At 39.3% G+C, this 253,511-nt stretch overlaps 1 protein-coding gene and 1 non-coding gene across 2 annotated transcripts; both read left to right on the top strand.

The window, feature by feature from the left end:
- Nucleotides 1-10,829: 10,829 nt before the first annotated feature.
- On the top strand, nt 10,830-252,519 carry ERI3 (ERI1 exoribonuclease family member 3). The gene is made up of 8 exons (XM_039323100.1): nt 10,830-10,964; nt 22,354-22,625; nt 46,343-46,459; nt 57,990-58,049; nt 60,314-60,405; nt 94,483-94,555; nt 163,252-163,351; nt 250,954-252,519. The coding sequence occupies exons 2-8, from the start codon at nt 22,377-22,379 to the stop codon at nt 251,034-251,036; spliced, it is 774 nt and encodes a 257-aa protein (XP_039179034.1). The 5' UTR covers nt 10,830-10,964; nt 22,354-22,376; the 3' UTR covers nt 251,037-252,519.
- Nucleotides 133,839-134,002, top strand: LOC120299040. The gene has a single exon (XR_005554306.1). It is a non-coding gene; the product is annotated as a U1 spliceosomal RNA (small nuclear RNA).
- Nucleotides 252,520-253,511: the final 992 nt, after the last annotated feature.

The following is a 253,511-nucleotide window of genomic DNA, read 5'->3' as shown; positions in this document are numbered from 1 at the left end:
GAAGCTTTAATTACTTTTAGAAGTTAAAAAAGCATCATGCTAAAAATTCAGTAACTTTCCTAACCACATATTTCCCAAATGTTGTTTGTCTATAACTTCCTGAACTTTTAATAACCATCCATGCCTTAATCGCTATGCCAAACTGGCTATCTTTTACTTTTGTGTTATTAAGGGGTTACAAATTTTTCCTGCTGAAAATAATGATATTATTCCCAATATCATTTGACAGAATAAATTGGGAAGTAATTGGTATACAATAACAGGAAAAGTGAGTTGTGAAACATAGTCAAAAATGTCCGTAATGTTTAAACCAAACACAACAGAGCCATAGTTATAAGAGGCAACATGAATATAAAATGTTCACTGTGAATATTAATATTTCCCTAAATATATATCCAAGTTGGTTAATTGGTCCCACTGGCAATGTTAGGAACTGAAGGATTTGGGCTGGCACTTTATTAACTTGTTAAATAAAACATAGTACAATACAAGATTATTCCTTATGGGTATTAAGAAACATTGTCACAATATTTGTACTTCGCAGTAATTACTATGCTGGCATCGAGTCTGTTATCAAGATGGTTATATAACACTTCTGCCTAATGCTGTTTTACAGCTCTCTGTTTAACTGTACATGGGATAGCTTTTCATTTGGATAGGAGACATATGAAAGACGACAATGAGCCAATGATTTTTTTTCTGTTGTAGTCTTTTCCCAGATTCTTAAGCTGAAACATGTTAGTTGGGGAATTCTGGGAGCTGAATTCCATGCATTTTAAAGTGCTGATGTTGAGAAAACCTGGTACAGAGGTAAAGTTGCTAAGAGTTTAACAAATACTTGTGCAACCCAAAATATAAATTACAGTAAGCTGTTTAACAAGTCTCTTTAGTTCTTTAAGATAGTGTACAATGTGGTTAATAATTTAAGATTTAAGGATAGTTCAGGGGTTGTGCCTATGTATAACCTCGTGATACTGAAAGTCCTGAATTCAGTGGTTCATCAACATCAGCCAAATTATTTTTTCTATCCAAAACCAAAAAATAGCTCAAGTTTTAAATCAGAATTTGCTTGGTAAAGCTAACTCAAACTTTAATCTGTATGAGGCAGAAGTACTTCTGTTCAATCATATGGTAAATCAGGAAACAGGATATAAACTCTGTTCAGTGAACTATTTACCATTTGAGTGCATTTCTGGATTTAGTTTAAGCTTAGGAATACTGTATGTTTGCATAGTTATCATGTCAGATAGAATTGTTGTGAAGCTGTCAGATCTGATTATGAATATCTTCAAACACATAAATGTCAAAAAGTTATAATTGATGCAAATTGTATCATTTTTGTGAAGATGATGCCATACAGTGTCTTAGTTATTCCGCATCTGGTCTACCATAACATATCTTATATAGAATGGTTTTTAAAAATGTTTGGAAACAACTTGTACAGACTGTTTTAGATTGAACTGTTCAATGGGATTGGTAATATGAAGTGTGACCTCCATGTTTCCTAACCACAGAAGAAGCCCCGATTTTGGCCCCATTAGTATTATATGCACAATTTTTATCATTTCTGCTTAATTTAATTCCATAACATCAGTTACAGCAATGTATATTGTCTACTTTAAAGTATTTTTAAAATGGAAGAATTTGCTGTTACCCATTAGAGCAGGGGTGTCAAACTCAATTTCATTGAAGGCCGCATCAGAATTGCGGTTGCCCTCGGGCTAGGTGGGTGTGACCAGGGTGGGTGTGGCCTACTGGGTGGGCATGAATGGAGTGGGTGTGGCCTACTAGGTGGGCGTGGCCAGCTCTACATCATTCACGTCAAGGGTGCCTGTGGGGGCCTGGGCAGGAGTGGGACAGATCTGAGGGTCTCTGGCAGAAAGGGGTGGACCAGGACAGAGCCTATCAAGCCAGATATGTGAAGTAGGCGAGGGCCATTTGCTGGCCACTTCCAGGCGATGGTGCATTTCTTCATTCCTCACAAAGGGTGACACCTCCCCAGCATGCACCCAGGGGGTGGGGCCGACGTGGCAGGGGCTGGTTCCTCGCTGTTCCCAGATGGCCTTGTGGAGCTAAGACTGAATGCGTTTCAGCATAGATGGCCACCACAAAATTGGACATTGGCTCCTGGCTGGCCTGGGCCAAGGCCAAGGCAGTGGGGGCCATTCCCTCACTGTTTCCAGAATGGCTTCGCGGGCCACATGAAACCACTTCGCGGGCCGCATTCGGCTCCCGGGCCTTGTGTTTGACATGTCTGCATTAGAGTTTCCGTTTCATCCTATAAGCTGAAAAATGTATAACTAGGAAATTTTGGATGGACAGTTCTTATTATTATGGAATAAAGGGCATTGTTAAGCCATTTCAGTTTTCCCTTACCAGACTTTTTGTGGAAAGATGGAAGAAAGAAGTAAGGGAAATTATGGAAAGTATGTTTGTGCGGGACAAATTGTAAGTAATATCTGAACTCCTAGTAAGATTTTATGAATGAGACTGAATTATTGCATAGTAAACCTTTGCCAGGAAATGGCCCTAGTCTGCTCTCATACATTTAAATCTGTAACTCCTTTTTAATTTGGCCTTAAATTCTGATCACACATGCTTTATAGATTCAATATAACAGCTTTTTTTCCCTTCCTCCTACTCTTTCCTGCTTGATGTATAATTTTGTTTGATAAAAAGATCAGAAGATCACCAAAACTTGGTCACAATTTTATATATATTAAAATGGTGTCAGTAACACAATTGCCTAACAGTAGATTTCAAAATCTGTGGCAATATATATTGTCTAAACCAGTGTTGGCGAACCTATGGCACGGGTGCCAGAGGCGGCACTCAGAGCCCTCTCTGTGGGCACGCACGCCGTCGCCCCAGTCCTAGGCCTTCAGCTGGGTTTTATAAAACCTTTTTGCTTTAGGTCTCTGCTGCTGTGTGCAAAAAAAAAAAAAAGGTTCAGTCAATTTCAACTTCTTGCGGGGAAAAAAAAAAGATCTTGCAAAGTTGGAATTGATTGATTGAACTTTTTAGTCCCACCCAGTCTGCTGTTACCACCGCAGCCATGCCCACCCAGTGGGCCACACCCACCCAATTGGCCCCACCCACCCAATGGGCCACACCCACCCAGCAGCCGACGATGCATAAGTGGGTTTTGGGTTGCAGTTTGGGCACTCGGTCTCTAAAAGGTTTGCCATCACTGGTCTAAACATTAAAAAAACAGAAAAATGAAGTAGTTATGAAAGAAATTTCACGGGGAGCATAATGTTAACTTAAAGTTTGCTGCACTGCCAAGAAAGGTAATTGAAAAAATCATACAGAAATTCCATACTTTCTGTGCTGCCATAGAGATATTAACTTTATTAGCTACAGTATGCACATATAGATTAAAGCCATTGTTTCACCTCTTACCTGGTTTGTCTAGCAAAAAGAATGGGGACAGTGACAGCAATTTTACCGTCTGCATCTCATCATTTTTCCTTATTTTTCCTCATATAGTCTCAATAATTTATGAACAGACTCTAATATATGCAACAAGAGTAAGTCAATGTTTTCCACCTATAATTTCAATATGTTGCTTGTGCACTTCCAGTATGAAGATGGGATGGATCCGGAGCAAATGACTAAGGAACAGGGATATTGTCAAGTTTGAGATGATTCTAGCTAATGTATCCTAGCATCAGCATAGTTCATTTTGACAAACAGGAAAGCTTAAATAAATGTTATGGGGTGTTAGCTTCTGCTATAGGCATAATCTCAAATTCTTGGGCCTTAGTATTAATGTACAAGGGAGCTGCTATATCAGAGATTTTTAGAACCAGTTTAGGATAGTAGCTGTTATGTCCTGAGCCTGTGCAAGCAGGCTCGGGGCATTGCAAACGGTTCCGGCAGGTGCAAGCTGCCCGGGACCAGACAGGCTGTCGCCAGTACTTGTGCGCATGCGCAAGTGCTGGCGCTCCAAAAGTTGCAGATTTACCCGGGGATGGCCTATATAAGAGGCCAGGAGTTTTGGGCGTTGTCGGCGTCTTCTAACTGTAAGCTGAACACATGAATAAAGAAGTTTCCTGAGAACTACAACTGCTTCTCGTGTCTTGCCATTTCGCGAAGGACTCAACACTGGCGACGAGGGTGGGATTGCCTTACATCAACACAAGGGTGTAAGCTTACCCGAGTGAGTCCTGAGCGGCAGGAACGGCGTTGACTCGGCAGCTACCCGCCAATCCAGCGTGCATTCGGGGGTAGGCTGGCTGATAGACCCTTCCTGATACAAAAATGGCAAAGATTGGAAGGCTTTCGGAATTCGACGTCTCACATCCAGAGAGGTGGGAGTCCTACGCAGCCAGGGTGGAAAACTACCTCAAAGTGAACCAAGTGAGGGACAGATTCGTATGCGGGCTAAGGCATCGTGATTTACAACAGAGACTTTTTGCTAAGGAGGACTTGTCTTTTCAAGATGCCTTGAGAGAGGTCACCGCAGAGGAAGCAGCGGACGGCGCCATCAAGAACATGCGGCCGATCAGGAACAGTCCAGATGCTGCATCCGTGCACCAGGAAGAAGTCCAAAGAAACTCTGAGGAGGATCCGGACGAGGAAGTCGACCGTCTTCACCCCACAAAGGAAGGGAAACAAAAAGGAAGCTCTTCAGCTCTCCCCAAGTGCATCGGCTGTGGAGGTCGCCACAGGAGAACCGACTGCAAGTTCCGCTCCGCTATCTGCAGGGCGTGCGGAAAACAAGGACACATTGCAGCTGTGTGCCTGGGCCGTCTGAAGATACAACCTCAGGAAGAATTGCGCCTGAAAGGTACCAGAGTCCCCAGCCAGAATAGGGTGGGGTTTTGCGCTTCGCGAAGAAGCATCTATAGGACAGGCACACACAAGCCAATTAAGAAAAAGCTGTCACTTAAGGTGAAGCTACAAGGGGTTCCATTAGCTATGGAACTGGATACGGGGTCTGCCCTTTCAATCATTTCCATGCAAACGTTTAGGAAGATTTGTTCCGGTAGTGGAACTCAGGCCAAGCTGAGGCCTTCTGACATTGTGTTAACAGACTTTCAAAACTCCAGAGTGTGTGTTAAGGGGGAGGCCACCCTTAACGTACAGTATAAGGATTTTGAAGGTCCACTAGACCTATTAGTAGTAGGGGGTGAACGAACGAGTCTCATAGGACTCGATTGGTTTGAGGCCTTGGGAATACACGTCACAGGGCTCAACAGCCTACAAACACTCGACCTACAGGAAGTCTGCAAAGAATTTGCAGATGTTTTCAGCCCCCAGCTGGGCACATTCAAAGGACCCCCTGTGTCCTTAAAGCTAGACCCCACTGTCACTCCTATTAGAATTGAAGCAAGAAGGGTCCCTTTTGCTTTAAAGAATAAAATTGACACTGAGTTGGATAAACTGATCCAACAAGGAATTCTGGAACCTGTTGACTCCAGTCCCTGGGAAACCCCCATTGTCACGCCTCTCAAGGCAAATGGGGACATTCGCATCTGTGCTGATTACAAATGCACTCTGAATAAGGCATTGCAGCAACATGCCTATCCTGTTCCTGTGGTCAGTCATATTCTGGCCTCCCTCAAGGGGGGGGCGTGTTTTTGCAAAGCTTGACCTAGCTCAAGCATATCAACAGCTGCCTGTTGATGATGATGCTGCTATAGCTCAGACTATTGTGACCCACAGAGGGGCTTTCAAGGTAAAGAGACTTCAATTTGGAGTAAATGTCGCTCCTGGGATTTTCCAAAGCGTAATGGAAAACACACTACGGGGTATACCAGGGGTTTGCCCCTATTTTGATGATGTCTTAATTGCAGGAGACTCCACACACATTCTAGCTGAAAGGCTAAGGGCTGTCCTGTTAAGGTTCAGGAAAACGGGACTCAAACTCAAGAAGGACAAATGTAAAATTGGGGTGCCTTCCACAGAGTTTCTGGGGTTCAAAATTGATGCTGCTGGGATTCACCCTGCTGAATCCAAACTAAAAGCCATTATGCAAGCCCCTAGGCCAAAGTCTAAGGCCGAACTACAGGCTTTCCTGGGCCTTCTGAATTTCTACAATTCCTTTCTCCCACATAAGGCTAGTGTAGCTGAGCCTCTTCACAGGCTATTAGATAAACAGGCAGTGTGGCAGTGGTCACAAACACATGAGGCAAGTTTCAATGAGGTCAAGGCCTTGCTCACTCCTAACAGTGTACTTGCATACTTCAATGAGTCCCTTCCTGTGTGCATTGCTTGTGATGCTTCCCCTTATGGGATAGGAGCTGTACTGAGCCACCTCAGGTCTGATGGAACTCAGGTTCCTGTTGCATATTACTCCAGGACATTGTCTTCAGCTGAGCGCAACTATGCTCAAATAGACAGGGAGGCCTTAGCTGTTGTTGCTGGAATTAAAAAATTCCATGATTTTTTATATGGTAGGCATTTCCCGGTCTTCACTGACCATAAGCCTTTGCTGGGACTGTTTACCACACGTAAACAAACCCCCCAAATCATCTCCCCCAGGATGCTCAGGTGGTCTATCTTTTTGTCTGCATATGATTTTTCCCTACTTCACAAGCCTGGGAAGGAAATGGACCATGCTGATGGCCTCAGTAGATTACCCCTGCCGGTAATAGAAGCTGACCCTGCGCCAGCTATCAATATTCTCTCTATCCAAGCCTTGCCCGAGTCTCCCCTGAATGCCAGGGATGTAGCCACTGAATCGGGCACAGATCACACACTTTCACGTGTCCTTTCTTGGGTTTTGTCTGGATGGCCTGAGCACTGTCCTAGTCCTGAGTTTCAGAGTTTCTGGTCTAAAAGGAACGAGTTGTCCACCTCTCAGGGTTGTCTGCTTTGGGGAAGCAGAGTTGTCATTCCCTCCTCAATGAGGACTAGGGTCTTAGGTTCCCTCCACGAGGGTCATCCTGGCATTGTACGAATGAAGGCTCTTGCGCGCAGCCACTTGTGGTGGCCTGGCCTAGACAAAGACATTGAAGCTAAGGTGCATGCATGCCACCTTTCTCAACGCTCGCGCCCTGAAATGCCATAAGCTCCTGTGCATAGATGGGAGGAAACACAATCTCCATGGTCTAGGGTGCACATTGACTACGCTGGGCCCTTTCAGGGTCAATTCTTCTTGGTCCTCGTTGACAGCCATTCGAAATGGCTTGAGGTTGTACCTGTCTCATCCACCACCGCTGCAAAGACTATTCAGGTACTGAGGGGGATTTTTGCTGCACACGGGCTCCCAGACGTCATTGTGTCTGACAACGGCCCTCAATTCACTTCCTCCGAATTCCAAGCTTTCTTGCAGGCTAACATGATTCATCATGCCACCTCTGCATCTTTCCACCCGTCCACCAACAGTATGGCTGAATGCATGGTGCGCATCACCAAGGACACCTTGAAGAAACTCACCTACGGAGACTGGCATCACAGGTTGGCTGACTTCCTCCTTTCTTATCGCACCACACCGTCCACTTCTACAGGGAGAAGCCCAGCTGAACTTCGTTGGGGGCGCAAACTGACTACCAAGCTTGACCGGTTGCATCCGGACAGACTGCCTCCTTCTGTCTCACACCCCAGGGCACCTAGGCAACTACTTGTGGGTGCCCCGGTTTGGACTCGTAATTACGGGCCTGGTCATACATGGGTCCCCGCATCTATATCCAGGGTCACAGGTCCTCTATCCTACGAGGTATCCCTGGACAACGGTCGTGTCCTGCGTCGGCACATTGACCAACTTCGCCCTAGACGGGACCTTCCCGATGAGACTCCTGGGTCTTTTCCAGGGGGGGAGGGGGAGCCCTTTGGGCAAAGGGAGGGGCATGGAATGATGCCCATTATCAATGGGGAAGCCACAATCAGCCCATTTCAAGATTCCGCGAGTGCTCCAAACAGGAATTCAAGGAGCCCAACTAGATACCAGGCATCAACGCCTACTCCAGCCAGGGAGTTACCCCGGGGGCATAATCACTACTCACCCGCATCACTCAGTACTCCAGTCAGGGAGAATACCCGGGAGCATCCCAATAAACCATTCCCCGCAAGAGAGCTGGCACACACTCCTTCGAGTTGGCCCGACACTACCCCTGTCCCTAGAAGGGGGCAAACACACAGGGAGGTGGTCGAGGAACCAAATCCCGACTACAACACCTCTGACTCCACTCAGAGGACAACTGAGTTTTGGGACAGCACTGAAACCCACACAAGCCCGGACACAGAACCGGATTCAGGGGACAGACAGCCTCCTGACAGGTCTTGGACGGACCTAGGAGGTTCTACAGAAACACCCAACAGTGACAGTCACTTAGAGAGCCTACAGCTAGGCGGGACAACCAGGTCACATAGTGAAAGAAGCCCTGGCCTGACGAGCCCGGTGGGCAAGCAAGCAGGCCAGGCATTGGAGCACAGTCTTTGGGAATCACCAAGGCAAAACAAGGGGGACAGGCACGCATCACCCCTCAATCAGAGGGTACTTGGCAAGCACCCTGAACTTAGGAGGTCACAGAGAGCAAGGAAATCTCCTAAGTATTTGGAGGATTTTGTAACCCTCTTGGCCAAACAGAGCTAGTAGAAAAATAGAGCATTGAAGCTGATGGAAGACCAGGAATACCTGGTATTGGGGAGTATGGCACTACACTACAGAAATGAGTTATGTGTTATTATGGTATAAGGAATAGTTTTAGCCCGGGGGGAAAGGGTGTTATGTCCTGAGCCTGTGCAAGCAGGCTCGGGGCATTGCAAACGGTTCCGGCAGGTGCAAGCTGCCCGGGACCAGACAGGCTGTCGCCAGTACTTGCGCGCATGCGCAAGTGCTGGCGCGCCAAAAGTTGCAGATTTACCCGGGGATGGCCTATATAAGAGGCCAGGAGTTTTGGGCGTTGTCGGCGTCTTCTAACTGTAAGCTGAATACATGAATAAAGAAGTTTCCTGAGAACTACAACTGCTTCTCGTGTCTTGCCATTTCGCGAAGGACTCAACAGTAGCTAAGATGCTGGGCTAAAAACTAGGCAAGTATGAATTCTAATCTATCCTGAGATATAAACACCAGCTGATTTTGGGTTAGTCACACTTTCTTAGACAAACAAACCTTACAGGGCTCTTGTGAGAAAAATACTCAGGAGCATTAGGTAAGTATGCTGCCGTAAACTGATCTCAGGTGGAGTGAAAATTTAATAAACGAAACAGACTTTACAACCCATGGCATCTTCACTATTCCTATGGGTTTATATCACTATATAAAGAAGGGAAGGAAGTTGAATTCCTATCTTGCTAAAAATACATTAGAATAACATTGTTATTACCAAATGTTGCTTTCTGTTTTTGGGAGCAAACAAAAGGGGAAAAAGACTGAATCTTAACAAGTATCACTCAGATACAATAATATAGCCAAAGATACCAGGTACCTTACTTCATTTCAAAGTAAATAAACTATCCATTATGATATAAACAAAAGGTCTTTTGTAACGTTGTAAGTAAAGTAATTATTACTATATAATGAAGGCCTCCATTTAAAGAAGATCACTATTATGTGTCAAAATAAATGCTATAATAAAAAAATTTCAGAACCTAAGATCTTTTCAAAGGTTGTATTGTGCTGCATTTACTCTGTACAGCAGTATCTTCCACACTAAAGAAACAAGGGGTCGTTCCCTGCTTTTGTTCTTTTTCCATACCTGAACTTCTACCTGATAAAGCAATACTGCACTTTATTTCTTTGAACTGCTGTCTTCTTCCACAATTACGAATTTCTCTTGGTTTTCAAAATGCCTGTTTGTGAGCCATTCTGAGTCATGTACTGAACCAGTTAGTCAATAAAACACACTGAGTTGCCTAAACTTGGACTTCACAGGGAACACCTGTAATACATAGAACAGAATATTAATCTTTGAGAGCAAATAGCACCAGCAAATAGACTAGATTTAACCTCAGGTTAGACATCATGCAGCTGAAGTAAGACTGTGGAAAATAGATTTGGCTGCAATTTAAATCTAGTACTTTATTTCTCCTCTACCTCATCTTTGCCTGAAGCTTATTATAAAGGTTAATTACAAATATTTTATATTAAATTAATAAGGACATGTAAATATTATAATTATATGCTACATTCACTGATATGTGACAGCCAGTTTGATGTAGTGGTTAAAGATCTGGCCTAGAAACTAAGAGACTGTAAATTCTTGAACTGTATTAGGCATGAAACTTGGCTGAGAGACTTTGGATCAGTCATTCCCTCAGTCAACTCACCTTACAGAGCTGTTAAGGGAAAATAGGGCACAGCAGTATTAAGATATGTTCACTGTCTTGAAATATATATATGAAAAAGGATAAATATAGAATAATAATATGTCACATCCAGTATTCAGTGCATGAACAGAAGGGTTTTTTTTTGTCTCCTGCTCCTTCCTTCCTGTGTGCTCCAAATATAATTGTGAAGATCTTCTGAACTTCTAAAGCAGGTTGGAAAGCTCACAGGAACAGGATAATGAAAGAGAAAGATGGAATGAAAATACGTCTTCTGCATAATCTGACATCTTCAAATGAATGAGGCATTTTACTATGACACAGGTTATTTTTGCATATGTATGTGTGTGCATGTGTGTATATTTCACACGTCCAGCAACTTTATTAATTAAAATACTCAGAATTAAAAGCAAAATATTGTCAAGATTAAATTTGACAACGAATGATAATATTCGTGAAGTTAACGCGGTTTTTGTGCGATAACGCTAATCCGAGCTGCTTCCTTCCTGAACTAACTCGTCAGAGAACGGAGAAGTCCAAGCAGTTACCTGCGGAATCTCTCCCCGCCTTCCTCCCCCAGGATTCAAAACTACGTATCCCACACTGCCAAAGAAGTAAGAGGCGCGCGGCAATATTTTTTGTGCGCATGTCCACTACTAAGAAGTCCGCCCTCTAGGGCGGGAACCTCAGTTGGGGTTGGTTGAGATTGCTGTCGTTTATATTGAGTTCGAGGGTCAGAGGGCGCGAAGGTGAGTGGCTGCTGTTGGGGACTCGTGGTGCTGAGGGATGGGGGTGACCGGGGCTGTCCTGGGGGCGGGGGTATGGGGGTTTATTGACTGGTGAATGTCTGAGGGGCAAGGATGGGAAGGGCCTGCCGGTTGGGACTCTGACGGCCTAAGTGGGCCCTGAGGCCAAGATTGGGGGGCGCGGTGTAGGATGCATTGGGGGATGGAGCTCGGCCCGCGGTGACGGATTTTACGAATCCCCGCCGATTCTGGGATGTGGAATTGCCAGCTTCCCTGCTGGTGCTGGTTGGGTCGGACGGGGAGGTTTCAGAAGCTCAGCTAACAGGATCAAAAGAAGCGATGATTTGGGAGGTGGAGGTACAAGGGAAGACTCGATAAGGCCTGGCTGGCAAGTTGCGTTGGGGATCTGGGTGCCGGATTAGTCGGTGTGATTTACGGAGCAAAAAGAGAAATAAATATTAGGGGAAAGAAGGGCTATGCTTTGTGGGAAAGAATGAATGTACTTGTTCCGAGGTTTTGTTAATGCCAAAAGTCTTTATGTTGTATTGCTACGTGAATTTATCAGTTTTAGGGGCAAGATTGTTTTCCACTCCCTGTGCTTTGCTCCTGAAGCTAGCAAAGTTATCTAAAATTCAGACTGGGAGAATAAAAGGACAAATAATTGAAAGGCAGTTGTTCAGATTGATTGGTAAGGGCTGAGTTTAGACTTCAACCAGAAGTGATACAGATGTTTTTTTTTTGTTTGTTTGTTATGACTGGGGTAAACATGTTAAAAATCAAAAGTCTTGTCAGAGTGAAGTCTAGAACTCAAAAATGATAGGCACAACAGAGATTGGTAGTTTATTAGACTTGTTTTTCTGCAAGTTGGTGGAAAAATACTATGATAATGGTTTCTCTTTTAAATAATAGCTTATTTTCTGCTACAATAAACTGAGTATTTGGGGCTGTAAATTGGAAAAATAACAAGAATAAATATGTGGATAGATGCTCTTTGAAAGGAAGTATATTTCTGGAGAAATGCATTGATGAAGGTACTGTCACTGAGTAGGCAATCCTAAAGTCTTTATTAGGCAGTACATCTCATTACCAGTAGGATCTCCTTGACAATATTGTATTCACAGGATGCACTCTTTAAAGACCTGGAAACAGAAATCTGGTTAAAATATATCTGTTACTATACTGATTGACAAATGTGAGCTTGCATTGTGTTAAATATGCCAAACTAAACATTTAATAAATACAAGATTTTTAAATATAAACCGATTCCTCTGCAAATAATTGCCTGTCCACCACTTAAAAGAAGACTTAAGGGGGAAAAAAAAGTTCATTTGATAACTTTCTAGGCCAGTGATGGCGAACCTTTTAGAGACCGAGTGCCCAAAAACTGGCCCCGTCCCTGCTCCACCCCCCGCCCTGCTTGTCCGCAGGGCCACTCACCTCCTCCAGGGCCCGCCTCAGATTGCCTAGGCCGCCCAGCAGCGCTGCAGCACCAATGGCGGCCATGCCCTCTGCCTGCGCCCTGCAGCATCAATTGTGCATGATGGGGCATGAGGTAGAGTCTTGTCCACACTGCCTAGCTGCCATGTCCTTGGCTGCTCTGCTCTGTGTGGGTCATACTTGGGGGCAACTCTCCTCCAGGGGGCTGCTGGTGAGGGGGTCATGGGGGGAGGCGAGCTGTGGCAACAGTGTGCCCACAGAGAGGGCTCTGAGTGCCGCCTCTGGCATGCGTGCCTTAGGTTTGCCACCACTGACATAGGTCATCTGATTAGCCATCATGCATTTTTCTTGTATCATGTCATGATCATTGTTTCCCACTGATAAGTTCTTGCTACACAAATATCTTTACTACGTCAAATCTTCCTTTTCTGATGAACATTGAATTTAGGTTATATATTAAATTCACATAAGGGTTTATCTCATCATAAGCCATGAGCACACTGGGTTATGTTAGTTGACAGACATTGCAGTAACATATTGTGGCTTGCTGTTTTTGCAATCACATATTTTGAGGATCCATTCATTGTAGCTTATTTATGAATAAGCCATTATGGCTTGTTCAAATGAAGTTAAAATCTTGGCCAGTATAATTTATAATCATTACCATTTTAAATGATTGTAGATATAGTATATTCTAGAGAAAATTGACTGAATCTTTCTACCAAAACATGTTAAAAATACCTTAGGGGTCTTTAATATATTTATTTAGCTAATATATTTATATACCACTATCATTATGGTATGTGCTATACTTGATGAAGAATCTAACTATAGCACCTGATCATTCAGGGCTTCAATATTTTATTCTTCTGTCATTTAAAATCCAAACAGAAGAAAAGATATAATAGTTGATACTTGGACTATATGCAATTCTCCCCTAAATAGTTATCATTCATGTATTTTTTCTTCATCCATTTTGATTGTTTGATTTGGATTATTCTTGAAACATTTTGCAGCTACTTCACAAACTTCAATATATCTAATCAAGAAGCATGCCTTTCTATCTAGCAAGATGTGAGTTTTATATCATTGCAAGACTTTTTTTCACTTAAAATATCAACTATAACCTTCAACCATGTTTCTTTAGATTTAAGTATCAGTATGAAATTTTGCTTCCTCATTTGCCAAGAAGAACTTCTTTACAGCACCTTCTATTAGCATTTGGTTAGATTTAGATGAGGTAATCACATATTGTATATTCATTCAACATTTGGCAGTTGCTTTGCCTGGAATTTTGCCTGTAAGCTTAACATTGCTTTGTCTGGAATTTGTCCTGGTCTGAAGTGGCTTCTTAATGACAACTGATAAATCTTCTGTATTTTAGTGAGATGTGTCATACAAAGTAGCTGTCATTTCTTGTTAATATTAACAGGAATTTCAAAGTGTATTGTATTGAAATTGTATTTCTCTTCCAGTGCTGTTTAACTAAAAAAAATGCTATCTACTCTACATTTGCACATCAAGAAGGGCCATGGTTTAGGGAGCTACTTTATATGGATTACAATGTAACTAGTCTGTCACTCCTAAAAAGGAATTGGGATAGTTTACAATTATACAAATATGTCTTTAGTATTATTTAAAAATAAAAAATGGCATACACTTTACATGCTATATAAAAAGCAATTGAACAGAAATATGTAACAGCTAGTTACTGAATATAAAACATTGTCATGAATTAAAGTTTGATATGAATATTAATGACAACTTGGGGAATTAAATCTTAGATATATTAGGAAACAATATTTTTAAAATCATATTTGTGTAACTACTCATCTCAAATGAATGTGACTCTGAGCAGCATACAAATGTGCAGAGATATTTTCATTCCATATTTTGTAATGTACTTGCTTTGGATTATAGTGGTTGATATTCATCATTGGATGAAAGTTGTCAATATTTGGGTGTTGCTATTGTAGGAGTCTAGTAACTATAAGCATAGAGCTTTAATAATAATGACATTAATTTATCAAACGCATGCTGTCTGATTCACAGTGATTTGGGATGGCTCAAAACAATCACATAAAGGAATTACTGTAATTATCATAATATGGTGGAAAACGGGAACAAACTATTTTGGGGTGGATGCATATATTTTTAATACAAGTACTATAATAGTCTTTTTCAAATCCATAATATAGTTTTTTAATTTATTTATAGTAGTTAAATTAATAAGACCACCTTTCCAATTATCATGACTCTGGCTAGCTAACAATAGTTAAAAACCTAGAAACATAATAAATAGATAATCAGTAGCCAAGATAAACCATGAACAAAAATCTATGCAATATCTTCTAACATCTGTTCCGTATATAATGGTTCTGTAGCCATATTGGCTTGGAGTTTTGGAAGTTGCATTCCCAGTACAATTAAAAAATAAGCTACCTAAAAACTATGGTGGTCTAGATGGATATAACTGATTTGTTCTTCAACATCGAGTATATATACAACCTTACTGCACTTAACATTTGCTTATTGTTAATCACTAAAATAATTTCATTCTTTAGTCTTTAGTCAAATCATTGTTAAAAGTTATGAATAATGGATTTATTGTTAAGAGTTTCCTAGGATGCTCACATTTATTTATTTATTTATTTATTTATGAGACTTATATACCACTTTAAGTGCAAGCATGGTGTTATACTACAATAGTTGTCCTTTTTCAGCATTTTATTTTTCCTAAAATAGTCCAAATTACAGTTTTGGTAAGTAATTTTAAAGATGAAACTATTATGAGTATTGAGATAATGAAGATAATTAAGTCCCACCTGTTGGATGTAGGTTCCCTTACATATTAGCATATTTGCTAATATCAGATGGTGATAAATTGTTTTTTATCCTTTTTCCACAGATACGGTCCCTGCCCTTTTTCTTCTTCCTTCTAAAATCTAAACCATTCTTTCTTATTTTATCTAAATACTATAATTACCAGAATGTTGGTTACTTGTTCACAGAATAAGCAGTATTTGTACAACCTTAAGGTCTGAAAAGGATTCTGAAGTCAAAGAGATTATTCTAAAATTGGCTTGACTCTTGCATGTCATGGATTATAAAGGAAGCTAAATTATTCCATCAGCTTTCTAGGATTGTATAATTTAAATTGCCCATTTCATGTGAGAATTCTATCCCATCTTCTATAAAAACTGAAGGTTTATTTTGATCTCACTATTTTGAATGAATCAGTATCAATTTTTCTGAGTAGTATCCCAAATTCCAGAATTGCTAGAATAAATTGATCAAGTTCTTCTTGGTTTTGGCTCTTGGTCATTTTAATACAGTAGATAATTTTTACTAAAGGCTAAATAAGAAAGTATTATCCATTTATTGGGCTTGGCTTTTAAGAACATTATAGTATTTTATTTTGCTGTGCTGGACAGGAAGAATTATTTGTTGTGTTTTCATTCCTTTGAAAAAATGCTGTGACTTCAGGCTTAATTCATTGACCTGTATGATTTTATCCATACGAAAAAGAAGTATAATTCTTACGGTCCAGACAGGATGCCTTTATACCCTTTTGGTCGATGCATTAGAGGTGGATCTACTCTTGATATTATGACCATAATTGATCATAGCCATGCATGTTAGAATATTGATTTGTTTATATCTTGAAAATCTGATTTTAGTTGTATTGATTGGTGACTGGGCCATAATGGATACAAAAACAATTATCTGGCATATCCTAATTTTTATTAGAGTCTACTCTTTCCCCTGCATTATATTTTATCCCCGCGACTGTAGAATGATGTCAGGAAATAAAATTGCAATTAATTTATCTGCTTTTTATTGAAAATCAGCTATTGAAATTATCTGTCTCATTTACATACATGTACAGATTTGATTTGTTTTATTATAAAATTTACCTATAAAATTCAAATATTAGTATTATATACAAAGATCCCATAAAGCTGGAATTCATAAGCTTTTTTGTCTCCATGCACACATTAGTTGCAAATCTGAGTATCGTTAAGTGTTCATAGGTCAGTGATAGCGAACCTTTTAGAGACCGAGTGCCCAAACTGCAACCCAAAACCCACTTATGCATCGTCAAGTGCCAGGTGGGTGTGGCCCATTGGGTGGGCGTGGCCCATTGGGTGGGCGTGGCTACAGTGGTAATGGCAGACTGGGTGGGACTAAAAAGTTCAATCAATCAATTCCAACTTTGCAAGATCTTTTTTTCCCCCGAGAAGTTGAAATTGACTGATTGAACCTTTTTTTTTTTTTTGCACGTGGCGGCGGAGGCCTAAAGCGAAAACCCAGCTGAAGGCCTAGGAGTGGGGCGACGGTGCGCATGCCCACAGAGAGGGCTCTGAGTGCCGCCTCTGGCACCCATGCCTTAGGTTTGCCACTACTGATCTAGGCTGTATTGTAAAGTGCTTGTAGGTTTAGCTGAGTATGTGTAAATCCAGGGTTATACCCAAACCAGAATAAATTTTGTTCAATAAACAGTGATACAGAACTTTGTATCATATGTGAATGATTTTTTTTTATTCCTAAAATTAATCTGATTTTGAGAGGGTAGGAGAAAGGAATAAGGTTCTTGTATAGTACTACTTCAGAACAAGTGTACTTCCACAAATTTTAAATAAAAGGCTACGATTTCAAATACACTTGTCTATATTGCTTCATTCTCCGGGCCAAGGGTTGAGTGGAAAATGTTTCACCTCATCCAAGAAGCTTCTTCAGTTCTGACTGTATATTGGATATTGTTCATTTAACCAGAATCTCTTCATCTATTCATATAATTTTGATAAATCTTAAACCTATTGCAGGTCACAATACTCCGTGACTACAGATAAGTCTAAAAGGTTCACAAACTTTCTCCTACTATTATAGAGAGCTTGGGCCAAAACAGAGTTCCTCTCTCTCTCCAAGCATTTTCTACAAAAAAAGTGAAGTAGTCAGCTGTATGTCCCTGCATTATATTTATTTTAATAGGTTAGAAAATGGTAAGAGAAATAAAATGTATATTTGATTGTGATCTCATGTGGGTCATACCTGAATTTGTTAAAGGTTCTTGTCAAACCCAGCTCAAGAATGACATAAAACAATCTAGCCAAAATTCAGTTATTTATTCACACCGTATAAACAGAATCTTGCCAGACTAAAGCTATACCACTCTCACCCTAATTCTGGGAGTTGAAGTCCACATGCCTTAAAATTGTCAAGGTTGAGAAACACTGCCCTAATAGTTATACTGAGAGATTTTAGGAAATGGCTATCCTAAATCTCTTCCTCTATCTCCAATCCAGCTCCAGGCTCTGTTGTCTCTTGTTTTGCCCCCACCTTGGAATGTGCTTCCTCCTTCCTGGGAGACTGCCACTTCACTGTAGGCCATCACACCATCTCCCACTTTGTATACGCATTTCATCAAACTGATACAGCCCTGAAAAGTAACAATGGATTTTCAAGGAAAAAAACCAAGAAAATCCAGTTGCCTTTTGAAAAGCACCTTTGGTACAGACACGACCTGAATGTTTGAGAATCACCATTGACAGTCCATTCTTAGAAAAAGTAATAATGGTGCAGTATTTTCATCATCTGTACCCTATCTGTCTGATTATGGTTTGACTAGACTTCCAAAGTCTTGGAAGTTATTTTGTAGCCCTTTCTAGTCTTAGGAATATCAAGAATGGTGGTGGATTGGATGCCACAAGATCTCTAGTAAATGGTGGAACACTTGGGTGTAAATGCATCTTAATATCACTCAAATCCAAATTTATAATTTAACAAAATACAATGAAGTAAAAGGTTGCAAACTTTTATTCTAATTAGAAAGCATAGATGGCTTGCTAATAGTATTTTCTACCTAAGGTGGCTGAAGAAAAGATAGATGCAATTTTGGATTGCATCAACTGAACTACATTTTCAAATAATTTGAAGTAATAGTTTCAAGAGACCTGGTGGCTCAGTGGTTAGAATGCAGTACTGCAGGCTACTTCTGCTGACTCTTGGCTGCCAGCAGTTTGGCAGTTCGAGTCTCACCGGCTCAAAGTTGGCTCAGCCTTCCATCCTTTCGAGGTCGGTAAAATGAGGACCCAGATTGTTGGGGACAATATGCTGACTCTGCAAACTGCTTAGAGAGGGCTGTAAAGTGCTATTGCTATTTTATTCTTCAACGATCAGACCCTAATCTTGAATACTGCATCCAGTTTTGCACTCCACAGTTGAAGATGACTCAGACAAACTAGAACAGCTTCAGAGAAAAGCAACAAGGATGATTAAGGGAATAGAAACTAAATTCCATGAAGGAATTGGATATACTTAGCCTTGAGAGAGGAAAATTGAGAATGTTTACAATAAACATATAAGGGTATCACAAAGAAGGAAGTCAGGCCTTGTTCTCTATAACCTCAGAATACAGGACATGATGTAATGGATTTAAATCAGCGGCTCTCAACCTGTGGGTCGCGACCCCATTTGGGTTCGAATGACCATTTCATAGGGGTTGCCAAACAAGGTTGTCCGCCATTTTCCCCCCCATTTTCCCCCCTTTTCTTTAGCTGTGCTACTCCCTCTTATTCTATTGGCTTTTGAAAGCCAATAGAATAGACTCTATTCAAGAGACTCTATTCTATTGGCATTCGAAAGCCAATAGAATCTATTGGCTTTCGAAAGCCAATAGAATAGACTCTCTTGAACAGAGTCTAATTCTATTGGCTTTCAAAAGCCAATAGGAATTGTCCAGGCTTTCTCTGCTCTGCTGAGACTGCCAAAAGCCCCAGTCTGCAAACAGTGCTGCAAGGAAAGCTTCCCTCCCTGCTGAGCAACTACTAAGAGTAAGTAAAAGAGGGCCAGGGGTGGGAGGTGGGAGGCTGGTGAGTGCAGGGAGGGTTTCTGGCGCGTGTGGGGCCTGGTGGGTGCCTTGCCTGCCTGGGCTGGGCCAGCTGGTGGCCCAGCCGGTGGTCGCCCTGCGCCATTGCTGCCGCTTGCCATGGCCGCTCAGGAGCGCCTGGGCCTGTCTGCCACCGCCCCAAACGGGCGATGGCCAGGGTAAGGCTAGCGGGGCAGCGGTGGGCGCAGGGAGGGTTTCTGGCGCGCGTGGGGCCCGGTGGGTGCCTTACCTGCCTGGGCTGGGCCAGCTGGTGGCCCAGCTGGTGGTCGCCCTGCGCCGTTGCTGCCCCTTGCCAGCTAGGCTTCGGCCGGCACAGGGGGCAGCACCACGCATGCGTGGTGCTCCCGGGCAGGGAAAGTCCTCGACTTACGACCGGTTGGGTAGTCCTCGACTTACGACCGGTTGGGGGGGGTCGCAGCATTAAAAAGGTTGAGAACCATTGATTTAAATTATAAAACGCTGTATCAAGTTAAATTCTAGTAATGATTTCAATAAGAGCAATTTTACAGTAGAACCAATTATACAAAAGGTATACATCCTTCACTGGATGGTATTCAAGCAGAAGATGGGCATCATCTGTCATAGAACCTTTAATTTGGTTTCTGGCATAGGACGGGATTGGACTTGATGGTCTGAAAGATTTGAACTTAATGACTCTCTGTGAATGTTGTTATTTGCAGAGCATTATCTTGCACCAGAAAGCATGTACATAACATGATTTAAACATGTATTTTACAATTATTACCAGTTCAGTCATATAGTCATTAATGCAACTTTTTCAAACCCTGATTCCAGTGTTGTTGTATTATAATCTAGCCAGCTGAAGAGGATATGATTTGTCCCAAAACTTGTGGGGAGGGGTCCAATTGTATCTAAAACTAAAAAATCATTGTCTTAAGCTTGCTCGTGCAATTTGTTACGGATGGCTTGAGCAATGCCAGGCACATAAAGCCATAAGGTAAATGTTCTGGTCCTATTTTATAAATCATTGCTGTGGAGGCAGTACATGTGTGCTACTATTTACTAGACTGATTTGTATGATTTAGGGATTGTATTAATCACATTTACATTGGAACTACTATTTTGAAATGTGGTTCAAATTGACAGCAATGATCAGGGTGTCTTTTTATTTTCAATCCCACTGTCTCCCTAAAGAGTTCAGTGTAGCGTTCTTGATCCATTCTGTGTTGTATCCTCCTGGGAAATTTAGACTGGGAGAAAGTGATTTCATGTCTGGGTGGAGTTTTTAAACTGGATTTCCCTGGTTTATGTACAATGCTCCTTCCATTATAGCACATTGGTCCTAATAATTAATTCTGAACTTTATCAACCATTGTATTACCATAGTATTTAGTAGTCTGGTTTACTGATAGTTACCAATCTCGGTGGATGTCCTCCTGATACCCAGTATATTCTGGTTGGGGTGGAGGTTAACACTGGCCTTAAAGAAGATTTGTTTCCAGCACGCATTTGGGAGGGACATGTGTAATATACAATCTGCCATCATTTTGTTTCCATTTTCTCTTTGTCTTCCTCTTCTTCCTCCCCTCCCTCTCCCCTCCCCCTTCTTCCTTTCCCCCTCCCCATCCTCTCCTTCTTGGGAGTGCCCGTTAGTTAATGTTGACTCCTGGCAACTGCCTGGAGTAGTTCTGCAGTTTTCTTGGCAAAATTTTGGAACTGATTCACCATTGTCTCCTTCCTAGCTTGAGGGAGACTGAGTGGTGCAAGGTTACCCAGCTGGCCTCATGCCTAAGGAAGGACTAGAACTTTTCCAGCTTTTAGCCTGATACTTTAACCAGTACACTAAACTGGCTCTCATGTCTCTTTTAGTAATTTGATTATTACTCAAATAGTCCTCAACGTACAACTATGTTGGAGCCTCCCCATTATGCTTGCAAATGGTGATGACCATTAAGCTATATGGCCTCGCTTATTGACTCTTATCCCCTGATTTCCCTGATGCAGTCGTTAAACAACTTTGCAGGTTGTTAAGCAGAGCATGTGTGCCTTAGGTTGGGGGAGGTCCTGGGAGGCTTAGTGTAGACTCACTCCCATCAGTCCCGTATTTCTCAAGGTCTCCCCATCCCCTGAGATACCCCATACTTTGCTTTCCAACTGTCCCCATAGCTCTTGAGTCTGCTTCCCCTCCCCAGGTCCCTACAGGCCTCCCCACCGTCACTGTCCCTGCAAGGCTTAGGCCTCCTCCCTACCAATCACGTATCACTTGTTTACCTTTTGAAGATCTCTAGCTCTAGACCAGGGGTGTCAAACTGTCGGCCCATGGGTTGGTTTCATCATACCGAAGCCGCGCCCACTTCATTACCGGCAATGCAAAAAGAGTTGTGATACGTTGCGTCACATGATGAGGTGAGTTTGACACCCATGCTCTAGACTGCTGAACTGAGTACGTTAATTAAGTAGAATGGATTGCTTTGTCACACGGTTGTGTGGTGCAATTATGGAAATGGCTGCCATTTTTTAAAGGATCACAATTCAAGGTAGCTGCTTGGAAAATGGTGGTCATTTCCAGAATCATGGCACACAGCCACATAATGAAATGATCCATTCTGCTTCCCTAATCCAAACTCTGGAGATTTTCAAAAGATAAGTGAGGCAGAGGAGGGTATGGAGCCTGGTGGGCTGGGAAGCAGGCTCTAGGTCTGCAGGGATCTGGTGGGGCAGGATGGTAGGGGAAATATGCAGTGGGGGGGGTTTGGCACAGTGCCCCTGTGATTGGTTGTAAGTATGAAAAACTGCGTGGCTGTAACAGCAGCTATAACTTTGGGACCAGGTCAAAAGTTGTTCTTAGGAAATCTGCTATAACTTTGAAGAGCTGCTGAGTGACTAAGAGGACTACATGCAGCTGTATTTTTGTTACTTCGTTAGCTGTCTTGGATTCTATTGATGCAGAAATGGTAGAAGTGCTTTAAATAAGTGATTTGATTAATAGAAGCTAATTTCCAGCTTTTGTTCAAATAAATAAATGGAGGTAGTATTTCCTAAATAACATTAAAATGAAGAAGTCTGTATTTGTAGAGTGATTCCAGGTTTTTTTTTCTTTTGAAGTTCCAGATGCTACCAGGTGTTCAATGATCGTACTTCTCGGTTCAACAGCAGCAAGGCTTCACCTCAGATTGTTCCCAAGATTGAGGACTCCTCTGCTCTCCTTTCTGTTATTTAGTGTTTTCCAGAGGTACAGCTCCACTAAAACCGGGAAACTGGCTTCTCACGGCTTTGCTTCCATGGCAGCAATGTCATCCTTTCCCCCACAGAGGTATCATTACTTCCTAGTGTTGGATTTTGAGGCCACGTGTGACAAGCCCCAGATCCACCCTCAGGTAATTATTTGGCTTCAACTTGTTTCTCCTTTCATGAAGGGAGTGGTGGGATAGAAAGGCTTTTGCATTCTGTTCTGTATTACTTCCCATATCTTCTGAAGGATGGAGATCATTCTCACTATATAAATGGATACGGTATTTATTTATTTATTTGTTTATTTATTTATGAGACTTATATACCGCTTTAAGTGCAAGCACTCTCTAAGCGGTGTACACCAGTAAGCAATGTATATATATATTTACATTGCCCCCAACAATCTGGGTCCTCATTTTACCTACCCTGGAAGGATGGAAGGCTGAGTCAACCTTGAGCCGGTGAGATTTGAACCGCTGACCTGCTGAACACAGTCAGCTAAAGTGGCCTGCAGTACTGCACTCTAACTGCTGCGCCACCTCGGCTCATTTGAGAGATCAACATGATTCCAGAGAAAGCGATGTTGCTTTTTGTTTCTTACAGCTCCTCCTTATGTTTTCTCTTGCAAATTGATAATCCACTTTATAATTTCAAGTTGTATGAGGAGTACGAGGGCAACATGAAGGATTTCCTCTTCCACACTGTGATTTTCTGAAAATGAATTTGGCGTTTTTTCCATTTTCTATCTAATTTTCAGTGGTAATAAACTTTGCAAATGACATAATATGAGGTGTGACCATGCATTCTTATTTACTGGATTCAGCAGAGCAGTTAGAATAACGACATCCCTAAGTATTCCCTTGTTTTCATTAGTTGCACTTAGATGTTAAATTACAAGCCTAAAGATTTTTGTATTGCTTTAAAATTAAGTTCCAGATGTTCCCACTTGCAGGATAAACTAAGATTGTACTACTGTTTCTACCAAATCTCGCACTCAAACGGGCAGGGCATGTCTTTTTGAAAATCTGTTAAACTACATAATTTGATCTATTTTTCTCTACTGCAAGGTTCCAGTTTTCTACTACTAAAAATAATGATTCTTCATATACAATGTAACATTGTTTAGGTTTAGCTGATTTTCCATATCTGTTCTCATTAAACATGTTTTATTTACCAAGCTTGAGGTAAGAATTTTGGCAAGGATGTTGGGAGGTGGAATGGGAAGGAATATTTACTATTATATTTGGAGGCAATATAAGGGCCTAAAATAATATGATAACACTTTTCCTATTGATTACTATAAAAGTGAGAGACAAAAATCCACCCTGTACCATCCATGTTCTTGTTTTTAACCTTTAATTGTTGTTAATCTTAATTTTAGTACTTTTAATGTTTTTCATATGTACTGTATACTTTTATACCATTGTATGCCACCCAGAGTCACTCGTAACAGTGAGATGGGCACCATATAAATTTAATATATAAAATAACTAAAAATAACAGTGAATAATGTGTATGCATCTTCCAGTTTTTCTACAGCAAAGCAAATCAGTATTTTAAAAAATCAAAGAGAACATTTTTTTGTATCTTGCATTAGACCTGCTTAATTTTATTATTTTGAATCGCTGTGAGGACTTCTAGTTTCACCTCTTAAGATTTTGAATTGGAAAACATTGTTAAATAAAATTAGTCTTTCAGGTGATGACTATTTGCAGTTCTGGGTTTAAGTGGAGCTGTGATTTGGGCATTGATTTTACCTTGCATTTTACCACCTTGTACCAATATTCTTAGTCAGTGTGTCACTTTTGACTGAAAAATTTCTTTTTAATGTGCATAAAAAATTGAATTATTTTTGAAGTATTTTTAAACTTCATGAAAGCCTTTGCCTGAAACATTGCTATGTTCCAATGGGACAGTAGTGTCTGCATTGTGAAGGAAGGAGCTCAGATGTCTTTTCATTTTGTGATAGTTTCATCCAGTTTTAGAAGTCAGTCATGGTCCATAACCTTGTTACAATTGGAGGGAACAAGAGATAAAAGGCCTATGGTTTTCATTAATTTATTTCCAATAGCTGCAGAAAAACTGAAAGATATTTCTTATTATTTTTGCTGCCAATTTCAGATCCTTTTTTCAGCTCCTCTTTCTAGTTTAGTTTGAAGAGTATCAATAATCTTGTGCTCTCCGTTATTACATTTGGATCAAAAACTAGATAAACTATTTTGAATACATGGCTGTCTCTGTAGTAGGTTATTCTATTGCAGGGGTGTCAAACTGCCGGTCCGCAGGCCAGGTGCGTCATGCGGAAGCCGCGCCCACTCCATTGCCGGCAATGGCAAAACTGTCCCGATATGTCACATGACGTTGCGAGTTTGACATGTCTGTTCTATTGAAAGCAGCTTACCTGAAAGAAAATGAAAGTTTACTTTTGTTTTTTCAAACTTTTCTGTAATCCTGAGGATTTTGGGAAAGTGCTGTTGATTGTTTAAAACTAATTTTACAGAAATATTTTAATTTTCCTTGCAAAAGCCTGTCAAAGTTATACATTGATATTACTACAGTATTGTTGGATATGGGCTTGGTCTGCATCATTTTGATGCAAACCCTGATGCACGTAGAGCTGGTTTACAGCTGGTAGTAAAATGGAGCATGAGTAGAATACAATTACAGTAGCTTTAAAGAGCTATATCCCCCAAGTCCTTTCTGTAGCATGTAACAAGATGTGCTATATATTTTGAAGGTAAGATTGCTCATTAAAGCTGGAAATTATTTGTTTAGATTTCTTCAGGAACTGTATCTATGTCATCATTGCCTGATCATGGAACTCTCTATCCAGGACAATCAGCTTATATTTGTATAAAAATGTGTAGAGGCACTAAAAATAACTTTATTCACAATATATTGCTAAATATAAGAACTTGTTAAAGATTTTTTTCTTTACTGCTGTCTTCTTTAGTGTGAACCTTAAGAGCACATTTAGAGAAAGCAGCTGATAGGTGAATGACTCAGGGCTTAACTAGCTTGTGATTTAAATGAAATAAGAAATAGAGCGCTGGATCAAACTCAGTTTGAAGAGCAAACACCTGAACTAGCTAGGTTCTGATTTGTAAATGTCGACATAGGGGTTCAGAAACACTTGTCTGTGGGAAAATCAGAATTCAAAATAGTCCTGATGTCTTTAAGAATAAAAACCAGGAGTTCTACTTAAGAATGGTATATGAGATCAGGGCCAGAGATTGAATATAAAAATGAAGATCAAACACAGTATTTATGGCATCTGAAACATTTAGTTTAGCATCATGCAGACCAGCAATAGCTATGCTGGCAGGGAATTCTGGGAACTATCTGGAGGCTTATCTATGTTGGAGAAGGTTTAAGTAGATAGAGGTTGAATGTAAATACAATAGAATGTCCTGCTGGACAATTTAACTGAAAAATAAAGTCAGTAGCACCAACTCTTAAAATTTTACTGCAAAAATAAAGTATTTTATGAGTATAAATAAATTTATTCCAAATAATCCCCCCCACCAAATTAAATCTATTCCTTAACAGAGATGGTGTGATTAGACTTGCAATGGAGATAAGAGTACTGTCTATCCAATTTGCTCTGAGTGAACTTGTAAAATGTATTTACTGATTACAGGTAGTCCTCAACTTACAACAGTTTAGTGACAATGGCACCAAAGTTACAATGGTGTATTTGTCTTTTATTTTTCTCCTTTTTGTCAGAGAATGGGCTTTTTTGGTTTGGTAATTATTGTTGAAGTTTGCCCTTGCAGAAATTCTTATTGATGCATGTTTGAGAATAATGCAGAATTAACTTAGTGTTTTGGGGAGAATGAAGGTAAAATATTTTCTGTTGCTTCCAGTCAGTGTGGCATTTGATGTATTCCATAATGTTTTTGTATGGCTGACATTCTCTGTTTTCCTTTGAGACTGAAGATTGCATTGCACATTCATTCATTCATTCATTCATTCATTCATTCATTCATTCATTCATTCATGTGCTTGATTGTTTGCTTATTTGTATGTATAGCAGGTAATCACAGTTATTCCTGGCTCCCATATTAGTGCATATGCTAATACATAAGTTTCTAAACTTGTTTCTAAATGTGTTATTTGTATCTATTTTTAGATTCTCACATAATACATTTAACATGTGAGCTCAAAAATCAGACATTCTTTGCTTCTTTCTCTTAGTTAATTGCTTCAGTTCTGGGGCAGTTTTGATTCTTATATTATGGTAACAGTCTTTCAGAACATGATCTATTCTTGATAGATACATCAACAGCTATACATCAATATCTATGTTGATGCATTTGATCATTTTTTCTGGAAAACTAGATTCCCCCTTCCTCTCACAATGTTAAGATGTTCAAAAGTGCAGATGGAAATTATCTAGTTACAGTTTAATTTATTTTTTAAAAATATGCTTTATCAAAAGTGCTGTAAGTTTGTAAAAAAAGCCTTTCATGCCATGACTAATTTTCCTTACAGATTCACTTAATAGCTTGAAATCTGAAATAATAGAAAATGTTAAGTGCAACAGCAGAAAAAATGCATTTTTCCATAGAGTTTTTTTTTCTTATGGCGGTGCTAGTTGAATTAATATTCAGTAGTATTAAGACTAATAGTTACATATAGCAAGTTTGGAGCAGTTTAATCATAAGAGACTAAAAAGAAGAAAGTACTAGCTGATATGTAATGCTTCAAGAATTTTAGAGCCATATGCTCAGAAGGTATCTAATTATCCTGACTCTACTCCGAATTAATTGATTACAGGGTCATAAACAGAGAGGGTTCTTTTATATTCAGAAAGTACATAGATTTATCTATGTATTATTACTTGTAGCAGTTGTCTTGATTCAAAAGCACTTCTTTTCTATTGTGTAGTTTGCCTAGTCTTAACCTTTCATTTAGACATTGGAATTATTTTTTATTATTATGGTTCATCGCACAGTCAGCCAGATGTTTAGACCGGATTTGGCATTTTTATCCACCTATCAAGTCCTCCCCAAGGATCTGGGATAGGCAGAAGTTGATGTTTGATGATGTTAAAGGTATCATCTCAGGATGTAAGCTATTCCAAGTAAAGTTGCCTTTTGCAGTTGAGTGATAGTGTTTTGTCATTAGCAGTGGTGTTCAAGTGGTGCTCCAGTTGTTTTGGGATTGTACCCGAGGCACTTATTTCTATTGGTACTTCCTTTGTTTTCTTTTGTCACAATCATTGTATTTCTATTTGCAGATCTGTAATTTGTTACCTTCTCCAGTTCTTTCTCTTCTCTTCTCCAGTCTTCAGGTATTGCCACTTCCTCTATCCAGTCTTGTTTTGACTTTCTTACTTATAATTGTTAAGTCTGGTGTTTATGTGACAGGTGCCTTTCTGCTTGAATTCTAAAGTTCCAAAGCACTTTAGCTTCTTCATTTTCTATTCCTTTTTCTATTTTGGGGTCCCACCAGTTTTTGCTTGCAGGCAAATAGTATTTTCTTGCAGAACTTCCAATTACAAAGGCCATTTTGAAAGCACCATAAAATTATGTCTCAGCTCTCCTGGATAAACCAGATAAGAAACACAACATGATGAGCTAATTCTACTTTATTGTACGGCTACATCAACAGAATCTTGCTAGTCTGAAGGTGCAGACTTGCCACAACCTTCTTTAACTGCCTGAACACTTGAGAGGGCCCTTCCTAATTTTTGTCCTCTGTTATTCCCATTGGGTGCTCTTGCCTCTCTTGTCTGAATATTTCCTGGGCAATATCTTGTCTCCCAAGGTCATCTACACATTCCATTCCTTTGTTATTGTTCATATATATCTCTTGAAATTCTTGTTGGCAGGCCTCTTGCCTGTGGCTACAGAATTGCTTCCAGAAACTTCATTGTGCCCTGCCCATGCACACATGTAAGTTTGTTGGCATGGTTTTAGTCTAATGAAAATTATCCATATAATGGCATTTCAGTCAGCCAATATACTGCCACACTTTATATAAATTTGCTTGGAGGTATATTACATGCTTATATACATACCTACCCATAAAGTTATTTCTTTTTGATGTAAAAGAGAAAAAAAAAAGAATGAGAAATAGTATGCCATGCAAACTAAAGACATGAGAAGAAAAAGTAACATAGCTAGAACAGTTTCTATTTTTTGTGTGTTTTTCCATACAGTACTATTTATCCTTGCAAACTTTCTTTGCTTTAGTGATATCCAGACACAGTTTCATATATTGCCTTTTCTCCTTTGAACATTTGTTTCAGGATCACCAACTGCAACCATGACTTTCTTGGTCTTGGTCTTCTTGATGCATTTATTCTTCCTTTGTGTAATTGTTTTGTGATTCAATTCTCATACATTTTCTCCTTCAGTGTAATATCTTTCATACTTGTCACTCACTTAAGTTCAGTCCACATTAGTTCAAGCTGCCACATGAAGTGGTAGCTTCGCTTTCATTAGGTGTCTTCAAGCAGAGGCTGGTTGATTATCTGTCAGCGATGGTCTAGTGATTCTTGCACTAAGAGAGGGTTGGATTAGATGGTTTCTAAAGTCCCTGTGATTCTTTTCTGATTTTATAACATATACTTCTTAAGTATCCTATCCCCACCACATTCACATTGTTTTAATGATTCCCAGGACGTATTCAGTGCCATAGATATTTTGACTTCTGCTATTTATCACGGCTTTAATTAATTGAGTTCTTTCTAAATTAAAATGGATGGATGTACTTTTTTTCTTTAGATAACTAGGACAACTATAGGTTTGTACTGCAATAGTATTCTGAATGCCTTTTCAGTACAACTGAATAATGTGTTGGTTTGAGTATAATAACACATTGTTTGTTGGTATAGTTGACCATATTTCATCATGCTAATGCAGCAGTGCTTTCCCCCCCCTTTTTTCTACAACCAGACTGTATGATCAATTTTGCAGAATATTTGAAGTTGGATTTGAGAATAGGTGGATGGCTGCTAAAGCCTGTTGTCCATTACCAATGGAGGCCAGTGAAGGACCACTGAATTCAGCCAATTCTCATTAAAATAATAATTAAAACTCCCTACGCCAGTACTGTTTACAAGCTGTCCCTTCTTTTAATTGCCTTAGAAATAAGATTTGGTGGTGATTGGGGGGGAATAGAACTGAAGCATTCCACAATTTCTGATTCTTCTATTTCCTCCCCCCAACCAACTTGGAGGCATCAACTCTCATCTGTCAAAGTGTAAATCAGCAATTAAAACACAAACAGCGAAATGCCAAAGATGACCTGGAGCACAAGGCGACTGACAAACAAGTCCGGACAAATCGGGGGATAATTTATAAGCATTGCCCTAAAATCTAATTATTTGGCAATTCGAATTTGCAGCCAGCCAGGGCTGTGCAATAAATTTAACTCGCCATAAATTATTTAGGAGCAGCCTGTGGTGTAAATCAAAAACACAAGTGTTTGTTTAAGAAACAAGGTCCTTGTGCATAAAATGACTCTTTTTTGTGTTTCACAAAGAAGAGACAAAAACTGTTAGATGCGATACCTTAAATTCTTATTTTGAAGGTGTAAAAAGTTGTTTTTAAAGCAGATAACATTGTCCTTTTTCTTATTATGAACATACTACTTTCAACAGAATTCTGCTTTATAGTGCAGTGGGAACATTTCTCTTAAATTTTCTGATGTTTTTTATTCAATAGCTATCTATGTCTGTATGTGCTTGTGTGTGTGGAGGGTGGATACACATACACATACATACCTTTATTTTGCTGTGAAGGGGATGAATAAATACTCTCAGTCCCTCCTTTTTTTCCTTACTCAAGTCGGGTATTACTATCCATCGCCCCTTATTTAAATAGATATTTGAAATTTGGAATTTTTTACTTTTTGTAATCTTATATTACAGACAATGCTGTAAATAAAGTGTTCCTCTGTGAATATCGGTATAATTTTTTTCTGTTTCCAATTCAAGAGATTTCTCTCAAAGTGGCTCATATATTGAAGGTTGTAGTTTTTCCTTTCAGTAAGGAACTCAGCCTCAATTTTGCTCCCTTCATTCATGTTTCCACTTTTCCTCATTACTGTGAAATCACTTCAGGAACCCTCCCTTTCTCCCTCCCTCAGTGGACTGAAGTAAAATAGGTGGAGTTTTAAATGCTAATATATCGGGAGCCCATGAATGTTCCCATTCCCTTGTAAAAGAAGGTGAATATTGGTTTCCCTCACAAAGTGGGAATGCAGTACATAAATGCAAAAATCTACAAAATACATAAATGCAAAAATCTACAAAAAATCTGTAGCATTTCAGTACCAATTGGTTTGTACAAATTTAATAATATAAATGGCAGGAAATACACATTGCCAGAACAATCTATTCATTCATTTGTTAATTCATTTCTTTATTCAGTTTCTGTAGCCACCCCTCTCAACCAAGTGACTCTGGGTGACTTACAGTTCTAAAACAATTAAAAATAATAAATCAAGGGAAATAGGAAATAAATTCATACAACAACCAAAATAGTTAACTAACAGTAAATCCAAGAAACACAACTCTTAAACAAAGACAACTGGACTTTCTTTTTTTTTCTTGAAGATATTTCGCTTCACATCCAAGAAGCATCCTGAGTTCTCACTGAGTGCTGGGGGATGGAAGGATTTATATTCCTATTAACTATTACCTGGATGATTGAGAATCTCCATAAATTCTCCATTTTTAAAGCCTTACAAACAGACAACAGAATGTGGCCATGCTATTCTCCAGCATGATGAGTGTAGAATCCACTGGTGGGTAATTTCAGCCTTTCTGCTTAGACAGACTAAGTCAAAACTTTAGCCACGCCTCCCTCTGGGTGTGGCTTCCCAGTTATTGACTTAGTCTCAGGCTCAGTAGGGCGCAGAAATTGTGGCTCCTTAGTTAGACTAGGTTAATTGGTTTTTTAATTGAATTTAATTCCTTTTTTCAGATTATAAATTGAACTATTTTCTTACTTTTTAAATTTGGATTCATTTGGCTAAATCTGCATTGGATACTTATTCGGGTCTTTTTGGCTTTGAGGCTAACAGGCCCATGAGAAAGCTGCAGGCCATTCTCGGGTGGGGCTTTCAGCCCGATCGAGAGGATCAGCAAGAGCGAGGACCAGCCGGCCAGCTGGCTTGCGGCTAACGGAGCCTTTCCAGAATCTGACAGACCGGAGATTTTATTCTTCGTCGAGGCCACGAGGCTCTCTCTGCAGCTAGCAGTTTCGGATCGCAGTGGAGGCTGCGCAACAAATAGAAAGTGCCTTTTACGAACGGGGGGAAGAGGGTTTTGCTTAATTTGGCGAATTTCTAGAAGCTTTTCCCTAGCAGGGGCTTCGTTTCTTCTCTTCCCCTTCCTTTCGACTGGTCGTCATTTTAAGAGTCATTGTAAGGGTGTGGCCACCATTTTGCCTGCGTGATAAGTCGCGGCTGCCATTTTGAGAAGGTCATCAGGCGCAGCCGCCATTTTCTAGGGACCTTGCTTTCCTCTGTGATCTAAGGGGAATTTTATTTCAGAACCACCTGTTCCAATTAGTCTGTAGCACTTTGCCACAAGGCCTAGACAGGCAGTTCTAGGGAACTGTCTGGCTGTCCTTTGCCATTGCTGTTGTTCGGAGCGAGGATCGGTTTTTCATCTCTGACAGCTTGGTCTGCGTGTTTGGGTTCCCCCCACTTTTGGCTATCTCCTACCCGGATTATCCAGACTGCAATGGCAGACAGTTCTTCACCCCAGGCATACCAGGGCTCTGGTATTTCCCCCGCACAAATAAATCGCAGATCAACTGATTTGGACGCGGGGGGGAAGAAAAAATGCCAAGATGAGATACTTATCCACCAAACAGACCCAAAGGCAGCCGGGCGAGAGGCCACGAGGAGACATCAGGCACTGGAGAGGGAATTTTCCAAAGCCCAAAGGCTCAGGTCAAGTGAAGCTGAAGTGGTTTCCCCCGTTCCATTGGTCACTTCTCCATTTGAGCCTCCATTTGCGCCTTCCCAGGATGCCCTCGGGCATGGTCTCCTCAGGGGGAAACTGAACAGGTTGGTCCCCCCTCACTCCTCATCCTCATCTTCTTCTATACAGCAGGTCCTGAGGCAACGTATGTCCCAAAGGAGATTGGGGCTAGTTATATGGAACAATGAGCTATGTGGTCTGAAGGCAGTTTCAGGCATTCAGGCACCATGCATTTATGCAATTTATGTCATCCTCTAGGAGTCAACAGGGATCCTTGTATCCACGGTTCTGGCATCTCTGAAACTTCCTCCCAGCTAGCTGAGGAGGGGTCAGTGGACCTAGAGATAGCCGACACGCCCATGTCTGAGGATGAGGAGGCAGCGCCTGAACGGGCGTCAACTTCGGGTCTTTTTGACTCTTATCTTTTCAGATCTCTTCGTATGAAGGCCTGTACCACTGCCAACCTCACTTCAGCACAGGAGGACAAACCTTCCACCTCCACTAGTCAAGAATCTAACCTTTACTTGCAGAGCAGATTGTGGAGATTCCTTGTCCGCTTGTCTTTTGTACTTCGGTAGAGAAACAGTGGTCATTTCTGGCCACATCACCATCTGCCAATAGTACAGAAAAGAAACTTCACAACGTTTCCTCTTTCTTTGAGTCCCTTTTAGAGGTGACTGCTGTGGACACTCCTCTAACATCTCTGTTTTTCCATTTCTGCAATTTCAGGGGATATGGCTGAGACTCTGAAGGCAGAGGACAAGAAATTTGAGTTCTCTCTTCCCCGAGCTCACCAGTCCTCAGCGTGGGCGATCAAGGCTGAGAATTCATCTTCCTCTTTCGCAAGGGCAGCAATCGTGGCTCTGCAAACTCCAGGCTATCTTTCCCCCTGACCAGGTTCGGACACATCAGACATTAGAGAAGCTAGTGGCTGTTTCAGGGCACATGGCAGACACTTCTCTTCATTCGGCCAGGTATTCCGCTATGTCTATTGCAGCCACAGTTGCCTCTCGTTGACTGTGGTGTCTGAAACAGTGGAGGACAGACTTAAAGTCCAAGTGGCATCTGTCGACGGCCAGTACAGCAAGACACAATTATTTGGTTCAGTCCTCGAGCCACACATAACTGAGGGCAAGGACAAGCGTAAGATCCTGGCCCATCCCTCCAAAGGGTCGGATAGGTGGCTAGCAGAGTTTCGCTGATAGGCTTTCTGTCCCAGCAATCCCTGGGAGTGGAGGCAGCCCTCTTGGGCCGGGCAGTTCCTGGGATTGGTCCAGAGGCTTGCGATCCTTTCCCCCCAGACAGGATCGTTACAGGCGGTCCAAGGGTCGCCAAGGAGGACTCCCACATGGGGGTCGCCTGGCACTGTTCAACGACGTCTGGGTGGTCACTACCACAGACTCTTGAGTCAGGGAGACTATAAGATACGATCTCTCTCCAGAATTTTACTCTCCTCCCCCAGATCGTTTCATACAGTGGCCAGTATCGCAAGCGCAATCAGAGCAGAGCTAGTAACCATGGCCATCTCCCATTGTTAGCAATTGAGGCCATAGAACTGGTACCACAGCATCGGAGAGGGATTTTACTCCATTCTGTTCGTGGTTCCCAAAGCCTCCGGGGGATGGAGGGCGATACTGTAATTAAGGGGTCTGAATCTCTTTCTGACCTACAGAAGGTTCAAGATGCAGACCCTAAAGGTCCACCTTGACCAGCATCCGAAAAGGAGATTTCCCTCCTTCATAGATCTTACAGAGGCATACTTACACATCCCCAAAATTCCATCATCTCAGGTTCCTGCGGTTTTATTACAAGCACCGGCATTATCTCTTCTGTCCCAGGGGTCTTGACAAGGATTTGGCAGATGCCAGTGCATGTGAAATGCTATCTGGATGATAGCCTAGTGCAGTCCAGCTCTTTCCAGTCAGCTAAGTCAGACTTGGAAATCACGATACATACGCTTCAAGTTCACAGGTTCTCAGTGGACTTCAAACGAGTCGCACGGCCCCCACAAGGCGCTTACTTCATCTAAGGACGATAATAGATTCGGATCCTTACAAAGTTTATCTTTCAAAGGAGCGTCGGATCAGCATCTGAGGTCTTGTACATCAGGCTCAGAGAGAGAAAGCAGGGCTGTCGGTCCTGCTGTCTCATCTCCTGGGAAGGATGGTTTCTTACATGGCCAGTCTTCACTCTAGAAGCCTTCGGTGGTTCCTCCTTCCCTTCCTGAAACGTAACCTCCTTGCTTCCAACAGAATGGTCTGGATTCCTCACCATACTCTATCATATCTCTTAAGGTGGGCTTCATCCGCCATGGCCAAGGGGTCCATTTCAAGGAGGCTTCCAGGCTCACCTTGACTACTGACGTCAGTCTGTTCGGTTGGGGTGCCTGTCTTCAGACTTATCTGGCTCAGGGACAGTGGTCTTGGTTAGATCTAGACCACAACATAAATTGGCTCGATCTCAGAGCCATCCACTTATCACTCCGCCGGTTTTCCTCCCTAGTGTCAGGAAAGCATGTCTTGATTCTGACCGACAAGGTTGCAGCCAAGGCTCACTTCAACAATCAGGGAGGGACACAGTCACTCAAGCAGGAGGCCTTGAATCTAGGCCTGTGAGCAGAATCCACCCTAGGTTCCATCATGGCAGAGCACATATCGGGGGAGGCAAATCAACAAGCAGATTCCCTGAGCAGGTCACAGTAGACCACTCGGGTGGCGCCTGGAACGGGTATTGTTCAGGGAAATCTCGGGTAGGTTTGGTCATCCGCATCTAGATCCCTTTGCCTCCCCGATGAATGCCCACTCCCCAGGTCCTTCACCAGATTTCCGACACGGGGGGTGGTGGAAGGAATGGACGACCTCCGGTGCAAGAGGCTGGGGGAGGGACTGCCTTAGGTTCTTTCTCCCCTTCCGTTGTTACAGGCAACTATCCGCAAACTGATTCAGGATCAGGTGGAGGTAATCTCAGTTGACCCACATTGGTCATGGCGTCCGTGGTTTGCCGATCTTGTAGATTTATCGCTCTTGCCACAGTCGAGAATTTCCCCAGACCAAGTGGCTCTCAGCCAGGGGACTCTTCAACATCTTGATCCACAGTGGTTCCAGTTGCCCTCTGGCATTTGAGCGGGAAATTTAGCTAGGCAATCCTATTCACCTGGGGTGATCTTGATGATCCAAGCCTCAAGGAACTTCGGCACGTGGTGCAACTAAGCAACAGATCAGTCAGTCTTCGGTCATCATTCCTGTCATATTGGAATATCTGCTGGAAGGTTTAAATAAGGGCTTATCATCTATCACTATCAGCAGGCAGGTTGCAGACTTGTCAATGGGTCATACCTGTGACAACTTGGTTCCTCTGTCACAACACCCGGTGGTTAGTGCATGTCTGAAAGGGGTGGTTAATGCTAGCCCACCTGCGGTGCATTGCTGTCCTTCTTGGGACTTGCCTAGAGTGTTACAAACTTTAACCTCTCCTCCGGTCAAACCTCTTAGGTCTAGTTCTCTTCATTTTCTTTCCTTGGAAGTGGCATTCCTCGTAGCTATCACTTTGGATGGGAGGATTTCAGAATTGGCCTCACTCTCAGTCAGGAGTGATTTGAGTATTTTTTTTTACGGAGAGGGTGGTCCTTGGATGGGACCCTCTCTTCCCTCCAATGGTTAATACATGGTTTCATAGGTCCTAGGATCTGGTTCTTCCAAACTTTTGTCCTACTCCTTCACATTGTCTGGAAAGACAGTGCCATAAGTTGGATGTGCGCAGGGTCTGCGACACTATGTCAAGCGAACCTCGGTTTTTTTGCAAGTCAGAAGATTAGTTCATGTCTCTCGGCCATCTGCCATGGGTCAGAGTGTCTCCTTCTCCAACCATTGGTAGGTGGATCAGAGCATGTATCGATCTGGCTTATCTTTCTCAGTCACTTCCAGTTCCTACACACATCACGGCTTGCTCGACGTGTAGCGCAGCTGCATTAGCGCCCTGGTCTACCCAGGCTTCGATCGAAGAGATCTGTAGGGCAGCGAGGTGGTCCTCCTCTTCTTAATCTGTCAAACATTACAAGATTGGTAGGTTTGCTGCGATAGACGCTGCATTTGGTAGACAGGTTCTAAAGCAAGTAGTTTCTTCTCAGAGGACACAAGCCTAGACTTTTCCCTCCCCGTAGGGACATGAGCGGCTTTGGTATGTCCCACCGGTGGATTCTACACTCATCATGCTGGAGAAGGGGCGTTGTCTTACCTAAATGCCTTTTCTCAGCATGATGGTGTAGAATCCACACCCTCCCTTTGAGGCGATCTAGGCAGGTGTCATGGATTATTGGAGCCATTGCACCAGACTTTGTCATGGATTCTTCGCCTCGTCAATAACTGGGAAGACACACCTAGAGGGAGGCGTGGCTAAAGTTTTGACTTAGTCTCTCTGAGCAGGAAGGCTGAAATTACCCATCGGTGGATTCTACATCATCACGCTGAGAAAAGGCGTTCAGGTAAGACAACGCCCCATCTCTAAAGGGAGAATATTCCACAAAGCAGGGGCTGCAGCAGAAATGGCCCTTCTTCTAGTTTCTGCCAGTTGATACTCTTTGACTGATGAGATCTACAGCATGCCCAATCTGTTGAATCAAATTGGACGGGGTAGAGACAATCCTCAGATAATCGGGTCCCCAGCTAGCTATGAAGGGCTTTAAAGGTGACAACCAGCAGCACCTTGAATTTCCCCTCAGAAAAACACTGATGTGGTTCATGTAGAAACTTATGTAGTAATGGTGTTACAGATGCCATATTCAATACCATTTATTAATTCAACTGCATTCTGCACCAGTTCGTTTCCAAATGCTCTTCAAGGCCAGCAGAGAAAATTTTAATTGTTTTCTTTTTTAAGTTAGGTATATACCACTAAATCTATTTCTATAATCTTAGAGAAGGTTCTTTATTTTGTATCAATTTCCTCTATTCATTTTGTAGTGAACTTACTTTATTATGTTTGAAGGAAACAAAAAGTACCCTAGCAATATAACAGCACACTAGTATAGAGGATAATTCTGTGCAAAATAAAATGTGCTGAATTTATTTTTTAGGATATATAGTTGAAGAATACATGAAGTTCCTTAAGTCAAGGATTGCAGAAGGGTGACTTGCTAAATTAATCCAAGAAAATATATTATTCACAATTGATATTATGGGCAGAAAACATATAAATATTTTTCTGATGGATTATCTGACAAAAACATGAAATGAACTGAAGGGCAAATTTTTTAAAAAATTGTTAAAAAAACAGAAATTTGGGTTGATGGATTGTAGGGAAGAAAATCTTTTCATGTCTATAATTTTTCACCTTTTCACCTTTTCATGTCTATAATTTTAATATTTAAATTGTCTCAAATTCTTTTTTGCTGTATTGCTGTATTTGCATCAAATGTTTTTAACTAGAATTTTCACAACACCCTCCCCTTGCGTATTTTCCTCATTAGAATGTCTACATGTGGACATTCAAGCTGTCTCCCTTATTAGAAAGTCCTCTCTTCCATCTATTTCTTCAATTTGATTGACAGTATAAATCTATTGTAGTATTTTAAAGTGGGTAGATTGTCAGTTTGCATCTATGTGCTCCAAAATTCAACTTGTTTGGCTGTGTATGTAAGTGCTTAGCATTTTATAATAGCTTCTAATGAAATTGTAGGTCTGTAATAACATTTGGAATATCTAAAACAAACCATATGCTTGTAAAAAAGTGGGAACGCATTGGCTTTAAGCCATAAATTCTGGGTAATGGAATGTTTTTTTCCTCTTTATGTTTGATAGATATTTTTGTTTCTGCAGGAATGTCAGCTCCTAATTTCATGATGTATCGTGGGTTTTAGAAAATTGAATTTAATAAAGGCATAAGATGAATGGCAGCTTTAAAGGTCCCAACACTTGTCTTTATTAGCTGGATGGACGGCGGGCTGCCCAAATGCTCCTATTCTCCAAATGGAAGCTTAAATGGAAAATACCACAGAGTGTTGTAGGTTACATTTCATTGCAAGGCTAGTTAACATTGTTAGTGAGCAACAATTCTGATTTCATAGGGCTTATATTTGTTGCAAACATTGCTGGAGATGGAAAAAAAAGTTGTTGTCTTCCAGTCTGTTCCCATGGGAGTCCTGGGACATCAACCTTTTGGGAAGGCCTTTTCTTCTCGTTTTGAAAAACTGAACAAGAAAGCCAAGAAATAATGGGGGTGAAGAAAATAAAGCATTTGATCTTTCCCCCCAAGATATTGGATTTCTTAGAAGAGAGGATGTTTTTAGTCCTGTAGTTTTCATAATCTGAGCAGTCATAAAATGCTCAGAATTTCTCATTTCACTACTTTGTTTTATCTACTAGTTTACTCTAGCCCTCTTGAGGGTGTTTTGTATGCTTCATTCTTTGTTTTCTTGTATGGATTCAATTGTTTTCCTAATGCAAAGCTGCTTGGCAACTATGACACAGCTGATATGGTAAGGAGGAGAAAGAATTGAAAGTATGCTGGCAATAGTTTAAAGACAAACTTCAAAACTGGTAAATCTTTTGTATAATCTGATGTATATTATATGAGAACTGATTGCAGACAATAGATTTATAACAAGTTTGTTGAAGACTATGTCATACAGAATTTCCCTCCCCCCCTTGCTCCTTGAGCTATATCACATGTCCCATTCAGATGTTACAAATACTACTAAATGTCATCATATGAGGGACAAAATATTTTTTGATGTTAATATCATGAATAATATTTTGTAGCAAAGCTGTCAATAAAAAGAGACATTCAGTAGAATCCTAAACCAGGACTAAGCAATAAATCTCTGTTCCCTGGTTTTCACAGTTTTACTAACCTGCTAGGCTCAACTAGCCTGAATTCTCTTATATGCACAACATAATACAGCTAGATAAGAATATATTTATTGCCAACTGCCTTATCTCATTGGAGAGTGCAGTTCTCTCTTATATAAAACTCTCTATAGCAGTTTAAATCTATTGTTTTGTTTTCCTGTATTTCCCATGTTTCAGTGGATTCTCTGATCTATGCTTTGTGACCTTCAAGGTAAGCAGTTATTGTCTATTGACATAACTGATATTTTGGCCTTGAGAAATTTGGGTCTTGCCTTCTCATTCATATAATAAATGCTAAACGCTTGAATGGATACTTTTTCTGTAAATTAGTCGTAATGTTGATAATTATATGATGTAATGTTCAACTTAATGGCTACATTTTTAATTTTGATAAGAAATGTGTTAATTGTGTGTACTGACTTAAAAGTATTCAGAAGTGAACAATTCAAAAACTGCAGCTGATTTTTTTAAAAGATAGTAAAATTAACAGGGACTACTTGATATGATCATATTATGCCAGTGTCTTGTGATCTGGATTGGTTTGCTTTTGAATTCAGTCCATCCATCCCATCCATCCATCCATCCCATCCATCTATCCTCATTGTATTACAGGTAATTCTCGAGTTACAAATGTAATGGAGCCTGCCAATTACATTCGTAACCATAGGATTCGTAGGAATGAATCACGTAACTTGAAAGTGATCACTCCCTGCTTTCGCTTATGCATTCACTAATCAAATGTGCAGGTTGTTAAATGCACAAGGTATCTCAAGGTGGGGAAGGCCATGGGGGGGGCATAGTGCTTCCAACCACCCAAGACCTCCCCCAACCCAGTGAGATATCTCATGCTTCTCCCTGCCCTCCATCCGGATCATGTGATCAAGGGAGCTATCTCCTTGCCAGCTTCTCAGCCATGTTTTCTCCTTGAGCAAAGGCTTGCTTAGGTCTGCAGGAACAAGAGATTGCGTCCCTATAGGCAAAAAGTCTTTGCTGCCAAGAACGGAAACGCATGCCCTTCCTGTCCTCTGTTCTTGGCAGCAAAGGCTTTTTGCAAAGATGGCAAAAGACTTTGCAAACGGACAGAAGCCTTCAGTGCTTCACTCCATTTGCAAAATCATCTGCTGCAGATGTCGTCCAGGATTCGATTTGCAGAGAACAGAAACCTAAAGTACCATGAGATAACGCTAGATCAGTAGCACGAGATGTCATGCTACTGATTTTGTGTGATCTTGCGGTACTTTAGGTCTCCATTCTCTGCAATCGCAAAGGCCTGAAGCACTGAAACAGGCCAAGAAACTGAAGGCTCAATAGATCTTTGCAAGGTGAATATCCACAGGCCACAGCGGGGAGGGGGGATAGACAGAGCAAATATTGCAGTGCCTCTGCGGTTCTTCGTAAGGGTGAACGACTGCCATGGTGCTGCAACATTCGTAACTTCGGGACTATGTCATAAGTACTTGGGGGAGGGGTTATGTTTAACTTTGAATGGTTGCTAAGTGAACTGTTGTAACTTGAGGATTACCTATATAGCCTTATAGGATACACAGTCATTAATTTATATTTTATTCTTAAAACTTCTCAGTATTCGTGTTTGAGTATTTTATCCTCTCTATTCATCCATGATTTTCTGCCTTTTCCTTTCTCTTGATCAGTCCACTCTTCTTTATACAGGAAGTCCTTGACTTAGAACAGTTTATTTAATGATCATTCAAAGTTACATAGCACTGGTAAAAGTGACTTAGGACTGTTTTTCACAATTATGGCTATTGCAGCGTCCCCATGGTTATGTGATAGCAATAGCAGTAGCCCTTAGACTTATATACCGCTTCACAGTGCTTTACAGCCCTCTCTAAGCAGTTTACAGAGTCAGCATATTGCCCCCAACAATCTGGGTCCTGATTTGCTTTACGGTTTTGTTACTAACTTAACAGCTGCAGTGATTCACTTAACAACTGTGGGAAGTTGGGGAAAAACTCACTTAGAAACTGTCTTGCTTAGCAACAGAATTTTTGGGCTCAACTGTAATCATAAATCGAGGACAATCTGTATTTGTTTTGTGATTCAGTCCTCATTCATTTTATCTATATCAGGTGTGGGGAACAATGACCCGTTTACGATCTCTGGACTTTGACTCCCAGAATTCCTGAGCCAGCAGGTTGTAAAAGGGCCATCGTTCCTCACCCCTGATCTATATGATAGCATAGAATGTAATCATTGAACAATAAAATCTTGATTTGTGGGGGAAGGGGTATTTGTTACCCCTGAATGTCTCAAACCTGAATTTATGTCATTTGTTTCAATTTAGGTAATTTTATATGAAACTGATGCCGTTGATATACATGTATTCACTTATTTATCTCCTGCCTTTTGATATGGAAGTCACACTAGCATATATAGCATTTCATTCTCCCATGAAATAGATAGGATAGATAAAGTGTGAGTGGTCCGCATTACCCAGTGAATATCTGTGGTGAAGAGTGAACTAGAACCTGAGCTTCCATAATGCCATCTAACTTCTTAGCTACTGTAAATTTGAATGGTATGTAAAGAAATACATTGATGGAATTTTTTAATGAATCATCTAGACCACTGGTTCTCAACCCTTTTAATGCCGCGACCCCAACTGGTCGTAAGTCGAGGACTACTCAACCGGTCGTAAATTGAGGACTACTCAACTGGTGCAGCACCGTTTGCAGAATGGGACTCTTGGCGGGCTCAGCAGGGCAGAGACAGCCTGAACAATTCCTATTGGCTTTTGAAAGCCAATAGAATTAGACTCTATTCAAGAGAGTTTATTCTACTGGCTTTCAAAAGCCAATAGAATAAAAGGGAGTAGCACAGCTAAGGAAAAGGGGAAAAAAATGGCGGACTAGTTGTTTGGCGACCCCCGTGAAATGGTCGTTCGACCCCAAATGGAGTCCCGACCCACAGGTTGAGAACCACCGATCTAGACTATTTCAGATAATAAACATATCTGAATGGAATTTTGCCCATTACAGTTGAAGATTAGTAAATGGAAGTTCTTAAATCAAGGTAGTCTTCCCACCACCTGCATAATATTTAATACGTGACCTTCGCTTTCATATTCCTACAATTTATATCTATTGAATTTATTATACATTTGCTCTAATTTAAGCAGTATACAGTAAAAATTTTTTATTGTAATCATACATTTCTAATGTTGTTCTGAAAAACAAAAGAATTGGCCCAAACTGCACCTGCCTGGCATAAAACAACTCTGCAGTTCCCAAATTTTATTCATTGTCAGTTCTTGTACCCTTTCTGTTAGAATTCCACCAAGTATCTCCCCAGGCAGATTTAATACATTTCGTAGTTTTAAAAGTTTCCCCATATAGAATGAAACAATAGCATTTTAAAACATAATTAGCGCATTTATACCTTTCCTTTTGTCAGTGGTTTTCCTTGGGCACTAAGATTTACTGTTCAATGTTTATTTCAATTTCACTCTGACATATCACTAGTGTTCCCCTATAAATGTCCAAGATATTCTTTCCCACATTCGTTAGTTTTATCTAAAATATTTTCATCATGTTTATTCTTAATTCTGTTCACTTTACTGGAGGCTTCTTATTTAGCCTTTTTTCCTACTTCCCAAACAATATTTTATTTCTATCAAAATCTCTTTTCCTTTTTAGGGATTCTGTTGATGTTGCTCCAAGCAGAATTGGTTCTTTTGGCAGCTGTAGTACACTGCTGAGTCATGCGTAATCCACAAAAATACCCAGATTCTTTTTACAAGTACTACTGATGAGCCAGGAAATGACTGCCTTGGACTTGTCCACCTATTTTTTTTCTCCCTAAGTGCTGAACCCTATATTTCTCATCTTATATTGAAGAAGACATAATAATGTTCAAGTATATCAACATCCTTTTGAACTTGGAACCAGTTTGCTGCTTTGTGTTGCCTGCAAATTTGCTGACCATCTCTTTATCCTCTTGTTGGAATCATTTATAAAAGTGTTAAAGAACTTTGGATTCAGGACAAAACTCTGATGTATCCCACTTCATGCCTTACTGTATATAGACATAGATATGTTAAGCTTCATGAATTAGGTATGGTTATTCAACCTACTGTGAATTTATCTGATAGTGAGACCATCCATCCCATATAGTTTCAATGGTCAACTTATAGCTAAAGAACATAACACAATAAGTTGCGTGTGGTTTGTTCATAATGTAGTCCTTAGTGTGAATTCAGCCATTATAATTTAGTTTTATGTGAACCTGGCTGTAGACAATAAACTATGATTTTAAAAAAGGATGGTGTCTGGACCTATTTGTTGTATAGTAGTGGTCTATATCAGTGGTAGCGAACCTATGGCACTTGTGCCAGAGGCGGCACTCAGAGCCCTCTCTGTGGGCACGAACGCTATGCCCCGGAGATGGCAACCGTCCCTCTTTAACCAGCCGCCCGCTAACTGGCCGAGGTCCCACATGACTGGATGCATCCCAGCACCCATGCGCCCGCTGGCTTCTGTGTGCAGGGGACAGTGGTGTCAGGCAGCAGCTGCCCCGGCCTCACCTTGCCCTGTAACTATGGCACCCCGCCCTGCCTCGCCTTGCCTCGCCTCACCCCACAGGATGAGCCTCCTGGCCACCGTCCCACCTGCCAGAGACCCCCTGGATCTCCCCCAACTCTGCCCGGCCCCCTCAGACGTCCCTCCCCATGAGCAACATCGAGATGATCACACCCACATTGGCCACACCCACCCAATCTGCTATGGCCACCACAGCCACGCCCATCCAGTGGGCCACATCCACCTGGCACCCGGCGATAAATAAGTGGGTTTTGGGTTGCAGTTTGGGCACTCGAGCTCTAAAAGGTTCGCCATCACTGGTTTATATTGTAGACCAGTATATGGTCAGAACCCCAAACATGAATCCATTCCTTTCTTCTGTATAGGATTTGGATTCTTAAGATGCAAATGTAGCTTGGCAGACTTTCTTTTTTAAAGCTTATTTTTTCTCCTCTTCCAGATGTTTTCAGGCAGTTTTGTTGTTGTTTTTAAACTAATTCTATTCATGTTTAAAAATTTATGAAAGCACTAATAAAAATGTCAAAGTGGTAAAAATGTTAGCTTTTGCTCTGCTTTGATTAAATTTTGCAAACTGTTTTTGAATATTAAAAAGCAATTTTTTTTATTCTCTCTTCCCTCCACAAGTGATTTGAGAGGCCGGATGCTTGGCTATCACTCAATAAGCTCATTTGCACTCTAGAGCCCCAGCATCATGTTTCTCTATTAAATAACACAGACAAATTATCCTTTAAAGACACCAAACAAATTGTCACTCCTCTTACATTAAACTCTGGAGGAGGTGGAGTGGGGAGAAAGAGACAAAGGATTTTGTTTTTATTCCTTGGGTGTTTTTTTCCACTCTAATTTCATGTGTATATTTTAATAGTAGCCAGATCCATCATAAGTAGATTTGTTTAAACTAATTCTAACAAGCCTATATAATTTTTTAAAATATTTTTGATGATTCAACTACTTGAACTTTTGATATTTCTTTTTTCCTGTATCAGGGTAATTTTATCCCCCAAAAAGAATGGTACAAAGAATATTACACTCAAATTTATTCTGAGTTTCTTTTCAAGAGTTGCAGAGTGGACATGATATCAGCATGTTTTAAGTTTTAAATATGTGCATGTTTCTCCTCTTCATCTTTCTTAGTTCAGTGTTTCTCAGAGTGTGATCTGAGGACACCTGGGGGGTCCCCAAGACCCTTTTGGAAGTCCACAAAATCAAAAGTATTTTTCATTCTATGTTAAAAAATAAGAGCATTAAAATCCTATGGAAGAATTCTGAGAAACAAAGTGGCAGTGAATGTATCAATTTTAATTTTTAATAAGGTAATCGTTGCTTATCAATTGTCTCATTTAGTGATCTTTTGAAGTTTTGATGGTGTAAAAAAAAGTCATCCTTGCTTTTGCAGTCGTTGCAATGTCGTGTGGTGACATAATTGCAATTTGCATGTTTCATAATTATCTTGCAGCAAGAGAGTAATAGAGAAGTAAAATCATAAGTCCCGGTCACAAGATGTTTCACTTAGCGACTATGGCCTTTACTTAATGATTGAAGGAGAAGTAAGGTTGTAATCTCTTGTGATAGTGTGATTTTCTGTTTAGCAACCAAGTTATTGATTCAAATGGTGTTTTTTAAATAAGGACTATTTGTACATATTGATAAATATTATCTATGCAAGCAAAAGTTATATTGAGATCTTCTGTAATTTTTAAATGTGGGAAGGGTCCTAAGAGAGAAAAGTTTAAGAAATGCTGTATTAGTTTGTAAGAGGTGGGACCTCTCAAATGTCTACAGTTTTATATAATGGATGATGCTAGATAAATTAATAATTACAGTAAGTTTAATTGCTACAATTAATACAACTTTCATTTGCATGCTTATTTTTTTTTATATCTGCATATACTGCAGCAATATTTTGGTACCTTTGCAAACCAGAGAACAGAGACTTAATAAGAATGAATGTTATGATAGAAATATATACTTTTGACTGGTGGATGATTTTGATACCTTCTTAAATTTGTTCATCTTAGAATTGATACTTGTCCATCTTCATAGGATGAATATTGAGTGAGGTTGTATAAGAGTTTTATTTTCTTCCTCTCTAGGTCTCTCCAGTATCCTCTCTTTTACCTCATATCTCTTCTGCTGGTGAATTAACATAGTTGAATACAGTATGAGATTCTTAAAATTATATATTATGGCTCAGAATCATTCAGTGAATCGCTATAGAAAAGCAGTTTAATTTATATGTGGTATCACTATTACTGTATATCTTTCCAATTGTAGTCTTTAACTCCACTGAATGTATCATATGAGGTTTTTTTAAAAGAAGTACTAAAATGTCTCATGGTATAAAGAAGGCAAAACATTCTGTTTATTAAGTGAATTTTTAGAATCCAAGCTACTACTTATCTTTGATGGTATCCCATATTATATAGGGATTCATGAATTGTGGTTTAACTTGTTAATGTTTTGCCTAGCTGTTTATTTAACTTAGGCTAATCTGTTGTATTTTTTTTTTGTAGGAGATAATTGAATTCCCCATCCTGAAGCTGAATGGCAGGACAATGGAAATTGAATCCACTTTCCACATGTATGTGCAGCCAGTGGTCCATCCTCAGCTCACACCTTTCTGCACTGAGGTAAAACTGTTTCTTCTTCTGAGAACTTAATGTTTGTTGCCTTGCAATTTCTTTAGGAGGATCTGAAATGCAGGCAGTTCTTCTGTCTGCTCATAAAAAATGGTTACGTCTCTAAACGTCTTCATTGTTTTGATTATAGTAAAAATATGTAACTGGGTATCTAGACTCCAGTATATTTTCAGTGGTTTAAACAACAATGATTTTAACAAAGTTTAAACTAAGGAATTACAAGACTGAACTTGCAGTCTCTGCAAGATTGAAATTATATGTTACACAATCAAATTCAAGTTACCATGCCCCAATATCTGCATTCAACATATTATTCCCACTTTTTCAGTTATTTTCCTGATGCTGCTTACTTCCTGTGAACAAGGCAATATTGAAGCAATAGATGTGTCGTTTTTTTTACGATCGTCTGTGAATAATTTGATAAGGGAGAACATATATATCTCATACCCCAAAATCATATTGTAAAGGAGGGACGAAAGAATAGAAATCGAGACAACCTGCATTTGTTATGGAAGCTGTATATGTGAAAGATGAAACCATCGTATCTGGCTTCCCCATTGAATTTGTCAGGAGATCAAAAAAGGGGATCACATAACTTCAGGACAGTGCAACCATCATAAATATGAACCAGTTGCCAAGGATCTGTGACCATGGGGATGCTGCAACAGTTGAAAGTGTGAAAAATGGTCATAAGTCAGTTTTTCCAGTACCGTTGTAACTTTGAATGGTCACTAAACAAATGGTTGAAAGTCAAGGACTGCCTGTATAATACAATTAGTTTAGTTCTAAAGTAAAAACACAATATTTTGTTTTCTTCTTTTTTGTACATATTTTCTTCCTGTTCTTGTAAGATTTCGGTTTCCTGGGTAAACAGCTGTTTACAGTAACCTCCCTTTCTCTGCATATGTTTCTTCAACAGGATTGGTATCACTAAATGCTAGGAAAAGGTTTTGTCTCTGTACTTCTAGTTATAGAAGTCAGCTTTATAGATCTCTTTGTTCTCCCAGAAAGACCAGGTGTGATTATCTGATGGCATGCCAGAGACAAGCGCTTATTGTAATCAGGAAACTGTCATGGATTAGAAATACGAGGGTATATTAGATAAACACCATAGGAAAATCCATTTTGTTGGCATTGTCTTGGGTATTGCTTGGTTCTCTGCTCTTCCCTGTCTTTTCTTTTTCCATTAGTATAACTGCTATGGCAAATTTACCAATTGTACTCTATTGTCTAACTTTCTTCAGTTATTTGAAAAAATATAGCTTCTTCCCCTGCAGGAGTAAGCAATGTATTTTGCTGGAGTGTACTTGAACTATAAGATTTTGTAGGGGTGCTTCTTTTATCACTCATAAGACTAAAAATCCAATGCCAATAGAGGGAGCAGGAAAGCATAGTATCTTTTCCCTATAGTGTTTCCATATCTGGAAGAATGTCAAACTTGCTTTCTTAACTGCTCTCAAAGCCAAGTGAGAAGAACTTCTGCCTTTGCATGGAACAAGAGAAACATAAATGTGAACATATGCTATTAATCTTCTATATTTTTAATGTAGCATAGGTTGAAAAGAATGAAACAATAATTGAAAAAATATTGTTTATTTATTTCAAAACCATGTTACACTATTATCCATGTTACCGTGGATAAAATATAAAAATTGTGGGAATCACTTGTCGAAATTTAAACACATACCAATGATCAATTTCTTAATTTTCCAATCTGAAAATATGGATGGGAAATCATTAAAAAGTATTAGGGATGTTGCTAAAGTAGAAAGTTGAAAAAACTATCCTGGAAGGTAGCAAATCCTTCCATACTATTTCCAAGAATATAACATAGATCAGTGGTTCTCAACCTTCCTAATGCCGCGACCCTTTAATACAGTTCCTCATGTTGTGGTGATCCCCAACCGTAAAATTATTCCAAGGTCATGTGATCACCTTTTGCAACCTTTGCAAGCAAAGTTAGTGGGGAAACCAGATTCACTGAACAACCATGTTACTAATTTAATCTCTCTCCCTCTTTTTTTCTCTCTCCCCCCTCTTTCTCTCTCTCTTCCTTTCTCTTTCCCTCTCTCCCTTTCTTTCCCTCCCTGTCTCTCTTTCTTTCTTCCTCTTTCTCCCTTTCTCTCTCCCACTTTCTCCCTCTCTTTCTCTCTCTCCCTCTCTCTCTCTCTCCCTCTCTCTATTTCTCTTTCCCTCTTTCTCTCCCTCTCTCTATTTCTCTCTCCCTCTCAAAGATCCTTAAAATCCTTAAAAGTTATGCTTGGGTGGAAGACTTTTTCTTTTACAGATGGGGCGGGTGAGCCCGACATTCGTGGGCAGGCAGGACCCTGCCAGCCGAGCCGCTGCCTCCCCATCACCCTCCACGCCAGCCAGCTCCCTTGCCAGACCTCCCAGCTGACAAGCACAAGTTTGGGGGTCGCCAGCTGATGGGCACAGGAGGTCGGCGCTGCGGCAACCTCCCAGCTGCCTGCTTCTTAGGCTGGAGCAGTTGCCAGGGCTTGCATCGTCACCGGCGGTGGGGAGTGAGTCAGCGGCCATTGGGGACCATGCTAGCGGTCCTGTGCCATTGAGGCTTGAGGCACAGAGGTGCGTGACATGGAGCGGCGCCGTGCCATGGAAGGCAGCAGGACAGGGTGGAGGCGTTACCTGCATCCTGCCAGCCAAACTCTGGAAGCCTGCCTGAAGGAAGAATTTTAGGGGGTGTTGAAAGGGAGACAGACTGAGGGCTGTATTAAGAGCATAGATGGCTGTATAAGGAGAGTGGAAGGGAGGCAGATTTGGGGTGGAGCAGAAAACATGGGGGGAAGGCGTTAGGAAATAAGCACCAAGATACATGGTGCCTTGCAAGGGATTCCCAAGTGTTCTGTAATTGTTTTTCCTCTCTCCTCTGCGAGAAAAACTTTTGCGGTGTAAATCTGAAACCAGGTGTTCCTGTGAGGTAGTGCAGGAGGTCCTTGGGAAAGGCGAGTACAAGCTTGGCGTTTCCTCTCTTCCAATCCCCTTCCTCTTCTTCACTCCCTTCCCTGGCCTGCCTGCGATCTGAACTCACGGCTTCATGGCTTTTCTTTGCTTAGCCTAGCCAAGCTTTCTTCCGCCCACCTCGTTCCTGGGAGCACTGAGGAGGTACGGTAGAAACACATGAATTGGGATTGTGGCACCCTTGGGAAGTGATCATGCTTTGAACCTTAGGAGAGGAGAAGGAGTTCCTTCCTCCTTTCCTCCCTCTCTCCCTTTCAACCCCCTGCGGGCTTGACATGAACGGGCAGAGGAGGGGTTGAGGACAACGTGCAGGGCGGCAAAGGAGACCAGTGCCCGGCGCTGTTCTACCTGGCAGCATGGGTGTTGGCTCCGTGGGCGTCCCGACCAACAGCTGAGCAGCTCCAACTTCTGGCCGCCGAATAGCTGAATCTTCCAGGAGGCAACGTGAGGCCCTGAGGGGTATCGCAAGCTCGTGGGAGGGGGGTGGGAAGGAAAACAAGATGGAAGAGAGTGAGGCTGCAACAGAGAGAGCGATGTCTCAGTTCTAAGATCATTGGAAATATGTCTTTTCCGATGGTCTTAGGCGACCCCTGTGAAAGGGTCGTTCAACCCCCAAAAGGGTCGTGACCCACAAATTGAGAACCGCTGGTATAGATAATATAAACATGTCCATTAGTGCTTCCACATTTTGACTGCAAAAGATGGTAGGAAAGATTAATTTTGTATTTGCTATTTTTATGTAGCCATTGTTTGATTGCCTGCAGTCCAGATATGGCAGCCTTGTCTATGATGACACAAAGAGTCAAACTTAAAGCAGACAATTTGAACCACTAAAAACAAGAAAAATTGCAAAGTTTTTGAAAAATTGGAATAAAACAATGAAATGGATGTCTGATATAGAAAAAGAAGCAAAAGTTAAACAAATGGAAAATATTGTAATAATAGCAGTTACAAAAGAACAAGCTTAAAGGATGAGTAATTGGAGTGCATCAGGAAAAGAAAGTTCATAGATCTTGGCTCAAACATCTATCCATTCTACATTCTCATCTTGCAAAGCATTTTACTCAAACAAGGATCAATACACTCACTATATCTGAATATTTCTAATCATAAAAGACAAAAATAAAATCAATCAATCAATAAAAGGAATAATACTACAAAAAATTTTCTCCAATCATTTATCTATTGCACTCAAGTTATTATCAGAAATCATTGCAAGTAACACGGATACCTGATTTCAAATTCATTGTACCCTTTTAGAGCAAAAGGAGAATTAAAAATTTTTTAAAGGTACACAAAATAAATATTGGTTGATAAAACAATTATTTAAATACTCAAAATTGTATAAAGCCAAACTTTGTATGCTTGACTTAATTTCAGGAAGAATATGGCTCACTACCCTTTCGTTGTATGGACAACAAGTATGGACAATTTTGTAATTAATAAGAAAATTATAAAGTTTAGTAGTAGTAGTAAAAATATGGAAAACAAAAATGATAATAAAGAAGAATTTGAAGAAAAAACTTAATATTTACATGGAATTGAAATAAGGAATCAAAATATCTGGATGTTTTTTTAAAAAACATTTTTATTGGTTCTAAGCTACAGTTAGTCCTATAGTACAACCATTCATTTAGTGACTGTTCACAGTTACAGCGGCACTGGAAATTATGGCCCATTTTCACACTTATGACAGTTACAGCATCTCCATGCCATTTAATCAAAATTCAGGTTCTTGACAGCTAGCATGTATTTATGATAGTTGCACTGCCCCAGGATCATGTGATAACCATATGTAACCTTCCCAGCCAACTTCTGACAAGCAAAGTCAATGGGGGAAAGCCAGATTTGCTTATTAACTGCATGATTCACTTAATAACTGCAATAATTTGCATAACTGTGGCAAAACTCATAAAATGGAGCAAAACCCACTTAACAACAGTCTCGCTTAGCAACAGAAATTTTGAACTCAATTGTGACTATAATTGTGACTCAGTTGTGACTATCTGTAGTAACAGAAAAAACAGAAAGCAAAAGGAACAAAAAATAAAAATACACATATTATAAAAAAGTAGCAAGTGCTTAAAATAAGTGAAAAAATACAACAAAGATAAGATACAAAGTAAAATATCTTGTTAGAACATACCTAGGCATTTTACGGCCCCGCAGCCACATCTGCCTCTCTGTCTGGCCCATGTGAGGCTTATTGGAAATTAGAAATCAAATGTAAATAAGATGTAACATGTATTCTTACCAGTAGCAACTAATCAAAACTATGTATTTTAATGCTTTTTATAATGCGATGAAATTAATACTGAGCAGTTTAGCCTATTGGTTCAGCCCTCTACAACAGTCACAGTTTCTTACATGACCCTTGGGAAAATTACTTGCTCACCCCTATGTTAGAACAATAAACAGTTACAATTCTATGTATAATTATCTATTACAAACATTATTCAAGTGCTTGTGTGTATATGTTTCTAATGCATATATGATTGATAGAAGAGAATATTTGTAGCTCAGGGCTAATCTGCAAGTTCCTTGTTACTCTCTGAGTTTAATTTCTTGCAGATGTTTCATTACCAAACTAGGTAACATCATCAGTACTAGTAGGGAATAGGGTGTAGGAGAAGACCAGGCTGAGCCCAAGGGAGGGGGTCAAACATCTCATCAGTCTCAAGTTACTTTGTGCTCACAAAAAAAAATTAAGTTCAGCCCACCTTGAATTCCTTTCACTCTTATCTACTGCCAATTTGCTTTGACTTTTAGTAGTTCATATTCTTGTAGAGAGCATCAACATACAGTAGACCTATATTCATTTGAACTGTCTCGACTCCTGATTTCGTGTGCTTAACATTAGGTTTGCTTTCATTTTATATATCAGTGGCTTGCCCTGTCAGTGTTGGTGGGCATGGTCTTGGTGCTTTCTTGACTGGGTTGTTATATTACTCTGAGCTTATTTGTCTGAGTTGATAGTTCCTTGATTGGGATATTGTTTGCTCTTTGATCATTGTTCTGATGTTAATCTTGGTGTTAATCTCTGCTCATCTGGGTGTTGATTGCTGGTGAGCAAGTGTTTTGGTCTTTTTGTTTTCTTTTTGCTGTTTTGATTGTCCCATTTGAATGGTATTAGATGTTGCTTACCTCTATGTGCCTGTTGATGGGTGATTTGTCTGAGTGTCAAATCAGACCTACATATATGACCATCATGCTGTTTTTAATTTAGTGTACTTTGTATAAATCAGTCCCATACTTCCTTATATTTATCCATATAAAGTCTACGTCTATAGGCAATCTGTTCATAGGTAACAAGTGTAATCTGATCCTCAAGCCATAAAGTAAATGGAGCCATACATTTATCTTTCTAAGGCTGCAACATCAGTCTTTTAATTATAATAAAGGCATGGACAATCCATTTACGTCCAATTGTCAATTTCCATACACTAGATATGTAATTCAGGAGAATATTATCCTCTGAAAATTTTAGCTTTTGTAACATAGTCACATTTATATAGTCCACTATTTTCTCCAAAAACTCAGTAAGTATAGAACATTGTAAAAACATATTTTAAAGGAGTATTATGTTTGTATTATATCTTCACAAAATGTTGTCCCAGACAATCCTTTTTTATACAAATGTAATGGAATCTAATAAAATTTAAATATTATTTTTTGTTTTATATTATAGGTTAAGGTCCATTGACACTCTAGGTTTAGAAGTTAAGATACTCTCCCATTGTCTATGCAATATAGGCACCTCTAATTCTTTATTCCAGTTATCTTTTACCATCTGCATATCAAATTGATTTATTGATATAGAAAATAATTGTTTGTTTAGTTTTAAAAGATTTAACCAGTTCTAGTATCTTGGGTGTCTCAGAAGCTGAAAGTGCTCCTTCTCCAAACTATGTTGTTAACAGATATTGTAGCTGTAAATATTGCCACTGAGTTGCATCTAATAGATGATAATTCATCTCTTAGCACAGCATATGTTAAAAATTCATCTTCCTCCTCTGTCAGTATTCCCACTTTCATTCAATTTTCCATATCATCATCTTTTCCCCAACCTTTAATGTTGGATTTCCCTATAAAGTCAGTTCAGAATGGGAAAGAGTGTGCCCCAGAGTTTCCCAAGCTGGAAAATTAACAGTTGTTGGCTTCCAGCATTTAGTACTTTACAGTTGATAAATTTGACGTTATAGCTCCAGATTCAGAAAACTGAATCTTTCCTCATTAACTGATAATTGCATTTTCTATAAAGACATTACTGGAACCAAAGAATCTTATAAAAATTTTCTAAACAAAAAGTTTTATTTTCTGAAAATATTTTCCAGACATTTCAAGAGAAATTCCTCTCAGAATATACATTATTCTAGGAATAATATTCATTTTGAGAGTATTCACCTTTCTCCAAAGGGTGAGGTTTAATGACTCCCATCTATCTATAACTGAAGAAACCTCTTTATATATTTTATTTATATTGCATGTTACTAACTGGATTATATATTTTGGTATGCACATACCTAAATATTTAATGAATTTGGTGCAAATATAGAATTGATATACTTTAAAAAGATGGGAACCAAATTTTCACTTAATGGCATCAGTTCTGATTTGGACCAGTTAATACAATATTTTTCTATTTTACTAAAGGCATCTATCATTTGCATCAACCCTGGAGTAGTAGTGTAAAGTTTAGAAATAACAGAAAAATATCATATGCAAATAAAGTCAGTTTATGTTCAACTAAATTATATACTATTCTGTAAATCTGCCTTCATTGTTTAATAACTGAGTCCATGGCTTCAAACAAATATCAAAAAGCAAAGCTGAAAGAAAAAATCTTGTCTGGTTCCTCTAAATCAGTGGTTCTCAACCTTTTTAATGCCGTGACCCCCCAACCGGTCGTAAGTCGAGGACTACCCAACCGGTCGTAAGTCGAGGACTTTCCCTGCCCAGGAGCGCCGCGCATGCGTGGTGCCGCCCCCCGCACCGGCCGAGGCCTAGCTGGCAAGGGGCAGTGACGCGCAGGGCGACCACCAGCTGGGCCACCAGCTGGCCCAGCCCAGGCAGGTAAGTCACCTGCCGGGCCCCACGTGCACCAACAACCCTCCCTGCACTCGCCAGCCTCCCACCTCCCACCCCTGGCCCTCTTTTACTTACTTTTAGTAGTTGCTCAGCAGGGAGGGAAGCTTTCCTTGCAGCACCGATTGCAGACTGGGGCTTTTGGCGGGCTCAGCAAGGCAGAGACAGCCTGGACAATTCCTATTGGCTTTTGAAAGCCAATAGAATTAGACTCTATTCAAGAGAGTCTATTCTATTGGCTTTCGAAAGCCAATAGATTCTATTGGCTTTCGAAAGCCAATAGATTCTATTGGCTTTCGAAAGCCAATAGAATAGAGTAGCACAGCTAAAGAAAAGGGGGGAAAATGGCGGACAGCCTTGTTTGGCAACCCCCGTGAAATGGTCGTTCGACCCCAAATGGTGTCGCGACCCACAGGTTGAGAACCGCTGCTCCAAATAATAGGAAAATAGCAGAAAATTTATCCTTGACCTTAGCTTTAGAAGATGGCGGAAACTGGAATAATATCTTGATACATTTTATGAATTTCATATGAAATCTGAACCTATTTAGTAAGCAAACATGTACTGACTATATATTTTGTTGAAAGCTTTTTCAGCATCTAACACTAAGTTTATAAATTGGTCTTCATTTTTATTCAAATCTATTAAGGCTATAACCAAACTAATATTGTTTGCCCCTTGATCATTTTTAATAACAACCAGTAACATTTGCTGTAATCTGTTTGCTAGCACTGCTGTTAATATCTTTCTATCAACATTAATAGGTGAGATTGGATGATAATTAGCACATTGGTATAATCTTTACCTGATTTTGGCATAATTGTAATAAAGTCTAATTAAATACCTCTATTTCATGCCTAATATTCCCTTATCAAGTATCCCATCATACACTTTTGGCACCAGAAGATCTATAAATGTTTTATTCTACAGGCAACCCATTCAATCCTGGTGTTTTACTAACTTGCTATTTTTACAATTATTTGTTTAACTTTTATCCAGATAGTGGGGCAAATAAAATGTCTTTGTGAATATTTTGGTGTTTTAGAAACAAACACTATTTTGTATGCTCAAGTGAAAATTAAACTTGGAATATCTGATAAAGTATTGAAGCTGAATTGATGTAATTATCAAATCTATTAATACTTAGGTTGTCCTCTCTAATATACTACACAAAAATTGTTGTTGACTGGACAAAAACTGAACTAGATACTTTAGATCACAAGACTCTAACTTCTGACAATGCATCACTTCACCCAATAAGCAAACATAGATTGTGTTTACCAAGGAAAATTGGTAGTTTTTAATTGTATGTGAACCAGATAGTGGAAGATGAAATCAGAGATCTAAATAATTATAAAAAAGCAAGCAAATATTAAGGTCTGCAAGGAAACTCTTGAATGTGATCAAATCAGAGGGAACATACAGAACTGATTGTTTATAACAGTGAATGAAAAATTGGAAAGGTAAACCTGCATAGTCAATATCAAAAAGAATGTAGTAATAAACTTGGTAATGACTTCAGATTAGATCCATCAAGAAGGAAACATAAGAACGAACATTTATAGCATAGAAACAAGCACTAGCAGCAAGTGCCATAAACCAACATTTTAAAAAACAGGAAACAGCAAATATAGATTATACAAGGAGAAATACAAATCTCTTGCCTACCTAAAAAGTGGTTGCAGCAATATTGTCCAGACATGGTTGTATGGCAAAATGATATGTTGGAATTGATGCCCAGAATATTAGTATGACTATAATTTTGAAAGAGTGCCCCAAAATTAATATGTAAATTTTTTTATGGATCTTCCAAATTCAGGCTGACATATAGAATGCAATATGTTTGACATCACAATAAGTTGAAGAAAAGTAGGCTTTACCTAAGGATGTAGAGATGCCAAATGATGGCAAAGTGGCTCAAACAGAACTGGAAAATATAGTGAATTATTTAAACTTACCATGTAAAATACATATACAGGTATCCTTGACTTACAACAGTTTATTTAATGACCATTCAAAGTTACTTACCAAGTAAAATACATATACAGGTAGTCCTTGACTTACAACAGTTTATTTAATGACCATTCAATGATTTATGATCATTTTTCTCACTTAGGAGCTTTGCAGCATCCCCATGGTCATGTGATCAAAATTCAGACACTTGGCAACTGTGGCAACTAATATTTACTATAGTTGCAGTCTCCCAGGGTTACGTGATCACCTTTTGTGATCTTGTGACAAGCAAAGTCAGTGAGGAAGCCAGAGTCATTTAATAACTGTGTTACTAACTTAACAACTACTAACTTAACAATTTGGCATTGCTACAAATATGGCAAGAAAGATCGTAAAATGGGGCAAAACTCACTTAACAAATCTCTCATTTTGCAACAGAAATTTTGAGCTCAGTTGTGGTCATAAGTCAAGGACTACCTGTATGGGCAAAACTCATTTAACAAATCTCTCATTTTGCAACAGAAATTTTGAGCTCAGTTGTGGTCATAAGTCAAGGACTACCTGTATTATGAAATAAGGCAGGGGTATCAAACTTGCAACGTCTCCTGATGTGTTGCGACGTATCGTGACTTTTTTTGCCATTGCCGGCAATGGGGTGGCGCGGTTTTGCTATGATGCATCCGTCCTGCGGCCGGCAGTTTGACACCCCTGAAATAAGGCATCAAAAGTTTTCCTATAGCAACAAAATTGTCAAAATAGTTGAAAAAAAAAAAGAATGATTTGGCCTCACAATATTTAGTTTACAAAAAAAAAAGCTTTTGTTTGAACCACATAGATATGATATTTTTAGAATTCTTAGGCTTTGGAATAAAGCTTGAATTGTCAAATTATCAGCAATTAGAAAACCTCAGTTCTATGACAAAGAAATACTGGAAGAGGACCTCAACATAATTTATCACCAGATAATCTCTGTAGCTCTGGAAAGGAGCATAGAAGAAATTTAGCCTAACTCCTTGAATTAAAGAAAATGGATTCTCCCAGTTTGGCACTGCAAACAATTGGTTTTAAGATTTTTGTATACAACAAAATAAAAAGAGATAACTTAGTGATACAGAATAAAGTAATTAATAGAAATACAATGGTTCCAGCCAATAATCTAAATGTAAGCTTTAAGTGAAAGAAATTTGCTCATTCATTTGACTTGCAGAGAAGTTCTGTTGCCATCAGCCACAATGATCAATTATATTCTGTTTGTGTTTAAGAAGTCCAGTAAACAAAATAAAAGATGGCATTTATTTTTTGGTATTCTTCCTTGTCTTTGTTATTTGTCCTTTGATGTTTTGTGTATTGTGTTTTAGCATTAGTATTCAGTATTTTAAAAAAAATCAATGAAAGCAGCAACAGCAACAAAAAAAGGAGTGGATGGGATGGAGGTGAATTATTATTTTTCTATGCCTGTTTAGTTTTTCACTAATATGTGTTTTCTGCATTTCTTTTGTTTTAGCTGACTGGAATTATTCAGGCTATGGTGGATGGGCAACCTAGTCTCCAGCAAGTGCTTGAGGTAAGCAGAATAACCTTTCGTTCCTGACCCTTGATCTTATTTCTCCCTTCCCCCCTTCTTCTTCTTGTGTATTGAACCACATAATTTGACTATGATTACAGCTTCATTAGAATAACATTTGCTGTCACATCAGTGACATGCTGTAGTGAATATTGAACCATTGATCTGTCATTTCCAGCTGTTCATGTCAAAGGTGTTTGACTCTTGCCCAAAGCCTTGAGGAGGTATGTGTAAAGGAAATTATTTTACTGGAGGCAGTCTTCAGTGTTACATTAAGAATACTATATAGAAGATAATAGATAATATACATATCAATTTAAATATTTAGCAATAAACCATTTTGTATAGAGTATCTAAACATGGGACATAATCTTCATCATGCCATTTGGTTTAAGTGGCATTCTTATAGCATTTAAAGCTTAATTAGCTGGAAGTATTTTCACAATCACTTTTGGTGTTTGGTCTCTGTGAATGGAATTCTTCAAGAGGTGAATCCTTCCCCATTATGGTGTGATGTTTTTCTCCCTTCAGGATTTGGGCCTAATAGTTCTTGATCAAAATAATTGCAACCACAGCTACGTGAGGAAATCTGATTAAAGGGTGAAGTTGCATTCCCTTGCTTCAGTGATAATATGGAATTGCTTGGTGAAGGGAAAAGAGACAGCTGGGTATCCTGAATGACATTCAGTAGTGAGCCTTCCATACACTCCATTGAGATCTGCTTCAACTAATCTTGGGAGAAGGCCTATCTTTTATCTTCTCGTTAATAGGGGAGCTAACCGTAATAGTTTATTCACCACCCACAGGATCTCATTCCTTTATCAGAGCCATGAACAAAGCCCGAGAAGACCCTGCCTCCTGTTAATTTAGTTAGTACTAATGCTGTACAGTTCAATACAGTGCAGAGACAGGACTTATGTATTTGGCCAATATGGAATGCATATATTTTTTACTGTTGCACGGTGGGCCAAAACACCACTTTATTGTGGTGGCAATTGAAAATTTAAAACTGAAGTGAAAGGTTGATGTCTCCTCCAGGATACAGAATAAAAAAATTGTACAGGTAGTCCTCGACTTATGACCACAATTGAGACCAAAATTTCTGTTGCTAAGCGAGACATTTGCTAAGCGAGACATTTGTTAAGTGTTAAGTGAGATTTGTAATCACGTGATCCCAGAACACTGCGACTATCATATTTTACTAATGGTTTGGCTAGTCTAAAGAAAAGAAGAAATAGGGGAGACATGATAGCAGTATTCCAGTATTTGAGGGACTGCCACAAAGAAGAGGGGGTCACGTTATTCAACAAAGCACCAGAGGGCAGGACAAGAAACGATGGTTGGAAACTGATCAGAGAGAGAAGCAACTTGGAATTAAGGAGAAACTTCCTGATAGTGAGGACAGTTAACCAGTGGAACAGTTTGCCTCCAGAAATTGTGGGCACTCCTTCACTGGAGATTTTTAAGAAGAGGCTAGATAGTCACTTGTCTGAGATAATATAGGTTCTCCTGCTTGAGCAGGGGGCTGGACTAGAAGACCTCCAGGGTCCCTTCCAACTCTATTCTATTCCTGTTATCCTTTTGCTATCAGTCAAACATGTTTTCAATTAGGTAGAGGTATGAAAAAGATGCTGTCTTCTTTTTTAGTATTTTATTAGTAACTTCCAACCGTATTGGTTGGAGACATGGGGAAGAGACCTTCATCCTGCAGTGGATAGATTATGGCTAAAATGATGATGATAAGTAACTTAGTTTTAACTTGTTAGTCACTATGACCATAGTTCATTAGTGATAGAAAGACTTGAATATGAAATGAATAATAAAGGAAGAATTGTTGTTAGGAAGTATTTATTTGGATTGCTTTGTTGTTGCTGTTGTGTGGCTGATTAAGCCAGCTGATTTAGAATCTGAGCATGATTTTATAAATAATTACTTGTTAAGATGTTGAAGCAGGGTCAGGACATTCAGGAAATGGCCAAGCAATATTAATTTTCAGAAGTTGTTCTGTAAGCAGAAATGTGATGCCTGATAAAATCGCCACTTCACTGGTTGCTTGATGTCCCCTATTGGAAATCTTCAAAGATCCAAACTTACCTTTATAGAAATGAGAACGGAAACAGGGTGAGATGGCAGTAAGGAGGCAGCTGCCCTGGATAAGATCACAATTTTCTTCTCTTGTGATTGTGAGGCTTATCAGTGTTTAACTGATGCATCTCTTTTCCATGACTCTGAAAGTTCATCTCCTTTCTGTCTGTTTCTTTCAGAGAGTTGATGAGTGGATGGCAAAGGAAGGCCTTTTGGATCCCACGGTCAAGTCTATTTTTGTTACCTGTGGAGATTGGGACTTGAAAGTAATGTAAGTATGGGACAGAGGATTATGTATTCATATTCTGATTATTCTTCCCCCCCGCCAGCTTTTTTTCCACACTGGAATATCTGTGCATCTCTTTATTTGGGGCTGTGTCTGAATGGTATATTACTGATGCATGCAGCCTCTTGAATTGTCAGTTCTGACTTTGCTGCATTACTCCTCTATGTACCAGCATGTAAATACATTAGAAGCACAATAATGAAGGACCTTGGCACTTGCTTTTTACTTGTATGAATATATAAATGACATAAAAGTCCAGTTTCTTCCCCATCTTTCCGTTTGATACATTTCTACTGCAAGCTTTTCTACTTTTGAAAATATTCTCTCTAACTATTCAGGATGTGTGATATAGGCAAGAACCATTTCTTTTGAGCACATTTCATATTAAGAAGATTTGATCTTTAATATCAATAAAAATTTTGTTTCACAATTTAAACCAAACATATAATTGTTCCCATGGTCAGGTTTTGGGTTAGAGGACTAGAAAGCAATTAACATTACCTTGTCTTTAAAAGGGTATTAAGTTCTGGGAAATTATAGGCTGGTTTGCTTAGTTTATTTTTCTCAGTAATATGATGAAATTGACATGGAAAAAGAAAAAAACATAAAAGAAAAGAAGCTTATGTCTTCAAGCAGGATAAATAGCTTTGTGACCCATAAGAGATGGAATAGAGCAGTTTGGGGAATGTTAATCTCCATCTTTGTTTTCTACATGCATTTTCATTTAAATGGCACAAAAGTCTTGATTCCAGATTCAGAAAATGCTATGAAAATGGCTCATTTATTCCTTCTTTCCATTTATCTTTTTATACAACAGCTTCAGAGGCTGATGATTAGGCTGATTCCTGAGCATTGCTGGTGCCAAGTAGAAAATTCATGATCTTGTGAATCCAGCTTCTCAGAAGTAAGAAATTCAGCTACCTGTTAGTGATCAGCTTGTCACTTTATTTCAGATTGGCTGTAGCAGCCTTAGCAGTATCACATCCGATTAGCTGTATGTCAGAGACTATGCCTTGGCTTGAATTAGAGAGAGTTTGTTGCCAATCTTGACTTGTCTCATTTCCCCATTTACTTTTATCCATCACTACAATGCTGAGATTCCCCCTTAACTAATTAAGTTTGCATGTGTTTAGACACATTGCCAAATAAGATTTAGCAAAGCAGAACTGAGCTACATCTCTTTTCAAATGGGATTGATGTAGAGCTCGTAGGTTACCTCTGAGATCAAAGAAACAGAGAGGGTTGTATCTACAGGATATATTGCTTATACTTCTCAGTGAACTTTGTGTCTAAAGGTAACCCACAGAGGAAGTAACCACTGCATATGCACTACACAAATTATTAAATCCTGTTTCATTTATGATAGAGAACTATGAGTTAAAATCCAGATTTGAGAGTGAGATAGCATAGGGTGCTGTGGTAAAATAAAGACAAAGGCCACGTATTAAATAAATTGCAAGAATACTTTTGTGTATATAACACTTATTAAACATCTTTTTCAAATAAGTGTAGAGAAATAAAATTGTATGCTTTTGAAAATACTTGTTTTATAGTATTTTGCTTATCATTGGCATTTGAAACAAATCACAATATATACAAGAAGGGAGGAAAATGGCTGTCTGTATTTTCAGTAATGCCTGTTAAGTCAGGAGTGTAGACAACCTGATGTATTTTTTTCAGGTAGTCACTAGAGCCACCAAAAATTATACAGCTCTTTTTCAATAGGAAAATAATTTATATACACCTTTAAGCTTAACAAACACATACAAATAAAACACATAGCCTCCTGCTAGCATTAGTGGTAATACTGGAAGGTTTGTCTTGATGGAACTGCTAACAGTTGAACTCTGCTGTGATATAATATTTTATTTATTAGAATTTTTTAGCCTCTCTTTATTTTTGGTAAACTCAAGGCAGAATACATACTTAAAATTTCTGTCTCCTGTTTTCACCATAACAACTCTATGAGTTGGGTTAGGGAGAGAGAGTGACTGGTCCAAAGACGCCCATCTGTTTCTCATGCTTAAGGAAAGATAGAATTCACAATCTCCTGGTTTCTAGCCTAGCACCTTATCCTCTACACCAAACTGGCTCTCTAATAATAACCTAATTACCCAGGGAATAAAATAATTATTTCAAAGTAAAAGATGTGAAAGATTTTGGGCAATGTTGATATATCCTATACCAATGATGCCGAACCTTTTAGAGACCGAGTGCCCAAAAACTGGTCCCGCTCCTGCTCCACCCCCTGCCCCGCCCCTGCTCTACCCCAACCCTTCTCCCCCACCCTGCCTGTCTGCAGAGCCACTCACCACCTCCAAGGCCCGCCACAGATCACCCAGGCAGCCCAGCAGTGCCATGGCGGCCGCGCCCTCTGCCTGCCCCCCACAGCATCAACTGTGCAGGATGGGGTGTGAGGGCAGAGTCTTGTCTACACTGCCTGGCTGCCATGTCCTTGGCTGCGCTGCTCCATGTGGGCCATGCTCAGGGCAACTCTCCTTCAGGGGGGCTGCTGGTGAGGGGGTCGTGGGGGAGGTGGGGGCAACGGCACGTGTGCCCACAGAGAGGGCTCCGAGTGCCGCCTCTGGCACGTGTGCCATAGGTTCGCCATCACTGTCCTATACAGAAATAACAGAATGGGCAAAATGAATCTCACTGTACCCAATGAAGAGGAAATATATTCTTGTTCTGGTGAGGGAAGAATCTGGAAGAGCAAAATCAGAACTTTTTGCCAGTCTCCAAAACATATCGAGAAGTAGTGGTTCAGTAAATTCATATCACCAAGCCAGTTGTCCTGCAGACATATTGTGAACTAACAGAAGCTTGGAAACAGTTTTGAAGGCAGGCCTCGATACAGTGCAAGGCTGCGATCCCCATGGATAACTGATGGAAACCATGTAACTAAACCATGGGTAATTGATGGAAAACAATTCTGTCCAGGAATAATATAGTTTGCTTACTATTACATAATTTTGAAACGCTTTAGAGACATCATTCTTTGTTAGGGGGTTGATAACAGTTACAAGTATTGAGGCGTTAAAAAAATACAGGCTTTGCTTTTTCCAGGTGGTGTCATAAGCTTATCTGAAATTGGCAGTGTATTGCTGGGTGTACAATTACGCCTCCCGTCTCACCGTGACTGTAAAACTAGAATCAATAATGAGGTGCTGATTTTGTATTCACTCTCTTCATTGGTGGATCAACGATTTTGGCTTCCCCTGATCAACATCGATTGGACTGGCAAAAGGGAGACAGCTCTTCCTTTCCTATTCACTACCCTTCTTTCCTTATTGAGATGCAGTATCTTTAACGAGGAAAAAGTTCCTGAGTGGAACATCACCTTTCTGAAGGCTTGTCCTGATAAAGGCATTTCACATCAATATATCTCATGTCAAATTTGGCAAATATGAGTCACTCATTCTAAAACCTTTCTCTACTAAAGAAAGAAAAGTCCTTGAACAGAAAAGAGAATGAACCATATCTCACAGCTTGACTACTTCATGACAGCAGTGGATCTAATGAGAGAGGTCCGTTCATTCTGGATATAAAATGTCCTCCATTTCCATTGGCAAAGAAATACTCTTAATTAAAGAAAAACTACCTGAAGCTACAGATAAGAGACACTATAGCTGCCAGGTTGAAATATATGATTGTTAAGCTTATGGAACCTTAAGGCTAAGAACAAATGGAAAGGGACTTGTTTTGGTGGGAACTATTTGAGAATGGAAAGCTGGTAGGCCAGGCTTTAGAGTTTGTGTAAGAAACACATCTTGGAAGCCAATTTAGTGAGGGATTTACAGCAAAGTTGGAAGTATACTCCTTGCTATAAGCAATCAGTTATATATCCCTTGTAACAGCATTGAATCATGCTTCCTTGTAGGGCGAGATGAAAGAATTGCGGCACAAAAACTTGGCTCAGTGTTACTTCCTATATTTTGTGGCAAATTCTGCCTTTTTCAAACTGTGTGATTGGGAAGAGATATATCGTATTGTGTTTTGAAAGACAGGCATCCTTTGAGAAAAGGATTTTGAGTTTTTTCTCTCTAATTGTTGCATTTATTGCATTGTGTTACTTCCCGGAGTTGTCCTAACAGAAGGCCGAACTGTAGTCCAAAAGAATCAGACCTAAAGTATAGCTTTCAGATTGAATTTTATGGAAACTGATACAGATGTCATTCCAATTATCATATCTTGTCTTAAATCAAAGTATGGTTTAATCTTTTGCTTCAGGCATTTTATTTGAATCAGCAGAGAAGCCAGCAGTTAACTATTTTGAGTAGGCTGAGGAAGCTATGATTTTGGAACTTCAACAGCTTATTCTCCGGCTTGTATGAACTTTATTATATGTCAGTTTATTAAGGTGTGATGTTATGGTTCAGACTCTCCCGTTGAAGTTTAAATTTCATCTACTTAATTCATTGTTTCATTCCATATTTTGTTCATTCTTCCTATGAGAACAACATATACATTTTCATAAAAGGGTATGCATAACAAGAAGTTGGTTGTGATTCTCCAACTTGCGTATACCACATGGGGATTTGTTCATGTGTCAGTTCAGAATATGAACCCAAGATAATTCAATAAGACATTTATGAAGATTAACAAGATCGCCAACTTCATATTTTATATATATCTTATGGCTGGAAGCATGCTGTTGGTGTATTTTCAAGCAGAGTATGATGGCAGTGTTTTTTCTTTGTCTCCAGCATCTTGTTTCTGAAAATAATTATACTTCCGTATATCATATCAAAAAGATCTGTTGCTATCTTATGTATATTTTTTAAAAAATGAGTTATAGTTGTTATTTATTTATATTTTGCCTTTATTATTTTTTACAAATATCTCAAGGCAGCAAACATATCTAGCACACCTTCCACTTCCTGTGGAGTTTGTTGAGCTGAGAGAGAGTGATTGGGCTAAAGTCATCCAGCTGGCTTTCAAACTGGTTGTTGCAACCATGCAGTGTATTGAACTTCTTTTTTTAATTATTATATTGTCTGTCAAACCAAGCATTTCTTTCTGAACCAGGTTCATTCCGTAGTTTCCTTTGTATAGAATTGTTTAGTAAGGATTTTGATTACAGTAGTAAAAACTAATACAAATTAAACTTTAAGAATAGTAAGAAAGTACAAGGAAAAAATGTGATGAAGAAAAAGAAAAGAAATATATAAAGAAGTGAGTTCCAAATTTCCTTACAAGTATAGACATATTTAGTAACTCTTCTCCTTCTATAAGATTGCAAACAGATATCTTTTCATCTCCTATCCCATCCCTTATCTATAAGCAAAACATCAACTTTTTAATCCTATCAGAACAAAGTTTCTAAAGAGTTGCTAGAACTTTGCAAATGAATGTCTTAACTTTGATGAAATAAACCAACTTTATATTCCTTCATTTTACTTCTAACAGTCTTAAACTTTAGTTCATCCAAAAATTATCATAGGATTTGATTTCTCTTCAGTATTTCTTTATCCAATCACATAGACTTCAGCAGAAGATTAACAAATGTCTTTTGTAAATCCAATAAAAAACATTTTCCAGATCATTCTCTTGATTTATCATTTGTTATTTCCCTTTAATGTTTAAAACTTCAGTCATTCTTTTGGCCTGTCATGTGTAGTTCCACTTTCAGTATCTTTTCTGTCTTGTCAGACAAAATTTGCTTCAGATCTGTCATTCCTTCATTGACATCTTTTGACATAGTTTGTCCATAGAATCAGAGTTCATTACTGATACTGCTGATATTGTAGCTACTCATTTCTAGCTCCAGTCTTCAAATATCTCATTTTATTTTATTTTTTATCAAATTTATGTAGCTGCCCATCTCACAAATACTCTGGACATCATGCAACAATGATGTTTTGTGTTACTTTGTAGGTCCCAATTAACAAACACCAAGCAGACTTGTATTTTTCTTTCTTTTACTTGGTATTCTTCAGTCCTCTCTAGTATCCAATTTCTAATATTATATAGTCTCTTATCTTTCTTATGAGCCAAGATAACCAAAATGGTTTTGGTTCTTAGATAGCCAAAACAATTCTGGTTCTCACTTGAAGTTATTTGTTTTTTTTATAGTTAATTCCAAAATCTTAACTAAAAATCAGTATTCAAAATTTAACTGGACATTTTATCCCCTTGTAACTTTATTAGATCACAATATTATTTAGCCTTTTGCTATCTATTTCAATTTATTTAAGTTCTTAAGCTTGTAATTAATTTTTCACTTGTTCAGAGTTGAAAATAAAGTTACTCACAATTTTTCAAACTTGTTATTCTGAAGGTCTCTAGTAGGTTTAAGATGGTTAATAGGGTAATTTAAAAAAGTATTTAGAAAGTGATGCTTGTGAATGTAGTGTACTTTAAAAGGCTGCACCACAATTGTAAGCAAGAAGGTTAATTCCTTTGTCTCCCAGTACTCATAATTATGGAAGATGACTGTCCTGTAGTGTATTTGTGAGGAGCAGCTATCCAGAGCGTATACGGGCAATCTCCCATCCTCTCTTTATTTAGAGAGGTTCCAAAGAACCAGCCTGTTCATTGGTCTTTGCCATGGTCATCAGCTTGGTGTTCAGTTTTCACAGAGACGTTTTCAGTTTACCATGCCGTCCCCAGACATCTAGTTCCTTCTATAGCTTCTGTGCTTGATTGAGGTAAGTTAATCTTGTATTTCTTAGAGAGTATTTGGAGGTAAAGCAGATTCTACTTGCATTTTAGCCTATCCCCATTGATTAAACATTATCAAGACCTTGACGTATAAATAAAACTGTGCAATGAAGCAGACCTGAAAGGGAAAACATTCTGAGCATTTGTGGGCACATATGGTATATCCATTGTCATTCCCTCAAATCAAACTTATTTTTTCTAGTCTCTAGAAAAAAGCTCATCTTCCTTAAGGAGCTATGTGCATGCCCATGCAGTCTAAGTCACCTCCTCATTGAATCTAGGTCAATATACAATTGCTATGCAATTTTTATTGATGTGGTAACTTTTAAAACAATATTTATTTATTTATTTTATTTATGAGACTTATATACCGCTTTAAGTACAAGCACTCTCTAAGCGGTGTACACCAGTAAGCAATGTATATATATCTATTTACATTGCCCCCAACAATCTGGGTCCTCATTTTACCTACCCCGGAAGGCTGAGTCAACCTTGAGCTGGTGAGATTTGAACCACTGACCTGCTGAACACAGTCAGCTAAAGTGGCCTGCAGTACTGCACTCTAACTGCTGCGCCACCTCGGCTCTTTTTTAGGTGAAGTTTTCTTTTTTAAAAATGTATTTTATCATAAAAGATTGGCATTAGCTTACGTGAAACTAATAACAAGATAGAATTGTGAAAGCTAGGGTTGTTAGCCCATGAGAAATAAATAAAATCTATTCTGGGGACAATATATTTATGAATATATATTTGGGGTAATAATTGCAGTGAGCTATTTTCATTCACTCCTTGTTTCCTTTTCCAAAACATCTAGCTTTCCACTAGCTTAGATGATATGATAAAAAACTCTCTTGTGTATAGTCTAAAAAGAACATGGACAATCTGCAGGAAAAACAAACTGTTTACCTGATATTTTTCTTTTCTTTTTTTTTTTTTACTTGAAAAGTTTTATACAAGTTTTTAACAATATCCCCCCTAGAATAACCCCCTCCCTCCCTCCCCCCCTCACTTCCCAGAGCTGGTTACAGGGTTACGAATAAACAAACAAATTCTAAATAAACTTATCCAACTATACAAATAACAAAATCAATAATGTGCTTTAACTAGAATACAAAACAAATTTAAGCAAATTTTAAAAAAAACCAAAAATAACAATATAAGTAATTCCAAATTAAAAACTAAAAATACCTGATATTTTTCATGCAGATGTGATCTAACCCATTTCTTTTTAAAAACTAATTGTTCCAATGCTTTATTTTGATAAGCTCTAAAAAAGCAAGTCTCATACAGGGATAAAACATACTGGAATGACGTGAATTGTTTATCGCTCTTATTGCTTGGGATTCACATTAGTGAATCTTTAGTAATAAATTATTCTGTTGCTTAATTTGATTTTACTGTTCTTAATGTTTCCTTACTCAAGTTTTATAAGAAGAGTTGGTTGTGCCATAGTAAGAATAGCTCCAGAATAACTAGGCAATCAAAAGCTATTGTTTATGGCCTAAAAGTAAAATCCACTCCAAGCCATATTTATGTTTCAACTCATCAACTTCTAGCAGTAATCCATTCACAACATTAGTCTGGGTATGAATTTGTAACAATGTATAATATTGAGTATGGTTTCCCATTGTGGTAATGGAGCCAAATCTTACTAAAAACAGTGCTGCGGACTTGTTTCATATAATGAAATTAATGGACTTTATTTATGAACAAGAATGATGTCCTGCACAACATAAAATTAGTTGCTGTTTTGTGTTCTTCAGTTACAGAATGGTTTGCCAGGATTATTTGTCAGTAACTGTAATCTCGACTTCTTACAAGCTCATGTTCATGATATCAATGACAGTACCAAGCTATCTTATTTCCCGACAGCCTCTTTTCTTTTGCCTTTGATTCTTCCCAGCATCTGGATCTTCTAGGAAAAAAATGCTTCTATATCATGAATGGGACATATTAAGCTTTAGTTTAACGATTAGTCTAGATTTTTAAAAAACTGCATTATTCTTTCTGTATGTATACAGTTTTTGCAGCATTATAGTTCAAAGAAAGTTCAGCTTTCCTAATGATCTAGCTTTCAAAGCCATATATTGTACTATGATTGGAAAGACCATAGCCCTTGTGTATGTACCATTGTTGTAGTGTACTGTTTCTGTATTTTAATATTTTTGTCTAGATTTTTTGTAATCTGTCTCCCAGCAAGCACATATCGCTTTATTTCATGGTTTATGGTCTCTGTCTGTTTGAATTTTTGACTTTAGGACAGAAGTCAAAATCTGTTATTATGTTCATTCTTCTTCACTCTTATTGCATTACAGAACATTAGTGATTGACATAATCTAGCTTATCTAATATTGAATATCATATTATTTATTGTCCTCTCACTTTTTGGCTTTTCAAGAAGAGATTTCTTAAATCTTCCATTTTCAGCCATCAGAATAATATCAATATATCTGAAGTTGTTAATATTTCTTTCAGCAATTGTAATTCTAACTTCTGTTTTCCCTAATCCAGTATTTCTTATACCTTCTTATAAATTACATAGATATGATGGCAGTGTAAAACTTTGGTGCATTCCTGTTCCAATTGCTTCATATTTCATTCTAACTTTTCCTGGCCACAATAATAATTCTTCAGTACACTGATGAGATGGTCCAGGACACCCATATTTTCCAAAGGGCTGGCCAGTTCATTGTAGTCTACATAGTCAAAAGCCTTAGTATATTCTCCATCTCCGTGTTGAGAAAAGGCGTTCAGGTAAGACAATGCCTCTTCCTAGTTATTGAGTTGCTCTAGGTCAGTGGTTCTCAACCTTTTTAATGCCGCGACCCCCAACCGGTCGTAAGTCGAGGACTACTTAACAGGTCATAAGTCAAGGACTATTCAACTGGTGCAGCACTGTTTGCAGAATGGGACTTTTGGTGGGCTCAGCAGGGCAGAGACAGCCTGGACAATTCCTATTGGCTTTTGAAAGCCAATAGAATTAGACTCTATTCAAGAGAGTCTATTCTATTGGCTTTCAAAAGCCAATAGAATAAAAGGGAGTAGCACAGCTAAGGAAAAGGGGAAAAAAATGGCGGACTGCGTTGTTTGGCGACCCCCGTGAAATGGTCGTTCGACCCCAAATGGGGTCCCGACCCACAGGTTGAGAACCACTGCTCTAGGTTGAGCTGAAGCCTGTTATTCTTCATCCAAATCCCCACAATCTCCAGACACTGAAACAGGACATTACTAGGTTGGCTCAAGGCAGTTGAGTGTCATCTGCATGCTGTTGAATAACCTCATCCAATGGATTCATGTATTGTAGATGTTAAAGAGGATTGGGGAGAATGTTGAGTTCTATGGTACCCCGTAAAGCTGCAAGCTAGATCTCTCCTCACCATCAACATGATCCTGTAAAATGGAAGAGAATCAAGTGCAAAATTGTGCTTCCCACATTTATCTTCCCAAAGCTGCCAAGGAGGAGATCTTTATCAGTGGTATCAAATATGTCTGAGAAATTAAGAAGCACAAAGATGGATCCATTATTCTTATCCTACTCCATCCTGGAGTCACCCACAAGTGCAGTCAATCCCATTTTGGTTCCATGCCTACACTTACACTTGAAATTTGACTGAAAGAGATCCAGTAAATCAGTTCCATCCATGATTCTCTGCAGCAGCAGTGTGTCTATCATCTTAACAATTTTCCTAAGAAGGAAATGTTGAAGACAGGTCGAGATTGTCTAGACCAGTAGGATCTAGCAGTGGCTTATTGAAGAATGAAACTACTGTGTCCTTATCCCAAGGATGGATTAATCAGTTTCAAAACCTATCTACATATCATATCCTGGGAAATCTCAGCCAACTAGGAGGGACATAGATCATATACATAAGGGCTGAGCTTAAAGTTCGGAAAACCCTGTTAATTTTTTTCAAGAGTTACAATATCAAACCCAGCTCAGATAATAGTGTAAGACCAAACTTTTAAGGCCATAGGATACATTATCAATGCTAGAGTACAGCTTGAAGTAAATCCAACCTGACAAATACTAGCATATTCATCACATCAGCCTATGTCATGTTTCAGCCTATGTCTTGGGCTGCTTCCTCTCCAAAATGGACCCAAAACAGAACTGCTGATTACAGTTGCAGAAAGGGAAGAAAAATACTGACCTTTTGTACCCCCCCCCTTTAGTACAACAATGATGGCTCTAATTCATGGTAAGTTGTGTTTACTCCTTGTGGTCCTCCAGCAACACTCTAGGCCAGGGCTTTTCAACCTTTTCACCCATTGTACCACTTTTAGGATATGGCAATATCCGAGTCCCACCAATTGCCTAGCAAGGTGTCAAAAACTTGATGACCCAAAAAAAAAAAAAAAAAAGGAAAAAGTGATGAAGTACAGATAGTCCTCGACTTACAACAGTTTACTTAGTGACTGTTCAAAGTTACAATGGCACTGAAAAAAGTGCCCCCAAGCAACAGCCAAGCAAGACACCTGTCTGCCCACCCGGCGGTGCTCTTCCCCCTATCCGAGGTTTTCATTGTTGTGAGCATTTCTGTTGAGGATTGGCACTGGGGGTGGGGTGGGGTGTGTTTGGTTTTTATTCCCCCCCCCGTCTGCTGGGTGGTTGCAGCAGGTTTTAGTCACTTCACATGACCCTGGGACACTGTGACCATCATAAATATGAATCAGTTGCCAAGCATCTGAATGTAAATCACAAGACCCTGGAGATGCTGCAACATTCCAGCTGATCGGTGCTTGTTCTGGACTCAGCAAAAGCACCAGAATCAGCGCCGAGCTCCAGCTGGAGCCTGGCACTGATCCTGGCATTTCCACTGAGCCTTGACAGTCCCGAAAAAGCGCTGATCTTGGCACTTCCGCTGAGCCCTGACAGCCCTGCAGCTCCAGCCATCTCTTGCTCAGGCTTGTGCGGTGCTGCCACTGGTTCAGCTCATTCCCCTTCCCCGCTACCACTTTTCTAGGATGGTCGTGTACTACCAGCCAGGTGCCAATGTACCACAGGTGGTTCCTGTACCACTGGTTGAAAAGTCTTGCTCTAGGCATCCCTTCTCCTATTTCATCTTCCTTGACTTTGTGTAAATCAAGGAAAGCCCTAAATCCCTGGAGGCACAGAGGCTGCATAGGAATGATCTGATCTAACTCCTTCTGATACCAAGCATCAATTAAAGTTTCATCCGGTCCATGCATCGTGCCATTAGGGATCATGTATCAGGAATTTGGGTGGGCCCGTGGTGGTAAACAATACTGGGGCACTCCAAAACAATCAACAATTGTTTGACCATGACAGAGAAGTGATCTTTTTTTTTTTTCAGCCCCAAATTATACTGCCATTGTGGCAGTAGGGAAAATCAAGTCTGAAGTGTGACCAAATTTATGTGTCAGGTCCTCAGCTCCCATTGTGGTCATCAACTCTTGAGCTACCTCTGATTCTGCCCAAAAAAGATGGATTAAAGTCCCCCAAGCTTCAGCCATTGAATCAAGGAGCTTGACTAGGGAGGTTGCTTGGAGCAGGGATTCTGGCATATCAGTTACAGTTCTATTCAATCCCTAGATCCAACTTAACAAATGCTGTAGGTTCTCACTCTGACCGGGGGGGGGGGTCAGGGAAAAGGGGGTTATCCAATATAACTATAGTATATATTTTGTCCCCCTGAAATTTCAGTGAAATTGTGCATAGTGAATTTCTTGGCAGAGTTAAATAATCTAGTTCCTTCTTTATCTTGTATACCAAGGGCAGATTCTCCCATTATTCCAGAATTTCTCTTCCAGTGTTATCATTTCATGAACTGTAATATTAATATCTATTTGGTATTACAAATAATTATTCAATATATTCTTCTTCCGTACCTGTGGTTGAAGCATAGACTTGGATCACTGTATTATTAAAAAACTTGCCTTGGAGTGAAATTGAGATCAACCTGTCATTTGGGGGGTTGTATCAGAGCCCTGGGTTTAACACTTTCTTGTTAATAATGATGGTTTACTTGATTTCTTCTATGTTTTTTCTATCCCCAGTACAGAGTGGTGCTCCTTTGATGTGAAGTGACCCATTCCAGTCCATTACAGTTCACTGATTCCAGGAATGTCAGTATTCAGTCTTGACATTTCTGCTCTGAAAACATCAAATCTGCCTTGGTTCATGGTTCTGACATTCCATATACAAGTAGTTTATCTTTCTTTGAAGCATCTTTTCTTTTGCATTAGGGCATATTAATAGCTAGATTCTTCAGCTATTCTAGCCATATCATAAGTATCAGAAGGGCTTTTTTTCTCATAGAACGCCCAGAACGGAGTTCCGGCACCTTTTTGGGATGGAACCTTGTAGGGTAGGCAAGGCGGGTTGTATGACATGTGTGAGTTCCGGCACGTTTTTTTTTTTTTTTAAGAAAAACACTGAGTATCAGTGTTACTCATATTCACCCTCTGCCATTCCTTTGATACCTCTGACTTGCAGGATAATCTAGTATATTACTCACATTGGGCTGAATGTGAATATCTATGGAAGGTTTTTGGCAGAATGGTGTAGATTACATTTCTTTCTCCAATGTCTAATCACTTGTCTTTGATATCCTTATCATGGTGATCCTTTGGAGAGCATGCTCCCTGAACAATGTATCTCATGGTACCCCTTCACTAGAATATGTCATACGTCCATAAAGGCTACACAGCGGATTTAAGTGCATTGATATTCCTTGGCCCCCAAGCTGCCCAACTCATTATTGACCACAAGAAACTCAGTTCCTGTGATTTCCTTGTGAGGAGCAGCTCTCCGGAATACAAGTGAGCAATACCTCAATGTCTCCTTGTCCAAAGAGAATTTCATAATCCAGAACCTGCTGCCTGGCCACAGATTTCACAATTGTGTTGTTGCTGTTTGTGGAGACGCTTGTAGCCTTTATAGACTTGTGGACCACAAAAACTTCAGTTTCTTAAACATTTTTGAATTGCAATTAATTTATAATTTAGAAGAGATTTTCTTAATGGTAGGAAATAGAGACACTTGGTGAGTTGCCTTCTTTTTGGAATTAAGACAAAAAAAAGAATCTTAAAGGATTTTAATTTAAAAGCAATAAGCTTAACAAAATTGATTCAAAAAAGTTTTAAATGGATGAAGAGGACAGTGATTTTAGAAAACAGAAGAATATTTTTTTTTTATCTGACTACCTTGGAAAATAGTAAAATTAATTAGACAAATAGATTGGATCTTCCTGCAAATGCTGATTGTTTATTATTAATGAAAATAGATAATTGATAAATCTTGAAAATAAGATAAGGGCAATACAGGCATTTTCCAGGCTGCTGCCGCCGGATTTGAGGCCAGGGAATGCTTCCGTGGCCCTTCGTGGCCTGATCTGAGCTCTGGAGGCTTTTCCAGGCTGCGGCCATCCAGATCTGAGGCTGGCAAATGCTTCCACCCCCCCCCTCCCCAGTGGCCTGATTGGGCCTGGAAAAGGCCTCTGGAGCCCGGAGAAGTGTCCTCCAGCCTCAGATCCGGGCTGCAGCAGCCTGGAAAAGGCCTCTGGAGGCATGTGGAAGCATCCCCCAGCTTCGGTTCCGTTCTCTGTTGCAGAGAACAGAGACCTAAAGTACCATGAGATCATGTGAGATCAGTAGCATGAGATAATTTGCCTAAAGTAATGTTTTGTTTGTGACAAAACCTGTTTTGGCGACTGATGTACCATTTAAACAATAGCAAAGAGATATATCTAAATTGATAATGGCAAGGGAAAAAACCCTCACGACTTAAATATGAAGTGTTATGAGCGGCAAAAAAAATTAGGATTTGATTTACTGGATTGGAAATTGTATTTTGCAGCTTATTGTTTAGTCTGGATGACAGAATGGATGTTGCTGAGAAACAAGAGACTGAATGCTTGATAAACCAGCCATCAGTAGACACATAGAGTTAAATTATATTTACACACCATTCAAAAGAGACAATACAAAAGCTAAGAAGGAAACAAAAGGACCAGAAAACATCTTCTCCAACAGTCAACCCCCAGATAAGTAGAATTAACACAAATAGATAAACAAACAAGCAAGCAGAATATCCCAATGAAGGAGCTACCAAGGAAAATACCATAACCTCATCAACACTGACAGGGCAAACCCCTGTATATAATCAGGAAGTAAACTCACATTCATTAGTAGTGATAGTGTTACCTGGCCCAGTAAATATCTACAAGCAAACAACCAAGCTCAGAGACCACCAAGGACTCCACAGTCAAAGAAGAGCAGTGGAAGATTATTTCAATATATGATTAAAATCCATTACTATATGCACAAAAATAGGAAGATTTGGCATTACCCATCATGGAGGAAAGTTTGGTGAAATTGACAGAATTTGCTGAGATGGACAAATTGACTTCATTAATTAAGAAAAGATCATTCATCAATGATTGGTAATGTTTTGTATGAGAAAGTGTTTTATGATTTTAATGATTAGAAGGGAATTCTGATGAAATTGGAGAGTATGGCTTAATTAGAATTGCATGTATAATTGCTAAGATATCACAAACTATTTCTTTGTATGTATTAATTTTTTGTGCTTTCTGTCTTTTTATTTTCTTTTTTCTATCTGGTTTTTTTCCTGCTTTTTTTCTTTTTCACACTTATCTTGGTTTTTCTCGTTTTTCTTTCTTTGAGTGTATTTCTTACTATGTTTCTGTGTTTATGTCGTTATATTTCTAATGGCATGTTGCACCAAGCAATTACCATCCTTGGATTATTCTTTGAAATAATGATGTGATGATGTCATGTCTGTGTGCATACACACGTATGCATATATGCACACACAATTATATACCGTATTTTCCAGCGTATAAGGTGAATGGGCGTATAAGACAACCCCCGACTTCGGCGCCGATTTCCATGCCTAGAAAGTCGTCTTATACGCCAGAAACTACCGTTATTTCCGGCGTATAAGACGACTCGGCGTATAAGACGACCCCCGACTTTGGCGCCGATTTCCATGCCTTAGAAAGTCGTCTTATACGCCGGAAAATACGGTAGTTACAGGTAGTCTTTCACTTGCCATCATTCATTTAGCAACTGTTCAAAGTTACGAGAGCACTGGAAAAAGATAACTGGTTCTCACAATTGCGACTGTTGCAATATCTGCACAATCATGTAATCAAAATTTGGGCACTTGGCAAATGGCATTTTATGATATGCAGCGTCCCACAATCCTGGAATTGTCATTTGCAACCTTCCTAGGAAGATTCTGACAAGCAGAGTCAATGGGGGAAGCCAGATTTCGTAATAACTGCATGATTTACTTAACAACTGTAGTGATTTGCTTAACAACTATGACAAAAAGGTCTTATCATGGAGCATGACTCACTTCACACTGCCTTGTTTAGCAATGGAAATTTATGTTCACTATAATTATTACATACATTAAATTATTAAATTGTACATTATTTAATTTATGCTGATCTTAACTATAGATTTTGCATTTTGAAAACCTTGACTGTGTTAATTTACCTCACATTTTACATCCTAAATGTCACAAAGAAATATAAGCTTATTCATTTATAAACTAAACACTTCCCTTTTCAGGTCCTGCATTTTTCGGGGCGAATATTAAATTTCGTGATTTTGCATTCCTCTGCTTTCTCTTTATTTGAGATCAGAGATTTATATGTGCAATTTAGTAAATGTCTTCCTCAGTCCCGCCCTCCTCGTGTGGTTTCCTGGAATTGGTTTTGGGTGAGATGCTTGTAACTAAGCCATTCACGTAGGGATTACCTTGCTATGGACGGCAAACTTCAGCTTGTCTAATCTTTCACACACAAAGGGTAAGAGCTTCATGTCTGTATTTGAAGGGGTTGGTGGTGCGTTAGCTGAAAACATAATGAGTTTTGACACAGTCTGAGTCACAAGAACGAAGTGGTATCTGCTGTTTGGAAATTCCAAACATGGGAACGGAGCCAGACAGGGATATTACAAGTGATAGGAAGGCTCTTGTGTGGAAATAAGCAAGTCAGAGAAATAATACCTAGACCTGACTATGTGGGATAGCTTTCCAAAGTGATTGGCAGAGGGCATTTATCTATCTTTTTTTTATAACTGAATCTGAGAAGTCATATGTAGAAAGTTGTGGTAGATTACACCATAAGTTTAACATAGCTTTACAAATAAGCCTATGATCCTATCAGTTTTTTTTAACAAATTACTTTCCTGAAATATATCTCTGTTCTTAAGACACATGATTGCCAAAGTACTGGTGCCTGTATTCTCAGTGCTCTGGTTTTGCCATTGTAACATATTGCTGTGAAAGTGGGATTATTGGAAATGATATCTTTGAGTTGAGGTGCTGGAAAACAAAAATACATTGATCTGCAAGAACAACAAACATTGTATGCAATAAAACCAGATTTCTTATTAAAGCACCAAAATTAAAATAGAATTTAAATGTTGAGGAGGCGTAATGCAAAAGGAAGAATCACTGGAGATTCATTGATGCTTGGAGAAAAAAATCACATTGAAATAAAAAACTGAAGCTTGGAAAAGATAAGGTAGATACTAACACTGATGAGAAAGAAGCAATTGCTGACAGACAGTCCTTGTAAACAGATGTCCATTGGGTCAGGAAGAGCTGGAAGTGATTGAATGACTGAACACAATAAAAATTGATGTTTGAGGTGTGGATTTAGAGCCACATAGAAGTATGCAACCTGGGATCCAATGTCTATTTTTCACCTATTTTGTGAATGTGTTTGAGATTAAGACATCCATTTGAACTATAGCTTCATGTGTCGCAGTTCCATGGGGCGCTGAACTAGGTAAACAAAACAGTGAATAAATAGTACTAGCCATGATTACTCCAAATAACGAATTATGTACAGTCTGTTTTGTTATCATTGGGCTTAATGTTTTCCAAATTATTGGGTAAAATTATTACAGTAGTTCCTCTGTGGTGCAATATGATTTTAAGCAAGCTCATAGGGGCTTCTTTAATACTGTTCCATACTCAGATGAAGACATCTTGAAAGACCAGCTGATCAGGCAAATCTAATATGGCTGTTATATGTACTTCGTGATCTTAGAGCTGGAAGGGACCTTGGAGGTCTTCTGTTCCAAACCCTGCCTAAGGCAAGAATTCTCCATCCTGGACAAATGGAGGTCTGATCTTTTCTTAAGTACTTTCTTCCAGCATAAGGAAGAATTGCTATATTAGCCTGGGGGACAATTTAAACAGATAAGGAGAGATCACTGCTTTAATTAATAAATCTGAAGTATCTCAAGTCATAGCTGGAAGACAGATGGATAGTGTCAGTTTATGGAACATTTCTGAGAGACTGGTAGCATAAGAGCATGATAACTGGGGTGTTAGGCTTTGTTCTTGAAATGCATGTGTTTGTGTTGGGTTGCTGTTGTCCCTAGTCACCGGGAAATGCTAATTCAAAAAGACATTCAGGATGGTATAATTACAGATAATGAGGCTGGAATGAGACAATAAGAATGTTGTCAGTATGCAGAGATAGTATATTTGCAGGCATTGAGATATGATCAATTTCACAGTTTTGCTGTGTTCCCCTTTAGTAACAAATATAATAATTACATTAGAATTATAGCCTGAAAGTTATTGAATGTTTGTGTGGGTATAAGTTTTACTTTAATCATTTGTCATATTAAAAAGATCAAATCTTATTTGCAGCCTACAAGATGTATGAGTTTTTGTACAGATAAAAACTTGGAAGAAAATCAGCATTTCAGTCATAGTGGTCAAACTGCAAAGCGGTACATATTTCCTGCTTCCTACCCATTGATTTAGAATATTGTAAGGGCTCTGGTTGGAGATTTTTGTTTAGCATAGTATCTTTGGATGCTTGGCAATCATTTTTTACTTCCTTGAGTGTCGTTTGCAAGTGGCCTCCAGCTGCCTGTCTCTTTGTTAATAGTGTGACAGCAATGTGACACTGTGAAAATAATTACTGTGGTGGTTACTCAGATTGCTCATTGTCTTGAGAGGAATGTCAGGAAGCATTAAAGCATGACTATAGAAAGGGCACAGAAACCAGTGTTCTCTCTTTTTCACTTGTGGAATATTAGACCTCACCTTCTTACCTTTTTGATCTCCCCAATATGGGAAATATATTGTCCAAGAAGTTTGATATCAAGCTTGCAGACATGTAAGATGTGTAGCAAATATCTTGATGGCCATTTTGTCATGTGGAAGCAAGATGGGTTGCCCAACTGAGATTATGTTTCTTCAGTTACTATTAATTTTATTTTAAGAAAGGTAATGGAGAAAAAAATCATGTACATTCATCAAAGAGTCATGAAATTGGGTGAAAACTGCAGAGAAAGGTTCAGAGGACTGGATTAGCAGTCAGCTATATAAAAAGTGCTGTGAAGGAGGAAAACAAAATAAATTTCTAATATGACTGAAGAAAATTAATAAACCTGGGCTCAGAAGCTCTTTTGGGAAAGTGATTGAGAAAGTGGTTGTGTGGCAGCTTCAGAGCAGGGCTTTTCAACCAGTGGTACGGGTAACCCCTGTGGTACATTGACACCTGGCAGGTGGTATGCGAGCACCCTAGAAAAGTAGTAGCAGGGAGGGGAATGAGCTGAATCAGTGGCAGCACTGCACAAGCCTGAGTGAGAGATGGCTGGAGCTGCAGGGCTGTCAGCCTCAGTGGAAGCGCCAGAGCCAGGCTCCAGCTGAAGCTCAGCACTGATCCTGGCACTTCTGCTGAGCCCAGAAGAAGCGCCGATCAGCTGGAATGTTGCAGCATCTCCAGGGTCTTGTGATTTACATTCAGATGCTTGGCAACTGATTCATACAGTATCCCAGGGTCATGTGAAGTGACCAAAACTGCTGCAACCACCCAGCAGACGGGGGGGGGGGAATAAAAACCAAACACCCCCACCCCACCCCACTGCCAATCCTCAACAGAAATGCTTACAACAATGAAAACCTTGGACAGGAGGAAGAGCACTGCCGGGCAGGCCGGCAGGTGTTTGCTTGGCTGTGGCTTGGGGGGAACTTTTTTCAGTGCTATTGTAACTTTGAACAGTCACTAAGCAAACTGTTGTAAGTCGAGGACTACCTGTACTTTATCACTTTTTTCCTTTTTTTTTGTCATCAAGTTTTTGACACCTTGCTAAGGTGTCAAAAACTTGATGGTACTCGGATATTGCCATATTCTAAAAGTGGTACAATGGGTGAAAAGGTTGAAAAGCCCTGCTTCAGAGGACCTTGCATGAAGTGGATCATCTGGGTCCATTTCAGATAGGATTCAGATCAGAGTAAATGGGAATAAAATGGCATTGGTCATGCTTTTGGATGATCTCTGGCATGATTGGGATGGGGTTTATGCATCTATCCTTGCCCTAATTGATCTCTTAGCACAATGGTATCATTCTGGATTGACTCAGAGGATTGGGGTGGATGACACAATGTTGTGCTGGTTCACCTTATTTCTCCAGGATTGGTTCTCCTGCGTTGGTTCTCCAGGGTCAGTTCCAATTGGTGATGATTGGGGAGGAAAATTCCCTCCCTTGGCCCTTACATTGTATGGTTCCATAGGGTTTGTTGCTGTCTCTACTCCTATTATCTATATGAGGCCACTGGGTGAGCTCATCCATCACCATGGGGTGATGTCATACATATTTTCCCCAATGCTGTGAATGTCTTATCTCAGTGTCTGGAGGCTATGAAAGTCTGGATAGGGAATAGGAGGCTTCATCTGAACCATGACAAGGTGTGAGTGGCTTTGGGTTTTTAGGACTATGCCATATTTGGTGCTGGATTAGGTGGCACTGCTTCAAAAAGACCTCATGCATAATCTGGAGATCCTCCTAGACTCATGATTCCTTCTCAAAGCGCAGTAGTGGCAGTGGTGGCTAGGAAGATCTTTGCACAGGTTCATATTATCTGCCAGTTGTGCCCAATCCTAGATTGAGGAGCTTTAGTCACAGATACTCATGCCCTGGTTACCTCCCAGTTGGACTTCTGTACTGTGTTCTATATAAGACTGCCCTTGAACAGTATTCAGGATTTTCAGCTGGTGCAAAATGTTTCTAGGAGAACACACATTACACCTTTGCTCCGCAAGCTGTATTGGTTATCAGTTTGCTTCTGGGTCCAATTCAAGGTGCTGGCTTTGACCTTTAAAGCCCTACATGGCATGGGACCAAGTTATTTAAGAGACCAACTCTTCCTGATGACCTTTATCTGCCCCACCAGATCCAGCAGAGAGGCATACTATGGGCCATATCAGCTAGGGAGCTACATTTGGTATGTATTAGACAGTGGGTCTTTTTTGATACGGTACCTGCTTTTTGGAAAATTCTTCCCCATGAGGTAAGGCTGGCTTCATCACATTTGATCTTCCGAAAGTCCCTCAAATATCTGGTTGTGCCATCAGACCTGGGGACCACAGGAGACACGTGAATTATTGAGGTGGCTCCCTTATTATTAACACCTTTTTGCCTATATTTTTTCTTTTTAGCTTTGTTTTTATAGCTTTTTAATATTTTATTATAATGTTATTGTTCACTATTTAGTAATTTAACTGCTATTTTAGTCTTGTTGTATGCAGGCTTTTTTTCTCATAGAATGCCCAGAATGGAGTTCCGGCACCTTTTTTGGATGGAACTTTGTAGGGTAGGCAAAGTGGGTTGTATGACGTGTGTGAGTTCGGGCACCTTTTTTTTTTTTTTTTAGAAAAAAAAAGCACTGGTTGTATGTCACCCAAAATCATTTGGTGACCTAGGCGGCTATATAAATTAAATAAATAAATACCATATATTCCGGTATATAAGACGATTTTCGCAAGCGTTAAAATCGGCGCCGAAGTCGGGGGTCGTCTTATACGCCGAGTCGTCTTATACGCCGGCATATACAGTACATGTTTTCCAACTGTAAGAATGTTTCTGAAATGGAACAAGATGCAAATTCAGACTAAACAGTTTTGGGAGATTTGAAGAATGAACAGGAGGCTATGGAATCTAGATAGGAATGGAGAATATTAATTTATATAGTAGGAAGCAGCCACTTGTGACCATTGGGTTCATGGTAATCAGATGTAATAACTACAGACATATTACTGATGGCTTTTTGTATGTTCTGCTGAAAACATTGTATTCTCTTTTATTGTTATTGATACCTCTGCTTTGTTGATGCTTTGTGAAATAGTTGTTTGACAAATGATAAACGTTATACACACAACTATGCATCGAGATGACTCTTATTTTGGGGAGATCAGGTCCAATCTTACAGGCAGGATTTCTTTTTTTTTCAATTTCCCTTTCACCTTTCACCAATTAAGCAAATAATTACTTGGCTCTTGTATGTGTAAATAAATAACTCTGCTTGCATGTTGAACTGAGCACAGGCAAGTTCAGTAGAAGAAAAACATTGAGGGTAGTTTAAAATACTTCCCCTTCTGCCAAATTCATGCAATATTTATCAAGGGGCCAGGAGTCAGATGCACTGACCTCTGTGGTTGCTGCAGTTAAACAGCTCCTGCAAGTCCCCCCCCCTCACCCCACTTGCATTCTAATTGCTGCACTTGTCCTTTGGCTCTGGAGGTTTCTTACTGGCAACATTCATGCTAATGGAAGATTATGCTGGGCGGGATGTTCTTTTCTTTTGCCACAGCAATAGCAAAGCTGTCTCTGGTGGTATGGATCCAAGTGCCAAAAATGTCTGCTGAGATTTCTAATGCCCGGGAGAGATTTTCAGCTTTGCTGACAGCAGCTGGTTGTATGCTGCTGCGAACATGGGACAAAGGGTCAGCTGCTGTGTTACTGATATTGTGGAGGTTTCTTCCTTAGCGCTATTGCACTGTGTTACCAAGTTGTCTTTAAAGAACTATTTGACCCTTCACTGGATGGATATTTGTTCCACTTGACTTTCTGCTTTCTCCTATCTTCTTTTGGAGATTGAAATCAATATTCACTTTTGGGAGTCAGGCTGATCTTTTGTAGAAGTCTTGACTTCCTACACAGTTGTGTTAGCTGGAAAGGGAATTGATAGATTTGGACAGGTAATAGTGAAAGATACTTTAGGTCTTCAGCTTTGTTTCCCAGAAATGAGCACTGAAAGATGAAGATTGCTTTTTAAATATCAACGATACTAAAGAAGTATAATTGGCTGGTATATATAGAAGTTCCTGGTTCATTCTTCATCATTTCCACTGAAATGCTCTACAGATGGGTGAGATATTAGCCTGTAACCTTGACAGTTTGCTATTACTTAGGGTATATGGACACCTGGCTTATTTATTAAGGACCATGTCTGCTTTATATGGATGGCACTGTTGCATTGTTGGAAATCTGGTATCCTTAAAATGTTGTGTTTCTTTTGCTTAAAAAAGTAAATCTAGTTTTACTATTATGAAGATAAGTAAACAATAAGTACCATCTCAAACCTCTGCATTTTAATAAATTGGAATTACTAATTGCTAGTGTAAGATATGAATATAGCATTTCCCTACATAGTTCTTATCCATTCTTCATGATTAGCAAAATAAGAATAAATATTTTAAAATATATAATGCATGGTTGATCATTTTAAGGAGAAATTATAGAGATAATAGATGTATTCTAAGAACTGGGAAATATTTTCACTTGATCTTGTTTCACATCAGTTATATTGTGCTTTTCTATTTAAAATAAATTCAAGTATTATTAAATGAAATAGCCTCCCCCTGAGATAATGAGCTCCCCCCCTCTAGACCTTTCAGAAGGTCATTAAGATCTCATTCTTTACTCATTGGGCCAGGATGGAAGTTGGGCCCAGTGCATGTATATTTGGAATATGAATACTACAGTGTTTTGTTTGTGTGAAGTAGTTTTATTTTTCTGTGCTTAGTTGTAGTGAGCCATCCAGAGTTATTATGTTACATAAGATGGGCAGGCAAATAAATCTTTTTAAAAGAATAAATACAGGTGGCCCTCAACTTATAACCACAAGGTGGCTATTAAGTGAGCCCTGCCCTACTTTACGACCTTTTTTGCTATGGTTGTTAAATGAATCATATGGTTGTTAAGCAAATCCAGCTTCCCCCATTGACTTTGATTGTCAGATTTTCTGGGAAGGTCGCACGTGGCGATCATGTGACCCCAGACATGCAACCATTGTAAATATATGAGAGTTGCCAAGTGCCTGAATTTTAATCACATGACCATGGGGATGCTGTGATGGTTGTAATATTGGTTTATGAAGTATATTTAAAATATTGACAATAGTGCAAGTTAATTAATTTCGATGACTGCTCATCTCAAATAAGTGACGCTGGGGACAGCAAACAATCATAAAATCAATTAAAAGCAATAACAATATGGTCCAAAAATAATTATATATATGGCAATTGAGAAAGGTTGTCATCATAGTTGTTAATGCAGTAGTTGGAACTCCCCTAGTAGCTGCAAAAGCCCTGTCTGCTTCCTTAGATTCAGTGGGGTTGAACTCCCCCCAGATGGCCCTGCAAGATTTAGCCCCCACAACCTCTATTGATTCTGCCCTAAGGGCAGAGCCCAACAAAGAATGAATATGAGTGACTTTATTAGCCAGATGCACAGTATATACCTCACAACAATCTGTAGGTGAATCTCAGTATTACTTTCTCCAAGGAGGGGCCAGCTCACTCAGTATAGGGCTGCTGAGCGACTGTCTGTGAATGCAGTAGGTCAGGAGCTGAGAAATAAGGGTAGGCTCTAATAACAGCTGTAGCTTGTGTTTGATTGCTGGTGTGCTCTCTTTAGTTTTCCCAATTCTTCCGCATACCATAGGGATTTACAAGGAACTGTGGGCATGGAGATGTTACTCAGGTGTGATTTGGTCCAAAGCCATGGTTGCTCTCCCATTCCAAGAAGCCCACCAAGGTTTTGGCTGGATCTTGTAGCAGACCTTTCAGAATAATTCCCAGGTCCCTCTGGAACCCAATCGGGTCCATCTGTCACCTGGTGGTCGTAATTTCTTAGCAAATGTGATGCTATATAAATACAAATATTTATAACATAAAAACAAAAACAAAAACAAGCAAAATTTACCTTTATCCATCTTTGAAACATTACCTCACAGAAGCAGATGTGCACTGAAATTTAATCTGTGCTTACTTTATTGTGATTTCTCCCTTTCCTCTTCCTTATGTTATATATGCCACCCAACCAAATTGCTTACTGTCCTGTTGCTAGTGGAGCATGAGACTCTTTTTACATAATCTTCTGTCTAGAGCAGTGTTTCCCAAACTTGACAATTTTAAGGCATGTGGACTTCAACTCCCAGAATTCTGGGAGTTGAAGTCCTCATGCCTTAAAATTGTCAAGTTTGGGAAACACTGGTCTAGAGCAACATACTGCAACTTTTTTTTCCTTGCCAGAGCCGCGGTAGGCGCGGCTTCCACATGACACATTTGGCTCACGGGCTGGCAGTTTGACACACCTGGTCTAGAGATATCAGGGTAACATTTGTAGGGGAAATTGTGCAATAATCTTCATTTTGTCATTATTGGCCTGACGATGCCAAGTACTGAATTTGTGCCTCAGAAATACATATAGGATGAAGACAGTGGCTTGTCCATTGCCTTTGTTACCATTGGAAAGGATTGGGAGAAGAATATGGGAGGAAAAAAATATATTCAGCTTCTCAGTAGTAAAACAGAGCAGCAATGAAGGAGAAGGAGTGTGAAATGGAATGGCTTTCCGTAGCAGCTATTATTTGCAGGGGCGGAAATGTATATTGAGGTGCCCCCTGTGATTTGGCATTCTGTTTATGTAGGAAAAAGGTTAGTGTAGAACAGTGTTTCCCAAACTTGACAATTTTAAGGCATGAGGACTTCAACTCCCTGGGAGTTGAAGTCCACATGCCTTAAAATTGTCAAGTTTGGGAAACACTGGTGTAGAAGAAAAGATTTTCTGAAGTTGAGTTTAATTGAAGGCAAATATATGTGTGCCACAATAATGTTGCAGGATCCAATCTGGATCAGGAACCAGAGGTTTAGTCTTCCAAAGTTTTGGGTTTGTGCTGGTCCTCTGGATGGGCTCCAGCACGGGTCCGAAAGCTCAGAAGACTAAACTTCTGGTCCCAGTGGCCGATCCAGGTTGGATCTTAGCTTAATTCCTGGTGAATTCATAGATATATTCCTGAATTTTATTTATTAATCAATTTTTATTTATTAATTAAATTTATATAGTGCTCGTCTCACTGAAGGAAACTCTGGGGGGCAAACAAGAATCGGATAAAAATATAAGACAGAACACTTCTTTTTAATTTTTTTTAACTTAATTTTGCAATCACATTACAGCTTTCCTAATGAATTTCCATCCAAATACTAATCAAGCCTAAACCTGCTTAACTAATTTTTGGATCAGTCAAGGTCACTTAGGGGCTCATCCACAGGAAGACTGGTAATTAGTTGTGAGAGGAGGATTCATTTTGGGGTCCTGCAGAGCAAATATTACTCTTGCTTAGTTTAGGGAATTCTGATTGTCGTTGGAAATTATGGACAACAATATTCCTGGATTACGTGTTGGGTATGTTTGCTTGAGACTAAATTGCAAAATCTACAAAGGTTTGTGAGAAAGGTTTAGCTTCTAACAGTCTTTTAGAAGCAGTACTTCATTAGCATCTCTTATCAATCAATAGAGTCCTTTGTGTCTGACACCAAAATATGACTTATATATTTGCGTCAAACATTGGGAAGCAGTTTGAGTCCTTATATCATTGAGGTATTGCTAGTTTGCAGCTGAAAAACAGAAATAGAATATTTATGTTTTGTGTCACATCCTTTTGTGCATGATGCTGACATATAACTTAGAGCCTGGCTAAACTGTAACATGTTGAGGGTAGAGATTTGGGAGATCTCTTCATGTTAGTGTGAAAGCTGACTACTCTGCTAATTTAAAAACTTCTCAGTAAGTATGTTGTTTCCTGTGGCAACCACTTGTACATGTATACCAAAGCTTTCTCTCTGATTGATTGGATGCTACTAAGATGATTTCCCAAAGTGATTAAGTCTGCTGTGGAGATATGGAAACTAGCTGCAAGTAGTCTTGACAGAGGGACTTTTGATGACCCAGCAGAATTGAGAAACTCATTTATCTATTTCACGCAGTCACACAAGATATCATACTATTAGTACATTATTAAAACTTGCAGTAAAATTTGTAAGCATTGCAGTCTTTTACCTTATATCATGTAGGAAAAGAGATGTGTGGGACTGTGACAATGCCTTTCTGGATTCTATGTAGGAGTAACAGGCCAAACAGCACAAAATAATTAATGGATCCAAGTTTGACATCAAGACTCAAAACAAAGAGAAAGCCATATCAGATACACTCCAGTACAGATCTCAAAGTAGCCTTGATAAAAAGAAATTTAACCAGCACACTTAAGTGAGAGATTTCTGAACTCACGTAAATCAAAAGGTTTCAGGGTATTTCGGGAAGTCCCAACAAACACAATGGATATTTAACATACTACAATTGTTAATTGATAAGATACTCTTATCTTATCATAATTGATAAGATAATTTATCTCACATGTAACCTATATCTGCATAAACCCCATCTTCTGTTCCCTCTGTTCCCACAGATCAATTTTGACATCTATTGCATTTGATGAAGAGCTGTAACTCACATAAAGCCAATTTGTGTTAGTCTGAAAAGATGCTACCAGACTCCGCCTTATTTTTATCTTATGTCTATATATCTTAGGTTTTTGAGTGTTATGTGATGTAAATGTTTGCTTTTTAAGTACAACTTTAGGTCCCCCCCCCAAATAGTGTGCTTACAAAAATTTATGCCATAATATACTTTGCAGTTTTAATTAAATTCAAATTATAATATAATTATATTATAATTATATATAATTGTTAATATAATTCAAATTATCTAGATCCATAATTTAGCATTTAATTCATAAACTGGTGGTTGCTAAATGCACCTAGCATTGAATATTAAGCCCGTATCTTTCCAGGTAAATAACTATCCTTTTCTATTATAATTGTCTTTGTGGTTGTGGTTGTTATCTTGTATCTCCATAATCAAAGCAATGCATAGCTTTCTCATCGGCTGTTTTCCACTTTGTACCAAAGATTCATTTTAGATTAGCAGTAACACTATGTGTATCTTGAGATGCTAAATTACACTTGAGGAACAGTAGTGTTTTATAGATACAACATGTATTTGACATAGTCATGTCTTTTAAATTTTCCAGACAGATGAGTGCTATGTGGTAGCCTTGAAGACATGCATGGCCACAATTTTGCTGTCTTGTTTATAAAATGCAACATAAATGTTGTATGATGTTGAGATGCAGGAAGAGATTGTGTCATTTCACTTCCTCATTTTTCTGTAACATTATCTTCAGGTCGTTTGTATGTAATTTAAAAGCTTTTCTGCAAGGCTTCCTTAGCTATTAGATGATTGCAGGATGGGATATTAATATTTTAAACATAAAAATATTAAAACAGGATGTAATCTTTTAAAGAACATACCTTGAATCTGGAGGCAGGCAGCTTTCTTCCTCCTATCTGTGTAGAAGATCCGTGCCAAGGCAAATATAACAATACATTTTAAATATTTTTAGAACATGACCATACTGAATTCTATTAAAGCTGAGACCAGATCTGTAAGATTGAATATTTTCTTCCAGTTTTAGAAAGGGGAAATTCTCTAAAGATACCAGCTTGGTACTATTTTTTTTTTCTGACATTCCAAACCTAACAGATGGACAATAACCATCTATGATTAGCTGGAAGACTTGCACATTAATTTTTCATACAGTAGGAGCACCTGAGTGACTGAATTCAATTACAAGCTGCCTCCCTTTCTTGTTGGCCCCCCTTTTCCCTCCCCCTGTTATTAATGTGGCACCTCCATAAAAGAAATGGAGGGACCTGTTGAAATGTGAAACTCTTATTTCTTAGCATGACCCCCTAGATAATTAGGGTTAAATTGATATGCTATCACACTGGTGACACATTTTATCTGCCTCTGTTTGTACAAGAGGATACAATGGTGGAGGAAGGACCAATTTGTGTCCTCCTTTAACTAACCAGACTGAGATAAAAGGTGTCACTAGGATGATAACGTCCTCGCCTTGCACTCTTTTATTGTTGCTCCATTTGCTCCCACCCCCCAAATCCTGTTCTTTCATTCTTTCAATACCCTCGGCCATATTTTAGCTCCATGCCATTGCATAATGATGCTCTGCTAAATGTGTGTGTGCTATCTGAAACTCTGGCTGACAGCCTTGCCCGATAACCAAATTCCTGGCCATCTATCACTTGCTGCCTCTTCTCAACTTAAGGAAAATGATAACCAAAGCATGGCTGTTTATCACTGCAAGCTGGGCTCTTCTTTTCCAGATGGAAGAAAAGAGAGATAGAAAGCCTTACCTCCAATTTTCATAACCATTCCTTTTCTACCGTTTCAGAATGGCAAAACTGCTATGTACTGCCAAGAAGACCTCCTTGACATGGTTCTGGCTTGTAATTTTGGTGCAAAAATATTTTTTCTAATTTAATAACAGCAGAAAATATATTATATTGTATTGTATTGCATTGTACTGTACTGTACTATACTTATATCTAGCTGTCTAGCTATCTAATTTATTCTGTACAAAAACAGCTTAATGCCCTTTTAAGTTAGAGATAGAGTTTTATTAAATGTCTCCTCAATTGTTATCAGAATAGTATGTATACATACACACATGCATACTCACATTGCAGCTGGGGTGTGGTGAGGGGAACTGGGTTGCGTAAGCGATGTGCTGGCGTGCATGCACATATGCACACATCTCAACTTGCGCGAGTTGGGCTGCACACACATGTGGGTGTGCGCCAGCCTACTGCTCGTTGAAGTCAAGCTGCGTGCACACTCATATACCAGCTTACCAGTCACACGATCCAGTTCCGAATAGGCCACAGCCCAGTCGGGGGCTGTGGCCTGGGGGTTGGGGACTTCTGGTATAGAACATAATTGGAAATTGCAAAATGTAAATAAGTGCAAATATATTCTGTTCTCTGAAAAATACAGACTTGATATCACGCCTTATTTAGTAGGAACCATGAAAAATCAGCTTTATCTTCGTATTGGGTAAGACTATATAATTTTTATATAACGAATATATGCCAGTGATGGACATGATAATAAATCAATGGCATTGGTTGCCTGATATCTTGTCTCCATGGTGAGATGCTAATGGGAATGTCCAACAGTATAATGTGGGCCTAATGTCACTATTAGTGTTTTCCGGTGAGACTGGTCTATCAGGGCAGCCTCGTCTACTCCAAATATGGGACGGAGCATACTGCTTCCGCTTTTGCCTTTCAGCCTCAGTGTAGGAGTATTCACAGACAGTCGCTTCTGTGACAGACTATTTATGTGTTAAATTTGAATTTTACTGACAATTTCCCCTTAATTCCCTTTAATTTTTTGTTGGTAAAATTCAAATTTAATGTCACTGTACAATACAGGAACTAGTACTATAATTCACTGATTATATAAGTAGTATCTAATAGCTTTCAATAATATTATTCTCCATAGATTTGCTTAACTGTCTTTTAAAATAATCTGATTGATGGCCATATACACATTTTGTCTTAGAAAATAAGAAGTTTTGACTCTATGTGGAAAACAGTGTTTCCTTTTCTCTCCTGAAATTTCTCAACCTTCAACTTTATTCAGTAATTGATTTCTATGGTAAAACGAGGGAGAAAGAAATCTATCCACTTTCTCCACATTTGTAAAATTCTGTCCCTTTTTAATTAGTATTTTTAATTTAAAATATTTGTAGTCTTTCTTTGTAAATATATTGTTCTACCCCCAAAGGGTTCATTTGTCTTTTCTATAAAGTACTTTTTAAAATTTCCTATATGGATTCTGAAATACGTAGTGATTGCAGTTTGGTCTAGTGGTAAGGGTTGTTGTGGGGAAAATAGGAGGAGGAAAAAATGTTTTGGGTATATTCGCTGCCTTGAGTTATTTGTAAAAATAATAAAGATGGGATACATATAAATAAATAAAAAATAAGATATATTGCCTTTGAATACTATTGACTCCTGGTTACTATCTGACAAGTTCATGCAGTTTTCTTGGCAAGATTTTTTTTTATTAAAAATTTTAAAGATTTTATACAATATATATCCCAAATCCCTCCCCCCTCCCCCCACTTCCCAGAGCTGATTACAGGGTTACAAATAAACAATCATAATCTAACTAACATTACCCAACTATACAAACAATCAAATCTATAACATACTTTAACTCCTTTTCAAAATAAATATTAACAAATTAAATACAAAAATAATAATATAATTAAACCATAAAACTAAAACTAATATAAATTCTATCATATTAAACTATTAATAATAATCTAAAATTTACTCATAAGCTAGATAATACTTTGTAGTCTCATATTTATTCTGAATATAATCTATCCATCTTCTCCAAACCGAGATATATCTTTCTTGTGAATAGTCCTTCAAATAAGCGGAAATTTTTGCCATTTCTGCTAAATTAGATACCTTGAGTATCCATTCTTTCATAGTAGGCAAAGAATCTTTCTTCCAATATTGTCTTGGCAAGATTTTTGAAAGTAGTTTGGATTGACATAGATGACTTCAGGTCAGGGATCTCCCACCTGTGGGCCGTGGCCCACTTACCAGGCCATGGCCTGTTCACTACTGGGTTGTGTGGGTGGTAGGCTGAAATGCGCACGAGTGGCGAGCACCAGCACTTGCAGCCGCACTTGCGTGAGCGGCTGTCACATGGGCCTGCCTCTCGCACAGAACCATGCCCTCTTCCCTCCCTCTCCCCATACCGGGCCGCCAACCTGGAAAGGTTGGGGAACCCTGCTTTAGATAACCATACGTTGCTAAGGCGGACAGCCTTTCTGATATTTTGATCTGAAGATTACTGTGATAATAAGAGTAAAAGTGTCCTCCAAGATAAGGACAAACTTGAATCCAGTTTATGCCAGAACTTTATTAATGTACAAAATATGCATAGAAGATAATATATTCCAATCCATTGACTTGGAATGGGAGAATATAGTGCCTGTTAGAGATACCCAAGACTGGATATTTTGTAAATGCAAAACATTTAAGGCAAAGTTGGACTGCCTTGTATTGGCTAAGATCACATTTAACATTTGGGATGAGCTTGAGGACTCCAGTAGGTGAGATGGTGATATAAATTGATAGGGCCAGTTATTTTGCTTTTGTTTTTCTGGGTGGAGGTTTTAGTTCTGTTAAGGTTATACGTGGGCTTATACCTAGAGATTTTAAGTGTTTCTTGCTACTTTTTGACAGTTTTGATTAAGAAAAGCCTAAGGACTTTATAAAGAGACCGATGGTGTGCATGTTCCTCATCTCTGTATTAAGGGGAGAAATATATCCAACTATATCAATCAACCTTGTTTTTGAAGAGAAGCACATAATTCTAAATTCAGTGAAACTAAATGTTAGTGCTTGCTTAACTGTAGAGCTGAGGTAGCGGAAATTTCAACAGGAAAGTTATCCTCCAGTTACGCTGAACTAACACTGCCTCATTGCAGCCATTTTGGAATGTTGTCTGTGGATGATTGGAATTGTACATCAACACAGTTTAAGGCTAAAAGATAAGGGATGTCACCAACTCCTCACTACCTCTGCCTTGCTCAATCTCCTCTCCCTCCTTTTTTCTGGAAAAAAATCAGTTTAAGGAGCACAGTTTACATCAAAGTCTTGGGTGCAAAGAGCATGCTTGATTTGCATATCCAATTGCTTGGATTGGAGTAATTACCATGTGTAAATGGATCTATTAATCACTTATTTAATTAATTTTTGGTCTTTCCTATGGCCACCTAATTCATACCCAATCCAGCATTCAAAGCATATCTAAAAATCTTTAGCAAAGCATTAATAAGCAATACGACCTGTTAACTACCCCATATCAATCAAGTTGATTGAGTATAAATGAATTTACATTCTAAACTAATGGCTGCAATGTCCATTCTTTTCTCCACCAGCAGCAGAAGGCTGTATATGTGAATGTGTGTTATGGGTTATGTAGCAGGTGTATTGACCTGAATCACAAAGTTCAGTACTTGTCCCCTTTTGTTTGCTTCTGAAGACAGAAATAGGAGAACTGTATTTCATACTGCAGGATGTTAAATGTTTGTGCCTTGCTTATGTATGCTTGTTCTGGCAAACTCCTGTTCTGATGATCTTAAATCTATGAGGTGTTAAGCCTGAGTAGTGTATTTAAACTTTTATCAAAACAAGGGACAATTCAAGATGAATCTTTTCCTCAGCCCCCAGCATTGCTGTGTTGAATGGCTTCTCCTTCTTCCTCAAAAACGTGGCTTTGTGTATTTACCTCCATTAACTTTAAATACCCTGTTCAGACTGATGCAAAATGTTTTGAGTGATAGCTCTGGGAAATGACATAGCCAAGTCATTTTACAACTCATTTCATTGAGTACATCTATTAGTCAATAAAGAGATTGTATGACACAAGAAAATATCTATTGCAAGCCATAAAACACATATAGAGAGTTGTCATAATATCTGTGGGGTTGTGTATCATTGTAAATGATGAATCTGGCACATGAAATGAGAGGATATTTAAAGTATATTACTCTTTAAAAACAAACAACCAAATAAATATATGTTGTAAGCACTCCCAAAGTACTTGTAATTGTTTTCAATTTGTTTGTCTTTTACTTCCTAAAAATTGAGAGAAGTGTGAGGATTTGTCTTTCATTTGGAGTTGGCACTGATGGTAAATGACGCACTATTTTACAACGCTGTTAATATAACGGGCTAGCACAAAAAAGATTTTTTGGGGGAGGGGAAATGTATGATCTGTTGGTTCCATCTGATTTAACACATTTTTCCTTTCATGGTTTTTGTAAAATATAATTTAGATTTCTGTAATTTGTATTATAACAAAATTTTAATTATTTTGTATTTTCTAACTGCAGCTGTATTTGTTTTCCAATGAAGGAATGGGGTGAGGGAGAAATAGTGCCATTAAAGAGGATTGATCATCACAGAAATATTTCTGTGCACCTAAATTCTGTGCAACTCCTTATGAAATATTTTTCTTTTTTCTTTTTCACTGTCCCTTTTACAGAATAATTAATATTTAATTTTAAATACAATAGTAAATTAATAATTAATATCTGAAGGACTACAAAGATTGTCCACCTATAATGGTAGCCAATTTGTGAATAGGCAAACACTTTGAGGCAACCATTTTCTTTGTTTAATAATTTCCTTTCAGATGTGCCTACCTTCCCAAAAAAGTTGGGAATTTCTCAACTAGAGAGTCATGTACTCCTAAGAAGACCGAGGTTTGGGCTGAATTACAGATGGTGTATTCCATTATTTCTCCTTTCTTGGGTACTTAGACTGTTGTACTTGAACCAACGTGCTCTTTTTCTTACAGGTTACCTGGACAATGCCAGTACTTAGGGCTTCCAGTTGCTGATTACTTCAAACAGTGGATTAATCTCAAAAAGGTACTTTCATTGCTGATATGTCTCTCTTGCCCTCCCCATCTCAGTCTTTGTTGTCTCTTCATTTCCATCATTTCCCTTTCCTTCTATAGTATTCTCCTTCTCTTCCTTCAAGGAGGTATTTAATAAGCGCTGCTGTTTTGCATTGAAATGAGGAGTTATTTTCTCAGAACCTGGGTGAAGCAAAGTTCCTATTGTATTTCTCCTAATAGAGTCTTACTGTACTTGATGGAATATGGTCTGCAGCTGGAAAATCTCATTGTAGCCATCCTGATATAGCACCTCTATGCATAATAACTTAGCATTCCGTAGGATAGGCTGGGTCAATTGGAGCATATCTAAATTTTTCTTCCCTAGAATTTCTAACTTTCCACTCCCTCCTCCCTGCCCCAAATATTAGCTAGCTATTTTTAGTCTTTAAAATGCTTAAGACTTTTTGTTTTATTCAATTTAACAAAACTACCACTGAATCTCTTTTCTTTTGTAATTAAGTGACTATAGTTATAGCTGCTGAGGTATGGGTGCCTCCTTCATTTTTTGGTTCACATTTTATTGTTGGATTACTCAAATATCTTACATTTTTCTATAACATTTTTCATGCACTTATATAGATTAATTTGTGACTCCATCTTTCTATTATGCAGTTAGGAAGTAAAAATTGGTAGAGGAATCAAGAAACTGCAGCACGTAGATGTGCAGCAAAATTATTTTGTTTGAATTATGGTATAAACAAATAAGATAGTTTTGCATTTTAAATTCTATTTTCATTAAAGATGAAATTGCTGATAGTACTGTTTCTCATTTTATTTGTTACATAAAAAAATCTAAGAGCTATTCTGAGCAGTTATAGAAGGAAAATTAGCATAATCTGTTTTGTCAATTCGGAGTAGGGCACAAGTGTAATGAGGGAGAAGCTGGCAGCATGTGCCTTAGTTTGACAAGGATTTTCTTCATTCCCTGCTGTCAGAGTGAATCTCCTAGTTTATCATGAAAGTATGTTGGGGATTTTGTGCCACTCAGTAACCATTAAGAATTGCCACTTGAGGTTCACTAAACTTCTGGTGAATGTATATAAATGATATAACTAATCAATATTGTTGGATGTATCAAGAAGAAGAAGAAAAAATATCCCTGTATGATAACATTTGATATGAGCTACGTAAAACTCTTTGCTATATTGTACTTCTTGCAACGTTTTGCTTTCATTTGGGCTATTGACTTTTTGTTTTAAAAGTCTGACTTTCATATAATCTAATCTTACATTCCAATGAAAGAAAATATTTTTTGTAAGAAAAATAGCTTCATGTATAGAGTTTAGGTTATAATTCACATGGGTGGGGTGGTTGTATCTTAGAATGGGGACAGCACAAAATTTCATAGTAGAGATCAGAGTAGAGATCACAGGAAAAATAACAGTTGGGGTTAACATCAGCTGTAAATCACTTGCTTTCTTATCAGATAAGATGACTCATGCTGACTTTGTTAGAAGGATGTGAAGCATATTTGCTGTGCTTAGTATAGGAAGAGTAGAATTTACTTTGTGCCAAGTCCTCACATTTTCTAGTCTCTGAACTGACTTTTGAAAAGTTTGAAAAATCACCTTCTCATGGAAAAAGTTCTCACTTTTCTTCTAGCTTCTTGTGCACCAGGCTTTCCCTTTGCTGACTTGCCTATGGTCCAAAAGACAGCCAGAAATAAAAACTTTAGTTACTAATTAGAGTAAGTAGAGCCAAAATTCCACTGAAGAATGTGTTCAGGTGGCTAAGTTTGAGAAGGACATCACATAGTCTTTTTCTCAAATTTCATTGTGATTGTGTTATGTTAAATCTTGTCTATTCTGTGAGGTGAATATTGTTTTGGATTGAATGGGTTGATTTATCAGTTCTATATTATTGGGTATTCTTCAGGTCATTTTTTAAAACAAATTTTCAAGAAGGATATGTAAGATATCTCTATATTGTTTTCACTTTCCCAAAAATACAGTGATTTTGAAAGATAATGGAGAATAGGGAGAGACTGGAGGGAAGCAAAACCATGAGCATGTGTGTGGGGAGAAAAAATGGAACATGCATGGTAGGTAGTGAATGGCAGTAAGGGAGAAGCCAAGAGAGTGTAACAGCTAGCAAAGATTAATATATTTTTCTGCTGCTGATATGGTCATCTTTCAGAATTACTAATCATAACATCATAAAAAAAACCGAATGGGATTGCAACCAGAAGTCTTAGAGATACTGTTTGGTTTAGGGAGATTGGAAGAAAATATTTAAGAAATAACAGCAGCAACTCACCATGGAATATGTCTAGGAGTGGAGAAACAAGCTTTGCTACTGTGTTTTGAAAACAGTTCTTTTGGAGACCTTTAATCATTTATAGATTTTATGCCCTGGTTCTGTATCTAGTCATTGGTAAAATAATTGGTGACTCAGAAAGGCTTGCTATTTGATTGGGAAGTACTATTCTTAGAAAAGGTCAAGGCACCTGTATTTTCATTGTTTCCTATTCTTTACACTAGAACATAGAGGAAACTGATTCATTCCTTGAGACCTTGCATGACTTGATATGCTATTGTTGCATGAGAAGCTGTCCATTTCCTCACACCTAGCTATCAGATCCAATCGTCCATCTTGAATATGCAAGAAAAGAAAGAAATTCCAGCACACAGAGGTTAATAGTAGGGCTGTGCAAAGTACTCAGAGCAACACTGTGTGAAGCACTTTGGTGAAAGTGAAACATTCCTCTTTGTAATATGGAGACAGCTGCATCCATTGATAAGCTGGGAATAGCTGTTTTGAAAGCTTTCCCGGTCATCTCCATATGTATGCACATGTACAGCCACTTTGCTTTGCTAGCAGTTTCTGCAGAATTTGGGCAAATCCACCTGCAAACACTCTGGAAGAGCCTGGAGCCACACCAAGCCTTTCAGGAATTGCTGCTGGCTTAGTACTTTGAGTTTTCACTTGCATCAGTGCACTTCACAAAGTAACCTCTTGAATGTGCTGCCCAGTCGTATTAATGGCAACTTGATACTTAGTGCAGTGAACAAAAAAACCCCAAGATTTTAGGATAAATACAATCCTTATTCATGGCTGTATATGTTGTCAGAAGTTTTATTTTTCTTTATCCTTAAATGCTTCTTCTTGTCAAATCATATTGCATTCTTGCATTTTTAATGTCACTGAACTAACGTGTATCTTTTGTAAGTCATCAGCTTAGTGAGGACTTGGACAGAGAGTTTATCAGATTTTATGCCTTGTTTAGATCAAGCTTTAGCAATGCTGACCAAAATATGGATATTTTAAGAATGTTTGTGTGTATCAGATTTTTCTTTAAACTCTGTCTATTGCCAGTTTTGAGTTAGTTGCTGAAGCCTTTTTACTGTGTCTTTACTTCTGCAATAGTCAAAGGCAGTATTTACCATTGCAATTAATAGAGGCCAAAATTGTACTTTATCATCAGAATACGCAGTACAGATTCCTCAGACAAGAGAAACTCTTTTGTCTGCAAATACTATGAGCACTGATGCTGCTGCATAAAAGATTGGTAGTAGCAGTTGCCATATAATAAAATGCAGTTCCTCAGGCTGTGTAATAAACAGCTTTGATTACAGGGAGCAAAAGGGATGTTCTCATATAAACAAAACAGCTTTATTCATCACCAGTACTATCTCCATCCATCCACTTAATATATTACTATATTATTTCTATCTATTCCCATCTCAAAGTGGTATATAAATAAAAAAATAAAAAAAACAAATACAAGAATAATGTTAAATTAAAACAATATAAAAACATTTTCATTAAATGGAGAGGTAGAAAGCCCCCCCCCCCAAAAAAAAATTACACAGGCAAGACCTACGTAAGACCTATGTATGTGAAGACAGAGATTTGTAAAAACATAATAATAGGTACCTCTTGGATTTGGGTAGGAGTTTAGTCCAAAGAGGAAGTGCTACCACTGAGAAGACTTCTCTGCAAAGCTCTGCGAGCTGTGGAACAAGCAGCAAGATCTCCATATAGCCAGACTTGTAATGGAGAGTGATAATATGTGTACTCTTTCTGTTTTTAACAAGCAAAATTGTTATTTCCACAGTTTTAACATCTCCATGGTCAGGTGCTTCATTCAACAAACTGGTCTCTGCATTTTCCACCAATTGCACCTTTGGTTCAAGGATATTCTCACATATGTGGATTAAACTAATGTAAACAACAGTAATTGGATTGTCCTTGAACTAAAAAGGATAGAAACTTTCTAAACAAAGTTCATATATTAATTGAATATATAGACAAGCCTGCTCATTTGGGCCTTCATAATAGTGAGCTTTCCTAATTTTGGAAAGTATAACTGTATTTTAAAACAGGCAGTTGTCATTTGCCATATCAAGAAACATATAACCTATAGTTTATTATAGTCTATTGGGTTTATCATTATTTCTTTGCTGCAGAACATGGATAACCTCCCCTGATTCAGATGTTACACAGAAGGACATAACATAACATCTTACCTATTTTTTTTTAATGACAGATCCTAGTGGCTTCATACGGAGCTTTCAAGCTATCTTGAGCTCGGTATTATAGGGAAGAGAAGTGGATGGGGGCAATCTTTACTAAGAATATCATGATACACAACTACAAAAAAACAGGCTTATAAAAACAGTTCTATTGTGCAGAGCAAATGGTTTCTTGATTTTTACCTAGCACTACTAATATAGTGCATGTTACAATTGAACGGTAATGCCAAATACAACTCTAGTATATATTTTAGCACAAGTAGACATTTCTAGAGTTTAGGGCACTTTTGTCTTATAATATGCCTTCTTGAATTGCATGCATATGCTCTGCATAATTTTGTTCACTGGAATATCAGAATTCAAGCTATATATCAAATGATAGCATGGAGTTGACTGGAAAGATTAGTTATGCACTGGCACACACTTTATGCGAAAAATTACCAGAAGATTGGCGCTTGCCTGGACCTCTTCATGTCTCTTTGCTGGTTCTGTTGGAATTGTTGCTTTAGGATATGAAATTGTAGCTTTGTTTGAGAACTTAGAGCTTAAACCTGAATATGCTAGCACTTTTTGAAATTAAATTTCAGACCATAAAAGAGATAGTAAAATTAGAAAATAAACAAAGAAGCACAAGAAAAAGATATATGAAGAAAGGCTAAAGATTAGGACTTTCTTGTAATACTCTGTCTTATCTGTTAAGATTCCAAACAGAAGTATATAAAATCATGGATAAATAAAACAAAAAGATCCAAGAATCAGATCTTGAGCTGACCAGTGAATTTCCAATGAAATTAAAAAGCAGCAGGTTTAACGGAAACTATTTTCACAAGGCTTATGGTTTATGTGGAGGAGTCTGCTGTCAGTTCTTCTTGGCAACAACAACGACAATAAAACCCTCTGGACAAATTAACAGAAGATAACAGTATCAACTGGCCTTTTATTAGGATGTGATGGGCATCTATCCTAATGCTTAGGACATCTCTAAACTTGAAAATTAGTGATTAGAATGGGATGACTAAGAGTACGCTGTTATATTTAGTGGAGCATCTTTATCAGACTTTAACCAGGGATACAATATAAGTTGGTTGAATTTCTGGTTTGATCAAAGCATTAAGTTTATATATTTTACTATTAGGCAAAGATAGCTTAGCTGATGCAAAATAACCTGCTCTCAAACATCTGCTCAACTATCTAGTCTGGAGATGTTCTTATAGAAATGTGATAGAGATGCTGTTTGTCTGAAATTAAAATTTGCTACAAGTTGTTCTTGTTTTCTTCCTTGCTAGATTTAGCATATTGTAGAGTTTGCATTTTTTAAAATTTATTTCTGTACATCTTGTTGCCAAGTGCAAAAGGCCCTTTTTTATTTACCTAGGCTTTTAAATTGTATTTGAATTCAGACTGTTTTAGTTTTAGGGGAATAGCTTCCTGCTGTGTAATTTGCATTGTATCTTTATTTTGATTTTACTGCATATGTTTTAATTCAGACGGTATTTTTGACCTGTTTTAGTGTAAAGCACTGTGATAACTTCGACAGCTGGTCAGTTTAAAATTTTTAATAAATAGGTAAAGAACTCTGTTCTTTCATCTTGTTGCATGAGATCAACTTGTTGGTCATGTGGTAACTGAAATGATACTGGTAACTGTCCAATTACGGATATGTATAGACAGATGCATTGATCTGATCCAGGAAAGAAGATGTGTTTCTCTTGCCTCTCCCTCCTGGAAGGCTGAATGTGGCCGGTGTGCTACCCCTTTGCCTTTAAATCTGTCACACAGCTGTCTTGAACTCTAGAAATCCTTTCACTCTCTCCCTCATCTTGTTAACATGTGTTGCCTTTGGGGTAATCAGGGAAAAAATATTATGTCCTTTTACAATTACCGGGTTTTGGAATATTAAAATGTCTCGCTGCATCGGCAGTGTTATTTTGATTGGTATTCTAACCTTTGACTAGCCCATAAAGCGAGCCGCTCTTCGAGCCAATATTGCAGGACTGAAATTTAATTCCGAAATGATTCCAGATAATAGGGAGACAGATAATATATGCATGAAGGATATTATGTTTGGACTAAATGCAGCAGGGCCAGGGCTTGGGAGTTGAATAATAGCCCAGAGTGAGTTATAATCTGTGGGACAGAAATACCTTACTGTCAGGGCCAGGAGAAGAACTCTTAAATCAAAGAGAAAGAGCTAGCGGGTAGTCACTGGAGACAAAAAGGGCATCCAGAGAGGCCTTAAAGAAACTGAAGTATACTCACTGAAGTGTACACTGCAAAGAGTTCTCCAACCTGGATGTATAAATATCATTTACAAATAAAAGTCAAATTTGTGGCAATAGAATGTGAGTTCTGAAATCAAATGTCAATGTTTGTAAATTCACTTTTTGCTTTTTCATACTTGTGTCCAGGATATATAGCAAAGACATAGTACAACTATAGAAATGGGGAGGGCAAGAGAGCTATTTAGTACCTATTTCAAATATCACTAGAATGTAGTTCAGTGAGTCAGCGCTCCTTGCATGTTTGTTGTTTAAAGAAAGAAATAGCAGCAGCTCCTTATCAATAGGGCCTTCTTATCATTTTCAAGGAGTTAACGTGGATGACATTATTCTCTCAGTGTAAAGCCATCTGTGTAATTCATTTTACCTGCCCTGGATAATTTAAATATATTGAAGCATTTAAATATATTGTAAAGGATTTGTCTGAGGACCTTTTCCTGTGAAACTCAAATATTAGAATATGTTACTTAATAGTTCTGTCTATTTGCCAGGTAGATTTAGTATGTTCTTAGAATTGGCTTGATGGTCACTGAACTATTTTTTAAAAAGTTTTAAATATTCTGAATGGGGTTTTTGGCTAATTTTATTTTTGACCTTTGTCTTACTATTATTTTAAAATACTATCTAATACTAATTTTCTTGTTAGAACTTACCGGTATTGGGTATATTAAGAAAATAGGCTTGGAATTATCATGAGATAATTCAGTAATATTTGTTTATTGAAGGGTAAAGCTAAGGCTGTACTGAATAATATTTAATCTAGCGCCAATTGACAAAATAAAACACAGTTGACGAAAGTTGTAGCTCTGGCTCACTCAGCATTGAATTGTATTTATCTGAAAGCCTATCTTTAATTTATAGCCATAAAAGTATTTTACTTTGGATATTGAAAACAAAAAGGGTTTTCTCAAATAATGCTTGCATGTTTTTTTTATACATTTCTAACTAGCATTCATCATATGGACATAACACAATGCAATGCAGCAAATGGTAGACTTCATCTACAGCTGGTCCAGACCAACTCAGCTTGTTATAGCTGTACATCACTGTCCTGGGGTGACCCATCCTGAAATGTTAGGCTATGATGCTTAAGCATTTGTGCTCATTGTTTATAATCCTTCTAGTTACCATCTGGTCTTGTCTGTGATGGTTGATGTGTGGCTGCATAGGCTAATTGCTAACATAGACCTCTGCCTGCTATTTTGCCTGAATGCTTTTGCTGCACAGTGCCACAATTAAGGGGTTTATAATATTAGATGACATTTTTGACAGTTTCTTTCTTTTAAAAAGTTTTATTTAAGACAAGGATGTATATTCTGTTATATTACAACTATATTATAAGAATGGCTGGACTGAAAGAGATGACAGCTGGAATCAGATTTGGAGATTTATTTATTGATTGGCCAAAGGCTGTAATAAAAAAAATATTTATTCAACTTGGAGGTTAAAATTCTAAGAATGTGAGATATGCAGATGATGTCAAAATAAGACTTCATAGAGCTCGTCATGAATGCAAAACTGGAAATTGAAAATCTGGGTTAATATTAAATACTAAGAAAACAAAGAAACTGTCAGTCAGCGTAATTAGTAAAGTTACAATTGAAGGGTAAATGTGGTAAATATCTTTGTCTTCCTGAGCTCAAAACCAGATTAAGATGGATAGTGTGGTGGAGAACTAAAGAAATTAATCCTAAGAAAAGGGGCAATGACAAGATCAGAAAGATAAGGAATTTCTATGACAACAAAGATCAGAGTAGAACTTAATAGAATGTATAGAATCATAGAACTAGAAGGCAATTAAGCAAGGTATTTCTTGTTTTAATGAATGAAAGAGAAAGAAGATGGGGACCTTTGAATTATGGATTTGGAGATTGTTACTAAGAGCGTCAGGTATTGCAAGAACCAATTGGCTCCAAATGAAAAAAGGCTGACTGTTCCACTGAGACAATGATGAGCATTCACTTTGAATGTGATGTGATTGGTTGATGAATCTGGAAAAAAAAGCACTACATGTGGCAAGGTTGAGGGATGTAAAAAGAAAGTTACAGATACAGACCTGTGCATGAATATAATTAAAATATAATTAGAATCATTGGAATATCCTTGGAGGAAATATATATTATTGCTTGGAATCGGTTGAGGTGGTAGGCATTTGTCCACTAACTTTATGGTAGCAACTATTGCTTTAGACAGATTGGCTAAAATATTTTCAAAATGTTAACTTTTAAAAATGTATGTGATATCTTGATATGCGTATGTATGTGTGGTGTACACACACACACACATCAAGACATCACATATATTTTTAAAAGTTAACATTTTGAAATTTTAGCCAATTCTGTCTAAAGCAATAGTTGCTACTATAAAGTTAGAAATGTAGAAAAAAATGTGAGTCTTCTTTTTTTAAATTATCATAAACTATAGAAATGCTGGGATTAAAGTTTGTAATCTGAGACAAATAAATTTTGAAAATGTGTTCTACTCCATATGCATCAAGAAGTGATTTTAATATCACAAGCTTTTTCTTTCTTTCCTTTTGTGGTATGTACATGTATTAGTTTGTGTAATCTCTAAATAAAGTAGTAGGTAGAGCAAGTTGGGTACCTAATGGTAGAGAAAGGATGCAGTTTCTAAAATGTGTACCTATATCAGTGTATCCTGAGTTTTTGAAGGTGTGGCAAAAATAAAACAAAAACCTCACCATCCTATATGATCAACTATATTAATTATGTTGCCCTTTTGAAGCTATTTAAATTATTAAATTCTGATGCTGCCAATTAGAAAAAAAGGCTATGGACTTCTGAAAAGTAAAGCTTTGTTATGAAGCTGTTGGTTTGCAAAATGGGTAACCATTATCTGACTATTGCAAGATTGGCTGTTGATCAAATAAATGTGCATATCCTGGCTGGCGTGCTAGTTGCAGCCTGATTTGGAATGAGAAGCCCTTGTGACAAGGATTTATGCATTTATCACTTCAAGCTTAAACTACTGCAACGTACCATTCTTGCTGTTGTTTTTGAGGACTACATGGAAATTACAGTTGGTTGGGAGTGCAGCTGCCTATTTACTAGGAGGTGAGACCCACTCTTGTTCTAATGTACTACGGTATACTGGCTATCAATGGGTTTTCAAATCCAGTTCAAATAGCGTGTTAACATATAAAGTCTTACATAATTTGGCTCAGGGATAACTTACAGACCTCTAAATATGGGTCCATATAATCTTTTCAAAAAGGAGAGCTTTAGACCCCTGTCCTGTGTGATTTCAGAAGTAATGTGCAGCCTTAAAGAACTTTGTAAATTGCTGTGAGAGAGCAGACTGTGGATGGTCCTTGGTTAACAACTACTTGTTCAGCAGCCGTTTGAACTTACAACTGAATGAGTGATATTTATGAGTTCTGGCTGTTGCAGTGCTCCTGTGCTCATGGGGTTGTAATAGTCAATCAGTGCTGATATGTTGAGGGTATAACCCAAAATACATATAAGACAGAAATAGATTTTTTGCATGGATGCACTGTGGTGATGAGGTGATGAAATTTATTTTAGTATAGAGTTCTAAAACTACTTCCAGTTTTGGCTTAAATGTAGAAGAACATCAGAATAGAGGATCATGGCATCTTGTAATTAAAAGTTTTGAACAGCAACATTTGAGGATATAATAATACAGGTAGGGCTTATTTATCAACCATAATTGGGACCTGCAACTCCATTGCTAAGTTACACAGTTGTTAAGTGAAACATTGTGTGACTGCATTGGACTGATGACCTTACTTCTGCTTCTGTTAAGCAAATCACTGTGATCTTTAAGCGAGACATCATATGACTGTGACTTGCAATTTCATTTATACCTTGTCCATTAACTCTGCTTGTTGGAAGCCAGCAGTAAGTTGGAAGTTGCTCCCATTTGCTTTTCAATGATCTGGGCAACAGCCATAAATGCAAGGTTTGATTGCAAAGCTGTTTTTCTTCTAATTTCAAGCTGTTTGCTAAACAAGGCAGTTGGTAAACGAGTACTAACTGTGTGTTTAAGAACAGTTATGAATCTGAAACTTCAAACTGAAAGTAAGACTCGAATTAGCTAATGGAACAAATATTGTTCTGGACTGTCACCTTCTGGGAAGGAATTTCTTGGTCTCAAAATGCGGGGGGGGGGGAAATGAGCAAATATTACGGGGGAATTTCAGAAAAGATTGCTCAGTCCTGAGAAAAAGGAAACCATAAGAGAGAATCTCCAAAATAATTTTTAGGGAATAGAAAAACTCAAGCAGGCTTTCAAGATTGTTATGCTACCCTAAAGCAATCAACAGCATTCCTGCAATTCCTGCCATGCTTGTTTTTTTTTTTTTTTTTTGTATCTTGCCTGTCTCTAAGAGTTGACATCATCATTAATTTGATATTCAATCATGGCCTACTTAAGACTTCTGTAACCAGGGTATACTTCAGATGCATAGACTTCCCTTCCCAGAATTTTCAGAAATGCCACATTGTTGGGAAATTCTGTGAGTTGAAAGCCATGCCTCTGGAGCGTATCCAGTTAGAGAGCTGCTTTAGTAGATGCTGACAATCTTGACTTCTCCCTGGCCCCATATTCACTTCAAGGAAATTGTTTCCTTTCTGATACTTTGCTGGACTTCATAAATACCTGAAATCAGCTGAGAAGCTGGAATGCTTGCAACAGTAGTGTGAAAGAGACAAACCTGACCTTACAGTTGACCCATCCTGTCCCCCAGTCAATACTAGAGCAAGAGTGAAGAAGGGATTAAAAGCAGGGCACGTCTTACAATAATCGTGCAACGTGGACTGCATTCCAGGACTGGTGAGAGTGGAGAGAAAATTATCGTATACATGGAAAAGGATGGTTGAATGGATTCAGCAAGCTGAAGAAAAAAGAGGGATGTTTCTGGAATGAATATCCGTCTCCTCATTCTAATCGCAATCTTTTTAGGACCTAACATTGAAGAGTTTGCAATCACTGAAGAGTAGCCAAGCCTTATAGGAGCTTGTTGGCAAAGATGGTATGCTGTAGAGTTAGTTATTCCTGTGCTGCGAAGTGGAGAAAATCGTTTGGTAAGATATGAGAAGATAAATCTTGCACAAGCCTCTCTTTTGTTCTCTTTACCCACTCTGTATAGCAAACGTGAAGAATTCTCACTATGCAAAATCCCTTCACATCCCTGATTCCTTTAAGGAGAGGGAGGAGGGATGAAGGTTAAATGCAGCTCATTGAGATTAAAGTATTAGCTGCCTCTTATGGCAGCACAGAGGTAAGCAGTGCATTCTTCCCCCTGCCTATCTATGCAAGCAGATGTATTTTTTATCATTGGAGTTGCAAGTTGAGAGGTCAATGTTTTGTTTAGTTTGCCTCTGACAGATAACCTCAGTTCAGCATGTATGGCAGAAAAAGCAGCTTTTTTAACTATTAGAGACCACTCTGATGTCTATCCTGTTAGGAGTTGGCCTGCATCCTTCCAGTTTCCTTGATACTGTCAGAGAAAAATAACTACCAGAGCTCTGTTGAATTCACTTTTATCTTCCACTGTTTTGGACTTTTAATATTGACATAAACCTTAAGCTCTCCATCACCCTCTTCAAACTAAAGTTCCTGATTATGTTTGTATGAGGTAAATATCCAGTGTATCCATTGTATCATCTTCTGACCCATTTCTTCTGCTGGTGCTCGTGTTATTGGGTTACTATAATTAGAAAATTGTATCTAAGTACAGTGTAACATGTGTATATAATTTTCCCATCATTATTTATTTTACTTGGCTTTATAGTTCTCCTGTATCTAGTTTATAGACACAAGCCATCATTAGAGAAATTCTGAACTAGCTAGCAGTAGGTTTTAAATGTCAGTTAAATAAGTGAAAGAGTTGGATGCTTAGGTAAGCCTTGTACGTAGAATCAATTTATAGTCTCAGGAAAATTAAAAATAAAACAATTTAAAATATAAATACAAAATCTGTAATGCATCCAAACCACCAGAATTCATAAAACGGCAATGAAATTGTTAGCCACTTAAAATTATACCTGGAATGATAAAGTACAATAAGGCAGCAGGAATATTTTTTCTGGAAATTGTGTTCTATTACTATGGCAACCACCACCAATAAGGCCCCCCCCCGTATCTGCTAGCTTCATGGGAAAAGTTTCTGTTGGAAGACTGCATTGAAAATTCTAATGCAGGAATTGGCTACCTTCATCTGCCTTTCTTGTAATTTCATGTAGTTTCTGGGGTAGAAGGAATTAAAAGGAAAGAGGGGAGGGAATGGAAATGTACTTTAAAGATGTTTCTGATGTTTTATAAACCTTGGGGTTTAACAAATGCTGTTGATAACTTTTTTATACAGGAATGGCATTATTTAATTATATATGGATCTTCTCAAAGGCAGAGAAATTATATCCTACCACGTTTTGGTTCTTAATCTACCTATTCCATATACTCTTTCGCTGCCACTACCATCATGTGGCTCTAACAAATTATCCCCAGGAAAATATGGTCCTCTATGGAAGACTTGTCCGAATGTATTAGGGTAGTACATTGGAGGTGAGCGTTCGTACAAACATACTCTTAAATTATAAAATATTGAAAAATCTAAAACAGTACTTGAATCCGAAAATAGATTGGGAGCTCATGAAGGGACTGACTCATGGGTACATTCCTATGTAAGAAATATGCACATTTTTAAATTAGAAAAGCATTGTGCCTATGAATATTTTGTACTGATGCATGATCAAATAATGCCATATCTGTATAAAAAAGTTATCAACAGATTTGCTAAACCCTAAAGTTTACAAAACTGCAGGAACATCTTTAAATGATAAATGATACCTTTACAATATAGGTATCATTTTGTACAAAAAAAATACTGCTTTGGATTACTGCTTTGCAAGCTGCACTTATTGCCAGTTGGCTTCCAGGCACAATTCAAGATGCTGTTTAGCAACTGTAAATCCCTTCTTGGCATAGGATCTGATTATTTGAGGGATAAGAGGAGAGTGGGATTGCTCCAGGTCCCTTCAACTAAATAATGTAATCTATTGGGACCAGAAAAGATGCCTTGTCTGTCTCAGTGATTTTTCTCTGGAAGAGTACCCCCAGAGATCCATATGGTTCCTATCCTATATAAGCTGTTCCACAAGTTTTTGAAAACCTATGTTTGCTCCCAGGGCTGAGTTAGGGTGGCTGACAAATCTCAGTTGATTTTCTTTTGATATGTTAGGTTTATCTATTCCAAACATACTTCTTTTTGTTATTTTAATCTTTCCTATTTTTGAGTTGTAAACTGCCCAGAATAATTAGAAATTGGATAATAATCTAATCTAATCTAATCTAATCCTTATTAGTGACTGAGGTTTTCAAAAATAGATGTACATAGAATTATGAATAGTAATCTGACATGCAAATTGCAACAACCTGAATAACTGTGGCTAGACCAGTGATGGCGAACCTATGACACACGTGTCAGTGCTGACACGCGTAGCCATTTGGGGTGACACGCGCAGGATTTCATGCGATTTTATGCAATACATCCTCGGCTCCTGCACGCCGAGGATGAAAGAAATTTTTTTTTTGTTTTCGCCACGGAAGAAAAATCCCCACGGATACCTGGCGGGTCACCAGGTTATGTGGGACTCGAACCCACTAAAACTCTCCCATTATGACTACCGCCCCCCTAGAGCAACCGTACCACTACGGCCTTGGATCCAGGAAGGATGAAAGAAATATGCTCTGTGCTGGAGGAACGGGGGGCAGGATGTGTGATCTCCCCCACCCACACTCACTCATTCACTGTGTCCCCGCCGCAAACTTCAGCCTGCGCCGCCGCTGACTGACAGGCAAGCACAGGCACAGCCCCTTTATCAGCGCAGGGGCTGCTGGTAAGGCATGCGTGCCGTGCGCACACACTTCATCAGCACGGCTGAGAGTACGTTAGGGAGGACCCCCAGGAGAGGAGCGCAGGAACAGTGCGCGCCTTTCTCCAGTCAGGCCGCAATTAGTGAGTGCCACACAGTAAGGGGGACCTGTGAGCGCCATTAGCAGCAACTATTGGGGTGCCATGGACTTGTAATTGCCCACAATAACTGAGATAAGTGAGGGGGAGGCTGTGTTAGGCTAGTTAACCCCTAATTGGCTAACAAGCTATCTATAATTCTATCTGCTGTCACTGGCCCACTGATGGAGCACCCAAAAAATAAAAAACAAAGGTTAAGTAAAGGGAGTGGTAGTAGCAGTGGCCGACCCTTTCAAGAGACGTGGAGCGAGATGTATGGTATTATAGAAAAAAATGGCAGATCATTTTGCGTTCTATGTACTGAAACGGTAGTAAGCAGAACGTGCAATATAAATAGACATTTTGAAACTAATCATTCCCAGCTCTTGGAAAAAAGTGAGGATGAAAGGAAGGAATACATTTCCAGGAAGCTATACCTTTATAAGAGCCAATCTAACTCCATCCTTAAATTTATAAAAAGCTGTACAAATTTAACATCTGCAAGTTTGAGCATTGCTCACTCCATAGCTCAGCATATAAAAGCACTTAATGAGGGAGAATTTATTAAAGAAACTCTCCTAAGATGTGCGCCACTTCTATTTTACGATATGCAGAATAAAGATGCAATTATTAAGAGAATATCTGAGTTACCACTCAGTAGAAATATCATAAAAGACCCAATAATGAGACTGAACACAAACGTACAACATCAATTAAAGAGAGACATAAGGAATTGTAAATATTTTTCCATCTGTCTTGATGAAACTACTGATGTCATGTCACATGCTCAGTTGGCCATTATTGGTCAATATTCTGATAGTCACACAATGAGAGAAGAGTTGATAAAGTTAGTATCAGTTCCAACAAGTACATCAGGAAGCGAAATATGTAAGGTTGTTATGCAAACATTCTGCATAAAGTTGTGTCAGTGACGACAGATGGTGCCCCAAACGTGGGGAAAAAAGTTGGATTTGTGAAATTGTTTACAGAAGCTATTGGACATCCGATTGTGCATTTTCATTGTATTATCCATCAGGAGGCTTTATGTGCCAAGGCAGGATTCACTGACTTAAATGACTTAATGTCAGTTGTTACAAAAATAGTTAATTTAATAGCTGCTCGCCCCCTTCACAAGCGAGAATTTTCAGCACTTTTACTGGAGGTTGATTCCACCTACAGTGGACTGCTGATGTACAATAATGTAAGATGGCTGAGCCGAGGCAAGGTTCTTGAGCGCTTTGTGGAGTGCTTTGAAGAAATTAAGGTATTTCTTGAAGATAAGGATCTGGGAAACTTTCCTCAGCTCAATGATGATAAGTGGGTCAACACCCTGATGTTTTTTACAGATCTCTCTGTTCATGTTAATGAACTGAACTTAAAGTTACAAGGTTTTGGCAAAAGTATTGATGTTATGTTTGGATACATAAAAGCTTTTGAAAGTAAAGTAAAAATTTTCAAGCGAGATGTAGAAACTAAAACGTATAAGTATTTTCCTCGAGTACAAAAGCATTTTGAGAAGGCCAGTGCAGCTGTACAAAATGAAGTGGAACTCTTGCGTATGAAGTGCCAGCATGTTTTAGACTCGTTACTTGACCAGTTTACTGATAGATTTAGTCAATTTAGAAGCCTAGAACAGACCATGAGAATAATTAAGTATCCTGATGTAGTAGTCTACAATAGTTTGGAATTAAATGGTTTCCAATGGACGCAAATAAATGATTTGGAGATGCAGCTTGCAGAATTTCAAGACAGCATCTGGGCTCAGGTGTTTGTCGACTTGAGGTCAAAGCTTGAGAATCTGGAAAGGGGCCGCTTGGAGAATCAAGATGAGTGCCACTACGAACAGGAAATTTGGAGTGCCTGGAACAGACTACCAGACACTTTTAGCACCTGAAAAATATAGCAACAGCTTTACTCACAATTTTTCCTTCTACGTACTTTTTGAGACCTTATTCTCAGCATTAAATAATATCAAAACCAACAAAAGAAACAGATTGACAGATGAGGTTAGTAGCGCTTGCTTGGGCCTGAAGTGTACAAAATACCAACCTCCAATTGAAGATTTAGCCAATGAAATTCAGCAACAAAAAAATCACTAATATGCAGGTTAGTTAAAGAATTCACCCTCCCCCTCACTTATCTCAGTTCACGGCACCCCAAACAAGTTCAATAATATCAAGGGCAACATACGAAATCGACAGATTGATGAACAAAGAAGTTACTAAGCAGGTATGTTAAATAATTTGTTTTTGGTTTATTAAATACAATTATATATTGCAATTATACATTTTTGTAGTTTAAACTATAAATTGCGCAAAATTATGATTTTTTGTCGAAGTGACACACCACGCGAGTTATGCTCGATTTTTTGCCAAATTTTGACACACCATGCCGAAAAGGTTGCCCATCACTGGGCTAGACTATTTCTGTAAAGTTATAATTGGCTTACACACCTGCAAACATGTTATTTCAGAGGAAGTGCAACTCCTTATAGCATGAAAACCCTATTCTTTTGTTTAAATAAATGTTCATAATTCTTTAAACTCCTTTTTGTTAAATTTCTTTTTTGTCTTTCACCCTCTTCATTACTCCAGTATTTCCACAATTCATTTATGTAGATACATTTATACATATATCCATCTCTTTATTTGTTTCACTGCAATAGTTTAATATTGTGGAGTTCAAATCAAGACAAGTTAGTAAAATAAATTTAGCAGTCTATCTATAAAATTAAAAAAATCATTAGAACATTGAAAAATAATAGTAAATCACATAATACATAACAAATACAATTTAAAATTGGCACAGCCAATAGCACATGTGCTTCAAATGCCTAATGGGACAAGATTATTCTGTTTGCCTTCCATTATGGGGGCCTCTTCAACCCCATAGGGGAGGTTTTTCCATGGGATTGAGGGGTGCTGCCAAGAAGTTTCTCCCTGAGGTCCCACCTTTCTTACCTGCCAGAGGAGAGAAATCTAAAGCATAGCAGGGCTAGCAGATTTAGTTAGATGGAGATGAACCTTGATCTAACTAGAACTGAGCAATTTCTGTCTGTTCACTTTTTCACTGATTTCATATGAATATAGGATCTTATACTATAATTTTAAAAAAGCAACCTGCAAAAATTTCCTGGGAGTATTTTCTAGAATTGGCTGTCCTGTTCTTTAATTCCTATACTATACAGCAATTTACCTTGGCAACTTTAAAATGTATGGGCTTCAACTCCCAGAATCCCCTTTGGTTTTATATCATGTTTGCTGAAGGAAGTGGAACTATTAAAAGTATTTTTAATATAAAAAAAGTGCTTATAAAAATCTTGCACTTCAGAAATAGGTTTCAGTGTAAAATGATTTTAAAACACACATTACAAAGACCACCTTTTAGACTAATATTTCCAATGCAGAAGACAAAGCGAATATCATATAGTATAACCTTTTTTCATATGAAATATAGTTTTATAATGTGCTCATTGCTGAGGAATGTCCCAAGGCCAGTACTGGAGCTAACATCTTTCTGAAGTGGTAGAAATTGTTAATGTAAGTAACTGAAAAACCGCACATCTTTACTCTGAAGAGGGATAATAATGATGGTGTTAAGGTTTGTTAGAAGAGTGAAAAATATGTTTCTGCTCTGTAAGGAATGTACAGTTTTAAGTACAACTCAAAACAATTAGAATCCATTTATGAACGTTCTTGCTCAAAAGGTATGTTTAGAAAACTTTTGCAATTATTTGTCAAATGTTGTCCAAATGAGTGATCTCTAAATTTGAGGTCTGGATATAACCTCTGAGACTCATTGTGATTTTCTTTATTAATATTTTAAGAATTGTTTAAGGGCACTAGTTTGATTTTGTTTCCCACTTAGCTTTCAGTTCTCTTGTGCAAATGTTTGAGATGGTAAATCTTTCAAACAAGAGGATGCCAGTTCTTCAAGGTTTTGTTATAGGACTCTGACAGGTGAGGAATTGTTCCTTTGTAAGGTAATGGGTATTGGGATTTCAAGGCTATGAAGTCTTGGTGTTTTTCTTTGCTTCCGTTTTTTGTTTCACTACTGATATTTGGTCCCAGATATCTCCAGGCCCTTGGGACCTGCCAAATTTTTCAAAGCAAAAAGCTTTCAAAGGTCATGTATTATTCTCATTGATCCCTATATTCTGTTTATAAGTAGCAGGACTGTGGCTGACAGCATGGGGCTTGTTTTTTTGCTTTTATTATTCAGACTTAGACATTTGTAAGTGGCCTTACAAATATTATATGGCAGAGCTTCTGTCCTGCAAGGAAGAGGATTATTGCCTGTTTGGACAATTAAGTTAGTCCTTACAGTCTCCAGGCATTTGGGAAGCACCTGAACAGCATCATTTGCCTGGTCTGGGATAGAGATGTATAACTAAGTATCACCTGCATAGCAGTGATCCTCTACCCTTTACAAATGACCTCACCCAACAGATTCATATAGAGTGGGGGGACAGGATATCTGAGCCCTAAATGTCTCCCTCACAATACCAATTACCGTATATGCCGGCGTATTAGGTGACCCGGCGTATAAGACGACCCCCGTCTTTATAGCCGGGCCGCATTCCTAGAACGTCGTCTTATACGCCGGAAACTACCAGTATTTCCGGCGTATAAGACGACTCGGCATATAAGACGACCCCCATCTTTGGCGCCGATTTCAGCGCTCGCGGAAGTCGTCTTATATGCCGGCATTTACGGTAAAACTGCCAATGGAGGGAGGAGTACTATTGCAGGATAGTGTTCTTGATTTCTAATCCCCAAAGGCAGTTTAGTATGATACCATGCTTATGATATTGATACCTTGCTTGATGGCATTGAAAACCATTAAGAAATCCAGAAAGGCCAGGACAGACCTAGATTAGATTATCTACTTCATCTAGTGACTTCCAAAGCTAAGCTCAATGACATTCCCTAAAAAAGGAGTTGGAGAATAGATAAAAATTGTTCCTTACTATTAGCGCAAGGATGTCCTCTTGAGAAGGATTCTCATCATTGCCACCTTCAAGGTAAGAGACATTATCAACCCATAGATTCATCCATAGGTAGCTCCCTGTGGGGCTTTAATCAACCAGGAGGAGCAAGAGTCCAGGACACATGTGGCAGAACTCACAGTAGCAAGGATCATCATATCTATTTCCTCAAGATCAACTGGCTCAGGTTTTTCCCTAGGACAGTGGTGGCGAACCTATGGCACGCGTGCCACAGATGGCATGCAGAGCCCTCTCTGTGGGCACGCGCACCATCACCCCAGTCCTAGGCCTTTAGCTGGATTTTATAAAACCTTTTTGCTTTAGGCCTCTGCCACCATCTGCAAAAAAAAAAAAAAAGTTCAATCATGATCAATTTCAACTTCTTGCGGGGGGGGGGGAAGACCTCGCAAAGTTGGAATTGATTGATTGGCTTTTTAGTCCCACCCAGTCTGCCGTTACCACTGCAGCCATGCCCACCCAATGGGCCACACCCACCCAATGGACCACACCCACCCAATGGACCACGCCCACCTGGCACCCAACGATATATAAGTGGTTGCAGTTTGGGCACTCGGTCTCTAAAAGGTTCGCCATCACTGCCCTAGGACATGCCTAAGTCATTTCCATAGCTGGAGTCCAATTCAGAGCTCAGACAAACGAATTTATTTGACAGTTGCCTAGAATAACCCTAACTCTAAACTCCCTCTGACACTCTACTGGACTCATCAGTTTCTTCTGCCTTGTGGAGGAGAGGGCTATAGAACTCTAGAGCCAAGAGGGAATGATCTATTATTGTGACAAGCTACTAATATTAACTTATCCAACTCCAGTTCCCATTGTCATTGTTCTAAAGCAAAAATAATAAATAAAATAAATCTTCCTTGTGTCCCCCCCCCCAAAAGAGTCAAACCATCGGTAATCTGGATCAGGGCTAAGGTGACTATGAACTACTAACAGCTAATCACTATCTTGAATGTCCTAAAACTGGCCAAAATCACTGAACTGAGCCACTGCATTTCTACCTTGATAGTACATGAAAACAAACAAACAATTTTTATCTACATTGAATCTGCCTGTCTGGTAAGAACTGAGAGAGAGGGCTCGCTGTGGGAATCGAGTCTTCAAGAATGTCAGTCTTGAACCCTTTCAGTGATGGGAATAGTTTATTGCCAGATAACCAGACCATCCCTTCTGTACTACAGCCAAAAATATGGCTGTTCAAAAAGTCATTTTTGAAAAGTGAGATCATGCTATTTTGAAAGGGCACATTGTGACAGAGTCACCTTGTAGGGGAGATGGGTAACATAAAATTTTAATAAATAAATAAATAGTCATTTGAAGCCTACATGGCATTGATGACCTGTACTATAGCTGTGCCTGGTTCAACAGGTGCAGCTCTTCACCTATAGTAATCCATCCACTGTTTGGATTACTGCAACCACATTTTATAGGGGCTGAAGATGGCTCAGAAATTTCAGGTAGTTTAGAATGTGTCAGTGGGGTTTTTATCTACACCAGAAGCCCCCAACCCCCGGTCCATGGACCAGTACCGGGCCACGGCATGCCAACAAGCGGTCCGCACAAACGAGCAAAGCTCTATATGTGGGATGCAGGCAGCACACAAAACCGCGCCCTCTCCGGTCCGTGGAAAAACCTCTCTCCATGGAACCGGTCCCTGGTGCCCAAAAGGTTGGGGATCTCTGATCCAGACCACATAACATTAGTCATAAAATGACAGTCATAAAAGAATCACAGAATGCTTGTCTATAGGTTGTTAGTTGGACTCCATGGAATCATTTATTGTAGTGTATTTGGTGTTCTTTTTGCTGAGGGGGAGCAAGAACTACAGGCAGGGGCAGTGTTACGCAGCATCCAAAGATACACGGGACAGAAGAGGATGTTCTGCTGTCGCTTTCTGGCTTTGGAATGCCCTTCGTTAGAAATGCTGACATGATCTGACTTTGATGCCAGCTGTATATCTGTTTTATTACTCTTGGGATTAAATTTGGGACCTTATGTTCAAGGCTTCATTCTGTGTTTTGTCATTTAAAGACCTTTTAACATTTACATTTATTATTGTATGTCTAAATTGTGTGTTTTAAATTTATTTTACAATATTTTAATAGATTATAATTCACCATGAGTCCCCTTGAATAGAGAGCAAGCTGTAAATACTTAAATACATGAAAAGAGTGTAGACTAATAAACCAAGACATGTTAATGATAAATACGAGTGTAGTTGCCACTGATATCTTGTAATTGTTACATTCGGTGTATTTGTAATAGTTACCTTTCGATAAAAGCTCTCATTTACTCTTTTGGGAGACTTGTTTCTTAGTTTGGAGATGCAGAAATGAAGAAAAATTGAGATATGTTTGTACCCAAGAAAAGGCTAAACTAGATATGAGGTCAAAAGGGACAGGCTTAGCCTGTTTTGGGAATTGCGGCTCAGAAAGATCCAGGAGACTAAGTAAAACCCTGTGATTGAATCCCAGACTGTTTGCTCTGCCTAATTATCAGAAGCCTAACATTTGTTCTGCTAGGTGCACATTATTCCTTTATTGTAGTGTAATTATGCCAGCTGCCTGTGTTTAGTGCCATAAAAAGGAATAAAGTGCCCATTGTCTGCCTAAGGAATTCCTCCTGTGGGTTTTTTAATTTTTATTGCTCCATAGTACACGGTGGGAATAGCTTTGATTGGCCATGGTCCATGTGAAATATCTTGTGAAGCGCATGGCCCTCCATCAGGCTCTCTGGCAGTGTAAGTCTTACCAGGTAGACCAGACAAGAATATGGCCAGATAAACTAAGATTGCTACATTAACAGAATTTTGCAAGTCTGAAAGTAAAATTCTTCTGTCATCACCTTTACAGTCCCTTCTGAGCTACTTGCTTCACTCATTATGCAATTGTAGGTTATGCTGTATCTTATCTGATTATTCCATAGAGAGTATTTCTTTGCCCTGTTTCCCAAGGTCCTTTCCACATCGCAAATCTCAATTTACATCCACATTGCTAACCAAGGCAGTTGTTAATTGAGTCGTGCTCAATTTTATGACCTTTCGGCTGCAGTCACTAAGCAAATCATCACAGTTATTAAGTGACTCACCTTATTGTTAAACAAATCGGGCTTCCCTCACTGATTTTCTGATTGGACTTTTCTTCCGCTTGTTATTTTTGCCGCATTAATACACTTTTCCCTACTCCTCTGCTGTCCAGGAGTTACATCTTATTAACCCTAAAATAAACTCTTACTGTGTCCTTGGATCAGATCTGTAGTATGATGCAATCTGCACAGTTTTAATAGCAATAGTTTATTGTTGTTTGTGAGTGGTAGTTTTCTCACCTGAAATTCAAGTCCTCCCAGAATCAATGTTTCCTCTGTTTGGCATGCACAACACTGTGATCCATGCACTTCATTTTTTTTTTCTTTCCTGTTATACTGTTGACTGATTTTTTTTTTTTTTTAAAATCCTTATTGTGATGGGTCAACTATTCACAAGGTGGCAGCATTGAATTAACATTTTAGTTAACTCTTTTTTGTCATGTAACGGTTGCCCAAATTTGTACAACTGAGAAGCTGTCACTAAGTAAGTGGCTATTGAAGAGTTGGAGTTTGAGAAAAAGGTTTTGCTGTAAGGATTGCTGTGGAAGCTCTAAACCAGGGCTTTTCAACCTTTTCACCCATTGTATCACTTTTAGGATATGGCAGTATCTGAGTACCACCAGTCGCCTAGCAAGGTGTGAAAAACTTGATGACCAAAAAAAAAGGGGGGGAGTGATAAAGTACAGGTAGTCCTTGACTTACAATAGTTGCTTAGTGACTATTCGAAGTTACAATGGCACTGAAAAAAGTGCCCCCCGAGCCACAGCCGAGCAAGACGCCTGCCCACCTGGCGGCACTCTTCCTCCTGTCTGAGGTTTTCATTGTTGTGAGCAATTCTGTTGAGGATTGGCAGTGGGGGGGGGAGGGTGTTTGGTTTTTATTCCCCCCGTCTGCTGGGTGGTTGCAGCAGGTTTTGGTCACTTCACATAACCCTGGGACACTGTGACTGTCATAAATATGAATCAGGTTCCAAGCATCTGAATGTAAATCACAAGACCCTGGAAATGCTGCAACATTCCAGTTGATTGGCGCTTCTTCTGGGCTCAGCGGAAGCGCCAGGATCAGCACCGAGCTCCAGTTCCAGCTTCCGCTCCAGCCATCTCTCGCTCAGGCTTGTGTGGTGCTGCCACTGGTTCAGCTCATTCCCCTCCCCTGCTACCATTTTTCTAGGATGGTCACGTACCACCTGCCAGGTGCCAATGTACCACAGGTGGTACCCATACCACTGGTTGAAAAGCCCTGCTCTAAACTACCCTAAGAATATTATGCAAGGAAAGAGCCAAAGCTTTCATCAGACCCAGCTCAAGAATGATGAAGTCCAGCCTGTTTTATTCTTTATTTTCTTATATCCAAAAGGTAGAATCTTGCCAGGCTAAATTTTTACTACTCTCATCTCAATGGATATACTCTGGGAGATTCTAGAGAGTGACTATCCTAACTTTCTTCATCTGTCTCCTATTCAGTTCCAGGCTATTGTATGTTGCTTCTTGTGTTGTTTCCCCCCCCTCCCCGGAATGTGCTTCCTCTTTCCTGAGAAACCGTTGCTTCACTGTAGTCCATCACCCCACCTTCCTCTTTGTAGATACCATCACTCATAACTTCCTTGAGAGCAGTGCTGCTAGATAGGGAATTCTCTAGACGGGTTACAGAGCCCCATCCTTTCAATTATACTTTCAGTTACCCCTGCTAAGCCAGGAGTAGGCCAGTCAATTTTAAATGCAGTCCATTAAAAAGAAAAGAAAAGTAGTTGCAGTGAAGAACAGGCACCAAACCCAGAGACTGGATTGAAGGGGGAATTCCATAGCAGAGCTGACAGGCTAATTTAGGGCTGAGCAAATCGGCCTCCCCAAAAATATCACTTCAAGCCTCCATCCTCCATGTATCATGGGTTGTCAGGATGGATGTTTTTCAAATGGGAAAAGAGAGAAACTCTACCTCCAGAATAGACACCAAAATTCATCCTACTTGTTTGAGTAGTTATACCTGCAGATTCACAAAAATACAGGCACCAGTATTGTGTCAGTATCTGTATCTGGCACTGTGAGGGTGTCCTCTGGAAATGATTAGTGGAGAATTTGGGAACAAGGATGTAACCTCAATAATTTTATCAGTGGCATTTTTTGTGCATGGCAAATCTGCTTCTGGACCAAGAATGAAGTAATTTTCATTACGGTAAAATTAGCTAACAATACATATACCAGTATTGTAAACAGTATATCTTATAATACAGTTGTGCGTGCAGTAAGATGTGCTAACATGTTTCCCAGCATACAAAATAGGAAAGCCCGGTTTAGTAAGTGAAAAGCAGGTGTTTGTAGAACAAATGAATGAGAGGGTCCAGGCTTTGAAGATATCAACATTCAATATAATTTGTTAGAACGATGCACTGTATTTAATGATGCTGGTATTAGATCAGTTTTTGGATTATAATAGCAGCTGAAGTTAATGTTCCAAGAATTCACTTGCTTCTTTAGATTTTACAAAACAGAAGAGTCCTCTTGTCCTCCTGGGAACAGGAATGTATTCAGAAAAATCCTGCTTCCTTAAATTGAAAAGAGAAGTGCAAAAAACTACATTTCAAGAGGAACTTGTATTTGAAGGACTTCACTATATGCATTTGTGAGAAAATGAAGTATTCTAAAAAATACAAATATTTACCTATAAACCACAAGTTTGAATTCAATAAATTTTATACTTGATTTTTTGCGAAACTGGAATGTTGTGGTTACTCATTTAATAAATAAGATATACCATGCGGTATTTTATCACGTAGACTGTATGATGTGCAATCAGTCTAACAACATAACTTAATTTGTTGTTCAGCAGATGATTGTCTACCCTAGGGCCTTTGCTATATTCTGCATCCATTTCTTTCTTTAAATCCCTTTTCCTATGCTGGCTTGTTTCATTTTTGTCAAGTGCTCCTTGAAGTGTCCTTCATGTATTTTTACACTGATATAGGTAGGTATGTCCACACAGAATGAATATGCTTGATCTGGTGATGCCCCTTAGCTTCTCTGTTGTGCCTCAGTGAGAAAGAATCTAAGTGGGCTGCTGATAGCAATAATTGATTAAGAGGGTAATTGCCTTGAAAATTCTGATTGATACCAGGGGAAAAATGTGTTGCTGTTTAAAGCAATATGCTATATAGAAATGAGGATAAGACAGGTCATACGGAGAATTGAGAGAAAATAATGTATGTAAAGTTTGGGAGATGAGGAACCATGATTATTAAGAAGTTATCATAGAATGTTCTTTGCTATTAATTCTTGGCTGCCAAAGTATTCAATTTTATCTTCTTCTTCTTCTCCAAATGCCTCTATTAGAAGATATTATTAGAAAATTACAGGTTCTGTTCATATAAAATTTATAAACTCTGCTGAGAAATAACTCAAAAAGTAAACAATGAATGGTTTCATCAGATTTGAGTGTGGTGTGAGAATGAGACTGAAGATATTACACCTATTATATATTATTATTCTGAGCATTTAAGAGCAAAAGCCCAAAATAAATCTCAGTGCCCATATGTATTCCATAAGGCTCATCAATGGAAAAGGCCATTCAAAATTATACTATCTCAGCGACATGCACTTCTAAATATTAGTTGCTAGGGAACATGAATAACAAGATACTAACACGCCTATGGGGTGGTACAGTGGTTAGAATGCAGTGTACTGCAGGCTACCTCTGCTGACTGCTGGCTGCCAGCAGTTCAACAGTTAAATTCTTACCGGCCCAAGGTTGACTCAGCCTTCCTTCCTTCTGAGGTCAGTAAAATGAGGGCCCAGATTGTTGGGGGCAATAAGCTGACTCTGTAAACCGCTTAGAGAGGGCTGTAAAACACTATGAAGCGGTGTATAAGTCTAAGAGCTATTACTATTTCTCATGGGAAATAGCTATACATATCTGACTAGCCACCCAAAGACCAGAAGGTTGGACTTGCTAGGCCTTTCATTTGATGCAACATAGTTTTCCTTTATGTACTTAACTCTTTGAATCTGTCTCTGCTTGTGTGGGTGGAAATCACCAACAGTCAACAAGAGGAATCCAAAAATAAAGCTAAAGAGTTAATAATGGGAAATATAGATGTTGGAAAAACAAACAAAATACGGTAACTATATTAATATATTATTTGAAAGTGACCATATTTTTCTTCCCTTGGGTTGCCTTGTTAATTGTACAGACCCCAAATAGTATGATGGACAAAGGGATATGATATAGTGATTGTGACATTTTAAAACCAACCTTTAACGGCCATCTTGTTCTGCAATTTTGTTTCCACTTTTTACACTGCAGAACTGGCTGAGAGCCCCTGCTTCTCATTGGACTACCTATCTATATGTCAGATATGTAAGCCTAAATTTATTCTAGATTAAATAGCTATGTTTAGCTATTTTCTTACATGACATTGAGAAGCATTTCTCTTTTTCTCCAACTTCTCACAAAACAAAAAGTTGACTTCTTTCTTCCCCTTGTGCTTTGTATTAGTCTGTAATGGAAGTGCAGGGGATAACAATAGTTCCTAGTAATTCTGAAGGTGTGCTAACTTGATGAAAAGTGAAAGGCCAATCACGTTTTTCCCACAAGATGTGACCGAGGATTCAGACAAATAATGGTGAAAGTCATAATAGGGTCAGCTAAAACTTGTAATTTATTATTTTGAAGTAAATATTATAATCTTATATGTATTTTTCCACATACAATATTGCTTTGCAGAACAACTATCTATAAAATAAGGAAGAACTTGAATTTGGTGGTTTCCACGTATTCACTTCACAAAGATTGTAGGTATCAGTCACTAGCACAGTAAATTTCTTGACTCTAGTCTGAAAGAAATATGGGTTTCCGTGAGCTTTTCCATAGGGCAGAGTAATTTGGTCTCTGTGGTATTTTGGATTTTATTCCAGTTTTTACCTGGACTTTTCTTGAGCTTGTGCTGAACCTCTTTGCTTTCCATTTGAGCTCTGTGGTTCTGCTGTACTATACATGAGAGAGCAGCAGGGCTGGCAACTGGAAACATATTCCAGGAATCGTGTCAGCTGTCATTACTTACATTACCTTGATTGGGAACAGGCAGTTATGTCACCGTCTATCATCACCCCTCTCATGGGAGACATTGATAGAGGAAGAGAGGAAAAAGGAGTTATAAAACATTTGTCTGGGTGTTCAACCAATCCTGATATGCTGGTAGTGGAACATCAGTCATCAAGTAGATTGAAGTGAGGATACCTTGTGTGACAGATAGCCCCATGTGATTGTGTGTGAGTGAAAAACAGGTTTCTGATACAATGGCCTGGAAGTGCTTCTGAGGAAGGCAGTAGGATTTGTTCTTATATATTATACACTAATCTAAATTAGTGTAATCCAGCATACCATTGTCTTTTATTAATGTGGGAGAAAAACAGACACTGATGATCTGATTTTCTTTAGTAGAGAAAAAGAATAGTGGCAATAGAAAAAACATACTTGTACACAGAATGGTCAAATGCACAATGTAAAAACTACCCTATTTATTTAAATCAGTATCATATAGAACCTCTACCCCACGAGTGTCTAAAATAGAACTACAAACCTATGTTGTTGATTCCAAAATATTCAGTCCAAGATATATTTTCTGTGAATATAAAAGGTGTCTGTAAATATATAATAGAGAAACCAGGAAAATAATATGTCTAAAAGTAGGACACTAGAAGCTCCCATAACTGATTCATAGATACTAGATGTGGGAAGATGGCTTTGAAAATCTGTCCTTACAGCTGCTACTCTTACTTGGTAAGATATCATTTTAGAGATCTGAGGGGAAAAAAGAAGCATTTCTGTTTTCAGCCGTGTTTCTAGTGAGTAAATGTCATCTATAAAATGTTATGAATGCTCTTCTCTGTGAAGTGAGGGAAGATAGTAAGGATATGTGGATTTAGCATGGCCTTTGGAGTAAACGGGAGGCTTGGGGAATGTGTCTCTGTTCTTTTCTTCTCTTCTCTTGGTCAACTGTGGCTGGAGATAAGAGTTTCCTATTTGAAGTTCAGAAGGAAAAAGAAATCCATTGTTAGAAGATACTTTTTTGACTTGATTATCTATCTCCACTGATATAGAGGAGGAAAAAATTATTCCAATAAAGACAGCATTAAAAAACTCTAACCTGTACGTGAGTGCTACTGTTCTTTGTATTTTAGAGTTTGAAGTAATATAGTTTTTTTTTAAAAAAAGAAGCCACCCCCACCTTTCCTAGACCTTGGAAGGTTTATGGAAGCAGCAGTATCAGAAAGGGGCAGCAATTTCTTTCCATCTTTAATATGCCATTGAAATGACTTTGTTTGTGATGTATCCTATAACAGTGATGGCAAACCTTTTAGAGACCAAGTGCCCAAAAACTGGCCCCACCCCGCTCCACCCCCTGCCCCGCCCCCACCCCACCTGCCCTCAGGGCCACTCACTGCCTCCAGGGCCCGCCACAGATCACCCAGGCAGCCCAGCAGCACCATGGTGGCCACGCCCTTTGCCCGTGCCCCGCAGCATCAACTGTGCAGGGTGGGGCATGAGGACAGTCATGTCTACTCTGCCTGGCTGCCATGTCCTTGGCTGTGCTGCTCCGCATGGGCCACGCTCGGGGGCGACTCTCCTTCAGGGGGGCTGCTGCTGAGGAGGGTGTCATGGGGGGAGGCAAGGCTGGGGCAACGGTACGTGTGCCCACAGAGAGGGCTCCGAGTAACGCCTTTGGTATGCGTGCCATAGGTTTGCCACCACTGTTCTATAATATAAGGATGGAGTAATGTAAATCCCATGTCTTTGCTTACTAAAGGAAGCTAGGCATTGGATTGACGCACAGCTTTCTGAGGGATTTAAGGTAAGACAGGATAGTTAATGGGATAAAATATGAAATATTATTAAAACATCAGTGGAACATTATATGATAGGGGTGATATTTATAGCAATTTTCAGGTTCTTCTTCTTTGGGTTAAATGTTAAAAATAAGTAAATTCCAGGAGAAATACCATGTTTCTCCAAAAATAACACTCACCCTAGTAAGCCTTAGTCTATTTTTTTGGGGTGGACCTAATATAAACCCTACCCCAAAAATAAGCCTAAGGGGGTGGGATGATCAGCACAAGCGGCAGTGAGTGCGCGGGAGCCAATGGTGTCCAGCAGCAGCTGCAGCCCATCAGCCCCTTGGCACAGTGCAGGTAAGTCCAAGCGCGGAGGCGGGGGGGGGGAAGGCAAGTGATCCAGACATGCTGCACACTTTTTGCCTAGAGGGAGACTGGAAGCTTCATCTGCTTGCGAATGGGTTGCTTAGAAACTGAGCAATTTGCTCCATCTTCAGGCGCCCCATTTACAAGCAGACAAAGCTTCCAGTCTCCATCATTTCTCTGTCTGGGGGAAAAGTGTTTGGGAGCCGATGGGGCACTTGGAAACGGAGCGCTCTGTTTCCAAATGCCCCATAGGTGCTCAAACACTTTTCTCCCAGAGGGACACTGGAAGTTTCATCTGCTTGCAAATGTGGCGTTTGGGAATGGGGCTAATTGCTCCATTCCCAAGCACCCCATTTTCAAGCAGATGAAGCTTTCAGTCTGCCTGTGGGTGAAAAGCGTTTGGCACCTATGGGGTGCTTGGGGCTGTTCCACCCTTCCCCACCTGCCTCACCTCGTGATGGCATGGTGCGGTAGGCCAGGCAGCCTCCCTGAGCAGCCACAAAAGTGGGCCAGTGGCCACGTGGGCTCCTGCTGGATGGGTCTGTTGGTGCCACTGCTATAAGGCAAGGTGTCAGGGGAAAAAAAGATATCCCCTGAAAATAAGACCTACTGCCTCTTTTCGAGGCAAAAAAAAATAAGACCATGTCTTATTTTTGGGGAAACACAGTAGATGCTTGTTTACTGGTACAATGTTTTTTGGGGGGTTTTTTGGTTTAGTTATATGGACCTCAGAGCCATCAATGGTAAATCTAAAAGAGTTTGATCAGATAATTTGCTTATGCATTCTTCTGTCCTAATTGAAGCTTCTTGGACAAATAGCAAATACTTTTTATTTGATAATAAAATATATGACATGGAGTCATAGAATACATGGATGTATTTTTAGATGTCTTCAAATATCTTCAAATTGGTTACAATATCTAATTATGAGGCACAATGGCTGGTTTGTGAACAAAACTAGCCTGACCATATAGTTTAATAATAACTCGATCATTGGGATAATATCCTAGCTACATTTCTGTTACTTTTTCTACTACTACTTCAATTTGTATCCCAGCTTTCTACTCTGAGGGCACTAAACTTCAAAAAAGTTGGTCTTCCTTCAGCATTTGTTTGATGTTCTCTTCCTTTATGATGGAATTTGGGACAAAACTGATGAGCTATTTTTATGAAGCTTTGCTGGGATTTTTCAATATGCCATCAGTTTTGGAGTATGCTCTTCTGATAGAAAAAGAGAGAGTAAAGTAACAACCTGTGTCTGTAAATTAGGGGAACGTTCTGCCTAGAACTGGTTGGGTATTCTTTCTTCTCTTGTTGTCCTTTTATTGTAATCATAAGAATCTGTATTAATCTGGTCCTTTGCTACCCAAGAGAGCAGTATAAACAAACCAGGCTTGAACTTTTGGCTCGTCTGAATTCTGCTTAGTAGCATTTCATGTACGGCTTCTAGATGACCAGTTTTGCGAAAGAAAAAGTGAACATGTCCTGAGAATTTCACATTAAAGGAAGCTGGTTGGAAGCTGCACAAGAAACCAATAAACTTGTTATGACTGATGACCTGAACTAATGCTGGGAGTGAAGAGTATTCCAAGCAAACAGCTGGCTGGCAGGAGCTACTAACAAGCCCTCTCTTTTGAGCAATGCTTTGCAATTCTTTAAAGCTCTGCTGAGCTGGCTCTCTTCAAGTTTCTGTTAAGGTAAATAGCAGTCAGGTCAGCTCTCTTTTCTTTCCTTATCTTTCCTCTTTCTTCCCTCCTTTCCCCTTTCTTGGTTCTCTTTATTATCTAAAGTTGCTCTGGCTCTCTCCCTCACTTCTGTTTCTCCTTTTGTTCTCTCTTTGTCTATTTATCACACTGTGAAGGTTGAAAGAGATGTTATTAATCTGGGGGAATGAAGGCAGGATTAGTGGTATGAATCGGATTTTGAGAGGTATAATGATAGAAAGACTCGCTCTGCTGGCGGGCTGCATGAGTTTGATAAATGGGGAGCACTCCAAACTGACTCTCGCATTCCTCCGCACTGCGCGCTTTGCCCGCTGGGGCGTGCCATGCTCTCAGATCTGCCAGCCATCCCGTGCAGCTCCTACCTGAACCAGAGCAAAAAGCCAAGGGTAAATCAGAGACAAATATCTCCCATTGCACTTAAAGAGATCATTTCTTTCAATAGCTTTTTCTAACTGAGTCCTGTCACGTTCTTGGACAGTTTTATGCATAGGTAGGATCCTTTCTAGGACTGTGGCTATGGCTATTTCGGCCCCAATCTGCCAGCATTTAGGATTGCTAGAACTTGCTGAATATATTAGTGACTATTGTGATGTAGTCTTTGTAGGCTTTCAAACCAAAATATATCTGGAAAAGTTTTGATGTCCTTGAGCTAGTTGCAGATTTAAAGGAAGAGGGAGACTAGCTTAAATCATGCAAATACTGGTTATACTAATAACATGGGTACATAAGTGTAACTTCTCCAGACACATGGGAACTAAAATGCTGAGGAGTGCGGCATTAATGGTATATAAACCATTACAGTACAATATTAATGGTATATAAAATGTCCCATTTCAGATATTGCTGTATTTCTCTGCTTGTCTTTTATGGAAATATTTTCATTATTGCCTTGCTTACATTGTTTCTGAGATACAGAATTAGAATGATCAAGGGTGAACAAAAAGCAGTTGGGAACAGGAATGATTTCCATCTTCCTGCTGGCTTTCCCCATTGAGTTTCCTTGTGAGAATCTGGCAGGAAGGATCAGAAATCTCCCTCCCTTCCCAGCAGGCAAATAAGTGGCTACTGCTGTGGGAGGAAGGGAACAAGGGATTACAAAACTGGCTGAGAAATTGTTGCAGAATGTTGAAATAAAATAAGATCACATGACAGCAGCCCAGCAACAGCCAGTACCATTGAAAGAGCCACAATTTTCCAAAATTTCATTCCCTCAGGAGTTATCGATCCCAGATTTTGGACACATTGTGTAAGTTAAACTATTTGAAATACTGTGGTTCAAAAATTGATCTCCTATGATGCCCTGTTTCTCCCAGTTAAAGGTCATGACAAAGGGAGCTTTAGTAATATATAGGGAGAAGCTTATTGGCTCCATTTACTTTATTATAATAAGTCAGAACAGTGAGTCTTGTTAGCTCTTTGAGAGGTTAGAGTTAGACATGGACACTTATAACTGCCATGTTGGGGAGCCCAGTTTTATCCTTCCTCCAACTTTTATTGCCATCATAACTGCCCCCTCCCTTTTCATTACAGTAGTATAAACTGCTGCTTATGCATCTGTGAAAAAAAGGCCTGTAGATATACTTACCTAGTGATGTTGTTTCTTTTTTAGTTAGCTAAATATCACACTCCATCAGTGATAGAGAACTGAATCCCAGGCAAATACTTTTTATTCTGAAAGGTGTGTTCATAGGAAGGGCTCTATCGCTCTTCAGAGTAGCATTATTTTGTACATGTTTGGATTTATTCCATCATATACTCATAGTACCTACAATGTAATGCAAAATCCAATGTTCTAAATCTCTCCCATGTTTTCTTTCTTCTTCTTAAATTATTGGTTCTTATAGCTGAGGAAATAAGCTTGAAATATGTGAATGATAGCTGCAGATGAAAGTAGAAACTGAACAGGATCTCAATGAATCTGGAACACTCCCACTCCTATTTGCACTAATAACCTGATAGCAATATATTTTTAAAACATATTGCAGACATTTCATCCTGCAAATAATAGAACACTCTACAGGCTCTTCTTTCTTTCTAATACATCTGATGCTGAGCATAGCAGAGAGAAAAGAAACCTATAAAAATATTTATACCAGTTATTTTGAGATGAAGGATAAGAGCTTCACTGGATAGAATTTATTCTTTAATAGGATTCCCATTCCTGACCAATGTCATCATTATTTGCACACATGAAAATATCTTGTTGGGTTGATGTAAGTAATATATATGATTACAAGCTTGAGGAAAAGAATGGTCTACTTGGTGAGTATTGCTTTAACTCCAGTAGTACCGTAAATGCCGGCGTATAAGGCGACTTCCGCGAGCGCTGAAATCGGCGCCAAAGACGGGGGTCGTCTTATACGCCGGGTCGCCTTGTACGCTGGCATTTACGGTATGTTCTTCCTTCCTGGTTACAATGCACCATCCTATATGGATTATCAAGGCAGGGCTAATGAAACATGCATGTTATTAAAATACTCTGCCTCAAGTAGGAAAAGATTTTCTGAAATAAATCAAACTTTCAGTAGCTTGACAAATACCACATCGTCATCACTGCAAATATGACTTCATCAAATTGTTGCAACCCTTTAGAGGTATGTTGTTAAAGATTGTATAGGCCAAAGGAACTTCTGCTTTTGCCTGCCTGAACTGAAGGTAAAGAGTAATTGAGCATTTACATTCTGAGTTTTTCCTATTTATAAATAGCTTCAGCATGTTCTTGATTGCATAGAGAAATACAAATATGGATTGGTCTATAGATTAATGAGAGAGAACAGAGTTTTGCAAAGCATTACTAAGTACTGCTACGGTTGGATCAGTAGATAATCTGGGTGCAAGCTGTTTTTTAGAGACACCCGTTCCTAAGAACAGCCATATCTGTCTACATACAGGAACAATACATCTGCGAACCAGCCCTCATTATGTCTTTTTACTGTGACCTCTTTTCAGAAAATGTCATGGCAACAACTTTGAAAACTTGTAGTAGTTTAGAAATGCTTTCTTAAAATGGTGGATAAAATTTATCCTTCACCATAGAACACTCACTGGGATATTTTGTGCTTGTTGATTTATTGTGAAAATTCATAATTAAACCGATCAGGGATATAGGAACAAGAATTATTTATTCACAGCCTTTTTTTAAAAAAAAATTACTACCAGATATTGCTGGTGAATTTATGTTCTATTTTTGGCATAAGACTGTCACTTGCTTGTGCCACTTGGTTAATTGCTTGGTTGAAAGAATCTCCCTCATATGGAAACCATGCTTATGTAAAATATTTTTCTGAGACATAGTTGTACCAGATAAATGTTTCAAGGTACAGAGATGGTGTGTTCTTTTATAGTGGTGTATATATACTATATGTGTGTGTGCCACCACACAAATGCTTCTGAACAATACATTTCTTATGTCAAAACTGAGGTTTGGAACTGTAAGAAAGTGATAGCACCTGGATAGATAAATAGTTAATTTGGATGTAATGGCAGAGATTAATTTGTAGCATCAGAATTGTAAGTATCATACTATTGCTTAAAGATATAAATAATAAAATGTTCATATGCATATACAGTGGTGCTTAAAAGTTTGTAATCCATTTGAATTTTCCTCAGAAAATCAGTGAACAAACAATATTTTTGATTGATTTCTTTAATTGGGTTCTCTTTAGCTAGTTTTAAAAAAATAGGTCACATTTTAGATGATACTTATGCAGAACATTTGACAATTCAAAAGGTTTCAGAAATGTTTAAGCTTCACTGAAACATTGTTTATAAGCCCAGGCTTATCAAGATATTACTGTGCTGATTTCATCAGGTTTTACCTATTTATGTACTCTCCTAGTGTTGCACCTTCAGGCTATTCTTGTTGTTTACCTTGCTTTTATGCCCTCTCTTTGTCACAGAATTCCAAATCTGAGAGGGAGGATTTTTCAATTTGTCAGTTAATTTCAGATATTTCAGGTAGCTAGCATTCAAGTTGCAGATTTATCAGCAAAAAGAATGCACATTAGTTCATACTGATAAAGGTAAGAATCAGTTACAAAATATTTGGAATAGAGAGAGGATGGGAGGTTAATTTTTTTTTTTTTTTTGTAGCTCAATAGATAGTTTCACTGATTTCTAGAACTCCTTGGAATTTAAGTAGCTTCCTAATTCCCATTGTTTTGTTGTCTAAAGTTCAAAAATGCAGCAGCATGCTCTTAAAAATTTTTGGTGAATGAGAATTAGATGAATTGAAGGCTAGTTATTTTTGGACTACGTGGGTTGAAGAGGCTTACAAAGAACATCCTGAATTTCTCAATACTATTAGGACAATGGCTCCTCCAGCTCTGATTTGAAATGGAATGCAAGAAATCAAGAGCACAATGTGGCACATGCTCTGCAAGTATGTTCCAACTTATTATCCTGCTCTTAACTTTATAAATTGGTTTAGGGCAGCTGAAATAAATGAGGAGGGAAATGATCAGTCAGATATTCCTGAAATCCCATTTTTAAGAGCTAAGTGCATGGCTGAAACTTTAAGGCAGGTAATGAGGCTGTCTCAGATTATCTCATGAGTGGAAACTGCTAGATTGATCAGGCCATGAATACAATAAGTTGATGCTCTGTTACAGCTAGAAGATATTCTTCACTCTCTCGGATATCATGAGTAATAAAATCTTGGCATCATCTCCTTCAGAGAATGCTGCATTTAGCTTTCCCAAACAATATAATTCATCCCATGTTTTCCCATGGACGAGAACCCAGGTTTGGATGTTGGAATCCTTTTTTCTTATCCTCTACATTCAACCAAGTCAACAGAAACTTTGAAGCAGAGGCATTAAGCTTGGTCTCCAAGATTCTGCTTCCTGTTTGCAGAAAAGGAAGAGATTGGTCAATATTTCTGGTGCTTCCAATGTGAATAGAGTTCTAAGCAAGGAATCAAAGGCAAATCCCTGCTGTGCATTGGTGACAGAAAACTGTAGGTTGTCTTCTTTCTGCTATGAAACACAGTTACCTGAATTGAGTGCAATACATTGATTCCCTCTTTTTCTGAGGCAATCGAGAAAATGAGTCATGACTGAAAGAGTGAAGTAGGAAATGAGGTATGGGCCCACGTATTATCTTATTAAGGGATAATGTGTAAGCTGCTCCTATTCTAATGCAACTTTGAAAATTTGATAGAGCTGTGTTCATATGAAATTCATATTCAGTTTTAAAAAACAAAACACTTTTTTGACCTTCACCGTTGCAGGGCACATCTGAAGAACAAAATTATGCACAATGTACTGATACCTAGAAAAGTGCTCCTAATTCCAATGCCATTACTCTAGTAATTTAGAACATTGACTCTGTTTTCTATCTCCCTTCTCTATCCAGAACAACTGTAACAAGAGAGTGGTTTATATGCCTGGCATTTTCTACAGTTTGTGGTAATTCAGGGCAAATTTAGGTATGGCTTCTTGAAAACTGAAATTGGCATTCTTTTGATCAAAGACATACCTGGATCATCCCATTATAAAGCAGATAATTTTGTAATGGCAGACTACAAAAATGCAAAGTCTTTTCTTTTATTCAGGCAATAGTGGAACAGAAGAGTATTCTTTATTTTTGTTTTTGTTTCTTCTCTCTTAAGTTTCCCAGTCCAGCCTAGAGCCCTGGTGGTCTCCCACCTAAATACTAACCATTGCTAACTTTGCTTAGCTTTCTTGTATTTGTCCAAGGTTAGCTGGATGTTGCCTCTTCCTATAGATATTTTATTATCGGAGGTGATTGCTTTTAATGGAGGAGAATGTGGTTGCCAAGCAGGGCCAAACTGAATCAGTCCACTGAGTGGGTCTCTATTTCCTGCTCCGTTTTTTTTTTTCAAAGATAATTTTGATTAAATTTTAAAATTTTACAAAAACAAAACAATCTTCCCCTCAACCTCCCCAACCCTCCCATTCCCTCCCCCGACCTTCCCAGAGCTGAATATAGGCTTAATTAAAATTTCATCAAAAAATCTTAAAAAAAGATATAAACCATAAATGAATCTAACATTAGTTAGAAATCTAAATACATTAATTAGAAAAATTATAAAATAATTAACAATAGTATATATATAAATAAAAACATGAATACAAAAAATAAATGTTTAGAAAGGAAAAGAATAAAAAAAAAGAAAAGGAAAGGAAAAAAGAAGAACAAAAAAAAGAAAAAAGAAAAAAACAAAACATTCCATTTTAAATATAAATTATTAAAAAACTAAGTAATATTTTTTTATATCCAACTTATGTTGTATAAAATCTATCCATTTTTTTCCATACCGCAACATACTTCTCTTGCGATTGATCCTTCAAGAAAGCCGAAATCTTTGCCATTTCCGCCAAATAAGAAACTTTAAGAAACCACTCTTGCAAAGTAGGCAAAGATTCCTTCTTCCAACATTGCCCTACTAACAACCTTGCGGCTGTAATTAAATTTAACATCAATGTAATCTCCTTAGTATCACAATCAATAACGATACCTAACAAAAACAATTGTGGGGTAAATTTTACCCTCCTTCTAAAAATTCTTTGAATATTCCACCATATCTTAATCCAAAAGGCTTTTATATTTTTACACGACCACCAGATATGATAATAAGTAGCATCCAAACATCCACATCTCCAACATTTAGGCTGTAAGTCAGGATACATACGAGACATTTTTTGTGGATCAAGGTGCCATCTGTAAAACATTTTATAAAAATTCTCCCTCAAATTCTGGGCTTGTGTAAATTTAACATTTCTCACCCAAATAGTTTCCCAAGTATCTAATAAAACTGGTTCACCAAAATTTTGTGCCCATTTAATCATACATTCTTTAACTAATTCTGCTTCTGAATCCAATTCTACTAACACCCCATAAATTCTCTTAATGTGAGTTCGTCTTTGATCTTTTACTTGTTTAAAAAAATTCTCATCTTCTCTAAGCAAACCCACATTACAATCTACCTTCCATCTATCCACAATTTGTCTATACTGAAACCATGAATATATAATATTTTCTTGTGCTAAATCTTCCAAAGATTTTAATTGCCAATTTTTACCATCCCATCTAAGTAATTGTGCATAAGAAACACTATCCATCTTAACTCCTCTCCTTATCCCCTCTATCGCATGCCATGGTATGGCCCATAATGGAATTTTAGAATCAGTTCTATAATATTTCCTCCAGACCCGAAGTAAAGAAATCCTTATAATATGAGATTTAAAAACCCTGTCAACCTTTTTATTAAAAATTAAATAGGCATGCCATCCAAAAAGTAGATCCCAACCCTCCAAGAGGAGTATTTCTACATTTGTTAAGTTAACCCAATCACTAATTAATGTTAAAACCACAGCATCATAATACAATTTCAAGTTCGGTACCTTGAGTCCACCTCTCTCACGAGTATCTTGTATAATTTTAAGTTTTACTCTTGGTTTTTTCCCTGCCCAAATAAATTTGTTGATACCTTTCTGCCATTCATTTAAATTAACTTCGTTCTTTAAAATAGGTATCAGTGCTTACCTGGCAGGGGAGACACCAAGATCACGAAGGTGGTTTTCCCAGGGTGAGGCTCATCCATTGCACTCTGGGTGTGCTGACCCCTGCGATTTCCCCAAATGCGGGAAACTCGACTGCATAATTTGTGGTAGTGGGGGACTGCGTTCGCGCTGCTCTGTTTTTTTTACCAACCTAACAGTTTTACCAACCTAACTATTATCTATTACTTTTCTTCCTTTATTTCACAGTGGACTAGTTTGTCTTCATTCTAATGAATGAAAAATGACAAAAGCAATCACCATTTTCTTATCTCCCTGTGTTTTCTTTCTCTGGCCACTCAGTGGGCTGGTGGTTACCAGATGTAAATTGTCTAGTCCTGGCCTTCCTGGCAAAAGACTACAGGCTTTTCATAGACACAGTGAAAGGCAATGAGCTCAATATCTTTTGTTGTTAATTACTGAGGTATAATAACATGATTAGCACCCTATAAAAATCACCGATATGATTACTATGGATTTAATATCACATGATATATCATTACTTTGTTATCTGGTGACAGATGTAATTGAAATATTCCTTATTTTAACTGAGGTTGTATTTCATTCAGTCACCATCGGCCCCTTTGGGGGTGAAACATAAAATAGCTAAAAAATATTAACAACAACAAAGACATTGCAGTCTTTTCTGTATCTTAAGCAGTTAGTTTTCTGTCTTTCCATTTTCTGATATAATTTGGTTCTGTGAAGAAATTCTGAGCAGAAAAGGGATGGACTTGGTTCAAATGCTGATAACTTATCACTACATGAAAAAGTAAAACAATAAACGTTCCTTCCACTATAAAAAGTTAGTGCAATATTGTGATAATTACATCCTCTCCTCCCCCAATAATTTAGGAAATCTGTAAAACATATCTTGTGGGCACTTATTTTTTATTTTATTGCTAATTTTAATCTGTATTTTAAAACGTTTATATTCTATTTTCTTCTAAAATTTGCTAGTTGCCATGGGTGTTTGCCAGAACAGAAATGCAGGGTAACCATTCAAAGAACAATAGGAATAACAACAATGCTGGTGGGGAATCCCTCCAGCTATCTCTTCAAGAGTTCAGGGTGTTTTATCTAACATTCTTAAAGTGCTTAGATTTTATTATGAAGCTTTATACAAGAAAATGAAGAAGATTCTTATTAAATCATGTGCTTTTATCACAGAGGTGCTATTTTTATTGTGAGAAACAACTATTGACACATGGTTTAAGATAACTATCTGAGGAATATTAGGAAAAGAACTGTTCTGAGATTACATAGCTGGTTGTATTAAGAATGTCAAACCTGAACTGACTTTACACTAATTGTACATGTGAACAATTTTGTTGCACTGACTACATTACTAAATGGTGCGACTCTTAGGCTTCAATTGTGGACTCAATTTCGATTTTAGAATTTCTTAATCATTAGCTTCATATTAAATGTATTAATTTTGTTTTTACTTTCATCATGTAAGGGGATGAAATGTCTTTTATGATTTGGAAGGATTTGAGATATTTTTCATGCAGCACAATTTACAACAGTCTGTCCTGGAACAATGTCCTATTCTTTGTATTTCTGTTCAACCTGAAAACAATTCAAGACTGAGTCAAAATATAAAAGCTAAGAAGACATTTGGAGTACAGAAAAAAGAATAATAATACAAAAGCACATTTCAACATTGAACTTCTACAAAGTGCACAAAAATGTTTCAAATAAAACTAACTTAGTATGCAAATTGCCTCTTTAATTACTTCTTCAAGCATAAGTAGTTTGGAGATGTTAGTCTTGATTTGTGTATAAAATTCAGTAAGGGTACAAAAAGTGCAATCCAGAGCCATATGAGGCCTGCCATATGGTCCTCCAGAGTCCTTACAATAGACGGGTCCAAAAGTTTTGATTGCATAATTATTTTGTCTATGGAAAATTAGTAAAATAGATTTCTGAAATTTTAAAAATGTTTACAGCACATATTTCACCTCTTAAATTTTCTAAAGCTTCTTTCTAAATCAGGTCATGGCCCTACTGACTTTTGATATGCTACACAAAGCATCCTGTGGCTTTTCAGCTAAAAGAACATGCATACATCTGAGCTACAGAGCCAAACAAAGCAGCATGGGATTTGTTATGAAAATTCAGCAGGACCCTGTATTAACTAGAAGGCAAATTGTTTTCCAAATTAAGATTGGACTGGATAAATTAAACAAATTAAATATAATTTGCCAGTCATTTTGGAGATACCCCATTTATTACACCAGGAGCCTTACTAGGCGAGACATTGTGATTGAGTTGCAAAATGTGGGATTGTGCAGGGAGGGATAAGACTGGCCCCTCCAGATGTTTTTGATGTTAACTCTCAACAACCTCCGAGAAGTGGTCAGGGATAGAAGAAGTTCTTGACCAAAACAGATGGCTCCATACTTCTGCTATATTGAATAAGGGAAATGATGCAAACTATAGAATTTTCTTGGAAATAGAAAGTTATTGAAATATTAAGATTATGATTGTTGGGAAACATTAGAGCATTGAACAAACTGTTTTACTTTAATCTCCCTTCTTGTCAAAGATAAGAATATTTTTTAGAACAATATCTCATTCTTTAATCCACATTTATAACAGGCTTTTATTCCAGTTTGGGTTCCATCTGGCTCATAACTGAATTTTTGTCTTAAATAAAGGGTGTGGCCCAATTCCCTGGAAAGCAAAATCAGGTGTGACAATTACTTTTGACCTTATCCATCCTGAACAGGATAGGGTGGCTCAGTGGTTGGGTCGAGCTTTAGGCTGTTAAAGGCCTATAGCTTAGCAGTTTGAGACCTGAATGCCATGAGATGGAATGAGCTCCCATCACTTGTCCCAGCTCCTGCCAATTTAGCAGTTTGACAGCTTGCAAATGCAAGTAGATGAATAGGGACCACATTTAAGGGTGTGGGAAGATAACAGCGTTCTGTGTTTCATCGTATGTTTTGTGTTGCAGCATGATGTCATGCTGACCACATGATCACAGAAATATATCCAGACAACGCTGGCTCTTTAACTTAAGAAATGTAGATGAGCGCTACCCCCTAAAATCGATCACAACTAGCAGGGTAAAACCCCAAGGGACACCTTTACCTTATATCTTTACTGATCCTGAGCTGAGGAATAGAAGTTTGGCTTTGTTCTTTTTTACATGTATTAATCCAGACATTCCTCAGGAATAGTAACTGTTCTAGAACTAAGAATCATGTTTTCCCATAATGTTTTTCATCTTCATCTGAGATAGACTTGTGTGGTGCGTGCCAGATTATGTGGTTTATTCTATTTCTTAAATAAGCTTTTTCATTTCTTATTCATTTTGCACTGTTATTCAAGACCTCTTGTCTGCAAGTGAGATTTATTTCTGACTACAGTATAGATTATTGCAAATTGCTTTTTTGCATATTTGGTTTGCTCATAGTGGCTTCCTTTAATGTAAATACTAGATTCTTCTCCATAAGAGAATTTCCAACCATATAATTGTATATTACACATGTTTCCACAAATTAATATCCTTTATTAAAATTACAGCTTCCAGAATTCTCAATCAGCATTTAAAAAGCACCAGTTTGGTAATTGTATGCTTATTAGAAACCTTTAAAAAAGCAGGAAACTCACCAGCTGATGATGATGGAACTGGGGGAGTGTTGGGAAAAAGGTTAAAACTACAAATTCTTTTGATCAAGCCTTTGTTGCTTTTTTCCCCCCAATCCTGATTTTGTTTTGCATAACTTTTTTTTTTAAAAGAATAGATCAATTTTCTCTCTCACTATCTCCCTGAAGCTGGAGAATGTGTCTGTTCCTCATCTAAGGATTGTTGTATTTTATTAATGCAGTTATTATTCCATTACTGTCATTGTGTTCTTTTATAGTAAATAGCCTAATTTAGTTGAAATGTGTAAATGTTGAGAGTTTAAGTGAAATCTTCATCATTCTGCATGGAGAGCATGCAAAGCAATTGCTCTATAAACACTATTGGTGTTTGATATGAATCAGTGCTGTAGGCAGAACTATATGGTAACACAAGGTGGGGCAATTGAGATTAAAAAATGGTAGGTTTATTAGTTTGAATACGGCTTATATATTTTTTGTGCAATAAATATATTATTATTTGTTTGTTTCACAAGTTACCCAACCCTCAGACAAGAAAGAGAGGTAGAAATAAATGTTTATATATGAAAAAGAAGGCTATTATTAAAAGAAAGCAAATATTGCAGTTACTATATGAAATCTTACCACTGAAATATCATTCTGCCATTCTATTGGGGGTTTTTTTATTCTTTATTTTTTTTAGAGCTTTTCCTACTTTACAATTATATCGTCTCTCTTTTTAAAAAACAAAAAAACCTCATTAATTAATATTTGATTATCTTCCTGCATTTTTGTAAACATTTGGCTGTTTTATTATTTGTCTTAATACCTTTGTCCTTTTGTTGAAGTTTACATCTATCTGCCTCAGCAAAACTGTGTCCTTGGCACACAACTTTGAAAGTTTTTTTTAAGTGCTTAATATGTTCAAGTCTTCCCATAACAAATTTCATTGAGAAACTGGGTTAATTGTTTTTACATTTAAATTACATAATCATGTAAAGTACCAATTATGTCAGAGCCACACAATAGCAGCTACTTTTTTTCCTCTAGGGATTATTGAAAGAAAAGAAGCAGATTTTGTAGGTTTGCATGAGAATGCAAGTAGCCCTTGCTCAACATCACTTGAAGCATGCTCTTCAAATGCCACCTACCCAGTGGTGGGATTCAAATATCTGAACAACCGGTTCTCTGTGTGGATGATGCTTCCGGAACTCCATTCTGGGCCTGGGCAACAAAAAATTAGCTACCGTTCTGGCGAACTGGTGCGAACTGGCTGAATCCCACCACTGCACCTACCAAGATATGTCTCCCCCACTGTCTCTACCCCATCTCTGCCCTTTTGTCTGCTGTGCCTGCACTCCACCACCACCACCATCCCCAGCTGAGCCTTGTCATCTTATTCCTCTTGCTACTGATAAGGAGTGCCCAGCCAAAGCCATACAAGGTTTTGCAAAAGCCAACAGCTGTTTTGCCCAGATGCACCACATCAGCAGCAGGAGGAAGAAAATGGTGAAGATTAGGTGGGGGCAATGGGAATAGGAATTGGTGGAGTGCAGGGCAGGGCAGACAAAAGGGCAGAGTGGAAGAGAGGAGTTGACAAAGAAGTGAGCATGATAGGGCAAGAGAAGTGTGTGGTCCTTGCCTAGCGACAGCATGGTAAGGGGACGTGGTGGCGCAGAGGCTTAATGATTGCTAGAACTGCCAGCCAGAAATGGTCTGCAAATGGAGGTTTGAAGCCAGCTCTGTGAGACATAGTGATCTCCCATTGCTTGATCCCAGCAGTTCGAAAGCATGCAATATTGTGAGTAGATAAATGGGTACCACTTTGGTGGGGAAAAAAACCTAGCTGTGTTCATGTGTGCAGAGAGCAGAAGCCAGCACTGGACCTGGTCGGACACGAGGCATCGCAACATAAGGTAAGGCAAGACCAGCAGAAGAGCCCCGCAACCCAAACGCTGCTAGTTAACTGGTATAAAGCTAATTCTCTCTCTCTCTCTCTCTCTCTCTCTCTCTCTCTCTCTCTCTCTCTCTCTCTCTCTCTCTCTCACACACACACACACACACACACACACACACACACAGTGCACCAAGGGTAGGCATGCAAGCACCGAACAGAATAAACTACTAATATAGGCTGTCAGGACTGCATTGTATCTAACGGGTGGGGAACCTTGGCTCTCTTATGACTTGTGGACTTCAACTGCCAGAATTCCTGAGCCAGCATGAACCCCTGATTCTAGCATGTGTAGATTTCCCTGACATTGTATGCCATATGCTAAATAAATAAAATGACAACATGGTCCTCGCTAAAGTTGGTACTATTGGAACTGCTATCGCTAAGTGGTGTGGTCAAATGACTAATTACTGCTTTGCTCAGTGACAGTCCTATTTGCAGTCATTAAGCAAGGACCATCTGTACATTGATTCTAGTAGTATGTCATTAATACTGGCATATTTATGGATTAGGTGAGTGCTCAAGGTCCCCTTTATAAGTACAGCTGTTCTTCTCCTTGTGAAACTTCTTTCCTCTCAATTGGGAATGAGATGTTGGAGACCGAGAGGTGAAAATAGTCCAGGAATTTCCAGATTATGATTTATCGGAGATATTAAGTGTTGAACTCATTTTTATCCCAACTGTAATCAGAAGCCACATGGCTTGCTGCCTTGCAGTAGTGACCCGTTGGTAACTAACAACTCTTGCTGGCTGTCTCATAGGATAGACTGGATGCAGGAATTTCCTTGAGGTCCATTTCATCACTTATGAGCAGTGAGTTAACCTCTCTTTGATCTCAGTTCACAACAACCTTTAACAAAGTTCTGCATGTGTGAGGAAATCAATACTCAAGGCATTGAATTTAACACCAGACTTCAGCTCAAGCGGAACATGAACACACACACATAGACAATATCTTATTCTGGTTACAGGGACAGATTGGTTTCAGGCTCATTTGCTCACTTGGTGGGGCTGCAGGGAAGGCAGCCATGATTTGTGCTTGTAGTGCTACATTTCCCCTCAGTCTCTCAGTTTCCTCCAACTCTTTTCATAGGTTTTTGTCTTCCTACATTCTCTCAGGGGCTCTGAATCTCTGCATATTGTTGCAACTCTAAACTAGTTATTCCAATTTACTTTCATGCCACATTATCTTTGCAAGCATATAATGAGCATCTGCTTAACACTTCTTGTCACTGTCAGTGCTGCTTGCTCATTATTTTTCTTCAAGTGGTTAGTTTTGGGCCAAATATATTTTCTGGGACTTACTGTTTTATATACTTGTGTGCCATTTGTTTGACAGTTGCTTCTCCTCTTACAGTTTATTCTCTTAATACAAATACCGACATCCAGAGTTGGGAAGAATGAAGAATTTCATTCATTTCTTCCTTAATTGACTAGCTTTGGAATGCATCTGCTTTCTTTTGTTAAAAGGTACAATCTGCTGGTGAGCTAGTCAGCAGTCTCATCCAGAATTTCTTGGCTATTGTGGATCCTTCCGGTAGGTTAGTCATATTTTTTTCATTTTTTTTTTTTTTTTGTTACATTCTCCTGCTCAGTTTCTGCATGGTAAATCTACTGGCTTTCCTTTATATAACTGTACCACCTAAATCCTGGCTTTTTCTTGACAAAAGCAGCTATGCTTCACATCAATTGATGATAGGGTGCTTATTTAAAAGAGCTGCTTTTCTCAGCATAATACAAAAAATGGTCTTTTTTCTTCTTTGTGAGAAAGTTAGTGATACCAAATTTTCACTAATACAGGGAAACTGCCATTTGGACAAAGATTAAAAAAAAGAAAGGATGTTCAATTTCATAGCCACATGCTTAATAATCCATAAATAATCCATTTATGTTATCTTCTCTACATCAGTGAATCTTGTTTCTTATTTATCTACTTCTATGCTCATGATGTTATCATTCTTTAGACTTTATCTATTTTCAGTAGTGAAGATAGAACAGACTGAAAGAAATGAAATGATCCAAAGTTAAGTCACTTCTTTATTTTGTGTAATCTTCAGGTTATTAAATTTTCTTGGTTTTTACATGTTGTCTCACTCAGGGGATCTTGAAAACTGGATGGGAACTGACTTGTGATATTACTCAGATAATTCATATTGATCTTCATGTGTACTGCATTCTCTCTCTCTCTCTCTCTCTCTCTCTCTCTCTCTCTCTCTCTCCCTCCCTCCCTCCCTCCCTCCCTCCCTTTCCCTCCCCCCCTCACCTTTCAATGAATTTGATTTTCCATACCACGCAAGAGGATTTATAGAATTGGAAGTGGCCATTTAGTCCCACCCCCTTTTAGGGCATTCATGATAGATGGCTGGCTAATTCAGCCTGAACACATCCTGTAAAGGGAATGTATGTGGTAGAGAACAGTTCTTCACCATCTTCAATATGCCACCACTTCAAGTATTTGAAAAGTATTATTATATTTCCTGCTTTCTGTCATCTTTTTTCAAGGCTAAACACTTGTATCCAGTTTCCTCAATTCCTCTGGTCAAACTTAGTTTTATTCCTCTGATTATTCTTGTGGTCTTTCTCTGGACCTCTTTTAGCTTTGCTGAAGCTTTCTTAAAATGCTGTGCCCAGAACTGGACATAATTTTCAAAGTGGCATATGGCTAAGATAAATAAAGGAATACAGTGAAACAATACTTCTGTTATTACAGTTTAAAACATTTTTTTAGTAATTGCATCACTCATACTCAACTTTTGATCAAGTATAGTTCCAAGATATCTTTCACATAGTTATCCTTTATTTGCTTTTGTTTTCCTACATGAAGATCTTAATAACAACAACAACAACAACTTTATTGTCACTTTGAATGTACACCAATCGGCATACATCAAAATGAAATTTTGTTGCGCACAGCTCTCAGAGGGTCACCACCTCCAATATACACTCCTTGTTCATGGCCCGCCATCCATTTTAGTCTCTAGGGAGCAAATAATGGCAAACAGGACAGATGGAAATGGAGCTCCATGTGGATTAGCCCTCTATGACCTTGCCTCCTTTCCTTTTTCTGATCCTGTCTCTTCCACCTTTTCCTTAAAGGGGCCTCGCTCCTTTTCACCCCTGGAGCATGCTGCTGGTGCCTCCAACTCCTCCAAAAGCCTGTCTCCCTTCCTCTGGGCCATTTTAGTTTCAAGGAATAGTCAAACTTCTCATATTGTGAGAAGGAAACAAAATCTTCTTTAATATCTGTGCCATGTATTATTTTAAATACTTTTGTTATGTTCCTATTAACTTCTTTCTAGGCTAAAGAGTCTCAATTGTTATAGCCTTTCTTCTGAGAACTGTTGGAGCTCCATAGTTTTTGCACTCTTTCCAGCTCTGTAGTATTTTTAATTCTACACAATATATGTAGTTGCACCATGGATTTATACAATGACACTATTATCTATTAAATATGTTTCGCTTTTTGAACTTGCTCTCTAAACAGGAAGTTATTCTCCGTCTTTGTCCTTTACTTAACATTTCTACAATTTGATAATTTCTAAGCTGTTGACTGCCTGACTCCATCCAACTTCTTTCTAAAAACTTTTCTATGGATTCCCAGAGTGTTCACTGGTAATTCATTTCTGTACTTGTGCCCTGTACATCTGCACAAGTACAGAAAAGACATTAACAGGCTTCAGTCACTAGTACTTATGAATCAGGGTTTTTTAAAAATAAAATAAACTAGCAGCATTTTGTGGATTAACATCTGAATAAGACACCTGTAAGATCACCATTTATACCTAACTTTTTGGAGTAATTAATATGGTTTTCACTTATTTATTAGTTCCTGGCAGCACATTTCTCTCTAACTGGATGCTTAACTACCTTTATCTTTATCTTTTTCTCTTCCACTGTGTATATAATGTAATGATGGATAAACAGATAGCTGCAGAGAAAATAGTTTTTAAAGAGATCAGTAGAAATGATAATACACTAGTGCAGCTTTTGATTTGTCTTTCTTTTGTGTGTGAGTGCGCACTTGTGTTTGTGCAGGTACACAAAGAGAGATATTTGTGAGTATTTTTCCTTCTTAAGGAAATGCTTTTAAATAAGGGATACTTCATCTACTAAAAAATACACTTGTAGCAGCTACTAAGCCCATCCATAAGCCTGCTTTGCGTTGTATTTGTGATGGGACTGACAGCGCATGGAGCAGCCTGATTATACCCAATTCCATTTTAGCAAGCCTAGCAATGTAATTTCACAGGGCGATCTGTGTTTGAATGTAATAGCAGCCTGTGCTAAGGTGTCAGAATATTAAAGGCGCTAATGGAAAAGCTCCCTGATACACAGGGGGGAGAGCATTACAGGAGACGTCGCAGATGGCTGGGCACTAAGCTAATGGGGCAGGATCCAAGGAGGGTGGTGAAGGCAGGGGAGAAAATGAGAGATGGGAGCACTATGGGAACATGGGCACCTGGTTCCTTTTTTGCATGGAAATTAAAATGTGTGTGTGTGTGTGCGTGTCTGTGTGCACTCATATGTGTTAGCCTCCACGAGTATGTTGCAAAGCATAGTTGGCTAGAGAGTCCCACATTGTAACAGTGATACTTGATAGGGCGAGGGGATAATATGCATACATGCTGATGGAGAGGGGAGGTATTTGACTAAAAATGTTGTGGAGTAGAAACAATTTCCTCAGCTGACATTTGGTCTGGAAGTGTTTTGGAAGGCAATTGTAATTTGTTTGGCATCATTTTCAGGCCTCCTTAGTCTTTCTTCAAAAGGGGGCTGGTCTGCTAGAGAATGACTTTCCTGTTGACAATGGATTGGGTTTAAATGTGTACTCAAATAAAGTTTTTGCAGTAAGGGGGGAGAATGAGGAGAGTCTTCTGGGGAGTGAGAGAACATCTGTAATGGTGTGGCTGGATGAAGCTTTGAGGGCAGAAGAGACTAGTCATTGCGGCCTGAACCCTCCCTCCAGCACAAAGGTTCTGTTGAATCCCAGCTTTCTTTGTGAATGGATAAGTTCAGCATTTATTTTTGCCAATTTTGGATCATGCTTACCAAGTGCAGAAGGAGCAACCCTAACAACAAAATCTGCATGCATATTTTTGAATTGGAGTCTGTTGCCACTCGATGCTTGTACTCTGTTAGGCTCTGTGTTGCTCCCTTCTTTTCCCCCTTTATCTTACAGGCCTGCGTTCACATACCGGTAGAAGTGTAGACGCATGTAGACATGTAATATATGTCTGTTTCCTAAGCAATAGTGGGAATATTTTTCCAGGTTTAATTTTTTTTTAAAATTATACAGCTAAAGATCACCAATCCAAATCAGATGAATTACCATAAATGTATTTGATAAGATTTTTAAAATTCCAGGATTTTGTTCACCCTTTTTCATAATTTGAAAATCTGTGAGGGTAGGAGATACACAGTAAGGAATGGAATCATGAAAAAAGAATTTGGACAAAGACAACGGAATAATAAGGAATCGGGAGCTGGGGTTATAATTGGACTAACAAGTACCCACATTTCTTTGAAATCGAATATAACAACAGTAGTAATTTTTCTATCCCCATATTTTAAAGGTTTTGTGTAGAAATCTTGGTCCTACAAAAATATTTTTTTAGATAGCCAGTGTTGTAAATTGAAAATCCGAGCTACATATTTTATAATATGAAACAGTTCCCAGGCTCAGTGCATTAATACAGATTATTAGTAAATTCTTGTACTAAAGAATTATTTAAATCTAAAGAACTACAGAGAACCATAGAGCTGCACAGAAAGCTCCATGGTATATATTTTAATATGTATATAGTCTCATGGCTGTGTCTAAATTAAGCAGTATCTCTTTTGATAGTGCTTTAAATATCCTTGCCTATATCAGGCTAGCTGCACTTTTAGAACGTTTTATAGAATCTGTTCATAGCTTTAGGCCAATAAGGTCCTTAATATTTTAATACAGAAATTTAATTGTAGGCTGTTAAAAATATATGCTCTTCTAAGGTTTTGTAATTATTTATTTTAATGGCACATATGCTAATTAATTCAGTGTCATATATATTAATGCTGGGTTTCTCTGGGAAGACAGTTAAAAGAAAAATGAAAGGCAGTGATTACCTTTATTATGGTTAAGTCTGAAATTCGATTTTTAGTGTTTTATTTACTTAGCCCAAATGGATCTTCTTCCTGATAGTATGTGCACACTTGAGGAACTCTGCATTTGTTGTGGAAGAGAAATCTTAAGTCTGATAGTCAGTGTATTGTCTCTTTGCAGCAGTCTTTTTAGAGATTCTTTAATCAGTATAGGGTTTTATTTCTGCCTGCTATCAAAGTCTTCTATTTTGGTTATTTTTTATTATGAGGATTACAATCTAAATCTGGCAAATCTAATTCTTTTCCATTCCTGTTGCCTGTTTACCATCTATCTACAATGCAGGTATTTGTTTCACATGGAACTGAACAAGTGTTCCCAGTCTGTTGCAGAAACATCTCATGCCTGCTTAGCGTGATGTGCATATGTGGAAGGAAATTAAATTACAATTGAAGTGTTTAAATAGTATTTTGCTAAGGAACGGCTTGTGTGTCCAGGAGTTCAGGGTGTTTCTAGAGACTTTCTCTCTGTGCATTTTATGAGTATAAAGTGCCACTTACTAGCAATGGAGCAGTGGGATGTGACACATGCTCATGTGCTCCGGACAGAAAGGGATGGATGGAGCTGGTGTCAGGGCAGCAATTGCTTATCATGCCTTATCTTGGAATATGAAACTGTATTGCATGACATCCACAGGCAGGCTGAATAGATATGCCAATTCATCTCCAGCCTGGGCTTTGACAAGCTAGACTGCCCTTGTTGAAAGGCATCCGTCAAATGAGAACTGCTGGCTGCTTTTTCCTTTTCTTAGACTTTCTCTCGCTCTCTTGCTCCAGCTCCCCGCCTCCCTTTCCCCTCCTTTCCTCACTTCCCCCTAAGCTTTTTCCACACAAAATTGAAAAGCTTTTGGAAATCAGAATAATACAGCCCCCCCCACACCTAATACCATTTTAAGTACCCCTCCCTTCCCCAAATAGAATTGATAAGAAGCCTAGTATATGAAGGCATGTTTAGATAACATTGAGAATATTATAGTGAGTGAAGGAGGAAAGGGTTTTTTTTTTCTTCTTCTCTTTCTCCCTCCCCCCTCCTGTGCCGGTGTCTCTAAGCCGAGAAAGGCGACAGCACCCTGGCTAATACGAGTGTTTAATATTTGATGTGTTGGGATAAAGCAGGATCACCTTCGAATTGAATTGAGTGTCAGGATGAGAATCTATTACTGAAATTTTTGTGTGATTTGACAGCAAAGCAGACGATGTTATTCTTCACTAGTTACTGCAATCTTCTTCCCTACATCACTTAAATATTTTTTTCTTTGCTTGAGTAAACACACATTATCCTTTTTTATCCCTCTCTTCCTCCCCCCCCTTTTTTTAAATCAAGCCTGCCTACTTGGGTCTGATAGAGTATATTGTTATTTCTTTATTTGTCCTATTAAATGGAATTTCTGATAGTTTAATCCTGCTTTTGTAAGTGATTTAAAAATACCTGAAAAGCCATGAATGTAGCAGCCCCTCTATCTAAATTGCTTAAAAAGGGTACACACTATGGTTATCTATGGGCACAGATAGATAGCTATATCTGCTTTTTGACTGTACACTGAGATGGGCAGACTGTGTGAGATATATTGTTTAATGTTCAAAGCTTGCTAGGCATCTATAAAGTGAAGTTGCCACAGAAATGTATGTTTAATCTTGTTACTCTAATTGCTTTTGTTGCTACACAGTCTAAGAATAATATCTTGGGCATGGAATTGTAGATTTATTGGAATTTCTGTAGGCCTGTATATTCCTCATTATCAATTTTGAATTTGCTTTGATCGTTTGAAAAATATTTTTTATATTAGCAGAACCACCCCCAGGGAGCCCAGTTTGGGCTCAACCTTCTGTGCGGAAGAAGCAGGAAAAGAAAATCTGGACTAATAGGTGGTGTCCCTTACTGATAGTCACTTGTTTTGTGTTCTAAATACTTAATTCTTCTTGTAAGAAATGGAAGACATCGACTGTTATGTTGGTGATGTAAATTGAATGGTTGTTACTTTTGTCTTGGGTGCTTGTGGCCGAGTTGTATAGGTTAGTCTTCGCAATCCGGTGCACTCTAGAAATGCTAGGCAAAACTGCTGAAGTCATTAGGTAGCATGGACCTAGTTCAGGAGTAGGCAACCTTGGCTCTTTTATGACGCGTGGACTTCAACTCCCAGAATTCCTGAGCCAGCCATGGCTGGCTCAGGAATTCTGGAAGTTGAAGTCCACGCGTCATAAAAGAGCCAAGGTTGCCTACCCCTAACCTAGTTAGTTAGGGTGATGGAAGATGTGGTTCAGTATAGTAGGAACCTGCACTAGATGTGACAAAACTGTAAAAGATTAAAGCCTTTTCCATTCACATATCTCCATAACCAAAATGCTTTTCAGATTAGTAATCATCAGATATGTTAGGTCATCAGGCTAGAAACCAGGAGACAGTGAGTTCTAGTTATGAAAGCAGCTGGGTCACTCTTTCTCAGTCCTAGGAAGGAAGCAATGGCAAACCTTGCCAATAAAATAGCATGGACTAATCCAGACAAAAGCCAGGAGGTAGAAAGCTGATGCCAAAGTATCTGTAGAAAAAACAAAAACAAAATAAAGAGTGGAAAAAAAAAGTTGTGATCCTCCCTGTATTGGTGAATTACAAGTTCTTGCAGGATTGCTGGAAATTGTAATTCAGCAGCAGCTGAAGGACCAAAATTTACCTGCCTTTATTTTAAGCTGCCTCTTATGATAATTGTAGTAATCATCCTTGTAATAGAGTTTCTATTTTCTTGAACCCACAGCACTCCATCTTGTTAGAGTTAAGTCTGGAAATAGATCTTCTAGTGCAGTGGTTCTCAACCTGTGGGTCGGGACCCCATTTGGGGTCGAACGACCATTTCACGGGGGTCGCCAAACAACGCAGTCTGCCATTTCCCCCCCTTTTCCTTAGCTGTGCTACTCCCTTTTATTCTATTGGCTTTTGAAAGCCAATAGAATAGACTCTCTTGAATAGAGTCTAATTCTATTGGCTTTCAAAAGCCAATAGGAATTGTCCAGGCTGTCTCTGCCCTGCTGAGCCCACCAAAAGTCCCATTCTGCAAACGGTGCTGCACCAGTTGAGTAGTCCTCGACTTACGACCGGTTGGGGGGTTGCGGCATTAAAAAGGTTGAGAACCACTGTTCTAGTGCCACTGTTACAGCCTTCAGATACTGGAAAAGATTTCTGGGTGGTCTGATAGAGGTGTTAAGCCAGGCATCATCCATATACTGATGATATATTCTAGAACATTGGATGCTTTCATATTTCAGCTTCCTATACAAGTTAAATAATATAGGAAAGAGGATTTTGCTCTGGGACTCCATAGAGAAATATCTGAAGTCTTAACATCTTCTTTCCACACACAATGAATGATTCGATTGTCTGACTCTCCCAATTCCCAAGCCTTGCAGATAATCCAGGAGGTTGCATGCCATTTAGAGTTCTATACCATCAGTGTATACCACCAGGTGACCAGCACTGTTTTAGTATTTTGGGACTTGAGTAAATTAAATAAGGTACTGGAAAAGAGTGAGAGAGAAAGATTGGCTATGTTTTGCAAATGGTCTTATTACAGCACATGTCTATTAGGAAAATATGTGCCAGTGCTCTATTTTATTATTGTTTTCAAACACTTTCTGTTGATAAGTTAGATGCTTATTGCTAAGATAGCTGAAATGACTACCTGATATAAAAATAATTTTGTCTGTGGAATTCTGAGAGTTAAACCCAGATCCTCTATTTTGTAACATTGCATCCTTCTGAAGTGCTTGTCTCTTCTTGTGCCTGCCCCTCTGGTGGGGTTTTTCTCTAACAGAAAGCTTGGTTTGTATTTGGTGGGCTTATGCTGCCTCCCAGAGCTGCTAAGAAAATATTGGGCAGCGCTTAAAATGTATGCAGAAGAACTTTCTTGACATCATGTAATGAATGAATACTATAGTTAACTTCCTTATCTTTGTAGAGAAAGCATAATCCGAACTTTTGAAGTTACAAATGGAGAAACTGCAGCATGTGGCTGTGAAATAATAGTAAATTTGGCTATGCCTTCTATTCTGGCTTTTGACATTAATGGTATTTAGAAATTTGTATTTGTTGGTATTTAACCAACAAAATATTCCCATAGGCTATACTTCTGCTCAACACCCAGACTTCGTTGCATTGTATGGTTATTACCAGATACATTGAGTTCATAAAATAAAAGTGCCCGATTAAAGACTTTACAGCTTTAAATCTAATACTGACAGAAAGGTTTTCATTATAAAACTAGAACTGTTAGAGACCTCTCTGAGACACAGATTCACAGACCTGTTTTCCTTTTTCTGATATTGGCAGTGGTATTAAATTAGTGCACTTCCCTTCTACATTTTTCCACCTGTTCTTTTCACTAGTAATATCTAGATTTCAAGGAATAACTTTCACAAAAGTTCAGGAATAAGCAGATAAATTGAATATGTCTTGAACATTCACAATTAAATTGTGCGATCTTTCGCAATGAAATACAGGTAGTCCTTGACTTACAAGTGTTCATTTACTGATTATTCAAAGTTACAACAGCACTGAAAAAAGTGAGTTATGATTGTTTTTCACCTTAGGACCATTGCAGGATCCCTATGGTCATATGATCAAAATTCAGATGCTTGGCAATTGATTCATATTTATGACAGTTGCAGCATCCCAGGTCATTTGATCACTTTTTCTGACCTTCTGATAAACAAAGTCAATGGGGAAGCCAGATTCGCTTAATAATTGGGTTACTAATTTAACAAGTGCAGTGATTCACTTAACAACTGGGGCAAGAAAAGTTGTAAAATGGGGCAAAACTCATTTAACATCAATCTTGCTTAGCAACAAAAATGTTAGGCATAAGTTGAGGACTACCTGTAGGTCTGTACATCTGTTATTAGTAGCAGTAGATGAAATTATGTAAGGTAAGATACTAAGACTTCTGCTTACATGTGTCCTGTTTTGATTACAGAGTACAGATTCTTCCCCTCCCCTTTACTCATGTTATCTGAAATTTCTGTTTTAGGGAATGTATAAGCAACATTCTGTCTTTCATCTATCTTACTCTTTGGATGGTCTGGGAAACCCCAGTGGCAACTACTGTGAAGCCATTTCTCTCCTGCTTTAATAGAGGCTTTAACAGTCAGAAGAAGAACTTTCCTCTTTAAAGATTAAACGTTGTGTTTAAATATTAAACAGCCATGCTCCTATCTCCTGATTGCTTGGCCACTGCCAGCAGGCGGCTCAGAATTGCCCATTTTAATTAAAAACTTTATTTTCAAATACAGTTCACTGGTCACACATCTCCGAGCGCAATTCCTGCTTTCCCTCCCTGCTTTTCTTACTGGAGTCTGGGACAGCCTCCCCTTTTCAAGTGGCATGTTTTACTTTCTGTCTCTCATTTTTAGCTCCTTGATTTCTGTCTGCCTACACCAAAGTGACAGCCTGTGCAAGGCCCTGAGTGCAAGTGGCTTTGTCAAGGGCTGATCAATGCCCCTGGCACTTTCTTCCAAAACCCTAGGAAAAACAATTAAAACCCAATCGATCTTGCAGGCAGCTGTGAATATGCATAAGGGTACACTTGACCTTCAGTGCTCAGGCCACCTTCCATGCTGCTTCTTTAACAAGTTTGGTCAGGTATGCCTGTCATGTACAATGACCTTGATAAGCATAGAAGAGTGGAAGGAAAGGGAAAACCCATTTCTGGGTTTCTGGTGCTGGTTCTGATTTAAGGACCCCTCTGTGCACTTTGGAAAGCGATCCCATAACGCTTTTAAATATATGATGGTGATTTTAAGGAATATATAGGACGGCGTTCCCTCCCCAACTGTTTTTTTTTCTTTTCTTTTTTTTGTATCTCATTGTTTTTTCTTTTGTATTTCATGTGCTAGAGATATATGAGAGCCGATCCCAATCCCCAGCCTTTCCATTTAAGGGGCTGTAGGAAACAGGACTTAATCTATATGATGCTAGTAATCTCTAAAGTCATGCTGGGTCTTGTCTAATTTTGTTTATTAAAATTTCAACAGCATTTAATGAGCTTGTTTTTCAGACCTAATAGATAAGTGGGGATGCACACACAGGTAGGCCTCTGTCCACTCTGCTTCATTCGGGCATGGTTCTGCGCAGGTAGATTAGATTTCAGTTTCATAAGAACACCATGTCATCATATGAATAAATGGTTGCACACCACAAGAGGGCAGAATTTGAGGAAATTATACGATTTAGTTCTTGTCAGGCACTTTGTCTAGCAAAGTATAGATGTATAGACTTGAGATCTGAGTGGAATGAAGCTCTTGTGGCACAACTTCTTCAGGGATATTATTTCCTTTTAGGGAAAAATAACATAGCATAGCAACATGATGTGTGGGACGAACACAAATGAACATATACAACAACAAAAATTTAGTGCACTTTACACATTATAACTTATAGGGGATAAATCTGTCAGTTGAATTTATTAAGACAAAACATAATGCCTGAAATAATATTGCATCTTTAATATGTCAGGGTTCACTCCTTACATAATGATCAGCTACTGCGATACCATCACCATCACCATCAAATGTACCTTACTTCTTATAAAACTCTGGGAATGAACTATGTTTTGACATGATATTCTTTCCCTCATGCAAATGAGGCTCCTCTATTTTTAGGCAAATTGCTTGCGTGTAGTTCTCTTCTTGGCATCTTGGAAATACAAGCTCAAGCCCTGGAGGGGACAACACTGTGTGTTGTGTGTGTGTGTGTGTGTGTGTGTGTGTTTCAAAAAAGTAGTGTGGGTTTTCCATGATGATATTGTGCCAGAATTGTTCCTCCCCACCAGCAAGTTTCTTTCTTGGCAGGATGTGGCAAAATCAGGGCAGCTCAACACAAGAGGAAGAAAACCAGAAGTTCTGCCTCCCTTGTGAGCAATAGACCAGATTCTAGCCTACAGTGATTTAAATGAGTAATAAAGATATCCGTGTGTATTTGTCAAAGGCAGAAGAAACCTCTCTATTGTGTACACAAGGATGTAATTTCAGTGAATTATGCATAGACTTAATTAGGAGTTTTAATTGCTAATCATCTCCCAATAGGATTAGCAATGTTGTCTATTAATTACCTGTGGAGCCCCTGTGTTTTGCTAAGGCGGGAGTAACAAAGCAGCATAAATGGCTACATATGTGGCAATAAATTAACTACCCCAAATCCCAGATGGAACTCTGGGGACATCTCAACAGTGTGCTGATAGGTGGGGAGGGGCCTTAAGTACACTGGCTTTGCGTGAGGCAAGGTTCCAAATCAGTAGAACTGCAGTTGATATTTGTCCAAGTCTCTTAGCTGTGTCACCATGCAGCAATTGGATTGTAAATTCTATTTCTTTGGTATATTTCCTCCTTGTTTTCCCTGGTAAAGGGTGCTTTTTTATTTTTTTATTCCCATGAACTATTTTGTGTTGTATGTGTTCAGAATGGAAATTGGTGTCTTCTTCCCACATATGCTACTGTTGTGGCAACATGAATTGCTGGAGAAAAAGGGGGTTTCTTTTGTATATCTCAGAGCTGAGGGCCCTCAAGTTGTGTTCTTTAAAATGGATCAAGCCACTCTGAATTTATTCTTGTTTAAGTAGAAAAAAATAAATATCTGATTTGGGGATAAAAACAGTTGGGTTCATAAATTGGACACTAGGATTTGCAGATCAACAACTTTTATTTCAGGGGCTTCTCTGCCATTTAATTGAGAAAATCATGTATGAGAAAATAATTGCCAGGTTGGCCAATTCCAGTAGTGGCTAGCAAGAGGACCCCAAAGCTCTGGAACCAATCCATCATGTGTCCTCTGGCATCTGACCTTCCTAGGTATGCTGTCTTCTGATTGATAAACATGTATTTTAAAACAGCTGTCTAACAAGCGTCCTCCCTTATATCCTGTGTCACCGAATGCCATAAGTTAATTATATATTGTGTGAAATTATTCTTTATTTTTATTGTAGATCAGTTTAATAAGGGGGACCCTAATTTCTAATGTTAGAAAACAAACATCTCCATCTTTTCCCCCATACTATTAGCATTCTGAGAAGTTGCTACTAACACCTTTTTTTTAAACTAAACCCCCAAATATTTTGTGCATGTTTTAAATTAATTGTACTATATGTTATTATGGTTAGTTGTACAGTCAGCTAGATGTTTAGATCAGACTTAGCATTTTTATCCATCTATAGAGTCCTTCCCAAGGACCTGGGTTAGGCAGGTATTGTTTGATGGTGTTAAAGATATCATCATAGGACAGTGATGGCGAACCTTTTAGAGACCGAGTGCCCAAACTGCAACCTAAAACCCACTTATTTATTGCCAGGTGGGCGTGGCCCACTGGGTGGTCATGGCTGTGATGGTCATGGTAGATTGGGTGGGTATTGCCAAGGTGGGCATGGTCACCTCGATGTTGCTCATGGGGAGGGATGCCTGTGGGGGTCGGGCAGGGTTGGGGGAGATCCAGGGGGTCTCTGGCAGATGGGGCAGTGGGCAGGAGGCTTGTCCTGCAGGGTGAGGCAAGGCAGGGCAGGGGTGCCCTTGTCGCAGGGCAAGGTGAGGCAGGGGCCAAGACGGCTGCTGCCTGACACCATCAGCCCCCGCACACAGAGGCCAGCAAGTGCATGGGAGCCGACAGTGTCCGTCAGCAGCCACAGCCTGCCGGCCCCTCGACCAGCATACTCTGGGGCTCTGCAGCCCACCACCAGCAGTTCAGAGAAGCCGCCTCTGAGTTGGACAGCCAACTGAGGAGGCGATGCAGTGGGTCATGCCCAGGAAAAGGAGCGCATATGAGGCCAGGAGGGATGGGATGGGGGGGAGGGAAACCAGCCATACATCTGGCCACGTGGGACCTCGGCGAGTTATCTGGCCACGTGGGACCTCGGCGAGGTAGCAGGCGGCTGGTTGAAGAGGGACAGTGGCCATCTCCGGGGCATGGCGTGCGTGCCCACAGAGAGGGCTCTGGGTGCCGCCTCTGGCACACGTGCCATAGGTTCACCACCTCTGTCATAGGATATACACTGTTTCAAGTAAATCTGCCTTTTGCAATTGACCAATGGTGATTTTGTCAATGGTGTTCAAGTGGTGCTCCAGATTTTTGGGAATTGCACCTGAGGTGCCTATCACTATGGATACTATCTTGGCTTTCTTTTGACACAGTCGTTCTACTTCTTTTTGCAGGTCTTTGTATTTTGTGATTTTCTCTAGTTCTTTGTCTTCTATTCTGCTCTCTTCAAGTATTGCAACATCCACTATCCAGATTTTTTTGTATTTCTTATAGACAGTTGTTAGGTCTGGGGTGTTATGTGGCAAGTGCTTGTCTCTTTCAATTCTAAAGTCCTAGAGCAATCTTCATTTTCTATTACTTTGTCTATTTTGGGACCCACCAGTTCTTGCTTGCAGGCAAATAGGTTTTCTTGCAGATATTGCAATACACACTTGTTGTTAGTTTGAGGTAAATTGTTGAGGTAAAATACTGTTAGCCTTTAAAGTACCAGAACACTTTCTCTATATTATTTGCCATTTTGTTTGCTGCCTACCCCATTGAAAATCATCTTGGCAGAAGTATTTGCAGTCATATTTAGATTTTGCCATTCTAAATAATGCAGTTATTTGCGCATTTGATTAATTTAACTGCTCAGTACATCCTTTCTGCTTTCAGTTTCTAATGACTGCTAAATGACATATCCAATCCCTATATTTCTTAAGATAGTGAAAAAATTCTGATAGATTAGTGAGGCACAAATTTTGCTCGTGTCTTCACCAAGGTTTTCTCTCCTACTTGTTTATCACAATGTTATCCACCTGATGTCTTCCACAAGTGTTGCATTACACTATCCATAAACCCTAGCCAGCATGACAGTTAGCTATGATAGCTAGGTATAATGGAAACTCTATTTCAACAAAATTGCAGGGGAGTACTGATGGGGGAAATTTGAAATAGGATAATTCTATATGCTTCAAAAGCATAACTGCAGTTTTCACAGATTCACTGGACATAATGCTTATAGCAAATTCTTGCTTGGTACTCTTTCACCGAACAACTTCCACACAGAATTGTAGTTATTAACTTAACCAAGTTGTGGTTAAGTAGATATGGAAAGTGATACTAACTTTCTAAAAATCACTTTTCAACACATTTCTGGAGTATCCGACCTGTGGGGGGACCTGATAGTTTGTTGTCACTTCTGTATTTACATGATTTAAAATAATACAACGGTGTGCAGCTTAGCACCATAAAACCTTGTATCTTTAGTATCACACAGTGGCACATCTTGTGTCATACTTTATGATGGAGAAGAAATAGTGCTGTCAAATGATAATTATTGCAGTGTTTGTGTCCCAAATGATTTCATCTCTCAAGAGCAGTGTTAGATCTAGAAACAGATGGCTTACCACCTGAGAATGGAGGACATTGCCGTCAGTTGTTTACTGTCACCGAATCACTTTTGTTCATGCTGTGAATGGTTGGAAACTTGGACTCTACAAGAACAAGCATTTACCATGATAGATCAGAAAGTTTTCCGAGGGGTCTTTTAGCCAGCCCCATATTATATCTGATTTCTGGAATAGAAAGATGACTTGGGTGCTGCTGGCCTCTTCTAGTTGCTGATCCCTGTTGAAAAGTATTTCTTACGGAAGAACTGAAATAAAACAACTGAAAAGATGTTTGGAGCAACAATAAGAACCATTCTCCAAATAGTTTCTGTCCATCTTTTGAATCATCGAGAGAGGTCCATGCTTAGAATCTATGCATCATTAAAGGTGGGGTGGATATAAACTAAAGGAAAATTCCTAATACATGGAATGTCCTATCCCTAGAAGTCCATTTGGCCTCTTAAATTTTGGTCATCTTTAAAGCCATTGAAATTATTTTTTCAGACAACTTTCTGAATTTTAGTAGTGATGTTAATCTTCTGTTTTTGGTTGAGATTTTTCTTGGTGGCCTAAATTTGGTAGTGTGTTTCTGTGTTTTATGTTTTGCGGCTTTTGTTATATTTTATATTTGCATATTATCTGGAAACTTAATTTATTAACAACATAATAAGTGCTCTGTGAATGTTAAAAATGGTAAATCACAGGTACAGACATGTAAGTAGAGAAATGTCAAATATAGATTATGGATTAACTGTGCAAAAAGGAAAAATAGCAAGAGTGAATGCAAGAACTACAATAAGATTTGTTTGTCAGATGGGTCTGGAAAAATGTGTAGGAGAACCGTGAGTGAAAGGATATGAAATATGACAATGCGCAAAATTTGGGAAAGGCAGTGCAAGTTTATGTAAAGCATATGTAGATCAGATTTTCAGATTCTTCATCAGGACATTAAATAGTCCACGAATGTAATTTATTGTTTTTGAAAACAGCACATGATAAACTGAGTAGGATTGAATTATTGTTTTGCATGACTCTGGAGTTGAAGGTTGTTTGCTGTACGGAGTATCAATGATTTAAGGTAGTAAAGCATATGAGGGAACAAGTTTGGTCTCCTGATTGGGAGTCTGTGAGTTCTAGTCCTGCCCTTTGGCATGAAAACTGGCTGTGTGACAATTGGCCATTCATTCTGTCTCAGCCCAACTCACCTCACAGGACTGCTGTTGTGGGGGACTAGGAGGAAGAAGAAGTATTAGGTATGTTCACCACTTCGATAAAAACACTAACATAAAAAAAAGAGAGGAGGAAGAAGTATTAGGTATGCTCACAGCTTTGATAAATAAACAAAGAAAGAAAGTATAAATGTATGACTTGTGGTCAAAACAAAAAAAAATGAATTGGGACAAGTATAAATGATGTCTCCTTGGGTGTTTAATAGATAGATGTATAAATATGTAGTGATATTAGAAACATTAGATTTTCCCTTTCTCCTTCCCTCTATTTTTTTTACTTTTTTCTTTGCTTTCATGTTGCTTCCCCCAAAGGAAATAGCAAAATGTCTCTGTCTGTGTGTGTGTGTGTGTGTGTGTGTGTGTGTGTGTGTGAGAGAGAGAGAGAGAGAGAGAGAGAGAGAGAGAGAGAGAGAGAGAGAGAGAGAGAGAGAGAGAGAGAGAGAGCGAGCAAGTCCTTTTGCCAAGATCAGGTATAGGGTAGTGTTGTTTTGTCCCTCCTAGACCCCCAACTGGCCATTCAAGTGATTGTTCTTATTAGTGGTAGCAGCACAGGACTAGTGCCCATTTATTTAGAGAGGTTTCTGACCTTATTTTATGAATTACACACTGAGTGTAGAAGCTGAGAACAGCTTTTTGGGATAGGTAATGAGGTACGGCCCTGGCACAGACTACTCCCCCTTGTAGTTTTATGGCAATCAACTCACAGAGCTAACTATAAATATAGTGGCATTTTTAAATTGATGAAATAAATCTACAGCCTTAGCAAAAATGTTGCTATATAGTTGTCCTCTTATTTTAAATGAACAGTGTCAGCAGATATGGAGAGTGAACTTCCTTCCCAGGAGGTACTTTTTAAATTAAATAATTTTCTAAAAAGAAATAGCAGACTGGAGAAAGAGAGAGAGAAATGAATTTTGTGTGTGTGTGTGTAAATGTATTTCTTTACAAATTTATTTTTCTGAATTTGCATTTGGATCCATATGAATAGATGCTGCCATGTATACTCTTTCCCATTTTATATTCAAGATCTTGAAATTGTTTGCCTTAGTTTACTGTTTGTACAATGGAGCTTGTGTTTCTAAATTGCTGAATTAGAAAAATATGAGTCAGAAAGATTAATTTTTAATGGATCACTCCTCCATGCATTCATGATCTTAAAGCTGATTACCTTGGTTCTGAGTACATAAACACTGAGGTGGAATTTGCAAGCAGTCTATGCTTACTTCTGAATAAAAAGACATAATTTGAAGCTTGTGAAAAAAAAATATCTCTGAGTAAGCATGGAGAGGGATGAAATTTGGATATGATCCCTTTGCTTTTCTCTGAGTTTAAATATGTTCTGTTCCATTTTCTTTCCCATAATGTTTTTCAAATATTCTAAATAAAATATTGTAAAGACTGAGATTAATCACAAGTAGTACGCTGAGAAGTACATATCTCTACTCCATTTTTAAATTACTGGGTTGTTGTTTTTTACTATGACGTGCTTTTCAAGCTGAGAAATTTGGATTCAATACTGCTTTATGTGCATACTTTAATATTCTTAGAATTTTTGAAAAAAGAGAAGAATGGGTAGAAAATAGTTTTTGCTTTATTCCATCAGGCCTGGTAGTGTAGTAGATAATTTGTTTCTTCTCTTGTTTTTGCTATGTGACAAAGAGAGGAAGCTTGGGAGAATCAGGAGGCAAACTTCAACTTTATTCATTGGAATCCAAAGAAGGATTATCTGGAAAACGTGGGGAAGTAGAGGGAAGAAAGGAAGAATGATCTTCACTTAGAACAGTGGTTCTCAACCTTTTTAATGCCGCGACCCCCAACCGGTCGTAAGTCGAGGACTACTCAACCGGTCGTAAGTCGGGGATGACTGAACTGATGCAGCACCGTTTGCAGAATGGGACTTTTGGCGGGCTCAGTAGGGCAGAGACAGCTTTTTGAAAGCCAATAGAATTAGCCTCTATTCAAGAGAGTGTATTCTATTGGCTTTCAAAAGCCAATAGAATAAAAGTGAGTAGCACAGCTAAGGAAAAGGGGAAAAAAATGGCGGACTGCATTGTTTGGTGACCCCCGTGAAATGGTCGTTCGACCCCAAATGGGGTCCCGACCCACAGGTTGAGAACCACTGACTTAGAAGAACTAATTGTATAAAGTAAATTGTGGCCTACTATTTTATTCTACAGACCCACTGTAAACTAAGTCTATGTGCAACTGAAATATTGACAAACGGGAACAGTAGATGAGTTTGCTTAAAACCTGGCTGCCTTAATATACTTGTCTCAAGGCATAATGAGTTTTTCTGTATAATTATTTAGATTTATGTTATAATACTGTAGCTCAGATATATTTCCAAATTTTGGATTTTAGGCACAAATGAACTTTAAAAAAGTACAGTCAGGCAAAATGACAAAAGCAACAAAATTCTATCTGCATTTGAGAAAGTCAAGCAAACAGAAAAGGAAAAATATGACTTGGTTAATGGATTCATTGCTTCTTTATAAAAAATATTATCTGAGGAGAGGACAAAAACCCTAGTTATCATTCTTGAGAGTTTAGACTTTATTGTTTTCAGCATGTTTTAGGTTTTTTTCCAATAATTCACAGAGTACACTGTAAGGTTCCTTAATGGAACAGAGCCAATGTAACTAATGGAGCAGAATGTTAAAGTGTTGGATTAGGTTTGACTATTAGTTCTGTCTAGAAGGCATTGGTGAACCACCTCCAAAAATATTGCTAGAAAACTACTACTTCATGTACTTGCCAGAAGACATTCATCAAGATTGTCTCAAAGGGGAGATGGAGAGGGAGAGAGAAAGGGGGGGGGGAGAGAGATCCTTTCACTTTCTACTCTGTTCTTGTTGTCTTCTAGTAATTTGGAAACCTCTGTGGCCAGAGATTAAATAGAACTCCATATATTTACATAATGAGAAGTGGGGGGGGGGATGAAAAGTAACCAAAGACCCAGTACACTTAAAGACTCTTGGACAATTTCCTATGTCAGTGGTGGCGAACCTATGGCACGGGTGCCAGAGGCGGCACTCGGAGCCCTCTCTGTGGGCACACGTCCCGTTGCCCCAGCCTCGCCTCCCCCTGTGACCCCTCCTCTCCAGCACCCCCTGAGGGAGAGTCGCCCCTGAGCTTGGCCCATGCGGAGCAGTGCAGCCAAGGACATGGCAGCCAGGCAGCGTAGACAAGACTCTGCCCTCATACCCCATCGTGCACAGTTGATGCTGAAGGTGCGGGCAGAGGGCGTGACTGCCATAGCGCTGGTGGGCTGCCTGGGTGATGTGCGGCAGGCCCTGGAGGCAGTGAGTGGCCCTGCGGGCAGGTGGGGCAGGGGATGTGGGGTTGAGCGGGGCTGGGGCCACTTTTTGGGCACTCGGTCTCTAAAAGGTTCGCCATCGCTATCCTATGTATTAGAAGCATAACAATCACATTGTTTGGTATGTGCGTTTGCCTTTGGGAACTAGGATCAGACCTTGGTCTTAATATAATGGCTACAGGAGCTAAAGAGTAATTTGCTACTTACAGAAAACAGCAAAAATGCCCTATGCATGATGACTGTGCAGGACCATACTTACGAGGCTTATCACATGGATAAACAGCTTACTGAACTACCCCAATTTACTGCTGTAACCCAGGCAGCCCAGAATGTTACACATGACCATCTTAGTAACAACTGGGCACGAGGGGGAGGCGGTGGGGAAGAAAGGGAAAGCACTCGTAGAGAGAATAGCTGCATGGATGTGGATTGGAAAAAGAGAAAAGGGAAATGCAAACCACCACACAAACCTGAGGGAGAGAATGGATCAAAGGAGGGGGGCAACCAGGGAGATAGGGAGGTTGCCCCACCCACCCTAGAATCCAAGGAAAAGAAGGCAAATGAGGACATACACGTAGATAAGGGGTGCAGGAAGAAACGGATCACCGGAGTACAATCTATCCAATTAGGTCTGATAACGAGATCAAGGAGCCGGGCGCAGACTCTGGCTTGCTTATAAGAGACTCTCCCACTCTCTGGCGTTTTAAGCCCTGATGATGCCAGCAGGTGACGGCAAAAGCTTGGCGTTTTTAAATTAAACTTTTATAGTTTTAACTACCTTGGTGCTCATTTTATTTTAAATATATATAAAAAAAATAAGGTGAGCACCAGGGTGATAAAACTATAAAAGTTTAATTTAATTTAAAAACGCCAAGCTTTCACCGTCACCTGCCGGCATCCTCAGGGCTTAAAACGCCAGGGAGTGAGAGAGTCTCTTATAAGCAAGCCAAAGTCTGCCCCCGGCTCCTCGATCTCGTCATCGGACCTAATTGGTTGGATTGTGCTCCGGTGACTCGTTTCTTCCTGCGCCCCTTTTTTCGCGTGTGTCCTCATTTGCCTTCTTTTCTTTGAGCTCTAAAGTAGGTGGAGCAGCCTCCTTACCTCTCTGATTGTCTCTATTCTCTCCCTCGGGTTTATCTAGTGGTTTGCATTTCTCCTTCTCCTTCTCCCAATCCACATTTGCACGACTATTCTCTCTCTGAATGTTTTCCCTTTCATCCCTAGTACCTCCCCCTTGTGCCCAACTGCTGTCAAGATGGTCACATGTACCACTCTGGGTTAACTGGGGTGTAGTAGTAAGCTGGGATGATTCAATAAGTTGTTTGTCTATGCAGCCAGTCTCGTAGATGCGGTCAAACCCAGTTAACATGCTCCCCCCCTTTCTTTCGTCTCCTGTGCTCTTTTTCCCCGCGTTATAAACAGAGGTCTCGGTCTGGGAGGAGGTGGGGTTACGATCTTTCCGAACGTCACAGCATTCCTCTTCCATCCTCCTCCTCGCTCCGTTGCCTCTCATTCTTGCATGCCTGTGACAAGGATCTTTGGAGTCGATGGGTGCTGTTGATGTGAGGTGCGGTAGGCTGATCCCGTAAGCTCCACCCTCTCGCGCGTTCCTCCATCCGGGTTCGCTCTTCTCTCCGCTCTCCAGAGTGTCCATCGGCTCGCAGTCGCTCCTAGAGCTATCCCACACCCCATACATCCCCAACTCGGTCGGCATTATAGAACGGAGGGGTCATCCCATCTTCTTCGGATCGATCGTCCTACCCCTCTCGAGCCGTAGATGAGGTGTTGATTTTAACAATCCCCCCCCCCATCTCCGTCTATATTGCTTTCTGCCGTGTCAATTGGAAAGTCCCTGGTGTTCGTAGTATGGGGATTCTGGGTTTTAGTTTTTATCGCCCTCCTGGTCTTTTGGGAACGCGTCAACATTGTGGGGGTGGTGGGGGTTCTCAGACGTTGTTCTTCATCTTCTGGGTTGTCCATGACTAGTCGGGGGGTTGGCATGTTCTCCTTGGTTTTTCCACTAGGTCTGCCGTCGAGCCGTCGGTAACGGGATGGGTAACTGGCCGCACTCCATGATCTTAATGTCAAGTGTGCAGAGCAGAGGTCAATGTGTCGATTAATGGAGTTACTATTGGAAAGCCATGCATCTTTAAGAAGGCGGCCTCCCTTTGTATTGTCAGGTGACGGCGAAAGCTTGGCGTTTTTAAATTAAATTAAACTTTTATAGTTTTATCACCCTGGTGCTCACCTTATTTTAAATATGAATATTCCCAGGGTTCATATTTTTAGTGTTATTAACCATATATATATATATATATTAGCATAGAGAATTCTTGTGTGTAGGAAACACTATTTTAAATGGCATACTGGGACAACATTGATGGTGGCGAACAACACGTATAATGTCAATTTTTACCTGTTCAAATAATAAATGTTCATGATTTTGTTGTAGTGGAGAGCAAAACCTGTCATTTTTCATGGTGAAATCTGGAAAAAAAATACCTTAGCAACACTATCCACCACAATTTTAAAGCCTTTGTACTAAGTCAGATTTTGTCACTCAAAAGAATATTGAGAATGTGAATTTGTATTTAATAGAAGTGTAATATCAGGATGAGAATACCTAAAATAAAATACTGAAAAGAGAGGTGTAGACTTTCTAAAAAATGATTCAAATATTTGGACTTCATAATGCTGAAGAATGGCTAAATCAAGTATTTTGAAGGATATTGAGTCAACATCTTGCTATATTATCATGTTAAAGGATTTCCTTTCTTTTCTAGGCATATAGCTTTGCCATGGGGAGCTGGCCAAAGAATGGGCTGTTAGATATGAACAAAGGACTGAATCTACAGCACATAGGAAGGCCTCACAGTGGGATAGGTAAGAAACAAGTCCTATTTTTCCCTGTCTATATTCCTGTTCAGTCCCTCTTTGTGTATTATGATTGGAAGATTGCTATGTGTTTGCTCTGACGCAATTTGCAAGATATGAGGCTCTCAGCCAGTGAAATTCAGTTTCCTGTGTGGTTCTCCTATTTTGGATCCCATCTTTGATGTGGGTAATCAAAAAAGAGGGAAGATGCTAAATCCAGAAGGATAAAGTTGTTTTATGAATGGAAAGGAGTTTTTTAGAATAGTAATTTTAAGCAGAGTTGGCAATCACACACATGGCCTACTTAGCGTCCTTCTTCTTTTGTACCAACCATCACCTCTTCATAAATCTTTAAATATTTGAATCTGTGTTGCATTTGAGATTTTAATAACATCTCAGGAGAGTATTTAGTTTCTTTTTCTCACCTGTTAAGATATGGAGATCCTGATGTCATGCCAGGTTACCCCTTATGTGGTCCTTATTTTCTAATCTATATTTCTGTTCAAGGGAAGGTTTGAGCACATTCATGCTTGCTTTTGAACTCAGTTGTAAGCATGCTCTTTATTCTTCTGCTGATGTTTGTGAGAGATGTTATAGACTTATGGGGATTTTAAAATATATGGAAAAATTATAGAATGACTTCTGTAGCAGATGCAACTTAGAATATGATGTGTTTCACCTATCTGCAGTATAGGAAATAAGTGTTGTGGTATGTATTTAGCAGTAGATGCATACTATATTTTCTAGTGGTCTTTGGGAAATTTGAGATATGTTAAAACTTGATAGTTTTTCCTCATTTGTGCCTGTCAAAGTATGTTCTCTCGTTGTGTTTCTTTCTCTTTTATCAGCTTCTTTCAGCTGTAAATTTATACATGGGCAACAGGAAAAAAAGTCATCTACCACTCAGGCCTGGAGGAAACAGTTTAATATTGTTTCAAGATCCTTACCACTAAACTATCAAATCAATATGAGTTAAGGGGATGAATTATTTAAAGCTCACCAGCTTTTAATTAGCAATCTCCTTCTGAACTATGGATCTGGTTGTATGCTGATGGAATATACTACTGGCTGCTTCTTTGCTTGGGTATAGGTTCATTTCAGCCATTCGTGTATGCTGGGGTTGTATAGAAGCTTTTTTACATTATTATCCAGATCTCCTTCAAACCATTTATCTCCTCTCAGGTGTTTTATAGAAGTGTTTGTAATGGCTTTTCTTACCACACTAAAGCCACAAACATTTCTACAATACATTCTGTCACTGTCTTTAATTACTTGTACATCTAGTGGACTGTCTTTAGCTTGTTTTCCCTGCTGGAAAGTTGAATACAATGATGATTATTTTCTCCAATTTTCTTGACTGTCTTTTATTTGTAAAGGATTTTGCTTCTTTATTTTACTTAGTCTAAAGGTGCTGTTTGTGGTGTGAAACACCAGCATATTATCTGTGGGTGCAACACACTGAGGTTAAATGTTTCCCTTGTGTCTGATGAGAGTTAAGCAATTAGTCTTAAACCTATAAACCAGATTTTCTTCTTTAAACAAGGATTTTCTCTTTTAATACTGTATCATTGTGAAAGAAGTGCATGCCCTTGCAAATGCAACCCAATGTGCAAAAGCATTAAACAGGTTGGGATAGGTCCCAAGAAAATCAGCATAGATTTAAAATGAGCAAATCTTCTCTGGAACTAGGAGATTCTTATCATTTTTTCCCGTTTCCCTCTCTTGTAAATAACCCTATTTGATCACCATTGCATTCTTTGTACATAAAAAATACTTCTGTTCAGCCTTCCAAAATTTTAAACTTTCCTTCAGTGTTACTTGCTATTAATAGAGTTATGTGATTTTGGCTTAGGGCAGGGGTCCCCAACCTGTGGTCTGTGGCCCACTACTGGACTATGGCCTCTTGGTCACTGGGCTGCGTGAAAGGATGGCCAGTGCATGTGTGTGTGTGCGTACACTCACCCCCCACACTTGCGCTAACGCCACCCCAAGCATCTCGCTGGCGCTAGCACCACCCTGCCCCGAGCACTCCACCAGACTAGCACCGTCCCAACCATCCCACCAGCGCTAGCGCCACCCTGCCCCGAGCAGCTCACCAGCACTAGCACCACTCCGAGCAACCCGCTGACATTAGCGCCATCTCCCGAGCATCCCATCAGACTAGCACCACCCAGGGTATCCCACCAGCACTAGCGCTGCCCCGTCCTGAGCATCCTACAGGCAAGAGCACTGCTCTGAGCGTCCCGCCAGCACTAGCGCCGCCCCACCCAAGTGTCCTGCCGGCACTAGCACTGCTCCGAGCATCCCATTGGCGCTAGTACCGCCCAGTGCTAGTGCCACCCCATCCCAAGCATCTCAGCAGCATCCCACTGGCGCTAGCGCTGCTCCATTTGCAGCCCTGTTATCCTGAAACATTATTTGATGAGAGAAGAATTTTAACAATCTTTGCTATAATTTGTTTTGAGTTTGCAAGAGGATATCGGTATACTACTGGCTGCCTATGGACAATCACTCATTCCCCTTGGTTTTTTTTTACAGTGTTTATATGTGTTTATTGATACATAGGATCAGCCTTACCATTACTCACTATGTTTGATGGGATTAGTCAGCAGTTAAACCTAAAGCACTATGCACAGTGAAACTAATAGTGTGCATTTGTGTGTGCATGTGCGTGTGCGTACACACACACACACACACACGGAATATTTGAAGGAGGGATATCAAGACTATTGGAAACTAAACTAGTCAAACAATGAATCTGAATGCTTAACTGTTCTTTTCCATAGAGCTGGTTAAGATGAGAAATAAAACTGATCAGTTTTACTAAAAATGAAAAATGAAGAAATGAGAAAATGTTCTGAATACTTCCGTATATAGAAGCTTAGTTCATGGGCAACTATCTAATCTCTACCCCGACTTGATTTTCATATTTTGATATAAGTCATTTTCGGGTATAGTTTTTGATTAGAAAATTGTGGTTGGGATGAACTTTCCAATTTTGAAGTTGTGTTGGTCTGCCCCCCCCCCAATATGTAATTACATATGTAACCATGAAACTTCCCCAACAATCTGAATGTGTTGTGTTGTAACATAAGGAAAGGAAAACAAGCCCATTAAAAAGGCCAATAATTCCTATATTGATCACATGAAAAATACTGGACATCAGTGAAACATTCTAACAATCCATTTGTTTCATAGATCTTTTGCTAAGTATGAGAAAAGGGGACTCACTAGTGATTTATATAACATCTTCCCAGTTTTGCTTAACTCTCATTCCAAAAGTACTCGCATCTTATTTTTTGCAGTATCTCTACACATCAGTCTGTAAGGCACTACTAAACAGTTTGTTTCCCAAACATTATTGAACATCTGTGTGCTTTTGATTTTTGATGAGATTCTTATTGCTGGCTTTCCTTAATTTTTCTTCAGCAATATTTTATGAGATATAAAATATTATGGCTGAGTGTCTGATATTATACTGGCATATTTTGGATGCAGTTTCTTTATATCACTTGTGTGACTGAAGAATGGCACAGATTCCCCCCCCCCCGCTTGTCTGCTAATTAGCAGAGTAAGAGTCCCTTGGGTTCTGTCCATTCTCCTTGCATAGTGGTTCAAAGATGACATTTTTGACAAATTTCAGCAGCACCTTTTCTCTTGGAAATCATCTTAAATTTTTCAGGCTTTTGGCTTTATGTGATTCCCTGGAAAGGACTTGAAATGACACCGAGTTCTTCTCCTAGCTTTTCTAAAAAAGGCCATTGGTAAAGTAGTACTGTGGTCATAGTTGCCAGTGGTGACAGCCAAGCCAATGAATTCCTGAATACCTCAACTATATTCAAGTCAGAGTGGTAGCAGATGTTCTTTTGACTACATACCTCTCTATAGAATGGGCAGAGTCTGAAGCAACTTCTAGATATCAATGCTCAATGATGTGAATTCCAGTTATTCAGCCATGCTGAGATGTGGGTGGTGGATTCAGTGTGCCTATTTTTTGCATTTTTCCTCTGTAAATCTTTCAAAACCTTTCCTCCCTAGCCATCTGTAAATTAGTACTCATAAGCTAGGCTAAGTTGCTTAGACTTTCAAGAAGGAAGCCATCACTGATTAAACAACTATTTATAGGTGGAAGAAAAAGAGTATCATGCAGGATGTTTTTTTAAGCTTGTCAAGATAATACAGGTAATCCTTGACTTACAACAGTTCATTTAATGATGTTCAAAGTTACAACGGCACTGAAAAAAGTGCAACCTTCTGACTAGCAAAGTCAATGGGAAAGCCAGATTCAATTAACAACCAGGTTACTAACTTAAGAATGTTTGTTATTCTTATTGCATAGTTGTTAAGTGCAATGATTCACTTAACATCTGTGGCAAGAAAGGTTGTAAAATGGGGCAAAATTCATTTAACAATTGTCTCACTTAGCAACATAAATTTTGGGTTCAGTTGTGATTGTAAGTCAAGGACTACCTGTACATACCCTAGCAATCATATCCAGTTTGCAAAAAAAAAAAAAAAAATAGAATATACAAGCAAATCAAGTCAACCCATGGAAATATGTAGCCAAATGACAGTCTAATTACATTGCTGATTAAGCCCAGGCAATCTCCCTTAACTCACTGTAAGCCTCATAAGACAGCCTACCTATTTGATAGGGTCAACCACCAATATGGTGTGAGATGTAGGTGATACATCTGTATCCTTCTGGCTCCCCCCCCTTTCTTTTTTCATTTACTTATTGGAAATCTAGGAAGGTTAGGGTGTTACATTGTTCCAGATCCTGGGCATTAATTAGGCCTGCAAGAAAAGAAGAGGGATTGTATGTTTTTAACAGGGAGGTTAATGGGATGCTCACAGAGTAGACAGTTTTAATGAGCTTCAACTTGCTGTGCAGTGAGTTTACTCTTGGTGTTAAAAGGGTCATCCTGCAGTAGCTTGATGTGGATTGTCTCCTGGCCCCCAGTGTCAGAGTAGAGCGTTTGTCAGAGTCCAGGCAGGGTGCATTTACTTAGTGACAAGATTCTAATTAACTCCTACCAAGCTGTCCACTCACCAACCCCATAGGGAGCTGCCAAGGTGCAGCCTCTTATCCTTACAAACGCCGCATTGTTTTGGAGAAGCATTGCTGCACATTCTTGACTGATATTGGTGCATGTGTAATTGATGGTTTTAATATGTTATCAGTTTAAAAAATAAATAATCTTAAACTGGCCAGTTAATTTTAGGAGGTGTGTAAATAAACACCTTAATAGTTTTTTAAGAGCCAAAAATATTTGAACTGAAATGTTTGATTCAGGGAATAAAGTTTCCAAGTACACTAGATGTTTTCTCTCTCTCTCTCTCTCTCTCTCTCTCTCTCTCTCTCTCTCTCTCTCTCTCTCTCTCTCTCTCTCTCTCTCTCTCTCTCTCTCTCCCCCCTCCCTCCCTCCCTCTCCCTCTCTCCCTCCCTCTCCCTCTATTTCCCCCCTCTCTCCTTCCCTCTCCCTCTATTTCCTCTATCTTTCTCTCTCTCTCTCCCTTCCCCTCCCTCCCTCCCTCCTCCCTCCCTCTCCCTCTATTTCCCCCCCCCACTCTTTACTACTATTTCTACTATGGTTGTTAAATTAACTCATGGTTATTAAACGTGATACCACATGACTTCAACTTGCAATTTTATTGCTAGTTTATTATCTTTGCTTGATGGAAGCCAGCTGAAAAGCATCACTCCATAGCTCTGCCTCCTACCTTTGTATATGGCTTGATAGTTCATTTTCTAGGAGCACCTTATTTGGAATTATCTCTCCAAAACTGATATAGGGCTTTCACAACTTGTATTAATTTTCTAGCAAATTAAAAGGAAAAATTCCCCTATGGTTTTTAAGAGCATGACTAGGGAAATCAAACTTTTTCCCTTCCTATTTGGAAGTGGATCAATCTCACAAGATGTAAATGAAATCAAATTTACAATTTTACATTTTAAAAAAGCGAGAAAAAGAAAGTATAAAATCACTTTGTGGTTTTCAGCGAGCCTAAGCAAAACAGAAATGTTTTGGGCAGTAAAATGGGCGGCATATAAATTTAATGGATGGATAGATAAATGGATGGATAGATGGATGAATAGGAAGGGAGGGAGGGAGGGACATAGATAGATAGATAGATAGATAGATAGATAGATAGATAGATAGATAGATAGAAAGATAGAATAAGTGGCTCAGATAGTGACTTTAAAGAATCACCTATAGAAAAAAAATATAAAGGAAAATATAAGGCTTTCATCATACATCAAGATGATGCTAGCATGTTTCTAAATTTAGAGGCAATTCCTTTGTAAAAAATGTGGAATAACTTAAAATATAAAACATACAAGTACTCAGCATGAAGGTAACATTGGTACCAGAGACTCAGTCTTTAAATACATATGGTTAAAAGTAATCTTATTGAATAGTTCTTGTTAAAAATTAATTTTCAAAGATAGATCTTTTCCTGAAATGTGTTTCCCTCTGTCTCAGTTATTCTAGGTCTTCTTTCCAGGTCCTTGAGTAGTCAGTTGATTAATTCTGAGGACCGTGAGGAGATAGAACAAACCTATTGCCCTTCTTAGCCTGAGTTCTCAGCTCCTACCTTTTTTGTAAAAAGAGAAACAGTTTTTTCTATCTAGCAGAAAGGAAAGGGGGAAGTTGATAATCTCCCTGCATGCATGATTGCTACCTATAGCTCAGTTGGCTATAATGTGTACTATGTGTCATTGAATATGAGATATATGGTTACCTGCCTATTCACTACACCATGGTTATTTCTATGTATAGTATAATCCAGCTTTCTTATTAGAATATGGAAAATAATCCCACTTACTTTCAAATTTCTTGCTATTTAAATAGAAAGCTCTGACTCTAGAGCTATTCTCTCACTGTTGTAGATGGCATTCTGGTGCTTTAGTGACATGATTTCTCTTGCAAGTGGCAATGGTTTTGGTGCTGATATATATATGACCTTCGGTATATAGGCCAATTTCTAGTTCTGAGGCTTTTATATGGTCATTGCTGAGAAGCACAAAATCAATCAGTTCATGTGAGATCTTGCCAGTTATTTCTTATCATTCACCAAGAGGCATGAAATATACGTGTGACAAGTGCTTGTATTGAAGGAATTGTTGCATGCTTTAGCCAAATAGCTAAAATGCCCGATTGCGTCACTCATCTGTTGTTTTTCATTGCTATATCATTATTACAGGATTATTAAAAATAGAAAATCTCATTTCTCTTTACCTTCCACTATCAAAACTTTTCCAAATTTCCAACCCAAATTTATTAAACAAGAAAATTTTGCAAATTACAAATGTTTATAACTGTTTTTCTTAGAGAATTGAATCCCCTCCTTTTTTAAGAAAACACTATAAGAATAGCATATGTTAGAGATCTATTTCTGTTGCTCAAATTTTCTCAGGGTCTAAGAGCTGGTATTCAGGTCATGAGCCTTTGCTTAGATCAGTGGTCCTTCAACTGTTTCACTCAATAACTCTTTTTCCCAGTCTCAGATAATGTCATTATCTCCACAAAAACCCCAGCCTCTATTGTTTTACACAAGAATCTCAGCAGCAGCAGTCCCAAACTGGATATTTAACTCTTAAATGCGCAGTTATAAATTGTCCCATTACCCCCAGGATACTCACAAATTATCCCCTTGGGGGTAATTACCTCCACTTTAAGAATCACTGATAAGAAGATCATGGCAACTAGTCTTCAGCTCCCTTCATGGCCCAAGTCACTCTGTCCTTGACAGCTCTAAGTGTAAAGGAATTTGGGAGGTTAAATCAAAATATTACTTGCCCAAACATTTCTCCAAGAGAGTGAGTGTCTCACAGAAACATCAGGGTGTTGTTTATATAACAGTGGTCAGTTTAGGATAATCTGTTTAGGAAAGGATTCAATCAAGCTCTACATTTTAGGTTGCAAAGTCTCACTGGTTTGGGAGGACTTCAAGCATTAACAAATGTACAGCAATTAAAGTTGTTGAGCTTCTTTCCGTTATCCTTGCTCTGCATGTAGGTTGCTTTGACAGGAACTCTCACAGCTGAATTACATTTAGTGGTTATAGGATTGAATAGGGGTGTTCTCTCATGTCTCTGGGCATTCATGTAATTTTTCCCAATTTTTTTTCCTTCCTGTGTTATATGGTTCCAGAAGGGAGGCTTTGGTTAACCATGGGATTTATAGTGGTATGAAGATCCTGTGTGAAGAATGAGATTATTCAACTCTCTAAGAATAGACCCCTTCAGAATTCTCCATAACCTAAAATATCATGGCCAAATTCATGTCTCCAGTTTCAAGGGGAAAAAAAATATGGTAAACTGCTTGTCAGACAGCTGTAAAATAATGACGAACCACAGTGTGTGGCCAAAAGGGGTCTTGCTTGTGTGTAATGCTGGATTACAGAACAAAGGAAGTTGTGATATCAAGGCAGCTCCTTCCAAATCACTGCTACAGTAGTCTGTAACTACTTTGCAATTTCTCTATTTGATCTTTTGAATATTAAGGAACATCTTTGATTAATGTCCCATCTTCTTTTTGATTTGCTGTGAATGCCCTTTGTGCTCATGTGATACTGACAAGAATGGACAGAGCTGAGGTTCTTGTCCTAAACCAGCTTTGTGAAAAGGGGACAAAAAAAAAATCTCTTACAGTTGAAAGAAAAAGGGCCAAAGGCTCCAGAGTTAAATAATTAAAAGAGACTAAAACAAAAATCAAGAGAAATGTCATTAAATGAGCAGTGTCATTTTGAATTAGTGCTGCTAAAGGTCAGGCAGCTCAAAACAGGTGGAACGGATGTTCTATGAGGGAGGCAATGTGGCCTACATTTCTGGCAAGGAGGAGTTTCTGTCCAGGACACTATAAAAAGCTTTTGGAAGTAGAGAGGTATTTACAGAAGTAGTGTTAGCCTGGGAGGGGAATGGGTTGTGGCAAGATACAGGCCGAATGTCTGTCAGGGTCCAATCAGTGACATGATTCTAATTAACTACCATGAGAGGTGTCACAGTGGGAAAGCTGGTAAGCACCGCCACGCTTTTAGAAAGAGAGAAAAGCAGTGTGACAGTCCTTTTTCTGTATGTGCTCTCTTCCCTCTGAGTGGGAGTGTGTGTAAAGCTAATTAGGATGTCTGGGCTGGCTGGGAACCTTGAGCTGGTGCTCTTGTGCTTTCAATCATTTAAGTTTTCAAAATCCCTCTGATGGGACTCAGTGGCACAGTGGATTATTGTGCGCAAAAGTGACAGAACACTCGTGCCAATGTTCAGCCCTTTTTAGTAGGGATTCAGTGCTTCCTTTTTCCTGGTAGCAGCAGGGGGTATGTTCTTTTCTTATCACTGCTCTTCTATTCCTGTGGATGTTACAATGGAGAAGGTCCTTCAACTCTTTTCCTATGGTTAGCAAACAAGTGGGGGGATGAAGAGGCAGGCAATTTGTTTGTTTGGACATTTGTGTTGACTGCTTGCCTTTGTAGTACTTTGCCACCTACACACACAGCAAGATCAGTAGGCCTAATAATATTTTGACTAAGGTAGATCAAATGGAACCAAAAAAGTTGTGTTTGGGCACCGCACATTATTCCCTACTGTAGAGAGTCTTTGCAAAATACTGGGAGTATCAGTGAGGCCGTGTACTATCTTCGGTGTAGCTCATTTCTTTAATCCTGCAGGGATGGGATGGGATGGGATGAATACTTCAGGGAGCCATCATTAAGTATAGGGTTTGAGATAAATCATAGAATTTCAAGTTCAAAGTAAATATACGGAGCCATAGTGGAATGATGCTTTCACAGTAGTTGAAATTTTCCTCTTAAATTTCAGACTGAGATTCTCAGTCATCCAACTCATGGTTGTCCCAAAGGTGCTTTTTCAAAAGCCAACTGGATTTCCTTGTTTTTCCTTGAAGACATTTCTCTCTCATCCAAGAAGCTTCTTCAATTTCTGAAGAAGAACTGAAGAAGCTTCCTGGATGAGAAGAGACACGTCTTCTCTTTGTAATTCATGTTGCTCCTAACCCAGGGGTTGGCTGGCTCAGGAATTCTGGGAGTTGAAGTCCACGAGTCATAAAAGAGCCAAGGTTGCCTACCCTTGTCCTAACCAGACTTTGGGCACTTATGTTATGGAATGGCCTTGTTTTCGTCTCTGGAGAGAATAAGGGCAAAGATGGGCTGCTAGAGAATACTAACTCTCTAGCAACCTTCAGTGAGAAACTATTGGGGGAAAAAAAGGGAGGGAGATGGCAGCCAACAGAAAGTACAGAATTTCAATTTAATAACTTTTCCTTTCTATGAATTCCATGACAGGACCCCCCTCTAAGTCTGTACAAGAATCTCTAAGAACAAAGTAATTAGGATGCCTCTGAGCTATGACCCTCAGCAGAGTCCTTGGCTTAATCTTTTTTTTCTCCCTTAAAGACATCTGTAACTACAATCTTTGTTTCTTTCCCTGCCTCCTCCCCGACCCCCCCCCTCCAACCTTGTCTGTCTCCATATCTCCTGTCAAACCTCTGCAGAGGTAAATGACAAAGAAATCAGAAAGAGAGATCAATGCGGTCCAAATTAGCACTCGGAGATAGACTGTGCTGGAGATGTCAGAGCCTGACCCCTGTTGATCCTGCAGCCTCCGCTGGTGATATTATGCAAATTGCATCCATCTGGCAAAGCTGGTTCAGAGAAGTAAGGATGCTGGGTGAGCAGAGAGGGGACCAAATAGGAGGTGCTTTGAAGGTCTGACTATTGTTGCAGTTGGATAGTGTTGGGAGAGCAGGGGTGACAGAAAATGAGAATGCATGAGATTAATTTGTCTCCAGGATGCCCTAAGAACCAAAGTCTAGGTGGGAGTTACAGAAACGTCATTTTTATTTAGCTTTTATTTTATTCTTTATTACCTGCTTTTAGTAAGAACAACAACAAAAACAATCACCATTTCACCATCACCACTGTAGTCTTGTTTAATCAATATTTACAAGTCGTCATTGCTACTGGCAGCAGTTTTGAGTAGAAAAGAAAAAAAATAGAAGTGACTTGCCCCAACTTCCCATCAGCCCCCAAAAAACATTTTGCTTCCTGATTCCAACTGAAATAAGAAAGGAGATAATAAAAACCTCAAATTATGGTGATCGCCTTATTAAGAAGTCTGAAAATACAGTCAGATTGTCTTTTAATGAGAAAAATATGGCTGTTAGTTAGTGAAGGAGGAGGGACTAGACCTTGTTTCAAGATCTGTAGTTTCTGCATCAAAAAGGAACTGGCCGCTTTATTTCAAAATCCTGCTCCTCAACCTATTAAAAATAGTTGTTAAAGGCTTTGAGTAGCCAGACAATTCTCTTTAACTTCATACTTTCGCTCCTTTTTTCTCCAGGAAAAAAGGGCTGGGTTGGAGAAAAATGAGTTTCCTTCCTTTGGGGCTGATAGTGGTGATGGTAATAGTAAGCCGTTTCTTGCTATCCGGAGTGTGTGTGAGTGTAAAGTGTGATCTTTTGAGCCCTTTTCTCTCATGAATTGCCTAATGAGCACTATTGTCATAATGGGCTGTTAAATAGTTCGCTGTCCTAAATGGGTGTAGGTTCTGTTCTGTTTGAAGTAGTATTAGAAATTACCGAACAATCATCAAAGCATTCTAGATTTTAATGTTAAATGTAACCTGTTGAAAATGAATCACATTATCCTGTGTCTGTATTTTTAGATATTTAGCAGTGTTCATGTCAATATGTATACTGTGAGATTTCCACCCAATTTTGTTCAAGGATTTGAGGCCCAGAGAAGCTTTGGTTATTCCTATCTCCCTTTATTCTCCCTGCTGTGGAACGAATAAAGGAAAAGTTGAAAACCCAGGCTCTGAGATATAGCCTTCTTTCTTCAGGATTACACATACTTTCCAAATGCATCTTTGGAATTGTAATGTATCCTAAGTGATGTACCTTTGTTATACTTTCCTTTGCCTTTCAGTTCCAGTTCTTATGAGAGGCAGTGTAGTACTGAGAATCAGAAAAAAATGTCATTAAACCGGAACATGCTTAGATGAATTAGCTTGATAACCTTGGGGCAACCTATGGATGCTACCGCAGTTCCCCCTTGTCTATATGGGAAGTCACAAGGCTTTTACAGGATTATGAAAAGATAATAAGCAAATGTGCTTATCGCTTGATGGTACTGCAATTTAGTTAAGAAAAATGGGGGAAGAAGTTATTATAATATCAAAGAAGTTGCAAGTTATTATTTATACTTAATAATTTCTATAACTATATTTTTATAGATTAAAAACCACATTTCTAAAGGTCACGTGTATGGAAAGTCATATGTCAACATAAACAAGAATTAAGTTAGCAAAAACCTATTGAGCAACACCCCATTCATTGATTATTTAAAAAAAGAGTGTTCTGTTAGGCTCATGAACAAAATTACCAATTACAGATTGGGGGGTTGAAATGTTGAACCACATCCATAGTTTTAAAAAATGGCTATTTATGAATTATTGAAATATGTGTAGCCTGGGTAAAATGGTAATGCTTGTGGGTGTGGGTGTGTGGGTGTATATGTATATATACACACAAACAGTAACTATATATATCATTTATGAAATTTGTAAAAATAAAGTATTTATAAATTCCTTCAGAATGTATGCAGAGTTTTTTATTGTTTTATTTTAACACCTACTTTTAAGGGAAACCCTCTGATATTGACCATTGTCTGTTTATGCTCAGAATAAAGTTATTATGCTAGATTGAAAACATGGAGCTGCTGTATACACACACATGGTCAAACTGAAATTTTCTTTTAATCTTTTAAACTCACTTATGCTCTCTTCGTCTGTTTGTTTGCTTCTGTTTTCTCCAAATGACCTTTGCTACCATAATCTCTGGGTGAAATTCCTAGTATGTGCTGCCCATATAAGTATTCAAGGACTACAAGAACCTTATGTGACAGGAGCTGCTTCATCCTCTCAGACCTCTGTGGAATTCTTGTTTTCTTGGAGAATCAGAATAGTTCTGCCTGTTTGTGAAGCTTTCAATCATTGGTAACATTCTGCAGCAGAACCCAAATTTAGCAACGAGAGTATTTGACCCGAGTCAATCAGTTTTTCCCAGTTATCATTAAGATCTAACAGAATCTCTGTTCAGGGTTGTGCTGACCGATATATTCCTTCCTGACTTCTCTCTCTTGAAGCCTCAACTCAGTTCCTTCTTGCTTAAAACCAAAGCGTTGTGCTAATTGGCTTTAAGACTCACTGCCCTGTGTCCTAGGTAGTCTGTGTAAAATAATGAACTTGGAGTGTTTTTAGTAGCTGATCACAACTGTATTAGTCCCCAAATGCTAACAAAAGACTGACAAGGTGGGTCAGGTAGAGTTTCTTATTGGAGTAGCTTTTGTTGAAAGGTGACACATGCTTTAAAATACCACAGAACTCTTTTGCTGGTCTGAGAAAGTTTCCCAACTTTCCAACTTATAAACCTGAAAGCAGGTAAATTTCAGTGACCTGAATAAATTCATGTAATCTGATAGCCTGAGCATAGTCATTGTGCATCTTGATTTTCTTACTAAATCTAGATACAAGCATTAACACAAGCTATTGTTTAAAATGACATATTTTAATCTCAGTTGTGTTATTTGTTTTATCACAAGGAGCTGATTTTGTGAAGTATAGGAGTGAAAAATGTATGTGATAACCTTTGCACGTAGCTACTGTTAATTCCTGAACAAAAGCAGGAGAGAGGTAGAAAAACAATCCCAACCTCTAGGTATTCATGGTCATTTTAAAATATGGCAGCAAACTTATATCTAGAAGCACATGACATCTTTCTTACTTTTTATCTGGGGTTCTCACCTATTGTGTAGTTGAAAAGCAAGAGTAAATCCATTTAACTAACCTACTTAACTAATCTGATGGAATGTCTAACAGACCCTGGGAACATGGAGAAGCCAGATCTTATGCTACATATAATGTCTGTCTATATCTTGCTTTGGAAAATTGTTTGGGCTGACTTTCATGATTCTCTTACATTATCCTGCTAGTATTAAAGATATTTAATGAAGTCAGGGTGCTATTAAGAAAGAGGAAAAAGCGTTTGTTACACCATAGGTAACTGGATCCTTTAAGCCCTTGGCATTTGACTCCTATTGTTAAATGCTAGGTCTGCTGGTAATAATTGTCATCTTTTCCAGTTTCGAATACTGAGACCTGGATAGTTTCCCCACTCTTACATGAAGCCACTCCGAGAAGATCATCCTCCAATACTGGGTCAGATACTACCATCATTCTATTCCAGTTTCCATCACGATATCATGGTTATAATTGCACTGAAGAAATAGGGTACAAGAAATATCATTTCTGTGTCCCTCTTACTCTAATGGTCATTACAATCACAACCAGTGAATTAAATAGTGAATAATGTTCAAGTTGAATAAATAGCAGTAAGTAACTTGAAAAATATATGATTTCATATATATAGCTTGATGTCATCTGGGCTGTCTACAGTTAACCAGGAAAAAGGGTTATATTGGATAGCTAAATAAAGATGTTGGCCCTGTGTGTGGCAGCCATGAAAAGGATGAATTCCACGTTAGAAATCAATAGGAAACAAAACTTCCAGTATTCTAGGCCCTTACGCAAAACTGTGGAATATCTGGATGCCATGTTTGAAAAAAGGATAAAATATAATAGAGCTAGAAAAAGTACAGAAAGTGGCAACCAAATGATGGGGGAGAGGGGCAGATACTTTCCTTAGAAGAAAATATTGGAAAATTCATACTTTTCAGCTCAGGAAAAAAAAGGTGACCAAGAGAGATATGATCTGGGTCTATAACATCATGCATGACATCTAGAAATTGGGCAGAGAAAAGTGTACCCCGTCTCTCAGAGCATGAAGGCCAAGAAGCACCCAATAAAGCTGAATGGGAGGAGATTTAAAGGAGACAAAAAAGGGACATCTTTGCATAGCCCTTAATTAACATAGTAATGGCACTTCCTTGGATGGCTTTAAAAGAGAATTTGATAAATTTATGGAAAATAAAAGGGTCAAGGTTAATTACACTTGAAGAGTAAGTGTAACCAGTTACGCACATGCACACACACATGCCTATGTACACACATTGGGAATTGTATAACACAAAAACATATATTGAGGGGGAAATGTCCAAGTTCAGTTTGCATTGCATTGATTTTTGTGTGTTTGTAATTATTTTTCTCTCTAACGTTCCTTGTTTGGGAAAACTGACTTAAATACAGACTTGTTTTCCTTTTGAGAAAACAAAAGCATTTTGTGAGACTAAATTTAGTGAGGTCCTAGACAACACGTAGAGAAAATTATTATTTTATTTATCTACTAAACACATTTTTACATACATGTTTATTACTTGGTATATGCAATATATGATTATTTTTGCAGTGCAAAAGTATAATGGAAGTACAAATGTAAAATATATTTACTTCCATAATGCTTAAAATATAGGAGAGTATGGAGAAATTCTCACCTCAAGCTTTATATTATTGAATAGTGAGTAATTTAATGCTCTTCATTGCTTGATGCTGCTTATATGCATAAAACAGTTTTCAGTAGTATAACTGTGTTCCAAGAACTGATTTTCTGGCATAGTGCATGCTTCATAAGACAGGCACTTGATTAAAATTTGCTTTTGGAGAGTTGCTTTTCTTAAGAATAGACACCACAGGATTCTCTTTTTTATGTATCACCAATTACTGACTAATCGGCTTTACTTTATTGTCTAGGATCTTCATTTCTATATATTAGACTATGTATCAGTGCAGAACTTTGTTTTTAAGCGGTATGGGGTTTTTTTTTGTGTGTGGGGGGAGAGATTGCTATTTGTTCATCTTCAATTTTAAGACAAAGTGAGAACCATTACATGTAATGGGAAAAAAGCATCCTGCTAACATTTTTCTAGTTAAAGCAAGCAGTTTGCATATGATGTGCTTTTAATACAGATGGGCAAAGTATTCTTGCTGTAGTGTCTTACTAGCCTCCTTAATGCATTTCTGGCACATTTGAATGCCTACTCCTGCATTACAACCTGCTTTTGACAGTTATGATAAAGCAGAATTGGAGACACATAGCATATACACGAATACTCATGTTTTATCAACAAAATTGACTGTGGTTAGAGAATAGTACACTAATCAGCTAGTACTAGATGAGATTCTGGCTTCAAACTGAGCCATAAGACCTTAAATGATTATAAGTGATTAATTAGCAGCTTTAATGCACTTACTTTTTTCTCCCTTACTTTTCCTAGAATTACAAGCTGGCACAATTTGTTCATATGAAAAGCAGGAATTTGTCTTAGTAGAAATGTACTCCTAATAAATAAATGTTGCCCAGTATTTTGCTAGAAAGTTTAACTCACCTTTCGAAAAGATATCCTAAATAAGAGCAGTTATTTTGATTATACGTATATTGTTATATGCCTACTTTTATGGAAATAAAATAAATACACATAAGGTTATGCTGTCAGCCTCAGGGACAAGCAACTAGGGATATTTTTTCAAGGAGTGCATTTCATTCCCATCCCAACACCTGTCAAACCCTTCCTATATATTCCTGCACTGAAAGAGATTTTAGGTTTGTAAACTTTAGGGGAGAAATGGCAAACTGAAGATGGCAGAATGAAAAGTCAGTAGAATGGCTCTTTGTAATTCCTCTCTGGACAAGGAGAGAACTTGACACTGCCCACAATTGCTCCTCATGAGGAGACTGCAAGAAGTTGTCTCTGGCAGGTTTAGAGATCTGGGACATGAGGGAATAAGATTCTTGCTGAAACCACAGTTGGCACTTTCAGAAGTACACTCAGTTCCCATTCTTACTTTTCTAATGTCTTTTGGAAATTGCTTAACTGCTTTTCAGCTATTAAGAACCTTTGGATCAATATATTTTGCAGTTCCAGGTAAGTTTCCTTCAGTCCATAGTGGAAGAGGTTTTAAATAAGGATTTAAATTTTTCACCCCACAAAATGGTGATTAGAAGTTTAATTCTGGAAAGTTGAATAGGTCTACGTGGATTTGAAATAAGGTTTTGGAATTAATTATAAGAATCATCCTTACGGGGAAATGCTTTGTTTTGATTTCTGATTTTTTAAAAAAAGAAAATGATAGGAAGATACCTTGAAGGTTGGACATTAGAAGAAACCAGAAGGAACTAGAGGAGAAGAACACTTAAATTTATAGAATGGATCAAACTATTATAACATTGGACATGTTGAAGGAAATTTTTTTTAACAAAATTTTATTAAGTTTATATAGATAAGGAAAAATAGGAACAATACAGGTATGATAAAGGGAGGGGTGGAAGAAAAGGGGGAGGGGAAGGGAATAAGGAATTAGGGTAAAATAAGGATAGATAAAATCACATATTTCAACAAACAAGCTATCATCCGGATCATAATAATGAGTAAATGTCATATTCAACCATTTTTACCGAAGCTTAGCCTATAACATATTAAAAACAATTAGTAAACAAATGCGTTGATCTATTAAGTAAACACTGCTGATAAAATCTCAAAAAATCCTAACAATCAAAAGTAACAAATGAAAATCAGTAAATCAGGCAAAATAATCATATCAAAATGTTAGTTAGAACTCGATTAAAAATCAGTCATCTATTCTAAAATATTGAATCCTTCAAGTTTTAACGTGTCTCTAACCATTGATAAAAATTTTCCCAAATTCTAAAATAAATCGAATCATCTTTTTCTTTCATTTCTAATGTTAATCTATCCATTTCTGCACACTCTAAAATTTTAGTAATTATAATCTGGTCAGATGGTAAATTATCATGCCGCGGTCCGGTACTGTTCCACGGACTGGGGGCTGGGGACCCCTGTTTTAAATAATGTCTGCACAAACAAGCAAAGCCCCATCCGCAGGACGCAGGCAGCACACAAAACCACGCACCCTCCTGTCCGTGGAAAAACCTCTCTGAGTGAAACCGGTCCCTGGTGCCCAAACGGTTGGGGACCTCTGATTTAAAGGGATTAAAATTGTTAAAAATAAAAGTAAGGAATTTAAAATAGATTTATCTGATCAAGGTTAAAAAAGATATGTTGTTATTCTGGTAATCCTTAATTGACTTTTGCTGATCAGGATTGAATGACAAGGCTTCAAGGTTTTGTTTATAGATAATAGAGGGATATGGGAAGAAAAGGTCATTTGATATATTTTAAGAAATGATGATAAATTACTAAAATTGTTTATACTGGTTGCAGTAAAGGGGGAAGTCATTTCTTTACACATATATATTCTCTTTACTATATATTTTTCTTTTCTATTGTCTTCTTTCTACCCTTTCTATTTTTTATTTTTTATTATATTTTTAGTTTGTATTAGTTTTTATCTTTTTTAATTGTAACTTTTAATAATATTACTATAAAAAGCTAGAGAGAGAAATTTTAGATTTGTCTCTACTTGTTTGTAAAGCAAGAACAGCCTAGTCCTAATGAGAAGAATATGGCTGCTAGTTAGCAGAGGGGTGGGTCCCCTACGCTAAACGAGATAGTTAAACGGCACTGATTGAAGGTGGGGGTGAAAGGGCAGCACAATTATATGCTGGAGAATCAAGGGCCCTTTTTGATTTGGAAGTTCTAAGCTCCCAGCCAATGTCAGTAGTTTAGCTGTCATTTTTTTGTGGGGGGTGGGTGGGAGGCCAAAGACAGGAAGAATAAAAACTATAAGAATAAGGAGTTACTATTATTAAAATCTGGCGAGCCCCATTCCTGTTCATGCTTTAACTGTTTCCAGGCCCATATATTTTAACATTTTTTGCAGAACTCTAGTGCAGATCAAATCTCTACTCTAGCCCAGTAATGTAGCTGTGCAGTTTTAAGCCTTAAAGAACAATCAGGGATCTTAATGATGCTCAGGCAGATTGAACAAACTTGAATTCAGCCATACAACTCTTCTCTATAATTAGATGGAATTTATCTGTGGCAAGCTTTTTGATGAAACTGTTTCAGGTTTTTTTGTCTTAACATGAATATATCTCATTTCGGCATGGTTCTGATAGTTTGGTGAGAATTGTTTTAAATAGCTAGCAGCCTATTTCACATTTTTTTACTTGCACATATGACTTTTCTTACAAATGTGCTGCTGTTTAAAAATATGGATCAATTATTTTTTCTTTGGGAAAATAGGTTAAAAGTTGAAATTTATAACACTGTCCTCTCTACCAAAACCTCACTAAAATATATATTTAGGACAAGGTCTCTGTTATTCCATCATTTTAGAATATATTTAGGTTTCCAGAGCTATGGAGAAACATGGGGAATGGTTATTTTCCCCTAAGAGATTAAACTCAATAATAACACATAGGAGTTTCCTTTCCTGATTTCCTTTTTGTTTTGCCATTTGATCTGTTGGGGCTTCTGGTTTTCTTTCTTGACAACATTCCAAAATGAGAAACAGGTTCCATTAAATCCAATAATAGATTTTTATTTTTATTTTTTTTAAATGATGTTAATATATATGTAAAATGTATTGGCATCAGCTTTACTGACTCCATGCCTGATTAGTTTGACATAATTCTCATAGACTTGCTTGGTCTATTCTAAATCAGCCTTGTTGAAGCTGTCTTCAACCATTTGGCAGCTTTGTCTAGACCAAATGCACAATGCCTCTGTATCCAAGCCAAGAAAGAAAGTGCATGTACACACAAAAGTGCCAAAGGCTATTCCCCTCTCCAAAAAGCGCATCTCCTTAATCAGATTTGTATCTCAGTCTGGGGTCTCCATTGCCTCCTGAGCCATTTAACAATCGCCTTTATTAATCTAATAGGTCTCATTTGTAAATGTTAATTTCCCCCTGAAGAAAATGTCTCTTCAAGATGAGTTGGCCATCACTGAGTTGAGCATTTCAGAGTGTGCACAAGGTCCTTCGTCAACCCTGTAGCTGAGAATGTAGACAGATGTTATTCCCGCTATGTCAGTCAGTTGCATTTCATTTTTTCCTCTAAATGAATAACTATTGGTCTTTTAGCATCACATTGGTCTGCACATCTATGTGACTATATTATTGAAAGGTATTATTAGCAGAATCATAATCTATATAGCATACATCCATATAGGGGTCCCCAACCCCCAGTCCATGGACTGGTACCGGGCCGCACCATGCCAGCAACCGGGCCGCACAAACAAGCAAAGCCCCATCTGTAGTATGCAGGCAGCACACAAAACCACATTCTCTCCAGTCCACAGGAAAACCTTTCTCCACAGAACCGGTCCCTGGTGCCCAAACAGTTGGGGACCTCTGACCTAGACAGATTTCTTGATGGGATGCAGTCTGCTTTGAGGTACTGATTTTATTCACAGCAGTTTTTTTTATTACTTCTCTTGTTCATGTATGGGTAGTCCTTGACCTCTGATCATAGTGGAGCCTGCATGTTAACTTTTAAATGAGATGACCTTAACAACCCCCGCTCCATATTTTCCCTAATGCAGTCATTAAACAATCATGCAGTTTGTTAAGTGGAGCAGGGGAGTGTAAGTCCAGATCCACTTGTCCTGGATCTCTCAAGGAGACACCCCATGCTTTTCTTCCCTCTTCTTGGGGGTCCCCATAGTCCTTGGGCTTGCTTCTCTCCCACCAGGTCCTCACAGGCCTTACTCCCCACATTTGGGTTTGGGCTTCCCCACACCCATCATGCACTTACCTTTTGAAGAACTCTGGAGCTTTCTGCAATGCTGCACAGACCATGTTAGGGAAGCAGAATGGAGTGGTCCATCTTTGGAATGTGTGGTGGCTTCTTGGAAGTGGCCGCCATTTCAGAATAACCACAAGGAATTGTAGGTACGCTGAAAATTGTTAAATTCACATGGCCAAGGGATGAATCACCTTTCTTTCTTCTTCAACATGAAGTCCAGAGATCTTCAAAAAGTAAGTGCACAATGGGTAACAGGAGAGTGGGGAGCAGGCCCAAGGCCTGTGGGGACCCAGTAGAATGAGATGAGGGGGCTGTTACAACATGCCTGTGATTGGGCGTAAGGGCAAATGACTGTGGGGGAGCTGCAGTGGCCTTAACTTTGAAACAAGATCATAAATAGCTTTTGTGAGGTCTGTTATAGTTTTGAACAATCCTTAAACAAGGACTATCTATATTTTATTGTATTATTAAACGTACATTCTGCTTTTGAGTGTGGCTTTTTTTCTTCCGTTCAGTCAGATTCATGGCATGAGAGGCAGTCCTTTGATAACCAAGTCCTAAGCTGTTTGAGGCTTTAAAAATCAATAGCAGCACCTTTAAATTGACCAATGGGCAGTAGAGCAGCCAGGACAGATATATATTTTTGTTCAAACACGTGGTTACTGTCCCTTGTAACAGCTACTTGTGTAGCTGCTGCATTTTCCCTTCTTGTAATTTCTAGACATTTGTTCATTCATTTGTTCCTACATCAATCAAATTCTCAGCAGTTCCCAACATATAATATAGTAAAGTATCCATAATAAAAATATGTAAAATAAAGTTACAATATCAAATAGTACAAAACCAAAAACGATAAGACTTTCATCAACATCAGTTTACTCACCTTAGGCCTGCTGCAGCAATTAGGTTTTTAGTAGCTTTCAGGATGCCGGCAATGTGAGTACAAATCTGGTGTCTGCTGGGAGGCAGTTCCATAGCATAAGCACAGCCACTAAAAACAGTTTCTGCAAGCCCTCAGCTCCTCTCTCTTCATGATAATGAAACCAAGAGCAAAGTCTAAAAGGATGCTATAAATGTGTGGATCACCAGCTGGAGCACTCAGCTATGTAACTACTTTGGAGTCATATGAAGTTTTATAGGCTAAAACCAGCCCTTTGTATTACATCCAGGACCAAGTGGAAGCCAATGCAGGGCCCAAGCCCTCACTATAATGTGCTTGTGGGCACCACCCAACCAAAAACTGGGCTGCTAGAGTTTCTAAGCCTAACAATAATTTAACTGTGTAGTGATGAAGGCACAAGTCACTGTTGCAGTGTCCTCCTCCTTCTCCAAATAGGGTCACCACTGCTCGATGGAGGTGGAAGAATAGCTATAAATCAAGAGGATCTTTAAAGATCTGCTCTTTCAGAAATATAGAAAAACTAATGAAGTCAGATGTTTCCTGACCAGATTCAAGTTGCAGTCACATCCTGTACCACAGTGTTTCTCAACCTTGACAATTTTAAGGCATGTGGACTTCAACTCCCAGAATTCCACAGCCAGCATTGCCTTAAAATTGTCAAGGTTGAGAAACACTTCTGTACCACTTCCAATACCAAAGGCATTAGAGCAGTGGTTCTCAACCTGTGGGTCGGGACCCCATTTGGGGTCGAACGGCCATTTCACGGGGGTCGCCAAACAAGGCTGTCCGCCATTTTTTTCCCCTTTTCTTTGGCCACGCCCCTGGCACCTGGTGATATATAAGTGGTTGGGGGTCACCACAACATGGGGAACTGTATTATGGGGTCGCGGCATTAGAAAGGTTGAGAACCACAGCATTAGAGGTTCAGTGGAGGACTTCATCTGAGGCTAAACACCTGTGAGCCCTCTTACTGTCCTTTTTGCTTCTCTGCTGGCTACCTTGATAGCAGGGGCAATTGCCAAGCTTCCTAGAAGTCTGCTACTTCTGTGATTCAGCTGGCCTGAAAAGATGATCTGTGATCTGCTTACACTGCCATTGTGTTGCAAAAAAGAAAGCAAAATGCTGAGCAAGAGAGTCCAGGTTGGTCTGGTAGGCATTATCCCTGTAAGACAACAAATCAAAGGAAAACCTCTTTTTTTTTTTCTAAACTTCTAGTTTCTCCTGTGTTGTCCACAGTCTAACATAATCTGAGCTGGTCCAATCTACACTCAGTTCCAGGAAACCAGCCTTAAATCTATTGTAACCATTATCATTTCTTCATTTTCTTGTCCTGACTTTTCCACTCATATTCTAAGTGTTATTTGAATCAAGCTCAACTTGATGACTTCAAGAACTTATCCTTGTTTTGTGTTTCAGCAATAGAAAAATTGCTTTCTTCTGGGACTTTAAAAAAACGATATAATTTAACCTACAATCCTTGGGTTTCTTTGTGGTTATCTGTCAACGGCTAATCAAGTATGATTCTGTTCAGTTTTTAGGTTTTTTTTTTAATTAAGAATAATGAATAGACTTAATGCAAAAGTCTCCAGCATCAGCTTTAGGAACTTCAGATATGTTCTTAGAAAATAAAATGGTGGATAACAGAAGCCTGATGCTTTTTGACATTTGCTCAGTTTCTCAGAAAAAGTAAATTAGGTAGTAAGAAAGCTAGAGGTTGTGGTAAGAGTTTTCTTAAGAGAGAGATATTTAATGTAAACTGGATAGTTTCTTTTGGTATCTTTATTGGATTACATTTTACAAAGTACTTTGTTGTACTTTGTGAGTATTGGAGTGCATTTCTGGGTTAAATTGCCTGACTTTGTTACATATCATTGAGCCTGACATGAGTGCTAGGACAAAAATTAAATTTATACCCCACCTTTATTTACATAATGCGCCCTCCTTCTCTTTCCCCTACAATGACAACAGTCCTGTGAGGTGGCTTGAGAGACTGTGAGAGACCGAGGCCCAAAGCCACCTAACCAGCTTCCGTGCAGATGAAAGAACTGAGGTTCTTATCCAGAACCTTAAGCTCTAGATGAAACTGGCTATCAGTTGTGATTGTATGCTGTTTAGAATTCAGTTTATAGTTGTGTGGTAGCCTTTTTAGGAGTTGGGTCTGCCCCATCATAACATCTATGAAATGTTCTTGAAATTCCATATACTATATGTCCCTTGGCTCAAAAAAGAATCACACTTTTCTGGCTTTCTTGAAAATTGATATGGACAATGCACTTTCAACACAACATCTAAATGTGCATCTGATGTGTAAATCTTTAAGACATATATCAAGTTGTAACATACTATAGTTATTCCTCAAGTTGTAGCATACTGTATTTATTCCTCAAGGATGGTGTTCAGTGAGCTAAGCTGGCATCCTGAAAGTGTGTCATACTCCATTACAAAACTTCAATGTTTAAGCAAGTTGTATTGTCAAGATATTAATGGGATGTGGGGAAATACTCAGAACAAAGTTTGGCTTCACACATAGACACTGGAAGAGAAAAGTCTCAGGTGAGGCAATGCAAGAGAAAGGTTCAGTTTTCCAGCATGATGCTTGTAGAATCCACCGGTGGGTAATCTCAGCCTTCCTGCTCAGAAGAGACTAAGTCAAATTTTAGCCACGCCTCCCTTTGGGTGTGTCTTTCCAGTTTTTTGACTTAGTCTAGCTCAGCAGGACGCAAAATTTCACGCTCCTCAGGCAGATTAGGTTGATTAAGTAATTTGTTTAATTAATTTGATTGATTCACTAATTGGATTTATTGGAATTTAACAATCTCTAAATTTTGGTGTTTGTTTCTAAATTTGGATCCAAATTGCTAAAGTTATTTGAGGATTGTTCTGGCCTCTAAGCTCTACGAGCCTACCAGGCTCCTGTGTGAGCTATTTCCAGGCCGATCGTAACCCGGGCTTTTGGCTCCGATCTAGCTGATCAGCGGGAGCGCTGAACAGCTGAATTGTGGAGAACAAGGATTTCCGCGGAACTCGGGTAATCGGAGGGACTCCCTTCCACTTAACAGTGGGTCGTTCTCAGTTGCTTTCGACACCACAAGTTTCTTTTGGAAGCAGGCTTTTTCCGGATCGCAGCGGAGGCTGCGCGACTAACAGCAAGTTATTTGTGGCAAAAGGGGGGGATTTTAGGAAGAAATCCTTATAGCCTTTCCCTTCCAGGCAGTCTGGTAGACCTTTTTGGCGCTATTGCAATTGTTAGAGGAGACTGCAAGGCGCGGCCGCCATTTTGACCGCGTGCTCAGGGCGCGGCTGCCATTTTGACTGAATGTTTTCAGGTGCTGACGCCATCTTGTAAGGACCTCATGTTCCTAGCAGTCCATTGGGGCCTGCTTTACTTTTGCCTGGGTCTGCTGTGTCAGGCCTTTACCGGGGGGAAGCATATTAATGCATTTCCAGGATACTATCTGTAGGATCAAATAGTCACGTGGTGACTCCTTATTGCATTGTCCCATCTCTACTCCCTGAGGATCAGGTTATATTCCATTTGCTAGCATTGTATACTGAGCGGGGGAGAATTTTATCTAGAATCCACCTGTTTCCATTTAGTTTGTGGCGCGGTGCCACAGGCCTAGACAGGCAGTTCTAGTGAACTGTCTGGCTTTTTGCCATTGTTGTTCAGACTGTGGGTTGTTTTCCCTCTCAGACAACCAGATCTGCGTGTTTGGGTTCCCCCCATTTACGGGTATATCCTTTGGAATATCCTGATTGCAACGGCAGACAGTTCCTCGCCCCAGGCATCATAAGATACTGGTGTTCCCCCCACACAAGCAAAACGCAGATCAACTGATTTGGAAGTGGGGGGAAAGACAAAGCATTTGGCACCTAAGGAGACCTCTAAAGCAGCTGAGCGAGAGGCCTCAAGGAGACATCAGGCACTGGAGAGGGAATTCTCCAAAGCTCAAAGTCTCATGTCCAGCGAGGCTGAAGTGGTTCCCCCCGTTTCTCTGGACCGTTCTCTGTTTGAGTCTCCATACGCGCCTTCACATGATGCCCCTAGGGCATGGTCTTCTCAGGGGGAAACTGAATAGGTTGGTCCCCCCAGCTCCTTCTCCTCTTCTTCATTCACACAACAGGCTTGTGAAGGCACGCAGGTCACAACTGAGGCTGGAGTTAGTTTAGAGGGCCAACAGGCTCTGTGGTCAGATCAATTTAATGCATTCATGCAGCATGCATTTACACAATTTATGTCTTCTTCTAGGAGTCAAAGGCTTTTACAACCACCACCTCCTCCATCCATGCCTCCTTCTCAAACGGGACATGCCACGGTTCCCGGTTCTGGTGTCTCTGAGACCTCTTCACAATTAGGCGAGGAAGGGTCAGTGGACCTAGAGGTAGCCGACATGCCCATTTCAGAGGATGAGGAAGCAGCGCCCAAACAAGCGTAAACCTCGGGTCTTTTTGATCCTTCCCTTTTCATGTCTTTACTTCTGAAAGCCTGTACTACGGCTAACCTCTCCTCATCACAGGATGACAAACCTTCCACCTCCACCAACCAGGAATCTAATGCACTGCTTGCGGAACAGGTTGTGGAGGAGAAACAGATTCCTTGTCCACATGTAGTTTGGGCTACTGTGGAGAAACAGTGGTCATCCTTGGCCACTTTTCCTGTCCCCAATAGCACAGAAAGGAAGCTCTTCAATGTTTCTTCCTCTTAGAGGTGCCATCTGTGGACACTCCACTAACCTCTTTATTTTCCACATCGGCTATTCCAGGGGATATGGCAGAGGCCATGAAGGTGGAGGACAAGAGGTGGAGGACAAGTTCTCCCTTCGCCGAGCTCATCAGGCCTCGGCATGGGCGATTAAGGCTGTGACTTCATCTTCCTTCTTTGCAAGGGCTTCAATCATGTGGCTCCGCGAACTTCAGGCACTTGTCCCCCCTGACCAGGTACGCACATATCAGACACTGGGAAAGCTAGTGGAAGCGTCAGAATACATGGCAGATGCCTCACTTCATTCAGCCAGGTACTCCGCTAAATCCATTGCAGCCACAGTTGCCTCTCGAAGATTGCTGTGGCTAAAACAGTGGCGGACTGACTTAAAGTCTAAGTGGCATCTGTTGACGGCCATGTACAGATTTATTTGGTCTGATCCTTGAACCACACATAATAGAGGGCAAAGATAAATGCAAGATTCTGGCACACCCCTCCAAAAGGTTGGATAGACGACCTCTGCAGGATTTTCATAGACAGACATTCCACTCCAGTGGTTCCTGGAAGTGGAGGCAGCCCTTTTGGCCCAGGCAGTCCTGGGAATGGCCCAGAGGCTCACGATCCTTTTCCCCTAGACAGGATCGCCAACAGGACCACCAGAACACCGGAGCCAGGGGCCAATACCAGTCCAAACGCCCTTTCCGGGGCACAGGGGGCCGTCCCTACAGACGGTCTAAGTGACGCCAGGAAGGACTGTCCCATAGACGGTGGGTTGGCGCTATTCAGTGACATTTGGGAGCTTACCACCACCGACGCTTGGGTCAAGGAGACCATAAAACGGGGTCTCGCTTTAGAATTCATCTCAAATCCTCCAGACCGCTTCATGCGGTGTCCCTTATCAAGAAACCCAGTCAAGGCAAAATTGGTAGCCACGGCCATCTCCCATCTGTTAGAAATCAGGGCAATAGAACAGGTACCACAGGAACAGGGAGGACAGGGATTTTATTTCATTCTTTTCGTGGCACCCAAAGCCTCGGGAGGTTGGAGGGCAATACTGGATCTAAAGGGTCTAAATTATTTCTTAAAATACAAAAGGTTCAAGATGCAGACCCTAAGGTCCATTCTGGCCAGCATCAGGAAAGGGGATTTCCTATCCTCCATAGACCTGTCAGAGGCTTACTTGTACATCCCAATCTTCCTGGAACACCGCAGATTCCTTCGGTTTTGTTACACGCACCGGCATTACCAGTACAGGGCTCTTCCCTTCGGTCTCTCTTCAGCTCCAAGGGTCTTCACAAAAGTTTTGGCAGTATTGGCAGCCCACCTCAGGATGATTCCAGTGCGCGTACAATGCTACCTGGACGACATTCTAGTCCAATCCAGTTTTTTCAGGTCGGCTCTGTCAGACCTGGAAATCACAATCAATACTCTTCAGGATCACGGGTTTTCCATGAATTTCAAGAAGAGTCACACCACTCCTACAAAGCGCCTCCTTCATCTAGGGGTGATAATAGATTCCAACCTTTGCAAGGTCTACCTTTCGCAGGAGCGCCGGATCGGCATCCGGAAGCTCGTACATCAGGTTCGTAGAGAGAGGTTAGTTACTCTGGTCCAGCTGCCTCAACTGCTGGGAAAGATGGTCTCTTGCATGGGGGATCATTCCGTGGGCCAGACTTCATTCCAGAAGCCTTCAATGGTTTCTCCTTCCCTTCCATAAACAAAACCTCAGTTCATCCACGAGAAGGGTGAGGGTTCCTCACCACACTCTGTCCTCTCTCCTATGGTGGGCTTCATCCGCAATGACCAAAGGGACCATTTTCAAGGAGCCCCCCAGACTCATCTTGACCACAGTGTGTTTGGTTGGGGCGCCCATCTACAGACTCATCTGGTGCAGGGTCAGTGGTCCCGGTCGGAACTAGCTCACAACATAAATTGGCTCGAGCTCAGGGCCATACACTTGGCACTCTGTCAGTTTTCCTCTGTAGTGAGGGGACAATACGTCCTCATTCTGACGGACAACGTGGCGGCCAAGGCTCACGTCAACAAGCAGGGAGGGACCCGGTCTTGGTCCCTCATGCTGGAAGCTCTGGCCCTGAGTCCAACCTGGGTTCCATCAAGGCGGAACACATATCGAGGGAGGCAAGTCAACAAGCAGATTCCCTGAGCAGGGTCACGGTCGACCACTCAGAGTGGATTCTGGATCCAGACCTGTTCAGGGAGATCTCGATCAGGTTTGGTCGTCCACAACTGCATCTCTTTGCCTCTCCAAGAAACTCTCAGCTCCCCAGGTTTTTCACCAGGTTTCCAACTCGGGGGGCGGAGGGAACGGACGCTCTCCGGTGCCAGTGGCTGGGGGGTCTGCTTTACGCCTTCCCTCCCCTTCCTTTGATACAGCAACCATTCGCAAATTGATTCAGGAACGGGCCAAGATAATCTTAGTTGCTCCACATTGCCAAGGCGTCCATGGTTTGCCGACCTTGTGGACCTGTCGCTCTTGCCACCATGGAGGATTCCTCTGGACCGAGTGGCCCTCAGCCAGGGGAATCTTCAACATCCAGATCCACAGTGGCTCCAGTTAGCCACCTGGCACTTGAGCGGGAATGTTAACTAGACAATCATATTCATCAGGGGTGATCTCAATGATTCAGGCCTCGAGATGTCCCTCAACTAATAAGATTTATGATGCCACGTGGAAGAACTTCTGCACGTGGTACATTAAGAAGCATCTCAGGCCGCTGTCGGTCACCATTCCTAACATATTAGAATATCTCTTGGAGGGAATAAATAAGGGGTTATCACCTAACACCATCCGCAGGCAGGTGGTGGCCCTATCAACGGTCCTGACTTGCGACAACCTGGTTCCTTTGGCACAACCCCCGGCAGTTAGTGCATTCCTGAAAGGGTCGGTCAATGCTAGCCTCCTCCGGTGCATCGATACCCGTCTTGGGATCTACCCAAGGTGTTGCAAGCCCTGACTTTCCCTCCTTTTGAGCCCCTCAGGTCTTGTTCACTTCATTTTCTTTCCTTAAAGGTGGCATTCTTAGTAGCTATCACTTCTGCTAGACGAATCTCGGAATTGGCTGCACTCTCAGTACGGAGTGATTTATGTACCTTCTTCGAAGATAGGGTGGTCCTTCGCTTGGACCCTTCATTCATCCCAAAGGTCAATACTTGGTTCCACAGGTCCCAGGACCTGGTTCTTCCAAATTTTTGTCCCAACCCGTCTCATCGATTAGAGCAGTGGTTCTCAACCTGTGGGTCGGGACCCCATTTGGGGTCGAACGACCATTTCACGGGAGTCGCCAAACAAGGCTGTCCGCCATTTTCCCCCCTTTTCTTTGGCCACGCCCCTGGCACCCGGTGATGTATAAGTGGTTGGGGGTCACCACAACATGGGGAACTGTATTATGGGGTCGCGGCATTAGAAAGATTGAGAACCACTGGATTAGAGAGACAGTGGCATAAGTTGGATGTACGCAGGGCTCTGCGTCTTTATATTAAGAGGACCTCGGTTTTCCGTAAATTGGAGGCTTTGTTCGTGTTCTTCAGACCATCTACCAGAAGGTCTCCTCTTCGACCATAGGTAGATGGATCAGCGCATGTATTGCTCAAGCCTATACTTCTCAGTCTCTCCCAGTTCCTACACACATTACTGCTCACTCTACGCGCAGCACAGCTGCCTCAGTGGCTTGGTCCACCCAGGCATCGATTGAAGAGATATGTTTGGCAGCGACTTGGTCCTCCCCTTCCTCCTTTGTAAGACACTATAAGATTGATCAGTTTGCAGCGACAGATGCCTTGTTTGGTAGGCGGGTTCTGCAGCAGGTAGTTTCTTCTCAGGGGACACAAGCCTAGACTTTTCCTTCCCGGTGGAGACATGAGTGGCTTTGGTATGTCCCACTGGTGGATTCTACAGGCATCATACTGAAGAAGGGGCATTGTCTTACCTGAACGCCTTTCCTCAGCATGATGATGTAGAATCCACACCCTCCCCTTAAGGCAGTCTAGGCTAGTGTCAGGTTTATTGGAGCCAATGCGTCAGACTTCGTCATGGATGCTTCGCCTCATCAAAAACTTGAAAGACACACCCAGAGGGAGGCGTGGCTAAAATTTGACTTAGTCTCTTCTGAGCAGGAAGGCTGAGATTACCCACCGGTGGATTCTACATCATCATGCTGAGAAAAGGCGTTCAGGTAAGACAACGTCCCTTCTCTGTATGTCAGGAATGACCAATGTGAAGGGAGTCAGCAATACCGCTGCTAGCCCATACAGATGTGGTAGTTAACTCCCTGCCTTCTCTTCCCAGGGGATATAAGAAGAACCATTGATTTCCTTCATTGCTTATACTGCCTGATTCTTGATAATAACAGCACAAATATAAACATATAGGAACCAGGATCAGTGGTCTTTGAAAGAGAAGATGTTAACAAATCCTATAGGCTTAAGTAGGAAGAAGCTGCAGCTACTAACTTTGGGATTTTGGGGAAGAAGTGGCACAACAGTTATGTAACTGGGAGACTCAGAAACTTTTCTAAAAAATAAATTAAAGAAGAATTTGTCTTTTTTCCCAGGTGAAAGATGTAAATCCTTGTATGTATGTTCTTTCTGAAAATCTGCTTATGAAGAATATTGCCTCATGCATAGCTTCTAGCGCCATCTTCCATTTTCTCACCAAAACATACTTAAAGTCAGGGCTAACACTTGTTTAGCTTACATGTCTCATGGTGGAGTACATGTAGTGGCTCATTCCAATTCTGTCAACAATTACTGACTGAACTATATTTCCAGGTATAAGACCTACAAATGTTCTCAAAGGGGTATACTGCATATGCAGACTACCATAGGCTTCCAGCTCCATCTCTGTTGAGCAACAATTTAATCTTGATTGAAGAAGGCGGGGAGCCAGATAAAGGGGAGCAGAATTGGAGATAAATGTTAGCTCATTTCTTAAGTAATTAGTTACCTCCTCATCCCCATGTTGTAATTGTGAACAAGCTGTAATGTTTAATTAGTGTGTAAATGAAACCCCAATTTCATAATGGCTGTGGTGACAGCGCTAAGTGAGACAGGCACAGAAGGGGCTGCATTGTTTCAGCAGGAGATGAAGCTGTCGCCCAGCAAGCCGAGCGTCACTGAGAGAAAATGGAAATGATAAACGAAGTGAGGCTAATTAGCAAAATCATACAGGGCCCACTGATGGTTCTCATCAAGGAGAGGTAATGAAGCAGGCAGGCCAATCTGAGAGGGGATTAATTGGAACCATCCCTGCTCATAGAGCACAGAGTCAGAGCCTGCCTCTGCTGAGGCTGGGCCCTTGTCCAGGGGCCCTTAGAGGAAGCAGGGAGATCAGCTTGTATGTGGATGTAAAGTGGTGAGATTCTTGGCCTACCAAATGCATAAAGACAGCCTCTTAAAGCTGAATAATTTTGCAGACATTTCTAAAACGGAAGATATTTTCATAGATTTACATTTGCTATTAAGTTGTTGATAACTATTCCAAACTGAAGCCCATCTAGGTAAAAGCATCTAGCAAACCTTGCTTGATTTTGAAAAGCTGTGTTGGATCAGATTAAAATCAGATGGCAGATCATTAGCAAGTACAGGGACTGTAGACTTAACAGGGACATGGGGGAAAAATCCTAGGAAAAAACATGACAAGTCACTTCTATGCTATTGCCAAGGTTATATGGACATATTTATGAATTTATCAGAAGTAAAACTCATCTCAAAGGAAACTGTCTTTTTTATAAATTGATATTTATGCCCTAGAAATACATAGAATTTATGTTGCAGTTAATGTACCAGCTTTAATTCAGAAAAATAAGTTACTATTTTTTTTTAGATTTTTATCCCACCTTTTTTTCCTATACAACTCAAGGAAGTGAGCATCCCAACACCTCCTTCCTCCTCCTCTTTGCTCCACCACAACAACCCTTTGAGGTGAGTTGGGCTGAGAGAGAGTGACTGGCCCAAAGTCACTCAGCCAGTTTATAATTCATCAGGCCTAGTTTTTCAGAATTAAGGCTATTATATCTATTTTACTGAAAACAATCCATTAACTATAATTATAGGTTACAGTGAGAAAAGCAGAAACAGAAAGATTTGGGCTATTAAATAAAGCATTATGGAATATTGTTGAGGAATTTAGTATAGTAGTATGATGGGAATGATAGGCTAGGTGCTTAATAATGCAGACATGCTTATCCAACTTGACCTATTACAACCCTATCAAATACAATCCATTCAGCCATCAAAAACAATGCATTTTTTGTATGGTAGTTGTCCAAATGGGAAACCAAAATCCACCACAAATCATTTCATGTTTATCTCATACCTTTCCAAAGTGGTGCCCTTCAAATGCATTGATCTACATCTTCCATCATTCTGTATCAACATGAACTTAAAGGACTTTTGGTCCAATATATGTATAAGACACCAGACCTATAAGCTTATAAGAATACAGCTTATAAGAATACTCTCCAAAAAGCAACAACTGAGATGCAGAGAATCAGAGTAATGCTTATTGCATGAGGAACCGTGGTGACAAGTGGCTAGAATGCAGTGTTGCAGACTAACTCTGCCCACAGTCTGGAGTTCAATCCTGAAGGGACTTGAGGTTGATTGAGCCTTCCATCCTTCCGAGGTCAGTAAAATGAGGACCCAGATTGTTGGGGGCAAAATGCTGACACTGTAGAGAGTAATGTAGAGCACTATGAGGCAGTATGTAAGTCTAAGTCAGCGGTTCTCAACGTTTGTGTGACGGCGACCCCCGTCACACAAATGTTATGCGCATGCGCGGTGCGCTGTGCATGGGGGTGCCGCCCCCATGCGCAGCGCGCATGCGTGGCGCCGCCCCCGGAGGGGAGAAAATGGCGGATCGCCGCCTTTGGCGACCCCCGAAAAATGGTCGATCGACCCCAAATGGGGTCGCGACCCATAGGTTGAGAACCGCTGGTCTAAGTGCTATTGCTATTTGATTTGTTTTTTTTATGCCTAAGTTTCTTAATGAACCTTTGGATGGTGCTCTGCTCTTCTGGTGTATAAGAACTTTTATTTTATTTTTGCTTCCCTTTTGTGCTTAATTTTCCATTGCTTTCATGCTACTTAAATTTATAAAGTAGCAGGAACATCAAGTGTTTTATTTGTCAGTATGAATAAAATGAACTTATCTTAGTTGATTAATGTGATTTTTTATTTTCATTTATCTTACCTTTTAGATTGATTGAGAGAGAGAGAGAGAGAGAGAGAGAGAGAGAGAGAGACCCAGCTTTGAGGCATATAACATAAAAAGCTGAAACATGCAAAGGAAGGGGAGTGGAGAGGAAAATGTGGTAAGGGAAATGTGTTCCGTGGTGGAATTAACAGGAAACAAATAAACTGATGCTCAAGCTGTTCAGTTTTTCTTTTGACTCTTTTTCCTTGAACAGTATTTGATAGTGGCTCTTGATCCTCAGGTTGATGAATGAGCTCAGGTTGTGCTGTTTCTCAGCTCTCTGGGCCCAGAACAGACTAACTGGGAGTTTTACCTGGTAGGCAAAGGTAGAGAGTTTCCCTACTGTTGTTTCTTTTCTAGCAGACCTGAGGACAGATTGGTTTCCTGCTTGCATAATTCTCTTTTGGGGAGGCAATGGATGCACCTTTCTGGTAAGTTCAGTGTTTGGCTGAGGCCAGATGGTGTGTCCATCCTGTTCTCTCGACCCCAGCCTGATGGTTACCCCTACACATCTGCACACCACTGAGATCTTTTCATGAAGCAAAAATTGCCTGCTTTTCCTAAGATAAGTGGTTATTGGTTTTTGTCAGCCCTCAAATTATGTGTATATGTATTGGAATAAGCCTTGCCTTTGTTTTACAGATTAATGTATTAATTATGCTTTCTTTCAATCTTATTCATTCACAAGCTGGGCTAAAGAGTGAGTCTTCAGTCTTTCTTACTTCTTAACTGAAAAAATGAGATTAAACCATATTTCCCCAGTACATTAGCTGTTGTAGTGAAAATCCAAGCTATAGAGCAGTGATGGAGAACCTTTTAGAGACCGAGTGCCCAAACTGCAATCCAACATTTATGTATCGCCAGGTGCTGGGTGGGTATGGCCCATTGGGTGGGCATGGCTGCAGTGGTAATGGCAGGCTGGGTGGGACTAAATAATTCAATTAATCAATTCCAACTTTGCAAGATCTTTTTTTTTCCCGCGAGAAGTTGAAATTGACTGATTGTATGCTGACTGCATACAGCGGCAGAGGCCTAAAGCGAAAAGGTTTTATAAAACCCAGCTGAAGGCCTAGGACTGGGACGACAGCATGCGTGCCCACAGAGAGGGCTCTGAGTGCCGCTTCTGGCACCCGTGCCATAGGTTCACCACCACTGCTATAGAGCAAGTTAAAACGAGGCAGAGACAGGTATGACCTAGCAGTGGAAATTGAGGGTTGTTCCAGTGTTGAATTTTATCCTTTATTATCCTCTAAGAGATGTCCTTTTTGCAGACATTGGCACATAAGCTTCATTATGTTACATTACTTATTGACATTTATGCAGGCAGAAATCCTAACTGACCTGCATACCTTCAAACTGCTTATGGCCTGAGAGCCAGCCCTGATGTCTCTGAGGATGGCATTTCATTATAGTTACACCTGCTGCTGAACGTGCCTCTAAGCAGCTTCTCTCCTCCACCCAACAACCCCCCCCCCGGGTCATTGTCTACTGATCTTTTCATTTATTTAAACAATGATATTTGTATAAAAACATTCTTGGTCTATTCCTGGATTGCTTGCAAACAGTTTCACTGGACTGAATTCATTTTTATCTTTGCTCTCGGTCATACCGTTTTTTTCTGTACTGGTTGCTTTTCCCATAAAAGGTGAAGTTTTTGTGAGTTGTGACTGATAGTGAATAGTCTAAGCAGAGTTTTACCATATGCCTGGTGCTACATTTAATTAATGTGTCCTTTTCCCCTCCCCAGCCTTCAGCACTTTCTTCTAGTGCACAATGAACAATCTCCTCTGGCCTGCAACAGCTTCAATGAGGAGATGAGAAATATTATTTATTCAGTTGTTTACAGAAGCGTTTGATCAGGAATAGTTCTTCACTGCCAGCCTGTTCTGTATTATTCATTGCAATAATCTCTGCAGATTGTGATAAACTGTAACAGTGCTGGGGCAGCGGGGCTTTGCTGATGTCGGCGCTGCACCCTGCTCTAAAATATTGGCAGCTGCAATCATAAATCTCAATTTGGAAGTGTGACTATTGTACAGGGAGTTATGGTTATACTAATGATTGCTTCTCTGTCTTATTTTTCATGTTGCAACAGAGTAATAAATTTTTAAGAATAGCCTGAACAGACTGTTAGGGAACAAAGTATGTCTTCTAGCCCTATCTCTGCTTAATGCAAGCCCTCATTCACTCTTTTTAGGAAATTAATGAAGCTAGTGGGGTAGAGGATATCCAGATCTATTTTGGGAAAGGCCCTATTTATAATTTTCCCCAATGAGTATGAAAAAAAATCCTTTGCTTTGGCATAATTCTATCTGGAGGCAGGTCTGTTGCTTTACTAATATTTGTATCTTCATCCTCGTGAAGAGAAAGAGAACGTTGAAATCTTTAGAGCAGGGGTGTCAAACTGCTGGCCCGCAGGCCGGATGTGTCATGCCGAAACAGCGCCCACCGCATTGCTGGCAATGGAAAAAAAGTCGCAATACGTCACGACATGTCACGTGACATTGCAAATTTGACACCCCTGTCTTAGAAGCACTTTGAAGAGACATACACTGTGTCTGTATGTGTGCTTTAGAAAGGGCAGATATTGTTGATTTATATGGTGGGCTTTTGGATCCCATTTCACTTGTTACAGTTTTTAATTCAATATCTCTGCAGATTTACATCTCACAGGAAAGGTGAAAATATACACAAAACAAATTCATACTTTATGTGAAAGGTAAAATTATTACTTGACTTCTTGGTTTCCTATATAACTTTTTGGCTACATCCAAGGGTATCATGATTGAATGTTTGGTTCATATGTATGCTTCTCTGGTTTTCTGGCTGAGATGTCTTTGTAACTAAGTCTCTGTAGCGGTATCCTGATTTGGACTAGAATGCTGTTTAAATCAGGATCTAGGACACAGGCATCAGTGAGCATTCCCTAAGTGCTCACCAAGATCTATGATGCATGGTAGCTGATGGATGTCTCTGCTCAGAGAGTTGACATGGTGATGTACGCAGAGCCTAGAGATATATAGATTTTTCAAAGTGGCCACTCAGAGCATAATTATAAATATCCAACCCTTTCACATGGTAAATTGCTACTTATAAGAAACAAAACTTTGTGGGCTGAAGGCCTTCCATCTCTGCCTCTTGTGATATTACTCTTGAAGAGCCACTGCTTTGCCCCATCTTTTGGGGAGTAGAGATGAAACTGTCCCCCATGGGCTGTCTTTCCCATTAGTGCATTATCCCCTGATGATAATTCTTTCTGAATGATTGCCTGATGTTCCAATGCATTGTAAAGAAAATGAAAGAATGGAGTTGGCAAGCACCAGATATAGGCTAATATATGATGCCAGAGCACTGAAAAGTGATGTAGAAAATTGTCCTTCACAAACTTCTTCTAAGTGTGAGAATATGCCAGTAGATCATTGTTAAGTGGGTGACTCAACCCAAAATGCTAATAATGAAAATAATTTCTTATTCCCTGGTTTTATATGTGGATTTTGTGCTTGTCTTTTTTTCTACCAGTTGGATCTTTCTTACGTTGTTGCTTAAATTCATGCTTTTGGTAATGCTAGAAAACAGGTAATTTAGACAATACTGTGAAGTAACTATTTTTGTGATGTTTCTAGGACTGTCACTGTGGATGAGTGGCTCAATGGGCAAGCTCTACTTTTATCAGTTTAGACTGCTGTATCAGCATCAACCAAATCTGGATAGGGGTGGTCTAGCATAAGATACACTTTCTCTGGTAATATTCTCTTAGATTACTAAAATGTTAATTTGGATATTTATAAAGAAAGAACTGATAGATTACTAATTGGAACTCGTCACGAGTTTTGAGCATATTAAAGAATATTAAAGAATACATTTTAGAAATGCTAAAAGCCTACTTATATCAAAATGGAGATTTTCTGATTTATTTATTTTTAACTTCTACTGTATTATGGACACTGAAAATTTTGATCATTGAGCAAAAGAAAAACATAATACTTTTTTTAAAAAAGAAAAGAAAAGCCAGGTTTTGTAGGAGAGGACCAGGCTGAGACCAAGGGAGGGATCAAATGCATCATAAGTCATGAGTCCCTGCATGCCTGCAAGAGATCCAGCCCACCTTGAATGCCTCTCTCATATCCTGCTTGACCATTAGTTGGTCAGATTCTTGTAGAGAGCTTAAGCTTGCAATAAATCTTTATGCTTATCTGAACTGCCTGAATTTCTTGATTTCTGCCCCCGCACTTGACAGATTTGTTTTATCAATTCTGGTTGCTGCTCCTGACATACCTGTTTCAGGGGTCTGACTGGTGAAACTGAATGTAATATTTTATTTTCTTTGCCTATAGGAAACTCTGGGAAATCTTCTTTCCTTCCCCTTAAGGATAACATTCAGATTTTCTTTCCATTTATTATTATTTTTATTATTTATTATTCTGGTTCAAAATCTTAACAGGATGGTAATGAAAATAAACCTTTTCTTCTCCTCTTTCTGTGGTATCGCCTACCTGACTCACTGTGGTTGACAGAAGCCTAATCTCTGTCTTTCTGTCTGTCTTTCTGTCTACCTATTTATAAAATTTATTGCCGGCCCATCTTACCATAGAGTCACCCTGGGCAGCTTACAGTTATACCTTAGGTAAAACAAAACTGTTAAAATCAAATTTATATTTATCTCCAGTTACTGCTATATATTGCAGTAGCAGTAAATACATGACAAATGGCATACATTTAACAACTGGTCACTTAACCATTCGAAGTTATGACAGACCCCCACCCCTCCAAAGGGATTTAAGACCTATTTTTGAAGTTAGAACTGCCGCATCTCCATCTCCATAGTCACATGATCACATTTCAGGTGCTTAACAACCAGCTCACATTCATGATCAATTGCAGTATTCCCTGGTCACAAAATGCTGGTTTCCGGCATTTTTTCTGGTTTCAAACAAACCCCCTCCCCCACTGCCCATTTGTGAGAATGGATTTGCTTAACAAAAACGTAATTGGGTTGTCATAACTGTGACATTGGTACTGAAAAACCCCAATCAAATATGCAATGAAAATGGACCAAAAGATAGAGTTGGAGCATGCTTTTAGAAAGTTCACATGAGCAAATAGTCTTTAAGATAATTTGATTCATGTAAAGTCCAGCTCTAGAGGCTCTCTCCTGGTAGTTTCATATAGATAACAGAATAACAAAATTGGAAGGGACCTTGGAAGTCTTCTAGTCCAACTCCCTGCTCAAGCAGGAAACTCTCTACCATTTCAGACAAGTGTATGTCCAGTCTCTTCTTAAAAGCCTCCAATGATGGAGCATCCACAACTTCTGGAGACAAGTTTTTCCACTGGTTAATTGTAACTGTCAGGTAATTGCTCCTTAATTCTAGGTTGGTTCTCTCCTTGGTTAGTTTCCATCCATTGCTTCTTGTTCTGCCTTCATGTCCTTTGGAGAATAGACTGATCCGCTCTTCCTCGTGGCAGCCCCTCGAATATTGGAATACTGCTATCGTGTCTTCCTTAGTCCTTCTTTTCATTGAAGTACTAGACATACCCAATTCCTACAACCATTCTTCATATGTTTTAACCTCCAGTCCCCTAATCATCTTTGTTGTTCTTCTCTGCACTCTTTTTTAGAGTCTCAACGTCTTTTTTATATTGTGGTAACCAAAACTGGATGCAGTATTTCAAGTGTGGTCTTACTGAGGCATTATAAAGTGGTATTAACACTTCATGTGATCTTGATTCTCTCCCTCTGTTAATGCAGCCTAGGACGGTGTTGCCTTTTTTGTCAGCTGCAGCACATTGCTAGCTCGTATTTAAGTGATTGTCCACTAGAACTTCAAGATCCCCCTTACAATTATTACTATGGAGCCAGGTACCACCTATTCCATACCTATGCATTTGGTTTACATTTACAGATATCACTGTAATTTTAGAAGGCATGCATACAGCTAAAAAGTTCTGTAGTATTTGGGCACTTTTGTGCAATGTGATGTCCTCCACATATGTGTATCTTCAGATTTCTTAATTTCCAGCCAGCATGGAGTAAAGTCTTGCTACCTCTTCCTATTAGCTTCTCATCAAAACCTGTTTGATCCAATGCTTTTTTGTACTATGTATTATATATTCTTAGTTGTTTTTGATTATTTATTTGATTTTATATACTGCTGAATACTTTTATGTCAATGTCTTACCTTAGTGTAACTAATTTGGGATTAATACCCATCTATTAATATTATGAAGGAGAGAAAACAGGTATGAATGAGAAATCGGAGTTGCATTAAAGTAGAAATAGGCAGCCTGATGCCTCCTGTCTGATCTGATTCTTTACTGTTGTCACTGATCCCTTCATTCTGCTTATAGCTCAATATATAATCGAGATGAAAGAGAACATTATTTAAGTTATCTATTCCGTGATCTATAATTGCAACATTGAAGAGAAGACAAATAGAACTCTATGCCACTTGCTGAAAAGTATGGTTTAAATGACAGATAATTGGGAATTGGGTTATTTCTTCTTTGATACAGGGGAATTCTGATGGCTTCAAACCAAAACCAATGTGGCTATAGAAGTTATGTCATTAAACTGGGAGCAGTAATATTTCTACTTGAAAGCAGCAGAGGGATAGATGCAAATAACGTAAAAGCTGCTGCTTTCTTCTTCCTTCTGCAGGTAGTCTTTGATCTATGACCACAGTTGGGACCAGCATTTTGATTGCTAAGTGATGTGGTTGTTAAACAAGGCATCATGTGACAAGATCCAATTTTACAAACATTTTTCCAACAGTCATTAAGTGAATCCAGCTTCTCCAATGTTGGAATTCAGCTGGGAAAAATCACAAATCACGATCACATGACCACAAGACACTGCAACCCTTGTGAATGTGAGCTGGTTGCCAAGCACCTGAATTGTAATTGTGTGACTATGGGCGTGATGATTATAATAACTTCAAGAATGGGTCATAAGTCACTTTTTTTGAGAACATTGGAACTTTGAACCATCATTGAAGGAATGATTGTTAAGGGGAGAACTACTTGTACTATTTTCAGGAAACTTTTAAAAAGTTGTATTTTCATCTTTAAGGACTGTAGATAGTTTAAATAATGATTAGATTGGATAGACTAGATTAGACTAGATTAGATTCGACTATATGAGTACATAGAAGCTTCTATATACAACGTTTAAATGTTTTAAAGACTCATTGAAAGCAAAAACAAATCATTTTAATATTCTGTTCTATTGCTTTATTTTTTCCTTCTGTGTTCTGTATCTAACAAAATGAAATTCAGTGGTGAAAAAGTAAGGTTCTACATTTAGGCAAGAAAAACCAAATGTGCAGGTATAGTATAGATGGTACCTTTCAATACAGTGTTGAGAAAGTTTCAGAATTGGGAAGATGGGAATAGCCAGCTGAAATGCTTCACTAACTTCATGGTAAGGAAACAATCTTAAACCTTTTCCTAAAACAAATAATTCTCAACATGTAAAAAACAAGAAAAAAGTTAAGGAAATGATTGGTCTATTAGTTGGAGAAAGTGGCAAGAAGGTGACAAGCAACAGGAAGAAAGCAGAGCTACTCAACTCATTTTTTGCATCCATATTTACAAAAAGCGAAAAAGCAGTCCTACCTATTAAAAGCGGTGCCATAAAAAGCAGAATAAAAACACAAATTAAGATAGGCAAGAAAATGGTAAGTGAGCATCTGTCCACCCTAGATGAGTTCAAATCACCAGGATCAGATGGATTACACCCCAAAGTTTTGAAGGAACTGGCAGACATGATCTCAGAACCACTGAACTATATTTTTCAAAGATCCTGGAGCATTGGGGAACTACCAGAGGACTAGAAAAGAGCTGATGTAGTTCCCATCTTCAAAAAAGGGAAAAAAATGGATCCAGGAAACTACAGACCTATCAGCCATACCTCAGTACCTGGGAAGATTCTGGAAAAGACAATCAAGCAATGAATCAGTGAACACCTAGAGCAAACAAAGTCATTACCAAAAGCCAACATGGGTTTGTCAAAAACAGATCATGCCAGACAAATCTTACTGCATTCTTTGACCAGATGACAAAATTAGTGGACCAGAGGAATGCTTGGATATAATTTACTTAGACTTCAGTAAGGCATTTGATAAAGTAGACCACAACCTACTACTTGATAAGATAGAAAAATGTGGGTTAGACAGCATCACCACCAGATTGATTCGTAACTGGCTGACTGGCTATACTCAGTGTGTGGTCCTCAATGGAACTGCATCTACATGGAGGGGAAGTGTGTAGTGGGGTGCCCCAGGGCTCTGTTTTGGGCCCAGTGTTCTTCAACATCTTCATCAACGATTTGGATGAGAGGATAGATGGGGAACTCATCAAATTTGCAGACGATGCCAAGCTGGAAGGAATAGCCAACACTCCAGAAAATAGGCTTAACAATACAGAAGGATCTTGACAGACTTGAACACTGGGCGCTATCTAACAAAATGAAATTCAATGGTGAAAAAGTAAGGTTCTACATTTAGGCAAGAAAAACCAAATGCACAGGTATAGTATAGGTGATACTTTGCTCAATAACTGCAACTGTGAGAGGGATCTAGTGGACAATCACTTAAATATGTGTGCTGCAGCTGCCGAAAAAGCCAACACAGTGCTAGGCTGCATTAACAGAGGGATAGAATCAAGATCACGTGAAGTGTTAATACCACTTTACAATGCCTTGGTAAGGTCACACTCGGAATACTGCATCCAGTTTTGGTTACCACAATGTAAAGAAGATGCTGAGACTCTAGAAAGAGTACAGAGAAGAGCAACAAAGATGATTAAGGTACTGGAAGCTAAAACATATAAGGAATGGTTGCTGGAATTGGATATGTCTAGTTTAATGAAGAGAAGGACGAGGGGTGACATGATAGCAGTGTTCCAATATCTCAGGGGTTGCCACGAAGAAGAGGGAGTCAAGCTATTCTCCAGAGCACCTGAAGGCAGGACAAGAAACAATGGGTGGAAACTAACCAAAGAGAGATGCAACCTAGAACTAAGGAGAAACTTCCTGATATTTAGAACAATTAACCAGTGGAACAACCTGCCTCCAGAAGCTGTGAATGCTCCAACACTGGAAGTTTTTAAGAACAGACTGGACAGCCATTTGTCTGAAATGGTATAGGGTTTCCTGCCTGAGCAGGGGGTTGGATTAGATGACCTCCAAGGTTCCTTCCAACTTTATTATTATTATGCACCTTTAAATTAAATGGAAATAAATTATATAATATTCAAGTGTTAACAAATGTACCAAGTCTCTCTTTCTGGAAGCAGTTATAGCACTCTGGTACAGGTAATACTGGGAGATATATAAAATAAGATCAAAAGTGTACACATGAGCTGTGGATTTGTCTGTTGGACCTCTGAACTGTGTTTGATATCTAGTAAGAACTCCCTAGTGCTCTATGCAAACCCTTGTTCACTTCATCTCTATTAACCTGCAAATGTCATAACAGCCTTTTTTGTTGCTCAGTTGTCTTTCTGTAGCCATTTCATCTCCCCCAAAGCTTTGTTGTGCTGTGTTCTGTGAATGAGCATTAAATAACCGGCCTCTCATGGATCTGTAATTCTGATTGCAAAACTGGCAATGCTAGTAATGAGCTTGGGAGTTACTGTGCATTGGACGCAGCCACTGCTTAAACCTCAATATCTTGGCTATTTAATTTAATGGGGCTTTTTAAATACCTCAAATGATTAAGTTTACATTGTGAGCTAATCACCTTCAAAATTTTACTTCTGAGAGATGCATCCTATTTAGGAGAAAATTGGTGACAAAACTGCCAACTCTGTTTCTTCCTTTTCATGATATTTCCATCCAGATAATTTGGGGGACTAAATTGGCTGTCCTGGCTATTCAACAGATTCCTGCATTGTATAGAAAGATTCAGTTATTCCCTAAAATATGGGCCTCGGAAACATTATAAATTAAACTGAAAGTAATATTTATAGTATGTTTTGCTATCTTAAGAACTCCAAAGTTTTTTCTGTTCTTTGATTCAGTGCTTTTTCTCTCCTTGCTGGAACTTACGTTTGCTACCTTCAGTTAATCAAAATATATTAAAAAGGGTGGAATAAAAATATAATACTGTAACAACAACAAAAATAATAATAACAACAAGGCCTCTGTCTTTAACTAGAGAATGGAGAGATACTCACCATATATCAGCAAGGAACAATCCTTGGAGGGAGCTGCCTGACAACTGGAAAAAAAGTTGCTCCAGAAGAATTTTTTATTGGTTTCCCGTAACTTTCTTCTTCTTTTTCTCTTATTTTGATAGAATCATATAATAAACATATATGATTATGTAAAGCTTAGCTGAGGGAAGGTTGGGACACTTGTCATTTCAAATCTGGAGGCATAGGGCTTAAGGACAACTGGCAATAAATTTCTTTTGGTCCCAAATAGCCACTTAAGCCATGAAAAAAAAATCAGAATTAATTTAATTGGAATATGGGTGACTGCACTAAAGGGCTACATCTTGAAAAATTGCTTCTGAATGGCAAAAGCTTACAAAGATCATTTGAGTGAGGTAGATGTTTACCTCAGAAACAGTTCGTGAGTTGGTTCATGCTCATTGCTTATTATTTATCTTCTAGAAACAGTGAGGTGTTGTGCTTGGCTCCTTAGCTCAGCATTTGTTAAGTACTGAGAAAAGTACTTTTGAGGCTTTAAAACAGGGCTCTTCAAACTTGGCCCTTTTCTGACTTGTGGACTTTAACTTCCAGAATTCCTCAGCCAGGCATGCTAGCTGAGGAATTCTGGGAGTTGAAGTCCACAAGTCAGAAAAGGGCCAAGTTTGAAGAGCCATGCTTTAAAACTACCCTTAGTATCAGTACTGAGAATATCAGTAACACCAGATTACATTTGAGATTCCAAGGAAAATGTATGTTTCTAATACTGTATGTTATTGATTGCAGCCTTTTTTACAGCTGTTTCTGAGAACTGGCTGAAGCAACTTAGACTCCACTACCTCTTTTCTACTGTGTGGCTAGTATTTGTCCATAAGCATGACATAATGAAAATGTTTGCATCCATGGCATTTTTCTTGCTGTATTTAGTTTTGTGAAATCCTGGCTACAGTGAAATCACAGAGAATAGATTTAGTATAAGCCTTGCTGCTTCTAAGCCAATTCAAGCAAAAGCTTGGCTGGGCTGCACACTTCTGACCTCTTCTGTTCTATGCTATCTTAAGTTTTCTCCCAGATTTTTATTTACTTGATCTTTTCAGAACAGTATCTGCCTCCATCTTAGAGCTTTTAGCATGCATGAAAAGAATTAGAAAACTAATCCCAATTTTGCAAAATGATCAATTGACCTTCTCTGTGTGATTATAAACTTTAACCCCAATTTGTATAAATACAAAATGCTATTTAAAAATAGAATAATAGGTTACATTTGTTGATTTTTAATATAAAATAGAAAACAGCTCTTTTCTAATTTTGGATGGAGCCTGGGCTACCAAATTAACAAATTTCATGATATGCTGACTCATGGCCATTATAGGATAGCATTTTTAAAAAACAATCCTTGATAACACCTGCCACTGAGGCTTTTAAATTATCAAACAAGATATTATGCAAATAGTGTCTGACAGCATCCTCAATTGTGAAGAGGCACATTACATTGTGAGCATTTTTTTGTGTGTGCCATGGCCCAAGGCAAAATCCTTGAGGCATTCTTTAAAAAATTATCCTTGGAATACTAAGTCCTGTCTTTGTGTAGAACGCCTTTTAACTTTGAGGTAGACTGTTACTTTTCAGAATAGGATTCCCATATTCAGTGTTTGAGAATTTCAGGTAAAGCTAGCACACTCTTGTCTGAAATGCTGGGTACTTTTTTCTTGTGCTCCACACCACTTTGAATAATATATATTAACAATCATTACTGGTTCCACTTTCTAGTGTAGACGGTCAAAGCAATACTTACTTGATTGTAGGTACAATAATAATAGCTGCATGGTTTGCAGAGTGCTCCTGCAGATCTGTTAAACCAAGAGGCCTGAAGACTTGATAACTATTTCACTTATTAAATGCATTAAAATATTCCCTTGGGGCTCCTGTAATGGATCCTAAGTGCAGAGCATACAGAGGTGTATAATGAGATGTCCACTTGCAAAGTCATCATAAGCTCAGCATCTAGTCTAGGTTTTTATAGCATGAAGACTAACCGTAAATAGAACTGTTTTAACACGCTGCAGTATAAAAACTTCCCCAGTCAATAAATCACATAATCTGTATCCCACAGTACTTTAGCCATTGGGTGAATTTACTCCCACACAGGATTCCCTATATCAGACAGGTTTAATTACTGTTTGACTCAACTTGTCCCTTTACTAGCATTTGAAAAGTCACAGGAAAATCAAATGGATTTGGATGTGCTGCAGATAATTTCATTCTGTAATGAAGGACTAGACACTATATCATTCTTGTTCTTCCCAAATGTTGGCAGTCATTAGAGCTGTAAAAGTTATTCTCCATATTTACTCTGGGTTGTTAGACTCTGATATTTTTGGCTTCCAGACTAAACATATTATTAGTTCCAAATATTTTTGCCTTTAAGTGTGCAAAAATAAGATTGCTGTATGGAAAGTATAGCTCTTTACTAATCTCTGCAAATTTGGGCTAGAAATCTAGGTCAGAATTTCAGAGCTAGAACTTCAAAGGTAGCAGAACTGCTGGTAAAATAAAAGCTGAATTATGGCTTTAAGAATGACCTTCCTGGCAGAACAAAGAGAAGTGGATGTGAGTCAAGATTGAAAAATACGATTAAATATATTTGTTCACTAGAATTAACCCCTATCCATCTATTTTCCCCAAAGGTTTATTTTCAAAGCATTCTGCATATTAATTTGTCTCCCCCAACCTGATGCTCTTCGGATTTTGGAGGTCTGTAACTCTGTAGCTGTGCTTGCTGGAAATTCTGGGGGATACTTCCCAATTTATCTGAACAATGTCAGATTAGGCATATATGAACAGAAAGCACCTTGGTCTGCCAGTCCTCCCTGCTCATCTCTGCCTAAGAATATATGATCGACATCTCTGTGGAGCATGGCCTAGTATTTGGTGAAATAATTCCCGCTTGTTTATTGCAGTAGGTCCTCTCAATTGGGTGATAAAATAAGGGCCTTGGGGGCTGCTTGTTTCTTCAGGAATGACAGGAGCCTGGGGCTTAGTGGCTGCTTGAGAAAGAGGAACCCCATTTCCCTTATTTATTTCAAATCCTTGCCTGGCCCTGACTCTCTCCTTCCCCTGGAGGGGTGTTCCGCTCCAGTCGTTGCACGAGCCAGGGATATTAGTTCTCATTACTAATTAAAGGAAGCAGGAGTAATTGACGGATAGCGGATGGCAGGGGAGCCAGCATGATTAACAGCCCCTGTCCCTGTCCTGGGGGCCCATGCTGAGCACTACCTGTTAGCTACAAATAAACAAACCTGATAAATAATAAAGAGTTTGGGGCAAGCAGCAGCACAGCATTGCTTAAATTAATAGGGATTAGAAGGAGTGTCCTGACATGCTAGCTGGGCAAGCAGTTGTTCACAGAAGCGGTTGGAGTAAACAAGAAGTAAAGCAAATTCATCACATAAGGTTCTACTGAGTTTCATTGGCCTTGCAAACATAAGTGAATCCTTCTATCTGCATTGCTTTTCTTTCTTGCCATTTGCTTTTCTTTGACTCTCTGGCAAAGCTCATTCAAGAATGAGCAGCTATGCTTTCTTTCATGTTTGCTAGTGAAATTAAAAGCAGAAGATGAGTACCATCTCCCAAGATGCTCTTATATCATTAATGGGTCCCATGCTGAATTAATTTATGATACAAAATAGTAACAGTTCCTAAGTTTAAAACAAGTTATTATTTGGTATTTAGAAACATTTCTTTTAGTCTGGGCCCCCCCCCCCCAAAGTCTGCAAGGCATACACTATATGTTTTTAGAACAAATGTATCAAGTCATGTGTTCCTTTTCAAATTATTTTAGAAATGCTTCTAAATAAGAGCAGAGTGCGAGCCATCTGGGTCTGGGAGCAACCTTGTTCCAGATGGCACGTGCTAATACAGAGAAGGTGCATTTCTGAGGTCCTAATAGACAACATAGTTTAATCAAAGGAATCAAAGTGCACCAACTCAATTTGTTTGGCTAATTCCTGGTTTGGTTAGAGTTGGATGCAAAACAAATCAAAGCATTATGTATATCTATTCACAAATAAGCCATACAGCCAAGGTGGTGCAGTAGTTAAAATGCAGTACTGCAGGCTAACTCTGCCCACAGTCAGGAGTTCGATCCTGACTGACTCAAAGATTGACTCGGCCTTCCATCCTTCCGAGGTTGGGGGCATTATGCTGACATTGGTAAACTACTCAAAGAGTGCTATAAAACACTATGGAGCAGTATGCAAGTCTAAGTGCTATTGCTAGTTGTAATTAGTAAGCCAAGAACAAATATTATAAGAGCCATGGTGGCGCAGTGGTTAGAATGCAGTATCGCAGGCTAAATCTGAATTCCACTGCCAGAAGTTCGATCCTGACTGGTTCTAGATTGGTTCAATCTTCCATCCTTCTGAGTTCGGTAAAATGAGGATCCAGTTTGTAAACAGCTTAGAGAGGGCTATAAAGCACTATGAAGCAGTATATAAGTTTGAGTGCTATTGCTATTGCTATAAACTAGAGCGCCACCACTGCCATAAAATAAATCATTGTTGACTTACTAAGAATTGTTCCATTTAATTTTGTATTTGATATTTTGTTTTGTGAGACAAAAGGCTCCGCTCAGGCTCAAATTAGATATAACCTGAATGACCAAAACCATTATGTTTAGTTCTTAAAATGTTAGTGGTAACTAAGAAAAAAAGATTGGGTGGGGCACCATGAGAAGGAAATTAACTACTTCTCTTTTCTATAGTCCCAGAGATAATCCTTGTCTACAGTAAAGTTAAAAACTAAGAATGAATGGCTAGTTCTATTTCTTGCAGTAAAGAATCAAAACTATTGTTTCTAATTTTTTTCTTAAAATGTACCTTGTAGAAGACAGAAACTGGCCACAGACATATTGTTTGTGCGTAGTCTAATGAGTAGCTGAAAATTGATCATAACTCTAAGCATAAACTGTTCACCAGTGCTGTCATCTGCATGTAGGTGGAGTCCTACGTCTCTTTTGCTGGCTACATCTACACTTGTGTTAAGAGTCTGTGAGTGTGCAAAAGTTTGCCGCTATCCCACAAAGGCTTTGGCAGAACACACCTAAGTAGCTAACAGCCTCTTCCATTTCCCAGGCGCTTGCTGTCATTTGCTGTCATTTGCTGTTTGGTCTCAGCCGGTGAATAAGGCAGCCATCGGGCATCTCTTCACCCTCAATGACATTTGAATAAAGCACTCTGCCTATTTGCAGCACAGGCCTGGTGGCTGATGCTGAGCTGGGAGATGGCAAGAAGGTTGTCAGGGAGGGGGCTGTGTTTGCTATCACATTGAGTCTATCTTATCGCTACAGTAATTTGATGATAAAAAATAATCCAAAACGGGAGAGGAAATATGTTAGTGGCATAAAGATTGAATATAGGTGGAATGTAACCCGGGGCAGCAGCTGAGATAGAAGGAAAATGTCCTTCTGTTTGACATACTGCTGTAATGCTGCCCTGTGTGTGCCCTGCTATGTTGAGCAGTATTTTATATAGAGGCGGGAGGAAAAAGCCGCACTTGGGTTAACTGATTGCCAGAGGGCATGATATCACAGAAATAAAGATAGCTCTGCACAATCTTGCTCCCTTTCTCTTTTTTTCATAACCATAAAATCTGGCATAAAGAGACAGTTGAAGGTACCTGAGCAGAGTTCAGATAAAAGGTAATTTCCTTCAAGTGCAACTCAACTCCTGGTGAGTTCCTGCCCTTGTCCACATTATTTTTGGGGACCAATACAGAAACGGTTTGACACTGTCTTCCAGAATGCTTTTTTCAGCTTTCCACTCTAAACAACAGCCTTGAGATTTTCTAGTGTTCCATCCAAAGGCTAACTAGGTCTGACCCTGCTTAAACTTTTGAGATTAGCAAAGGTCATCTAGGTTCAGTAACTTACTTAACTTGAGACCCCTCTAAATTGGAGGATGTTTAGGAGAAGGGGGAAATGAATGTGGAGCAGAAAAAGACCAAATATTCAGGTTATCAAAGCTTCCTGCATCTTATTCTCACAGCATTCCTATCATAATTGCAAAAAGCCAAATAGAACTGTCTCCTTTTTCTTGGGTATTTTTGTGCAACAAAATTGGAAGCCAAAACAATGTGGGCGATAATGCTCCTAAAAAGATGGCACCATAAAGATCAGGCATTGTATTTCTGAATCCTTTTAGGTTTCCGTCCTTTTTATGGTATAGTTGATAAAATATATCAGTTTGCCACAAAGGGCAAGATTTATGACCAGAAAAGAGTTGATGATGGCAGCTACACTAGCACTGTACCACATAAACAAAGGTAACAGTGCACATCACCTACAAGCACTTCTTATTCCCTAACAGTGTTTGTTTTTTAATTACAAAGTTATTTAATACTCTAGCTGATCCAGTTTCTCTATCTCTAGAGACTGACTTCATCATTGATACATCAGTGGACAATGTACAAACTAATCTAGTCAGGTCTTGGCCCTGCTGGGACGTTATATTGGCAGGGGGGTGAGCAAGAGAGAAGTTGATCTCTATTACTCTCATTAAGCAAATCTTTAAAAAAGATTGGAATGATATAAACCCATTTTTTCAGCACATCGTACACACATACACACATAATATAATCTGTATGTATTAATAAAATATCAAATAAGAAATTAAGTAGTTATGCCTCATTAAGATATCAGGGCTCCATCTGATTATCATTGTGTTTAATCTAATCTGCTTAGAATTTCTAAACCTTTATATTTACTTGCATCCAACAGATAAAGCTCCTTTTCCTTAATTTTTTTTTTCTTTTATGAATATCTTGCTCTGCCTCAAGGTCTCATCCTTGATAGGTTTTTAGGATTTGATACTCCTCAGAAAGATGTCTTTAGCTAAATTCTTCATAATAGCATTAGCACTTGTACTGAGAGGTATATGGAACATGACGCAAGATGTCTAAAATAGAAAATATGGGCATGAATAAGTTAAAATTACAGAAGCAGGCAAGGGAATAGTATTCTGTCATAGAAAGATGTGACTCAATGCTAAAGCTTTTCTTTTCCTCCACAGACAGGATTTTCCTCAATCAGATCCCTCCCAGTGAAACCACCTGGAAGGAATTCAGTTATGCCAGTTCCAGGGCTGTCATAATTAACACATTGGTTTGGGAAAAAGGTTATAAAAAAGATACAGTACTTATAAAGTCGTGGAAAAAGCAAAATGTCTTTCCTCCATGATTAGACTTCGGAAAAAAAGGTCATAAATTTCAGTGTTAAGGCTGCTCTTTCATTTTTGTAATCCATTCCAGTTTGGATTAAATCAGGTTTTTTTTTCATCTTATGACACTTAAACCCATTATTTAGTATGTTGTGCAAGAATTAGTTCATCTCCTTGTTAAGATACCAGGCTAGAAACCAGGAGACCGTGAGTTCTAGTCCCATATTAGGCATGAAAGCTGACTGGATGACTTTGGGCCAATCACTCTTAGACCATTGCATCAGGCTTGGGCAACAAACCAGTCAGTCAATTCTTGTAGCAACCAATGGATCAACACTTGGTTGATCTGGGGGAAAGAAAAGTGGACCCTGCACTAGTGGGAAAACGTTAGGAAGGAAAAAAAAAATCAGTACATGGTATCTTGTGAATTTTGCTCTCAAGAGGTAGAGTAGTGAAATTACTGAGCAAAAGTACACAGGATAAACCTGCTGAACAGTCCATCCAGTAGCCAATGCTTAGGTTTATGGTCTACCATGGGTTTCTCTGCCTGCCCTGATCCTGTTCACATTCTTAGTAAAGAGGAAAACCTTGTTCCTTGTTTTAGTAATTGCATTTGTTCAGTCCCTGCAACAAATAGATTAGCCAGGGTTTTATCAGAGGAGGGAGCGTGCAATGTGATAATGGTTTTCAGCAAATCCTTGGGCTGTCACAGATTAGAGCAATGGTGGCAGGGAGTATTATCAGATTCCTCCCCCCCCTTGTCTTTCTCTTCCATCGGATTTCTCAAACCAATCTATTGTAGAAAGAGCTAGTAAGATACAAGCAGAAGTCAGTTTCAATCTGATCTGCGATTGGTTTCCTGGCAGCTGATCTGTGCTGCCTTATCGATTTGCGTGCCCTCCACCTTGTTTGTCTAGAGAAGAAGGTGGGAAGGGGGGATGTACAGTGGAATTGAAGTGCGTGAGCCTTTGGTGGAACCACTTTAAACTTGATACATCCAATTGATCCGGAGGCAGGAGCACAAAGAGGCCAGTAGGGCCAATGTGAGAAGAGCAGGAGCCACCAGCCTTAATCAAAGGGGTTTAAATGGTTGTGACCTTCTGATTAAACACGAGAAATCAAGTCTGGAGGGGTAGCACACCAGGGAGTAGAAAGCACCGGGTGAACAAAACCCTCCAAACTCTCTCCCAATGTTGTGTTTGTAGCCTTGGTGAGAGATGCCTGCAGTCTACAAATTTAGAGTTTTTCACTGTTGTTTTGTGTAGTGTTTTAGGGTAGTGTAAACTTTGCACAGAAACCTTTACCATACTTGCTGTTCCAGTGCTCTAGAATTTTGCTTGAAAGTCGAAGATTTGCCGCTGTAGTGGGGAATACAGTGCTAGTTTCTAAGGATGGTAGAATATCAGAGGGCTTTGTTTGAGCTAGGAGTTATCACACTCAGCTGCGGGTTATATTTTTGAAAGGTAGGGATCAGCCCCTGAGCATGTACCACATATAAAGGGTAGCTTCTGGGGTTTTGTAAAATCTTTTTACTGCCTCTTAAAATCTGCAGCATTCACCCCACCTCCTCCTGATTTAAGATCAGAAGTGCAGCTTTCCAGTTCAGCGGATAAGATTTTCAAGCAGGCTTCACTCCTGAATTGCTTCTTTTGGAATTATGCCACTGTACCACCTGCACTCCCAGAGAATTCTCAGAATTGGAGGCTTGTTTTCCTGATCTCAGATCATCAGTCAGCAAGATGGACAGGCTGGGTAGGAAGGTGGGATATAACAAGTAATGGGCCTGAGTGTGGAAATAGTGTTAATAAAGAGTATTTCACTTTTAATTTTGACATCCAATGTAATGATCTTTTTAAGGCCCTATCATATTATCTGCATGACTAGATTATTGAGTCTTCATCGTCTCCAGTTAAATTTATGGCTGGGATGAGGCTTGGAATTTATTATCAGTCAATAGAGCTCGATCCTCTAACAAGGCGTGTAATAAGATATACATATTTAATGATCCGGAGTGGAGCAGCCTGCTAATGGGGGTCGACTCATCTATTCTTTCCCCTTCTTAAAGAATCTGACTCTGCCAGCTTCAACTGGCCTTTTTCTGCTCAGATCCCCATTTTAAAAAGCAGCTAGTGACAGCTTCCCTGCTTTCACACCCTAGATCAGTAGCTTAAAAGCTATGCGTTAACCATTCTTGGAAGAGGAAGGTATGCCCACTTAAAAGTTATTAAATTCAAATAATATAACTTCCTGAGACATGTTCTCAGACTGGACAGTCTTACATTTGAGAAAAGGCTGCTGATAGACTGAGAATCCTTTGACAAATGGTTTGATTAATTTCTCCAAATATATCTCTGATTAAATTGATTCTGCATAGTCATCTTTCACTTGAGAAAAGAAAAAAGAATAAAACGTGTAGGAAAAAAGAGAAGAAAAAGAAAAGAAATACATACATACATACATACATACATACACACACACATACATACATACATATCGTGTTTTGTGGAAAATAAGAACTGGTCTTCTTATTTTTTGCCTCCAAAAGAGACACCAGGTCTTATTTTCGGGGGGGGGGGTGTTTTTTCCACTGTCTCATCTTGCCACGGCCACACCAACAGCCCCTCCTAGCTAGCCCACTTCTTCTGCACCTGAAGGAAATGCCTCTGCAGCTGAGAATGGAGCTCCGGCCTGCATTTTGCCATCAATCCGTAGCTTGGTTCTCAGCTGCAGAGGCCTTTCCAGAAGGCCTCTGATGGCGAAATGCAGGCTGAGGGGCGCTGCAGAAGTAGGTCGGCGAGGCAGGTGTCGATTCATGGGAGGCCTTGCCGCAACAGTAAGCGGGTGTGGAATGCATGGGGTAGCTCCATCTCCTACCCCTGCCCTAGCTTGATTTTTAGGCATATGCCTCATCCCCAAACTAGGGGTTATTTTTGGGCCCACCCCAAAAAATCAAGCCAGGGCTTATTTTTGGAGTAGGCCTGAGAGAGAGAGAGAGAGAGAGAGAGAGAGAGAGAGAGAGAGAGAGAGAGAGATATGACTTCCAACCTTCATTACAAGCATAAATTAAATTATTTTTTCACCGCCTATAAATCTCTTTGCCTTTATTGAAGAAAAAGAATTATAATATTCACAGTTTTTACATCTAGTTGAAAAAACTGTTTAAACAACATACTGCTGTAATTTTTGAAGGAATTTGGTATCATATTTCAATTGAATTTCCATATGTGAGAATTTAAATACTGCAGTTTACACAGCTATCACATTCTATAGCTTTGATTCAACAATGAGAGATACGGAAGTTCATAAGTCAAAGAGTGCAGAAGAGTTGATTGTAACACCATGACTTCCTGACATTTGTTCTTAACTTTCTTTTATGCATTCATGTGTGCAATCCAAAAACAAATACACACAAGTTTACAATCAGATCCATATTTATCTCATAATTCCATGTAATATCCACTTTGGATGAATATTCATTATTGCTTGTTTATTTTTAGTGCCTATTTTTGGAACTATAGAAAAAAAATACTTTATTTTCTACTAGACTTTGATGGTAAGCCAACAATACATTAGGCCAGCATCCATAGTGCTCATCCACCCTTTCCCCTCCCCCCCTCAATTTCCTCCCTTGCTCTAGTCTAGGTGAAGAGTCAGATCACTGTTATTGGAAGTTTTACATATTTCAGATAATTTGATGTGCAGGCATTTTTTTCAAGTTAGCTATAAGTTTAAGAAGATGGGAATACACATCAAAATGGTTATGTCAAATTATGAGGATAATGGCAAAAGAAAGATTGACCATACATGGTAACCATCTGAGATTTACATACCTACTATGCTTCTTCTCTTGCTAAACCATAATAAAAGTTGATGATCACTTTATACATGTATTAGTTGCAGATCCTGCAGGTTTTACATATCTTCTATCATGCTGCTCATGCTTTCTAAGTTGTGTAAATAATTGATAGTATCAGGACAGTTGAGATATTAGTAGCCACATGTGGCATTTAAATTCCTATAAACATATGAAAAATTAAATTATAGATCAGCTTAAGTTGTCATTATTCATCTTTAAAGTATTAAATATCATTCAGCAGTGCTTGATTTATTTACTACCACTCATACCACATCTATAAAAGTTGATGTTATCTCAGAATGAGTATGTCTGTGTTCCTTGTATTTGATGGAATTTCTCAGTCTACATTGCCCACATACAGCATTTGTGCAATAAGAAGAGGCAGAACATTTAAAACCATCCTGAGTGCCTCAGCTGTTGATGAGAGACAGGTAGAGACATACAGTTCATGGGAAATAGTTAGTGGGTTACTCCAGGCCAAGAAAAATGTATGAATTTGTTCAGTCTTATGGACAAAATATTATGGAAGATTGGCCTGGCAGATCCAAATGATACCATGTCATGATTAATTTGGATGGCAACAATGTGAGAGGCCTTCTCCCTGTAAGTGAATGCCCTGCTCTGCAGGTGCCTGGATGTAAGTGTCTATACCTGAGATTGGATTGTGGAGCAAAGATACTGCAGGTGTACTCCCTACTCTGCTGCTCAGCAATTTCATTTCTGAATTTACGAAACTCATTGTGGAGCTTGGATTTTCTTTGGTTGTTAATGCTTGATAGAATTCAATCCCCATTCTCTGCAGTGGGATCTAAAGTAGCCCAGATATTCACATTGTCCTGGATAAACACAAGGTGTCTCAGGTGACATCTGACCAAATACACATTTGATCTAGTTTCTACTTCAGAGCAGTTGGCTTTTTGAAGGTGGGGGACAATGTTCTTAGTTTTTTTATCCCAGTCAGATCACTTGCTTCTAGATGTGTAGTTCATCAGTATCCCTGGTTTCTTCAACTATGGGGGAAGAATTAAAATATTCTACCCCACCCATCTGACTGATCTGTTCAGTTTTTCAGCAATACAAGTAGTCCTCAACTTATGACCACAATTGAGCCCAAAATTTCCATGTCTAAGCAAGATAGTTAAGTGAGCTTTGCCCCATTTTATGATCTTTTTTGCCACAGTTGTTAAGTGAATCGCTGTAGTTGTTATATAAATCTGGCTTCCCCATTTACTTTGCTTATCAGAAGGTTACATGACCGTGGGACATTGCGGCCATTATAAATACATGCCAGTTGCCAAATATCCGAATTCTGATCACCTGACCATGGGGATGGTGCAGTGGTTGCAAAAGTAAAAAAAATTATCGTCATTTTTTTCAGTGCCATAACTTCAAGGAGTTACTAAAAGAATGGTTGTAAGTTGAGGACTATCTGAATTTTGGACAATTTTTTGGCATTAGATGCAGTTTTCTCCCAGCAGACTTTCTCAGACAGTAGATATTCAGAGATCCCGTGGCCTCAGATACAAAGCAACATAAGAGAAGCTTGAGCAACAATGGCAGAAAATAAAGAACGAGTACAATTAAATGTGTACAAGCCAGCATTCAGACCTATGTGCAGTAATAAGGATATGAAGTTTCAGTTTTTCTCCAGTCTCATTGCATTGCTAGAATGCTGTCTAGCAGCACTGTTTAAAGTGGCTAGTACATTACCGTATTAGGGAAGGATGAATGAGGCATGCTTAGGTAAAGCTGAGTCTTCAGGCTGCTGTATTATGTTTGAAAGACATTTGGCTGAAGAAATCACTGGCGCCTGTTTTGACTTCAGTTTCATGTTGCTGAAACAAGTGGTCAATGTCATGCTGGGTTATTTGGGATTACCTAGATATGGTGGTCTCAAAGGATGTGAATGAGGGATTTGCAGCACAAGCTCCACTGCTTGTAGATTTGCCCTACTAGGTTCCTTCAGACAGCTGGGGCGGAGGAATATATGTGGCTGGATTTGAGAGCTAGTAAATGGTACTTTGAGAGAAGAGAGTATATTCTCTCCTGAAGAAGCCATCACTGGATCCAGCTTTGTTGAATAACCTCTGCCTAGTATCCAACCTTCTCTTTTTGAGAAAGTTATCGAGAACATGCTATGGTATATGCTACAAAGAATCATTTGAGGAAGTTGATTATCTGCATCCTTTTCAGTTGGAGTTCAGTCTTGGATATGGATCTGAAACTGTATTAGTAGTGGGCAATTTCTGTCAGAGCCAGATAGGGGAGTGTAATTCTCCTGGTATTATTGGATCTCTCAGTGATGTTCGGTATCAATGACCATGTTATCCTTCTAGATTACATGTGAGCTTTGGGACCTAGTTCCATTGAGCTCTTGGTGACTTATGTATGGAGTACTACGGGGCCCATTTCCTTCCCCTATATCAGGGGTGTCAAACTCAATTTCATTGAGGGCGGCATCAGCATTGCGGTTGTCCTTGGGGGCCGGGTGGGTGCAGCCTACTGGGTGGGCGTGGATGAAGTGGGTGTGGCCTACTGGGTGGGCATACCAGCTGTACATCGTTCGCGTCAAGGGTGCCTGTGAGATTCTGGGCAGGAGTGGGACAGATCTGAGGGTCTCTGGCAGAAGGGGGTGGGACTGGAGCAAGCGCCAAGATATGGTTCATTTCTTCATTCCTCACAAAGGGTGACACCTCCCCAGCATGCACCCAGGGGGCAGGGCTGACACAGCAGGGGCTGGTTCCTCGCTGTTTCTAGATGGCCTTGTGGAGTTAAGACTGAATGTGTTTCAGCATAGATGGCCACCGCAAAATTGTACATTGGCTCCCGGCCGGCCTGGGCCAGGGCCAAGGCAGCGGGGGCCATTCCCTCACCGCATCCAGCCCCTGGGCCTTGTGTTTGACATGCCCTATATTGTTTAACATTTACATGAAACTGCTGGGTGAAATCATTTGTTAGATTGGAGTGATGATGATGCTCCATTACATATCTATATACAGATAAGAGATGCAGTGGATATTCTTACCTGATGTCTGAGATAGTAAAGGACTATATGGGATAATCAATAAAATTAAAGCATTAAAACAGTAATTTAAGATTAATTTTTAAAAAAATGTAAAGCAACATTATAAAATTACAAAAAATGGAGAATTCCAAGATAGGGAGGTTAGGTTAGCAGTTGTTAATACAGGTGTGGGAAGGTTCTCATGGGGTCAACCAGCCTCATGGTTGTGTGGACTTTTGTGTCCCTCCAGGTCTCAGGTTGCATTCCCCCTGCATCCTCCCTGAAAGAGCAGGTGTGTAATTTGATAACATTCCTGGACTCTCAGTTTCTGCCTGAGGAGCAAATAGAGGCCTAGGTCAAGAGAGTCTTTACTATCTTCAACTGGGATATCTACTGTGGCCTTCATTGAAGATGAAGGCACTGATACTTGAGATAATGAGTGTCAAGAATGGAGAACTGCAGCATGTTCTATTTGGGTCTGCCTTTGAAGATTACTCAGAAACAGTAGTTAGTACAGAATGTTATAACCCACATGCTGGCCAATGACAGTCAGCCACACCCATCTTACAAAGTGATACTGTAGACCGCCCCTCCCCTTAGGAATTAGATACATGTAGGGTTGGAGGCAGGTTTTCTTTGGTGGCTTCATCATTTTGGAACACTTTACCTTCAAGATCCCATCCCACAATTGTAGCATTTAGGAGCTCAACAAAAGCAAGGCTGTACCACTGGATTTTGTAGGCTTTGTGGCATTGGGCCTGGATATGTGAGGGATTGCCTATCTCCAATCATTTTTGTCTGCCTGGTATGTCCCAGCAGAGTAGAAGCACTCCAGGTCCCATCTATTAAACATTGTCCTCTTACAGGACCAAAGAAGTGTGCCGTCGCAGTGTCTGCCCTCTGTAACAGCATCCCCTCCGAGATACACAGATGGTGTCCTCTCTCCTGGATTCCAGAAGCCCTTAAGATATAATGCTGGTCCCAGGCCTGGGGTTAATCTATTTGTGGGGGTCTCTGTGGTGGTTTTTTTGTTATGGCTATGCTTGTTTTAGTTTGGCTTTTACTGTTTATCAATTTTGTAAGCTACCTAGACTAGTGTCGGATTGGGCAGCTATAACATTTTTAAATATGTTATTATGTTGTTAAATAATAATAATGTTTGTTATCATTGATTTTTTTAAACGTGTTGTTTTAACTTACTAATAAGAGCATTCGGAGGCTGCAGTTGGTTCAGAATGCAGCCGCGAGAGCGATTGTGGGTGCACCAAGGTACACCTATCCTCCGCGAGCTGCACTGGCTTCCTGTGGGTCTCCGGACGCAATTCATGGTGTTGGTTGTCACCTTTAAAGCCCTTCATGGCTTAGGACCAGGTTACTTACAGGACGGCATACTGCCGCATAGTTCCCAGAGACCGGTGAGGTCCCACAGATTGGGCCTCCTTCAGGTCCCGTTGGCCAGACAATGTCGGCTGGCGGGTCCTCGGGGAAGGGCCTTTTCTGTGGTGGCTCCAATGTGGTGGAATCAACTTACCCCCGAGATTCGAACTACTCCCACCTTGCCAGCCTTCAAGAAAGCTATTAAAACTCTCCTGTTCCGGCAGGCCTGGGGTTGATGTCCCCGGGGGGGGCGGGATTCGATTGGGACATGCTGTGTGAATGTATTCATTTTTATTGTTATATTTGTTGTTTTAATTTTGTACGCTGCCTTGAGTCCCTAGGGATCAGGCGGCATATAAATTTTATTAATAAATAAATAATAATAAATTTTTATTATTTTTATATGAGCCAACCTGGGTCTCTGAATTTGGATGGGATAGAAATTGTGTAAATAAATAAAACAGTTACTCTTAAATTATAAAAGTTTTGGAGGCATTCATTAGAGTTCACGTAGACTGAAGGAACTCTGAGGTAGCTGCGAACTTTTAGAAGTAGTCCTAGCAGAGGGATCAATAGGCAAAATACCAGAGAAACCATTTAAAGGTACAAAACAAAAGTAGAATCTTCCTTGCAGAGATGGAAGAAACCTCCTCTTGACCACAGGAGGCTGTTGTGCATCTGTGGCTAGATAAAATAGTCCCTCACCCCTGCTATATTTTGTGTGCCTCATGCTGATTTTTCCAGCCCTTTGGGATGTTATTAAATTAGTTTTACAGGAGTTTTAATAAGCACTTTTGATTCCTTTGAAGTGAGTGGCTTTGTGGGAAGATTACAGCTCCACATCCTTCTCGCTGGGAGAGAAACAATGACAAGGGTCTGATGTTTGATCTGTCCTTCCGAAGGCAAGAGAGACAAAGGGCTGGGCTGAGGCTTGGGAGCTAATGTTTAAAAATAGGCAGGTCTCCCTCCAAGATAAAGAGAGCTGCCCTTCTGTGTGCAATCAGCGCCTCTGCCTTGCTGGACCTGCCAAAATAAAGCTGGGCTTTTTTGAAAGATTTGAGTATAACTCCACAGTTTCATTCTGAAGCCTTTCAACACAATAACTAGGCCATCTCGCCTAGCTTTAAAGCAGAGAACTTTATATTAGAGTCTTGGAAGCTCCGGAATTGCAACTCTTCCCTTTTATTCTTTTTCCTTGACATGATGTGTTATTCTCAGGGAGAAGTGGCTTTATTTAATAGATTCTCTCATTTTGACTTTGAAATCTCTCCATAATTAAGGTCCCAATCCCAGTAGCTTTGTTGGACTAGGAAGAGAACAGGGGGTTACTCAAGGCTTTTTAGTGAGATGGGATAATGATTGATAAGGGACTAGGGGACATAGTTACAGCAGATATAGAAGAGCAGTTGCTATCATGCAAGTGAGAAGTCCTTTTATCTAGCCAGTTAAGTAATGCAAAACCTACCCATCAAGTATAGAGGCTTATTGCAACTGCATAATCTGTGCCACTCCAGCAGGGGATGTTGGTGCCGAAACAGACCCATTAAGATAATTCCTTCATAAGGCCAGGCAAAATGGAGTTGCCAAAGAAACCTCTACACTGCTCATAGTTACACCTTCTATTAATCTTGAATAGGATGCAGTCAGGAATTTCATAGGCTATAGGTTATTTTCATCTTCCCTTTCCTATTCTTTTTGTGTGGGAAGCCAGCCTTCCAAATGAAGAGCCTTCAAGTCTGAGTGAAGTATAGGGTAACAAATATAATAAACAATCTACTGGAGATGAATCAGCAAATTCGTATGATTTTTTTCTTTAAAAAAACAGTTTTTCTAGAGATGTTAAGAATGATAATGATTGATGATGATGATGATGATGATATCCATGCAGTCAGGTCCGATTCTTGGCAATTCTATGGGCCAGGTCTCTCCACATATTGTACTACTTATGCCAACAATATCTGACTATAATCCAAGTGAACATGGGCTCGCAGTGAGCAAGATGTTTTCAGTATCAGCATAGGACAGTTAAATCTACAGATTCTATATTCATTATAGATTATGAACTACTGAGCACTTTCTGTGGGTCATATTGGCTCTGCACTAAAAATTAAACCTGAACATTCATTTGAAAATCTTAGCTAGGGTAGTCAAGAACCATCTGTTCAGCTAGGGTACTATAGAGCTCCACAGACAAGAATTCTTTTCTTTCTCACAATAACCACTGTTGATTTTAACAGACAAACATATACTTATCATAAATATTTTGAGGATAAGTATCTCTGGACTCGACTCTATTCCTTTATAGCAAGCAAAGATTAAGCCGCCCAGGGTCTTGGATACAAGATGGACGGCATATAAATTTCCTAGATAGACAGATAGACGATAAGACAGACAGACAGACAGATCTGACCTTTCCCTGACCCAGCGAATATATGATAGTATACCCCAAACATGGCCCCAGGGGCTTCTTACAATATATGTAATGTAGTGCTATGCATTACAGCCTATGGTTTATCTGAATAACTTTAAGTGTTTTGAAAAAATGACTTGTGGTTTGTCTTCTTACATTGCGTGATGCTGCAAACTCTTATGTGTCCCCATTTCTTTACATTACAGTAATATTGCACATGGTACATTTTGAAAAATATCTTAGAGTATATTTGTGTCTGTAGTTACATAGGAGGGTTGTGGCAGATGACGAAACAGAAACTAGGGTTTTTGTTGCTAGCAAAAAGGGAATACACTAGATCTCCTGGTGCTAACAGTCTCTTGATTGTGAATTCCTTTGAAATTATTAAAAACTAGAGGCCTCCAAAAACTCTTTTTTCTATTGTGCCAACATGAACTGCGTTCTCTTGTCTGCCTGTATCTCTGTGGTCTTTTGCACATTTCTAATTGTACCACTATGCCAGAAGCAGCAGTGTGGGAATCTAGTACCCTAGCTGGTTTGGAGCACTGAGGAAGGAGGCACTTTTAGCTTATGGGTACCAACACTCTTCTACCATGCCTTTTGTGTGTGCAAATCTGTATTCTGAGAATACCCAGCAGAGCAAAACTGGTAAATGATGGGCAAAATCAAACCAGCTCTTATAGCTCAGGAATCTAAATTGACTAAATCTTAGGAATGAGCAAATTGTGATATTTGCCAAATTTAAAAAAACATACAACTTGTACAAATCTTGTTTTTGTTTTACTTCATTAGATATATTTGAAAAAAAAACATGTTATCAACATTGAAACTTTTGAACAACAGTGAAAGAGTGATCTTTAAGCATTTCCTATAAAATGAACGGGGCTTGCTTAATCATAACTGATACACCTTGGAAGAGCTGCAATGTATTTCAGTAGAGACTGCATAGAAAAACACTGTTGATATTGCTCAGAGGGAAGAGCGAACTGGGCTTTGTACATAAATACAAGGCTCCAAGTGAAATATAGGGAACATGGTTTTTTTTGTTGAACTTTGAGCATGGCAAATCCTTGAATATTTTTTTAAAAAATATTTTACCTGTAGAACAGGCTTTCCCAGCCTTCCGCGTTATATATTTCCTACAATTCCTTATCTTTCAATGAACATTAATATATGGAATTTTTCCCTACTTGTATATGGATCAAAGTTGATGAGCACTCTGGATGAGTTCCTTGGTTAGAATAAATTGGACACACACTGCAGTTCTGATCTGGATTGGGATGAAGTTAATGGATATTTATTCTGCAAAGAAAATTCAAATTTGCAGTAATGGAAGCATCCTTTCTCACAGTGCAAGTATTACAATATGTCCTTATCTAATATAGAATTATAGCCATTAAAGTCCTATTATTGTACTGGGGCCTCAAACTGGATCAAAACACCCATATCTGCAAATTGACAGTAGATTTTTTTTTGAATTAATTAAAGGTTAAGATTGAGTACAATTAAATGTGGTTCAAACCAGTATTAGCCTAGGATAAGATTTGTTTATTGACATCTTTAGCATGTGGCTATAGAATGTGGTCTTAGAAGAACAATTCCAGCCTGCTTTCTTTTTGTCATTCTATTTTTAAGCAGTTTGATTCTATTTCCCAAATAAAGGAAGAATTATGAAAGCAAGGCATGTAATTGAGCATATATAGCTTCTGTGGCCCCCAGATAGAATTAACATTACCAAATGATATGTACGTCATGACAGTATGACAGCTGAAAAGGGGAAGCCTTCATTCTTTGGGACCTGAATTTCAGACTAGATCTTTTTTGCCAATATGGGGACATTTGAAAATAACTCAAGGCAAGATTCCCAGTCAGTCTTAGTTGGTATAACTGTGAAAAATATTTTCTTAAAGGAGCGATCACATAAGAAATTGATTTCTGATTCTGGTTTGACAGAGCCCTTGTTAATTGGAGAGCTCTGGGGAAACAGGACAAATGCTGTCATCCTAAAAGGAGTTTTGTTCCTTTGCTCAGATATGTGTTACAGGTAGTACTCAACTTACAACAGTTTGTTTAGTGACCGTTCAAAGTTACAATGGCACTGAAAAATGTGACTTATGACCATTTTTCACATTTACGACCGTTGCAGCATCCCTGTGATCATGAAATCAAAATTCAGATGCATGGCAACTGGTTCATATTTATGACGGTTGCAGTGTCCACGGGATCATGTTGTCACCTTTTGCGACCTTCTCACAAGCAAAGTCAGGGGGGAAGCCAGATTCACTTAACAACAGGGTTACTGTTACTATCAACTGCAATGATTCACTTAATGCCTGTGGTGAGGAAAGTCATAAAATGGGGCTAAACTTACTTAACAAATGTCTCACTTAACAACAGAAAATTGAGGCTCAGTTGTGGTTGTAAGTTGAGGACTACCTATAGTGGTCTGAACCCTCCTGTTGCCTGCACAAGCTGTGTAATTAGACTCCTGCCTTACAAGGGATGAAAGTTCTAGAAGACATAGATACATGCTGTACCATTTAGTAGTCTTAGAAAGCCTCTATGAAGCAGTCCATAAAAAAACTAATTAAATAAATATATCAGTATCCAAAATTGCTGGTTGAATAAATTTTAAGATCAACCAAAAAATGGCAGAAACTGATATTCCCCAAAGAGATTTCATGTTGAAACAAGCTATAGATGTGTTTTTGTGATCCAGGTTTTATATTTGAGATGTTGAAGTGAAACACTCTTCAAATATAAATTTAATTCCAGAAAAATTAAGATATCAAGGGCTTAAGGAGAGAAAGCCCCCACTGTTGTACTGGCCTAAGCTCTCCTGTTCATACCAGGTTTTCATTGCTTTTATTCATTGAGGTTGCAACCTTTTAAGCTGAGAGAAGACAATATAAACTCTTAGATATGAGGCCTGTTTGTTTAGTCTAACTCCTTGGAAAATAATGATAATGAAAATAATAGGTGGCCATCTTGAGAATTCAGTATCAAAAACAAAAAGCTGGGGATCAGAGGTATTTGAGCAAGAGAGGGAGGAAATTTTAAAAATGGAATATGTTTAGTAAGACAGAGCTAATTAACTTGCTTGATCACGCTTTTAGAAAAATATTATCAACATAGAATAACCTAGAATTTGATAATGATGGTTAAAATTGTTTTCTTTCTCTCGGAAATTGATTTGTCTCATAAAGCAAATATATTTGTTCAATTTTTATCTGCTCAGAGCTATTTCAGCTCTGGCCTGGTGAAATGGTAATTCAGCAGTGTTTCCAAGTGTGCTGCAAAAACGAGCATCACCAATGCTGTGGTCCATCCCTTGTATCATAGATTGTTTTAAGGCCTGAAGGCATAGCTTCCAAACAGGAACTTTGGGGCTCCATGTACCACTCTAAGTACAGCTGTTTTTGAGGGAACATTTCCTCCAACTGCCCAAGGAAATTCTAATGGTGGAGAATGAGTCAGATTTTGCACAACATGCTGTCGGTGTCTGTCTGTCATTTGGTGGAATTTTTATGAGTGGTGAGCATAATACAGGACTGTATGAATAGGATTGTCTAGCTGATGGTGATGTATTGTTTTTCATTACCACCTCTCAAGTCCTCTCTGCTCCACATGTGGAAATCCTATTTATTCTCTAATTTGTAAAAATTCCCTCCTTATCTGATACCAATCAGGGAGGGGTAATTGCCTCTCAGGGCCAGTGGCTAGGGGCCTGATGAAGAGATATTTGTGCTGGCACTGTCTGTCCAGGCGCTGTGGCCTGCTGCACCACGCGCTGGGCCACAATTAATAATGATTTGCAAATGGCAGACAAGCAATAACGCAGAAAGATGTCCAGCCAGCCTCCTACCCGCCCCTTAATTTCCTCTGGTAATATAAATGGCATGGGGACGAAAATCCAGCACTATAAATTCTGAAATTAGTTATTCACCATAATAAATGGATCCCTTATCAGCTCCCTCCCTCCCTCCTCTTCCCAACCTACTTTTTCTCTCATCAACCCCCTCCTTGTCCTGCCAAGCCACAGACTTCATTTAAGCCCTAATATGCAAATGCTGTAATTTAACGGGATGGTGAAGTTGATTTTCGTGTTAACTTAATTATTGTGATTTATGAAACTCTGATCCACAAGATGCCACAGCATCATTGTCCCTCTTCTCGCGGCCTGCCTGTCATCTTGGTAACCCAATCCTCACATCTTACCTTTCTTTTTGGTCCTTTTTTCCCTTTATTCTGTTTCTTTTAAAGCATCCTTTTCTAAGTTTAGTGTTTTATTAGCCAGCTTTAAGTGGGCATAAGTCCTCGGCACAAACAGGCATTGGGGCGGACAGCCTTTCGTCCTGCCGTGTTTAATCGTGCTTGGATAATGGATGTCTAATTGACTCATTTGAATGCTTTTGCCTACAGGAGTGCATAGCATTAAATGTTTGATTGCCTTAATTTCCAAACACATCATTATCCCCTTCTTACCCGCTCTTAATAAACACTTTATGAGGATTTTTTTTTTTTGCACAAAGTAGAGGGGAAAAATATCTCCACTCCTTGTACTTCTGTGAAGTGATAAACTCTAATTAAGTCTAATATTTAAAAATATGGTAATGGTGACTTGTTTGAATAAGTGGACTGCATTTCCATAATTTCATTATTACGTAAAACACGCTAATTATTTGAAGTGTGCTTATTACTAAAAGAGAAATCTCCCACTAATAAAGATGAAATTGCCTTTTCTTCCTTATTGCCAAGCCGGCTGCTATCCTTCAATATCAGCCTGGTCCTTATCCCATGGATTGGGAGGGGTGGAGGTTCAGCTTCAGCCTTGCTTATGTGTGTCTGTGGCACTGTAATGGCATTTTGCCTGATTTCTGCTTTTACAAAAATATTGGTAATAAGCAAAAAAGGGGGGTAACCAAAAGTTTCAGCTTTTGTATTAAAAGAGCTTCCAGACACCTCTGATGGATGGGAGACTATACTTATAATCAGTTGTTGATAGTATATCAACTTGGAGTTTTATCAGTATATCCATTGGCAGCAAACTGAAACTTTGTTTGAAACAATTGGCCATGAAACAGGATGCAACATTTCAAAACACAGAAGAGAAGGATGGAAACATACAATATCTAGTATGTTAATATCTGACTTATGGAGATGCCATGTTTGCAAGACATGCCATGTCTGGTGATGGTTATAATTAGTACAGGAAATACCATCTGTCATTTCCTATACTAATTGTAATACTGGTCTCCCATCCAAACACTAACCTGGTCTTTCCCGGTTTAGTTTTTTCAAGATCAACAAGGACAGCTAGGTGCTCCCATCTTTGTGTCCATTAAGGTAAAATTGAGATTAAATGTTCAACAATTGAACATTTTCCCAGCGTCACTTTTAATCTGTAGTAATAGATCTTCAAAAATTTCTGTAAGCAGCTTGTCTGATTCTTGTAGTGCTCTTTGAGAATACAAAACTGATTTTTTTTGTTATTGTTAAAATCTCAAGAATTAAGAGAGACCATAACTCAGCAGTTCTCAACCTATGGGTCGCGACCCCATTTGGGGTCGATCGACCATTTCTCGGGGGTCGCCAAACAAGGCGATCCGCCATTTTTCCCCCTCAGGGGGCGCCGCCCGCATGCGGGCCGTGCATGGGGGCACCGCCGCACATCTGCGCCGTGCATGGGGGTGCCGCCACGCATCCGCGCATGCGCAGCACGTTTGTGTGACGGGGGTCGCCGTCACACAAACATTGAGAACCACTGCCATAACTGATAGTATTTCATTATACCTCCATTCCACCATGCAGCAGTATGCATGTTTTGTGCCGGTTAGTGTTGTTGTAGAGAATTTCCATCTGTCTTCCTAGACACAAGTATTCAAAGCAGGGCTCAGTAAAATTCAAAACAAAACTCAGTATACATTTTTTTTAACTAATTGGGTTATATCATGGCTACCTAATCTCCACTGAGAAAAATGTTTCATAGTGGTAGCATAGCGTAAAAACTTTGTTTCAAATAGTGGCTGAGAATAATGAAGGTTTCTTTCTCCATGAGAATATAACTTAATATGTCTAAACAAAGGACAGGTAAATTTCTTGGCCTGGAAGCAATAAGTCCTCATTTGCTCATTCACTCCCCTCCTCACACAAATACACAACATACACACCCCTCAATCTTGAGCAGGAAGATGGAAGCTTACCATCTCTCCTTACCATCTAGCAACTAGTTTGCAGGTCACCGTTTCCCACGATGGGGAAGCAACAATTATAAATATATTTACTGGAGAGCTGGTTGAGGTATTATATACCTGGAGGTATTATATAACTTGAAGACTTACTCTTTACTTAGAAGAAGGCAGGGAGAAGGAATCCACTTGTTGTGCATGTGCTTGTGGGTTACCTCTCCAGTAACTTCTTACCAGAAATACTTACCTTATGGGAGTCCTACAGTGGTGGTAAAAAAAAGAACACAAATATTAAGGAAATGATGCAGTAACTAGGCACCTTTATGGCTAAACCACAATTCGCAGGTGTCTTCATTAACATAAGAAAAACGGTCAGTGATTGGTGGATTAGTAGGCTGGATTTTTTTCTTTAACATTATTCTTTTGGGTGTGGTGGACCACAAAATATATAAATATAATTTGCTAAAAATTCTCTCAAAGGTATTCAAGTACGAGATTCTGCTATTTTTCTTTTAGATGGTGGCCAGAGGAAAAAGAATAGGCTAATGAGGATTGCTGCTGTCACTCCTAGAGGCAGGGAGGAAGATATTACCAGGTTGTCTAAGAAAGAAGGAAATGCTGTACTGTAGAAAATAAGTTCCCTTGCTGCTTGGACTGTCATCTAATCAGAGCTGCATGCAAGGAATCAAGGATAGTACCGTATATGCCGGTGTATTAGGCGACCCGGCGTATAAGACGACCCCCGTCTTTATCGCCGAGTCGCCTTCCTAGAATGTTGTCTTATATGCCAGAAACTACCAGTATTTCCGGTGTATAAGACGACTCGGCGTATAAGATGACCTCCGTCTTTGGCGCCGAGTTTAGCGCTTCCAGAAGTCATCTTATACGCCGGCATATACGGTAATATGTATCATAGATTAAACAAAGTACAAGCTTAGCATACTTACCATTTCAGTTTTTCATATGTCTGATGCTGGACCAGTGAATTAAATCTCTGACCTCTGGTCGCCCTTGAAAACCAGCCCCTGAATTGAGTCTTCCAGCACCATGCTCTTCTTCCTGGAGATAGGGCCTTGCTTAAATTAGCCTTTTCTACTTGTCAGCCTGTGGGTTACCTTGAGCTTCAGTTGCACTGCAGATACAGAAACAAGCATCTCCTTACATCTTATGCAACTTAGATCCAAACTGGAAAAGTGAGGGTCCCTGTTTAGCTCTGCAAAATCAGAGCAAAATAAATCCTAGCCCGTCATTCATCTTTGTACAGGGAAAGGGTTAAAAACCATCTCTCACACACAGATCTATGGTTGGGAATGGCTTCAGGCAGGTGTCATTCACCACAAGCTACCTGATTTGAATAAATAAGGCTGTGTCTGCCATGTAGAACCTAGAACTAAGGAGAAACTTCCTGACAGTTAGAACAATTAACCAATGGAACAACCTGCCTCCAGAAGTGGTGAATGCTCCAACACTGGAAGTTTTTAAGAAGAGACTGGACAGCCATTTGTCTGAAATGGTGTAGGGTTTCCTGCCTGAGCAGGGGGTTGGACTCGATGACCTCCAAGGTCCCTTCCAACATTATTACTACTACTACTACTACTACTACTACTACTACTACTACTACTACTATTTAAAATGTAACTTGAAGCAAACTGTAAGGAACCATTTGAATATATGACAGAATGATCTTAACCTCAGTTTTAGGGCTAAGAAACATGCCTCAATCACTGGGAAGGGCTGCTTGCTTCTATGTTACTGGTGATCCTACGTCTGGTGTGAAAGCTAGGGAGTTCCAGAAAAACATCTACTTCTGCTTCATTGACTATGCTAAAGCCTTTGATTGTGTGGATCACAACAAATTGTGGCAAGTTCTTAAAGAGATGGGAATACCAGACCATCTTATTTGTCTCTATGTGGGTCAAGAAGCAACAGTGAGTACTGGACACGGAACCACTGATTGGTTCAAAATTGGAAAAGGAGTCCGGCAAGGCTATATACTGTCGCCCTGCCTATTTAACTTATATGCAGAGCACATCATGAGAAAGGCAGGGCTAGATGAATCAAAAGTTGGAATTAAGATTGCCGGGAGAAATATCAACAACCTAAGATATGCAGATGATACCACTCTAATGGCAGAAAGTGAAGAGGAACTAAAGAGCCTCTTGATGCGGGTGAAGAAGGAGAGTGCAAAAGTTGGCTTGAAACTCAACATTAAGAAAATCAAAATTATGGCATCCGGCCTTCTCAATTCCTGGCAAATAGATGGGGAAGAAATGGAGGTAGTGACAGATTTTATTTTTCTGGGCTCCAAGATCACCTCAGATGGGGACTGCAGCCAAGAAATTAAAAGACGCTTGCTCCTGGGGAGGAAAGCTATGGCAAATCTAGACAGCATACTAAAAAGCAGAGACATCACCCTGCCAACAAAAGTGCGTATAGTCCAGGCCATGGTTTTCCCAGTTGCAATGTATTGCTGTGAAAGTTGGACCATAAGAAAGGCTGAGCGCAAAAGAATTGAGGCCTTTGAACTATGGTGCTGGAGAAGACTCCTGCGAGTCCCTTGGACTGCAAGGCGTTCAAACCGGTCAGTCCTAGAAGAGATCAACCCCGACTGCTCTTTAGAAGGCCAGATCCTGAAGTTGAAACTCAAATACTTTGGCCACCTAATGAGAAGGAAGGACTCACTGGAGAAGGGCCTAATGCTGGGAAAGATTGAGGGCAATAGAAGAAGGGGACGACAGAGAATGAGTGGCTGGATGGAGTCACTGAAGCAGTAGGTGTGAACTTAAATGGACTCCAGAAGATGGTAGAGGACAGGAAGACCTGGAGGAACATTGTCCATGGGGTCGCGATGGCTCGGACACGACTTCGCAATTAACAACAACATGTCTGGTGTAGGCAGGTCTGGATTTGTCTGAGAGTTGGATTGGTGTGGCTTTTGTCACACAAACACTTTTATCCATGATTAATTTAACTAAAGTTTACTCAGTTAACCCACTCTTCTAGGTCTGCATGACATTCTGAACCATAAACTATGAAACACAGATGGGTTTGTACTACATAGTAGGCCAAGATATGGTTGGCTAGTTTGCATATCAACTCACAGTTATGGCCTGTTTCTTTTATTTACACAAACTTGCATGCTCCCTTAATTTTTTTGGCTCTAGGTAATTTAAACTATTATGATTTAAAGTGCCTGCTCACTAGTAGAGATCTCATCTCTACTTAGCTGGCCATGATTCTATTTGCTGGGTAACTTCAAGGACCTAGCTAGTATTCTTTTTGAATATAAAGATCCTAATATATGTATATGATTCAGTTTGACATAGTGTTTAAAGGCACCAGGCTAAAAACTGGGAAACTCTGAATTCTAGTCCTTGCCAACACAAAGCCAACTTTGAGTGACTTGGAGCCAGTCATTTTCTCACCCCTAGAAAGAAGATGGAGGCAATGGCAAACCACTTCTAAAAAATGTTGCCAGGAAAATCGCATGGACTGTGCAGAGTCAAGACAATCCTGAAGGCACGTAAACAGTAACAAACTGAAAATGCTAAGACCTTGAGCAAAGCAAAATGGAGATGTGGAGGCCTTTCAAATGGCTCTATCTCCCCTTCTCCCTGACCGATTGGAGGCCTGGCATTTGTACCCTGAGCAGAGAGCAAATTTCCTCTTCCCTCTACCCTTAAAGCAATGCCTCTGCTTTTCAAAACATTGCCATTCTCCTGCCAGCAATTACAGCTAATGGACAGAGAGGTTGCAAGAAGTCAACACTTAAGGAGATGACATTGAAGAAGCTGAGCTGTCTTAACTATAACCTGCTGCCCCTTCCCTGCACACTCCCTCCATTTCTCTGTTTGTGCATCTAGGCCCCTAGGGCAAGCGTCATTTAGGGTCTTGGTATACATTTGAAAGGTGATGTCTCCTAGACAGGGATGGGAAATGAAGCATGTTGCACATAACAGGCAAAGATGCTTAGATGGTCTAGGAACTCCTAACCTCAGAGCTAAGGTAGCTTTGGAATGGTGTTTGAGAGAGTGAGTTGTGAATTAAGGTTTCTCACTTCAGGGTCTGATGCAAGATCAAGCCCCATCTCATTCCCAAACCACTCACACATGCCTTTGCTTGAGGCTAGTCTCACCTCTAGGCAACAAGTTAGGAGAAATGGTTATTAATTACAGGATCGAAGCCCCCCCTTCCCCCCCAATCTCTCACTTTAGAACATTGAATGGTTTATCCAGCGGCCGGTTGGGGAAAGTGCTAGGATGAAGTCAATATAAAACTAATTTTCTTTTCTTTGCAAAGAAATGAGGTGTGTGGCAGTAATGTAATTGCAGATAATGAGGTAAGTTATTCTTAATGTTCTGTCCAGCTGCTGTCAGCATCATCTGAGATACCTGCCGGCAGTCTCAAGGACCTGAATGTGGTCAAACAAAGGAGAAAGAATATCCAAATCTGTTCCCTTTTTTTTATTCACATTGTTTTACAGGCATGGACAAAAGTTAGCATCCTGTTTATTTATCACTACTTTTTAAAAATGAAAAATGCAGTGTTACTTTTTACTAAATGTGTTCTGCTGTGGCACTCACAGCTATAGAAATCTGTGCCTGTCCATGAATCTCAAAAGATCAGCATCTGTCCATACCAGCTATGCTCATCTGATTGGCGTCTGGGCTTTCTGAGAGATAACTATTGTACAGTTGTATCCAGGTAGTAAAATAATACCTAACAAGCACCAGAGTGAGTTTATCCTGCACAGTAAGTTATCTATTCTCTGAAATGGATTTTTGATGAAAGTTGGCAGAACAACCTATAAAGTGAGTTTCTCTAATTGTTTCTACGGTAGTATAAAGCTATTAATATGTTGAGTTAGTTGCTTATTCCATTTAACCGAAGATGGGAGAAATTGAATTTGTATCATTAATTGATGAGGAAATCATGACAATTACCAGTGGCTAGTGTAAAAAAACTGTAACTATTTTTTTTAAAAAAAAACACAAGACTACTTGTTATTTTATTTAACAAGTACAAGCTAAGGGGATTTCCTTACATGCAGCTAAAGGTGGAAGCATGTTGCAACTAAACTTGAAAAGAAGCTGAGGGGAGTCGGGGGTAATTAGTACAAGGAGGGGAGACCACTAAAAAGACCAAAGTTATAGACTAGACTGAGAAATTGACAGAACATCCTGGAAGAAAGAAAGGGGAAATTGCTTCCGTATCATTGTTAAGAATTTTATATGGAAAATGCATGTAACTGCCAGAAAATGTGTTCCACTTTAAGGAATCTTTTCTTATTTACATGTACAGATACAATTAAAATATTTTTTTTTGAAAACAAAGAAATGAGAAGCTATGAATGATCATAGAAGAGCAACAAAGATTATTAGGGGACTGGAGGCTAAAACATATAAGAAATGGTTGCTGGAATTGGGTATGTCTAGTTTAACAAAGAGAAGGACGAGAGGGGACATGATAGCAGCGTTCCAATATCTCAGGGGCTGCCACAGAGAAGAGGGAATCAAGCTATTTCCCAAGGCGCCTGAAGGCAGGACAAGAAGCAATGGATGGAAACTAACCAAAGAGAGAAGCAACCTAGAACTAAAGAGAAACTTCCTGACAGTTAGAACAATTAGCCAGTGGAACAACCTGCCTCCAGAAGTGGTGAATGTTCCAACACTGGAAGTTTTTAAGAAGAAACTGGACAGCCATTTGTCCAAAATGGTATAGGGTTACCTGCCTGAGCAGGGGGTTGGACTTGATGACCTCCAAGGTCCCTTCCAACTTGATGATGATGATTACTATAGACATCACTGCTGAGTGGATATTTTTGAATAAACTTGGTTGGAACTGCTTGCCTAATTCTTTTAACCCTTTTGAGAGCCCAAACAATATTTTTTTTTCTTCCTTTTTCTCCTTCCTTTTTGCTTTCTTTCTACTAGTGTAGCTTTCTTTCTACTTTCTTTTCTCTCTTTCTTTCCCCGCAGCCTTATATTTCCTTTTTTTCTCTTGCCATTTCTGCTGAAAGCAGGGGAGAGAGAAAGAATATGTGTCTATTTCTGTACATGAAAGAGTAAATAGTTGATATAGGGAAAGAGAGGAATCAATTGATTCTATAAATAGGATACCGTAACATTACAAGCAGTTAATTTTAACCATTGTTTATTATTGTTGGGATTCTTCTCTCCTGTTCATATTTAGAAGATGGCTCTTGGCACCTTGAATTACCACAAAGCAACAATGATTTGTCAAAGATAAACATATTTATCTTATTTTTTTGATTGGATAACTTTCTTAATAGTCTGTGGAAAAACTACAAGCTCTATATTTTGAATTTAGGAACTCATTTTATAAACATCTTATGGTATTCTGATTAGCAAACTAATTGAATGTGAACTGGATGACATGACAGTGTTGAAGGAAAAGTCTTCATCATAAACAACATGGTGACTGCTTTAGAAAGAAGGTTGCAATTTATTGAAGAGGAGAGCCAGACAGGAAGATAGCTCTGGAAGAAAAGAGCGCGAGCACCTGTAGGGAGTGGGTTTTTATATCTTTTTGAGCCTTTTGTTTGGAGTTGTTCCTGTGGCGTGAACTTTGACCTGAGTCTGAGTGTGCCTTTCTGGTATTTTGATGTTGGTGGGTTAATCCTATTATGTCCGAAAGGTCAATTCTGCTTCCCTAGGACTGTGGCTGATGACTGTTGGATTTTTGGTGTGAGGGATTGTTAATTCTATGGATCTTTCTTTCTAATTCCAGTTTACTGACTCCAGTTTTTCTGACAAGATTGTCACATCTGCAATTCTACAGACTTGGTTTCTGTTTAGGACAGAGAGACTTGGAGGCGGGGTTGATTTCTGCTTTTAAAATCATTTAGGGAAATATATTCTGCCTTTTAAATATTTCTAAAAATATTTCTTTCTCTGGGGGGGGGTGACTTCCCACAACAGTTAAGTGGATGTGTAACTGGCTTGAAATTTGTATTTAAAGAGTACTCATTGATGGGTCCTCATCAAACTGAAATGAATTATTAAATGGGTTACCACAAGAGTCAGCCCCAGACCCTGTGCTTTTCAGTCTTTATATTAATGACTTGGTGGTGGAAATGCTTATCAGATTTGTAGGTGACAAGGATTGAGTGGGATATTTAATACCCTGAAGGCCAGAAACAAAATTCAAAGCTATCTCAACAAGTAAGAGAAACAGATAGAAAGTGACAAAATGAAAGTTGACAAAAGCAGAATTCTTTATTTAGGTAACAAAAATAAAATGCGCAAGAGTAGGAAGAGCTTGGTAACCGTACTGGTGAAAAATATCATGGAATAGTAGTTGATTGCAAATTACATGTGAGTCAATAGACTGATGTGGCTGCAAGAAAGATGAATTTTAGACTACATGCACCAACAGAACTATAGTTTCCAAATTACAGGAATTGTTAGTGTCACTTTTTTCAGTGAGAAAAAAATGGATCAGTTCAGACAAGGGCAGCTAAGATGATCAGGATCTAGAACAGTGGTTCTCAACCTTTTTAATGCCGCGACCCCCCCCAACCGGTTGTAAGTCGAGGACTACTCAACTGGTCGTAAGTCGAGGACTACTCAACTGGTGCAGCACCGTTTGCAAAATGGGACTTTTGGCGGGCTCAGCAGGGCAGAGACAGTCTGGACAATTCCTATTGGCTTTTGAAAGCCAATAGAATTAGACTCTATTCAAGAGAGCCTATTCTATTGGTTTTCAAAAGCCAATAGAATAAAAGGGAGTAGCACAGCTAAGGAAAAGGGGAAAAAATGGCGGATTGCGTTGTTTGGCGTGCCACAGGTTGAGAACCACTGATCTAGAATCTGGTGGAATTTGGAAATATTTAGCCTGAGAAGTCTGTGGAGCAAAAGAGCATACACACAGCAGGCTTATGAAGCATTTTTTTCAGCTAAGTTACAATTAGGAGATTTTTATATGGATAAAATAGAATTTTCATTGAGTACATGAAAATTAAAGTATTGGAAGTCCGGTGAAAAAGCTGATAAATTACTGGCACATTGTTTGCAGCAAGAAAATCAGCAGAGATTAATTTATAGCATTCTTCAAATACTTGAAGGGAGATTGCTCATACTGTAGCAGTGAGATCTGTTTTCTATTGCTGTAAAGTCAGGATGTAGAATAATGGATTCCCATCACAAGAGGGCAGATTTCAACTGAATGGTTGCAGAAACTTCACAGCAGTAAGAACAGTTTGATATTGGAACTAACCCATATGCAGAGAAATGGTGGGCTCTTCTTCACTGATGTGTTCAGATGGAAACCGAACTTCTTTCTCCCTCGGAGGCTTTGATTTGATTCATGAAAATCTTGACTTGGGATTGGATTTATTGCTCCTTTGAGCCGAATTTGCTCCTTCCAATTTTACAGATCTATGATGTACACACAGTCACGTATACACATGCATTGTTGGGAGGGAAGCTCCAGGATGGGTTTTAGTGGAGTTTGATTATGCTGGGTTAAGAAAGGGAAGCTACACATAGCACAAAATTTTGTGTCTTGGGGGCATTAATACTTTTCTTTCAAATCTTATATAACGGAGTGATCCTAAAACAGAACTTTAGTATGCAGAATACTTTGAAGTATGTTTTCACTAATTGTTCTCAAAATGTCCCCAGGAGAATATAGCCAGTATATCCACCAAGGAAGGTACATATTATAGACCAAAATATCTGGCTCTCGCTAAATTGGAGAGTTATACTAAATTTATACCAACAGTGATATCACATTTAATTTGGGGTTGTTTATTTTTTCATTTCCTCTGAGGCTTGGCTTTTTAATAGTGCTAGCCCTGATTTTGGCGTGTACGTTGTGATCTAAAGACATATCACATTGCCGGGGAAGTTGAGAGCTTGAGTCAGGATGCATTTGGATTATACTGTTTTTTTTATTTGCTGTAACAAATTAATTTCTGTTAATTATGCCAAAGTTGTGATTAGAATCAACAGATTTTGATAAAAAGGTATCTTCATGATGAGTAAGTCTTCTATTGTACTTGTTACTGTTGCTATTCCTGCTGCTAGAAAAAAGTACACTATCAACAGCATTTGCTAAGAAGTAAATATATTTAGGACTGAGATGAGGTTGCAATATGTACAAATATTAAAGTCTCCTTTGAGTTGATATTAATTCCTAGTGATTTCCTGGACACATTTCTTCAATTTTATTGGCAAGTGATGTACAAGTGATTAGCCACTGCCTTCTGAGAAGGCATTGTAAGCTAAGCATGGCACTCTTCGTATTTCGTGGTAGTTTCTCATCCATGTACTGTACTTTACCTATTCAGAGCCTGCTTAGCTTATGAAGCTAGATAAGATCAGCCAAGAGATGGTACCAGTTGTAGAAGCATGAGAAGAATGTGGGAAATTGCAAGTTCCTGAACCTTGAAAGGACTGTAGCATGAATATCATGCATCAGATAAGAATCTAATGAAATACATTATCCATCCTAATTTTTCTTTTTTATTTTGTGGGTATCCTGTCTGTAGTATTTATTCAAGTAACTATGAAATGAATTTGATCATAATAGAAATTCTTGTTATAAAGTTATAAAGTTGGCAAGATCCAGAATGTGGATATATCTTTACTGTTGTAGACTTTTTGTCAATGAAGAAAAATCTTAGATTCATGGAATCAGAGTTAGAAAGTTGGATTAGAAGTTACCTAACCCAAGCTCCTCCTATAGCCTATTTCTGACATATGGCCATCCAATCTGTGTTTCAGAACCTCTAACTTCATGTGGCAATATGTTCCATTGGCTCATACAGTCAGGAAGTTCTTTCTGACATCTAGCCTGAACCTATTTGCTTGGAGTTTTAACCTATTGGTTTTAGACCTGCCCTCTAGGACAATAGAAAATAAATCTACTCCATCTTCTATGTGATAAAACTTCAGACATTTGAAGATTGTTATTGCATCTTCCCTGCAATTGTCTCCTTTGTAAGCTAAACATGCTCGGATCTTTTAATTAATCTTGGTTTCTGCCCCCTGAACCATCATCATGGTAGCCCTCTTCTGATCTCACGCCAATTTGTCCTTGCCCTTTTTGGACTGTGGTACTCAGAATGGACACTATTCTCCAACTCTCATCTGAGTGCAGCAATATAATGAAACAATTACTACTCTTAATTGGATTTTGTGCTCAGATTAATGTGCCCTAAGATAGCATTTTCTTTTCTGCAACTACATCAGACCGATGGTTCATGTTTAAGCTGGGATCTTGAATGAATTTGATTTGAAGCTTATCCTGGAAGGGTTGAAGGAGTAAAAGTTAATGTGAGATACAAGGTAGTGCTGCAAAAGGGTCCCTTGAAAAGAAAAAGATATGTTAATATTCTCTCAGATGCACAATAGTGCTTCAATTATGGACCTGGGGTAGGATGGTAGTTTTAATTATGGACTTAGCTGCACATGTTAAAATAAAAAAATAAGACAGAAAAACCTTTCCTTGTAATTGTGCAGGTAGAATTGTGAGACTCTATTTTAATAATAAAAATCTACACTGTTTGGTAATAAAGGCAAATAAAAGGAAGTTGGAAACAAGGTAGCTATCCAATGAATGTTCCCCCCACTATGCCCGGTGCTAAGAGCTGTTTCAACAAAGAGAGCACTGATATTATTCATTAACAGGAATCTGCCATTCCAGCAGTGACAAATAGCCTCTGGCTCCCTCTGCATCAGCTCCTGTACAGACCATAAAGCATGGGGACAGCTTAAATATGGACCTGCTCAGCACAGGCCACTAGGTGATCTGTCTTAGTGGCTATAATGCAGGTGCAGCCAGCTTCCCTCCAAATGAGCACATTTCCCAAGGCCAGGCATGTACACTTGTTAGTTCCAGCGTCCCATTCGTATATCCAAAGGGACTATTTTAACCAGCACCACTAGTCTTAATGTCCCCCAAGTGCCTAGCTACGTCTTGCACCAATCTGGTGTTTGCACATCTGCAGAGGTCAGAATTTAAACATATTATCTATAAAAAAGACAGAGCTGACCGTAATCTTTTAACCAATCAAGGTGGAAATGTAGTCTTCCTAAATAGCATTTTAACTTTACTGCCCCAGTCAACATCTTTAAAAATGCATTTTTACGAAATCTGGGTTATTGCTGATCAACATAAGGACTTGTCCTCGAACCTTGAAAGGTCCCAGTTGAGTAACCACAATTGCTAAGTATCTTTGGGAATTTTCTGTATCATATACACCAGAACTACCAACATTTTTGATGCAACCTTTGAAAAAAATGATAATTTTAGCTACTTTTTCACTACATGCAAAGTAAATCCTCATCATTTTAACTATTGTCTGTCTATCCACTGTAGAATGAACGCCTCTTCTGCAGGTAAAGATATTTAAAATGACACATCTCAGGAATGGAAACAAGTAAATGAATGGGAGTCCCTTCTACTGTTTCGGATTCTCCTTTGTAGTATTCAGTGTTAACCAGTGTGGAAAATGGTCTTAGGATTCTGATGAAGCTTAGGAACAACTGTTTTTCAATACAAATTAAGGAAAGCCCCCCCCCCCTTCAAAAATACAAAAGGAATGTACTCCTTACGTTTGGGATTGACTTCAGCTGTTTGTTTCTTTCTGATGAGACTGTGCCTGCCTTCCTGACTATTTACATCACAGGTGTCAAACTCGATCACGTCACGTGACATATCATGACGTATCACAACATTTTTTTTTTTTTTTTTGCCTTTGCAAAGCCGGGGGGGCAGGACCTGCGTGTGATGCATTCGGCCTGCGGGCCACCAGTTTAACTCCCCTGATTTACATGTTCATTGTTATAGTACTCCGGACATTCTTCTTTTGTTGAATGTGTGGTTGTTGGAATATAAGAACGGAGATAGTCTATTCACTGGGTCTGAAAAGGAAAATGGGCCACCTAAAATAAATGGTCCATTTGGAGAAGTAGAGCCACTCTGCAGGCAAAGTAACCCTGGGTTGACCCCATCCATACACACCCCTAAATCAATTGTGTCTTATTATTACAATATCAATATACAATATTCCAACAATAACAGCATTGATTTTTCAGCCAGGGGCTGCACCCAAACCTGTTTTAAAGAGGAGCGTGTAAATAGCAGCCCTCATTAAAAATCTATAGATTGCCCCCTCCCACCAGCTTCCTTCCACTCCCAAAAAAAGAAAAAGCAGTTTATATTCATTAGAGCTATTGAATATAAAGTAATATGTTTGTGTTGGACATTGGGTAATGTGATAATCTGTCCGCATATCACAGAGAAATCCACTTAGCAGTGCTGTCAGCTTGACAAGAAAAATGGGCCCATAAAGCTGGCAAATACATCGGAGGCCAAGAATGAAGCACGTGCATATTGTGTGTTTAGGAACTATTCTTTGCCCATGGGCAAGACTAAGAAAGGTAGCTTTATCGGTTGATCTGAACATGTGGTACACTTTAGTTTGAGTTGGTGGGAGGGGGAGGAAGGAGGGGGATGTACCAGCCTGCGTCTTTATGGGACTGAACAGATTTCAGGAGATTTCATTGTGTCAGTAAATGCTTGCACAGATCCAGCTGAGTTGACTGCAATAGAGTGAGGGACAATCTATATGGCATTTTTTGTTTTGTTTTTCCCCTAGACTTTATATTTTGGGAAATGTAATTCCCTTGTGTTTAATCTTTTGATATTATACCTTATGGGCGCCCCATCCCACATTTACAACAGATAGGGATGGCCTGCAAATTCCATAAATAAATCTGGGTCCAACCTCCTTTTGCCTTGTGCAACAGCAATCAAGTTCACCAACCATCTCCGGCCAGTGGAACAAATATTAACGTGACTCAGTGCAGTGGAATTGGAGAAAGCTGTTGTGAGTAGATGCTGGCAATTCCACAATTGGCTGCCTCAGAGTATTTCTTGAGAGAAGATATAGCCTGAGTTGGATTAGTTTTAGTTTCATTCTATTTTGTATATTTCCTCATGTTTTTATTTTATTTCAAATATAGTACAATGCTAACTTGGTACTCACCTTTAATTGGTTCTGAGAGGCACAATGAGTACCAAAAACAATGAGTACCAAACAAATTTTTCCCATAAGAAAAAATGTAGTGAGTCACAAGATAGGCGATATTGATAAGTTCTAGCTTGTGCATTGAATACCAAACAGTGAATACTGGGACAAACATCGAAATACATTGAGTACCAAGTTTGATGAGTTTCAAAGCAGTTGAGTACCAAGGTATCACTGTAGTCCTTGCTTACCAAGTGTTCATTCAGCAACTAAAGTTACAATGGTGCTGAAAAAATAGACTTATGGCCAATCCTTGAAGTTTCAACTGATGTAGCATCCCCACAATTACATTATTCCAATTTGGGTGCTTTTTCATTGACCATAGCAGCCCATAGTATATGATTGTCATTTGCAGTTTTTACAGCTGGCTTTCAACAAGCAAAATCAATGGGGTAGCTGGCAGGAATTAGCAACTTGGTCTCATGTGATGTCATGTTTAATGACCTGTAGGGACACAGCTGGAACTGATGAACTGAAGTTGGATATGGTCATGTGACATTTCATTTAGCAATGGAGTTGCTGGTCCCAGCTGAGGTCAGAAAGTGAGGACTACCTGTATTGATATGCTGTATTTCCAGCCTGCATACAGAATTAAATTTGTTTCTTACAACATACAACAAAAGGCATATAACAAAGTCTGCAATTACCTGGGCACTCAAGTACCAGGATGCATAATGTTTCTGTAAGTGCCTAAACAGTAGCAATTTTATGCATGGTTTCTTTCTTTTGAGAAGGACTGTATGCCAGTGTTTCCCAAACTTGACAATTTTAAGGCATGTGGACTTCAACTCCCAGAATTCCACAGCCAGCAAAGCTGGCTGTGGAATTCTGGGAGTTGAAGTCCTCATGCCTTAAAATTGTCAAGTTTGGGAAACACTGCTGTATGCCATAGATGCTACACTCATTGTTTTGGCAGTCTGTGAGTCTTTGAGAACATTGAAATCAAGAAGGAACAGCAGTACAATCCAGTTCTACAAAGAGATTGGACCACTTTTAAAGAATTAATTATATCCACTTCAAAATGTTGCAGTGCAGTAATCAAGGGATGAATTTTAGGAACAACCAGAATAATTCAAGAGGAAAAAATAAGGGAAGGTCAGGAACCCACAGTGTAGAAGTTGAGCATGAACAATAGAATGTAATGTCATTCAGATTGGGTTGAGCATTACACCTGAAGAGCAAATTGGAAACAAATGGGTAATCTGTCAGTTGCCGAACTGAACAGAAATTGCATGGCTTAACAGTTAAAAAGTTTTGGCTAGGAGGTTTATGTGCTCTTCTGTCATACTTTCATACTAATATGTCTAAAGGTAGTATGCCCATTCTCTATATGCATATGCACATATGTGAACATGGATGAGTTCCTTTCCCAGTGTTTGAAAAGCAGATCTCATTGTGCCATCTGGACCCATTGTTGAAGCTTATCAGGGTTGGTAAAGCCTCCAATGGTCTATCATCAGTTGTTTCTTATTCTCAGTTGCCGTTTTTGTAACAGAAAATCCTCTTTCAAGGTAACAACGAGGAGATTTAGGAGATTTCATATGGCTAATAATTCCCCAAACAGCTATCTGACGGTGTTGTTTTAAAAGCCGCTTAGTTTTTTGCTTTGGAGTTTATGAAAATCTCCTGCACTAATATCCCGAGAGCCAGCCTATAATTGTGTTATTAAATCAATCGGAGCGGATTACATTGTAAAATCAATAAGCGGCTGTAATTGCATATTAGAAAGTTGTTCGACTGTTGTTGATTTTTTTGTACACGGATAATTGTAATAAGCGTGTTTACCTTCATGCTGATTTGAAATCAGTCTTGCTAAATGACTTGTGGCAAGCAAGCTTTGTAATGGCATGTTTCCAGAGCCATATGACCAGGTGGTTCAAGACAACTTGATGCAGCCAGGGTTTAAAATGGAGGATCATAAAATATTGGGAGGCCTACCTGTTTGAGTTTGGTTGTTCTTGTTTCAGTTTTGCTTTCTTTACACTAGGATATCCCCCCCCCCCCAAAAATGACAGTAAGCCTTTAGCTTCAGCGTTTAGCTTTCCTGAAAATTGCTCCATCTCATGGGAAAATCAAAGATTTTAAAGAAAATGTTTATTCATTTCAGTGAATGAATAGCTGAAAAGGAGAAAGAAAAAACGAGGGACAATGGAATGGGTGCAGCATGTCTAGTATTTGGAGAAGCTTTGTCCCATCCACTGTCACCTTCCCACACTAGATTGATTGAATAATTGATTATTTATTTATTACAGAAATGTGAATGTGTCTACCTGTCAAGCATTCTGATGGCTTACATTGAGAAAGTATTAAAATGATACATGACACGCCTAAATTATTGCAATTGCTGCTCCCCGATTAAACTTCTTTCTCTCCAAAATCTCTGTAAGGAAGAAAGTTTTTTTTTTATATATGCCATTTTTGAAAGGATAGGCAGTGGGAGCTAATCTGACCTTGGAGAGGGAGGTAGCTGCACTGAGCAGGTGATATTTCTGGCCCTAACTCCTTGATCTCTCAAGGAATGATATGAGGGAACTGTCTTAGGCTGGGTATTGCTATACAGACCATGAGGAAAAACTGGCTTATGCAATCTGTTATCTTGTCTGACACAGAGTAGTTTCATGAAATTATGCTACTGCTTGTTAATTTGTGCCCTCTCAAGCTCAGTTTATGTGAGAATTGCCTTTCTTAATATATTTACGTCTGAAGAGATAGGGGATTAAAAATTATCATCATAGTATCAGATATATGATGACCTATTCGCACATAGAAGTAATCATTTAATATTACAAACAACAACAAACGTGATGAATGAATGTGCTTAGATTGGATATTGTAATGGAAATATGCAATAGTGTGAGATGGTATACTTTAGGTTGATAACTTTTGGCTATGAAAACGTAGTGTTAAATTTATATATACATGGGATCTATTTATTATCTCAGCTGATTCTCGTATAGACTTACTGCTACCAGGGCTTGACACTTATTAAATAATTAAAAGCTATATAATGTAATTATGTTATTGTAGTCTTCCTTCACTTACAGCCTTCCATAGGTGTTGAGGCTGCAAATACCGTATCAGGATTCTTAGCCCCAATTCTCAGCCAGAGTGGGAGGGGAAGGTGATAGGAGGAAGAAAGTTGCTTTATCTGTATAATCTTCACAAACTAAGCATTTCATTTATGGACTGTTCTCAAAGTGAGGCCACTGCAACCATATTATCTAAGTCAGGGCTTTTCAACCAGTGGTACGGGTGCCACCTGTGGTACATTGGCACCTAGCAGGTGGTATGTAACCATCCTAGAAAAGTGGTAGTGGGGGAGGGGAATGAGCTGAACTGGTGGCAGCACTGTACAAGCCTGAGCGAGAGGTGGCTAGAGCTGCAGGAGTGTCCGGGCTCAATGGAAGCGCCAGGATCAGTGCCAGGCTCCAGCTGGAACTCAGTGCTGATCCTGGTGCTTCTGCTAAGCCTTGAAGTACCAATCAGCTGGAAAGCAGCACTGATCCTGGCACTTCTGCTGAGCCCAGAAGAAGCGCCGATCAGCTGGAATGTTGCAGCATCTCCAGGGTCTTGTGATTTACATTCAGATGCTTGGCAACTAATTCATATTTATGACGGTCACAGTGTCCCAGGGTCATGTGAAGTGACCAAAACCTGCTGCAACCACCCAGCAGATGGGGGAAATAAAAACCAAACAGCCCCCCACCTCACCCCCAATGCCAATCCTCAATAGAAATGCTCACAACAATGAAAACCTCGAACAGAAGGAAGAATGCGGCCAGGCAGGCAGGCAAGTGTCTTGCTCAGCTGTGGCTTGGGGGGGTCACTTTATTCAGTGTTGTTGTAACTTGGAACAGCCACTAAGCGAACTATTGTAAGTCAAGGACTACCTGTACTTTATCACTTTTTTCCTTTTTTTTTTTTTTTTTGGTCATCAGGTTTTTGACACCTGGCTAGGCAATTGGTGGTACTCGGATGTTGCCTGAGTGAAAAGGTTGAAAAGCCCTGATCTAAGTGGCACTTAAAATGTATTACATTTGCTTATGAGTCTCTGATTGAGAAACAATCATTTAACATATTTGCTAAATGATTGTGCTCTGCTTGGAAACTGTTTAGGCTCTGCTATGCAGAAGTATAGCTAAGATATAAGACCAGTTAGTCTTCCCAATCAAATAAGATTCTCCCTAGAGAAGAGGAATCCCTTCTATTTTCACTTTTTTGGCAATATCAAATTGATTGAGATTTGTGGGTATAGTCATTTTTAGCTATGCCCAAATCTCTGGCTAAGGTAGATATGATATTTGTGACAAAAAGATTACAGAAAGAATACATGCTTGTTCTAACATTAGCATTTCCAACTGCTCATTCCTGAAGATCACTTTGCTGTACTACCATTGTTATAATGCTTGGGCCTTCTACATAATACTCTGGGCTAAACTGGCCAAGGTGTACTCATTATGTAATATCTCTGTTCCTATAATTGTTATAATAATTCTCGTTTGCACTTGTCCTGAGATTAAACACAGTATGTGACATGAACGCAGATTTTGCATAATTGTATCATATATTTTTTACTCTCTAGTTTTTTGATATAAAATGATGGTGGTGGTAGAGTCATAAGAACTGTTTAATTGTATGCATTTGCAAAATTCTGTAGGTCAAAGTTACAATTTCCTTTGCTGATGCTTCTCTGCTGTGTTGCCAGCACTATATAGGTTAATCAGAAGGAAAGTGATGGAGATGTTCTGAATATCTGTTGATATCCTCCCTGAGTAGTGAAGTGCCATCACTTTGGGGCCAAGATTGGTTGGACAGCAGTTTCCTGCTCCATTCGGCCCCTGGTGTTCATTCTTCAGACAGTGTGCCTGTCTCCTAGACAGTGAAATATGGCCACAATTAGCCTGGATACAGTTCAATTATGATAAACAGCGCTTGCACCCTTTAAGCCGTGATTAAAAGGCCTCCCCCCTTTGATAGAGAGACCTAATTTCACATTATTATCGCTGCCGCTTGATTATAAAGCACTCCCTGGATTTACAGTTAAGAGATGGATGTAGAGGCACTGCTTTATCATTTACACATCAGTAATGATGCAGCTGTCCCTCTGCCACAACATCCATTTACTAGGAGGTGTGTGTGTATGTGTGTGTGTGTGTGTTCTACTTCGTCCCCCCTTTAGAGTGGCAGCACCACCCCATGTCATCCAGGCCCTGCCTGCCACATGCAAGTGGGCAAAGTCACCCTTACGGTAACAGCGTGATGAATGGGCGCACACTAATGAAATGGAGACATCAAGGCGTGGGGCGAGAAAGAAAGAGTGCTGATGGGAGGCAGCGGAGCTGTCCCAAGTCGGAGGGGAGCGGGAAGAAGGATCGCCTCGCCACTGTGTGCTGTCAAGGGAGAAATTACACATTTACTCTTGCTTTTTCTTAAGGAGACGGCCACCATAGATCAAAACATGGATTTACAAGCCAATTTTCAACATGAAATATAGACACCAAGAATCAATTTAAGCCTTGCTTCTATTTTAGCAAACTCTGCTTGCGTTTAGTCCAGGTAACACAAATCAGCTCAAGTCTTGTTTCCCTGTTAGTTCAGAAGGGAATGGTTTGCTGTATCTGTCCGTATTTCTGCCCTAATTTTTTGCTGTAACCGCTACTATCCTTCCACTGTTAAGTGTGAGGAAAGCAGTTAGTAGGGCCTGCAATAAAGTTCTGGACTTGTGTATGCTTAACACAGATATTTGTGGCTATTATCTCAAACTGGTTTAGCTCTTAGTTTGTGACATAATTCATAATTAAGATCTACAAAATCTTAAATCTACATCTTAAAGCACGTTTCTAGCTCTAATTGTTCAGTTTTATAAGGAAAAGGATCTGAGGCAGATGAACCAGGCATTTTGTATTTGTAGCATTTCTGTTGAAAACGACATCTTTGTCCTTGATAGTTCTTTAACCAGTTTGTATTTGTTCTAACTTACATGAATTATATAATCTGAATATTTTTAAAAGAGAAATTACTTAGAAGTTACCATGAATTTTACTGAGCATAGAATCTGAAGTGTTTAGATAGAACATGACCTGAATAAGACAGTTGTTTCTGGCATTGCTAGCCCCATTTGTGTCATTTTGATGCTAGTCTTACAAGACTTTCCTCAAGATACTGCTATTGCAGAGTATACCCACCTTATATCAGGTGCTCTGTGTTGTACCCTCACCTTGCATCTGTCTAGCAAGTCACATATACAACTAATCCAAGGTCTGGTATATCAATTCCCGCTCCCAATATTAACAGCATAATTAAGCAAAAATCAAGGACAATACCTTTGCCAATATGTTTATTTTCTCTCTTTTTAAACTGCCAACTGTCTTTCTCTCATGTGCTTAAAATTTCCTCCCCTATACTAAAATAAAATGTTGATTGGATGGAAAGAGCAAGGAAATGAGAGGCCAAGATTGTCCGTGTACATTGTAGTGAAGATTTTATAGCTGCCATTTTTAATAGTTTTCATACTTCCTCTATTTGTACAATTTGTTTAGAATTTACCCTGCTTCGTTGCATACTTTGTATAAATGTTGAATCATAGTAATTACCAGTTTTATTCTTTTCAATTGTTTCAATTATTGCTTTCTGTTGTGATGTCTGGGCAAAAGGTAGGATATCAGTAATCATAATGCTCATGTTTAAATGGCAAGCTCATATAGGCTTGAGTAATTTTACAGGTAAGGTCGTGTGTTGTGGCATGTTAGGAACGTATTTTTCTCAGTGAAGCATTTTGCATGGATAGCTACACATGCCTCTCCCACTACGCTTAGATTGCTGTAGACATGCATGGTTTTTTTTCTTACCCACAAATGAAATTTGTTCTTTTGTTTTCTTCTCTGGATATTAGATGACTGCAAGAACATTGCCAACATCATGAAGACGCTGGCTCACAGAGGGTTCATCTTCAAGCAGACCTCCAAGCCCTTTTGATTTCTGGGGCCGGCCGGACAGGGCTGCATGCGGCCGGCTCCTGCTACAGGGGTGCGATGGGCTGGAGCATTCGAATAACAGAAAGAGGACAGAGGAACGAGCAACCCCACGACTCCGTCAGTTTTGCTGTTCTGCCAGTAGAGGCTGTATATATGGAACTGGATTCTCTGTGTAGGCCTGAAGTGACTCCCTCTCTAGGGGCAGCTGCCTGCCCGGCCTGGTCCAGCCTGCAGCCCCCTAGGGCGCTTGCTCCACATGGTTAGAGACGTAGATTGTTTTCCCTTTTGTTGGCTTCTGATTCCCCTTGGCGTCTTTCTCTCTCTCTCTCTCTCTCTCTTTCTCTGCTCACAATTGCGCCTGTAGCAAGACCGTGGTGCTATGTTCTGGGCACTTGCCCTCTTTATTTTGAGTACACTATCTCAAGAGCTGCGGTCAAGCCCCTCTTCTGTGTGAATCTGTTACTGTGTCTCCTGCGTGTCAGCTAAATATTGACTGAGCAGCATCCAGATAGTCCCTTTCTTCAGCAGCCTTCTGCTCGTTCCCTTTCTGATTTAAATAAACACTAAGCCCCATCCCTGGTTCCTCCTGTATGTGATTAAGGAAGCTCGGCTCTTTCTGTTCAAGGTGAAGTGCCTGTATTCCATGCCCACTAAAAGCCACCTATATCCCTGGGATTTCATTCAGCAGGGGCTATTACATGCTAGAGCATCCTGGTTGATGCTCATCCGATGTGCAACACTTCTTGCGCCCAGATCTCTCGTTGGTGCATCCTCAGAATGTCAGGGGCCCTATTTAAGTGTTTTTTCATGCTTGCACATGATGTAGTATGCAGTCCATTGCAGGCAGTGGACATGCCCAATACTGCTTGTCCAGCCAAGGAGTTGTATTTCCAGCTCAGTACACTGTAGCAATCTGCATAAGGATTGAAATCTCTGTTCTTTTCCCTTTACAATCTGACTAACTTCCCTTTTCACTACGGCTGAAACCAGTGTGTTGCCCGAGAGATATGGCCTACTCTTCCCTCCAGTTTCCAATGCCCTGAATCAGTATAGGAGGAGGAAGATCAACCTACTTCTTCTCTAGCTCAGTATTTTCCTGACAAAATATCCTTCCCTGGCCCTTGCTGAATGGACCCCCCAGGGGCATAGGCTCCAGCTGCCATCAACTTGGGAGCCACATCAAGAGGGCTCTGCTCATGCAGCAATCGAGCTGTGAGCTGATACAGGCACTGGGCCTTCCCAATAATAATGCATGGTGTGTGGATGTTCCAGCTGAACCCAACCTGACCTCTTCATTGGCTCGTTACTCCCATCCTTGCTGTAAATGTGCCACATGAATAAAGTTTGGGGGAAAGGAACTTGGCTCTTATATGCTGCAAGGGTGTGGGCATGGCCTTGCCAGCTACAGTAGCTCTTACTGGGTGTATTGCCGCCTCCTTCTAAAGCCTTTTTAAATACAAAACGGTTGGCAGTTTCTGCATAGACACTTGCTTCATTCTCAAATATATTTGCATTCAGAGTATTATTTACAAATACTTAGCTTTGGGGATTAGTATCTATTTCCTTAGTTCTTCAGTAGGGGAGACTATGAGAAAAGGAACTACTACTCTTTTACTATTCAGGTTCCTGTAAGCCAGTGGTTCTCAACCTTTTTAATGCCGCGACCCCCAACCGGTCCTAAGTCGACTACTCAACCGGTCCTAAGTCAAGGACTACTCAACTGGTGCAGCACCATTTGCAGAATGGGACTTTTGGCAGGCTCAGCAGGGCAGAGACAGCCTGGACAATTCCTATTGGCTTTTGAAAGCCAATAGAAATTAGACTCTATTCAAGAGAGTCTATTCCCAGAATTCAAAAGCCAATAGAATAAAAGGGAGTAGCACAGCTAAGGAAAAGGGGAAAAAAATGGCGGACTGCATTGTTTGGCAACCCCCGTGAAAAACCAAATGCACAAGTACAGCATAGGTGGCACCATGCTCAATAGTAGTAACTGTGAGAGGGACCTCGGAGTCCTAGCAGACAATCACTTAAATATGAGCCAGCAGTGTGCTGCAGCTGCCAAAAAGGCCAACACAGTGCTAGGCTGCATTAACAGAGGGATAGAATCAAGATCACGTGAAGTATTAATACCACTCTTCAATGCCTTGGTAAGGCCACCCTTGGAATACTGCATCCAGTTTTGGTCACCACGATGTAAAAAAGATGTTGAGACTCTAGAAAGAGTACAGAGAAGAGCAACAAAGATGATTAGGGGACTGAGGCTAAAACATATAAGGAACGGTTGCTAGAATTGGGTATGTCTAGTTTAACGAAGAGAAGGACAAGGGGGGACATGATAGCAGTATTCCAATATCTCAGGAGCTGCCATAAAGAAGAGGGAATTAAGCTATTTTCCAAAGCACCTGAAGGCAGGAAAAGAAGCAATGGGTGGAAACTAATCAAGGAGAGAAGCAACCTAGAACTAAGGAGAAACTTC

This window comes from Crotalus tigris, unplaced genomic scaffold (genome assembly GCF_016545835.1).
Source record: "Crotalus tigris isolate CLP2741 ecotype Arizona unplaced genomic scaffold, ASM1654583v1 scf7180000024167.7108832, whole genome shotgun sequence".
NCBI classification, from domain to species: domain Eukaryota; kingdom Metazoa; phylum Chordata; class Lepidosauria; order Squamata; family Viperidae; genus Crotalus; species Crotalus tigris.
The sequence above is the reverse complement of the archived record's forward strand: the minus strand, read 5'-3'. Positions and strand labels throughout refer to the sequence as shown.

Excerpts from the sequence above, each read along its gene's own strand:
- ERI3 (XM_039323100.1), top strand. The coding sequence starts at position 22,377 with ATGATCGTACTTCTCGGTTCAACAGCAGCAAGGCTTCACCTCAGATTG. Across the intron at positions 58,050-60,313 it reads GTCTCCAGCAAGTGCTTGAG|AGAGTTGATGAGTGGATGGC; the intron begins GTAAGCAGAATA and ends TGTTTCTTTCAG. Across the intron at positions 60,406-94,482 it reads GATTGGGACTTGAAAGTAAT|GTTACCTGGACAATGCCAGT; the intron begins GTAAGTATGGGA and ends TTTTTCTTACAG.